The 238975-nt window shown below is 38.5% G+C and overlaps 6 protein-coding genes and 2 long non-coding RNA genes across 27 annotated transcripts; 5 read left to right on the top strand and 3 right to left on the bottom strand.

Annotated features, from left to right (window-relative positions):
• The first annotated feature begins 71608 nt into the window (after window positions 1–71608).
• Window positions 71609–112360, top strand: LOC101156981 (glycerol-3-phosphate acyltransferase 2, mitochondrial). 3 transcript variants are annotated; one of them, XM_011478920.3, is made up of 23 exons: window positions 71616–72011; window positions 76117–76229; window positions 77110–77220; window positions 79908–79978; window positions 80073–80183; window positions 81102–81221; window positions 82916–83015; window positions 83617–83750; window positions 83952–84051; window positions 87811–87990; window positions 89292–89402; window positions 91453–91535; window positions 94173–94294; window positions 94393–94463; window positions 94732–94892; window positions 94993–95096; window positions 99302–99486; window positions 99943–100020; window positions 100478–100600; window positions 106511–106631; window positions 108843–108916; window positions 109239–109294; window positions 111910–112006. In XM_011478920.3, exons 2-22 carry the CDS (start codon window positions 76158–76160, stop codon window positions 109281–109283), a joined length of 2277 nt encoding a protein of 758 aa, XP_011477222.1. In that variant the 5' UTR covers window positions 71616–72011; window positions 76117–76157; the 3' UTR covers window positions 109284–109294; window positions 111910–112006. The 3 variants fall into 3 exon arrangements, with proteins under 3 accessions (XP_020561430.1, XP_011477222.1, XP_011477221.1); XM_011478919.3 differs by having other exon boundaries at window positions 71619–72011; window positions 108843–108911; window positions 111910–112360; XM_020705771.2 differs by lacking the exons at window positions 100478–100600; window positions 106511–106631; window positions 108843–108916; window positions 109239–109294; window positions 111910–112006 and adding an exon at window positions 100360–100471 and having other exon boundaries at window positions 71609–72011.
• A 978-nt stretch (window positions 112361–113338) lies between these two features.
• On the bottom strand, window positions 113339–129532 carry LOC101155277 (fumarylacetoacetate hydrolase domain-containing protein 2). 3 transcript variants are annotated; one of them, XM_011478917.3, is made up of 8 exons: window positions 129440–129532; window positions 128366–128631; window positions 128059–128275; window positions 120468–120527; window positions 120234–120396; window positions 117160–117268; window positions 116547–116634; window positions 113339–113839 (listed from the first exon to the last, which is right to left on the bottom strand). In XM_011478917.3, the coding sequence occupies exons 2-8, from the start codon at window positions 128629–128631 to the stop codon at window positions 113777–113779; spliced, it is 966 nt and encodes a 321-aa protein (XP_011477219.1). In that variant the 5' UTR covers window positions 129440–129532; the 3' UTR covers window positions 113339–113776. The 3 variants fall into 3 exon arrangements, with proteins under 3 accessions (XP_011477219.1, XP_004072236.1, XP_011477218.1); XM_004072188.4 differs by lacking the exon at window positions 129440–129532 and adding an exon at window positions 129311–129372; XM_011478916.3 differs by lacking the exon at window positions 129440–129532 and adding an exon at window positions 129157–129314.
• Window positions 129533–129771: 239 nt separating this feature from the next.
• LOC101154783 (putative aminopeptidase W07G4.4) lies at window positions 129772–135134 on the top strand. Of its 2 annotated transcripts, XM_004072186.4 has the most exons (16): window positions 129772–129886; window positions 130517–130558; window positions 130648–130738; window positions 130816–130964; window positions 131054–131162; window positions 131736–131863; window positions 131945–132044; window positions 132133–132208; window positions 132291–132376; window positions 132845–132949; window positions 133026–133101; window positions 133178–133296; window positions 133380–133463; window positions 133556–133613; window positions 134434–134615; window positions 134703–135134. In XM_004072186.4, exons 1-16 carry the CDS (start codon window positions 129876–129878, stop codon window positions 134841–134843), a joined length of 1557 nt encoding a protein of 518 aa, XP_004072234.1. In that variant the 5' UTR covers window positions 129772–129875; the 3' UTR covers window positions 134844–135134. The 2 variants fall into 2 exon arrangements, with proteins under 2 accessions (XP_004072234.1, XP_011477217.2); XM_011478915.2 differs by lacking the exon at window positions 129772–129886 and having other exon boundaries at window positions 130479–130558.
• A 1560-nt stretch (window positions 135135–136694) lies between these two features.
• pcna (proliferating cell nuclear antigen) lies at window positions 136695–139039 on the top strand. The gene is made up of 6 exons (XM_004072187.4): window positions 136695–137157; window positions 137805–137902; window positions 137998–138065; window positions 138141–138335; window positions 138418–138541; window positions 138616–139039. Exons 1-6 carry the CDS (start codon window positions 136937–136939, stop codon window positions 138690–138692), a joined length of 783 nt encoding a protein of 260 aa, XP_004072235.1. The 5' UTR covers window positions 136695–136936; the 3' UTR covers window positions 138693–139039.
• On the bottom strand, window positions 137375–138235 carry LOC110015606. The gene is made up of 2 exons (XR_002290831.1): window positions 138085–138235; window positions 137375–137991 (listed from the first exon to the last, which is right to left on the bottom strand). It is a non-coding gene; the product is annotated as an uncharacterized LOC110015606 (long non-coding RNA).
• A 2649-nt stretch (window positions 139040–141688) lies between the features above and the next one.
• LOC101175167 (calsenilin) lies at window positions 141689–205055 on the top strand. 10 transcript variants are annotated; one of them, XM_020705764.2, is made up of 9 exons: window positions 141689–141962; window positions 171588–171762; window positions 179555–179557; window positions 197862–197986; window positions 198071–198140; window positions 200244–200422; window positions 202758–202862; window positions 202957–203019; window positions 204129–205055. In XM_020705764.2, the coding sequence occupies exons 1-9, from the start codon at window positions 141912–141914 to the stop codon at window positions 204174–204176; spliced, it is 819 nt and encodes a 272-aa protein (XP_020561423.1). In that variant the 5' UTR covers window positions 141689–141911; the 3' UTR covers window positions 204177–205055. The 10 variants fall into 10 exon arrangements, with proteins under 10 accessions (XP_020561423.1, XP_020561424.1, XP_011477216.1 ...); XM_020705765.2 differs by lacking the exon at window positions 141689–141962 and adding an exon at window positions 152939–153027; XM_004072184.4 differs by lacking the exon at window positions 141689–141962 and adding an exon at window positions 154166–154398.
• Window positions 187329–190832, bottom strand: LOC111947879. Its single transcript, XR_002873833.1, has 6 exons — window positions 190579–190832; window positions 189609–189835; window positions 189322–189481; window positions 189058–189237; window positions 188788–188944; window positions 187329–187759 (listed from the first exon to the last, which is right to left on the bottom strand). It is a non-coding gene; the product is annotated as an uncharacterized LOC111947879 (long non-coding RNA).
• A 90-nt stretch (window positions 205056–205145) lies between the features above and the next one.
• On the top strand, window positions 205146–237959 carry LOC101156743 (solute carrier family 23 member 2). Of its 6 annotated transcripts, none has more exons than XM_020705761.2 (16): window positions 205146–206483; window positions 217378–217426; window positions 219260–219477; window positions 220894–220992; window positions 222044–222160; window positions 223958–224115; window positions 227019–227107; window positions 227290–227357; window positions 229429–229610; window positions 230189–230309; window positions 232118–232274; window positions 232433–232580; window positions 232676–232781; window positions 233041–233308; window positions 233398–233493; window positions 234963–237959. In XM_020705761.2, exons 2-16 carry the CDS (start codon window positions 217378–217380, stop codon window positions 235226–235228), a joined length of 2142 nt encoding a protein of 713 aa, XP_020561420.1. In that variant the 5' UTR covers window positions 205146–206483; the 3' UTR covers window positions 235229–237959. The 6 variants fall into 6 exon arrangements, with proteins under 6 accessions (XP_020561420.1, XP_011477214.1, XP_011477209.1 ...); XM_011478912.3 differs by having other exon boundaries at window positions 219257–219477; XM_011478907.3 differs by having other exon boundaries at window positions 217319–217426.
• The last annotated feature ends 1016 nt before the right edge of the window (window positions 237960–238975 follow it).

Raw genomic sequence — 238975 nt, 5'->3', positions numbered from 1 at the left:
TTCATTCACAACTAGGAATATGATTTTAAAGTTTTTGCGTCTCCTTGAAAAAGTTGAATTCCCTTGACTCACTCACTGACTGCATGTTTTCTAATACACTCTGTACTACTACTTTTGTCAAAGCTGCATCACTGCAGTCATTCACAGCTCAAGTTAACTCAGAAAAAAGTGACCTTGCAAGCTATATGGAGCAGGAGAAAAGATGTTGTAGCTCCTGAATGGAAAAGTGTTTTTCCTCTTTGGATTCTTTATTTTTAGTTTCTTTGTTTATTTCAAACGTAAATTCATTTATTCATTCATCTTCTTAACCCACTTTGCACCTTTCGGGGTCACAGGGCCGTTGGAGCCACTTGTGGGCGAAGGCGGGGGACATCCTGGACATGTCCCCAGCCTGACACAGGGCCACAATCACACACCCATACACTCTCACATTCACAACTAGGGACAATTTAGACTCATCGTAACCATTTAACCCATGAGGCATGTTTTATTTCAGATATATAAAAACAAATTCAGATAAATCAATGTCCTTACTGACAACATTAATCATCCATGCAGTCATGCAATTCTTTTCAGTTAAGGGGGAAAAAAGGAGACTCCACTAGATGGAACATAAGAAAAAATGCTTGAAAAGCTGTAGCTTATTACAGCCAACTCTTTAAGACCCATTCAGCCTTGACACAAAAAGTGTATTTCTGCATATTTATCAATCGCCAGCACATCATTATCGCTCTATAGATACCAGGCATTCATTTTTGGAAAGTAACACAACTAACTTTTAAATAGTTGTGGTAGATTAAAGATCATTGAAGGGGCAAATTTCTATTTTTCAATGTTTCTATGTTTATAGATGCAACTTTTTCTTATAAATATTAGAAGAACTTCAGTTTATCCATCTTAATGAATGTGTTAAATATAATAAAAAGATGAATATAGTAATTCCAGAATCCACAACAAATTTGACTTACGAAACATGTTTTGTCTGTGGAAATGTATTTTTTGTGTATCTGGAACACTGTCCTGCCGAGATCAAATTCGTCAGAATTATATTTATCGACATGACTGCTTCCTGCCTTTCAATACGGATGCCTGGAAGGCTCAAAGCGGGGAGAGCTGACCTCCCCACCCTTCCGTGTGCTTCACTGAATGATAAAACCAGGAAGCAAGAGTCTCTGTGTACAGAACAAGGCAGCATGGATATGAGTAAGATATTGATTAGCTCATGGACAGCATGCAGTGAGGGCTGGGGAAGAAGTGGGCTACAAAGTGCTGCAGAGGTTGGAGCAGCTTTCAGAGGGAAAAGCAGAAGTTTAAAGAGTTTAAAAAGGACACTTTTTTTTTTTTTTACGACCCGTCAGTTTAATGCTTTGAAGGAAATCAGCTGATCATCATTGGACGTTTGCTAACCTTGCAACTGGCAGCTGCTGTCAGGAGCGCTGAGCCTGATTCCCTGACCTGCCAGAACGCTTTGCTCAGTCTAATCTTTTTGAAACAATCAGAGTTTTTTTAAGATTTTAAACAAATTCCACTTTCAAAATATTGTTTAAGGGATTGCGCTGCTGAAAGGTTGGATCACAAGGTTTTGGCTGATATATCCTTCATATAAAGGCTTTGTCACACAGCCATTACGTACATTTTAGAAATGATTTTTTTTCGAGTGAAAAATAAATTGCACATATTTTTGATACTTTTGACACTTTATCTGCATATGCTATGAAGATTTGAGAAACGGTGTTCTGTCTGTTTTTTCTGATATAGTGTTATTTTTAACTATAGTCATGATTTTTCTAATGAATAGAATCTGCATGTATTTTAGATATCTGATCTGCATTTGCTATGTTGATTTCTAAAATAGTTGTCAATTTTTACATAATAATTAACTAATTCATCTTTGTCATGCGATGTATTGATACTTCAGTATTCTTAATTCTGTCTGATAAAATATTATGAACCGGATAATGATAAATCCTGTTATGAAAATGGTACAGTAGAACAGTGTTGGGATTATAAAAATTGGCTTCCTGCTACTCCCTTTTAAGCAATCTTTGATTTAACGTTGAATTGTTCTAAGTTCATACGTCTGTATGAATGTGTAACTGCTGATTGTATTGTTTTGTGCATTACTCTTGCTTTGATTGTTTGAAATAAACCATTTCAAAAATAAAATCAAAAAATTTGGTACATTTTCCATGTCTTTGTGACATACGTAATTCGTAAGTGTTTCTTGCGTTCGTCATTCGTCGATGTGCGCAAATGTCCATCGAGGTTTTCGGCCGCAAGGTCTTGAATTTGGTTTTGAGAATACTCAACTTATCCACATTACATGTAGTTTATACTTAAATCTTACCCACCTTTGGGGCTTTCCACAGCCATTCCACATATGTCCACATTTGTCTAATGGACTTCTCACACATGTAACACCGATGGATAGCTTTTACATATCACATCACGTTGAGATAATTGACGCACAAATGACTAAAGAATTGCAAATAAACAGTGCAATAACCACACATGGTTCATGTTCTATGTTGATTTACGTGTTCTTTGCATGCTTCTTCCTAGGTTTTAACATGGTGCATTCGTAATACATCTTTGAAAATATCACGTAAAGACCACAACTTTTCTCTTCCTTTTCCATGTATATTCACGTATGACCAATTTTCATCCATGCAATATGGGTAAAATGTACGTAGTGGCTGTGTGACACGGCCTTTAGGTGGTTTCTGATAGAAGTAGATGGTTACAAGTTTTAAATGACACGAGTTTTTTTCTTTTTAATAATGTTAGCAAATCACATTCACATTTAGAGGAAAGCAATGACAAAAATGTAAAAAAGCTTGAAGCGCCATTGAGAGATGGTCCATCTTACTCTGCAAAGGTGTCTTAGGCTATTTTATTTTAATAATTAAAATTGAGGAGTCTGCAAAGAACCTCAGTGATCTGGATATTATTACAGAAGATTCCCTGCGAGAATTAGAAAATGTAAAATAAAGGAAAGAGTGTGCTTCTTTTCTTAACTGACATTTTAGATGAGAGGACTTTAAAACATCCAAGGTAAAAATGTGATATTGGAAAAAGTTGAAAAAAAGATACTTAATAAATATCAGTTTTAATCATCGTTATTGGTTCAATTTCAGCCCCTTAACTTGGCCAAAAGCTCCATGTTGGATATGCAATGAATCCTTGCCTCTGACGATGCAGAGTTCTTCAATGGACAGAAATGACAGTTTTTGTCTCCTAGTTGAAACAGTGACAGCATACGTAAAATTGTCAGTGTGCACAGGGGGGGCACCTGCCTTTTCAAGACATGCAAAATACAAAAAAGAAAAAGCCTTAGGAGTCCTGCTGCATGGTTGCTAATTCCTTTTGTGTGCACTAGATGTATGCACATTCCGGAAACATGCTAAATGAATTCTGCACGCACAAATCTGCAGGTTCAACATTCACAGTCCGTTAGGTGAGCTCGCTGCCATGCTTGCAGTAGTTTTCTAAGCAGCCAAAACTCTATTGTAGATTCTGAAATGATCAAATAGATGACTTGGTTTTAGTAAAGTGACAAAATACAGATAACAAAGAGGCTGATTCAGACTGAGTGGTTTCAGGGAAGATTTTTAGTCAGGAAACAATAACTCAAATTCAAGACAGTTGAGAACATTCACCAACAATGCAGAGGACGCATTTAACCCAACCCAGCGTTCTGGATGCTTATAGTGAGATCTTTGAGACCAGCCACTCTGAGGTTTTTCTTTGTCTCTTCTTAATAGAAAAATGACATGCATGTAGTCATATTTAGTAGTGTCAAAGCATTTGGGGAACGGTAAGATGAGGAATGAGCACGAGTTGCTAAAACTGTCAGGATATTCTTTTCCACACGGATATTTTGCCCTTTCCCGAAGGGGCACAAAAGCCTGAAAGTGCAATGATTTGTAGCTGGAACACACGGCAGAGAGGTCGCTGAATGACTGCAGAATTACTCAGCTGCCATTCCTCATCTGTCCAAGCGAGCTGTAGTGAACGCTAGGTTAGGCATTTCCTGTTCGGCAGACTTGGTGCAAATGGATTAGAAGGAGAATTTTACTCATGTGTTTGTTTGGTTTTACTTGGATCAGACCACTCTGCCAAGAAAGGCTGTGGTTACAACTCCTGGCTGTTTCAGAGGTTAGTTATACCAGTCGTTTTCACATATATCAGAGTTGTGAGAGTTACTTCCTGATTATAATTTATTCCTTCTTTTTTTTTCCAAAAATAATCAATTTCCCTTAATAATTACTAAGATTAGTAATGTATGTCATTACTCCAGTATTACCTTTGGTTTTTTTCCTTGTAAGATCTATTCCAATCGTCTTTGGAGCTACTTTAAAAACATTTTCAGAGGTCTTTTAATCATGATTATGCCGGTTTTAAGCTAAATAAAAACATGCTCTAGAACATAGTTTCTTCATAGTAGCATGAGTTAATTAGAAATTTGTAGGAAGGGCCCTTGTGACTGAATAGGAGGGGCCAAAGTGACAGAATAATGACAGAAAACAGATTTGTGGCATTTCATCTTGTCTTCAATTCAATTCAATTCAATTCAATTTTATTTGTATAGCCCAAAATCACAACAACAGTCGTCTCGATGGGCTTCGAAGTAAAACATGAAATCAAAAGGATCACGAATACAAAGAGTTCAATAGAAAAATACTAAAATGAACTAACAAACTGACTAAGCTATACTGGCATCCCTGCCCTTAGACCCCCCTTCGCGGTAAGGAAAAACTCCCAAAAAAACCGGATTCCGGAAAAAACGAAGAAACCTCAGGGGTGCCCACATGAAGGAGGGATCCTCCCCCAGGACGGACAGGCGATTTACCAGAACTCTTAGAGAAGAATTAACTTATCTAAATCTACAACTACATATATAAAAACTGACGGACAAAGTCATATCTAGTATTCTTGTCATACTTTGCTGAAAAGTGCATGCCTTCAAGCATAGAGTAGAAATGCAATTTAATATGCGATCCTCCCTTTTGTTCCAAGCTGATTGGTTCGTGCTTGCTGTCTGTAGGAAGGGGGGGGCACATCTATGGACATGACCACGGGTCTGGATTACAAAAATGCAAATTAATAGAGGGGAAATTTGAAGCAGAGTAAAGAGGGGAGCATGTGGTACAGAAGTAGATCAGTCCCCTCTGATTGGAAGGTCATAGACTTGTTTCCTGTCCTGCTTGCCCATGTGTCAAAGTGTCCTTGAGCATGGCAGCAAAGCTAACATCAGTTTGTGAACGGGTGAATGAAACCATTGACAGTTGGGCCGCGTGGGCCTCAATAAGAGTAGAAAAGGCCATTCACCATATGGAATGTAGCATCTGCCTTTTGTAATGTGGATATTTTGCTTCTGAACAATTAGCCTCAATGTTAATCAGTGAATAACCAGTTTACTGTTACTGTAGGTGAGCAACATTTTGAAATAACTGTTTGTAGAGATTACATTTTCTTAGAAGGCATCCACTGTCTATGTTGGCGTGATCTACATTTTAATTATTTACATCATATTCTATTATATCATTGTAAATTATTTTCTTATTCTTGTTTGATTTTTTATTTTTGTTTAGTAATTTCTTATATTTATTGATTACATTTTTATTTATTATCAAACTGAGACCATTTAAGAGTCTTGCTGTTTCAATTCTCTAAGCATGTGTTAATTGATCTGGGCGTCACATTGGGTATTACCTGTGCTGCTAAGAAAAAAAGTTGCTAACAGTAAAAACTAGGAAGTTGTTTGTTTACGTTTTTTACTACATTCAACAAAATCTTACTTCATAGAATAGTTGCTTCCTCTTTGCGTATTGTATTTATATACAGTCAATGTTGTTTCTCTGCTGAGCAAATAGAGAGGAAATGTAGTGAACACCATGAAACATGCTCATGTCAGGATGCTGGATTAGTATTTATGCTTTATGTTGTTAAGATAACTGTTGTAGTCATAAAGAACAGAGCATGTGCACAGACGTTATTGATATGTGTAATCATGGAGAGCACCGCTCTAATGGAGGAACAGTCAATGCCTTTTAGGAAATGTGGCCTTTTGAAATGTCAGTCGCTTCAGAGGACTCTTTTTAAGAGATTTAAGCCTTTACTCCCAGAGTGTACTTTTTCCCCTTTTTCCTATTTAATGTTCTATCTTTTATAGTTCTCATTTTATTGTTCGTCTACTTTTTTGATTTATCAGTCCTTGAAGTTTGAAAGGGTAGGGCCACAAGCTTTTTGATTCAAGCACAAGTAATAGAGATCCGAACTGCACTGAAGTCAAAGATTTCGAATAGGTTTTCCAGTTTGAGTTTAAGCCTTACAAACCTGGTAAAGGATTTAATATTCATTTTTATCTTAGGAACTAGACACTGATTTTTCCTAAGATTTGTTTGAATTGTATAGAATCACCTTAAGACCACAAACTCTGCCACCTCTGTCAGAATGCACTGAACATCGTCTGCTTTTTAGATGACAGTTGCTTAAATTTGTTATTTTTAGAAAAAAAAACACTTTACATTGAGGCTCCCCATCTGGCAAAAATCATCTTCACTTGAAGGAGATTGATTGGTTTATTGATTGACTGATTTTACACTCAGTTCTGCTGCGTGGGTATAGGTCAAAAATAAGTCGACGAAGCTATTTGCGTTTGTGTGTACTCATTAGATGCAAAGTGTCAGCAGAATACAAAATGGGAGCAATGGAAAGTGTTTAAAAATATGCGTAGGCATTGAAAAAAAAAGTTTTTCTATCTAGAGTTCTAACAATATCATGCACAGAGCAGGAAAACAAGTTTTAAACGTTCTCAGCTCTCATTTTAACAGCAAATTATCACATTCAGAATGTGACCTTAAACTTCAGTGAGTTTCAAGTTTGTTGCTCGCAACTTGTTGCAATTAGCTGTGCAGATTGTTCTATATCGGATTAACAACAAAAACATAAATGTATGTTTCTGTTCCGTACCCTTTCCTTTGTTCACTCACTTTCACCACAGACAAATATTTAATTGATCCTGCTGTGCTAAGCTAACGGAATGTGTTTTCCGATGCTATCCTGACCTTTTTTTTTTCAAGATTGTTTGGTGTTTTCTGTTCACATAGAGTTTTTAACCATGTCATTGACCAACCTTAACAGGAAAGTGCAAGCAGATGTGATCAAATAAATCAAATAAGTTTGAGAAGTAACATTTCCACAAAAAAAACTAATGTATTTTAGGTAAGAATGTTAGGGTTAAAGAAATATTTTAATCATTTTAACAATGTAGATTTTTTTAATGCAATCTTTTAACGGTCATTTTGAAACCATTTTAAACACTGCTGCTCTTTTCAGACAGAGCATCGCTTGTAATATGTACTTTCCTTGGATAAATGCTGACATTCGTTCCTTCAGAAGACTATCGTAAAGTAGAAACTCTATAGAAAAAAACAAAACTGGAAGAGCACAGGCTGCATCTTAAAGAGCTGGTCTCCACCCTGCATGATATGATAAAGCAAGCTAGGTGAACATTTTTTCACAAGCATATTTTAATGAAGAAAAGAAACCCCAAAACTCTTTTTAACACCATGAATACGCTTGCATCACCCTCTCCCTCTCAACACGCCAATCTTTCCCAATCTGATTGTAGCACATTTCTTCAGGCCTTCTCAGCTAGGATCTCGGATGTTGGAGTTAATATCCCTCCTCTAGCCAGTGCTTGGCCAGCACCGTGCCCCCAATTTTCACAATCATGGTCTAACTTTTCTCCAGTCACAGTGGAGGAAATCCATTCTCTGCTCAATAAGATCAAGCCCTCTTCTTGCCCTCTCTATATAAGTCCAAAACCCATTTTTCTTAAAGTGTTTGAATGTATTTGTGCAACTCTAAATCTCTCTTTGATGTCTGGATCTGTACCTTCCTTTCTTAAGCAAGCTATGATAAATCCTGTTCTTAAAAAACTTAACCGAGGTCACTTTGATCCAAATGATTTCCGGCCCTTAAAACGTCATTTTATTGCTAAAATCTTGGAAAAGGCTGTAGAAGAGCATCTATGGGTCATTCTTAGATCAAAACATTATTTGTGACGTTTTCCAATCCGGCCTTAAAAGAACCACTCAGCTAAAACAGCTCTTTTAAAAATATTCAAATGATGTGCTATATGGTGGCAGATACTGGTCAGTATACTCTTAGACCTAAAATATGCATTTGATATTTCAAACCATGATAATATGAACGAGCGTCATCACAACGATTATGCTTTATCTAGGTCAGTCCTAAGCTTGTTTGTCTCCTGTTTCAATGGTAGATCCTATAAAGTCTGTGTTGACTCTTCATCTTCAGAAGCAAAAGTCCTGTCTACTAGTGTTCCCCAAGGTTCTAATCTGGGACCCATTTTATTAACTCTCTATAAATGATCCCCGTTGGGAGACTCATTAGCAAATGTTCCCACATTTCTTATCACCTATATGCTGATGACATTCAGCTTTAATGCTCCTTTGATGAAATAATTTCAAAAATCTTTTTTATATATACTTAGACTTTGTTACCACCATCAAAGTGTGGTTAAATGACAACCCTTTACTTCTAAACTCTAATAAGACAGAAACATCAATTTTTTCACATGATGATAAAATACCCACCATCAAAAGACACCTAAGCACCTCTGTCCAGTTCAGTCTCAGGATTCTTGTTGTCTGGTTTGACAAATCTGTCTCTTGAGACTCTCATTAAAGCTACTAGTTAAAAACTGTTTTTATCACCTAAGGAACGTGGCTAAACTAAAGACAATTTTATCTCAGTCTGATCTCGAGCTGATCATCCATGCTTTCATCTCTTCTCATTTAGATGTAATTCTCCTTTTAATTGTTTTATATTTCTAACCTCATAACTCCCAACACTCATCCACGTTCCGTGAGGTTCATTGATAAGAATCTTTTAAGTGTTCCAAAAACTTGTTTTAAAACTAGGAGAGACCTTGCCTGTCGGTCAGTCAGTCGCTCCCCGCCTTTGGAATGACCTTCCTCTGTCTCTGCGCCAGATTGACTCAGTCGAGTGTTTCAAAACTCAAGTTAAGAAGTTTTTAATTAGAAGAGCTTTTGGTTGACTTTTACTAGTGTTCCCTTTTGTTTTACCTGAATGCCTGAGTGTGAATTATTGGGTTTTACCTGCCATTCTGTGTTCTTTCTCTGATTTTATCTAGTTTTAACATTGTGAAGCACTTTGTGAGTCCCTCTCTCAAAAAAAGGGCTATGCAAATAAAGGTTTACTTACATGCCTATTTACTCCTCAGAGCAACACTGATCACAAATTTGTGAGGCATTCTCTAAAACCCATTTGACCACAAATACAGTGCATATAGTTCACCATTAAGTACCAAAGAGGCCCACCTGATATGAGTCTAATACACTTGACCTTAATATAAAGCTTTTAAACACTGGGAAAAGGGTCGAAAAGCTTTGCTTCATCAAAGGTCACTCCCACAGATTTCTCTCTCTGTTGCAGTGCTTGACAGCGAGACGGAGAAGGGCAAACACAGCAGGCAGTTACCAGATGACCTCAAGGCAAATGCAGTTGTAGATAAATATAACCTTGATCTCGCTTTACATTACAGCTTTAAGCTTTTAAGAGAACAGTAACCAATCTCAATTTGTGTCAGATGCCTGGTGTTTCCTTTTTAAGAGGGTGAGCTTTGACCTGGTTTCTGTTTTTCTCCCTTAATGTAAACCAAATAAGACAGTTTTCCGGTATGTTCAGAGCTAAATGCTTAACAGCTTTTAAAGTCCCACTCTGATCATCTTTTGATCTATTTTCAAAGGGTTTCCAATGATCTTTTGATATTAATTATGTTGTTTTAGCCAAAAGAAAAAACACTGTGTCATCCAGGACATGGATTCTGCAGAGCGTCAGGAATTAATCCTACCCAACCCTCATTTTTCCCTCATCTCTTTGTTTACATGCTCAACCGCAAGCTTACAGCCCCTCACAACCCCGAACTAAAAACAATACCGGTGCAGCCAAAATGGCGAGCATTATCAGATCTATACAGCTGTACAGTTCTGACTCAGATGCCAGCTCGGACGAGGAAAACAAAGACATACGTGGAAATAGTCGTCTACAAGTGGATGCGTCAGAATGGAGCGAAGCAGGAAGCTTGTGGTTTGCCGATTCTAGCTTCCACATCACAACCACAAGCTTTTTTTAACAGTATTTTTGTATCTGCTACTTATTCCAGATTTGAATGAAGAAATAATCAGAAATAAAATCTTAATTTTCTTTATACGTACCCTCCATCCGAAAAATGCCACGAGAACATGTTAACACCAAAAACAGGATTTTAATTTCAGTGTTTTAAACGTGTCACTAGAATTCAAAAGCAGCATTTCAAATAGGGTCAGTAAATAAATTTCAGTCTTTCTCATTAATTGGGAAATATTGCATCGTAACCCTTTAACATCGGAGCTGTTGCCATCATTTAAATGACAAAGGCTCTTTGACAAACGATCAACGTTTATGTTTATGCGATCAACGTGTTTCAGCTGATGCTGACGCAGAAAAAAGCGGCTTTGCATGTTGTCTTTGCACCAATATGCAACACATTAGTCATTATACCGTGTTGCATAATGGCGCAAAGCCACTTTTCTTTGATTGAGAATCGGCTGGATGTTTGTTAATTGCCTAAATGGTTGTAGAGTGACAGATGCACAAAGTATGTCAACACTGGAGCTACAGTCCCTGACAAAAGTCTTGTCGCTTATCCATTTTGTAGAAACAAAAGCGTATAACCTCACTTTTAATGAATCCATTGGTTTTAGAAATGTCTCATGTGAAAGCTAAAACCCTCCCAAATTATGTTTAATATACTAAAATAAAATTGCTTCACTGAAGAAAGATTGATCATTTAATGAACACAGAAAGGTCACATTTTGGCACATACGCTTTTGTTTCTACAAAATGGATAAGCGACAAGACTTTTGTCAGAGACTGTATGTTCTTAAAGGGTTAATTTCCCGCTTAAAAGAGTTTCCCAGTGGTCTTTTATTTATGATTGTACCATTATTAGCCCAAATTTATTTAAAAAAGAAAAAAACAGTCTTGTTTTCTAGGGCAAAATTGATGCAGAGCGGAAAGAGTTCATAAGAAATTTGAATTGTGGCTGAGACTATTGGTGGGGAGTAAGCCTGCAGTTTTATGGTTAATTTTTTATGTATGTCCTCCTTTAGAAAAATGCCAAAAGAAAATGTTAGAAACACAATTTTCATTAGTCTGTCTTTAAACCATAGAGTTCAGGATATTTTTTTCCTCTTCCCTCTAACCAATCAATGGAGACCTATGCAGCTGTTTTCCATCTTTGCGGGTTTGAAGGTGAAGATTAGATGCCAAGCAGGGTCAGTTTCTGAAACAGGTTTTGTTTTTAACATTGTGAACGAACTTAATTTCTCTGGCTGAACAAAGAATAAATCGTGTTTTTAATGTTATGGTTTAAGACACGGCCTCTGCATAAACATACCGTCAGTTTTGTTAATATCACAAGAAGTGCAGCAGAACACACTTGACAGTAAATAAAGATCCTTTTTCCAATAGATGATGGTGTAATTGTTTTGTTTTCCTTCATCAGCTGTGAAAATGGGAGCAACAAATATCTAATTTGCTGAACACCTCTTTAAAGAGTCGAAAAAGAACATTACCAGGTAAAAATGGCTCCTCTGTCATCGACTGTTGTCAAGGAAATGTTTGTGAAACCTCAAAAGCCAAGAGAGAAAAAAGCAACAAAATAGGAAAAAGTTGAAATGAAGACACATTTTATTAATCTTCTTTTAAAAGACATGTTGTCAATTGTAAGATCAAAAGCTTACAGCCTGCTCCCTACTTTGAGGCAGTCATCTATTTGTCTATATCTCTGGATTCTTTGTCTGCTGATGTAACTGATGACTCTTGATTAGCACAGCCAGAACAAAGTCATGTTTAGAATAATTTAGAATATTTGTATTTTTTCAGGCAGTTTGGCCCACTTTAGTCTGAGAGTGTGGGGTGTCAAAGCAAACCAGGAAAAAGTGTGATAGCATTCCCTGCTCAGGTAAAACAGAGTCAAAGTTATGATCTTTATGTGAAAGCACTCTAATGGCTTAGTCAAAACCTCTGTTACAGATGCAGGCTTCCCGTAGACAGAAAATGGGCAAACCTGTACAGGTCACAAAGATCATAGACCGCTCAGTAAACCAGCAGAGCGACAAGTCATAGAGAACGTTTTTACGTGCAAGGGATAGAAGGTGAGATGCAGGCATGTCATACTGATTTACCCCAAATCCTGCAGACAAATGCTGCACAAGTCAGTGCTTTTCACGTGCTAAGTTTACGCTCCTTGCATGTTCCGTACAGCTTTCACCTGCAGACGACCCGTATCAGTTGTGACTAATGCTTTACTAACTACTACAAAAAGGCACAAGGGCACCATGCAACAGCATCACCAGCATGTCAGAAGTGCGTGCACCTTAAATTACCCTAACGAATACCTCACAAAACACTTTTCACATCAATGTCTTTGACTTAAAACGAGCCTCAAGGGAACTACAAGACACACCTGCAGTCCCCAAGATGCAGGTGTGGGACTGGCACACAGGAAACCAGGGTTTGATCCCCAGAGTATGCAGCAATGGGCTTCATCTTGGGACCCTTCCCACCACTGCCCAACCATGTAGAGAGGGTCTATGTCTACGACCCCCTGTGCCGGCTCTGATAAGATACAGGTTTGTGTCAGGAAGGCCATCTGGGGTAAAGACTCTGACCAAACCACCTGTGGGGATGTTCAGAAAGGTGAACAACAACATTCAAATCCTATTTTTGTGGAACCAAATTTATGTAAAAATAAAAATAAATAAAAAACTAAACAGTAGGCCTTGAATCTAAATTCTATGAAAGCTTAATTTTTTAACTGAATTATGGCAATGAATTCACTTTTCCATTATATCGTTTTTTGGAAAGGGTCTATACTGCTGACAATTTTATTTTATTTTTTTGTCCAAATGATTTGAATCTATATTAAAGTATTGTCTTGAAATGAACTTGGAAAAATCCTACACACAATAGTGATTGGATGCTGTATGTTTCCCTTATTTTCTTCTGAATTAGATGTTTTCTTTTTATGCTACAATGATCAGCTCAATATTGAAATTATTCAAGCAGTCCAAACCACAAACATCCAGGTCAAACAAATATGAGCCCGTAAAATAACATTGTATACAATGTGCATGTGTTCTATTGGGACTCACAAATTCATTTAGCCTCTGGCCTGCTGGCCTTGGCGACTCTGCTTCTTCTGGTTTGCGACACATATATCCCCCAATGACCTGAATTGTGCCTGATGCTCTGTCTTTGATTGAACGGGGTGCACACTATGCCTCGGTTACATCACATCTCATTGCTCGCTTGTATGGTCTCCCAGATGGCGCAGTGTGGTGAGATGGAAGCACACAGAGTCACTGTTTACAAAAATGACAGCAAACCTGACATTTTGCTGTCCATCAGCTGCCCACATTAATTCACATTACCCCTGTTTCGACCGTTTGCTTGTCACTTTTGAGTCACATTCTCAAACATAACGTGCTTTTCATCTCTTCCATCTCAATTCCTGTTTCTGCACAGCTTTTAGATGTGAGGGCTTTGGCCATCCTTCTTTTTCAGCCCCCTATTTTATTTTAATCTTATTTTCCTTCACTCTTGTAAATCCTCATCATTGGGAAGTGGAAAGGAGGTTTTTGCTTCTTTAGTTGTGTCTCTTTCCAACAGCAACACATTTGTCTTTCTGTCTACCTGCTCCTGTCTATGAACTCAACTGTCTCTGCCTGCTTCTTTAATTCTGTTTCATCTTGTTTTGTTATTTGTCTCTTTAAAGTTTTTTCGCTCTCAAACTTGTCTGGTTCCTTTTTTTTAATCAGAAATTTTTTACTCTCGTGTGGCACAGTTTGCCAATAAAGTTTATTAAAGTTTACCATGACAAAGGTGGATAGAGGTGAAGAGGATTTCATGTAATCCATGGACACCAGTGAAAATCACAAATCATTGAAGAAAAAAGGTTCAGAGCACCGACTAGTGGGGTCTAGATGACCCAACTCCCAAGGGTTACAGATAAATTATTATGCAACAGAAAAGAGGAATTCTTTACACAGTCAAAACTGAATCTTAAAATAAAAATACCCTTTTTTTTCTAGAAAAAATGTTATTTTCTGTCTTTCAAAAAAATCTTATCAAAGTTTTTCCAATTGCAAAATAATCTGAGTTCAAAAATATTTTGTAGTGACTAGAAATAAGAATTCGTACGACTATTTTTCTTACCCGATTGGAAGATTTTTTTGCCTGTAGAAAGATTTTTCTTTTTTTGTTTTGTTTATAATTTTGTAGCTGTTTTGTAGCGTATTAACTATTCCAATTACTTCCAAGACCCTCCTGGTTCTGCATATATTTACCTGTACATTCATTTTTATTTAACTAGAGTTAAAAAAAAAATCAACAATTAAAATAAATGTAAAAACATCCAGTGTATTTTGACGTTAATCTAGATTACAGTTTAAAGAAGCTCACTATGAGAAACTTCATTTTTAATGTTCATTAGGTTGATGATGTTTGGATCATAGTTTAGTTTGCAGCAGAGTTGGATGTCTCTGATTTTTGCACAGAATTTTGTTTTTGTGCTAATTTAGAATAAGAACAGAAGTTCTTTTATATGATCAAGACGTGAAAGATTACACTCATTTCTTGTTCTGTTTGGGCATTAAAGGCAGCAGTGGGTGCAGTTTTTTGCCATGGAGTGGAGGGCAGGGCTCTATGGTGGAATAGTGGTTTGCGCTCTTGCCTTACAGTGAAAAGATCTAAAAAATAAAGACATGCTTCCTGGCAAGTTTTTTTTTTCACCGGCCACACTGGCAGCTGTTGTGCAGAGGTAGAGCGGTCTACCGCTGATCCTTGGGCAAGAAACCGAACCCCACATTGCTCCTGATGTTTACAGGTTGGTGCCAGTGTTTGGGAGCGGAGCTGCTGTCCGTGTGTGAATGGGTGAATGGAACTGTGACTGTAATGCACTTTTGGCCTTATAGAGAGGTAGAGAAGCACTGTCTAAGTATAGGTCATTTTTCAATTGTTATCTCTAAATTGCCCCTAGGAGTGCATGTGAGTGTTTGAAATTGTGTTGCCCTGAAACGTACTGGTGACCTGTTCAGAGTGAATCCCGTCTTTGCCAAACATTAGCTTCGGATGGATGGACCGACGGACGGCGTGGAAGTGAATAAAACTTATTGTGTTGCAAGATTTTACCTAAAACTGATTCTAAGATCAGGGAGTAAAGATACTAACATGCAAAAGGACTACTGAGAAACCAGCAAGCCCGGTTGAATTTACTGTGGGGATTGGGGCCTCTGTCACTTTAGTTGTCTTGGTTTATTTGCCGTTGTTTACAGTTTAAGTCGTGTTGTGCTTTCAGGTTCTCTGCAACAAAAACCGCGTGTTTTTTCTTTCGACAGGCAGGTCACAGGTTCCTTTTTAAAACGTGGTACTGCCTTAGCTGACCGCAGATGATCACAGATGAGATCATCTGTGTAAATGAGGGCCTTCATTTGCAAACCTTCCATATTAAATGAGTCATGACCATTTTGTTCCCACCGTAGAATCCAAAGTGTGCCTTGCAGCGCTCTGCAGCTGCTCTGGGAGCAGAGTCAACATCAGAAACATGAACAGAGGCTGGAGATTCTGCAGATTTAAACTATGGTTTTCTCCAAGCACATTTGTTGGTTAATGGGAGAGAAAGTCAGATTGAAATAGATGTGCTGCAGTACAATATTAAGGAGGTGAGGTCATTAAGGTACTTTGCATTTAGTTTTATGAAAATTGTCTCTTTTTACAGCTTCAGACTTTTGTTCATAATTAACCTTTGTCCTCCTACTTTCCTCTTCTTCTCTAGATGCTGAAAAACTCCACTGTTAACCTAGGTACTCATAACAATTAAGCAACTCCTCAAATCCGGAATATGTAATTATGCAAATACCACATCTGGTTGAATAATTAAAATGGGATGTGGTGTTCCCATCTCTCTAAAGAGCTCAGAAAGCTTTTTAAATTTCAGTAGCATGAGGTCTCTGTCATGAGTGCTGGCTGAGTTTTGATAGTACATCTTTTATGCAATACTGCGGCAATCCTATTATTGATTACTTTGTCATTTTTTGAAGAGGCACCAGTCTATTTCTGGATATTTCAGTTCTCTCTTTTTGTATACTGTTGAGCACAAAGATGAAATGTAACCAATAGAAATCAGTTGCAGAATGTTTCCGACCTTGTATGGTAACAGTTTTCCTATATAATATTGGTGGTTTTTGCATTATTTTGTGTTACACTCTTTGGATTTAGAGTAAAATCTTAAACTATTCTGAAGTTCATGTATGTTTTTTTTTATTGAAAAATATCACTTTACTTTCTCCTTTGAATTGTTCTGATCTATTAGCATATTTCTAGCCTTAATTTGTTTCCTGGGACACTGTTTAGATTTTTTTGGCTGCGTTTGACATTCTTTTTTTTTTAGATTTTTCAGTTTGTACATTTTTTTTCTTTCAACCCACATATTAGATACATTTAAAATAAAATTTTATAGTCTTCTTTTTGCAGTTTGTGGGACAACTGCATTCAAGCCTCATTATTTGAAATGATTAGATTTTTTTGCCTTAGTTTTTGCTTTTTTGTTTCAGTCATATTAGAGTTCTGCTTCCTGTTTTATTTTGAAGGTTTTATGCTTGTCTTTATTTTTGAGTTCTACTTTCTTGGTCCCAATCTCTCCTGATCGTTTTCTCTGCCTTCCTCTGTGCTGGTCCATACCATCGTTTCCCTGATTGGCTCTGCCCATGTCTGCCTGGTTTGGTTTGGTTTTGATTTGGTTTGGTTTCCCTGCTCAGCAGCGCTTTTTGTTTGGATATAAACCCCTTTGCCTTGGAGCCTTGTGCCAGCCTGTCTCTGCATTTTGGGTCCTTCATCAACCTTTGTACCTGACATTATTTTAAACGTTCTAGTCAAAAATCATTATGAACTGGAACTTTTTCCAGAGACTTTGTGAGCCACTCAGCAAAGCGGCCCAATCTTCCCAATTAAGACCGGGAGTGGCCCTCTTTTTTTGGTTGGGAGGTGTTGAAATAAATCAACTCGATCTCATCAATTAATTAGGCAAAAAAAATATTGTCATGTTTTAAATTATGCTTTAAAATTGTAGTCTTTCTTTACCAAAAATTAAAACCAACATTTGTGTAAAGAAAAAATATATAACTGTTTTTCTTGCGTAAGGCAAAAAGTGTAGAAATGGAAATAATGTTTTCTTCTAGTGAAAACGATTGCGTCTCTAGTTTGTGCCTCTTTCAGTGTGTAATTGTGCAAAAGATTTAACATTTGATTTTGAATCACACGGAGGCTTTGTAGTTTGAAATTACGTCATTTCAAGAAATCAGTGGTAATTTGTAACCTATTTGTAACCTATTTTGATAAAACGTCTTACTTACTGACAATTAAATGATATTTTTGATCAGAAAGACTATTAAAGACAACCAAAATATGAATTAAAATAATTCATTTAAGTAGTAAATGGGATAACAAAGTGTAATCCTTCCTGGTTAATAACTTTTCTGTAAAACATCTGGCTTTTTTTCTTTCTACAAGAAGCTTTCTGGACTCCCTGATAAAGTGGGAGTAAGGAAAATCCACAGGAATATATCAGCAAAGACCACTTGTGCAACTTTAATTCATTTTTCCCCCCATTGGATTTATTTGGTTTTATGTGTTTATATTTCTGACACACGCACCAAGATAAAAAGTAATCTCAAACCTCCTCAATCTAATCTTGGCAAAGGACCAACAGCAGCTATAATGAATAAATCCTAGCGGAGGTTTTTAATATTATTTTTACGTAAGAGATAATTATTGTAATTGTTTTAGCGAGATCTCAGTGGATTGGTGTCCTGCAATCAAAACCATAATCAAGTCCCAGCAATAAATGATGATCAGAGGAGGACTAAAGCTGAATTTGACTCATAACAAAATTATGCTTAAAAAAAAAAGAACATCCAAGAGCTCAAAAACAGTTCATATTGTCACTAAAGGGAGATGTGCATGAACGGTACAACCCAAAAGATAATTGGATCCGTTCAAAAAAGTAGAGACTCCATTTACTTTTGTATTTGTCTAAAATGAGAACATAAGATTAGGACAAATTAGGTAGTTGTTATTTGATGTGATTTCTTTTTTAAGTTTATCTTTTGATGCAATTAAATGATAGTTAATTGTTTATTCACAAGGATTTCTTTTGAGCCATCTAAGGTCGTCAACAAAGCAGTTCTGACAGAAAATTGAAACTGCAGCATAAAGAAGTCTTACAAACAGAGTGGGTTTCACTCTTAAAAAGCTTCAACAAATCTATTCATTTAAACGTTTGATTTAAAGGCTATGTCACACAGCCATTACATACATTTTGCGCATTTTCCACGTGTAAAATGTTGGTGATACGTGATACATGTGTGATATAAGTAATTCCTAAATGTTTCTTACATTTGTAATTAAACGATGTGCGCAGACGTCTGAGGGTCTCGGCCGACAAGTCTTTACGTGAATTCAGTTTTGAGCTGTTCAAAATTGTTGGTTGGTTGAGAATTACGCAGTTCACTTGTTTTTTAAGTACTTTTTACACAATTATTACGTAACTGTGTGTGATTTTTGCAAAATGCATTTGCATATTTGTGGCTTTTCCACAATCGTTCCATGTATGTGTAACAGACTTCTTTTTACGCATGTACAATCGATGTATAATTTTCATATTGCGCATCCGGCGCACATATCACATTCAAATTACGAATCACTAATGAATTGCATACAAACAACGGTCTGCTCTACAATGATTTACATGTTCTTTGCATGTTTTTTTTCTCATATTTCTTTTGTGGTTTCAACGTGGTTCATTTGTGATACATCTGAGAAAATTTCACATAAAGACCACATACTATCTTTTTTTTTCTCTCTTATATTCATGTTTGACCAAACTTAATCTGTGTAATATGCGCAAAATATACACACTGGTTGTGTGACATGGCTTTGAGAAGAGGTGGTTAGTTAATTATTCTCTGTGAACTATGTTGGACTATTCCAGAAGACATTTTCTGCTTTATCACATCTGTAGGAGGACACGCTCCAACAGTCTTTTTTTTCACAGCTCTGCTTTTCTTCACACGTTGTCATGTGCATCTCCTGAAACTAATTCAAACTGTAGAATTCAGATAATGTGTTGCAGGAAACAAAAATGATTTTTTGCAAATCAGTCGATGTTTCACTCTGAAAGTCTTTTCACAAGACCTGTACCAACACTGAGGACTAGAAAATCAGAGCTGTCCTTTTATCACAGTAGAATTATAGAAAATAATAATTACTCAATTATAACTAGATGAGTTGTGTTGACAAAATGTTGTTGTTGCTGCTAAAATGTGTGTCCAGATCCACTTCTATTCTTGATTGCATTGTCGTAAAGATTCAGCAGAACGCTCTGACAAGAGCGGTCGACCACTGATCAGAAGATCGCACCTTGTGCTGAAGTGTCCTTGAGCAAGACATCAAACTCCCACAATGTTCCAGTTAGTTATAGGTTGGGGCAAGTATAAGGCAACAAAGCTGCTGCAAGTGTGTGAATGTGTGTGCGCAAGCGAATGGGACAGTGACTGTGAAGCACTTTGGGCCTAAAGGAAATGGCATTTACCATTTACCTATATGCAAGTATTTCAAAGTGCTGAAATTGTTGCACTTAAGTGACTTCTGCCAGTTACCATAGCTCTGTGTTAGCCTTCTTGTTTTTGCGTGTTTGTGGAAGACCTTGTTCTTCCTGCTTGTTTAGATATGATCGGGACATTGTTATGAGGGGCGTTGGCAAAAGAGAAGAGACATTGTCGAACAATCCTGTTTTATGGCGCAGTAATGCAATGTCAGAAAATGTTTAACAGCAGCTACTCCAGAGCATTTGCCACAGTGAATTTTACACAACACAACTGGATGCGTCCATGAATGTGGCAACTTATTGTACAATTGGGCTACATTCACAAAGAAACTATCAATGAGGACATGCTACATGTGGGACAGATGTGTTGGCATCTGCACCGATGGCCCCAGGTTATGACCAGAAGACACGGGGGTGTGGTAACTCTTGCTACAAAGAGACCTGCCCATCTGAAACAGGTATTGAACGCCACAGGTAAAATGGTAAAGTTTGTTAAAGCCAGACGGTTCAACTCCCGATCATTTTCTGCGTTGTGCAATGAGACAAGAAAGAAGGAAAAACATGTTACATGTGAAGAATCTGGATTTTCTAGAAAGGACTGTATTAAATTTTAGGTTCGTACCCGTCAGTTTCTTGCACACAGAAATAAATGAATAACGACTCAGAGACAGTTACTTATCTTTTGTGGAGGTTTTACTTCGCACAAACACGAAGGGGACAGACATATGAACATGGTACATTCAAAGTCCGAACCAAAGAGTTCAGGGATGGGCATTGGTATAAAAACCCTGCATTTGCATATTCAGAAGATCGTCCAATGGACCTCGTGTGAAAATCACGCCCACAGGTTACTGGTGGAGAGAAGCTCCAAGGCTAAAGTGAAGATAAGTCTGAGGCCTGCTCAGCAGAAAACATGAACAGAAAAGAGGGAGTATGGGAAGAAACTGTTAGAACAATAGTTTGGCTGTGCTTTCTTCAAATGTAATATAATTTTGAGATGACAATACATGCTCAGTGAATTAAGTTTAAACCATTAGTGTAATAAAAGTTAAAGGCAGTTTCTAACTATTCTTCACATACCCCCCTGTTTGTCATATCAAAATTATATATGGAAAGTCAGCAGAACTCCTGTCATCATCAACCAAATACCATTTCACGAAGACTTTCAGTATAGGCAGCATATCGGCTCTGCATCGAAAACAAAAGTGTAGAGATATAGGTAAACACACAAGAACATTAAAATCAACGTGAATAAATGAGTATATCAGAGGTGGTAGGTGATACATGAGTGTTGATGCGAAAACCTCCAGGGCTAAACTTATACCATCTGTGTGAAACATTCAGTGAGCAGTCAGGGAGGGCAAAACTCATCAACGGCTCTGTGCCCCTCAGCAGCCATCACTAAGGATACGCATGCATCACCAGTCCAGACCTCGGCACAAAATCCTTAATTAAAGTTACATAGAACAAGCAACAAATTGAGAAATAAAGAAAATAAAAAAAATCAAATCAAACAAAAGAAAAACAATAAAATAAATCTGTAAAGACCAGTTTCAACCACGAGCGGATGCGAATCAGGTGAATTGTTGGCATAGTGCTGATAGAGTTGGCCTGACAGCGATAATTCATTTGACACATGGAATCCAACAGGTGACGAAAAGAAAAAAAGAAAAACAACACACAGAGGACCGGAGTGACTAGTTTTATCAGTACACTCCACCAGAAGTAAACCAATAAAGTGGGGACCCAGACCAGTAGGCGTCAGTCATCTGAGAAGAAATTTGTGACTTAAGGGCCTTGACCTCACTGATGATGTGAGTGAGATCTCCAGAGGAAGAGGGAATAAAAGTACAAGATGAAACCACGAGCAACAGCTGGACCCATGTTAGCTGGTTCGAAGCTCACTGTAGCTGGAAGAGAGCAGCGCTAGAGGAAACACACCAGGGAGCGCCCCTCGCCAGGAGTAGTGTCACACAGCGGCGGCTTCGTAGTTGGACTTCAACCAGGGATGTGTCTCAAAATGTCAGTCTCATAGGCTCTCAGCAATTTACAGTGGCTTACGTGAATCCAGGAGGGTCGTACAGCAATTCGTACTGCGGTTGGCATGGTGAGGAGAACCTTGAAGGGTCCTGTCCACTTCAGGTGTGACCAATCAGTCCGTTGGATGGCCTTCAAGTAAAGCAGGTCACCGACAGAGGCCTTCTGGTCGGGATGCAGAGTCTGTGGGGAGGAGAGAGCTGGAGGCAGACTCAATGTTTCCTTTGTTCTCACAGCTTTCTTCAAACAATCATGTAAATCATCAATGGTGTCAATAGAGTCACGCATGAGAGTAGAAAAAAAATCAGGAAAAAAATAAAATAAATAAAAATTAAAAAAAAAAAAAAATTGTGAAAAAACAGATTGAAAGTGAAACAGACAAGAACTGCGTCTCATTATAACAGCACGCACCATGAACAGGCCGATAACAGTTTGACTAATGGTAATGCTTGGACGGAAGGGAGTGGAGCATACTGCATGTGATTCTGGAGAATTCGCACAAGAGAATCACAGGTGACATTGTTTCAACTATCAGCCGCACAAGCAGCTGCAGCTTACAGCGAGTGAGTAAAGGTGGGGGGCTGATCAGATAAGGTGGTGAGGTCCGGGGAGAGAAATAATTTTGCTAGAAACGTCATCACGAAGCTGTTTTTCAGTTCGATTTTTCATTTGAGCTGTCAGTCGTTTACGGCTGATAGTAGAAGCTGTGGAGCACCACATCAAAGCACACTGAATCTCTGGATGATCATCCCCATTTTTCTTGCGGCCATGGCGCTGTCTGAGAGCAGACAGGAGGGCCTGCGTTTTCCCCGGATCCAACGTGCAGTCAAACCCAAAATCCTTAACCCATTTTTGCGCATACGTGAAAGGATCAATGCGAGACCCGTGTTCTTTATGTATAGCTTTGCGGACATGAGTAATATGTCGCCTTTCTTTCTTAGTGAGATTTTGTGAATGAGCCCCACCCATCTTTTTGAGGTTTTTGATCGACGATCAGCCACAACGTTCTCAGGAATTCATCGACCACGTCAGGCTTCTACAAAGGCTAGGCCCTTTGCGGACGTGGCTGTCCCGAGAACCAGCTTCTCAATTTCAATCACGAACCAGAGCTCCCACCCAAGTAACCCTTTTTATGGATTCTCCAGCACTGAATCTAATCAGCAGAAAAAGCTTGGAGAATCAGAAAAGAAACCTAATTATTTGTCAACTGAGTCTTTATGTCGTTTTAGAACGAGGCATTAATCAAAGTGAGCGCACGCCACAGAAGCTGTCGATGAAAGCACACTCGGACACAGGCTTGTACACACACACACCATCCGCGACGGTTTGAACCAACGACACCGCGTGTCAAAACAACTTCTTCTGAGTCCCACCGCGTGGGTAATTAATCCACAGCTCCGCGAGCTGGTTTATTCTCTCTCCCTCCGCGAGGGGTCAAACCAATGACACCGCGTGTCAAAATAACTTCATGTCCCACCGCGTGGGTACACCGCTCCGCGAGCGTATTTATTCTTTACTCTTCCGACGACACCGCGTGCCGTTAATATAACCTTATAACCCACCGCGTGGGGTAAGGTGAACACAGCTTCTGTAAGCTGCACTCTTTTTCTCTCCTCCTGCAAAGGAGGACACATGCACCCGCAGCTGTCTGGCTGCAGGCGCTCCTGTGTTCAACGTGCACGTGCAGCACCCTGACCGCTGCTCTACTGTTTCCCAAAAGATGATGCGCGCACACACGAGGACACAGATAAATTCAACATAACATCCTAACAAGTAAAGAGAGGACAGACTTTCTGTGTGGCATACTCACTTCAAGCAATGAACCTCGCTATACGATGAGGGTCCGACGTGGCCGAGGGCAAAACTGGATCCGGGGCGAGGGCCGCTGATCCTGAAGGCGGATGTGTCAATGCTGAGGCTGTGATCTCAGACCGCATGCGGTTTTCAGGCAACCCCCCCCAGGGGTTCCAGTGATGTCCAGGGCGTCAGTCATCCGGCTCGAAGGACCAAATGTGAAGAATCTGGATTTTCTAGAAAGGACTGTATTAAATTTTAGGTTCGTACCCGTCAGTTTCTTGCACACAGAAATAAATGAATAACGACTCAGAGACAGTTACTTATCTTTTGTGGAGGTTTTACTTCGCACAAACACGAAGGGGACAGACATATGAACATGGTACATTCAAAGTCCGAACCAAAGAGTTCAGGGATGGGCATTGGTATAAAAACCCTGCATTTGCATATTCAGAAGATCGTCCAATGGACCTCGTGTGAAAATCACGCCCACAGGTTACTGGTGGAGAGAAGCTCCAAGGCTAAAGTGAAGATAAGTCTGAGGCCTGCTCAGCAGAAAACATGAACAGAAAAGAGGGAGTATGGGAAGAAACTGTTAGAACAATAGTTTGGCTGTGCTTTCTTCAAATGTAATATAATTTTGAGATGACAATACATGCTCAGTGAATTAAGTTTAAACCATTAGTGTAATAAAAGTTAAAGGCAGTTTCTAACTATTCTTCACATTACACAAATAAGATTAACAGAAATCCATAAAAAACCAACAGAACAAAAGCAAATTAGCATTTAAATTAGTCCATTGCTTCCTCCCTTGTTAGATGGCGCTTGGCTGATATATTTATGGGCTGTGCTTCCTGGATTGCCTCTTTTGGCCTCCAGCAGAGCTCCAGGAGCAGAACCCCAACCAAACCCGCAGCGACCAGCATCCTCCAGCACTTATACCTTAAAAACAAATTAGTTATTGTTACAAGGCAAAGTATCTCAAATGTAACTAATTACTGATGACAAACTAAGTTAGGTAAACTGTGCAAAAATGTTCAAATTTCTGTGCAATAAATTAACATTATTGTTTTTTGAAAACACTCAATAGTAGGTATGGGTATCGTTAAGGTTTTAACGGTACTACTACTCTTAGTGATACTGCTTATCGATCCGGTATTTTAACGATAATCTTATCGATACTTTTGAGGACGAAAAATAAGTAAATAAATAACAAATTAAGAACATAAAGTGTTTTATTTCCTCATTATGCAACAATGTATTTTAAACAAAACATTTTACTTTATACATTTTTCCAACTTGAAAAGTAAAATGCATTAAAAGATAAGTTATTTAAAGAAAAAAAAGCAATGTTTTGACATATTGCTGTCATTATGTAAATATAAAACAAATTAAATAAATATTTGAGTTCATATGATCATCCCAGAGAGAGTCTCTGCTTCAACTCCCGCAGTGAAATCTGCATCTAAATCTGACGCCCGTGTTTCCATCTGACAGAGTTGAAGCCAAAGCCCCTCCCCCGCTTCTCTACCTGCTTTTCCTCTCTACCTGTTCACCTGTTCATATCCTCTGCAGCTGAGAGTTGTTTTCCCCCGCGCCCCTCCAGTGTGTTCTACACAGAGAGTGCAAAATACGGTCATCAAAGCAGTTGGTTGACACGATAGTTGGGGCACTCTGGCGCAGATTTAATTGATTTTACACGCGTTCTGCGTGCTGTCTGAACAACAGGCCAGATGTAGGCGAAGCTGCAGCGAGACTGAAGGACAACAGAAAGTTGGAGTTGTCCTTAACATTCAATTTATTTTTAAAATGCCTCTCCCCCTTAGTATGATCTGTGTTATTATATCCTTTATGTTTATGTTAATGTTTTGTAATGTATGTAGCCTTATTTTAATCAATAGGTATTTTAAATTATTTTAATTGATCACTCAACTACAAAAACTGTCAGGACACATTTCACACAATACATTGTTTTGTGGTCTATTGGCGGCTTGCAGTCAGTGCAGAGTTACATTTCCAGCTACGTTCGCGTTGGTTGGCTCCTTGCTCCCGCACCTTTCTGGTGATATTTTTGTGATGATTGACAGGTGATGTTGGAGCAAAAGCAAAAACATACGTCACACACCAGGTGATCTGCGCAGCGTTTCGTCCAACTGGGTGATCTCAAACACGCTTATTGTGCAAGTTGGCTGCACTTATTTGGTGTCGCCAACATGAATTTCCATCCGTTTTTTATAAAAAATATAGGAGTGGATGACCGGCTGCTCTACAATAACTTGTGACCAGGGTTTAAATGTGCAAAAAAGAAAATCCAACAATGGTTACTGAATTTTGTTTCTCCTTTACTGATTTGTGTTTTAAAAAATAAACCTAAAAAAAACATTCAACACAGACTCAAAATTGGGAGCACATACTCTCTGACTTCTCCACCTTCAATTTCATTAAGTACAAGTACAATCCAGATTTACAGACATTCATCTTCAAGCTACACTGAGGGTCTCAGCTGTATGGGAGGAAGTGCTGCCAAGTGTCCAGCAGTCAGAAGAAGACAAGAGAAGCCATGTTCAGAAGAATCCATTGATAGAGGTTACAGAATTGTAAAATTGGAGTCTTCTTTTGGGTTTAATAGTTATAATTCAACAGTGTTCACTGAACTGTGTTAATAAGGCGATTAAATTAGAAAACTGCAGATATAGAAGACTAATTAAACAGAAATGCATTACTGATTTATTTACTTTTTGATTTTTTTACTTACGTTTTTTATTTGAATGAGAATTTTATAAGTATTTTTTGTACAGAAAAAGGTTAATAATAGAGTATAGTTAACAGTATAGTACAGGTTCCATACAAATTTATTGGCTCTCAGACACTCACAAGTTCCGTGTATGTGTGTGCGTTGAAGTTGCGGCCCTCCCTCAGCTAGACCCTGCCTTCAGTGGCCCCAGGTAAATTGAGTTTGAGACCCCTGCCTTAAAGTAAGTTCTAAAGCCACAATGGTGGGATAAAAAAGCCGTGTGGCTCTGGAGCCTCAGTTTGCAGACCCCTAATGTAGAATTTGTAGTGAGGGGTTTTACAGCCTTAAAACATCTATAATCCGCTGATTTTACCTATCTTGGGTTATTTTAAAGCGTGTGTACCTCCACAATAAATGAGGGAATAATGAAGTTTTTGAAAAAACAAGGCAGAAATTGTAAAGTGTGCAGTCCAGTCTTGCCATTGGTACGGAAGGGAATTCCATCACAAGAGTCTATGGTGTTACCAAACGGTGGATTTGCACCCACAACCTCCCGGTCTCAAGGTGGACAAATGCATGCAAGCTGCTGTTCTTTGACTGACCTTTGTTAAGTTTAATGGTTTCTTACAGCAGGTCAACCTGACATTTGTTTCTTGCTGCTTTTGTCCAATTGTCTAAAAAACACACAAAAATATATTTTTTAATGTCTGTACTTTATCACAGTTGTGGCCCCAGGTGAGATGCATCAAATGACAAAAAAAAACACCCAGCCTGGGGACATTGTCACCCTACCAGCCATCACACTTTTCATGCAAATGACATCGATTTTTTTTTTCCAAAGTAAATAGAAATATTTATCATCTTTGAGCTGTAGAAGTGTTTCCATTTATCATGCAGCCTTCTACAGAATTATTCTTTTTGTAATACATTGGCAAACCTCCCTCTTGTCCTCAAGGGTGTCCCTAAAATGCTTAAGTGATTTAAAAAGTGCACTTTGCCTTTTAAATGTTTCAATTTTCTTCACGATAGCAAAAACACGCCTTGATTTTTCTTTCTGGCTAAGATTTACATTTTGTCATTTTTCAACCTGTTGTTGTTGTTTTTTTTCCCTTAACATCCACAGAATTTGCACATAGATCAAAGCTTAAATATGCTGTTAGCTTTTAAGAGCTTTCTTTTTCGTCCATGGACAAAGTTCTGCTCTTAAAGGAAGTGGAGAACTATAAGTGGAGAGCTATAAAAGACTCTTCGTCAACAGTTTTCTTGTTGAAGAAGAGGAGTTTTAGTTATGAATCAAATTAAAACCCCTATGAGAAATCATTAGCTAGTTAGTATTGTGCTCAAATGTAAACAGCAGATATTTGTCAGCAAAAGTTTGATCTTTCATTAATGGAAAAAGTGGGTTCATCAGGACTGTAGAGGAGAGCTACAGTGTTTAGTCCAGTTATTCCCTCAGAGAAAATTCCTGTAATGGTTCCTACAGCTGAGCCTTGGTGGCTTTATCTCCCAATAAATTGATTACGTAACCAAATATGTTTGAAATTAGAGTGACCTCATTACCATTTCCACTGTTCAAAATTGGATTTGCTTGTAATAACTATGAAGTTTAACCACTGAAGATAATCCTATTGAAATAAACCATTGTTTTTTTTTCTTTTTGAGAACCTCAGGGCCGTAGAGACTTTTAAAAAAAAGATTCAAGACCTACTTTTTTAATTTAGATTTTAGTGGAGTATACTTGATAAACTATTTTATGTATTCATCATTGTACTTATTTGATTTTTATTTATCTATTTATCTCTTTAATTCACTCTTAGTGATTTATATCAATCCATTACGGTTTATTTATCTGGTTATTAAAATGTGTTTATTACTTTCATGTATTTTAGTTTTTACATTTTGTTTTAACTCTTAAAAGAGTTTTCCTCAAAAGGATCCTCCTCATCAGTGATGAAGCCTTCTCAGTGAACGGGGTGTTGGAGTCAGTGTCCCCAAAATATCTTTTCCCCACTTAGATTTCAAGCCATGTGTCCATATTTACTTACATAAATCATGTATCAATGGATTTACATTAAATGTCAACAGCAAGGATAACTCCACATTTTAGGTGAATCTGTGAGAAACTCTTGCCCTTTTTATGACATAAAGGTCACAAGCCCAAATCCTCCTGTCCGCTTTGACTGGAATAATCAAAACATTTATCTTGTTTCTTAAAAACAAGGTCTTTTTTGAGATGACATTTTAGATTTTGGCCATCGAAGTGCACAATTATGCTCTGTGGGTGGGGGTCAAGGGGGTTGTGGGCATTGTGTGTGTGTGTTGTTTTTTTATCTTTTGTGTGAAGGTCTTTGTTTTGTTGTTTTTTTTTAATTAAAAAAATATTCTTACTATGTAAAGCACTTGAAAAGTGCAGCAACCAGGAAATGTGTGTTTTCCATAGATGAGCTGACTTGTTAGCACAGCATTAATATTTAATCTGAATTTGCCAAAGTTGCCTAAACTGTTGGCTGTTAAATGGGTTTTTTGTCAGAGGAAATCATTACTGTTTCTATTGCTCTTGATAGTAAGAGGCACTGTTGAAACATGTTCTCCTTTTTGTGATTAAAAGTAACTCTTGAGTTTTAAAATGGCTTTTTTTCCTATTATCTTTGTCTGTATCTTGTTGAAATAATTGTGGGAAGAAAAGCGAGCATGTCATGGTCCAGAGACAGAGATCAACTGTTCTGGCCTTTAAATCATGCTTGAAAAAGTTTCAAAAATGTTAAACACTCCAGACTAGTAAGCCTGTAAAACACTTCAGTTTGTAAATGTAGATGCAATGATGTGGTATAATTAAAGTTTCCCTTTTTTGCTGCAATAATGAAACCACATAAATCCCAAAAACTATACTTTATTGAAGAGACTAACTGAATGTATTTGTTCACTATATCTACTGTATGTATTGATGGTTTATTTTAAAGAAGTACTTTTCTCTTGCTTCTTCTTTTTGTTTTTCTTATCTTGTAAAATTTTTAGGGATTTATGTTTATATATATATATATATATATATATATATATATATATATATATATATATATATATATATATATATATATATATATATATATATATATATATATATATATAAATAAATATACACTTATTAAATATATAGACTTAATTAAATGTTAAATTCTTCCCTGTTATTTATCAAAGGATAGTGGAATTACTGAAAAAAAAAAACAAATTATTCATAAACAACAAATTCCTGTGAATTGTTAGCTTCATAATGCATAGTCATTATTGGTGGCATATGCTTCTGGCCACATGAGATGTAAGGAAATAATGGTGACAGTGGCTCAGATGGTTGTGCAGGTCAGCCAATGATCGGCGGTTCAATCCCCCGCTCCTTCAAGTCAACTTCTTTCTGTCCTCGGGCAAGACACTACACCCTCCCGGCCTCCAGCGTGGCACCACTGGTGTGTGAATGTATGTATGAATGATCGTAGGCGCGTACTGGCAGCCACGCTTCTGTCTGTCTGCCCCAGGGGAAGCTGTGGCTACATCAGTACCTCCCAATCACCATGTATGATTGAGGAATGAATGAAAAATGGAAACACATTATAAGGGCTTTTAGCGTCTGGAAAAGCCAAGAAAAATTCAATCCATAATTATTTATCTAAATGAGGGATTTCATTGATTTTTGCCGCCAATCCAGCATGAATTGAAAGCTGTCGACTTGCTGTGGCACAACCAGGAAGTTATTAGAAAAAAGGTTAAAACATTTTGCCAAAATGCAGTGTATCAGCAATGTTTATGAACTTTATTGAAATGTTTAGATTGTTTTAATATTTTATCATTTAACATGAATAGTCCTGCTGCTGGTTATATTCATATGACATGTGAAGCGTTGATATAGTTTGAAAATTTCCGTTTATATTCTAAGAATTTGAAGATTTTTTTTGTCTAAATATGAGTGTTTCTAAGACTTTTGCTGAAAACTAACATTATTTGCTTCATTTGTATTCAATCAAAGTTATTTTTTCTTACTAAGCAGTTGGCAAAATACAATAGGAAATAATAAACTAATCAGCATTACTATTTAGTTGTTTTTTGTTTAATTTCCACCAACGCAAAGTACACTGTATTTAGCAGAAAGAAGCACTTTAGCATCCGTGCTAAAACAGAATGGTTTGTTTTTGAGAAATGTTTAATCATTCAGTTCAATTTAATCTTTTTGTCAGCACAGTTAAGGTCAGAGGAGGTCTTGAAATGGATGGAATGGAAGTCCACAGATATAGATGTTTTTTACAAAACACTCCACAAACCACTCAGCAGGCCTTGTTTCCATGGTTCTCACATCCCATGCTTTCAACAATTAAATTGTTTGCGTTTGCCCTTTGAAAAATTCAATGAACCGAAATAAAACTGTACACTGGGGTTATTGTAGGGTCAACAAATGTAGTGGAAATTCTATTCGGAACGAGTCCACCCACTGTTTTTATTTTTGCATTTAATGTTTTATGATGTGCGATGTTTTAATGTCATGTTTTATTGATAAAAATGTATGCCATCAAACAAGAACAAATATGTTTAAAAACCCAAGCCAATGAAAATGTTGTTGTTGGTGTTTTTTATAATGATGGTCATGTATAAAGAATAGTAAACTTAAAATTGCAGGAGTAGATCCTGTTTAAAAAAGCCTGTAGTTGTTTAGTACAGACTGCAATCAACGGGGCACAAGCTCCGTGCTCCACTCTAATGCCTCCACTTGTAGACAAATGGCGTATACTTGTATAGCGCCTTTCTTCCTACAAGGACAAAGTGCTTTTACAGTCACAGACCCATTCACCCAGTAACACACACATTCACACACTGGTGGCGGCTCCGCTGCCAAACACAGGCGCCCGCCTACCACCAGAGGCAAGGTGAGGTTCAGTGTCTTGCCCAAGGACACTTCGACTCATGGGCGTGCAGGGCGGGAATCGAACCTGCAATCTTATGATCATGGGTCAGCCGCCCTACCGCTGCACCACGGCCGCCCACATATAAATAAATAGAAACAAATAGATTCACATACGTCTTTGTTTTCCTTTTTCTGAGCTGGAATCAAAATATTGTACAGCTGGATTCCTCCAGTATTGCTCGTCATTTATGCCGCACCCGTAATCTTAGGTTGGAGTTAAGTTCACTCTGCTGAAACTAGGTCCCAGAAAACGACAGACACAGGTTTCTTTTGATTTTACCTAAAAACTGCACAATCGGGATTAAAGGGCCACTGGGACCCTTTTCAAAATTGATCAAAATTTGATCTGAGTGGGACAAGGGGGAAAAAAGATTCTTTAATCAAATGTAGCAGTAGCTCAAACCTGCACAAGCGTGTGCAGATCCTGCCAAGAGGACCCAGCTGCAGACATCATTTGTCAGAACCAGAAGTCCTGGACCGGGACCGGAGGTCCCCTTATATCGCTCCAAAAAGCCTTTTTTTTAACTACCAACCCTAACAGTTACGTTTCTTCCGTTTTAGGCTATAATAAAAGTCTTCCTTACTTCTGGGTTAGGGTTAGAACTAGGGTCAGGGTTACAGTAAGTTACATCCTTTTTGATGATGATGATGATGATGTCAGCCGACATCTTCGCTGTCAGTGTTCTTCCTGTCTTTCTGTCAGACTGTTGGACTTGGAGGGGGGGGGGGGGGGTTTACAGGAGGGTCTTTATGCATCCTCTAAGTATATTTTTGATCTGGGTGCCATCCTTCATTTTTAACCTGATCAACCTGGTGGACTGTCACATGTCCACTCCAAAACGGGGGATAATGATGTCTGCATTTTGATTTGTAGAACCATTTAGTCATCTTTACATATTCCATGCATCCTGTGTTTCCAGTCTCTCTTCAAATCCTGCACCTGTTTTGGTTAATTGTGCTCAATCTGTTGGCTGTTTGATGGATATTTTTTGTCTGAGGAAAGCATTCATGTTTCTATAGCCACTTGATAGAAAATGAGAGGTACTGTTGAATGTGTTTCATTTTTTGTGTGTTTTTTAAAACTAACTCTTTAGTTTTTAAATGGGCTTTTTTTCTATCACCTGTGTCAAAATGGGGTTGAAATAATTATGTGGGAAGAAAACTGAGCATGGCATGGTCCGGAGACAGAGATCAACAACTATTCTGGCTTTTTAATCATGCTTGAAAAGTTTCAAACGTGCTTTTTATTGTTATACACTCCAGATTAGTGAGCCTGTAAAACACTTGAGTTTAGAGGGAGAAAAAATGATGTAATATTAATAAAAATACAATTTGTTGTTTGCTGCTGTGACAACTAAAAATACAGCTAAATGGAAACAATTTTTTTTGTAGAGACTGGCTGAATGTATTCACTCACCATAACACATTTATGACTAAACCTACTTTCTTTTTTCTTCTTTTCCGTTTAATTTGAAAAAATACTTATTCCTTTACTACCTTTAGCTTTTTAGTGACATTTTTAAAAATATTAACCCTATTTTAGGTCAAAATTTTGTTTTAAAAGTACCATTTTCATTTTTGTACTGCAATAATACTTCATCCATTCCTCAAGCACAACTATTTCAATATTGATTTGTCTTATTTTGAAACAAATTTTTAACTGTATAGTTCAATTTGATTAACAACCTGCCTCAGATAAATCAATCATCCGTCTATCAAACATGATTAGTAAATTTAAACAGTTTTGTAATTATAAACAGGTGGTATTCAAAAAAAGACAGGGGTTAAACATTTACTTAATTAGCTTTAAGTTTTTTTTTCCTGTAATACATTAAAGGGAACTAGAATTAATGACAAAAATGACAAATTATTAATGAAAAGAATCAACTGAAGCATGTAAAATGTTAATTTAGAGGAATTTTCTTCTGTACTTTACCAGTTAATCATTACTCTGGGATTCAATTTTTTTCATTTTCTCTCTTAAAAGTAGTTTTATTGCACCCTTCTTTTAACTTTTACCTGTCCTTCTAAGCAAAATAATCTCTATCTAATCACTGGGTTTTAGTAACGTTTACTATTTATCCTACCGTTGCACAATAATGTAAGCCCATTATAAATATTGGCAGATGAATGCATAAAGAGCAGGGTCTTTATTGGCCAAAATTAAAAAATTGAGCTTTTGACATTGCAATCAAAAAAACGTCAATGGAACAAATTTCAGAACTAAGAAACAGATTAAACCCATGTTCCCCCCATTTAATTTCTCTAAAAATCAGGGAAGCCTCGTTGTTGCCAAAAAAGTTTCATATTTCCCACACAAATTTCCCACTTGAGGGATTAATAAAGTATTTCTGATTCAGATATTTAATTGATAAAAAAATATGGACCGGAATTGAAACTCCCATCTTTATGCCTGATTCCATTACATTTAGACAATTTTTAGGATTTTGTTCGAACTGATACTCAGCAGTTATCCAGTTACATTTTAAGTCTTGCAAACTTGTTTTTTGAGTTTGCTTAATTTCTCAAAGTTATGCTGCTTCATATTAAGTAAAAACGTGTTTTTTATGCTGTTTTGATATTTCACTCACACAGCAAACAAAACAATCCCAGGCAGACATCTGTCTCCATCTGATCACACCTTAGAGTGTGAGCTGAAGGCATTCATGAGTAACGCTTCCTCCTTTAACTTCATATTCCTTTTGCTGTAGAACAAAATGCAGTGAGAGGGCAAAGCTCTTTGGAAGAGTCTTCAGTAGGAGCTAAACCCTGGCAGTGGTTTCATAATAATTTTATAAATATCCACATGGAACAATTGAAGAGAGGCCGTTTCAAAAGATTCCCCATGATGGATGAAAAGTATATTCTAATATGCATGAAAGTATGCTGAAAGTATATCATAGATTACCACATCCTCCTTAACACATAAGCTTTTAGTGACCAGAGTCATCATTTTGTTTTTCTTCAAATATTTTTTAGTTTTTTCCAGTTGTTTGTATTCTTGCTCTGAGCTCTTCTTCTGAAAGTTTGAATGTAATTCCCAAAGATGTCTTAATAGGATTAAAGTCGGGCATTGTGAAGCTAATGTCTTATTCTGTGGTCATCATCTGAGAATTTGAAAAAAAATACTGATAAAACAGCTTGCAGAGAGAATACATTCAGTTTATCCACTGAAAATTGAGAAGCCAAAACATATGAATTTATTAATCACATGGCCTGGGGCGTGTTGAGGGTAAACAGGCCGGGACTGACGGTAGAAACGGTTTTTATTCGGCTGCTTGTCGTAATCAAGCATTGTTTGAAAAAGATCACGCATACTGTAACAGAAAAACTTTAGATTTTCTTAGGTGTCGTTTTAATTTTTTGATTTTTATTTGCAAAGCCAAATCACTTCAGTGAGATCTTCTTAGTCTTGAATTTACAGATCTATTTTTAACAGCTCAAATCAAACATATTTTGTAATAAAACAGTGTTTTAAGTCTTATAAATTGTGCTTGCAAATATGTTCACAAAATGTCCAGTCTACGAAGAAAAGGTGGAACATGGAACCCAAAACCAAAAACCTGCAGCAACCAAACGGGTTTTGGTCCGCCAATAAATTGCTACTTAAACAGCTGAAAACGTGTCTTCAAACGTGTTGACATCTTTACTTAGACATTTTTATGAAAAATAAATTTCAAAATTCTATTTAAATGTTTTACAATCATAACAAATGTAGAGTTATTAGAGTTCTCTTTTATGTTGGCACACAACTGAACCTAAAAATTAGAATATGCAGAACCAGAAATCCTCCTTTGAATAAAATGTTCTTTTTTAATATCCTGAAAAACAAAAAAAAGCTGTGAAAGTAGCGTTATTATCATAAAAATAAATCACACTAAATATGACAAACACTTAATTTGCCCTTTTGAACTTTTTTTCACATTCTGCAGGGAAGTGTAGCTTTTTGTGTGTTTTCTCTGTGTACCCCATCATGAACAGTGTTTTTGTGGAAATAAAAGTCCCAAATTTGATTAAAATAAAGTTGGGAACATGTCGATCATGATATGGTATGCCAGTGCTTTTACATTTCACTCCTCTTATACACAGAACACTGCAGGATGGATGATTTTAGCGCTGTAATTGGATTTAGAGCTGAATATTTAAAAGGCTTACTGTCGCTGCACACAGTTCAACACACTTTTTCCGTTGAACTCTGTGACCCTGCCTTAATTATGAGAAAATAAAATCTAAACTTGTTCAGCGAGTTCATGTATCAGTGCAGCCTCACATGGTTATTATAGCTGACTGACTCTGCCTCACTGCCTACCCTTTCTGCCTCTTCTTGGACTTTGCGACTTTATAGAGACACAACAGGAAGAGCAGGATTATGAATTGAGCCATTTCGTGCACATTAAGACACCTCACAGGCTGAATGATGAGATTTAAGTTTTCGTTTTAAGGAGCCCATTCCATTCTTGCTGATTTAACATAATTCACTGCGGTATGAACACATTCTGTGCTCCACATATTTAAATTTTAATTCATTCGTAAGCGTTTTTTTTGGGCAGTCATCTTAAAAATGTATGCGTCAGGTGTACCCATAATAAACATGTGGGAGACTACAGGGAGCAGGCTTTTCCCCTTGAAATTTAATTTTTTATCACCTTCACCAACCATCAATCCTCGTTCACTTCTCTTTTTTGCTCAACTCTGCAGCAGCCCTGACTGCAAGTGAAAACAGACACTATTAAGGAATGCATTTTACAAATGGTTACGCATTATAAACTGTCAAAAAGGTCTTTATAGTCTTTTTGCATGGTTTCAGAAAAACAGAAAGCAAAACATTTTTATTTATAAAATCAATAAAAACTACCAAATATAAACTTTATACAGCATGTGACATTATAGGTCAGAAAGGCTTTAGGAAAAGTAAAATGTTTGTGGCCTGTGACATTGTTCAGTTTAAAGGCAGAACCCTGCCAGTCCCAGTAGGGGGTAAAAGCTTTTAAAATGCCGTACATGGGACGCCTTGAAGAGAGAAGGCAAGAGGATGCAGGCTGGAGAGAAAAAAACAGCAAAATAAAAATGAATCCTTAAGGAAGGCTTGTGTTTCTCTTACTGCAGTATCTATATACAGTATGTCTTATTTTATATACTCTGCACCTCACTAGGGTCTGTCAGACTTAAAACATGATGTACCACATCAGACTGCATCCACTCCACTGGTCAACAGATTTATAGGAACCAGCGCATGCACTGATCTTAAATATGTGTGTGTGTTTCAGCGTGATAAAATATTGGTAGGACTTTGAATTTTTCATCCTGGTGGGTTGAAGTTGAATTCTTAACCATTTGTGGACAAAGAAGTTTGCTTTTCTGTTACAGAAAGTCCTCCTGTCTTGAGTCAAAACAGTTGTCTTTGTTCTGCTTGTGTTCTTTTTAAGCTTCAGTTTACTTTTTCATGAAAGTAAAAACTTGCAAAGGAGCATCTAAAGGTCTCCTAGTGTCTGCATAGAGACAACTGTAGCAGCATATATTGGCTTTCGTTCCCAAATTATTTTTTAATACTTTACAGATGAGTGAAAAAATGAGTGAAAAAATAAGTGACAAGTGTAAATGCACTTCAAAAACCCTTCAAATAATAATTCAAATTCACATGTTTAAATATTTAACTAGACGTAGAGGTTGAATAATATTATAATATAACGTAACAATAAATTGTGGGTCGTTTTCATCTCTGAATTCTAGCTCTCCTCGACCGTGGCCCAGTAAATACATTACCATGCTTAAAGGTAAAACATTGAAATTAAATGTATTTTTTTTTTAAATATGCATACTTTTAACTAACAGTTGTGTCATCTCAGATATGATTGTTACAATGTGGGTGACCAGGGGTTAAGCTGACTGATAAAGCTACTTGGATAAACATTTTGTTGCTTGTTGCGTATCCAAGCTACTTGGATAAGCATAAACAGATGTCACGACTCAACTTACATATGAATGACTAAGAGATTCAACCCCATGACTGCATTTAGTCATGTTTCTGTTGGATTTAACTTGTCTCAAATAAGATGATGTCACACCACAGCCCGTTTTGTCTTATTTGTGCCACTGGCTCAGGTGCTTGAGCAGGTCAGCCAATGATCAGAGTCAACTGTTCGTGTGTCCTTGCGCTAGAAACTTCACCCTCCCTGCCACCAGTGTGGCTCCACTGGTGTGTGAATGCGTGTGAACACGCCTCTGTCAGTCTGCCCCAGGGCAGCTGTGGCTACATCAGTAGTTACCATCACCAAGCATGAATTAGGAGTGAATAAATAATGAACACACTGTAAGCACTTTGAGCGTCTGACACAGTGCAGATAAATCGAATCCATTATTATTATTAATATTGTTATTGTTATTATTTCAGTAAAGTTTTATTGTGAATTAAGAGAACCGTTGTGGGTAAGAGCGGTTCACCCCACATTATTGTCTGGCAAGTATGGAGTTTAAAAAGCAACACAATTCAATCAATTGAAATGTGTCATTTAAATAAGTCTACCAAAAAACAACATCTGAATAAGAAAAAAATCAAGCATCAAATTATGAACTAAATGCTCACAGATTATTTCATGGCACCTCTGCCACCATGTATGTGAATGGGTAAATTGAACAGTGACTGTAAAGTGCTTTGGGCCTTAATGAGGGTAGAATGCTAAATAAAAGATGTACACCAAATATAATTTTTGTTAAAGTAATTTTTTCCAGACGTTTCCCAAAATATATTTTTTTTTGATCATTAAACCTTTGAAACCTATTGGTGCAAATACTCATCAACCTCCTCTGCTCCTAACGTACCCTGAATTTAGCATCTACTTAAAATCATAAACATGCATGCATTTTATTTTTATAGCTATAAATACATTCAGTGAGGTTGAGGCCTGTAGATAAAGAGGACCACATTTTGTTTCACTGAAAAATAAAATAAAAAAGGATGTTTTGAGCAAATATCAGGCTTCTGGAAATTCCTCGATGGGACTCCTCTCCATCTGGGTCGGCTGACATTCCAGCTGCTGTAGTCTCAGTGATGGCCTGCTCTGCCTGGGTGGTCCAGGGGTGTGTAGTTTCAGATGCGCCCTCAGGTTGCTGCATTGGCGCACACGGCTGCCTACACATGAAGAGGACGGAGCATTAGCATTTCCTCCTCGCTCATGTTTAACTGACTCAGAGGTGGGAGTGGGGATTCTGGGTCTTTTAATGTGCATCACTTCTGGATGGAAAAGCTCTTCTGAACACGTGTCAAACCACTAAGTCTCCAGCTGCTCATCTGTTGCGCTCATAACCATCAGTCCTGTGGTTTCCGTTATTTTGAATATCTGGCATCATAAAAGTAATATAATCGGATCAGCACTTGGAGTGCAAAAAATCTGCTTAAGTGCAGAGCCGGGGCATTTTCGATCTTTTCATCTGACCTTAAAATCACTACACTTCTTTGTAGAGATGGGGGAGGCTGGGTGAATGGCCTCCAAGGTCTCAACTTTTAGTTAAAATACCCACTCCAATGAACACCATGTTTTTGGTGTTTAAAACATGTTCTTGTGGCATTTTTCTGATGCCACAAATGCATGTTTTAAAATCAGACAATGTGATTTTCTTTTTCTCATTTTGTCTCTCATAGTTGAGGTACACCTATGATGACAATTAACAGTCACTCTCATCTTTTTAAGTGTGAGAACTTGCACAATTGGTGGCTGACTGAATACTTTTTTGCCATATTGCATATAAAGAACATTAATCTTAAAATTGCATTTCTATGTATCTATTTATTCAAATTGTTTTGAATCAAGAGCAGATAACAAACTGCAGTTTGAAAAATAGATTATTTGTAATAAGCTGAGGGGGACACAAGCTCCCTGCTCCCAAATCTCAGCAAAAAAGAAGCAGGGCGGGGTTAGTTAGCACCCGCCCACAACTCATGAATTACTAATGAACTAGGGCCGCTCTACAGAAACTATGTCCTAGAAAACTACACAGTTTTTAAAAAAATGTTGGTTAAAAAAGGCATACTCATTATTAGAAGACCACTGGGAACACTTTTACAACAGATCAAAAGACGATTAGAATGGGTCTTTAAAGCCCACAGCCCGTGTTGATTTCTAAATATATTGTTAAATAAAACAGTGCAGGGTGAACTACAAGAAAAAGCTCCACAGTAGCTCATGAATTTCTTTTATTTTTTTTAATTTTTTTATGAAAATTATATTTGTATGCAGTCCTTGTTGGACCGGACGGAAAAAAATAAACAAAAGAGGAGAAAAAGAAAGAGTGGGATGTCAGAGTTGGGGAATAAGGGGTTAGAGTGGGGGGTAGTCAATATCACAAAGTTAAAACATAAAAGTGTCGTAGGTAAATTAAATTATATAACTTAGTTCACACAGCAACAAAACAAAAACAAAAGAAAAAGAACAAATAGTCTGCACACAACTATTTACAGGTTAGAAGTATAATCATGCATCAATGATTAAAGATTTATCTGCCAGGATTTCTGCACATAGACAGGTACACACAGTAGTCGCGTTACCGATATTCATGAAGAAGGGTGTAGAAAAAGAGAAAGAAACAATACCCATGCCCGTATTTGTGCAAAGGTGAATAAGCGGGTGGGTTGAATGAGTGTGTGCTCTTGAATTTCTGACAAGAAATGGAGATAACAGTACTAAAGCTAAAAAAATTGGAGTTCAGGCCTCTAAGATAGGAGAGCTCATCCTGGACTTCAGAAGCAAATGGAGAGCTGAGCCTTTGCTGATCTACATTCATAGGAACCGTGTGAAGTGAGTGCACATCCTTAAATGCCGGGAAAGCTCGTCACTGATGACCTGTTCTTTATCTGTGAAGATCACTGCGCTGTTCAAGAAGACACAGCAGAAACTACCTGAAAATACTCAGGAAAAACAACTTGGACAAGATCGCAGCTCGTATCACTCAACCAGACAGCTGTGGAAAGCCTTATGACATACTTCATCTCAGAGTCACACTTGGGATGCATGGCAGCAGACAAAAGGGCTTGGTGGAGAATAATAAAGTCAGCACAGAGCATCGACAGTAAAACCCCTTCCCCCAGCTCCTCATGAGCCATTGCCTTCAGCAAAGACCCCATCACCTTCATTGAACCTTTGCACATACTTTAGCATCAGTGTCTTCACCATCAGTATGGATGGAATCCTCTTATGTATACAGCAATGCATTTTTCCCAAAGGACCATTTTTGACTGCTATTTTTGTTTTCTTTTTTTTTAATCCAGTTTTTTTGCCTCTTTTAAATAGACAAAGTGGAGCTGGCTTCCATATCTGAATGTAACGTTCCTATTTCCTCTCAAACCAATCCTAATTATCTTGTTCCCTTTCTTCTGTACGGCACAAAAAGCTAACAAAAACCGCTCTGTGCTTTGGTTCTTCTTTGTCTTGGCAAAAACAATTTGAATGCGCCAAGCTTTTGCTGCTGGTATAGTGCCAGGAACTATACTTTTCTTTTTTAAATTAAAAGTAGGAAATAAATTATCTATTCTTTTCTAAAAGGATCAAATTCAAACCCCCCTTTGTAAAATTTTCTCTGTGAGTGGGAGTATGCAGGTTTTTTCAGAGCAGACAGCCAGGCCTGTTCTCCAGGACAAAGTCTCATTTGCAGCCTTTGATTTTCACTCAGCTGCCTGTGCTGGCTGCACATAATTATTAAATTACTCCGCTAGGAAGATGTTGGAGAAATTCTCACATTATAAGTTTTAAATTAGATCTATTCAGTGAAATTATGCAGAATTTTCCACCCTGGAAGACCTCATTATTAGAGCATTGCTGAGTTCACACAAACAGAGGCTGCCATAAAAAACTCATTCAATATTGGAGCAACTGACAGCTGCCAAGTTTAGCTTGAAACATGTGTTTAAGAATATAGTTTTTAAATTATTTACCTTTTATAGCAGCAAGGGCAGATCTTAAACAACGTTTATGCAAATAACTCCCAAAGTGTTTTTTTCTGGATGAAAATCTCATAATGGAGGGAGGTCACACTACATACGTAATGTATATGTAAAGAAAAATACATAAAAAATATGTAGATTCTAAATATATTTATTCACACACAATAGCATTTAGAATTGTTTTATTTCAAATGATTAAAATGAAAAAAATCATATTAGCTGAAACAGACATAAAGAAGGTAAACAAAGGAAATGTTTCTCTATATCAAAATTAGGATAATTGGTCATTAATTATTTGGAAAATAAAAACAAAAAATAAATATTAAAAGAAGATAAACATATGAGGGGCTGCACAAGATATATATATATATATATATATATATATATATATATATATATATATATATATATATATATATATATATATATATATATATATATATATATATATATATATATATATATATATATATATATATATATATATATATCATTTTGAACCATTTCCGTACTTATATTCTCACTCATACATAAATTCTCACCCGTGGGTGTGTGCGTGTGCGTGTATCCATATATATAAATATTTCTATACCTTTGTCTAAATCTGAATATATGTACATTTACATAGTACTGGGCTGGCACATTCATAATGATTCTCATAATGATTCATAATGATTCTAATAAAATATTGTAAAATTTAATAAGGTTACCAAATACAGACTTTCTCTAAGAAAACTAATCTGTCAAAAGTCAATGCAGGATCAACTGTTTGTTTGTTTAGGTTGCACATATTTATTTCAATGTTTGTAATTATGTGTTGTGGCATTTGTCGTTTCATAGTGGTGCATTTTACCACATTCATTTGACCTTTTAATTTTGTTTTTGGAAACAGATTAACAGAATCACTTTGGCTTGTTGTGTCATTTCTTTAAGAGATAGACCTAAACACTAATCACAAATTTAAACAAAAATTCATGCGAATTCTTTTTAATTGACAAACAAAACCCAGAGGCTTGGATCAAATTTTTTTATCTACTCCCTCATAAAAAAGGGATTGATGTTTAGAAATTAGAATTTAGTTGTTTAGCTTTTTGCATCATTCACTTCCTACTTCCATCTTCTTGTTTGAGTTTAACTGGACGCTCCTGTGTTGTATTTGTACTATCTAGAGGTAATTAGGGCTTGTCTACAAAAATCTACATTTGATTAATTAAGTTGTTTTTAGAAATTAAACAAAGGACAATTGCAAACACTCCAGGCTTTAATTTTCAATCAACTCAGTTGCTTCGGGTTTCTTGATTATAATTAGTATGCTTATACTTAAGCCTGTGTTTGATTAATCTTTTTACCTTTTTCCCCTTCTGACTTATTTTGGTTTGTTTGAGTTGTTTTTTCTAAGTTTCAGTTCATTATTTAAATTACTCTAGTAGCTGCCTCTTTTTTTACTTTGTTTTTGTCTTCCAACAAGCACCATTTCATCCTATTTAACTCTTGTTTTGTTTTCTACCTGAGGTAAAGTGTGAGCTCTTTTACATTTTAAATTAAACACTAACTTTGTGCAGCTTTAAGGTTTTAGTAAGAAAGGGTGATAAGTAAACCAAACAGAAATTGGGAAGTTGTTTTTGTTGACTTTTTATCCCAAAGTTTGGTCAGTGTATGGAGGAAATGCCTGCAATTCTATGTCCAAGTTGGGTGTCAAAGGGCCTCTCTTCTTATTTTTCATTCTTCTTTATCTTATGTCAGCAGCTGTCTTCTTCCCCTGTGTGCCCCACCTCCATGTGTTTTTTTCCCTTTAGGCTACCTGTAATGATGTCTGAAGCACAATGCAACCGCCAGTGAAGCATTTCGGGGGAAACCAGATTGAACCGGCTATATTTATTTGTTTACCAAGTTGATGATGGAGCCAACAAAGTTGAATTATAAGCATGACTAATAGGAAAAAGTTGGATCTTGTCTTATGTTTCAATTGCTGATTTTAAAAAAAGAGTCAATGTTGTCTTGTTTTATTTGCACATTTCTATTTGGATTATTTGATTTTTAGAATTTATGAATTTCAAACAGTGTCTAAAGGATCATTTTGGTTTTTGGAATGGAAATGCCAGTGAGCAATAGAGCCTAAATTTGTCAGAGGTTGGAGGGGATCACAGATTGTGAAAAATGTTAGTCACAACTGCCCTTACAGGTGGATACGGGATCGCAGGTGGCCTTCACAAAAAATTAAGGTCAGAGATCACTCACACCCCCCACGCCACCAATGACAAATCGCATTTTGTTTTTGTGTTTTAAACCTGTTTTGTGGCATTTTTGTGATGATGAAGGACATACTAAGAAACCAAAATTGAGTCAAAATGTTCATGCCAATTTTTTTCTACGTAACATGACAATTAGAAATGAGGTGAGGTAAGAAATAAGTGACTAACGGGCACTTATTTATCTCCTGCACACCCTGTGCATGCTGTATTTGCATTTGGTCAGTCATGGACTACTAAACGTACCTTATTAGCGACTTGAGTCTGGTGTAAGGGCATCGTGCAACAGTTGCACTCCTACGTCATAATTACGTACAGCTTTAAAAATGCTTCAGGATACACTTACCACAAACCTCAAAGGAACTGGAAATCACACCTGCAGTCCCCTTAAAGACAAATCGCATTTGGTTTTAAACATTTTTGTGGCATTTTTGTGATGATGGAGGACATACTAAGAAACCTAAACTCAAAATAACATTTCTGAGTATTTCTTAATTCAAATTGTTGTAAAATTGGATCAGATAAAAGAAAATCCTGTTTGAAGAAGAGAACATTTTTTACAGAGAAAACATCCTGATGCATCCACTTGTAGAATAACTAGATCCGTGTACGTATTGGTTTTCCTCATCTGAGCTGGCATCTGGCTGAAAACTGTAATGCTGCGTTTACATCGGCAGCGTGTGACGCGTTCAAGAACATGCTATACGCGGTTTCACAAACGCGCATTCAGCCGGTGGTGTTCACCCCGAACAAGCAGGAAGCTGAAGAGAGGGAGCTTCTTCTTCTTTTTATTTTTTTTATTTTTTAATGTTTACTAGCGCTTTTCCGCCACCTACAGTGGGATGAAGCTTGATGTAAGAAGTCAAAGCGGTGCAAATCCTGCTAATCTTGCTCCAGCCTTTTTTGCTTTCACACTTCTGTTCCTTTAAATAAATGCCTGTTCTGTACATAGAGCCCACAACTGGTCTTAATAATTTGCGTAGCGATGTGTGAATGCGAGCGTTCTGGGTGCAGAACTCAAAATTTGGGTTGGCGTGCATTTGTATAGACTTTTCATTGAAAGTGGCACGTTTTGACACACCCAACGGTCCTGCCCACATCTCGGAGGCAAATTTCTAATAAACTACTACCACCCTGCAGAAACTATGTCCTAGAAATATCTCTACAACCAACCATGGGCCTGGACAACCTAAAAACCTGCAATAACACCCTATACGGGTGCACGTGACCCAGACTTAAGCACTGGTTCTTAATCTTTGGCCAAATGCTCTTGCACTAACAGGTTAGATTATCCGTTTACAATTATTGCTGTTCCTCCATTAAAAAAGGGCTAGCAAAAACATCTCAGACAAGATTATTTTTCCTTTGATATTAAATTCACTAATTGACTTCACCGTTAAATTATTTTATTTTCTCTTTGTTTTACACAACTGTCCGCACAATGGTGTAAACTTGCCAAGTCGGATATCAGACACCATAACTGCCTCTTTGGCGGGGAACCGTATGTTTGGCAAATGTATAAAGTATGTGCTAAGCCTGATTAAAAATTGTGGGCCAGCATGAATAAGTTATGGGCACATCTGTTGTGTACAAAAATGAGTCTGACAGAGTTAGCAACCCTGCGCTTCTGTCATCGTTTTACCTTCCGTAAGGTCAGTCTTTAAATTAATCATGACCTCAATAACAAATTAAAAGTGTGAGGCACAAATGTTTGGCCCCAAAAAAGCAGTTTGCGTATTAGATGCAGACATAAAACATCAAATGACCTCAATTTAGTTAATGAGCTAAGGAGAAAAACAGTAAATTCTTTGACCTGAGAAAAAAGCACTTCCCTCTCTGATGGTCAGTTCTTAGTAGATTCTGCGTTCCTTAAAAAGAGGAAAGTTAATGTATTTTTTGGAAAATAAATGTATACTTATAAGCCACATAAAAACAAACAACCAAACTGACCTGTCTTTAACTGCTTCCATGTGTCTGAATGTGAGTCGATCGGTAGTTGTGTTACCTTCCTCATTGTTTCCGTGTCTTACAGGAACCTTCAACTCCTGGGGCTCCTGTTTGTGTGGAGTCTAACTTTGTAAACTTTGACAAGCAAATCTGCATCACAGACAAATAGCAAAGTCCTCTTGACAGCGCTGACCTTTGAAGAAATAGAGACGAGCCGGAAGCTGCAAAAGGCAGGAGGGTTTTTTTGTAGCCTGTCACGTGGGTTGGACTCCTTCTTGTAAGACTGCTCTGCTATAGAATAAAAAGATTGATAAAGCCGATTCGCTCACATTTCAGATGATTCCATGAATCGGTTCTGCCTTTTTTCACTCCTGTTTAATTTTGGAGGTTGCAGTTAGGTCCGGAATTAATTATGTAATTAAATGACATGCAGTCATGCGAAGAATATCTGGATGGAGTTGTATTAAAAGTAGAAGTGAAACCTGAGGCTGCTAAGATTCAAATAAGAATTGGATCCTCTAGTAAACCCTAAGATTTTTGGTTCACACAAATCAGTTAAACTCTCCTCAACAACTTGTCACTTAAATTGAAGACACTTGTTTTAACCAATCATCTATAGAAAAGACTCCGGTACACAGAATCAGTCCATGAGTCAGACCCCAAACTCTCCAACATGGGAAAGACTAAATGGCTTTCTGTGAGTTTAAAGGAGAAGATTGTAGACCTGCACAAGACTGGAATGGACTACAAAACCATCACCAAGAAGCTGGGGTTTGGCCTGACGCTCCAAACCACATGGGTTTCGTGGGGTTTCCATGATCACAAGAACAGGCAGTAGTTAATTAATGATATAATGCAGCTTGGACCACAGTCAACAAAAAAACAATTAGTAATGCTTTACGCCGCAATGGTTTAACATCTTGCAGTGCTCGCAAAGTAGCCCTGCTTAAGAATGTACCCGTTCAGGCCTACCTGAGGTTTGTCAATGAACACCATCATGATTTAGAGAGGGATTGGTAGATGGTGATGTGGTTAAACGAGAGCAAAACTGAGCCGTTTGGCATGAACTCTACCCATCGTGTCAGAAAGAAGAGAACTGCTGCATGTGACCCCAAAAACAGAGTTACCAAGCAACAACCACCAAATATGAATGATTTAGAAGTGATTTGCAAACAAGACTAAAATTCTTTCCGATGTGTGAACTACAATAAATGTCTGACCTCTGTGCTGCTAACAAGGGTTTTGCCACAAAGTACCGTACTAAATCTTTACGACAAGGGGTTTCAAATACTTATTTCCCTAAATGTAATACAAATACATTTATATAAATTATTTAAAGTGTATTTCTTGATTTTTTCTTTTATATCACTGTTCAAGTAAACATTGAAATGACAGACTGTCAATTCCATGTAAGTTGGCAAACCTACAAAATCAGCAAGAGATCAAATACTTTTTTTCTCCACTGTATATATTTTAGGGCAGGGGGCCTTATTTCATCTTCTGGTCAGCATTTGAGCATTATGTTGACATGCAAGTTTAAATGAGTAATGTACACATTTGTGATGTGAAGAGTTCACAAAAGGTGGTATAACTCCATGAATGCCTCAAGAAAGAGTGACCAATAGATCTAGTAGAACTTTTTAGCATGTAAAAGCTGATCTAGATTTATTTATTTATTTATTTATTTCCAGTTGTGTGTTTATTTCAAGGCCAATGGACTGTGGCATTCAGGGAAAACGTTAACTCTGATGGTGCAAACAGCAGATGAATACTTAATGAGTCTTGGGCAAACAGCAATGCAGACCTTCTCAATGGACCGCAAACTGGTGTTTGATGTTAACGCCTCTGTCTTGTCGCAAATATTTTCCCTCTTGAAAACATTTTTCCTTATTTTTTTTATGGACTACAATCACAAGTGCCTAAAGTAGATGTGATTCTTGAAACACCGAGGTGCTCTTTTTTGCCCTTCCATAGAATTCTTTGTAATTCCTCATTAGCAGCTCAAAGTGTTATGGAACTCACAGGTTTATGTCCCTCACGCCCCTATTTTTGCCAGCTCATTGACCCACAACAAAGCCATGGGGATTGTCAATATCTTTACTGCCAATCAAACTGCAGCACAGTTTGATTATTGCAAAAATAATCTTTTGGGAATAAGAAATTACCATAATAATGTGGCTAAACCTATTTTCCTTAGGCTCAAAGCGTTTTCTGAGTTCAGTTTTGGGTCATGTGAGCTTCAATTAAAATTGCCCTCTGTCCCACATTTAGCTTTATGATTAAATGCATTAAAAATGCACTAACCTCTGCATTTATATTGCATGTGTTTGCATAAAGTAAGCTCTGGAACGAAAACCACAAGCTCAACTGGAGAAGACATCTTTCTACAGTACATGAGGAACAGTGGTGGGCATCAATACACCCACTGCACTTCTCATCAAAGCCATCATCTCCAGTTTGACATTACTACTTTTGATTGATTGATGTTTTTTTTTTTGTTTTGTTTTTTTCTAAGATTTGACAGCTTTTCAAAGTTGTGAACAAATAAGTTTGTTAGATAGGAAAAAAGGAGGCATAGAAAGAGAGAGCTGGTGGGCGACAGATGGGAAGCAAAGACTCTGGCCCTGGCAAAATAAGCTGTTGCTGGCATTATTGGTCCAATCAATCTGAATGCGATCAGAGCTTGAGTTTTCCACATGCAGGAAGTAGGACTTGTTGACAGAACCTCAGAGACAAACAGCACACTTTTTTAAAATTACTTTTTATTTGACACGATTGAGACACAATTGTCCATTTTTTTCTATTTTTAGCAAATGCCTTATTGATGGGGTATTTGACTTTAAAAAAAACTTTATGGTGCAAAATTGTAGCTTTTATTAGATCACGAGCAAGTTGCACTTATTCTAAGGAGACGGCAATAAAACCGAAAATCAAATTTTCAGAGGGTACATCTTAAAGTTTAATAAAGATAAAAGTCAGCGTAGAACAGTTTGTTTTTAGTGATCTCAATAAAAAGTTTCAGTTGATATAGTTTGTATCCAAAGTTCACATACACACACATATATATAAAAAAAACCTTTATTGGAATATATTTAAGGTAAGTTCTGGAAACTTTGGCCAAATCTGAATTGCTTCCTTATCCCTCTGGCTTCTCCCTGTTGCTCCAGTTGTAGGAGCATTTGAAGCTGTAGTGGTGTCCAAAAGTGCTTTTTTAAGGGGAAGCCGTAGGGACTTAGGACTGTTGTTAAGGGACTTAGGACCTCCACGTTGCAGTGCGGTGCGGAGGATAAACACATTTCTTCACGCTGGTGTGCTCTTAAGCACAGAAGTTTGCATTTAAATGTAAGTAATGACTTTCTTAAAGTTCTAAAAAAATATTTTTATGTATTTTCTGAGCGCTGGTAGCTATGCGCTACCATTGATGACCAACGACCCCTGATGACATGAAAAAGTGTTAGTAACGGCTGAATTTAAAGACACTTTTTTTTTATATACCATGCAAAGTTTCTGAGCTTTTAATTGTATTATAATGTTAATTCCTCACGAAAAGAAACCCCACAGTGGTATTTTGATCCTTTAACGCATTTCTCAGTATTCCTCTAAAAAATTTGCTCTCTGAGCACCAGCCCATCCCAACCCACAAAAAAGAGCAGGTTCTCACATTGTAGCATAGACCAGTGAGAACAGCCCCTTCCAGGAAGAGTCTGCTCTGCCAGAACTGGCCCCAGGTTAACACACACTTTCTCTGCATAGCTAGCGGTGTTTGGCAAAAACGCTTTCCTTTTCTATGCACAATGTGCACCAACCATCTTTACAATAGTTTGGATGTTGTTTGTTTTTGTGGGTGAGATGCAGACCCGCTGCTGAGGCCGTCTCTAGGTTAACGTCATGAAATAGGCGGCACCCACAAAGAGCGAAAGGCTGAGCCTCAGAGATTGAGGAGTCTTACTTCTGGGTTGAAAAAGAGCTCAGAAAAATATCTAATATTTCATTTAAAAAATGTGTTCTGTGTGCCAAGGATAGTAAATTGTCATATGCAGGGATAATGCTTACTATACAAGGCTAAAGAATAGGATGGTATAGGCCCTTTAATGTTGATAATTGGACAAACCTATTTACATGCAGCACATGCAGCAACTTTTTACAATAACATTTTGTCTAAAGGGAATTACATAACATCTGTTTATTTAAAAATCAGAAGATTAGATTTCACACTGGATTTGTGAACGACAAGGCTCCTTAACAACAAAAAATATTTATTTTGTGTCTTTTATTTACAGTGCTAAATTTACTGCAGTTGCTTTAAATGTCTTTACCAGTGTGGATTAATTGGTCTTTTAGAAAGACTGACATTGGGTCAGCCATGACCTGGAGTCTATTGATTTAAAGAACGATAAATAAAGCGCGCTAAGAAAAAAGATTTGTCAACATTTCAATACCACTCTCGTGCATGTCAGCTCTTTCAAAGCAGCAGGAAGTTTCTTGCTGATGTTGATGCTGGTTATTTTTCAAGGCTATTTCATTGTGAGTCTTATTAGGGATCCTAAGAATAAATTTAAGAAATTATAGCCCGCTTATCACATAAATTGGCCTTTAAAATAGATTCTACTTTCTTGGCAGTGTGTGTTTGCAGGATTTTGTTTGCGCTTTCACAAAAGAGAGTCAGAAATGAGATCCGTCCAAGATAACTAGCCGACCCATTACTTACACCAACAGCACAGATAATGTAGGTGTTGTTCTTTATTACCGTCATCAGTTTTATTGGTGGTGTTAATACTATGGTTTGTTCCTCTGGCACTCTAATGCAGAAGAGATGAGTGGATCCATCATGGCTAGATTGGTTCCTGGAGGAGAAATAGGCAGCTTGTGGCACTGGAGTGAAGTGAGTGGCAGAAAGGGATTAAAAAAAGACAAAAAGTAAGGAGAAAATGACGTGAGAGATAAGGAAAATAACGCAGCAAAAAAATAGGGAGAGATGAGCTATTTGTCAAGTGAAAATAAATGACAAAGAAAAGGCAAAAGAGAAGGTTTGGCATTTGGATGTGCTTCACTGAAGGGCAAGAATGTGGTGAAAATAATGTGCAAATTGGCAAAGAGGGAAAATGTATGCATTTTGCAGACCTGACGAGTGGCAGTGTTAGACATAAATACTTTTGAGAGCAAAGGACATGTGTGCTTTATCGTTTTCCCAACAGTAAGAGAAAAGTGGTGTCAGCAGTAGAAAGAGCAAGCCCTGTCCAGGACTGACATTGACAGTCTCTGCATTTGTTTTCCTGATGGAGACCTTAGCAGACTGGAAAAAGTTTATACGTAGTTTCCCCTCCGCCTCCAATTGTTGTTCAGCCTGTTTTTTTAACAAATGGATTTTTGTCTGTTCACCTTAAAATAAAATTACTCCTGTAGAGAATAGAAACAAGCAGGAAAGTATTTAGATTTCAAACAAGTGGGTTAAAATATAGAGGCTTTGCATTCTAAAAAGTTCTGATTAATGTTAAGTCACAGCATTAAAAACAATAAAGTTATTGGAACGTTTTATGTCATTTTTCTTGGAAACATGTTTAATTAGTTTTGACTAAGGATATTTTGAACTTGTAAAACCTGCACACCAGGAAAAAAACAGCAAAAAACCCTCTTCACTTTAAAAGCATTCCTACTTGCCTTTAAATCAGGATTATGCTGTCAATTTCTAGGACATAGTTTCTGCAGAGTGGCAGGAGTTCATTAGAAATTCATCTCTGATGAACTCCTTGGGGATGGAGAGGAGCAACCCCGCCCCCTTTTCCCTCCCATTTGCTGAGAGCTTGGAGCAGGGAGCCCAGCGTATTCCTACAAACTCTTTTTCAAACAGCATGTTTTCATTTGCTCCTGATTCACAACTATTTGAATATTTGTCTTCCACCATCAGAAAAATGCCAAAGAACGGGTTAAAAACAACAAAAACACAAGATTCACTGGGGCATGTCTGTAACAGAGTTCAATATTTTTTAAACTAAGACTAATACTTAAAAAAACAGGAAGGGAAACCCCACTTCAAAAGCATTTAACATGGCATAATGTTGCCAAAAATTAAGAAGAATCGTAAAATCCTAATTAAAAATACAAATCTTGGTGAATTTGAATCGACATTGCTTTAATTTGGAAGCAATGTCAACTGAAACAAACAAATATTTTCTTTAGAAAGTCTTGAATTTTTTTAAATGCATCTTAAGTCCACCGGCAGCCTAGTGTTGAACTGAACCTCCCATTGCAGTACGTAAAACCTGTTCTTTAGCAGCTCTGGCTTTCTGTCAAATACAGAATTGACTTCCTGCTGTTGACTTTCAAAGTCCGCCACAACCTTCCGCCCCTCCAGACCTGTCCACTGCCCTTCACATTGGTGTTCCCCCCGCGCTCACTCAGCTCCTCATCCTCCCTCCATCTGACTCTTCCTCTTTCCCCTCCTCAGTACCACTGGGGGACAAAGCTTTCTCCTGCTCTGCTCCCAAACTTTGGAAGTCATTAAGGATCATGGACTTTTCTGGTTTTTAAATCAAAACCCATCTTGTTCAATTGGTCATTTTTATTGACTTTTGATTTTTCATTGTGATTTTTTTTAAAACCTGTGATGCTTTGTTCACTCTGGCTTTTATTGTTTGGTCGTTTTTTGTCTGTGCAGTACGGGTGCAGTGACCTTGAGTGACCAGAAAGGCACTTTAAATTAAATATCATTATTGTAATCCAACACCTTTCAAATGTAACCAAATATGTTTATCAATGATTTCATTTTATTAAAAAAGCAGAATTTTCTTGTTTTGTTTTTTTTGTTGTTGTTGTTGTCGCAAAATAAGACTTAACTTGGGCAAATTCTGGCACAAATTTTTATTAGAAATTTAAGATTAATCCCAAAGCAGTTTGAGTAAATCAATTGTGCTAATTTTATTTAAATAGGCTGCATTTTTTTCTGTTCAAAGCGCTTAAGATTTAGAGCCAGAATTTCTGTTGATGTCCTGATGATGGTATCTAACCTCTTTAATTAACGAGACGTTAAGAGTTTTGACCAAACTGGATTCTGTGTGCTGAGCTCATTTTTACTTTCAGGAGGTGATTTGTGTAAAATAATTTTGTTCATGTTCCATCTTGGTTTGATTTTCAGGTATTACAGGTTTTTTTTCCCATTTTCCCTTTGACTCAAAGTGGAAAACCTGCCACAGAGAAGCTTTGCTGGCCTGGTTTGTGTGTGAGACAGCATGGCCACTGTGCCATGAGGTGCTTACCAGCCAAAAAAATAAATTGGATTTGTTGGGACTTTGAGTGGGATGCATTTACTCACCAGGAAAGGGGAGAAAGCCCAAGTACAGATTTTTCAGTTTTAGATCAGCACGTTTCTAGTCAAAGCCTGTAGAGCTAGAAAATGGCAGATTTGAACGTTATTGGATATTTTTTACCTAAAAAAGTTCCAAAAATGTCATGGACTCAGTCAGGAATGATACATTTTAGATCCTGACTATTTTATTATAACATAAAGCTGAGATGAAACAAGATACGGACCAGGATTTTCGAATTGGATAAAAATAAAAATCACAACTGCAGCAACCAACTAGCCGCTTTTTCGAAGAATGAACGAGATTCTGCTTTAAAACAGTGGCTAAACTCCAGGAACACAAACCAACCATTTTATAAAGAAATGATAGAAAAGTTGACAAGAAAAACAAAGTAGATTACTGAGCCTGGACAAGTCAGCCAGCATTCTGGAGTATACCAGGACAATGAGTCTTACTGATGATGTAATAGGTGATAGTGCGATAGGCAGCAGATTCCAAAAGAAGAAAGGGAAGAGAGAGAAATATGCAAGTGCAAGATCTTGTACCAGCTGAACAAAGAGATGCCTGATAATTATGGGGCATTCCAGGGGCTTGAGAAATCTGCCCTGACAGAATCCAGACCATGTGACTCCATCACAAAAGGTTTATCATGCCAAGCAAGATTCCAGGTGCAAAAGGGGTCTTTAGCTGAGTGTAGGGTTAAGGCAACTCATATGAAACATCAAAACCCAAACGAGTGTGAGAATGTGATGCAACATTTCTGCATCTTTTACCTTCAAAGACCGTGATGTTAACCAACCAGCCAACTAATGGTGGTGTTAGTTCAAAACCCATGCAACATCCAGAAATATGTATGTAAAAAAGTTAGACCATTCTCTGTCCAGAAATACAGTTCAAGCAATGACATCAAAGACTAACAAACGCAATCTACCCTCAGTCTCTGGTTCAAGCTGTAGTCACAGGGGAGTTGACCCTTACAGGTGCATGTGACTCCTTTGGTTTTTTGGGTTACCTGTCTGTTTGTTACCTGTGGAGGTATACCTTGCAAGTTACCTTGAGGCTCATCCTTACAGGTGGATACAGGCTGACTGCAGGCGAAAAATGGGTAAACCTGTTTGATGCACGTACCTAGCCGTGAGGCAATTGTGTCAATAAAGCTACATACACGTATGTGTGGTGCATTCAAGAACGCGCTGAATGCTGATTTTTTTTTAATGCACTTTCAGCATATGGCATTCAAAGGTCTGACGCTACCTGATACTAGCGCATATACTCACAGTTGGAAGAGGCTTCGAGCAAAATGTTGAAACAGTGTGAATCTTGTAGAGCTTGCTCCAAACTTTTTTTCACAGCTCTATTCCAATATATGAAGGATTTGGTGTTATGGAATTCTAGCCCGGACACAAAGCCCTATTATTAATTTCTCCGTTTTGATCAATAGCTGCGTGTTTCGAACGAAGAGCCCCAAGACTGTCTTAAAAACCTGCGTAGAACACGAGAGTTTCAAACACGGAAACCCGAAATGCGCATGTGCGTGTTATAAACGGAAATGGGCGTTTCCGAGCTCGGTGTGAACGAAGCATCAGGCATAAGGGAGCCGGCTGGAACAGCTAGCCACACAGAAACACATTATGTTTACAGTCATTTGTCAAAAGCAGCAAACACACACTTACACAGAGGCTCAGCCTCCCTTTTCCAGAGTGGGAAGGGCAGTGGGGGGGGGATAAGGGAGGAGGGGTTGAGGGACGTGTTGGGTAAGGGTGGCTGTAGAGGGTAGTGTAGTGTGGGGGGAGGTAGGGGTGGAGCTGTGTTTGCGTTGTCACGAACCACAACGCGGTTGTGGTTGACTTGACTTTGGGCTGCCTGGGTCGGGCGCCGGGGCTGGCCTGTGGTGACGGGGCTACGGCTGGGTGGTGGGCTGCTCCTGGGTCCTCTGGTCCCTGGCCTCGTCCTTGGCCCGCATCTCGTTGTCCAGCACCCGGTAACCCCTTTTTGCAATAGTAAAACCTGTCCAACACAAAAGGCCTTTAGCGCTCATCTGTTTGCTCAGATGTTGGACAGAACAAGTTAGAAAGAAAAAAGAAATGTATATAAATGTCTATGGTGTGAATCAGCTGAATTTTTACACATTTTTTGTGCATTTTCTGTGGTGAATAAACGTGATGTTTTTCCGCATGTCTCCACTTTTACTGTAAGGGATCTCCATTTTAGATGAAAAATTCATAGACATTTTATTTAAAAAAGTTGTTTTACCTGAGGCATGCTAATTAAATACTCATTAGGTAATTTAAGGTTAATATGCATCAGCTTTTTCAAAGCTTTTTATGAGAAATTTTTGTAACATTAGGAGGTGCTTTAACTCAGTTTTGCACTGAGATTCATCTCTTGAAGTTCTTATTTTTATGAGTCTCACAATTGATTTTATGTAAACATAAATCTTAGCCTAAAGCAAGTCTTACCTTAGACATTTTAATGGTGACTCAAAAACCCAATCTGACTGGAAATTGTGTTTTTTGGTGTTTTTAACATGTTCTTGTGGCCTTTTCCTGATGATGGAGGACGTATATAAAGAAAATTAAACTCAGAATTGAATTTCTGACCATTTCTTCATTTAAATTGTTTTGAATCAGGACCAGACGAAAACATGCAGTTTCAAAAAAAGCTTATTTGTGATGTAGAAAAACTGTATGCTGGGCGGGACAGAGGCTCCCTGCTCCAAGCATTCTGCAATGGGGTGTGAAAGGAGGGAGGGGCTGCTCCATGCTAACAATCCCACCCACAACTCAGAGGCAAATTTCTAATGAACTACTGCCACTCTGCAGAAACCATGTCGCTCGTAAATGAAACAGGTTTTTGATTTTGGCTAAAAACAGCATAATCATAGTTTGAAGACCGCTGGGCACGCTGTGAAAAAAGATCAAAAGATGCAGTGCACCTAGGAGGTCGGCGCCTCGGGGGATTGGACCCCTGGGCTGAGGGGACCTGGGCCCTATGCTGGGTGGGGCTGTGGTACGGCTGTTTGACCACCGGGGGGGAGTCTACCAGCTGTCCCCGACTTACCCCTTCCTCATATAATTTCTTATTAGGGTGATGCCCCCCCCCCCCCCCCCCCCTCGGCTTTATTTGCACCTAAGACATGTAGGGCCCTTGGAAGGGGTGGTGCTTGGACATCACTACCAGCAAGCAGCAGATGTCCTTTAGCGCCCTACCTGCCAATTTTAACTGCGCCGTAGACATTTAGGGCCCTTTGGTGGGGAGGGTGATTTGTCATCACTGTGAATAATCAGGAGATGTCCCCTCACTGCCCTACCCGCCAATTTTAACTGCACATCCTTAGGACACACACCCTTCACTCCTCAAAATATACATTCCAACATAAACACAAAAACATGCACACTCCCCCCCTTACAAACACACACACACGCATTTCACAAGGAAGGTGGGACCTAGGACCATCTGTCCCCTACCCCATCCCTGGTAGGGGGTACCAGGGCCTTGGCAACGGCGGCCGTGTTCCCTGGGTGCTGGCTTCCTGGGCCCGGCAGCCCTCTCTCCTCGTATGGAGAGGGATCCCTGAGCTTTCTGGCAAGTCCAAGAGCCAGGGATCACATCACACCTGAGCCGGGGGGGTGTCCGTGTACCTGTGGTGTGGATTCTACCCTGAGTGCTGGGCCTCGCCAAATTTTCAACTGTTGCCGAGCCTGGTCGGGGCCATGTTTACAACACCTCTTGTGGATCCCCTCTTCTCCTGGGTGCCCTCCTCCTGGGCGGGGGCGGCCGACCCCTGCCTTGCTCCTTCCTGGACCAACCTTGTGCCGGGTGGGTGGCTGCCTGGAGCGCGGGGCGGGTCTCCCTTGGGGGGTCCTGGCTCGTACCTGGGGTTGGGGCAGGGGGGTGGCCAGAACTCCTGGGTGGTGATGAGGTGCTCGTCTGGGGCTGTGGGCACTCTTCTGGGGCGGGGCCCTGCATTGGGCCCTCCCAGCGCGGCGGGGAGGCCGCTCTCCTGGTTGGGCTGGAGCTGCACTCTCTGTCCCCCCATGTCTCCCTGCTCTCTGGCTCTGGGGGCCCCGCGGCGGTCCTCCTGACCCTGGCCTGGGTGGCGGATGTGACCGCCCGGGGGGCGGTCTACCTGCTGCCGTGTGGCGTTGGGGGGTTCTGGCTGGGGTTCTTTTGTCTTGATGTGGGGATGACTGGGCACTCACCCTCCTTCCTTTTTACATTCCGTCATCCATTTTAGGAGAACATAAACACTCACTTGAGCACAGGTGTTAGTTCACCTTTGCAAAAATAGTTTGCGTGATTGAATGAAATGTTTCACACTAGTTGGTTTATATGCACAAGTTTATAACATTTGAGTGTGTGTGTGGACAGGCCCCGCCCCTTCTAGATTTGTATCCGGTCAAACACAAAGGATTTTCAAATGTGATTAAATGAATAAAGTTTGGCCTTGATTACAAAAGGGGTTTATTCAGACATACCTCTGGTTTGTCAGAAGATTCATAACCCCTGTTGTTCAAAAAAAATATGTCCAACACAAGAGGCCTTCAGCTCTCATCTGTATGCCCAGCTGTTGGACAGGACAAGTTAAAAAAAAAACACAGTGCAGTGTAATGCTTTACTCTGATAGTTATCATCTGAAGTTTGAGCTCTACAATTCAAATTTCAATTAACTGTTTAGAAAAGCTCAAACATGCGGATGTCATGGAGATTTTGCACATGTGTGACACCGGCCTCCAGTGGTCTCTAGGGAAACTGCAACTTCAGGCAATTCCAGGTTTGGGTCAAATTAGGGAACATATACAAAAACTGACAACAGAAAATAAGCTTCTTTAGCAGCTCATTGCTACCAAACAAGACGTGTATGGAACATCAATTTAACTGGGGGGGGGACAAAAAGCAACTTATTATAAAAAAAAAAGTTCTGTAAAAAAGTCATTAACAATGCATAGTTTTAGAATTAAAACGTTTCCTCCAATGCCTGACCTGGCAGGTTTTACACATTTAGCGGAGAACACACTTATAAACAGCCTAAGGCTTAAGTGAAATGTTCACCAAAAGTAATGGTACTTTTTGTGTTTTGTGAGAAATATTGAAATTAACGCTTTAAAGAAAAACAGAACTAATAATGTGTCAAAAAATGTATAAAGTTTATATAAAATAAATAAATTTGTATTGGCTGACTGAACCAAATTTACAGAAGTCCTCTGCTTTTCTTATTTGTACTTTCCTTGCTGTTCCATGAAACATTTACACACACATTTATGCAATATTTCTATTTATTAAACACGTTAATTCAAGATCATTTGTTTTTATGTGTTCGGGGTTTACTGCAGTCAGCGGATTTTACTAATGCAATTAAAAGCTAATTAAGGAAAGTGAATTTAGCACATGTGAGATTTTGACGACACTGAACAAATCTAACAAAGGGATGCAATAGCGTGTCCTTCACTGCAAAAAAACACTGCCCTAGTCATTGAATTTTTCTTTAAAGTTTGTCTAAAAACTGCCTTTGTCTCTTTAAGTCCTTTTTTTCCCGTAAGTATCACGAGTTGAGACGCAGTGCTGAACATTATGTAACCTGTGACTCTTATTCATTCACTCTCGTCAGCCCTGTGGGTAAATATATATTTTTATGCTTTTCCGCCTTCGACAACGAGGGAACAAACGATTTGCTCCTCCTCAGACGGTAATGACCACAACCATCAGCAATGCAGATCTATTAATGTTTCCTCCCATAATCTCCCCAGTCCACACACTGCATGTGTAAATGTGCCTACCAAACAGTGTGAGCTTCGCTGAGGCCATACGTTAAGCTTTGTGCTATTTCCACACCTCTTGTCAGATGGTTAAATAGCTTCACAAACCCCCTATTCCCACACCTTTCTAATGTCCGATTAGAAGCTGTCGGATTTGAACAAGTTCTGCAAGTGTACAGTTTCACATGCCTGACACAGTGGCTGGGCAGCTGTAGTATTCAAAAAATGGGCCGGTTTCTGCTGGTAACTACTGAAGACTCTTTCCACTGAACAGTAGGATTAGAATCACACGTAAAATAAAACACGGATTAATTCTTCAGAAATTCATTTGACTGTTTTTATAAAGAGACATCCCATAGCCAAAATTGTTGGACAAAGACAGCTATATTATAAATGTTTACAGGTGTAATTTTTATGATAAGACATTTTAAATTAATTATTACAATAGGAAGTCACAATATTAACAAAAACAACAAAAAAAACACCTTGGTGCTGTTTTTGTAGCTTTCATCAATAGAAACCTTCATTTGGAAAAAAATCCCATAAATCTGCTGTGGAATCAGGTGCCAAGATGCATATAAAATATTAAAATTAGGTTAAACTAAAAAGTCTTTTGTAGTTTTCTCACCATGGGTCATTTAAAAATGAATGTGACACATTAACACCATAACATTTGTTTCTAACACTTGACAATTTTTTCCATATTTCTTATTATTACTGTTGAAAGGTGTGCATTTGTTTTTTGGAGTACCGTAAGCGGTACATGTCAAAATAACAACCACACAGGTGCCAAAACAAATCTGTCTCTAGCAGAGCATGAGCACATTTTTAAGCAAACATGTCTACAAGTCAACTCTTGTTTTCATGCTGTTTTTTTACGTTGGTAAATCAACCATTTTCTCAAAAAGATTAAAGAACAGTGAATCTCTGAACTCTTTTTTTCAAGACATATTGGCTAATCTACATCCCCCCTTTTTACTGAATTAAAGTTTACCACTTTAATTGCTCAATAATCTGTTATTGGTCATATTAGTGTGAAGCTTAATCAAACTCATCAACAGAGTTCCTTGATTGCAATGAAACAGCTGTCTCACACATTAAAAGAATGCCATGTTGAGCAGTTCCACTTCTTATATTTCCTCCTTGATATTTTATTAAATGAATGGCAGCATGCCAAAGCAGAGAGCTGCAGCTATAAACACTACAAAGCCCTGGAGTCAAATTTGTTGTAATGATTTGTCTGCTGCAACAACAAATACAGCTAATTTCTGCTCTGCTGTTCTACTTTGACTTGTTTTCAGAAAAGTTTGGCTTTTAAATTTGCCTCCCTTTTCTTTTAATTTCATCATTTTGCCCTGTATATATATATATATTTTTACTTGAACTCAAATATTTGCGGATGATTTTCTTGTTTTAAAACTTTTAAATACGTTTTTTTTCTGTCTTTAAGGATATAAAAATTTCTCCCACAGTTTCCTGGCTTTTGAACTCAAAATGTATTTGTTAAATGTGAGCAGTCTGGCTTTAAATGAGATTTAAACAACATCTTCGTTGTTTTGAGGAGCAGCCTGAGAGGAAGCATGGGTATTTTTTCACACATACTTTCTTAAAAGGAAAACAGGGACGCCGTCTCATCATTTTCACCCGGGTCACATCACAGCCTCTTTGTTGAGCCCACCTAATGACCCTCACATGTCTCCATGTCTGCCGTGTAGCCACAATTTCATCAAGGCCCCATAATATTGGATTAATCTGTTTTTAAAGATGTGATCATGAGACTTTTGTCGAGGCTTTAAAAGCATTTGTCAGCATTGCATATGCTTTTATATGAAAAGGTTTTTGTCTGGCATTTGAATTTAATTTGGCACAAGAAGATGCGGAGTTTAAAGTCATTAAGGGCCAAAAACAGAGCTTAACAGATTTGTGATGGCGGTTTGTGATGGTTTTTCGTAAAGGTTTCAGAAACGGTTTGAAACAGGTAGAGGATTTGAACAAAGGTTGGTAATGTGAGGGTGTGTGGGATTAAGCTTTAAGATTAAGACAAAATTGTTCTCACAAATTTTAAAGGTGGGTCACTTTAGGCCTTAAACATCTTTTTTCTGATTTTTTTGCTATGGTGACTGTTGGCTGCTTGGGTCACATGTGACCAAAAGAGGCAGGGGTGGTTAGAGCTCCAGCAGGACAATGGTCATTGTTATCCAGTCCTCAGCAAAGCCAGCACTTTAAACCTGGAGACATCATCATGACTGTGGCCACCTCCTGCTGTTGCCTCTCTGATGTTGGTTCTCATCAACAACCCTACTTTTGACTTCATACAGAGAAGTTAAACCCGTTGGTTGACACGCAAAGGCAATCTTACACCACAGCAAGTGAAAAAAACGATATTTTTGCGTGACTGGCAGACTATTTTCTTTAAATATCCTACAAAGAAAAAAATTATTTAAGAAACTTGCATTTTTTCACAGACGCTCAAGCTGTATTTAAGCTTTATAGGTTTATTTCATGTGAGAAATGATAAACTGTGAAATTACTCAAGTTGATTCTTGATATGTATTAAGGCAGCTAGCAAAAGCAGTCTTGTAATTAAATATTCTAAAATAGGTCAACTCATATATAATAAACACCTTCTCAGGAAACTTAATATGCAGCCACTTCTTAGCTTCTCAGCTGTAAGTTTTACAACAAAACAGGAAGTTCAGGCTTTTCTGTGAATCAAAAGTTCAGGTGTAAGTAGAACATTTATATTAATTAATTTTTATGACATTTCGACCTCATATGTGATACAGGAAGATGACAAAGTTTGGAATAAAGATCTTTTTTATTTCGCGTTACATGGAGGATCCATGTCCGTCACATCTGGCAAGTCTTGTAAAGATTGCTCCAGAATCAGTTGTGAAATGTGAATGTCGAATGAACTCTTTGTTTTCTGGGACTGAGATGATGACAGCCCTATGGAAAGTAGTCCTGGGTTTATCCTTCCATCCACTGTGTGCCTCGGTGTGACTACCATCAATGTTGAAGATGAAGTAAGACGAGCTTTGGTTGTCACTCACATTCCCTCTAAATGTCCGCCTGGTCGGCTGTTTGTATCTGTGTCTCTCCGGTCCAAGGTTTTCCTCTGGTGTCATCCCTGGATCACAAAACCACTGCAAAGGAATATGTTTTTTGCTTGTCCTGAGTGTGCTCAATAGGTCTCTTATCAACGACCTGCTGATCTTCACCCACTTCCCATACCACGGCACCCCTGCTCTCATGTGTCTTTTGACTTTGTTTCAGGTCTCTCCGATTCGGGGGGGTAACACAGTCAAACTATTGTTTTTTTAAGATGGTTTATTTCATTCCACTACCCAAATTTGCCTCTTCCAAATAAACTGCTGAAGTTCTTGTTAATGATGTTTTCAAATTCATCGGGGTCCCTAGAGACATTGTACAATATATTGTAGATTGGGAGGGTTATGGACCTGAGGAACGGTCCTGGGTGCGATCTCGATTCATTCTTATTCCTGATTCATTCCTGATCTCATCTCTCGTTTTCACCGGGATCACCCCGGACAGCGGAGTCGGACCTTAGGAGGGGGGTACTGTCAAGATCTAGAGGCTTTTTTGGTCTTCGTGGATTGCCATATATGCTCAGCCTCCGGACTCCACTGATTGATCAGTCAGTGCAGCTGGATCCTGGTGTATTTGAGCTCCATCCCTTCACCTACACTCTGCTAGTTTATTGTGTTCTCTACCTTTGAGCAAGCCATATCAAGTTGACGTTTCTGCCTGCTGATGTTGATGTTCTGATTTTAAACGTTGAGTCAAGTCGGTCCCTTGTTGTTGTGTTGCCTTAGTTTGGATAGAATTTCATGTTCCTGACCCTGGACTGGATTGTTCACGGATTCTCTGGTGCTCCCAATTCCCCACGTTGATGTCTCCAGTGTGCATTTCTACACAGGAGGCTGTTTCCTGGAGGTGGAGAACTCCCGCCGGAGTATTGTTCTCAGAACCGAACAAACACTAACTCTTGTGTTTCTGTTACAGAGTCCCCTGTGCATCTGGGAGTATCATCGCTCCATTACCACCTGGGCTTCAATAAACTCCATTTATCTCACCCTCACTGTGCTCCTCCTTGGGTTGTCCGATACCTCCTCCTTCTGACAGATAGTCATATAAAGTTTATAAAAAATATAGTGTTTTACCTTCCTGAAAATTTAAAATGATCACAAATTTAACCTACATTTAGCAAAGATAAGTAGGAAAAGTGCTTCTGCATTGCAAGATCCTATTAAGGATGTTAGCTTGTTCTTTTTAAGATTAAAGTATTGGTGTGAATGTTAATGTACTTATTATATATTTTTTCTTATTTCAATATTATTGGATCAGGGCTGTCGTTATCTTTAATGCTTTCTAAAAAGAGTTAATTGAAATTGCTTTCTCTCTCTCTCTTATGGGACTATAGAAAATGGCTTGGATAATGTTTTTCTTTAACTTGTGAACATGTTTCACTGCTATGTTTACACTTATGTAGACCTACTCCGATAATATTTTGATCCATTGTAAAATTGTTTCCAGTGGTCTTTTAATTATGATGTGTGTTTTTTGGGGGGGCAAAATCAAAAAGCCTGTGTCGTTTACTAGGTTATAGTTTCTGCAGAGCGACATCCCTTTCTTTAAACTATCTCCAGCTAGGTTAAAACCCCTCACAACCCCACAACAAAAATGGTGAGCAACATCTGAGTTTTCCAGAAATTCCATTTTGAGCCAGATTGCAGCTCAGACAAGGAAAACAAAGAAGTGGACGAATGTGGTCGCCTGTGAGTGGATGCATCGGAATAGAGCAACGCAGAGACCTTGTGGCCCACCCATAGTAGATGTTCTTTAATAACTACAGGCTTTTTCAAACAGCTTTTTTCCATCTGCTCCGGATTCACAACAATTTGAACAACGAAATACTCATAAATGTAATTTTGAGCTTATTTTTTTTATACATGTCCTCCATCATCAAAAAATGTATGGAGGTAGAGCTAAAACATTTTTTATGGGAGGTCGGGAGGGGGCAGAAAACTTTGGTAAAACACCAGAGAGAAAGGCCAATACAAATTAAAGGATTACAAGTGAATAACTGTTTTATCATTATTATTGTTTTTGTTTCATTTAAAAATGTTTATTTTGTTATTTTTGCCATGCTTAAAGAACTGTGTATTGCTGATTTCTTCATCTTTGACAATAACAATACAAGTACATGTTAAAAACACCAATAACACAATTTTCAACTTAAAGGGTTTTGATGTTGGGATCATAGTTGTTACATAAGTGGCATAATGCCTGTATGATTTCTGTCTCTCTCAAACTTGAACCCTTATCAGCTTCACTGTCGTTGTTTTTTCTTTTTTTTTCAACCACTCTCATTAGAGAGACTGCATGCGGTCAGTTTGTTGGAACATCTGCTTCTACTACAAATAAATCATGTTTCCATTCAAGTCAACAAATGTTTCTGCTGTACACAGTTTTTTGCTGCGGGGAAATAAACATTCTGAGTGACACTTACCCTGAAACTCCATTTATTTGAAAACTTAAACCGCATGTATTTATAGCTGCTCAAATAGAATTAAAGGAGCCACATGCGTTGCAGAAGACTGAACTCCAACCCAGCTGTTTTTTCTTAGTTCAGCAAACTTGAGTTCCCATACTGTATCTTCTGTTTAGATTAGCTGAAGAGACCTTCTGTGTGAAAGACCCTTAATTCACAAAGGTCAGTTCCAAGTCTAGTCATTCAGAAGAAGGAAAAGTCTGCAGCTTGAATGTGATACAACTTTAGAAGAAAGAGCTTGCTTACGCAGCATTCTGCCTCCCTCTTTACACTCACCATGTAATGAATTGCATTCTGAAAGTGATTTACTGTGTGGGGAGAAGTGTCCAACACACATGTATAGCTTTATTACATAAAAATTCCCCCCTAAGGCTACCAAAGCCTCTAGAGATGCAATGGAATTTCACAGTTTCAGAATGTTTGGTAGATTTTTATACACTTTAGGACATAGTTTACGTTAGAATTTGTTCGATTTAAGTGCCTTCTGGCTGCACAACTTTATGTGGTCACGAGATTTTTATTACTTCTCCTTTTTCTGTGATCTTGGCTCCTGGCACTTGAATAATTTCCCTCACAAGCTCAATCTTGCTTGTTCTGCTGCTTTGAAAGGATTTCCTGTTTTACATGAAAAGTTGGGTCGTTTGAAATGAGCCTCGTGCAGGTCCGTAATTCTCCTTCTTTGTTGATTTAACATCCCTGTCAAATGTTTTCGTGTAGCATTACTATAACTCCTGCACCCATGAATAAAAATGCAGATCATTTTACACTGGTCTGTCAAACATTATTCATCAAGAGCTCTCACACACACACACACACACACACACACAGACAGAGGTTTTTCCTCCCTACACCTGAGACATCAAAAAATGAGATTGTATGCCCGGCACATCTTGGGTGAGCTGAAGCATCTGCAAAAGTAAGTCGCTGTACAGCATTTGCACACAGCTGTGTGACATTGTAAACATCTGTGTGATACACTGTGATCAATGCTTGGTCTTTAGGGATTACTGGTGCAGGAGTGCTGCTCTACAATTGGATGAGCTCTGAACACCCAGGTGAACCACTTTGTTGACTACATGTTTGAGTAATAAATCTGACATCGGTCTGTTTTGTGAAACTCATTCATAATAAGGAGCAAATTTCCAGATCTTTTTCTGCCAAGCCTGCTTCTTAAAAAACACATCCTATTTATTGAGAGAATGTTATTCAGTTATAGATAATCCTCACTCACTGGACACTTTATTAGGCACACCTCTCCAACTGCTCCTTTTTGCACATTTCTGATCAGCCAAATAACATGGCAGCAACTCATTACATTTAGGCGTGTAGACATGGTCAAGACAATCTGCTGCGGTTCAAATCAAGCATCAGAATGAGGAAGTAAGGTGATTGAAGAGACTTTGAAGGTGGCATGGTTGTTGGTGCCAGACGGGCTGGTCTGAGTATTTTAGAAAACTGGTAATTTACTGGGATTTTCATCCACAATCATCTCTAGAGTTTACAGAGAATGGTAGAAAAAAGAGAAAATACCCAGTGAAAGGCAGTTCTGTGTGTGGAAATTAGGTCAAAGGAGAATGGCCAGACTGGTTCTAGCTGATAGTAAGGCAACAGTAGGTCAAATAACCACTGGTTACAATCGAGGTCTACAGAAGAGCATCTGTAAATGCACATCACATCCAACCTTAAGGCAGATGGACTACAGCAGCAGAAGACCCCACCAGGTGCCTCTCCTGTTAGCTAAGAACAAGAAACTGAGGCTACACTTCACACAGACTCACCAAAACTAGACAAAAGAAGATGGAAAAACGTTGTCTGGTCTGATGAGTCTCCATTTCTGCTGAGACACTCGGATGGTAGGGTCGGCCTCCACAGTCACCAGATCTCAACCCAAGAGATCACCTTTGGGATGTGATGACATGAGAGATTGTCATTGTGGATGTGCAGCCGACAAATCTGCAGCAACTGTGTGATGCTATCATGTCAATTTCGAACAAACCCTCTGAAGAATATGTCCAGTACATTGTTGAATTGATGCCACCAAGGATTCAGGCAGCTCTAAAGGCAAAAGGGGATTTATTTATCTATCTCTTTGTATATTTTCGCAAATAGCCAATTAAGCCTATTAAAGGGTGACTATTTTTTCAGATGAGAAAAAGCTTTTTTCCATCGTCCAAATATTAACTCTTTATGGGTAAATAAGTTTAAACTGGTGTCCAGGGGGGTATTCCAAAAAGCATGTTTAAGCTACCCTGACTTTAACCCTGAACTCTGCCTGAAGTCCGCCTGAACTTGCTTACTCTGGGTATGTCGTTTTTTTTAAAAGACCGGATACGAGTTAGCGTAGTTAAGCTCGATCAGGTAACCCTGGGTGAATGCTCGTGCACAGCAAGTACATAAAGACATTCTCGATGGATCACTGATTTCCAGGGTCACCGTGGAAACGCGAGGAGAACAAAAGAGAGCGCTATACTTCAATGAGACGGAGTCTGAGATTTTAATGACGGCGTATGAAGATTATACGCCCATCAAAAAAGTAACAAAGACGGATCAGCAACAGAAAGATTTTCTGCTTAGAGAAAAATAACGGACAAAACAAGTAATTGAGTTAAATTTATTCGACCTAATTTCTTATGTCTATCCAACTCAATAATTGCTTATACAATTTAAATTTACATTTTTATCTAAGTAAATGTCATTTTACTCCAATTCAATTAAATACTTTCCCATCTTAATTTATTGTGCTTCTTGAACTCTCATATGTATGGGTTTGAGACCGCAGAGATATTTTCATTTTTATATCGTTAAAATGAATGACATAGTATGGTGTGGAAACACGTAGCGACTCAAGAGATAACATGACTTTAATTCAAATTTCGATTCTTACAATACATGTGAGCCCTAGAGGTGCTAAATAAACCCATCACCCTTTCCTTCCCTCTCACTCATGGTGCAGAAAGAATTCAACAAATCCGTCCACACAGGCAAAGGGAATGGTATCCCACAATTCCATGCACGGCCAATCTAACAGCAGCACCAACCAAGTAACACCTACCTAATTGAATTAATTTGAATGAAAGTAAAATAACTGTCTGACTGAACTCAAAATAATTAATCATCTTAACTGAAGCAAATAATTAAGTTAGATCAGTGTAAAGAAGTTTATCTTTCCAATGTCCATATGTGGTCTTATCACCCTCTCACGGTGGAAAAAGTATTATCTGAGCTTCTTCATCCACTAAATCATTTTCAAATGGACACGCCATGCTCCTCCACCTCTCTGAAAACATACTAACCTTCAACTAAATCTGCTCCAGACCAGGTTATGTTCAGAGCATGAGTTGCTATGGCAACTTGACATACCCAGAAACATACCTCCATTTCTGGAACCAAAAGCTGAGGTTATCCACTTCCTTAGCCTCAAACTTACCGTGGTAACTAGCATAACCTGCTTTCTGGAATACCCCCCAGGAGTAGAAAACTTCAGTTTTAATGATCAGAGCATGGAGGCCATTGTTCAGCTTTGTATTTTGCACATCTCATTCAAAGCCATTTCATTAAACCCATCCATTCATTCTGTACCCAAACAGCCAGTTGCATAATGCTTCATGTTGCATAATACTTGAGAATTCTCTAAATGTATTTTCCAAGGTTTGCATATGCTTTAGAACACTGGCTGTGCAAATGTGTTCATTGGTGCCCTCAGTTTACACGTTTGTGTCTTGCTTCCCGTTGTATTTTCCTCAGTCTGGTAGGTTGGCCCCATTGTTTCCCATGGTAGTTTAATAAAACGCCATAGCTTACAGTGAATGATAATTATATTTTTTCAAAGTGAGACAAAAAAAGGAAAAATGTGTTTGCTTAAAAATAAGTTAAATAGGAAGAGTTGATGTGTGTCTGGTGTTAAGTGTGTGCTATTTTTGTGAATCTAAGCGAAACAAAAACATTTTAATCTGACAAAGACAATCATAAAATTAACTGGTCATAGTAAATTTTATGATTGTCATCATCAGATAAAAAGGTTTGATTAAAATTACACAATGAAGCTCATCAGAGTCCAGCTTTTCCAAAACAACATTATTGGTTTTAAATACTTTTCTGTTTCTGTAATGTCCTCCTTTGGTATTTTATGGCTTTGAAGAGGGAGCTTTGACACTTTTTGGAAATTTCTGTCATTTAGATTTAAGTTGTTTATTCGTAATACACATCTTTTATTCAACTGTTTAGCCTCTAAGCCAAAAATTTAGGTAAGTTTTATATTTTTTGTTTGTAAGTGGATTCACCCAAAGATACAACAACATTTCTAATCCCCGAAAAAATGTGGGTCACTTAAAAATAAGAGGTTCCCACTTTATTTTCTTTCTATTCAGAACAAGGTTATCTTGTTCTTTATAAAATCCTTAACAGCATGAGCAATTCTGAAGTCTCCAGCTGCTCACTTATTTAAAAGGTTGCAAATACTTTCCCAGTTAGCAGGAAGAGTTCCCGACAAAGCTCGTCTCAATTGCACTGATTTCTAAACATCACACTTTAACCAAGTTTAAACTGTCATGTAACTCTTAACGTAAAGTCTATGTAAACACGAGCTGCTGCATTCAAAACCCTTGCGTTCACAACTCGCTACGCAGGTTTTTAAGACTGCTTTTGGGCTCCACAAACAAAACGAACAGCCATTAAGAATGAATGTGGTTAAACTAAATTGAACTTCGCCTGAGAAGGGACTCGGATTTGGTAGTTGGGTATGGATGGTGTTTCGTTTAATTAATGGAAATTGCAACCATTTGAAAATTGATCATGGAAGAGAAATTAATCATTGCAGTTTGTGCCCGCCTGGAATTGTGTGACATCAAGTCTTTCGTATATTGGAATAGAGCTGTGAAAGAAAAAACCTGAAGTAAAATTTGTAAGATTTGTACCACATTGACATTTCGCACCAAGCCTCTGCCAACTGTAGTTGGTGGACACGTGCTAGTAAACAACAGAAAAAGAAGAAGAAGAAAAAGGTCCTCCCTGCTCCCTGCATGCACGTTGAAGAATGTGCATTCTTGAACGCTCGTCAAATGCACATTGTAAATGTGGAGTTATTAACAATTGTTGAAGCACTATGGCACTTCTTCTAATTTATGATTTTGACAAAACAAAAAACAATCATCTTGGCACATTGCAAGGATGGTCAAGAACATGTGAGGGGCAAAACTGCAAAGCCTTAAAAAAAGGAAATTTAAATACGCTCAAATGTAAACTTTGGTGATCCTGTACTCCAAAGAACCCAAAATATCACAGTTGCATTGAAGGATTTTGCAATAAAATGAATTATTAAAATCAGCTGTTATGGTTAAAAATAAATTGATTAATATATATTTTATCAACTTTTGTGAAACTTTCATTGAAATCCTCAAACATAATCTGACCTCATGCAGATAGGAGAAGTTTTCAGAAATATAAAATCTGCTGATACACTAAAACATATACAATTACAAACAATTTATCTGCGACGTATTTTCCTGAATGCTTGATTGCTATTGTCAGACAATTTGATGCTGTCTGAATGGAAATATTTGTTACTGTCAACTCTGGAGCTCAGTAAGACAGAATAAAAGAAAATTATTCTTCACAAAATATCAAAGACTTAAAAATTGCATTGTAAGCATTTGATGCTTGCCTATGAATACATTCTAAATAAAGCTCCTATAGATAGATAGCCCAGCCATGCAAAAAGAGCTGCATCCAATCATTACAAATACGATTCGTTTCAGTAGTTGCATAAATCTTTTTTATCCATTTAAATTCATTCGTTGAGTGTCAGCATGTTTGTGTTAGGTTTTTCTGGATGTACTGTGCCACTGACATTAAAGGGGGAACTTTGCTGTTGCAGGAAGACAGAGAAGACTAAAGTTAGAGGAACCCCTTTGTTCTTGAAAATCAATAAAACTCTCTGCCTCCGTGATGCACAGCCACTGATTCACAGATTGATTTTCTCTGTGCGCGTGCAGTGAACCAGCGAGACGGCTGATGCATCCAGGTGCAACGTTGTGTGCTTTTACCACATTAGCATTCTTTTTAAACAGGCCAGTGTACTTGAAGTCTGTAAATATAAGCCCATTATATTATTGTCCCTGTGGTGTTTTCTATTTGCAGCCTCAGCAGAGTCCTCATTCTCTATTGATTTGTTTAAGAAGGATCATAGGCACATCAAAGATGAGCTGTTATTGCTGTTAATTTATTTTATCTGTAAATGCATAATGTTCCATTCCTTTTCTGTATCCCTTTCCTAGGATTAGGATTTCTTTTCTGTGAATTTACTCATTTTCTGCCATAAACAACTGTATATCAGGTTACCCGTAAGATGTCTTACAGCAAGTAATTACAATTAGTAAAGCTAATACTTGAGGAGAAACACTCATTAAATCGGCTTATAAAGATTCACAGTACTTCTCTGCATAAGAACTTTTTGTTCCTCTTTGGCTGCAAATAATGAATCTTTACTTTAGTTAGGACATTATGTATTCTCTGAGGTCATTAGAGAATCCATATTACAGGGCTCAAAGCAGTCTGGATAGGATTCATTTTTGTCCAAATATAGATATATGCATGTTTTTGAAGAGACATTAATCAACATATTTTGCATTAGCCCACTGATTGTTTCCAAAGTTTCCAATGGTTGTTTATTTTTTATTTTATTTTTTAAGTTGAAAGACATTTTTGTGCTTAATTATTTCAGTTCACAAATATTTATGATATGTATGCCATTTTTTTTTTTGAAGAACTTCTGTTTTTCTTCTAAACCACACAGAGCTCTTCTTATCTCTTGCAACACCAGAAAGTTCTGGATCTTTTTCATTTTCAAAGGCTGTTTTATTTCCTTTAATAATTAATTCCTTTCCTTTAAGTTAGCTTCTACAATTAAATACACTAAGCCATTTTTTGTCAAATCCCAACTCATCCTCTTTTTTTTAATTACTTTTACTTTGTAACCCTCCAGAATATAGTCATAATCATATCCTAATGTTCTGTCTTTAAGCTATTGGCAAGTGTTGTACCTGTTTATGAAAATCATGGTCCATATTGTGATCCAACCATGACTTGTAAGTTTAAATATTATGAGATATAGATTGTTAACAGAAGATTCCACGAGTCTGCTTCTGTCAAAAATAATTTTGATTAAAAACTTTTTTTTTAATGCTTCAGTTGCTCGTTCCCCGGTTTTAACAAAGTGCTTCATTTGATATGCTCAAAAAGAATCACCATTCAGCACTCTTTGGAATTGTTTCATTTCAAGCAATCAAGCAAAAAAATATTAAAGACAGACAAAGTGCAAAGAGGCGCCTGAAACAATCCAGCACATAACTGGCATGGAAAACAGATACATATTCATATACAATCACATAGTCAAGCAAATATTAACATTTGGGTCACATATACACAAACAGTGACCCTTTTTAAAAATTATTTTATACTTGCAAGAATACTCCTGAAGCAAGTTTTACATTAAAGATCAGAAATTTTTCCAGCAAAAACCAAAACCTGGCAAAATTTTCTCAATACTTTCATTTTACCTTTTGCAAAGTGAAAAGAAAAGAGAACTGGTAAAAAGAAGAGCTTTTAACCTCCTGTTTTTATGTGGGGAAAACATAATCCTGGAAACAAAGTTTTAATATTTTCTTTCTGCAGGTATATTAAAATATTGGCCGGGATAATAGGGAATTATTTTACAATTTAATTATTCCTACTTACATAAATAGCCATATCTATCTGTTGGTGCAGTTTGTGATGAAAATGCAGGCAAAAGGTTTTCTGGGTCTTTTGTCTTTTAACGATGATTGACAGGTCGTTGATGACGTCACTACAGATGGGCTTCGTTTTTGTTTTTGGCGGACATGAAGGTTTAACCTTTTAGAAGAACAGTTGCCCTGGTTGCTTGGGATTGTTTTTGTCCAGCCTAGACAAACCAGTGGGAGAAAAAGGTTTCAGCAGCTCCTGGCAAGTTCTCTTACTTGAATTTACTAGTGCTTTTTATTTTTTTACATACGGCTAGCATGTAGCTAAGCTAGCTTAGAGAAATGCTTCAAACTAATAACTTGTCAGTCAGTTCGTACTCTGATAATGTGTTTTATTCACGATAAATGTGTCTTTTGGTTTCTTCATATTAAAAAAAAGTCACGGAAATTTTGTTAATACTTTTATTTTTTACCCTTAAATTTCCCAAGCTAATTGTGCTCGGTTGGTTTGCAGAGGTGGCTAGCAATTTTGTTACTTGTAATTTTACTAAAGCATATTTGTATTGACGGGAAAATTGTATTTTTACTCCACTACTATATATCGTGCCATATTACTCAAATTATTTTATTTTCCGTTTGTACAACTTTGAAAGTCTTAGTTATTCTTGTCTAAGGGCCTGCTTAACTTAAGCCACAAAATGTTCATTTGCCATTGAAATACTTCTGGACTTTAGTGGCCTAACCTTCAGTCTGGCCCATAAATGTGAATGAAACTTCTCTAACAGCTTTCCGGTGCATTATTGTGGTGGTATTTTTTTTTAATACACTAATGGATGGAAGTTGCTGCCCAAACTGAACGCTGACATATCTTCCTACATCCCACTTTGAAGTTTTAAAAATAAGTTCCACCACCATTGTGAAAACCAGAGGAGACTGTGTGCACCCTGCTATATGATCCTTACTTTCAACTCCTGCCAGTCTGTGTTGAATTCAGACATACTCAAACACAACTGAATGTCTTAAAAATATTCCTTCACCAACCCACTCATGTGCCTGGCGTTTCAAAATACTCCAAAGCTTCCCCGCTGTAAACTGTGTGGCACTGAGCCAAAAGCGTTGGCTAAATCTAGAAAAACCACCTGCAGATCTCCATTTAACATTTTTGCTAATTAAATTTGATCCCACATAATGCTTGTATGTTAAAAAAAAACGCGAAAAGATAGAAAATCCAGGTTTTTTAATAGATGCATCAACAAGATTTTTGTTTTCCCCGGATTGTCGGAAAACCTCCAAGCTGAAGAAATTCTTATCTTCAGCATTCAAGAGGTAAGCTGGTCTAAACTGGCCTAAATTGGTTGAATCTCTCTCTTTTGGAGTAAAGATTACTCCTGCTCTTCTCCAGGACTTGGGTGCCATCCAAGTCCTTCATACCATTTAATGATGCTGTTGTGGCACATCTTCCATCTCTTCGTGGTTTGTTATATATGTTATGTTATGACCTACCATTCCATTTAGAAGGAATATCTAGTTAGTCTTGTGGTTTGAATGTGGTTATGACATCTGTTATTGAGGACTTATTTATTTAGTGCTGCATGAAAAATACAAATTTTAGATGAGAGCGCTTTTATTTTTGTCTAAAAACCTTGTTTCTTTTTAACGAAAATTTTTTGTTGCTTTAATGCTCTTTATCCTTTTTCAGGATTTTTATTTTGTTGTTTCAATGTTATATTTTAATGCATTTGTGTTTGATTTTAAGATACTTTTAACACTTTTTAAATGTCTTAATTGTCTTGCTGCTTCTTATTTATCCAATCTTTTATTAAAGTATGAACCCTCGTGGACCCTGAGATCCTCTGGCACTGGTCTGTTAACCATTCCGACTGTAAAAACAAAAACCTTCGGAGAATCTTTTTCACCTGGCTTTCAGCTAATTTTTTACTACCTTTATTTATTTATTTACTTATCCATTTTATCTTGTTTTATGAACTTACACTAGATTTAATATGTTATTTTAATTTTAATTTACCTTATTTCAATTTTTTATTGTTTATTGCTTTTATCAGTATGTTTACTTTTTCATTCTCATTTTTATTTCCGGTGCTTCCTCAGCTGGAACCTCTCCCTCTGGGTCGGCTGCTGTTCAGCCACTGCGGCTCTGGATGGGAACCTGCATCACTGCTTAGCTGTGGTGGAGTGGTCCCCGCCTATAATGCTGCATTTGACTGATTATGCAGCTGTTCACAGAGAGGGTGGTTCCAATTATTAGCGTTTCCAACATCTTGTCTTCATGCTCAGCCTATTTCTCATCGTCTTTCCCCATCAGTTAGGGGGTTAGGGGGTTGTGTGTAGGTACGGGGAGGGGTCCCTATTTTTAAATTTTCATTTTTGTGCTTGTTTATTTTAATTTTCATGATTGTTTTTATATTATTTATTTTGTTTTGTTTTAATGTAAAGCACTTTATGTTAGACTCTTATATGAAAAGTGCTTTATAAATAAAGTTTTGATTGATTGATTGATTGATTGATTGAGAAAATTGTGCTGCTGCTTAGAATTTGAGTGGTTTGCCTGTTTTTTCACTTAAGCAACTTTTACAACTTTACTTCTTTCAGAGTAATATTTTGAAGTGAAGCTGCTTTTACTTTATTGCTGTTTCTGGATAATTTACCAACTTCTGGTTGCTCGGCTGGTCTATGCTTGCACCCACCTTTGGCTAAATCCTTGTTAAATAATACAGAACTTTCCAAGGATGTTGTTTAAGGCTGTAGCTCTCGAATTGTTTCCATGTTTGCTGTGTGTGTATTCTGCCCTTGTACACCCTTCCAGAGTTAGGCTTTAGATGATAATCTCTCGCGCTAGTCCTTGACACAGAAGGTTACTACCCTTTGGGTCATTGAACAGTTCAAAGAATAGATGTGAAAACACCAACCATCGTCTCTGCCATTTTAAAATTCACTCTAATTTGACCTGTCACCTCGTAATGGTCTCTGATTTTTAATCACTTTTCAACCTGGGTCTACTTAAGCCTTTGCTATCATTCTAGCAAACTACTGCTTATTAATTAAAGACTGTAATTGGTCAATAACCAAGAGAGAGAACCTCACAAGCATGAGCAGTGTACAACAAAATCTGCAGCTCATATTTGAATACTGGTTCAGTCATTTGTTTTAACGGTTAAAGGTGGGTCATTTATTAATACACTTTACTCTATTGTGTCCTGCTGTTTATATACTTGTTAGACCGTTGTCTTGAACCATTTCCAGGTGGTATTTAGTTCCCCCTAGACTGGCTTATATAAGCCTATTAAAACCTTTGCTTGTTTTCTGACTTCTTTATTCAGTTTTACATCCTTTATTCCCATTTTACTGCCACGTCCTCACTATTACCCGCTGTACCTGAGCTCTGGGAACCTCCTATCAATGCATTTGTTCCCACTGGAGCTGGTAATGAATGTGGGAACGTGAAGCTAGCTGAAATGGAGCATCTCCCCATGGGTACGGCTTAAGTTTTAATTAGCAAAGTTAATGGGGCAGAGTTGGATCAGAGTGAGAGACGGTGATACTAAGGAAAGGTATCCTTGAGCCCTGTGAGACTTCTGTATTTGATGGATGTAGCCACAGCAAGATCCAATATATTTAAGGAGAGCTGATACCATCAGGGTAGGTAGGACTTCCTCTCTCTTCAGGAGAAAGTACCGGTAGTCATTATACCACCAGCAGGGAGTCTTGTCAGGATTGTGGGTTAAGATCTTTCCATGGGAACAGTGGGCCACTTATTGAGCTGAAGAAAATCTCACTTATTTATTAATCATTACTGTATTTACCTTTTTTTTTTCAGCTGTAACCCGTTGAATCTCGACCATTTGGTCTGTTGTCGATACAATAATGCATTTCAAAGTAGCTAAGGGACCAGCAGCAGTTATGCAATAGCTGTTCTCAGCTTACTGCTGTCACCTTTTAATGATTTATAGCTAAACAGTCTGTGCTTTGCTCCACATAAGTGTAGAGCAAAAACATTTAAGTTCCCTAATAACTTGCAAGAATTTTCCTTTTTAAAATTAAGTTCCTTGCAATGTCAGTAATTTTCTATTGCAGAAACTCTACAAAAACTACAGAGAAGCTGCTGATGTATTAGCTGTAGTTGTGCATTAGGTGATAGATTGGAGTGTTGCCTACACTCCTCAGCCAAATATTCGAAGCTGGAGGCAAGTTTCACAGAGGCGGAGAGTTTCTTTTCTTTAATTTGACTGGGACAGTCTTTTCTCTGAGCTCTTTGGGAAGCTTGATGAATTAGTCTGCCTTAAAACTAATAATCTGTTGTTTTTTTTAACATGCACATCATCGACTTCATTTTTCTCTTTTTTTTGTAGGTATCTGGATTTAGGTCTGCAGGGGTTTGTTTTGTTTCACCATGGTGCAGGAGAAGAATGATGGGATAAACAACAACAACATGAACCTTCTACGTCAACACAACAAACCTGCAGTAAGAACTCTGCTTGTATGCCTCTCTCCCACTGTCCTCTCACTCTGTGTGTACTAATCTCCTCTACTTTGTTCATTCATAATCGCTGACGAACATGCATGGCCCCATGTGCCTAAATCTGTTTGATGTTTACCAAACAGCACAGTATGATGACTCACTGAGACAGGCTGGATCATTACAAGGAAAAAATACAATTCTAGAATGTTCTAAGCATCACTAAATGAATGTTAAATTGTTCCCTACACACGTGACTTATTAGTTTCATTGTTTACTATTTTACGTCTATTTTTATTTTAATAAATGTAATTTACAATATAAGCTTTGTTTTGATTTTTTGGGGTGGTGGGCTTTTGGCTTAGTTTTTCTGTAATTTGTCATTATTCAGTGATTGATTTTTAGGAGATTTATCCCAACTAAGCATCAGGATCTTGTTTAATCCATAGCAATCTCATCACATTGAACCACAGCAGTACAACTGTAAAGCAAATGTGCACACAATGTTGAAGCTGTCATTAAGGAAAGCATTGTGTTGCCAGTCTAATACAAAGTCTGTCCTCAAATATACTGCAGTGTAAAGCAAAAAATAAAAATCGTACCTGGTGTTTATTGTATTGATTGAGGCGCAAAAGTCCAATTTGGTTTTTCTTTTTGACAAAACCAAAGATAATAAAAACAGCATCAATATAATAGAAAAAAACTTAGCAGCCCCAGGAACAGAAGCCTTTACGTTGGCCATGCTGTCATATTAACATCCTTAATGTCGTTTCAACTGAAGTTACAGCATTAGCACCTGCTAGAAGTTATTGCAGTGTTGATATGTACCTATAAACTGATGTTATCTCTGTCTTTATGACCATAGAAAATAATCTTTACCTTTCAGTTGTCATGGGAATTGAAAATCAAGAAAAAAGTGAGGACAATACCCAGCTTTCTAGGTAACTTCAGACCAGCTGTGGGGCAGTGCTGTCACCAGTGTACGCCGGACAGTTTGGTGAGTCTGTTGTCTTTTTTCTTTTTAACAAACAGAGAAACTCTTTGGTGTGTAGAAATCACAATGTAGATCTAATGAGACGGTTGCTCTCCAAAATTGATATCAGCTTCTCACCTGTTTGGGAACCGTACCACTGGACTGGCAGGCAGGAGTGATGGTTCCCCTTTTTAAGAAGGGGGGCCAGAGGGTGTCTTCCAACTACCAGGGAATCACATTCCTCAGCATCCCTGGGAAAGTCTGTGCCAGGGTACTGGAGAAGAGTCCTTCCGATAGTCAAACTTCAGATCCAGAACCCACAGCGGTCTGGTCATGGAATGGTGGACCAGCTCTACACCCTCTTCAGGGTGTTGGGGGGTTCTTGGGAGTTCTCTCTTCCAGTCCATATTTGTTTTGTGGATTTGGAGAAGGTTTTCGACCGTGTCCTCTGTGGTTTCTCTGTGGAGGATGATCTGGGAGTATGGGGTCCGGCGAGCCCCACTGAGGGCTGTCCGGTCTCTGTATGACCGGAGCAAGAGCTTGGTTCGCCTAGCCGGCAGTAAGCCAGACCTGTTCCCGGTGCATGTTGGACTCCGGCAGGGCTGCCCTTTATCACCGGCTCTGTTCATAATTTTGATGGGCAGAATTTCTAGGTGTAGCCAGGGGCCGGAAGGGGTCTGGTTTGGGGACCACAGGATTTCTTCTCTTCTCTTTGAAGATAATGTGCTCCTGTTGGCTTCATCGACCCTCACTGGGTGATGTTAATTCTGAGGCCATGGTTGTAGTTTACCATCTCTCGGTGGGTGGATACCCTGTCCTAGGTGGAGGAGTTTAAATATCTCGGGGTTTGTTCACAAGTGAGGGAAGACTGGAGAGTGACATTGACAGGCAGATTAGAGCAGCGTCCATAGTTATGTGGTCGATGTACCAGTCTGTTGTAGTGAAGAGAGAGCTGAGCCAGAAAGCAAAGCTCTCAATTAACCGGTTGGTCTTCGTTCCAGTACTCACCTATGGTCATGAGCTCTGGGTCATGACTGAAGGAACGAGGTCCCAGATACAAGCGGCTGAAATGAACTTCCTCCATAGGGTGGCAGGGTGCTCCCTTAGAGATAAGGCGAGAAGCTCTGTCACCCGCGGAGAGCTCGGAGAAGAACCGCTTCTCCTCCACATCGAGAGGAGCCAGTTGAGGTGGCTCGGGCATGTAGTCCATATCCCTCCTGGACGCCTTCCTGGGGAGGTGTTCTGGGCATGACCCACTGGGCGGAGGGCTCGGGGACATGCTGGAGAGACTACGTTTCACGGCTGGCCTAGAAAAATCTCGGGGTTCCCCCAAAGGAAGTGGAGGAAGTGGCCGGGGAGAGGGAAGTGTGGGCATCTTTGCTTAGACTGCTGCCCCTGCGACCCGGTCCCGGAGGAGCGGAAGAAAATGTTCAAGTGCAAAAAACTGAATTTTAAAAAGCTAAAAAGTCTAGTTTCAAGTATTGCTTTTGTCTTGCAAGAAAAATAATCTTATCAAGAAAGTTTTTATATTGCAAAAAAATCTCACTTTGAGAAAATGCTCTTAGTTCCTTTTTTTTTCTTATAATGAGAATTTTTGGTAAGACTATTTTTCTTACCTGATTTATGTGCTTATTTAAAGAAAATAAATTCTAATTTTAAAATCTTTGACTTATTTCTTGGATTGTTTTTGCAGTGTTTATAGTATAGTTTTGAAAAACAGTGGCCTAGGAGTTTAACTTTAAAAACTTCCAACATTTTTGTTTATTTGATTTTTCAATTGACTATACCCATGATGACTCTAAACCAACAAAGATGAAAAAGTTTACATTTTTAATTAAAAACAAATTTAAAAGCAGTTTATTATTAGCTTGACAACTATAAGAAACTTTTTTTTTTAAATAATGGATTGAAATAATCTGAATTTCCATTCTGAAATTTCGGATTTATTTAAACATTTTTATTAAAACCCAATTCTAGTAAAAGCCATTGAAAAAACCCAAGTATGCATGTAATGACTGAAAGAAGTAGGCATTTAGGCAGTAATTTAGACTTTTAAAATGAAATATTATCTAAATCAACAAGAAAACTATTGGTTAATCGTCCAGGCTGAAACCTCGATTAAAAAGGAGAACAAAAGGATGCAAAAACAAAAAAAATGTGGCATTGATTATGAGGCTCAGACTGCTGGCTGTGTGAAACGATGAAAGATGCACCTGCATATTTGGATGGCATTAGTTTTTGTTTTCTGTCATTAAGACTTGTTCTTGGTTTCCTGTGCAGAGGGAGATAATAAAGTAAGTATTGGATTTTCCTCAGGATTTAGAGACATCGACCTGCTGTTCTTGCTGTTGTCACTTAAATCTTTAAGAGGGTTTCATTCATTTAAAGACTTCCTCAGCAATAAAGCCTTAATATCTCAGAGTTTGTGGGAGTGCCATATGGCTGCCTCCTCCCACATAGTTTCATATGTTATTGAAGAGAACTTAAATGTAGATTTCTAAAATTTTTTGAATATTTCCTTGAATAAATTATCACAAACATTTATGGATTGTTGTTTGTAGGCTGATTTGGTCATTTTAGTGTTCAAGAATGTTCCCAATGTTGAATTTTCTGTTTTACATTTAAAATATCTCGTAAAAAATGCTGTTTTAAATTTAAATATTTTTAAGTGTCCATTTAAGTGTTTCTTTATTATTTCAATCATGATTTAGAGGAAGAATCTTGGAAAGAATTCTTTTCTCGGCTTCGACAACCTGCTGGACGTCAGTGAGACAAAAACCAGGTAGTGTTTTATTGATATCCAGAATATTCATACAAAGCCTTTTTCTGAGAATTCACCCACCTTCCTCTGAGTTCTGTGCTTGTTCATGTTGTAGGTATCGAGGCTGGCTAGTGCGGAGGTTGTGCTGTGCCCTGTTTGTGAGTGGGTTGAAGGTTTTTGGGAGTCCCGCTGGCGACAGGATGCAGAGAATCTGCCAGAGCAACAGGTAAGCACAAGAAAGGATGAGTGCTGGTGTAAAGATGCCAGGGAAAAGTAAATGAATGGAAAAAAAAAACTGACTTGAAGACCCTCATTGATCGTCTTTTCATCTATTGTAAAACCATTCCCAGTGATTTTTTTTGTATTATTATGATTATGCAGTTTTTAGCCAAAATAAATAAACCTGTCGTTTTCTAGGTAATAGTTGTTGTAGAGCGTCAGTAGTTCATTAGAAATTCACCTCTGAGTTGTAGGCAGGACCGTTGGTGCGAAGCAACCCAACCCCTCTTCCTTTCAGCTCTGTGTTTACGTGCTACCCTGCTAGCGTAAACCCCCTCGCAGCTCCAACCTAACAGAACTGGTGCAGCAAAAGCGGCGAACGATAATGGAGCGATAGCCGTACAGCTTTGAGGCCAGATACCAGCTCAAACGAGGAAAGCATGGATCTCATCGTATACCAGTGGATGCATCAGATGGGGCGTTGCTGGGAGCTTGTGGCCTGCCCAGTTTAATTTCTACATCATAAATATGCTCTATTTCAAACTGCATTTTTTTATCTGCTCATGATTCACAACAGCCTGCATAAAGAAATACTCAGAAATGCAATTTTAAGCTTAATTTTGTTAATATTGTTAATATATGTCCTCTATCTTGCGTCTTCTTGCCACAAGAAGACGTTAAAAACTCGATTTTTATTGGAGTGGGTCTTTAAAGCGATTAGAGACCTAAAGATACAAAAACGTCTAAATCAAGAATCTATGTAGGAAAGAGCTATGCGATAACTTGGGGTGCCTTCTCCGTCTGTCAGCTTTTATCTGATTTTGCGTCTTTGTGATTCAGTTTAAGCATTTGTGCAAAACTCAGGAAGGCTGATGTTCATGCAAGTCCAACACCATGAACTATTTAACCCGTCTTTGAATTTTAGGGTTAGGGAGGCGTTGGCAGCAGCAGCACATCCCGAGGGGGAAATCTGCCAGGAGAGGCTCAGTCGTCTCACTCCCTTCCTTCCTCTCATCAACACCTGCATTTCCTCTGCCCTCCTGAGGTTTGTGTGCAAACCCACTCTACAATAATCCAACATACTTTATTTGTTATCTTACTATTCTTACCTGTAATCCTTAATTTAGAAATTAAGAGGTTGTACACATGGAAACATGTATTTATTGATGTTAAAATAAAGCTTTTTTTCAGCAGTTCAGGTATTTGGGGCTCCTCCAGTTAAACTCTACAGATTCCCATGATAAAGTAACTTCAAACTATTAAACACTGTGTAATCAAAGCCTTGCATAATCTATTACTCTTTGCCATTAAGCTCTATTGCCATCCCAAAAACTATTAAAAGCACATTAATGAGCTACTGGCAGACACTTCTTTCATTTTAATGAACAAGGATGCCATTGAATAAATCACAAAGCATCTTTTCACCCTCAGCACTCAACAGAGTTCTGGATTTGTGCTGGACCCAAATACCCAAGGAATGCATGAAGCTTCAAGCCCATTATGGAGACAGAATAAAAGATAAACGAGACATTTTTAGAGAAACCTGAACTGACCTGTAACTGCTTTCTGTGTTTTTCAGTTCTTAATTGTTGATAGTCATGCAATGTTGTTGTAGTTTCTATGGAAATCAGGCCAGAAAATAGGTGGAGGAAAACAGAGCAAGACCATGTGCCCTACATTTGCAATAAAAAGCACATTTGCACCTGAACAGAACATCTCAGATTGAGCTTTTCTTTTTTCTTTTTTTTTATAAAAGGTTCTAATTTTTATATATTTGTGTATTTAAGATTATATTTATCCTTAGACATTAAAACTATTTTTTTCATAATATTACAATGTTAATCCTTAAAACTGCTCATTTAGTCTCACTGTTAGCCCACATAATCTGCAAAGGTTGAGAGTCCGGATCTTGAAATTTTAATGCAGAAAAACCTCCCTTTGCTTTCACTTTACTGTACTTTTTAACAACAAAGGAGCAGCAAAAATAAAAATTCAGCACACGTCTCTAATTTCTCCATTTGATGCCGTCGGCAATGGACAAATATATTATACATTGGTCAGATGTCTACGGTGTTGAGATCTACTTGCAGATGCATTACTATCAGTCATTCAGCATGCTCCTCAAGATGACTGACAGTTTTAGAGGCGTGCGTTTGATCATGGAAGGAAAGCAACCACTACATTTGCCCTGATGAAAAGATGACACTTGAAAATGAAAAACTGCTCAATGAATCTTTCAAGTTTTAAGAATCTGCTGCTACAGTCAGACATTTTGGAAATGTCTGATGAAATGCAGCTGAAACTTCACTCTTTTTTTTTTTCTTTTCTCCTTTATAAACTTGTTTTTCTCTTTGTCCATTCTTTTTAAAATACAGGTTTTATCTCCACCTACTTTTTCCTCATTTCTAGTCGTGTTCTTGTCTCATCTGCAGCCGTCAGCCTCTGACACCTTTCCTTTTTATCGCTTTCTAGTCTCTGCTCGTTCCTGTGTCATCATTCATCCCTGTTTTCCCTGCTCCGTCTCTCCCATCGATCTCATTTAAATGCTTTCACACCTATCTCCGCTAACTTTTATAAATAAAAAGTACTTGTTTTTTTTCTTTTTCTTTTTGAATCACATTTTTTTCTACTTTGTCTGCAGGGTGTACTTTACTGTGGTATTGTTGTATCCTTGTCTGTCCTGTGCCGATGATGCCTTTTTTCCTTCTTCAGAAATGTCTCATTCTGTCCCCTAACCAGATTCACGGGCTGGGCGATGCTGAAGATGTTTGCTTCTGTGTTTGGCAGTATTCAGGTTAACCTCAACCATCTGTCAGCTTTGCACAAAGCTTCACGAGAGGTATGAGGGTTTATAAATGCACTCTTTAAATATTTATGTGTTATTTGCTCATCCAGCCCCATTAGTTTTAAAACATGGTTTTGTTTTTCCCCTCACCTCCACTAAGTGCATTCTGTTTTAAATTCATCTATTGGATTGAAAAAACAATTACAACACACTTCTCTTTTTGTTTTTTAGAATGTTTTTATTTTTTTTGTGCTTTTTATTTCTCGGGTCACAAATGTTTTTGGAATAATTAGATTTTTACCCCCAAACCCTATATCTTTGCTTCACAACTTGCATTATTTGATCTAATTATCCATATAACAAACTCGTATTGTACATTTAGTGGCAAGTGTATGAGTTCTTTTGTTATCAAGCTGTCAAGCTAATCAGATTCAAAAGTAAATTTTATGCCATATCACTTCATTATCAAAGGATTTAAAACAGAAAGCTATTACTGTTTGTATTTTTTTTTTTCTTCACATTTAGGTTTAGTGTCTAAACTTGTGGTGTTTGATCGTAGAAAAGCAACCTCTGCACAACCAGCCTTTGTTTTCTATAATGAATCACAATGTGTGGAATTTTGTTTATCTGAATCTGCCTCTGTTCTCCAACTCAGGGCTCTCTGCTGGTTTATGTGTACTTGCGTCAGAGCTCCGTGGACTGTGCTCTCATCCCTCTCGTGCTCTTCTGTCACAACCTGAGAGTACCATACACTATCTGTCCTCTCCACGTTAACAGCCCCTTCCTGAGGTACGCTCTCACACACTCAAACCCACAAAAAAGGCTGCCGGGCAAGGCGAGCTGCACAGAGACGTTCCTCATCTTGTGTTTGTGTGAAATTAGATGCCACTCTTACAACCGTTCCTCCCAGGTTTGGAGAGCCAGAACTGGTTTAGGAGCAGAAATTCTCTGGGTTTTCAAGTCCTGCATATACTCCTCTTTTCCCCATAGATCGGTTCTGAATAAATTAGGAGTTGTCCTCCTGCCATCCTCTGTGTCAACTGAGCTGGATGCTGAAATGGAGACTTTATACTCTCCTGTCATGACCTCAGTAAGTCCATCTATTTATCCATTTAATTGCCTGTTAATTTGGTCACCTTTGACACTCTACATGTTGATTAATTGTCCACCATGGTGCCTCTGTCAGATACAGTCAGTGAGAGACATCGACCAGCTAATTTTAGGTTTAGGATCAATTCATGGTGTCAATATAATCAACTAATTTTTACGAATAGAAGTTTTTTCTCAGCCTTTTTTTAAATCCACTATTATAAAGAAAACATTATTTTCTTTTGAGTAATTTGCTAATTCATTTGGAGGTTTCTGCTCGCTTTGAGGCTATCTGCTTCAATGAGTCAAATGAATGCGATCCTTAAATATAACTTTTATTTTATTACATTTTAAAAGTGAAATGTCTGCTGTAGGTCCTCAAATGTACTGCGGAAAAGAGAACTTAAACTGCATAAAACCATTTGAAAAATCCTTGGAAGTAAAACACGCCTCAAAGGCTTTTCTGAGTAAGTTTACTTATTTTTAGTACTTTACAAGGTCTTCATCAGTTTTTATTTATAAGAATTTCGTCACTCAATTAAACTTAAAATTGAACTTACGAATTAAACGTATGTACTTGACTATGCATCAAAACTCTTTTGTTCCCTTTCAAAGGAATTAAAACTATCTGTGCAGTTTCTACTGATAGCCATAGATTTTTTTATTTAATTATTAGGTGTAGATTTAGGCAGAATCCATATTGTTACCTTAACCCCCCGGCTCCTCCCCATTGCTCCAGTTGTAGGGGTATTTGAAGCTATAGTGACGTCCCAAAGTGTTTTTTTAAGGAGGAGCCATAGCAAATTAGGGATGACTATCCCTCCGCAGGTAAGTGTTTCCACATCATGCTGTGGCGCAGAGGAGAAATTCATTTCTTCACGTGAGTGTGCTGTAAAGCATAGAAGTTTACTCTTAAATTTAAGTCTTGATTTTTTGTTTTTGCATGACTTTTTTAAAGTCATCAAACTGATGTCATGGTTTTTCAAAAGCTGGCAGCTATGCGCTATTGTAGCTCCAATTGACTATTGATGATGTCATCAAGGGGTAGTAATGTCTGAAATTGAAGACACTTTTCCATATCTCTCCACTTGGAGGGATAAATGTAAGGGGTAGGGGTAAGAAATCAATTTGGATATGACCTTATACTCCAGTTTTGTATTTGGCCGACTTTTAATTAGGTTACTATTGAGAAGTGGCGGCTTCTCTCTCTAAGTGCAACGATATACAGACGGAGCTAAGAATTGTTTCAGGTAAAACATTTTTACTATGCCTTAGACCTGCACAATAAATGGCAAATTTATCCTTATCAGATATCAAGCTGTGCAATATGCATATTGCAAAAGATGGTGAAAATTGCAATAAATGGTTACTTTAAATGAGAAGCAGCTTTCATGGAGCTTTGATAATAAATCAGTCCTCTTTGGATTAGATTTAACAAACAAACTTGGTTCAAATAAACTGCATCCACTGCTGCCTTTGCAACTAACCTCAGAACAATTTTGACTCTGATTTACATCTTTTAGACTTTTTTTTTTTAATATTTATATGAGAATATGTTTTCCAAACTCACTAAAAACCTTTAGGGGTCCTGGGGATGCTGGTGCCTAACCCAGCTACTGGACTGAAAATTGGCCTGAAAAACCATACAGGTTGTACTCTGCCTGGTTTTTCAGTCCAATACAGTTTACCTAAAAAAATGTAACTTTGTTTAAGGTCTAATTTAATGTTCCTTTTTCTGGATTTTCTTTATTGTGCTAAAGGAAGACGTGATCATCTGCCACAGGGGTTCCCTGTAAAATCTTAGGCATGTTTTTCATCCTCAACTTATAGTACTGTTAAGGCTTTACTGTGTTTCATGTTTAATTTGTTTGTAGCAGTTTAAAGATGAATGAATGTCACAAAATGACATTTTTCTCTTGAAATGCTTTTGCCAATTGACTTTGATTGGACTCTTAGCATCTGAGCCTCTGAAACGAGGGATCTATGCACAGACTCAAAGAGCTGAAAATACTCAAACATTTCTTCTCATTTGGGAGTTATTATGTTGAAGTAGGAGCTGAGAGTCATCAGTTTAAACCCCCGTTCACCACAGAAGTCAGGCCTGAATATTTCATTTACTCCCAAATAGCTAATTTGTGGAAATATTTAGGTATTTGTTGATCCTGGAAGGGAGCATACACAGAGCTCGGTTAGCCATTAGATGCAGGCTTCACCTTAAAATTACTTTTACTGCAGAAGAAAGAGGGAAGCAACAGATACACAGGCCGATTGACATTTCCATAATATTTCTAATATTCTGCATTGTCTTGGGAGGTAACAGATGCAACACAATGCCGTGTGAAACAAACAAGCCAGAAACCCTCACAATTTGGCTGCTCACTGAACCAAATCAAGTGTGTTTTCCAGTTTTTCTAGTGTGTAAGTGCACATCTCTGTAGTCTGCAGTCATCTCTGCCATTTTCCAAAAGGGAACGGCAGCGGTTCAACCCACACAACTGCTTCCACCAATATGGGGTCTCTTAACACATTATGCATAAAAACAGAGTGTGATTTCAACTTGCCACTCTGTCACCAACCAAAACACGGCATTTGTGTCAATCCTCATAATTAGCAGCGTTTGTGCAACCCAAAACGTTGGATAAACATAACCCTGCTCCAAAATTTTCCTGAAGAAGCGAGAGGGCAGGATGGAGCAGGTAATTACATAAAATTGCAAAGTAGGCAGTGGAAATGATGCCTCTCCTTATCATTTGGCTGTTTAGTTTATGAGCATTCAGGACTCATTCAATCACTGTCATTTTTACATTGCACTCCACGGAGAAGTGTTACAAACTCCTCAATCAGTACCAACCGTCTTTGCTGCTTCCCCTTTTTTCCCCCGCCTTGCTTCTCTTTCAAAGTTTCCCGGAGCTTAGGTTTTTGCTGCAGAGATTTAAAGTTTGCAGTTTTCCGAGGGCGTGAGGAACCTTAGTGTGAAGCAGAGCTGCATGAGCAGGTTTACTCTAATTAGAAGGCGTTGTTTGTTTGTTTTTTTTCTAGTTCCCATTGTTTGTTCTACTTTTCCCCCTGATCTTCTCATTTACATCTCAGTCGCCTTCCATACCCGTTCTTTTGTTTTTTCAGCAGTGATTAACTAGCCTTCACCAAAGATTTACCTACCGTCCTCAGTAATTAGCATCCTTTCATCAATAAAATCCATCTGAGTAGCTAGAACATAATTTACGGCGTCCAACATCATTCCTTAAATTAAATCAACTTTTGATTCAGAGCATCCCAGCTCTTCAATGATCAATACTGTATCGTACGACTCATTAGAAGTACCTTTAGAGTACAACCCAAACTGTACATCCAGTATTTAGTATTGATGCTCTTTTTTTTTTTCCTTTTAAACCGTGCAGACAGAGCAGGTCGATTTTATTTGAAAGGGTGCTTATCTTGATTTTATTTCAATGTTAACTGACCTTTATTGTTTTTAGTGTAGATCTGCCTTTAAGAGATTCCAGTTTTCTACTGCAAGGGAAAGAGTCAAAGAAGTATTTTTGCGTATGTTATGGTGTCTTCTGCTGTCTGTTATTTCTTTTTCTCCTGCTTATTGTATTTTAACTAGTCATTTTATTCATTTATTTTTGGCTGCTCCCTTATGCTCTGCATTTCTGTCTTTGCTCCCAGATGTGACGTCGTTCTTATCTGTTTTAATAAAATGATACAAAGCTAATTTCTCAAGACATGGATTTGTCTCTTCTCTCCTCCTCCTCCTCAGCTGATAGGTGAGCTGCTCCATGAGGGTCAGGCGTTAAGTGTTGGCGTGTCAGCTGTGTCTGGCCACGGGGGCCAGTGGCTAGCTCGCATCAGGCGTCTCATCAAAGATGGATCTGTCCCTGATGTCAGTCTGGTCCCGGTGGGCATCTCTTATGACTCTGTGACCAACACCAACCTGCAGGTGCTTACATGCAAACTCTCACAGAAGAGCAAACACGCAATCTGACACCCCTAAAGGGATGACGAAACAGATTTGACTTGGAACTGGGATTTTTTTCTAAAAACTCAGTGGAGCAAAAGCCGGCTGAGGACAAGAGAACTGCAAAAAAAAAACGTAGTTTAGTTTGGTAGATTTGCCCAAATATTGCATACATTTCTATAAAATTGTTGGTAATAAATTGGGGGAAGTTTTATATTTGACCTTTTTGAAATTAAGCTATGAAGTTTAAATAAAGCACTAAAAACATGTTTAACAAATGATTCTTCATTTACATTTTTTTTATTTTGACAGTTCACTGATTCATGAGTCATTGATGAATGTCTTTACACTTTTTCAATTTTCTGCAAGATTCATTTATGGCTTATATCATTGAATTTCTAAACTACTCATCGGTGCATTTTACATCATGCAGTGAACTGTATTTTCTGCTAGTAATAGTAAAGATAGTTAGCTAGTAAAAATGAAAAATCTGTTTTTCACGCCTGCATCTCTTTACTCTTATGTGTTGTTTTAGTGTTGACTACAACCTGTCGCTCTGCTGCGAGCGAAAGGGTCTATGACCTTAATATTTCTTGCAGGCCGCCACCTTATAGGTTTGTCCATTTTCCCCCTCAGGCAGCCCATAGCCACCCATAAGGGCCATTGTGACTAAGGCTGTACTGTAATCGGTGTCACATTTTTTATGTTTTTGATAACTCAAATGAAAACAAAATTTTCGAAACATAAATTTGTCAGAAAAGTCCGTTGTAAATTTGAAATAGATTTTTAGGATGTTTGCCTTCTGTGTCTGAATCAGCCATGGGGCTGTTTTTGGACTTATTGCACAGATTGAGTTGTCTCACAAGAGGCTCACATTGTTGATGGATATTGTCGTTCCTGCTGCTTATCTGGCTTTTAGAGGCTCTTTCAGCTTTGCTCTTTAATTCCTCGCTGCCCAGCATTAGTTGATTAGCTACAATTAATTTTCCCAAAGCATCTGTGATTTCTGTTGGCCTCCATTAATCCTGCCCTCTTTTATCTGCACTATGAGAATTCACTAAAGAGGGTGTTGCTTTCTGTTAACTGCGGTAATAAGGTCCTCGCCCCATCATTTAGTTCTGACATTTAGACATGAAGCACATTTCATCAGATCATTCGCTCTCACACAAACTGCTGCTGCTCATTACCCCTTATGTCTTCAAGCTGTAGGAATGTTCATCCTTATGACAAAAACATACTTGTGATTTACTGAAGTGTGTGCCTTGTATGTCTTAATATTTCAGGGATCCACACAGGTCTGCCTAAGATCTGCTCTTCAGTGGCTCTGGGACCTTTTCTGGAAGAAACCTGAAGGAAGTGTGAGGATTCATCTGGGTCAACCTTTCTCTCTGAAGGTGCACTGCTGAAAAATCAACCCAACCAAAATGTCCTTAAGCGGTTTCTTTTCATGAAACCTTTTGACGGAAAAGAATGAAGTGTAGAAATCAGTTTGTATTTTCACTCTGATTGCTTTCTCTTTTGGTCTTTTTCAAGATTGTTTTTCAATTCTGTTCTGAGCCAAGAGATTAATCCTTACTGTGCAAGAAGTTTTTAAATACCTGCTTTGACATGAATGTTCCTTTTCTTTAAACTGCAGATACCATTATCATATGATTGCGCAGACCTTTACGTCTTATTACCCCTTTAAAAGGTGACAGTTAAAGTTGTGATATTGCTGAAATTTTTCCCCAAGTCAAATAGTTTGAAGTGGTACAAAAACTCTATTATCTTTAATTGCTTAGATGTTATCGAGTGGGGAAAAAAATATTTCAGTCAGATTTCGCTAATTATCCCACTTAAAATATAATAGGTCTGTAATGTTCCTAATAGGTACACTTTAGCTGTTGAAGACAAAATGTAAGAAATGGTGAAAATATGCATTTAATTTCTATTAACAAGCAATAATTCAGTTTCTCACAAACCAGGTACTCCTTCAAGAAGCTTTTCTATTTGTAATGGCACCTGTATGAACTGGTTATCTGTATAAAAAGACACCCCTCCACACCCTTAAACAGCCAGACTGCAACCTCTTCCTCATGACCAAGACCAAAGAGCTGTCAAAGGACACCGGGGACGAGACTGTAGACCTAAACAAGACTGGAATGAACCAATCTACAAAAGGCAAAAGCAGCTTGCTGAGAAGAGATCAACAGTTGGAGCAAATATTAGAAAAATGGAAGAAGTACAAGACCACTGACAATCACCTTCCATCTGGAGCTTTATGAAAGTTCTCACTTGGTGGGGAACAAATGATCTTTAGAACAGTGAAGAAGTCCAGGACTATACAGGGGTATCTATCAAAGACCTGAAGGGAGCTGGGACCATAGAAACAAAGATTACTGTTGGTCCCCCTGCTTTTGTCAGCACATGTCCAGGTCCATCAAACATTGTTCTGATACTATCAGGTTGATCCAAAAAAGGATTGGGAGAATGAGACTAAAGTGGAATTCTTTGGTATAAATGCCACTCGCTGTGTTTGGAGAGAAAAGAATGCCGAGTTGCATCCCAAGAACACCACACCCACTGTGAAAAAAGATCATGCTTTGGGGCCGCTTTTCTGCAAAGGGACCAGGACGACTGATCTGTATTAAGGAAATTATGGATGAATGCATGAATGGGAAGATTTTGGGAAAAAATAGTTCTCAGTGAGAACATTGAGGATGAAACATGCCTGGATCTTACAGCAGAACAATAATCCCCAAAACATCGCCCGGGCAACCAAAGAGTGCCTAAAAATCCTTTCAAGGTTCTGGAGTAGTCTCCAGTCCTCTGTGCAATAGAGAATCTGTGGAAGGAGTTGAAAGTCCATATTTTCCTGCAACAGGCCCAAAACATGCATGGAAAAATGGACCATAATTGCAATTACAGTGCAAACCTGCTGAAGACCTACAAGAAATGTTTGGACTCATCTGCAAGGATTACAATTATAAAGTACTGTGATGAACTTTTGTTATTGACAAACATTTATTTTCTTTACCACAAAACAAATAAACTCTTTAAAAACCCAACCTAGATTCTATTTTTATAATTCTGTCTCACAGTTGAACTGTATCTGTGATGAACTTGACATACCTTTCCCATCTTTTTTAAGTGGAACAACTTATAGAATGAACGCATTACTTTTTGCCTCATTGTTACTTATCGGAAGCGTTCCACTCTTCTAAACTAAAGTTTACACAAGTTTTTATTTACAGCAACATGACGTTTTGGTTGTCTTTATAGCTTCTTAAGTGTATTTAGTCATTTAAGACTGTCAAAAAGAAACAAGAGATGCGAGTTTCCCTAAAAAAAAAAAAAGACTGTCCTAAGTTTCTCTTTTATTTTGATCTCTTGACCTTGAAATCAATCTTAAAGGGTGTTGATTTTTTTGTTTTCCTGCTCTGTGAATGTTGTTTTTGTTTGCAGGAGATGTGTGAGCCAGGAAGGTGCAGGGTAGATAAATGGCTCCCTCTGCAGAACCTGTTGCTGCCTGTCATCCTGAACAGCAGGTAATCAAACCCCTTCCGCGCATACCAGCATGCATAAAAATGTGCATTCAGAATGGGAACTGATATCAGAGAGATTTGGATTTAGTTTCTGTGTCATCTGCAATGTGATAAAGTTCCTTTATCTTCAGCTTTTTAGAAGTTTTCGCTAAACCCCAAATCTGGCACAAATACAGCACAGGCTTTGATACGAGTTCCCTCCTCTTAGTTGTGGTCCAATTAGCATCAACTTTATGCAGTCTGTCAGCTGAAAAGATAACTGAAAGAAAGCAGCATCCTGCTCGATCTTTGCTCGGAATCTAATGAGGAAACTTGTTTCTCTGTTTTGTATTCAATGTCTCTGAGTTTAAAGACGACTTTGTGATAAAGATTGAATTTTCATTCAGACGGATCAGGCGGTCTGTAAACACTCGAGTTTGCCACTGACATTTTTGTTGTGTAAAACCGTCATAAGTTTAGTTTTTGAAATACTTTAATAGTGATAAAGAATAAAAGACCACCATCTATAAAAATGTTTTTGCTGTTTTCAACATGCCCTTGTAGCCTTTTTTTTTTCAAGATGACATTTTTTCTAAAATAATTTAAGATTAAAACAGTGCTGAGTATTTTTTTTTTTTATTCAAACACGATGAACAAGCAGATGGAAAAATATGCCATTTGAAAAAGCTCACTGCTCCACTCCATTCTGATACATCCACTTGCAGATAAATAGATCCATGAAGGTCTTGATTTTATCATCCGAGGTGGCATCTGGTTTCAAACTGTACAGCTGGATAGCTCCGATATTGCTCACCATTTTTGTTGCCATGCTAATGTTATCTTGGGGTTGTGAGGGACTCTAAGCTAGCAGGAGATAACATTAACAAAGGGATGATGGAATTTCGGGAAAGGCTTGCTTCTGTGCCAGCAGTCCCACCACAACTCAGAGGTGAATTTCTGATGAAACTTTCTGCAGAAACTGTCCTAGAAAACGACACAAGTTTTTGGATTTTGGCTAAAAACAACATAATTAATAATAATTAAACATAATTAAAAGATCACTGGAAAACACTTTCATCAGGTCAAAATATGATTGGAGTGGGACTTAAATGACAGTTTATTTTAGAAGAGTTTTGACAGTTTATGCTTTTACATTTCTGAATATATCTGTCCTGGATGTTCAAACCATTTTAAGAATGCAAAAACTTTTCACTCTAAGCTAGAAGCTAGAAAAAAACAGACTTGTTTTAAAATGCAAGGTTATCAGAAAGGTTTTAGGCTTTTTTTCCCCCACAAGTTTTATAGTTTTAAAATATTAACTAAACTCAAAGCCACCCATCAGAGCCCAGCAAGTCCTTTAAAAAATGTGTAATAATAAAAGACATTATGGAACAGGTCTTAACAATTTTGTTCTGTCAGTGGATACTGTCCATCCTGGAGCAAAACGGAGTGCTGCTCTGTAACTTTTAGTCCCTGACCACATCGTCTGTCCTCCAGCTTGGGTGGACTCACAGCTTTTCTTTTTTCTTTTTGGATTGTGTAGTTTTTGTTGTATGACTGCAAAAGATGTGCTCAGCGAGCAGAGAGCAAAATTCTGCCTGTGAAAACATTTCAGAAAGTCTGTGTCTGAGACGGATTATTGTTGAAAAGATTTATAGTTAAAGAGCAATGTCTAATATTAACTAATGGCGTAAAGAAGACACCAATGCAGTGTCATTAAATGAGCACAAGTATTTGTGAATTCAAAAGATTCATAAACCAACAAGAATGATTCTTTTCAGACAAAATTATGCTTTATTGTCTGTCTTTTTTACTGTTTTTACCGACTCTGTAAAAGTTTACAAAGTAAGAACTTCCAACGTTCTAAAGTCCATCCTATGATACAGAAAAACAGTTAATTAGTGTCAATTTTGATTAAAATAGAAGTTATCTTGAATTAATTGTTAAAAATTCCAAAAGGTCTTTCAAGACCCACTGAAATAAGTAAATGTATTTTGAAAAAGAGTTTATTGGTGATGTCAAATACACTGGGTGAGCCACAAGTTCTGAGCCCTCAGATACGGGGAGGGGAAGGGGGGCGGGCTTACTCTGCACCAACAGTTCCACCCACAACTCTGACGAAAATTTCTAACGTACTCCTGCCGCTTTACGAAGGCTCAAAAGATTATCAGAGTGGGTGTTTCAGGACAGGGAGGCTGAATAAAAAATAGATCTAACAGAAGTTGCCTTAATATGTATTTATGCAGTTGGTAGAAATGTAACTCCACACAATACCTGAACATTTAACTGTTTGAAATTATGTTCATCAGAGGCACACTTAAAGTCTCCCCCAACCAGTACATTGACACTTGGATATTTAATTTTAAACTCTATTGCAACTTTTACAATTTCATCCAACAATAATCTGTTTGCCAGTCTGTTATATCCATATAAATTGCAAACAATCCAAGAAAATCCTTCAATATTTAAGTTGACCCCAACCCAACGTCCCTTTAAATCAACCTTCTATTCTATGTCATCTCATGCTAAGTCTTAAATTTGATTCAAATTGGCTATAAAAAGATTCCAAGTCTTCCATTTGTCATTTATAAATCTGCAGACCACCTGTGAGATGTGGTGGGTATTTTGAAATCGACCTAACGTTTCTATTGCGTGTCTAAGGGTTGATGACATGTATGGGAAGAGGCAGATGCTGTGGCTTCTGCCTTCATTTGAATGCACACCTGAACTAAGTCCTTCTGAAAAAGACGTGTGTGTCGCCATCATCCTTCACCTCATGTTCTGTAAGTCCAGCATTGTGTAATTGTTCCTCCTTGCATATCATTAATTAGAATAACGTAGAATTAAAATTGACTCATGGTTTGTTTGTGAATCTTTCTAGCTGCAGCTTCCTGCAAGGCTGTGATGTCCACCAGTATAGTGGCCAGTCTTTTGCTTCACAGATACCGCAAGGTAAACGCGTCATCCCTGTCTTGATGTGTTTTCTTCAGAAATTTCCACCTTGTTTTTGCTGCGATCTAACTTGCCTCCGGCCCTCTAAATAACCTTTAATTCTCCAAGAGGCTCATAAACAAAATGTGTTTTTAAGCTGGTTTAGTGGAGCACGACAATGTTTTTCTGAGTCATGCACACTGGTTCAAGTTAATGTCACCAGATGGTAAATGATCGTGCTGCTAATTTTGGTATTAAACTTTTGTTTTTTTGCCTCTGTTTTCCACAGGGCGTGAGCGCTTCCACCCTATGTCTCGACGTGGCTTGGCTCACTGAGGAACTCTTGTTCAGAAACAGAGACGTCGGCTTTGGGGGAAGTTTGGTGGAAGTCGTCCACTATTCTCTCTCTCTGCTATCTCCCCACATTATCATCGCTGCTGTACCATCCAGGTTAGTTTTTCCCTCAAAAAGAAGCCCAGCAGTCCTGCACCAAGTATAAAAATGAATGCAGAATGCTCTTGGTAATCAGGGGAAGCTTTGTCTCCTTTAGAGAAGACCCTCTGATCATGTCCCATCCATCTGCTGCTGCTGCACTTCATCTCTCCCACCTGGCCCAAACAGTGACGCATGCCTTTACACTAGAATGTGTCGGAGGTGAGTTACAGTAAATTAATGTGTGGTTGAGAGAACTTTCCATCAATGTTTTAGAATAGGTAACCTCTCTGCGTTCTTCAGGCTCCTCATATCTGGGGGAGGTCTTGGCTGCTGCTCTTCTTAATGTTCTGGTGTGGGTAAAAACTTTAAGAGGCAGCCTTTTCATAACTTTGAAAAATTAATATTATAGAGTGGGGGATCGAAAGTTCTGGCACCCCAGGTAAAACGCTATATTATTGTGCATAAAGAAGCCAAGGAAAAATGGAAAAATCTTTAAAAGGTATCAAATTACAGACGAGACATTCTTGTAATATGTCCAAAAAAATTGACAGATTATATTTTTAAAAATAATGTCTTATGCATTTCAACTGCTTTTTAGATAAGTGCATGTTTTAGCTATGGTTGTATTTAGTAACTTACAATTGAGCTTAAAACTTTTTTTATTTGATAAAATAGTTTTGTTCTGATAGTTTTCCAGTTTTTCCAACAAAAAAACAAACTGTGAAATAAAAAAGAGATCAATCTGAAAGTTAAAATTCATTTTCTGGTTTAAAGGCTTTTCCATCCAGTCAACCTCCTAATTATATTCTGTTTATGTTTTCAAAGATTATAATAAACAAGCCACACATGATAACATAAACTGCTGGACTGCATCAGCAGCAACAGATAATGTTGGGTTCAGCACCCTGGTCAGCAATAAACAGACATAGTGGGTTCCCTGCTAGCAACAAAAAAAAGTGTTATTTGGAAGGAAGATGTGTCTAATAAAGATAATAATAATTAACCCAGCCTGTGGGAAGTAGAGCGCTCCGGATATGTCAATCCACAGAACTATGCTGGGATCTCTAAGTGATCCTGTGGGGAAAAGGGCGATGGAGTGTCTCGTGGAGTTCAGCTTCTCCTCCACGTTTGCCGTCTGTGCCTGAACGTGTGCTCAAACAGGGAAGTTCATGGTCAGCAGTTGCCTTTGGGTAATGTTGTCAGTAGCATAATGCATGACCTGCTTAAGCAGTTTTCTTTTAGCAAAGAATTCATTCATTGCATGGCGTAAACCATTAAAAGCAAGATGTTTAAAAATTCAGGAGTGTTGCTTTTTGTAAGTACTTTTTGTGTTGTATAATAGAATACAGCTTTTTTGTTGTTTTTTTGTTTTACACATACCGTTGCCCTACTGCATTATATAGTAAATCAGAGCCACCACTGAGAGTTGTATAGAGAGTTCAGATATCTTCACTGATGTTTGTTCTTTTGCTTTTGCTGTTTTTTTTCTTTTTTCTCCAAAGTACAGGTTTCATTAGCTGGAGTTTCAATAATGCATAGGGATGTTTTATTTAATACACGTCTCTCCAGCAGAATCCGCAATATTTATCATTAATATATGCTAAGTATCTAATGGCAGTGTCCTAACCTTACCAGAGCTCTGTATTTACTCATCTTTTAGCCCAAAGCTATCTATCAGTTACATTATCATAGTGAAACACAGGCAGACAGAAGCCTTACCTACTGGTGGTTCGCAGCAGAGAAGAGGCTTTCCTTCCTCGAGTCATTAGGGTTGAATGATTCCCCTTCTCTGTTTTATAGGAACGTGGGCAGAGGGCTTTGTTCTGCTGAAAGCCCTGGTGTAATGTATTTACGCTCCGGTGCCAACCTCAACTTGTAACAATAAATTCACTTAATTCTCTCATCGTAATGTTTAAAGAACCGTGTAGTAAACGCCAATTAAACCGTTTTCGTGTGGCCTGATGCTAAATGCGTGCTGTTGTTTTACAAGGTTCTGTGCTTCACCAACATTTTTGAAAGACTCAAATTATTGAGTCAGGTGCACAAAGACGATGTAGGTCACCTTAAATACCCACTCCAATGAAAACTGTTTTAAACATTTTTTTTGAAAACGGAGGACATATATTAAGAAAACTAAGCTCAAAATTGCATTTTTGAGTATTTCTTTATTCAAATTATTGTGAATCAAGAGCAGACAAAACAATGCCATTTGGAAAAAGAGTGTATTTGTCGCTAGAAAATACGCTAAGCGGGCTACAAGCTCTTTGCTCCGCCCCTTTCTGATGCATCCTCTTGTAGACCAGTAGACGTATTTAAGTCTTTGTTATCCTCGCATGAGTTGGCACCTGGAACAAAAAAGTGGACGGCTGGTAGAGGTAAGATCTTAAGCCCGAGTCAGAACCCGACCGGGCACTAAATGACAATCATCACGTTCAGATCGGGTCGGGTCGGGCTTCTCTCTCGCTGACTTTTTTAATAAATATATTGTAATGGCGGCAAAGAAGCTCCTTAGGCGGCGGTTGTCAAACAGCTCTTTATTAACCCTTTATGTCAGAACGGTTACCGCACGAACCGAAAGGCACAGCCAGCTTCTTCTTAGAGTGAGAACATTCACCGAACGGACACACACTCACACACACACACAGGTAGACCCCGCCCCCTCTATCCCACCAGTCACCAGCCCACTGTTGATTGACACACACTGTGGTCCAGCAACTGGCAGAAAGAGGGGGGCGTCGGCCACCCGCAGCTCTGCGCATGAGTCGTGAATGTAATCTTCCCTCCGCAAGTCCGCATCTATTTTGTTTAGGTATCCCCGATATGGAGCAGCAAGAAGTCAAGGATAAACTTAAGGGGAACAGAGAAACTAAAAAGGCAAACAAGCACCGCCGCGGCTGCAGTATTTCTCTGCGTAGTTAAGCGAGTGCGCATCAAGATCTCTCTTTCACTCTCTTTGTCTGGCCTCTTATTCTGTGTTCCAGCGTTATTTCATTGTGCAAATGCATTTATCATGATCATAAAAATATGTAGATTATTTTAACCTTTCGGGTTTGGGTTTGCTTCGGGCTCGGGCCTGCAAATCAAGTTAATTGGTCAGGTTCTGGCCGGGTTCGGCTTTAATGCCCGCGGGCCTGTGTCGGGTCGGGCTGGATTTTTTAGGCCCGATCTTACCTCTAACGGCTGGATAGCTCATATATTGCTCACCAATTTTGTTGCACAGCTAATTTTATCTTTGGGTTGTAAGGGGCTGTAAGCTAGCGGGAGAGAGTGTAAACAAAGGGATGATGGGATATCAGCAGAGGCTTACTTCCACAACAGCAGTCCCGCCCACAACTCAGAAGGGAATTTCTATGTCCTAGAAAACCACATAGGTTTACTTGTGGGCTACATCTATATAGTATAAAGTAAAGACGGACAGCTCCATTCTTGCTTGTTTTCCAACAAACCGTGCTCTGACATGTTCTGATTGTCTGGAAACACCTTATCCAGGTAATAAGCTGTGAGCATCCATCCATCTTCAGAACCCTCTGATTCCCTTTTGGGATCACATCGCTGCTGGAGCCTACCTAGCTAGTGTTGGGTGGTGGTGGGGTACACCCTGAACAGGTCAACCAGTCTGTTGCAGGGCCACACACTCACTCACACACTCTTACAGGCACACCTAGGGGCAATTTAAAGACACCAATCAACCTAAAAAGCATGCGTTTCAACTTCAGGGAGGAAGCCGGAGTGCCCAGAGAAAACCCACCCATGCACAAGGAGAACATGCTAACCAGAATTTCAACACTTTGAGGCGAAAGCACCAACCACTACTCTGCCTTGCAGTCCACTTATAAAACCCTACTAATGCTTAGTTTGATTTACTCACAGTTTAATTTGCAACAGAAAATTGGAACCAATTCAACCTGGTGGAAAGAAAAGTAGGCGAGCAGCTCATCAGCCATCCTGTCCACTTGGTCAGCATTTTTTTTTCTTCACTTGGACATTTGATTTGATTTTTAAAAAGTAATACCCCTCAAAAATGCCTGTGACACTTTGGCTCAACATTTCTGATAGGAGTTTAAAGTGTGACAGTTAACAAAAATACCCAACTTTCCCAGCTGAGCTTTTGTCAAGAACCCAGGTCTGTAGGCTTTGTTTTCCTCTTGTAGCACTCTTTCATTGTGACATCTTTCTTTTAAAATAAAATAAGTTTCTTGTTTATCATTTGTCCGTGAAGCCGACAAAATCGGAGAAATGCTGCAATAAGGATGAGAGGTTTCCCATTACAGTTGAGCTGATGGAAGAGGTTAGCCTGGAGGGCTGTCTAAACGTGTTACTCTGTCAGACGAGGATTTGCTTTCAGCCTAAGACTTTATCAGGTGCTCTTTTTCCCAAATGCGCCTGAAGAACAAGAGCAAACAAGCGGGTGTGTTTGTTCTCAGCGTGTGCGGTGTCGGCCATGCTGCGCGAGGTGGTTTTCAGTGGCGTCAGCAGCAGGGTGAGGACTGAAGGCGTGGAGGGAGAAGAGGTCAAAGATGACATGGAGTTTGATGTGGTGCTCTGCCAGACCGAGCTGACGGAGAGAGCCTTGCAGCTTTGCCATCTCCTGCCTCCGGGCTCCATGCCAGTGAGTTTGTATTCATATCACACAAACACACACCCAGTGTGTCTCTTTCAATGGATGTTTAATGGAGCTGAACAGCCATTCATCCTGCTCTGCTGCCTGTATCTCAGGCAGAGAGGCTTTGGATCGTATTCGTGTGTGTATGTGTGTGCTTCATCACACTGACTTCAAGGGCTCAGAACCTGAGCCAGTAATACCTTTCCTTTCTGTTTACCCACCTTTCATTTCAGCAGCTACTTTTTCTTGTCTTCTTTGCTTAAAGCTTTGTTTCTAAACCCATTTCTCACCAAAAAATATCTCCCTCTGCCGGCTGGCTCTATGATCTGTGCGGCATCTCCACTGCACAGCTCATGTTCTCTGCCAGATGTATCCATCTGTACTTCAATGATAGGTGATGGACTGAAACCCTTTTAGCCTTTAATTGCATCGTACCTGAGCTTGTTTTTCGTCTCTGTGCAGCCCTGCCAGTCGTCTCAGAGTTTCGCTCTGGATGCCATCGACAGTCTGGTGCGCTGTGGTGTCCTGATCACAGAAGAAGTAAGACTTCAAAATATTCCAAACCTGTGCTTTTATTTTAAATTATTTAAAGCGGCCTTCACTTAGTGTATAAAGTCAAAAGATGCTTTCATTATTCAGAGAGGTTTTCTATACAAATGCATATTTAATGTACCCCCTACTCTGTATTTTCTGCGCTGCTGTTGATATTTTTTTGCCATAACGTGTTTGAAGTTGAATCAGTGTCAGTTGTGTCTGAGATAACGGATTGATTCTGAATTCAATCAGGGGTTTTTCAAAAGATTGAAATCGATGGTGTTTTGGGATTTGTGCTGCCGTCTGTGATTTTGGAAAAGTTCTTAATCCCCATGTGATTTTCAGCACACAAAGTAATAAAGGCGCATCTTCAGAGAAATACCACCAAAGCAGCTACAGTAATGCACCACATCATGTGCTCTAGCAAAAAAAGAAAGAAAATAAAAGAAGTGATGATTTCTAGAATCCTGCAGCTGCTCCTAAGTGCGACTTCTGGAAGAAGGAGAGTTCTCTGAAATGGACCACAACTGACGACCCGTACCACAGCGACTCCGACTGTGAGGAGCAGGACCTGTGGTCCTACAAGGTACAAAGAGCTTTTTGTTTAACTTCTGCTCCCTAAAAGGAGCATTATATTATGGGATGGAACAAAGTTTACCACACATCTACAATGTACTGTTAGTAAAAGAAAGGGATTGGGCCTTAGACTTGAAACTAACTTACATTTAAGTTTGGCTAAGACTTAACCTCTACAAGTAATACTTGAGCTTTAGCACTTATGAACACATCTCTTTTTTTTCCATTGTTTTATGTCCAACAACCTGTTTTTGAAGTTATTCTTGTCTAAATTGTGCTGGTGCAGAAACGCTCATGGCCTATTATTGTGTCTACTAGTTTTTAAAGTTACATTTTTTAATTGTGTTTTGTGACAATAAAATACTCATTAACTCAGATGTGAGCATTGACTGGACTCAGTGTGAAGTCACCCATAGAAAATGATTTCCAGCTCCAGCGAAATGAAGTCAATTCTCTCACCATTTTTTCATGATGCGTTCGCCGCCATGTTGGAGCCAGACAGTCAGAAAACAGAGATTGGACAGAATCGGTCTGAGTCATCATTTCTATGACAACCACTCTCACCTATTAGGAGTGAGCTTTTTATTTTTTTTTTTTTTTTACTTGCCATGTCCAACAGCTGAGCAAACAGATGAGAGGTGAAGGCCTCTTGTGTTGGACATATTTTACAGTTACAACATGAAGTTATGAATCTTCTGACACAAGGCCTATATTTGAATAAACCCCCTTTGTAATTTAGACCAAACTTTATTCATATTAATCGTAACCGTTTTTTGTGGGACCGGACAGAAAAGAAGAGTGGGGGGGGGGGGGTCGTATTGACTTAGACTTTCAAAAATTGATTTAGTGATTTCCTCTCAAATAGCTGCACTTAAAAACATGCCTTAACATTGAATAATTTTAAAATTGTGTTACACAGATGAATCCTACGTCCTGGATGTTAATGCAAAGTGTGAGGCTTTTCTGTCATTAATGCAACATCTTTTTTTTCTCCCCGAATTTATTTTTAATAATTGATTTGTATTTAATAATTGATTTGTTTTTAATCTTCTTTTAAATGCAACACCCCACAGCCAATGTTTTCTTAATGGGACTACCGGCTTGACACAACTGAGGTGTCTTTCATGAAGCAAAGTGGCTTTGAAATGACTCTCTCAGGATTATGATAGCATGAAACGTAACCTGTGAACACATTTCCATACCCACTCGGCCCCAGTTTGACTTTGTGGTACCTTTTCATGATTTACAGATCAGAACTTAATTAAAAATTCAATTAGCCCCTATAAAGTATTTAAAAAGGCTTGTTTTACCCAACCCCCACAGTCTGTTCCAAAACCTTAACCAACTTGAAGAGAACCAAAGATTGTTTCTTAAATGACCACTAGAGGCTGCTTCAAAAGAGAGCAATTTCCCTTCATTCAGTTTATTTATAGAGCGCCAACTTAGATCCTAACTCTGCAAAGGCGAGCATTTACTATAAGCAGTTGGGGAAAATAAAAGAGATAAAGGCACATAAATACCGATACATCAGCTATGGCACAAAAGTCTAGTAGGTTGGAAGAAGGAGGTGAGCACAAAATCAATGCAAGTACATTAGTTTACCTACCGGTACATGTTTCAAAAGTACAACTTTATACCAAAACAAACTCTTCTGCATTTTCAACTGTAGGGAGGTTTGTTTTTTATCTGTTGTTTATTTTTACTAGAGCTTTCATTTGTGCCAATTTCACTGTGAGTGATTAGATTGTTGTGTATTCACATTGGACAAAACATTGGACAAAATGGACTTTATCTGCTGATCATGGCTTTGTGAAAGTACAGAAATTCTGATGCTTTGTATCAAAAATCATTCCAGAACCTGATTTGCTCAAATATACGTGTAAAAAGAAAAAGGGGCTCCACCTAAAAACTTCAATTAAATGTAATTCAATTAGACTGTATTAGAACTGTAAGTTGAGTGTGATGAAACTTCACATGCAAATGATTTACGAGGATTGTCCGCTAAAAGCATAATACGAGCTCTCAATAAATGACTCGTGATGGTACATTTTGATCTCAGGTTTTTTTCTATATTGGAGGATTTTTGGATATGGATTAGTAAATGGACTGCAGCCGCACAGAGCCTTTTATCCTAAGCGTTTGCCTCCCACTCATCTATTTGTGCGCACACATACACACAATAGTGCTTTCATCACCTTAGTGGACTTCATATTTACCATTCCCCCCCCTGTAAAACTACCACTATGGGAGTGCTTCACTAAAAATTACCGTTGGCTCAGCCTGTTTTGGGTGGAGATGTTTAGGTGTAGGTGAGCTGAGAGTGTTTTGAAGCACTCTTATAACTTTACAAACTATAGTAGTGGACTATTTTTTTCATTGCATGTTTTGCTTTTTGTATTTTCCTTTTTTTGGTTCAGCAAAACACATCTAACAAATTTGAGAGGATGCACACATTTTCAACCCTATTGTACACGACATTTTGGGTTTACTTCATCTAGTTTTGTGTAACATTTTAAACCTATGCAGGTTCAATACATTTGCAGTCTTGTTGATTTCATCACCAGCGCCACAGTACTGGTTGCCCACAGTAGTCCAGTAAAAAACACCCACGCTGTTGTACCTCAGCTTTGTCTGTGAAACAGAGAGCCTTGCCAAAGTTTATACAACATTTCTTTCTCAACTCTCTGCATCCAGTGCACCCACTCATCATCTCCCTACACCCCTTCTCTCTTGCCATTGGGTTAGGTGTTAAATAAGGACAGAAAACACCTCCATACCAAGCAGAAAGGAAAATATTTCCTAACAGTTCCTTTACAGTTTTGCCTCAAACATTCAGTGTGCACAGGCTGCTACAAAAAAAATCTGCTGCAGATGAGGCTCAGAGATTTCTAATCCCCAAAAGAACATTATTTTAGATTAATACATTATACTTGTCCCAAAAAAAGAGCTAATTAGATTTTGTGTAGGGACAAACCCATTTAAGACCCACCCCAATGAAAATCCCATTTCTGGTGTTTATGTGTTTTTCTTTATTCAAATCGTTGGGAATCAGGAGCAGACAAAAAAAATCTCAGGTGTTACATTTAAAATTTACATTCAGCAAGCCAGAAGCTCTTGCTCTGCTCTGCCCTGCTCTGCTCTGCTCCACTCCAGTGCATCTACTTGCAGGAAAGCAGATCCATGTATGTTCTTGTTTTCCTTGTATGAGCTGACATTTAGCTGTAAACTTTACGGCTGGATATCTCTGATACTGCTCGCCATTTCTGTTGCACCACTGAAGTTAGGTTGGGGTTGTGAGGGGCTGTGAGCTAGTGGAAGAGGGCGTAAACAAAGGGATGATTGGAAATTGGGGCTGGCTTACTCTGTGCTATCAGTCCTGCCCTCAACTCTGTGGCAAATTTCTCATGAACTACTAAGTTTTTTTTAATTTTGTCTAAAAACAGCATAATCATAATTAAATTACCACTGCAAATGCTCGATAACAGATCAAAAGATGATCGGAATGGGACTTTAAATCTGTTGTTGTTAGAACTGTTTAGCATGACTTCATTGTTCTACAGAACGCACTGACCTTCTATCATATCCACGATATTAACAGAAATGCGTTTGTAAATTCACATCTCTTTGTTCTTGTTTATTCATTTAATATCCAGCTTCACGTGTCAAAAGCAACACACAGATTGTCACACATCAATCTACTGCAAGTTTTCTCTAGAAGACCACAGGAACCTGGTGCCTGAAGTCATGGTTCATGTTTCCTAGAATTATCATTAGTAGTATTGTTAAAAGGTAGAGGTTGTTTTTTGTTTTTATTTCAAATCACCTGTATCATTGTGCAACCCGACTACTGCAATATTTAATATCATGGCGCGACAGCCGAACAGAGTCAAAGAAATGACAGAACATTGTTATTTTAAAAAGTGAAGGTCGTGAGTTCAGTACATTTTTTTCAAACGAAGTCACTCTGAACATCAAACACCATGATGATGCAACCGTCTTTCAAGTGGTCCATCTCGGGAGAGATATACCAAGAGTTCTCTTTGCCGCAGATTAGACCTCTTCTGTGCTTCCCAGAGTTCAAATACCAGACAGATCTTGACATTGTGTGTTTGGAGTAGACTAGTGAATGAGGCTCTCTTGATCAAACTGGTGCACACTGAAGAAAAAAATAGGAGGATGGAAAACCAAAGAAAACATGGAAAATAACCATTGAAAGTGCGTGGCCTAGATACAAATTTTAGTTTCAGTTTATGGGGAAACGGGTTACAGGTCAGCTGTGGTTGGAAGACCCAAAGACGCTATAAAGGCCAGAGATGGTGGGAGGAGCCTGTGTGCTGGTAATCTTGTTGGACTTTTATACAGAATTAGGAGCAAAGTCAACGAACCTCGGATATGACCGGTGAACGTGTAAGCAGGAAAATTCAGATTTTCTCAGATCAGATATAAGTCGGATATGTGCATTTGCGTGTGCCATGTAAGCAGACAAATCAGATATTCCCCAGTAAATGCGAGTTGTATGTAGTCCTGAGAAGCTGTGTATCATCAGGAGTGCACAACCATCACAAAGCCCTCTCCTCTGCAGCTAACACGAGGCTACAAGCCTGGCCGCACTGCTCCTAGCATGTCAGGGTCAGAACATCTACGTTTGGTAGTTTCAGCATTGTATAGTGTAAATGCAAAAATCGGATATGTGTCACTTTTAAACGATGATGTAAGCGGGTCGTCAAAAAAATCGGATATAGTCAGAAAATCGGTTTTGGGCATCAAAACCTGAAGCGAAAATGCAGCCATAGAGAGGAGAGTGCAGGTGTGTCTTGCATTTTCTTTGAGACTTGTACGGTCATCCCAAGGGACGTCATAAAAATGCCATATGGGTGATACCGACGCACAGTGCCCTCTCACCACATTCAAGTCAATGGTGAGGTACGCGTACTGGCCCCTTACTAATGCTGCACACACAGGGTGTGCACGTGATACATAGGATGCCCACACAAACTACACTATGATTGATATCCTAATTTCTAACTGTCAGGCTGCACACAAGGAGCGCACACTTATAACATAAACTCCACTAACAAGCCCCTTGCACAGTTCACCGGATTTGGGGAGGGGGGTTACAAAATTATATGTACGACACGTATGCGTCTCACCTACATCCTCTTTCCCCTTACTTACCCTTGCATGTTGTATAAGTGTTTACTACGACGTGTTGCTTGTAGAGTGCCTGTAGAAAAATGTGCATGTACATTTTCACTCTACGGGCTTGCAGAGCGGCCTACAACTTTGATATTTTGTGTGAGTCACCTGTGTTCTTGTTACAGGTTTCACCATCTTTCACCCATAGACAGCCCGTATTCACCCATATGGGCAGTTGTGACTAAGGCTTGAGGCCAAGCTTATTTACAATGTTTAATTTTATAGAGTTGTAGATGCCAACAGACTTTATTTTTAATCACAGTCATACATTGTTTCAGTAGTTTAGTCTGCCTCTCATGTAAAAGTGAGGAGCTGTTGGAAAAAGTTGTATTCAAATAATTGTTTTTAGTTTTTTGCTGCAGAAGAAAACAGTTATTTATTTTTAAAAGTCTTCCATAAAAATGAGATAATCTTAAGATGCCATGTTGTAATGCCTCTCTGTACATTCAGCATGTCTTTACGTTACATTATCCCTCCAGTTAGAGTAAGAAGTATCTTCAAAGTAACTGCTTACCTCACTTTATTTCCAAGTACATAAATGTTCTTCTCCGTATTTGCGGATTCTGCATATTCACAGGTGTCTCTGGTCCCTAAGCTCAGGAAATACTGTAATAGTATTGCAGAAAATGCTGCTGGATCGTTGTAAATCTAGCAAAAAGAAAACACTCTCGCTCCTACAGTCCCATGTTGTGACCCATGCTTTTCATTCTGTCTGCTTTTTCAGATAAGCCAGCCAAGCCGGTGTCCAGACATGCTTTTCTTCCTCTGCAGCATGCTGGCTGGACATCTGAGGACCCTGTGCTGGACCACCATGGCCCTGGACATCGTGGACACCCCTCTGGCTGGTACGAGTTCTGCACTTTGGAAGGAAATCAATCTTGACGTTTATCTGTGTGGTTGAAGTACACCACATTTTATCAGATGAAATAGAAACAAGTAGGGGATGTTGTTCTTTTTGATCTAGTTTGCAATTGAAAGATTTACATTTATGATGATGGGAGATGGCTTTTGAGTAATGATCAATTAATGTTCTCTTCAGGGCCGATATTGATTATTAGTTGTTGATGCAGTCAATAAATTATATTTGTTGCCAATATTTGTTTGCAATAAAAGTAATGGCAACTGAATCTTTATTAACACAAACTCACTTTGTTTAAAAGCTGTAAATGTGCTTTAAAAAACAACCAAAGCAGTTAAAAAATCACTGAAGGAACTATATCTTGTAATGTTGAATTGCCTCCTAAAATGTTCTTCAGTAAAAAAAGGAAAACCTCCAACAAAAACCACAAAATGACTTTAAGTTCAAACAGAAACTAAAGAGGCAGAGTTCTAAGATTCAGTTTAGATCCATCCATCTGCAAGCAAAGTTTGGAAAACAGAACAGTTTAAAATGGAAATGTGTTCATCATGTATGACAGCGTTTGGGGCTTGTAGTCTATTATCTCTGAAGTCATGAATTATCCTGCCTCTATTTACACCAAACTGTCACAGACAGCTTCAGTTCACCCTTAATCTTCAATTATGAATTTTTTGAATTCGCACAAAAGACAACAGACTGACCATTACTTCAGTGCCTCGCTGTCCTGTAGCTTCTTATATTCTATATCGTGTAACTTTAGTGTGCTTCCTGTAATAAAAAATCAAGGCAGATTTGAGGTCTTTATTCTCTCTTGACAGTGACTACAAACTGTTTTTATATCTGTATAGACCCCGTCATTGTTTTCAATGGGAGATGCTACAAGCTGCCGTAAGATGCTACCGTAAATATTTACAGTATGATGATGCGGTTTTCTTCTCCCAGAATGTATTGCTTCTTGTAGTTGTGACAAAATATTCTATTTTTTAGAGTTTTTATTGTGTTTACGTACCTTAAACTGGTGACAAGCAACTGCTTTACGTTCCGTCTCCAAGCTAAAAACCTTTCTACTCTTAATGCCTTAGTTACATGCACTCATTTGGGGGGGGTTGGACCTGTACGAGGGCTGCTGGTTTTTGGTCTCAAGGGAGCGCAGTTCCCTTGAGACTTGTCCGGCTACTTAAAGGGACGTTATGAAAATGGAACGTACCGTTGTCGTAAGAACAATGTAAGTTACATATAATTATGACAAACAGTTGTACTATGTCTATACCAGTCATTAGTGAGGTGCACACACTGACTTCTAACTGACCACACCTGGGTGTGCACATGATACATTAGTGCCCGTAACATGTCCACGCAAACTGAACTCTGATGGTCTCATTTCCATCAAAGTCGAGAAATTGGCTTGAACAGCACTAGCGGTCCTTTGCAAACTGCGCAGGTTTGGGGGGTATTAAAAAAAACACCCGTGCGATGTGCCTACGTCTCACCTACTTACTTCACCCTTAAATCCCCTCACGCGTTGTATAAGTGTTCGCAACAACCTGACGCCTACAGCAAAAATGTGCACAGAGCCGTCTACGACTTTGATATTACCTGCAGACCACCTGCGTGTCCCATAAAGGTTTGCCCATTTTTCCCCTTCAGACAGCTCGTATGCTGCTGTAAGGGAAGTTGTGACTAAGGTTTAGGTGTGTTAACACCTCATGTCCCTACTTTTAATCATTTGGTCTTTGATTCGGACTGGGTCTTTGGTTTGTGGAACCAATCACATGGCGCCGTGGGCGTGATGATGATGAAGACGCAGTATCTGAGCCGAAAAAGAGAGTTTTAGCTTGACCTCATAGCGGCTCATTGCTTTAATAAAAAACAGTTCAATACGTCTATATACGTCAAAACACAGATTTCAGCCGACTGCTTCAGAGTTCTTGATTTGGTTAATCAAGAGTGAGAGGATCTCTGTGGAATGGAGAACTTTAGTGGTGCAAAATTATGAGATAACAGTAAGAAAGGGGAGAAAATGTATTTGCTCTTAAGTTAAAGTGGAGCTGGAAGCTTCGAGCTGCAGTTATTTTTCACCTTAAGCACAAACATACAAGAAAGCAGCATGTCGCTGAAGCAGCAAATACTCCAGCCACTATCTCAGCAGACTGACTTTGCTTTGCTTTTTTTTTTTCTTTCTTTTTCTTTGCTGCAGAGGCTGAGTTTGTGCGACAGATCCACTCCCATCTGTGGAACACAGCAAATCAGAAGAAGCAGTATTACGGTGAGGTCAGCATGACATCCCCTCCCAAAAACACAGACTCGCACAAAGATCCTCCATTTCTTTGTGTCATAACTTTAAAAGCTTGTCACCTTGTCTTTTCCCAATGAATTTGTGCTGTAGCACAGATCAGTCTCCATAGTTGCAAGTTGCTGATATGAAACCTCAGAGAGTTGGAATCTGCTTAAAATGATGCCCTTTAATAATACACCGTCTGAAAATTACCATCCCACTGGTAGAGGCTTTGTTCTGTTATCCCGACCTGGTTTTCTATAATGGATATTTGCCTGTTCTTTTCATTCATGTGTGTCTTTGTGCTGTGTTTCACAGAGAGTTGCTCGGAGGAGGCGGCACACACTGCTGTTAGAACACTAATAGACCTCGGGGTGGGTGACAGCCTATAAATGTGTGTGTGTCCCAGTTCACCCGATTACAAGCACAAATGTCAGAACTAAAACTCTGCAGCTTTTGCTGGAATACAACTATGAGGCCCCACTTCAGCACGGACAGGAACCTGGGCTGGTTTTGATGTCACAGGACAGAAGAAAATTGGGTTTCATGCACTAATGTCGGCCTACAAGAGAATTCATGAGGCCACGGGCGCCGGAGATGAAACATTTAGAGATCAAAGCTTTTGAGGTTTAAAATAAAATGTTTTAGAAGTAATCTTTCCCTTTTATTTAACAGAAATGCAAATTGAATTTAAATCAAATGTATCCAAAACATTAATTTTATTGTCATTTAACCCTTAAGAGTCTGGAACTTTATACTGTTTTTTTACTACTTTACAATTTGCCCTAAAAAATTGCAATTATTTGTAGCTTTTTTAAGGATATTCTTTTCAAAATATTACATGATTTAACAAAAAACCTGAAACTTTACAGAAAATGTAATTCTAAGTAGAATAAAAACTTCAAGGATTTATTTCAAGGGCTGTCATAGACATATCACTCATAATTATCAGAATCGATTTAATTTGTGACTTTCTCGGTTCTTTCGATCCGATTCGATTTTGAATTTACACGGTTTGCACATTTAGACATATTTGTATAGATATACATTAATAATCTGTATATATTTTGAAGATATTTATATGAATCTGATACAGTTTAATTTTCAGTTCGATTCAATTTTATTTGTATAGCCCAAATTCACAACAACAGTCTCGATGGGCTTCGAATCAGTAATTGTAAATGTAAAACATAGACATAAAACAAGGATCATAATTACATAGAATTCAATAGGAAAATACTAAATTGAACTAACGAACTGACTAGACTAAACTAAACGGTCATCCCTGCCCCTCAGACCCCCCTTCACGGTAAGGAAAAACTCCTAAAAAAACGAATTCCGGAAAGAACGAAGAAACCTCAGGGGTGCCCACATGAAGGAGGGATGCTCCCCCAGCGCGAACAGGCGATTTACCAGAACTCATTGAGAAGAATTCACTTATCTAACTCTACAACTACATATTTAAATGGAGTTGGGGGGACGGCCGAGGACGCGAGTCGAGCCAGGACCCTTACTGTAAAATTATTGAAAGGAGAAGCTCCAACAAAAATGTGCGGATCATGATGTTCCGCCTCTCCTGGAGGGCGTTTTAGCTTGGCTACTAGGTGGCGCTAGCATTACACTATATTCCAGAAAATTTGAGCAAAAATAACGTGCTTTAGACTACAAATGGTTAAAAATGTTTTCTCGAAAGAGTTTGGGAAATTCCTGCCTGTGAGTATATGAAGCTGTTTATTTAGTCAACAATGTACGTTTAGGTCGAACGAGCTTTAGCATTAGCCGTTCTGGGGGAAATTCCTTTATACGTTCGCATCAATTTGGCGGACTTTGGTTTTACCGATGTTGTGGGTTAAGTCACTGGAAAAGGAAAGGCATTAAAGATCTATCTCTACTTTTTTGGATTGATTACTGATTTATCAAGCTTGAAATTGATTGAGATCAATTTTATTAATCCAGCCCTAGTCATAACTCCTCTTAAGTATGTTCTACAACCAATTATTTTTAAGCTAATAACTTTTTTTAGCCTTCAGGTTAAATTTTGAATAAAATCTAGACTAATGGGGGGTCAGCATCATTCTTACATCATTGTAAACGATCATGTTAAAGTAATGTAACATATTAACCTGATGACTTGGTTTACCTAAACTTTTCATAGGTTTTTTATATCTATAAGTTTGAGTTTTTAAGCTAGCATATGGGTACTTTTGCCTAAAAACAAATGGATCAATTTTCCAGAGAAAATGTTTTAATTAAAAAGTAATTTTATTGGTAACACCCCCAAAATAATTTGTGTATTGGTCTACAGGTATTGGGAAAAGAAAGTCAAATGTTTTCTTTCCAACTCTCTTCGTGACGATAAAGTCTGCTCTCACTCCACAAACTAAGTGCAAACATTGATGAGAGCAGTTAGTTTGCATTTTTATCATCTCGCTGCGACAGTTTTAAAGTCTGAACGTTGTTTTTCATGCAGCATAAAGCACAAAGATGATCTGATTTGTCCTGTGGCGAAGAAAATCAGCATCTGCCGTCTCCGTCTGCAGACTCTGCAAAGAACAATAAAGAGGAGGGGCAGCATGGCTGACTGGCATCCGATTTAACTCCCATTAGATCTGAAAAAAGATTGAAATAAAATACTTTTTATGGGTCAATATTAGTCCACCAATTTTCCACTGAAATAGTTTAGCGCTCAAGCTTTCAGAGGTTTGATTTTCTCAGGTCGATGAAAACTTCCATTTTAAATTTAGGCATTCATTAACCCATATATAGATATATGTGCTAAAGTCTCCTGTGGCAGTCAGATTTTATGATTTGAGGTAGATTTGGCAATTATCCTCTTGTGCCCCAATTGTGTTTTTTTGCTTTTTTTTTTTTTTGTAGAAAAGTGACGTAAAAGAAGACAAACCGAGCTCCCACACTGTTAAAGTAAAAGTGAACAAAAAAACCCTGATTACTGTCTGTTAACGCTGTGGCTGTGTTGATTTTAATTCAGGTCCTCTTGGAGGAGCGTCAGACAGGAGGTGTCTTCCTGGGTGTCAGTCCTTTGTTCCAGTTGTCAGAGAACAGACAGAAGCTGCATTGCTTCATCACACAGTATCTCTACAGTTAATGTTCTCCAGCTTTGTTCAGCTGCAGAATCTCATCCTTTTGTTAGGGAAGCCTCTGTTCATTTAAAAGCTCTCATTTAAAAAGCTTGTATTTTCAAGTAAATTGCTTATATATATATATATATTTTTTTTTACAACTCTGTGAAAGAGACATTTCTTGCAGTGGTTTTTTTTTCTAAGGTTGGTTGCAAAGAAATAGCAGTAGATTTTTGATGGAGTTCCGGTAATCCACTGTGAAATCGCCGTTTTGGCGTTTGTAATTAAAGCTGCTCCTGTTTTGTGCTTATGTAAAGTCGATAGATAATAAAAGTCCTTTTTTTGTGTTGTACACAGCAAGTCATCTCCTGTGTTTTAACAGAAAAGACCCAAAGCCCTCATTGTGAGTGGTTCTCCTGCTAAACGTGGATGGGCGTGCTGAGTCAGGCCTCTGGAGCTCCTCTGACACGGACCTTTGGACGAGGAGATGAATCGATGTTTGACTTTATTGGGAACTGTGGCATTTTACGGCTGTCTGTGCGGTCGTAAGTCAGGGCAGCTGCTCCGCATCCTCAGCTCCAGCCACTCTGAGTCTTTACTGCCACCTAGTGTTGAAACCAAACAGTAAAAAAAAAAACACAAAAGGAGCAAAACTTCTGCACTCAGGCTTCCAGTTAACGGGGAGAATATTTTTTTTTGTGTGTGCGCCTTAACCTGCTATGTTGCGAAATAATCATAACTATGCTACCCATTTGTATGATTTCTTGCTGCCTTTTAGTGACAGGCAGAAATCCCATCATGCTTCAGCTGATTCATTTATGTTAAACAACAAATAGGCTGATTATGATGACCACTCCAAGATAAATGGTGTTTTTAACATGTTCTAGTATCTTACTGATGACGTAGGTAAGAAAGTTTAGCTCAAAATTGCATTTGAGTATTTCCGTTTAAAATATTCTAAATCAGGAGCAGTTTGGGGGGGGGGGGGGGGGGGGGGGCACGGAAAAAGCTTGTGTGATGTACTGGTAATGTTAGGTTGGGGGTGTGAGGGGTTGTAAGCTAACCAGAAGTGTATGTGAACAAAGGGATGATGGGAAATGGAGAGGATTACTCTGCACCAACAGTCCGGCGCACAACTTCTAATGAAGTGCCGCTCTACAGAAACTGTTCTAGAAAACGACAGTTTTTGGCTAAAAACGTCACAATTAAGACCACCAGGAACACTTTTACAATAGATTAAAAGATAATTAGAGAGAGACTTTAAGATCTTTACTCTAAAAATTACTTTTAGCAACCTTTCAGTGGATAAAAAAGACAAAAACAGTAAAACTCAATTAATTATTTATGAAATTTCCGGATTTATTCCAACTTGTCTCTCATATGCAAACCCCATACCTCAGAAAGTTGCTGCTTTCACCTAAATAACAGAACAAACCAGCTTCATGGTTCTGATTGGTTCAAAACATCAGAGCTTTTATTTTTACCCGTTAAAATAAGTCAAGAGGTTCACGGGTTCTGCTGTATAGCGAGTAGGAGGCAGCGGATGGACACTTTTACAACCGCTGATCACAGTGATTCATTATGTTGAGTCACATAATTGCAGACTTCCATGTAGTAAAAAAAAAACCCAATGCATTTTCAATCCTCGCTTTTGTTGAAGTGTCCAGAATAAACACTCATCAGGGACGCGGTGCTAAAGTTAGCTGCTGGTGATTGAACAGGGGCTCTGTCTGATCAAAGGTGGCATCTAACTGAACTGCTGGCATTCCTGGAGGTTCAGATGACTCTGTTGATTATGGAGCCTAACTGGTCTATCTGGCACTCCACCACGTCTCCTTTCTGAAAAAGAGCGGAAAAAAGGATAAAATTCACAAACGGCCCTCTCCACATTTAGGGTTAAAGGTCTGGATCCCTTCATTGTTTCTATTTGTTAAAAAAAAGACAAATTTAACTCAATTTAACTTATAACGTTGACATCTTGTTTCTTCAGATAAAAGGAAAACTTTGGCATTTCATTTTAGGCATTAGGTTATACCTCCTTTCAGCAATATCAAAGTCAGGCAGCACTAACTGCTAAAATCTGAGAACCTTTCAGTCTTTTTGACATTTCTAGGTCACTTTGTCCACAATGTGGCACAGAGTTTATTTTGAGTTGCACAAGCCGTGCTCCTTTTTTTTTCCATCTCTAATTGATTCAGCTTACAAAATGTCCTGTCAGCAAAAGATCATTTTCTCTTCTTTTTCTCCAAGAGACACTTTTTGTTTTTGAGCCAAATGTTTCCAAACTGCATCTTATCCGTTTTAGACCTCCACTAACAAACCTCTGATAACAGATTTAGTGTGGACGGCGCTGGAAAGATGCTCGGCTTTAGGGAGCAGTCTCTCTAAAGTCTGCTAATTGGTCTTTTGCGGTATTTAAAAAAAAGTCTTTAATTTGCCGTTTTAAGCGTAAAGGCTTTTTAGGGCTTCAATTATCAGATATATTTGGAGGTACTTCAGAGTGCAAGTGGCTGCTGCTGATGCTTGTTGAGAGAAGTTTTGAAGCGTCTGCTTAACCAAACAAATATGAAGTATTCCAGGTCGGGATTCTGTTCTTCCCTAAAAGTTGATCTGGAAGACGGTTGGGTCGATCCTTGCAGTCTCTTTAGACTGCTTCAGAGATGTTAAAAATGTGTAGATGCCGTGAGAACAGATGCAAATGTCAACCAGCCAGTGATTAGCAGAACAGTTGGCTGACGTCCTGTTCCTGGCGGGGTAATTATGCCCCGCCGCCGTCCTGGACTGTCAGGAACCAGATTGTTTTTATCAAATCTTCTGTCTTCCTTTGCCTATCAGGGAAAATTTAGCCCCCGCCACTTATATAAAACAACTCAACAAAATTTGCAAACACCTTGTGTGATGTTAATGCATGATGAGGACAACCAACCCGAAAAATGATGACATGGTCGCGGGCTAAACCGTCTAAAAAGGACCAATTGGGCCAAAATGTCAAAATCCACCAACGAAAGCAAACCACACGTGTCGGGATATCCAAAGCAAATAATTATGGGATTTTTTTTATTTTTTACTATTTAAACATTTCAAACAGCTGTCAGAAACTGTCACTTTTCGCGCGTGAACCTGAGATGGAATTAAGTTGGAAAGCTGGTTTAGACTTGATGAAAAGGAGGAGGTTTGTTCTGGCCTGCAGGTGTCAGGACGTTTTAAACTTCTGAAGTAGTTCACGTGCAAACTTCTCAGGAGGTCTTCCTTCCGCAGCACAGGTCATGAATGTGAATTTCTACAGCAGCAGTACAGAAAAAGGCTGTTTTTGAGAGAAAGTTTGTTGTTTCCATAAGGAAATAAATCCTGGATAACAAGCATTTGAACCAGCACCCCTAAACAAGCCTGTCATTATTTTGTCTTCCTATAGAATTCTTACTTTATTTGAAGCAACTAATAAAATATTAAATGCATATGTCTACTGGCTGTAGGGAAGCAACAGAGTTGCCAACTGTTCTCCTTTTGCAGGTTTCTCACCAACTCTTCATGAAAAAGATGCCAAGTGTTGTTGAGGTCAGGAAGAACATTGATGTTCTGCTGTTCTCTTCAGATTTCATTCCTTTACAAATCCACAGCAGCAATCAACAGTTTAAATTTCAAAATAAAGATCCAAGCCAAACAGCAGCAGTTTTAAGACGGAATTGTTTGGATTTTTTAAGGAGCTCGACTTTTAATAAGCCATTTATAATCCCTTTTTTGGATCTTTGTCACATAATAGAAAAAACATATGGTAATATTTCACAAAAAATATTTTAAAAGTCAATTAAAATATTTGTTTTAGTCAAGAAAAGCTTTTCAAACTGTCTGGATTCCAAAATTTAAAACATGTTCTCTTATTTTTGAGAATCCTATCAAATCTAGGGAACAGCGGGTATAGTGAAAGGAAATGACCAGAGTCATGCATGGTGGTGTTAGTGTGATGGTCTGGGGCTACTTTGGAGTTTTAGGACTTGGGTAATTTGCCATAATTGCAAACAAACCTTTACTTTCCATTACAATGTTTAAATAAAAGATGCTTGGTCATCAGAACAGTTATAGCCTTTCAAAAAGAGAATTAAAAACTAAATGAAATGAAATGAATAGTCTTTCATACATACCATGATGCATACAAGAAAAATAACCAGTAAATGTAGAAACAACTTTGTTTTTCAAAATGAAGTTTTTCCAGCACTCTTTCACAGAACTGCCTTGAATAAATGTGTGGTTCTGGTTCTGTACAGCTGTGGGTGAGACTGAATCCTACAAAAATGCAGTGAAGGACACTTTGATCAAAGTCCCGTTTCTTTAATTTGTTCTGTTGAATTTATACTTTTACAGCCAAACACCCTTAAAAATGGATGTATTTCTTTGTGTTGAACACTCTCTTTCCCTTTTTACTTACTAAAAGGACACTTTAGGTGAGATGACGCTCAGTGCTTTTTAGGGTTTGAAGGGTGTTTAAAGTGCAGCGTGTCACGCCTGTGAGAACCACATCTGCTCTGCCATCTGTGTCATGCACCATCACCTTAAGAAAGACGGGCGGTTTCCTGAACACGCCCACACCTGGAGGGGTGCCTGTCAGGAACACGTCTCCTGGAGTTAGCGTCACAAACCTGAGAAAAATAAAATAAAAAATAATATGAAACGCGTAAGCTTTAAGCATTAAGTCGTGATTCTGTATTAACAATCATCATTCCTATGGAGGATTAGTGAAAGAACTGCATAATGTCCAAAAACTATAATTAAGTCTATAAACTATGCTAAATGTGCTGTGTGCAGCAAGTAGTAGTCCCAAAAACAACAGCTTTGTCTGTAGTGATTCAGCTTGGCAGGCAGAGGCTTTATCAATGAATGACTAGTTTAACATAAAGAGTGTCAGTCGGGATAGATAAGTCTCGGCTGAGGCCTGCAGTTTTTGCACCGTCAGATGAACAGAGGAACCTCCCTTGTGTGGTGATGCTTCATGCGCTCATTCCAATCCTGACATGATTTGATAAGAAAACGTTCCAAAAGCAGAAACTACTTACGGCCCGTGTTAGTGGGGAAAAAAAACAGAGAACATTTGGAATGTTTTATGCAAATCAAGGCAGATGGTGTCGGAGTGAAGCTCCCGTGAGTGATGAGAACACTGGAGTTACTTTGAAACCCATGAAACCAGCTCTGCTGTCTTGAAGATCATCTGATCAGTGCAGCTGCTTTGGACGACATCTCCATTGACCAGACAGCGGATACCCAAGTTATGAGGATCTGGAGGAGACGCACAACAGTCAGGGAGTCCATTTTGAAGATCACAACCAGATGATGATATTTCAGCTTTTATCAAAACGTGTTCTCTTCTAAAAACAAACTCAACTGTGGTCGATTCTTCAGGATGTCTATTAAAAGTGAGAACAGAAACCCCGAGAAAGAGGTTCTGGTCAAATAGCCTGAATGTTCTATATAATTGTGATGTCCTAAATGCCATTTTGCTCTACCATGGACATGTCACTATCTCTTTAAATGGTCTGTCTTGCTTATCTTTGCTTGATACAGACCGAATACGTGTTGATAAATCATTTTATTCTTCATTTATCAAATAACTTGTAAGTTGATATGCATTTAATGATCAGAGTAAATGGTAGATATTTCTTTCATCAAAACGATCTTGGAAATTGCACGTGGACTTTGTTTCCTTCAAACAAACTTTAGCTGTAAAGAGGTGAACCTTCTCTCTAAAGTGTTGCTTTGTATCCCTTAGCTCGACGCTTACCTGCTTCCTGACACCTGAACCACACAACAGCCCTGGACTAAATACACACTCAACTGTCAAACATCAATAATGCATGGACAAAATCCCCACTTACACTTCCTTTTAAACTGTCATTTTATGCACACTGGTAATACCTGCCAGAAGTATTCATCACACAATGTTCATTTGTATATAGATTTATCTGCTAAAGCATTCTGGATGGATTCAAACTGCAGCTCGTTGTTGTGCATTTGAGACGTGCAATGACAGTAAAGGTGAGTTCTATTCTATAAACCACTTTCCTCCACTGGTTAGTCCTCATTCATCACCTGCAGCAGAGCAACCAGCAGGTTCTGTAGCTGTCATTTTAACAATGCGTCACACAGCGTATCAAAGAGTCCGCTTTTGTAAAATATGATTGAATCGTTAAAAAAAACAACATTAAAAAGTACTCATGTGGGTAATTGATTTATTTCTTACGTAAGTGACCATGCAGATTAACACCCTTCAATCGCATTGGACGGTTCACACCTCTGCATTGTCCTTTTATCGTGGACCAGTGCATCGTAACATTTTACTGTTGCCATACCTACAGCTTCTAAACAGAATAAAGCAAGACTCTGCCTTAAAACTGCATACAGCTAACTCTTAATACTCCTTAAAGAAGTTCTTTTTTGTTCATTTAACTTGTTGTTTTACCCTCTTTCCAGTACGGGTATAACCTAAATAATACCCCTCATCAATCAAGCGGCATCATGGGTAATGAAGTTTTCACACAAACACAATCTGATGATTTTAAACTAATTTCTGCATCACTTTTTTTTTTTTTTACTCGTGATATAGTAGACATTTGAAGTTCTTTTGCATTTTTCTTACAAAGATTAACTTTCTATTTTTCAATGATATAAAAACGAAATGTAAGAATGTCACAATAACGGAAATTTAATCTGAAGTGAAACAGTTTTGTGGACTACAGGCCTGCAAACAAAATTCAACGGCCAAATTAAAAAAAAATAAAATTACTTTTTGTGTACACAACATTGCTTCACACTTGGAGCTCAACACCTTTAGAGTATTTTTCTCAATTCTAAAAACTGTTTTTGTCTTAATTGTTGGGATTCTTATTCAGTCCTGCAAAATGTTCACCTCTATCAAACCAAAGCACATCCTCTCTGTTTTCAATCATATTAATGATCTTTAATAAAGTTGGTTCTCGCTGGTTTGTGGCACAAAGCTGGCAGCTATTCTTCCCCATCGAGCAATCTTTCAGCCTGCCGCAGAACCTCTGGTGATCGCCGCTGTGCCAAGTCAGGCTGTAAAGTATTAAACTGTCAGTGAGTTAATTTAAGGAAAGATGAGCACTTCAGCTTAGATTAGCGATGCTGCGACTTCTTATGTGGCTCCTAACTGCAGCGGCAGCCATGCCTCCACTGATTCTCAATTACTCGCTGAATCAAAATGTTCCTTTCATTTGTGGACCTTAATGACGTCTTTCTGTGGCATTTTTAAGTAGCTAGGGAGAGGCCTGAAAGGGAGAGACAATCTTTCATTCTGCAGCTGTGAAAGTTCTTCATTTTCAAATTCACCTGAGTCCTTGAAGACCCACTTTGATGAAAATTTTATTTTTTGGTGTTTTTAACATGTTCTTATGTCATTTATTTATGATGGAGGACATGCATTAAGAAAATTAAGCTTAAAATGGTATTTTTAAGTATTACTTTATTCAAATTGTTGTAAATTGGAAGCAGACAAATAGAATTCTGTTTGAAAAAGAGTGCAATGTTAATATAGAAAATACCCTGAGCCCTTCACTCTGATGCATCCACTTGTAGACAAATAGATCCATGTACGCATTTGCTTTCCTCATTCCAGCTGGTATCTGGCTCAAAACTGTACGGCTGGATAGCTCCAATATTTTTTCTGCACCAGTACAAAAGGTTGTGGGTGTGAGAGGCTGTAAGCTAGCAGGAAACTGCAAAATCAGAGAGGTCCCAGCAATGGTTGCTCTGTGCCAACAGTCCCACACACAACTCTGAGGTGGATTTCAAATAAACTACTGCAAAAACTGCCCAATTGATAAACAAAGGAAACACTGGGACTGCTTTTAAAACGGCTTCAGAGATAATTGAAGTGGGACTTGAAAGATTGTGAATTAATCGTCTACACAAGATCTTCATCTTGCTAACCTTTTTTTGTTTGGCCTATTTCAGAATGCCTCCTCCCATGCTGGCTTACATCTAAAGTCATTCTAATAAAAGCATCTCAGTATGAGCTTTTCAGGGATGTTTAATGATGGTCTTTGTTTCCTTTCTCACATTTAGCATGTAATCGCAGATCCACGCCTCCGATTCACAGATTTGGAGCCTGTTAACTCCGTTTGCTGCCGACATCCAAAATCACAGATAATTACATGATTTGCCAGATTGACTCTAATTTCCCTCGTCTGCCGTGTTCTTCCTGCTCTGGCTCCTCATTAGCGCTCACCTTTCACAGCGTCCGAGGTCACCAGGGCTGGGCCGAGAGGACAGAAGCTGTCAAACGTTTTTCCCAGCAGCCACTGCTTCCCATTGCGTTTCATCTGCCAGTCACGGGCGCTGACGTCGTTGGCCACAGTGAACCCGGCTACATAGGAGAGAGCGTCTTCCACCTGGAAAACAGGAGTGGAAGTAGAGTCCCGGTGGAAGTGTGGCAGGTGAGATGTGATCGCCCGATGCTCACCTTGATGTGCTTTCCTTTGCGTCCAATCACAAAAGCCAGCTCCACTTCCCAGTCCACTTCCTTTAAGTTCAAAGGACAAATGACTAAAAATGAAGACTTGTGTCCCAGTTTGTATAGACCCACTTCTTTTGATCAAGTGTTCCCGGTGTTTTTTTTAATGATGATAATAACCAAAATCAAAAAAAACCTGTGTCGTTTTCTAAGACAAATCTGCAGAGCAGCAGGAGTTCATCAGAAATTCGCCTATGAGTTGTGGGGGAGCCTGTTGGCATGGAACAACCCCACCCCCTTACCCTCCTTTTGCTGAGAGCTCTCCGTTTACACACTCTCACACCCCCCCAACCTAAAATGACCAGTGCTACAAAAATGAGCAACGTTGGAGCCATCCAGCCGTACAGTTCTAAACCAGATAACGGCTTTTTTTGGTCAGCTCCTGATTCACAACGATTTGAATAAAGAAATAGAGTGTTTCTTGCTATATCGCAGTTCACCTTTCACGGTCCCATGGTTTAGCATGCACATTGCGTGCAAACAAGGGAACACTTACATTAGAAATACTATTTTAAGCTTAATTTTGTTAATATATGTCTTCCATCATGAGAACAAATGCCACGAGAACATGTTAAAAACACCAAAAATAATGTTTTTAATTGGATTAAGCCTTTTTAGGAGTTTTTCTGGTTTGGAGACTTAATACATAATGTCACATTTTTAAAATGGTAACATCAGATTATTATAAAACATCAGCAATTCATATGAAGCCTTCTGCAAAAAGTATGTTTGCCTTTATTGAGAGCTGCCCATGAGAATGAACAGTACTGTATAAAAGATAGAATCTATGCTGCAGGAAGAAGGAAGATTCATAACTAATGGATGATGGAGAAGTAGAGGGAATCAATAATCCTGTACTTCCTCTCATCCTTTTTAATCAGGTTTAGTATTTTCTTTCCCACGTATTTGTTGTGACATGCTTATCCACACTGACCACACAGTTTAACTGCATGTTGGCATCAGTGCTCCATCGGAAACACACATCCATTCTGACCCACAACTCCACCTGTGCGTCAATAAGCTGGAAGGCATCGCTCAGCAAAAACCCATCTGTCCCACTTCAGTCTGGCAGCGTGAAGGGACCTTGTGCTATCCGTTTGCAGATGTTTTTGATCGTTCCTCCATTCACTTCAGCCAGATGGAAAATGTCTGGGGGGGTCCTCAGAGGGGCTGTTTGTCAAAAACATGTACAACCTTGTAGTACAATTCCAGACACTTCTCTGTTCACTCTCAATCATCTTTGAGTCACTCCATTGATTTTTTTTTTGTTGTGTTATTTTGACAGATGAACCGACTTCCTGTTGACTTCAGGCTCTTTTGATCATTTCCTAACCGTCTGTTAAATAACAGAACTCTGTTTAACACACGCGTGACATAGTGCCTGTCACAAGACCTCGAAGCCTTTCCCAGGCTTTAAGCCTCGTGGGAAGAAATAAATGCTGCAATTCCTCAAACGGCCACTAGAGGCTAGTTTTAGAACTTATCTGCTAATTTTTGTATTAATATGTCCAACTTAAAGCCAAAATGTATTTTCTGTAGAGTTTTTCTGTTGTTTGTTGCCTATTTTCTGTTTTCTAATATAAATACATTTTAGCAGTGAGTCTTTTTGATTGACAGATGTCTTGTCACATAATGTTTTGCAGTAAACTGTAAATGCTGGCTGATCGTATAGGCCTTATTACTTGCTAAAGTGCTCCAGTGTGCTAGCATCTATAAGCTTTAGTAAAATCTTGTATGAGAGAGTGAAGCCAATAAAACTCTGACTCCACTTTGTAAGAAAAAAGTTGGTGTTGCCTTTCACGTTATCAGTCCCATTTGTTGTCACACCAGGGAGGTACTGGGTCCCATGTTCAGAGTCTTTATTGCGACTCATGGATTTGAAGCTACGATCTTTCTGTCTCAAGGCAGACACTCTCCCACTAGCCCGTCTAGTATTTCTACTGGACATCCGGTTGTTTAAAAAAATGTTCGAAATCTTTAGTTGAATAAGAAAAAGCGCTCAACACATGGAGGCGTTGGATTTTTGGAGGCGAAAAAAGGTTTTAGAATGCAATTTTTGATTTTCTAAGTAAACATTACAAATGTATGAATTTGCTAACACAAACATTGCACTGAAATTGGGATACCATATGTGATTTAATGCATTAGAACCTTTTATTCAAATCTTTTTCAAAGCAGTTTCAATTGGATGTGAACATCCAAATATTTTTTTTACAAAATACCTATATTATGCAATTAGTGCAATTAAACCACACATTACAGTAATGTACAAAGCAAATCCAGTTGGGGTTAAACAGATGCAGTCTTTGGCTCATTAGATTCTTTCATTTCTCCATCAATTTATAGCTTTTCTATCCAGTTATTCAATTCAATTTTATTTATATAGCCCAATATTACAACGATAGTTGTCTCAATGGGCTTCATGCAGCTAAAGCTTCTTTTCAAAGTTTTTCACTGATCTCCTCCACAACAGTGTGGAGGAATCACTGCCTTTCTTTGTGCTTTCAACTCCAGTTGGAAAAAAGTAAACTACTCAGGGTTCAGTAGATTTGTATTCATGCACGTGCTCTGTGTTCACTCTTTAACCAATGGAAATACAGAGTTGAATGCTCCAAACCACAGGCCCTGTTTGTCAGAGACTGCTGTTCCATCCCTGAGAAGAACAACACCATGTGAATACTGTTGGAGGATTTTAGCCCCACATTCTCACAGTCTCTTCCATGAATTACAATGACAGGCTGAGCTCTCTGGGCTTGAGCGTCCCTGGAATCAAAGATGGATTTCCACGCAGACCTCAGACAGTTTGAACCCACGTCTCCTCCAACCCGCTGATCGACAGCAGAGTCCCAGAACTGCATGAACAGCCCTCCCCAGCTCCCCGTGAACGCATGACGGCGAATAAAATGAGCCCAGCTGGAAAGTTTGGATTGTTGTCAATGAGATTATAAAGAGAAAGTAAAAATAATTCATGTTTATACATCTGTGACTTTTGTAAAATGGGGTTAAACTCACCATGACAGGGATTTCCTTTGATTTTATATTTCTTTTAACTTCCTAAATGCACAACAAGTAATATTTAAAATTTAATATACATTTTCTTTTTTTAAGCAAAATGTGATTGGGCATTTTTCAGTTCATCCGCGGGTCTAAAGCAGTGATCTGTCAGTCAGGAGGGTTTTTCTCTGATAGAAATGCTGCTCAGCCACCGGCCTGTGTGGTTAATACGCCACCCATCTCACCCTCAGCCCCAGTGTCTGATCTCATGAAAGTCATGTAGGCAGCTTTTAGATTTTCCTTCACAAACTTTATCTTCAGTTGAGAAGATGTACTGACACACTCACAGGATTTACAGACCGGCTATCACTTTTTCTACTGACAGAATAAAACATGAACAAGACCTCTTGTTCTGGAGAAACTCTCTGGTCTGACAAGAGTCATAAATTAAGTGTTGAACCCCAAAAACCTCATGATGACCTTTCAGAACATCCTGGCAGCAAAGTTCAACACCAAGATGAAAAGCCAAAAAGAAGGATTTTTTTTTTCCATTTTCTTTCCAAGAGTGTTGGGAGCCACTGGTTACTTTAGATAATGGATCACCATGGAAACCGAGCATTTACACCTCATATGGACACAGAGTCTATATTTTTTTCCCTCCTCCACAGATCGTACAAAACAACCACTCATAGGCCTAACCACTATTCTCGATGACAATGAGCCGACCGACCACACACGAAGAAGAGATTTCCTTTCTGAGATGGAAACTGATGATTCTCAAATTCAAATGAACTATTTTTTCAGTACAACAAAACCTACATCGATTTTAAATACTCTTTTTGAATTAAAATAGAAAACTGAAGGAAAATCATTGGAAATATTGAAATCAAGAAAAAAAACTAAAGTGAGACACGTTGTACAGAACATAATTTGACACAAAATATATATTGTAATTATCTATGTAGTGTTTTGTTTAGTTTTTGTTTAGTTTGTCCTGATTTTGTAGTATTGATGTACTTATCTGTACTTTTCACATTACTACTAATAATAATAGATTTGATTTGTAAAGCGCTTTAAATGGCACACAAAGATGCTTTACAACATGTGAGTAAAAACAGTCAATAAAAACACTGTTATGAGAAAATACATTGTCATTTCTCATTAAAAAATTTGATTACACTGTTACTGACCAAGATGTAACATCAGTGTTTCTGACCATGTCATAACATTCTTCCTATTCTGTATTTCTGAAGAAAGCATTTTTACAGGAGGCTTTCTTCGGGTCGGTGAGTAGCTGACATCGCTGCAGACCCCTTGCTCCCATTGTACCTGGGCCCGTCCCCGTACGGGATGGTCGGAGCACACTGGGAACAATGCGTCCCGGTGCTGCAAGTGGGAGGCGCTACCGGGAGAATCCTGGTTAGTTTCATGTCCTCCACTTAGTATTATGCTTAAATTCAACGGGTCATCCTCCAAAAAACAAAACAATAAGCAGTTCTGCCAGATAATGTGGAAAAAGTGTGAAGTTCATGCTACCATTAACTTTGAATAAACTACAAGATCAACCTAGACGTTCACTATTGTGAGAGTAAACTCACTCAGATCTTCCTAAAATGTTTCTAGGAATTTCCCTTTATTAGCTGACAGTAATAATTTACTTCTGAAAAAGTCACATTCTTGTTTTTCCAGCTCTGTTTATAGAACTTGACAGTCAGCCGGCATCTGGCCCTTTCCAATATGGCGTCCAACTTACAAGCTAGCATAGCGACTCTAGCCTGTATAGCTCATTAGTACCACCCACAACAAGTGTCACAGTTTTTTTTTTATTTTGCCTAAAAACAGCATACCATAATCATAATTAAAAGACCACTGGGAACGCTTGGATAATGGATCAAAAGATGCTCGCAGAGAGATTTTAAGAGACAATGTTTCCACCCCATTTCTACCCAGATGGTGAATTTTTAACTGAACTATTTTTTCAGTCAGTGTTACTGTTGGATAATAACACTGTGCAGCTGTTAATGTCTGGGTTTTAGGCTACATGACAGTAATTACTGTGGTGTTACAAGTCTGACAGAAGGAAGACAAACGGAAAATCCATTGAGGTTTTTTTTCCAGTTGGAGTTTCAGTGATTCCTAAGATGCAGTTGCAGATACAAATAGTGTCACAAAGGCAGCTGTTCAGGTTTGTTTATAAGCTGATGTTTCTGATTGTTTAACCCAGGATTCCTCATATCTGGATATTGGGACAAATAATGAAATCAGAGGACATAGAAAGACATTTACTTTTACAAACTTTAAAGGAAATTTCATAATAGGTTTATGGCATCGAAACTATAAAAAAAATGTTTAAAAGTTTTTTTATTCTGAACATAACCTCTGGCCTTTGTGGAGTTTAAGTGTGACATCATTAAAAAACTGTTTTATATTAAACTAATGAAATTATTCATGTGGATTACATCTACAAACTTTAAGTTCATTACTTTTTTAAACATAAAAAGTCATTGCATTTTTCATATTTATTTAGATGTTGCTTCTTTTCCTAATAAAACAGTAAAGATTCAGGTTGAAGAAATTGAGATATAATAAGGATGGATAAATAGCTCCCTCTGGTGGTGAAAGAATAAAACTACTTTCTCAATATGTGAGTGAAAGATTCTTCAAATAAATTTAAAAACTAAATAAAAACCCATTTTTACTTTCAAACTAACACACACCCCAGAATGCCCTGACAAGTACAGACAAAGTCAGGTTTGAGCACAAATCAGGTGGAATATCAGCTCCACCAAATTTAAATCATCACCAAAAAATGAAGTGAGAGAGTTTGATCAAAGAACACAGAGCTGAACAGTCGAATAAATAAACGTTTAAACTGAAACCGACAATATTCTAAGAGATTTTAAAGTGTCACCAAAAAGACACAAACAACCTGCTTCACATACTTAGGCCATGTCTGAATTCTCTCACTACATCCCAGTTAGTGTAATATATCGAGCATTTGTCATTTGTTTGGGGCGTCCATATCTACAATTCTAAAGGCCAGTGCCTTGGAAATTTCCCAGAAGTCTCTAAAACTAGTGTGCATCCATGCTCAACAGATTCTAGAATATAGACCATTGCATCCAATTTGTCATTTGAAAAAACTTTATGTAAATATATTTTTTATCATCCAAATTTACATCATCAGAACCTGGTGGATTCATAAAAAGTCTGTGTAAAATGTTCTTATTTATTAGGTTTTTACTTTGGGAAACGGATGACATCATTTTTTTTTTATTAAACAAAACATAGTGAGTGTGTGTCTGAACTGAATTAAAATCTTGAGGACTGGTTAGTCCCGCTCTATAAAGTCTTTTAGGGGTTAAAGTGTAGTGAGGGGAATTCAAGTATAACATGGGTTGATTCACAGGACACAATAAATAATTAAAGAGAGTATAAAAGCAGAAAACTGAAGTGATTGTTGAGTTAAACTTTAGACAACATTTAATTATGAAAAATGCACCAAAAAAAATTTTTTTTAATCAAACTACAGAGTCTATGCTGCAGGACACAGAAGAGAGTGAACCTTTGTCCTCACTGCAGTTTAGTACGTGAACTCTGACTTGCTTCACAAACCTTATTGACTAGTCGCTCAACTGAAAGCAGAACTTCTCTCTATACTATGATCACTCAATAGCACTAGTCTTGTGTCGTTGCTGTGTTTCCCTGATGTCCCACGTCTGTGATATTTACTCCTTTTTTTTAACAACTACAGTTCTTCTGGGTTCAAACTAGAAGGATCACTTTCAAAAAATTTCTGCTGTTTTGCAGGAATATTTGCTTTTTTTTTAAACCACTAAAGTGGAGCCAGTTATTTAAATATTTGTGCATTTTGTCATACAGGCGCCAAATTTGGCATGGATTGTACCCTTCTTTCAGAAAAGCACACTAGCCACGAAAAATCCTATATTTAAAAAAAGATATATATATATATATATATATATATATATGTATACAATCACACACTCACATGCACACACACCCACACACGCACAGACACACATAATTGTTTTCTGTGGTGCCCCTCACCTTTAGAGACTACATTTTACTAGGACAAGTAAATATTGAATATTTTTGTAACAATTGAGTGTATGGCCGCCATCTTTACAAATTGCTGCCATTTTGGATTTTTCTTGTGGGGTTGACGTGCTTTTTTGCAAGAGGGGATCCTAAGGTACATTCATGCCAAATTTGGCGATTGCACCACAAAATGATGATGCTGAAACATCGACCTAGCCAGCTCAGCTACCAAACCTGGCAAGTTTTTCTTATTTTTATGGCTGCAGCAGTCTCTGTCTGACTGACTGCAAAGTCCAGATTGTTTTTACTTAATGTGCCTTTGAGCAAAAACTACACTCCTGCCACATCCTTAAAAACTCATCTGGTGTTTAATTTCTTTTGACACGGCTTCGCCTTAAAGCCATGTTAGTTCAACATTTGACAGCTCAAGATGGGTTTCATTAAGTTATTTTACAGCCGGTTGGTCGTGCCGGCGGCTTGCACCCACCTGGCTCTCTGAGGGCAGAATGATGTCGTCATACGGCCCAGTGATGGCGCTGGGGAACTTGCTAAAGATGATGGGTTCTGTGGGAATGGGGGCGTTCTGCTCCGTACAGTGGTCCCGATAGTTCATACCCACACATACCACCTTCTCTGGGCCCAAAACGGGTGACAGCAGCTGAACGTGTTCTCGATTCACCACGCACTGACCTGATGCTAATGCTCTGGGGAAGAAAAAAAGATGGTGTCTGAAAATTAAATATCAAAACGAGATGGATAATCACCAATATTTGGTGGAAAAACTGTTGGCACACCTCTGTGCACACTCTAGTCCTTTGTCCCCCATCTCCAGCAGCTCTCTCATGGTAGATGGCATGGAGGGGTCAAAGGCCTTCAGGTCCACTACACTGAGCCCCTCGCCCTCCTCCACCCCCACTCGGATGTCTCCTCCATCCCCATGGCGACAGAACTGAACCAGCCGCATCGCTGCTCCGCTCAAGCCTCGTCTTTGTGCAGCAGCTGCTGGTCTCTGACAGATGAACGTCTTCAAGATGGACAATGTGTGAGAAGCAAATCTCATCTGCGGAAGAGCAGGAGGAAATGAAGACGATGGGTCAGCATATTCCAGGGGTCTAGAATAAGACTTTGCTGCTCCTAGTAGGTTATGATCAGTAAAGAAACAGGCCCAAATGGCTTCTTTAGTATTGGTTCATACCGTCTCTTTTTGCCATTTTCTAGTACAATTGAGTGAAAATAGTTTTACAATGGTTCAATATCTGTCTGCATCATAAAAAATATTATTTAAAAAATTTAGAGCACATTTCTCAAATGTTTGTTTTTATTTCTCTTGACATTTATCTAATAGTTTATGTCTTAAATAAAACCCTCTAACACACGGGGGGCAAAATTCTCCACTGAAATCTGAGGATCTGTTTGAGCAACATGAGCAGTTAACCAAGAAGCAGAAGCTGCCAAAACTGATCAGATGCAAATCAGCAGGTGTGCAATAATAACTAAGCGGAAATAAATGTCAGCGCGTGCTACTTTTCAATAATAACACAGACTACAGCCATTCTCCAAGAACTGTCAAACTCTGCCAGCCTACCCGCTTCCCGACACTTCACATACACGAACGCCTTTCAAAACCACGCAGCGCTCCAACACACAAGTTAAGCGACCAAATCCACAGCCTCTGCTGTCTTGTACTTTGTACTCAGGTATGGAGTGATCATACTCAGGCGCTCAATATCCCCACTCACCTCTACAATTTAGCAAAATACCAAAAACCCCAATCATTTCAACTACTTCCGGTTTACGTTTGTAGTCGAAAGTGTGCAAAAGCAAGAAAACGATGCAACGAACAACAACGATTATGACACATTTTTTACCTTTTATTGTAAGCTTATTAAATAAACTATAGTGTAGATTTTGTTTTAGGTGAAGGTTTCTTTGTAGATTTTCTTTATAAACTACAAACCCCAACAATGTCCGGACGTGTGCGCTTCAGGAAAGTGTGTAAATCTCCCCTTAAAATAAAAATCACCAGGTTAGCAAAACATACATATTTCCATGCAAAAGAACAAAGTATACTTTTATATTATTAGTTACTGTTGAATTAATGTACAAAATGTCTCGCTAGCATGTTAGCTTGGCTTTGTGTGGATGAGTTGTGGCAATTACGGTCCAGTGAAAGTCAGTGAAGGCAACACCGGAGTGGTTTATCAGATCACGTGACTTCAATGTGGAGCAGCATAGAAAGGAGCTGTTGTCTTCCTCTGTGCGCCGTCTCTTTCACCGAGAAGACACCGGAGGAGGACTGCAGCGATGTGCACCAGGTTTGAGTTCAAAAGAGGATTTTCTTTTCTAAATTAAACTATAATCAGACAAGAAGATTTGCTGCATAAGTCCTTTTTGTTAGTAAATACCCCATTTTTCTTTACCAATTTGCAAATTTAATCTATTTTTTATAGAATTTGGGGGCATTTCTTTTTTAGTATTTGGTAACTAAGGTGTTTATTTTTAAAGTAAAGTGATCATCTCATGTTGCTTTGTACATATAAAGTCAGTTTCCGCTTTAAACAGTAAAGAAGGTCATTCTAGTTTTTCTGCAGATCTTTGCAAGTTTCACTTTTACTCCACTTCCTTGATGGTGTCATGTGATACCAAAAAAAACTGTGGCTGGTATGAAATACATCCAGCTTTTCACATCAAACACTGTAATTAGATATAATTGTATAATTTTAGCTTCTATCTGAATTTTTTTTGGGTACATTTTTCTCTGTAAATGCAGCATTCTGAAAACAAAAATCTAGTTTAAAGACCCCACAGGAATCTTATCTGTCACATGGTTTCTTGCCTGCAAGTGTCAAAGGTCGTGCAGGGTGTCATATCATTTAGCCTTGCAAAATCTGCCTAAAGAGTCTGATTTCACTCAGTTAAACGATGTTGTTTATGTCTCTGTGCAGCGTTCAGCCCACCGAGTGGACCAGTGATCTCAAGAATCAGAAGTGAGTATCAGGAGGAACGCCACACATTATCTTTGACTTTCTGTTAGTTTTTATTGCAGGTACAGAAGGTAACTGTGTGCTTTCTCTAGTTTTGATGGCATCGTCTTGGTGGCACAGAGCCACGAGTCCCTCCCCACTAAGCTGGAGTCCCTGAAGGCCCCTCTGCAGGACTACAACTCTGTTAGTGTCTTTTGGCACCAGAACATTCTAGTTTGACATTTTAGGGAGATTTTTTATTCATTATCATCTGCTTCTAGGTGGACTCTGGCTTGGCAGAGGACGTGGTGATCCTCAAGGTTCCTGGTCTCCCTGGTAACCGCCTCGTGTATTCCTCCACCGGCCCTGTGAACCGCGACTATGATGACGCCAGACGTTTCAGCGACGCAGCATTTAACGGCATCAAGCGGTCAGTGACGGGAAGCTGTCCCTGGCTCGCTTCCCTCGGTTGCTGCTTTGTAATCATCTTTCACTGCTGCTTTTCTCCCTTTTCCTCAGAGCCCTGAAAGCTGGCATGCAGCGGCCTCTGCTTGTGTGTCCCCCACACCGGGATTACAGCAGCAGCCCCTTGGTGGCTGCTCTGGGGGCTCTTCATGCTCTATACATGGTGAGATAAGAACCACATTTAACCTGTGAAACCTCTTTACTCATTTAGAGTTTATTCTTCTTTAAAGTCGCACTTCAATCATCTTTTGATCTATTTTCATAGCCTTCCCAGTGGTCTTTTAATTGAAAAAATAGCCAATTTTTTTGTCATTTTGTAGGACAAAGTTTCTGCAGAGCAACAGGAGTTTTTTTGTAATTTGCCTCTGAGTTGTGGGCGGTACCGTTAGCAAGGAGTGGGTCTTCTCCCCTTCCCTTCATCCATCTGTTTACACTCTCTCCCGCTAGCTTACAGCTTCTAGCACCCCCAGCCCAGCATTACCGGTGCAACAAAATATCAGAACTATCCAGCTGTTCAGTTTTGAGCCAGATGCCATTGATTTTCTTCATAAATGTCCTCCCTCATGAGAAAACATGTTAAAAGCTCCAAAAACACATCTTAGTGGGTCTTTAATCTTTTGATATATATATTAAAGGTAACCTAAACATGGCTCTATATATATGTTAATATAGTTGTTTTTTTGTAAAACTGATGATTTAAAAGTGGCTCACGCTTTACTCTATTTGTTCCAAAAAGCCACTCGAGTTGCGGGAGACAAAGATCAACGCATCGCAGTACAAGGTGTGCGTCCTGGGGCTGTGGGCCGAGCAGGAGGCCGAGGGAAAGAGGCTGGTGGAGCTGGCGAATGCTCTGGAGAGCGGGAGGTGAGTCTAAAATCTTTTCGCCTTGTCCCTCAACCGTCCTTGGCGTTCAGCTGCTCAGCAGACGACGTGATTTCTTCTCAGACTGGCTTACCGCGACATTGGCGGCTCGGACCCCGAACGCATGGCTGCTCCTCGCGCGGCTGAATATGTGCAGGAGCTGTTCAAGAACAGCCCTGTGAAGGTGCAGAGGAACATTTAACATTAAAAAAAACACAAATGCACAATCTAGTTGGGAAGCAGTGGCTTTAAATCACCTTGTGCACCTTTAGGTGGAGGTGGTAAGTGACCTGAAGACATTGGAGAAAGAGTATCCATGCCTGGCTGCAGTTAACCGCTGTGCAAACAGTAAGATGCCTGATTAAAACTCACACATTTAGAGATGCTGCCTTATGAAATGTGTGTCTGTGCGCTAATTGCTCTCCTTTAGTCGTGCCTCGTCACCAGGCCCGAGTCATCAAGCTGCAGTACTGTGGGGAGGGACCGGTCCAGAAGACGCTCATGCTGGTTGGAAAGGTGAGATGCAGATTTGTGTGCAAAGGAACACAAACAGAGAAACCTGGCCAGATATTATAATGATTTTATTTCTCAGTGTAAATTAAAAGAATCATATGCAATGAACCAGAATTAGCCTTGAGCCTATTTCTCTGCTGTTGTACACAGATGTTTAAATGGTCTACCTAAAAAGCTAAAAACTACAATTAAAAATATAAATAAAAAAGGATATACAATGACAATTTAATTATGAGCAAATCAATTAAAATACCCATTGATAAAAACACAAAACTTAAATATAGCCTCGCAATGTTCATGTTCCTCAGAATTATTGAAACTTTTCTCTTCCACTGATGTTTCTAGATGAATCTCCATCAGATCCATGTCAGATGCTGTAGCTCAAAAGCTTTGACTGCGGGTCTGAAGAATCCAGTCAGCTGATCTTTATGTTGTTGTTTTATTATAAATGTCTGTTATGAAACACTCCAGGGCATCACTTACGACACAGGAGGAGCAGACATCAAGGCTGGAGGCTTCATGGCCGGGATGCACAGGGACAAGTGTGGAGCTGCAGCTGTTGCTGGGTTCTTCCAGGTAAAATTCTGAAAGATGCATCTTATTTTGTCCAGTACTTTTGCCTCTTAACTGCATATATATATATGCTCTTTAGATTTTAGCTCACCTGCAGCCAAAGCATCTGAAGGTTGTTGGCTCGATGGCCATGGTGAGGAACAGTGTGGGTGCAGGTCAGTGAGGATCCTTTAAACTTGTCATCTTTTTTTCTTCTCTGAACTCATCCCAGCTGCCTGTGTGTTTTCTCAGACTGCTATGTGGCTGATGAGCTGGTGGTGTCCCGCGCTGGTCGCAGAGTGAGGGTGGGAAACACCGATGCGGAGGGACGCATGGTGATGGTGGACCTGCTCTGCGAGATGAAAGAGAAGGTGCAAAAGGGTTCATTAAAGTCCCATGTTGTCCCACTGGACTTCAGTTTTGTTGTTTCTCGTTGCATCATTTGTCTCTTTAGGCCCCGCGGGAGATCTCCCCTCACCTGTTCACGATTGCCACTCTGACCGGTCACGCAATCCGAGCCATGGGGCCCAACTACTCTGTAAGTCCTGCAGCGAAATTAACCATATGTGAATAATTATAGCCCAAACTACCGAATGTGGAGATGTAATCTCTTCAAACGGGATGTTTCAGATCATCATGGATAATGGGCCAGCTCATCGCAGTGGGAACGCCGCTCAGTGGCAAAAAGGTGAATCAAATCTTCACAGTTATAAATCTTCCCAAATTTTTTCACCACTTTTATATTTTCACTATTTTTCAACACTTGAAGTGGCAAAAAAAAAATTATTGCCACATTTCTGGGTGGAGTTTTGTGTCTGAAACTGTGCTGTGAATCATACTATTTGGTTTATTGATCGTAAAATTGTCTTATTTTTTTCTCCTTTAAATGTTTAGAGTTCATTTTGCTTAGCAGGAAAGACAACGCATTTGAAGACTTTTAGTCTTTGATGTTATAAATGTACTTTATTACAATAATAAATCTATTAAAATGTAATACATTTACATACTAAATCTGGTTGGATCTGTCAGTGCTTCCTGGAGTAAAATTATGGATCAGACAGAACTTGAACTGCAGAAATTGACAGTTTTAAAATCTTTTGGCGTGCAATTTCCAGGTTATCCAGCAGAGGGCGCTTGTGTAACTTTTTCAGAGTTAACAATAGAGAGAAAGGGAGAAATGCTCAGTGCTCACGTGTTGTGTGATTTTATGGAGCAATGAGTTGTATAAGCTAGAGACGCTACACCAGCCTGTTACCATCGTCCAATGTACGTAAAGATTGACACCATATTGGAAAGGGCAGTAAACAGTGGCACACACTTAGCAGATGAACATGGCATGCTTAATTTTGGTCCGACTGATCATCACAAAAATAAAAAACAGGGTGTGGTATTAATGTTTTTGTGCAAGGTGCAACAGATGAACGACATTTCAAACGTTTTCATTATTAAAAGCGTTCTATAGGAAACGCAGAGTATACGTTTACAGATCTTTGTTCTTCTTCCCACAGCTGGAGAGGTTCTAGGTGATGTGTTTGAGGTCTCCACGATCAGACGGGAGGACTATGAGTTCCACAAGGGCAAGTCTGAGTATGAGGACATTCTGCAGGCCAACAACCTGCCATCCTCCGCTACGCCTAGAGGACATCAGAGCCCCGCTGCTTTCCTCATCATGGCCTCGGGACTAGACAAGGTGCTCATATGCTACCAGGAAGCAAAAACGTCTTGGTATGGTGAAGAAAATGCATCAGTAAGTCTAACTTCTGATTTTCTCCCACAGCATGGTGTAGATTCTGACACCCCTCTGCCATACTCCCACATTGACATTGCTGGGTCCAGTGGTCCTTTCCCGGGTGTTCCAACAGGGGCTCCTGTGCTTGCCATGACAACCAACTACATCCTTAAAGATGGTCTGAATTAAAAATCTGAAAAGGCAAAGTTGTATTTTCCAAGTACAGTATTACAAAAAAAAAAACTATCTTTAACATCACAAATGGTTATTTCTCCTCCTTTGTTTACAACTTTAAGCTCTCTTCCTGTCAAAAGCCTGTTGGTTTGCTTAAATGGGTTATATACTCAGGGGTTGCTTACAAAAACATTTCATTTTGTGAGCATTAAAAGTATTTGGAAAAAGCTTCTTTTTTTTTTAAACTTCCTGTTGTTCGTGTCACATCAAGAACTGCACATTGCCTAATAAAGGTTTTTACAGCAACTTTATTGTTCAGATTGGTTTATTTTGAAGAGTAGTGTCACTAATTTTGGAACAACTCTTGTATGAGGAAGCACAGATAAATATATATAAAAATGGCAGCTCAGAAGCTGAACCAGTGACCTCAAGAATGTTTGAGGTGTTTTTACTTTCATTAAAACAGCACTGAGACAATGCCAAAGAAAATACTGGTGAAGAAATTACATTTCCTGAGTGTAATTTTATATATAAAATTAGTTTTGAATCTGTGTGTCAGCTTTTCTTATTTATTAAAATGCAAATTCCACATAAAACATCAAGCAATCATTGACAACATCCATGAGGTTAAAGTAGTAAAAAGAAACTTGATGCTCCATACATTTAAACTAGTCATAATCGGTGTTAACAAAGTCTGTATTGTTCAGTAAGATGTTGGAGTCAGTGGAAAGTAAAATTGATACTTTCCACTGTAAAGGTTTGCATCTTTAAGACTCAGGAGCAGAAGGTGTAAAAAAAGGGGCAGAATATTTGCTCCAGTGATAATATTAAAAATTAAGCAAATAAAATAAATGTGAAGATGAAGTTTTACTGATGTTTTGGATATACTTGATTAAAAAAATTTTTTTAACTTTTCTTACTCAGCAAAATTCTATTCTTCTCAATATATTCTCATCAATATAAACATAAAAAGAAAACTGGAAAGGATAATCAGCTGTGTCATAGAAAATCATTCAATTTCACTCTTTTGGTCTAATTGGTCTAAAAAAAACATTTACAATTGCCAGAATATCAGCTCTGCTTTCATCCAAACATGAAATATGAAAAATCATACAAAAAATTTGTCTTCGTGTTTATTTGATTCTTATTCAAGACTCTTTGATGAGAATGCGTATTGTTAATGCAGTCGAAAGAGTTTTAGTGTGTGTGTGAGTGATGGTGGTGTGCCTTGGGATTTTGATAAGAGGACTTTGGCCCGAGACAGTCTGAATATTATGCATTATGCTTTAGTAACATCATTTAAACGTTTATCTTTTTGTTTTGTACATTTGTAAATGATGCAATTTTCTTAAAACAAACATATGTGTAAAACATGAGACAAATTAATATTATTCAGGCATTCAATGTTACAAATGTACAACAACTCCATATATTGATCAACATTAGGAGCTTATTTCCTCAGATTTAATTAATATAGTAACTAGTGTCATTTTTGCAGGACATCTGATGACTTAAGAAAACTCTTCTCACTTTATTTTAAGAGTATTATAATCTACCACACCAAACAAGAGAAAACATTTATTTAACCAGTGTTTTGTTAAGAATGAGGTCACTTTCTTTTAAAAACAAAAACAATTAGACCTTTTAATTTCATTCTAAAATATTTTTGTAATATTTTTAAAAGTCAGAAATATTCCCAATTTGTATTAAAAACTACGGGAATATGTTTTACATGCCCAAAATGTGAAAATAATTCTTTTCAACAAGCAGATTCCTTTTTAAATCTCTAAACAAAAATGTTTTTGCAGATTTGCATCCAGCTTCCGTTTTATTGACGGAAGTGTGTCACACGTCCGGAAATGACGCAACGACGCAGCGTTATTAAACAACAGGCGTTTGCGCGGGCTTCCAGCTCAAATCTTGTGGTTGTTGTAGAAGACGCGTCTGTAGCCCGCGTGCCACACAAAGACTGAACTGCCAAAGCCGCTTTGTCATCGCCTACGTCGTGATTACTCCTCACTGCAGCCTCCTTTTACCGGAGCAGCGCTGAAAACCTCCACCAACCTTTGCCTTCTTTTTCGATCTACGCAACCCTCCACAGAATAACCATGTTTGAGGCTCGCCTGGTCCAGGGCTCCATCCTGAAAAAGGTCCTGGAAGCCCTGAAGGATTTGATCACAGAAGCCTGCTGGGACGTCAGTTCGTCCGGCATCTCTCTGCAGAGCATGGACTCGTCTCACGTATCCCTGGTGCAGCTCACTCTCCGGCACGACGGCTTCGACTCTTACCGCTGCGACAGAAACCTCGCCATGGGAGTCAACCTTAGCAGGTGACGGGGAGAAAAACAACAAAGTTTAATAAGAGGGAAGCTTCGTGTATAATCTGCATGTCATGTGTTCTGCCTATTAAATGTATTTAAAGTGATTATCAGGGGCTGACTTCAAGTTCAGACATTTACGAATTGTTCATGGTAATCGTGTGTGGCGCCAAAATCATCTTGGACGAGTGAAACGTCGATCGTTGTGAGGCCGACAAAGGAGGCCATCTTGCTGGAGAAGCCCGGGCATGTCTCCCTGCTCGGTTAACTCTTTACTGTCCACTCGCTGATTTCAACCAGCAAAAAAACAAAACGTCTAAAACGTTGACATGTGCAAATATGTCTTTGCGCTGTCACAGAGCCGCACTTGCTGCGGTACTTTAGCGCCAAAACTCTTGCCGGCAGTGTTGGCGGGAATCCTCAAAACCCGGGAACTTGCACTTCCGCTTACGTCACTCTTTCATAAGAGTTTCCGGAATTAGATTAGCATGTTGATACAAATACTTGGATCATTTTTTTTAAACATACCACGTTATCGTTTTTAAAATAAATTTACTTCAAACATAGTACTTTATACTTATAGATTAAAAGGTGACATTAATAAAAGCTAAATTTTTGCTATTCAAATAAAAGCTCAAATGTTTTACTGCTTTTCTCAGTATGTCCAAAATCCTGAAGTGTGCGGGAAATGAGGACATCATCACCCTCAGAGCGGAGGACGCCGCTGACACTCTGGCTCTTGTGTTTGAGACCATCAGTAAGTTTCTAACTGTTCGTCATACGGAAACTGTTCATCTGATGAAAATCCTCCAAAGTCTTTATGCTCCTTTTCACTTTTCTGTGTTCCTGCAGACCAAGAAAAAGTTTCAGATTATGAAATGAAGCTGATGGACCTGGATGTGGAGCAGCTGGGCATTCCAGTAGGTATTTTTTAATTACCTCTTCTGCAGTATTTCCCAGCATTCCCTGATCTTCACTTTCTTTGCTCCTGTCAGGAACAAGAGTACAGCTGCGTGGTGAAGATGCCCTCCGGGGAGTTCGCCCGTATTTGCCGTGACCTGTCGCAGATCGGCGACGCCGTCATGATCTCCTGTGCCAAAGACGGTGTTAAATTCTCCGCTTCGGGAGAGCTGGGCACGGGAAACATCAAGCTGTCCCAGACCAGCAATGTGGACAAAGAAGAAGAGGCCGTAAGTATGAGGGGTGGATCTGTCCTGCAGAGGAAAATCGGTTTGTTTTGACATCGTTTTGTAACTTCCCGCTTTCCTTCAGGTCACCATTGAGATGAATGAACCCGTCCAGCTGATTTTTGCTCTCAACTATCTGAACTTCTTCACCAAGGCCACTCCGCTGTCAAAGACTGTAACCCTTAGCATGTCTGCTGATATCCCCCTTGGTAAGGTGGCTTACGTTGTGTGTCCGTCATCACACCTGCTGAAGCTCGACCTCATCACATTTATCTGTTCACAGTGGTGGAGTACAAGATTGCCGATATGGGACACATCAAATACTACTTGGCCCCGAAGATCGATGAGGAAGCTTCTTAAGTTGGAAGCACAGACCGAAAAGGGGGGAGAATGCAGGTGATGGATGACTGGGACTCCTCCTGAAGGACTGAAGGGATCTTACTGTGGTGAACTGTGGTCACTCTGAGGTTCCTGGGCTCAAAATGAAGTCCAGGGACGCTCAGAGTAGCTGGCAGACACATCTGTCGTAGTTTCCAGCAATTGTTTTAGGCCTGTTCTCTCCCTCTTTTTATCCCGTTTGTTTGCAGGTATCCATTCTGTTGTAGATAACACCTCTGTAAATAATTCCTGTGGCGTCACACTGCAAGCTCCAAATGTTTTGTACTCATAAATTCAATCGGAAATAAAGGATTCAAGTTGTTAAAAAACGTTGTTTGCTGTCCACTTTATAGTTTCACTAGCAAACCTTTAATAAGTGCACATGTGTGTGGGTCAAACTTCAGATATTTTTGTTATTTTTCATCTGTTGGTATGCAATTCAAATAGATTTTATTTTTTGCTCCTGTCCCAGAGGAAAAGATGTGTAACCAGAAAACGCCCATTGGGTGGTGCTATTCCCCCTTTTTAAGGTAGAAGAGGTTTCAACGTGACCAAAAAATCAGCTTTTCAGCATGAGATATTCCAGGTTATCCACAGTGTTAGGTTGAGCTTTACAGTACAGTGAACAAAAAAGCAGCTCACTTTGATGGTCTGATTGGGATTTAACCACATAATCTGAGTTCTGAGCCTGCTTTCAGAGAAATTACATCCCACAGCATTATTAAAGTGGACCACCTTCAAATGAAACAAAGATAATCTACATATTCATGCAAATACATCAGACTGTGGGTCTGTTAAGTTCTGTTAGTTTTGCCTTGAATCTGCGTGAATATTTTAATGACATGCTGTTTTTGACGCGCAAATCAATTTCCTTTGCATGTTTTATTGCTTGTTTTAATTATAACAATCTTAACCCTTTATACTATTTCCATCTTTCTTTGTTGAAACATATTAACCAAAATAAAATTACTTCACCAAGAAAGACTTGACACTGGTGCCAAAAAAATGCTATTATTGTGAAAAACACAGGATATAGAAAAATTATTAAAGGTTGTGTAGTTTAACCCCTTCATGCCTGAGTTTATTTTCAATTCTTCTTCCACTTTCGGCTTCTCCCATCAGGGGTCGCCACAGCGAACAAGTCGCATGGTAAATTTGGCAATGTTTTACGCCGGATGCCCTTCCTGGCGCAACCTTCTCTAACCGGGCTTGGAACCGGCAGAGGTAGAGAAGGGAACAGGGAGCAGCCTGGAGTCGAACCCGGGTTTCACGGACGGAAGGCGCCGCAAACCAGCACGTTTATTGTGATGCCAATTTAAGTGTAATTTGATTAAATGGTATGTGCTGAATTAGTGACACAGCATGAAGGTTTAACCTAAAATAAAGGTATTTCAACTTAGACATCTTATATCTGTGAAGAATTCTGAGTTTGATAAAAATGTTAAAAATATCTTACAGTGAAACATTGACTCTGAATATAAATGACTGTAGCTAACTATGATAAACATGTTTTGGACAAAAAGAAATAAAATAAAACATTTCACCTAGTTCTTCAAAAATACCAAGGCTTTTGAAAGTAATAGAAAGTGAGAAGAAAGTAAAAAAGTAAATGCAGATTTTTTTTCAAATACCTTTTAGAGAAAATTCCAAATCCTTGATTAATTCATTAAAAAGTAAAGGCAAAAATCAATAGGTCTGTTTTATTTACCTTTTAATTGCCTTGCAGGGATGAGGTGAGTTTATTCAAAAGCAACAAAATTCACATCATGCCAAAGCAGTTTTGATACTTCTGCCTGTTCTAAGTCTGAAACTAAAACTGTACGTTTTAAAAGAACAGCTGTTGCTTGGCAACAAGCCTTAAGTATGTTTCAGTCCTCCGACAAATTGTTTTTTTATGTTTCAGTTTCTGACAGGATTAAAGAAGATGCCACAAGTTAATTAGGGTAGATTTGAAGGTGCTTTTAGAGGGATTTTCTCATTTCTGGACGATGTCAGGGTGCAGCCTTGTGGCTTCTCCTGCGACTGTCTAAAGCAGCAAATATTTAAAATAATTTTCCTCATTTGCAGCGTTCCTTTAATAAGGAATATTCTGATACAGTTCAGAAGCAGGGAGAGGAGTGGACCTCTTGTCTCTGTTATCCCAGAAAATCCAAATTCTATCTAGTAAAAAAGGGGATTTCCTGTCTTTGGATTTATTTCTGTTGCATTCAAAAAACAAATGTTCTTTACAAAGCCTACCACTGTCATGAATGATCTAAATTGACCAAAACTCTTACAGCTTCTTCTGTGTACTAAAATATCTGCTTGGATGTATTTCTGCCCCTTAAACATGTGCACTCTTTTAGATAAGGAGCGGAGTCTGTCTGCAAAAGAAGAAGAGCCGAGTGAGATTAGAACGTCAATTAAAGAAGTGACCGATAAAGCAAAGGCACATTGAATCAATTTAAGCTGCCTCAATATTTAATTAACTGTCACCGTCCAGGTTAAGACTAATCACAAACTGAAGCACAGCCAAGTTCTTTCAAGCTGACTGGGGGCTTCCACTTTTTAATTGGCCATTTTAAGCCTCAGTCAGGCCTCATAAAAAGCATCACAGCTGTAATTTTTACTGAACACTTGGAGGAAGTTGTGACAAAACCAGGTCAGGAAGGCAGTCTGTCTCTGAGCTGAAGGAAAGCTTGTCGAAACTCACATTAACCCTACATAACCATTGGTATCATTTTTGATGCATGCATTTTGGAGACCCCTATCTCAATAGCTTGAGCCAAACTTTCCTGAAAAATCAATTTTCAGAACTTGATACATGTTTTCTGACCTGTAGTTCACCGTGATTCCACTAGAGGCAGTAGAAGTGGTTTCCTTGTTCATGACTCTCAGGACACACCCCTTTCCCTACCTGCAGGCGGCCTTGCCAGGTAAATCTTTTGATCAGTTTCAGCTGTGTCGCAGCCTTTACAGCAAGCACTGCCCAGCTGATCAGTGGCAGAAAGTCTCCAGTTACTGGAATGTTTGCGACTTTGGACCAAACGTTGCTGCTGTTTGGGTCACCTGCTTCCTTTTTTAGTTTTCAATGCAGTGACATTGTTCAGACTCTGTTTTCTTCTATTTAGATTTTGAGCATGAACTGTTTGGATTCTACTCAATTTTGAGCAAAGTTCATTTGGGTTGCCCTGCTGTGCCTCTCCCTCTCTCCTCCTCTGGATGTCTTCAGTGCACATTCTTGGATCCACAACATTCCTCCTCGTGACAGAAGTGAGTGAACCCACTGACATCAGTTTTCACACAAGTCTTCCTTACCTGGGAACAACCTTTTTTCCTTTTGTCACAGTCCTAATGACACGTCCTGGTGGACTAACTAAGGAGCAATTAATTTATACCCACAGAGAATCTTCTTTTGCCCTGTGGAACTATGTTTTTTTTTTTTTTTTTTTTTTTTTTTACATTCTTATTTCTGAGCAGTCTGCATCTTTTGGGTCCATTGAACTCCCTTCCTGACAATCTCAGAAGTACGGGCTGATGAGGTCATTTGAACCAACTTCCATCGATACGGTGATAAATCATTTGGCGATACTTTTATCAATTTAACTGAGCCTCTGACAATTGTTTTCCCCTAAACACATGAACGCTAGTTAGTGGCACCGCACACTGAGACGCTTTAAGCAGCTCTACAGCGCAAAAAACAACTAAAAGATCCAGTTTGTGTGAAATATTCAGTCAGCCCCGTGGCTTTTGTCGTTATGAGACATACATTCAACAAAACTGGATTGGTTAAGGCACATCCATTCTGTTGGGTTTTTTTTCTTATACTGAAAAATATTTTGTGTAAATCAGACAATGTTCCCTTTAAGAACCAATTTCCTAACTTACCAAAGTAAAAGCACTGAGTTCGCCTGGATAAAAGCAACTTGTATGAGAAACGGCTGCCTTTTACAATTTATTACAAAGTAAGGCATATTGATATTCAGGTAGTCTTTTTCTATGTCATGAAAATACACTGGAAAAAGGGTTCTGGTATTGCCAGACTCTTGCAAATACACACACCTACTTAAGTCTTTTTCTTTTAAAAAATGACAGCGCACCTTGTAAAGGGATTAATTCTGGTTGTGCTTAATGATGAAGTAAATCGGAGAGGTACAGGGTGCTCTATCAAAATGTCTTATTTATTTATTTTTTTCTTATTTTAAGTTGCAAACCAGGTGGGGTGTTGCGTTAAAGCATCAAACATCTGGCGGTGTTGGACTGTCTTTATGTGTTAAACAAAGTTGGGAGTTGCATAGTCCAAGTCCAAGACCAAGAGTCACCTCTGCTGCTGAGGATAAGTTTATCCGATCAGCCTCAGAAATGGCAGGTTAACAGCAGCTCAGATTAGAGAGCAGGTCAATGCACACAGAGTTCTAGCAGCAGACACATCTCTACTACTGTTAAAAGGAGACCGTGTGAATCAGGCCTTCATGGTAGAATATCTGCTAGGAAACCACTGCAAGCAGAAGAGACTTGTTTGGGCTAAAGAACACAAGGAATAGACATGAGACCAGTGGAAATCTGTGCCTTGGTCTGATGAGTCCAAATTGGAGATTTTTGGTTCCATCCACCGTGTCTTTGGGCCACGCAGAAAAATAATAATTGTATTTATATGGCGCCTTTCTGGACACTCAAGGTCACCTCACAGTTCAAAAATATGTAAGAGCATAAAAATACAACAATAAAACACAAAACAAGTTAACAGTTAAAACAGCAGTTTAAATATTGTGTGCTGAATGCATGACGAAAAGGTGAACAGATGGACTCTACATACCTGGTTCCCACCATGAAGCATGGAGGAGGAGGTGTGATGGTGTGGGGGGTGCTTTGCTGGTGACACTGTTGGGGATTTATTCCAAATTGAAGGCATACTGAACCAGCATGGCTACCACAGCATCTTGCAGCGATATGCTATTCCATCCGGTTTGCGTTCAGTTGGACCATCATTTATTTTTCAACAGGACAACGACCCCAAACACACCTTCAGGCTGTGTAAGGGCTATTTGACCAAGGAGAGTGATTGGATGCTGCACCAGATAACCTGGCCTCCACAGTCACCGGACCTGAACCCAATGGAGATGGTTTGGGGTGAGCTGGACTGCAGAGTGAAAGCAAAAGGGCCAACAAGTGCTAAGCTTCTCTGGAAACTCCTTCAAGACTGTTGGAAGACCATTCCAGGTGACTGCCTCTTGAAGCTCATCAGGAGAATGCCAAGAGTGTGCAAAGCAGTAATCGTATCAAAAGGTGGCTACTATGAAGAACCTAAAATATGACATATTTTCATCTGTTTCACACTTTTTTGTTATGTATATAATTCCACATGTTAATTCACAGTTATGATGCCTTCAGTGTGAATCTACAATTTTCATGTGAAAATAAAGTAAAACTCTTTTAATGAAAAGATGTGTCCAAACTTTTGGTCTGTACTGTATTTGTGCTTCATATACACGAATCATTGAATCCATCAAATATGAAGTTTCTGAAAAAGAGTTTAATAAACTTTTAAAAAGGAGTGGGAGGCAGAAAACCATTTGAAAATATTTATTTCAGGAAACTCCTCATTATTTTTGGATCTTAAACTAACATTGTTCTTTACCAAAACTTAACAAATCACCCAATATATCCCAATCGATACCATTTTTCATAAAAATAGAATGGCAATTGTTTTGTGGATTTAAAAATATCTTAAATTTGTCAATTTATTTTGATGTAGAGGGCTTTATTAGGTTGAGCATTTTATTTATGATTTTGAATGATTCAAAATGGTTATTTTGTTTTTTGTCAAATAACTGAGGAACTATCTGCGTAAAATGTATTGATCTTAAATGTCACTTGAGAGAGAATGTGTGCACGAAGCTGTATATTTAAAGTCTGAAGCTTTATCACGAGCTTGCATTCCTGTATCTGCGAACCCTTCTCTCCTGTCTCCCTGGCCTTTAAATTGCTTTCTGGAGGCAGGGGATTTTGGCCGAGGAGATAAGGAGGGAGGGATGAAACATTCGGGCTGCCTGTCCATGTCAGTGTCCCTCCGAGAGGCACGAGAAGTCCTGCTTTCCTGAGACCACGGCAGCAGCTCCTATTTGGCTCAGGCCTCCGATCAGCAGGGTTGAGGAGATGCTGCCAGCAAAATTCCCCACCAGTTCAAGCCGCCATCGACCTTATCAGCGGCTCAACAAATGCTCTGTGATTGGCAGTCGCTGTTGTCGTACAATAGAGATGCAGCAGCTTTTTTATTTTCTTCCAGTCATCAGGTCTGGATCAGTCAATCCCCCACCCCCAAGCTCAGACCTGACTCTTATATAAGCCTTTAGTTCTCTGCTGTCTCCCCACATGATCAGGTTGCATGGATTATTGATGCAAGGGAGGCCACACATGGCGAGGACACGCAGCACATGCTCCCACTAAGAATATATCGCTTATTTTTTTTTCTCTGCTTCTGCTGTTCAAAAGGCAGAATGATGCATTTTTGTTGTTGGGGATTCCCTTTCTACAAACCCAACTCTTCTGTTTTTTATGCTCATCGTGTCAGCGTCATATCCACTATACTTCCTCCACCTCTTCTCTTTTAATTTTGCAAAGCTTGCCTCACAGATGACACGCATGTTCGTCTGGATCTGCTCTGTGTGCTGGAGTCATTCTGCCACGGATTAGCATATTAATGGGATGTCCTCTTTGTCCCTGTTTTCTGTAACTCAGATTTCACAGGCAGGGAGGAAGATGGAGGAGCATGGCGGTGCTCGGGAGACTGCTCTGTTTCACTTCAAAGATGCTGCACAGCCCACCTTTTTCCAAGTCCCCCACCCCTCCAAAAAAAACTTTCCAACCTTTAGGGTGCAGGGGAGACGATGCTAAAGAGTGTTCTTATAATCCAGACCAGATTTACCTCTAAACCTCCAGGATTCAAGTCCCAAAAAGGTCAAATGTTTACCAAAACTAATAAATCCTCTTTATAAAATACAAACAAATGTATTTATTGGTCAATGTTCATGCCAACTTAACTATGCATGCAAGACATTTCAAAATAAAAGGAGCCATGAATAACAGGAGTCAGACAGAAGAAAATGATCCTGTTTTATACCATGGTCCAGGTGCTGGAAAATGATAATTCACTGTAATAATGCATACTTAAAAAGCAAACTTCCGGTCCCATAGGCTGTTGTTTTTGTCCACCTCTTGGCATATCTCTTCAGGGGTCGCCACGACAAATCAGCTTTCACTGATTCGCGCAGGTGGTTTGGCAGAGACTTTAAGCTGGATGCCTTTCCTGACACAACCCTGTGTTTTACATCAAAGAACTGACAGTAAATCCTTTTTTTAAATTTTTTTTATTAAGATATGTTTAAAACTCTCTAAAGTCCACGAAAATAAAAAAAAATTGCCAATTTCCTTTTAAAAAAGTCCTATTGCATCAATTAGTATATGTTTGATGTTTCACAACTCCACACTGTATGTCTGTCCGAAAATTTTTAAATTATATTTTCTCTCATCTTAAACGGGGATTGAATTGTGTTTCGCAGAATTTTCAAATTGACTTTTAGCATTATTAACACAATTTGCTACCGTATATCTGGAAATGTAAGCAAATGTAAATGTAACCTATTGATATTCATCAAATCAAATATTCAAGCATGATAGGGCACAATAACCTTAAAGAAAAAACAACAATTTAAGAAATAAGAACTTTTTTTACTTCTATTTTAGTTTCTTACATAAATATTTAATCTCCATAAATGCTAAGAGATGCAGCCATTTTATTATGTTTCCGACTCATTCCATTTGGTTCCCTTTCATGAACAATTTATCAAAAAATGTAGTATAAAAAGCTTTTATTGTGATTGTTTTGGAAGTATTTTAGAAAGGCTCTAATTTTTTAATTTGCCCTAGATTTTTTTCATTCACCTCAGTTATGTTGCATGATAGTTTTTGGAAAAACTCACCATATTTTATAAAAGAAGGGAATAAATTACAATCTTTTCACATAACATGGAAAGATGTAAAAGGACTTTGATAGTTTGAAGGTAAACAGAAAGTGGAAGTCACTAAAGGCACTTTGGTGCGTTTTTGTTTTTTAACATATTGTGCATCTTCTGCATCACTCCAGAAGTAAACTTTCTGGAAAAATAGTTATTTTTAGTTTTTTTGCTAATTGCTTCATTCACAATATATATTTGTCCCCGTTTATGCCTTAGTTTGCTACTTAGCAACAGTTTCCACGGCTACAAAGTTGCCCCCCTACCACCCCACATACTCGCACAACTCGCCTCCACAATAAGTCTGTGGTGTTCCTGAGCTGCTATGGGTCCACTTTGCTGGAGCTTGTTAATGAACCGAGCGAGTTATCAGGGTTGTCGCTGATCACTTGTCTGGTCGTCTCAGTTTTAGATGTTTGAGGTTTTGTATCAAACTTGAGTGTTTGAAAAGATGTTCATATCTCTCAATATTTGAGTTTTTAGTAACCAAAAATAGCAAAAATCTTCTTTAAAAAAAAATTCCAATTTCTTGCTGTTTCTCCTCTCAGTAGGCCTTACATTTATTTTTACATTTTGTGATGGTCAGGGGAGAGCAAACTTTACGCAATGAATGAACTAAAGCTCCTTAAGAAAACCCAACACCGCAAAGACTGTTGGGTTTATTCAGACATGATTCAAAGCCTTGGAGCTACAGAAAAGATCTATTTTTAGCATTTCTAAAAATAGAAATTCTTCTCCATAGAAACATGAAATCCAGAGGGGCAAATTACGCTCAAGCTGCCGCCATCGTGTTTCTGTTTGTAAGTTTTTGAGCTATTCTTTTTATTTATTTCTTTATTTTTTTTGCATATGTGATTACTGAGGCTGCCGTAGCGCTCCAGCTGTAAAGCTCTGTCTTGGGAACCTCCGCCTGCAGCAGACGAGGATTTACATTTCTTTGATGATCTACCCACATCCACCACCATCCCGCCTTTTTAAGCTGCTGTGTGTGCATGAGGGGCTCCTAGTAATCGGTGCTGCAAAAAGAAAAGGGATCCCTGAGAATCTGTGCCTGACCCATTATGAGTAAGTGGTTGCAGATAGGAGGAACTCAAAATACATTAATCAAAATACATTAATCAAAATACATTATACTGTCTGATTCAAAGGGAAGTATTTAAATAAATAAGTATTTTCTGCAGTTTACTGTCAAACAACTTTACTGGGGCTGGTTTAGCTCGTGCTGGTTTGCGGCGCCTTCCGTCTGTGTAACTTAGGTTCAATTCCGGGCTGCTCCCTATTCCCTTCTCTGCTGCTGTGCCAGTCCCAAGCCCGGTTGGAATTGAGAGGGTTGCGTTAGGAAGGGCATGTGGCGTAAAATATTGCCAAGTTAACCATGCAACTCATCCTCGAGGGAGGGTTGTTTCGCTGTGGTGACCCCTGATGGGAAAAGCCGAAAGAGAAAGAAGACTGTCAAATAACTTTACTCATCCTAATATAAGTAGAAATTTTATTATTATTAAAAGTAATTTATATTGGCAGATGTATTTTTATTTATTTTTTTCAAATTTCTTTTGGTAACATTTTTTACATTTTTGCTTCAAGCAAGTCGTTTTGTCTCGGTGAAATGTTAAGTCGCACTGTCTTACATCAAATTAAATAAGTTTATTTGACAAGAAATTGGATAAAAATATTTCAAAATAAAAGTTTTGTTTGAGCTGATTGTAAATAAACAGTATCACTCTAATGCAGATTTGAGAGTAATCAGTTAAACTGTTCTCAGCCATTAAGTTAAAAACTGTTTGTGTTGGAAAATAGACAACAGAGGCATTTAGGTGACATTTAAAATTGGACTAAAGTTGATGAAGAACACATTTTCCAAAGCTGCATTTAAGTTCAGTTTATTATGATTGGCAGGAAAGTTTGTAATTTGACAGAAGTTGCTGTCTTTTTAAAAAAAAAAACTTTGATTAGGACCAGCTGCAGGGGATTTTAGCATATCTGCTCAGTTTTATCTGATAGTTTTGGATGGAAAGGATGCAGCTATGAATTGAAAAGTCGATCTTGTCCTCGGAGTAACGGTAGTGTCCGTTTGTAGTGTCACTTTATTCAAATTGTCGTGAATCAGGAGCAAACAAGACATGCCCTTTGAAAAAGATTGTATTTGCTAGATTTCCATTCCGATGCATCCACCTGTAGACAAATAGATCCATGTTCGCCTTTGTTTTCCTTGTCTGAGCTGTCATCTAGGACAATACTGTACAGCTGGATAGCTTTAAAATGGCATTTTTTTTGCACCGATAACGTTAGTTGCGGTTGTGATGGGCCGTAAACTAGTGGGGGGGGCCCCCGACAATAATGAAATAAACAAAAAAAATCAGTAAGTCATTAACCAATATATAACCACAAAGATTCTATTTTCAATGTCATGATAACAGTAAATATATATTTTTTTTCTTTTGGTGAAAATTCTTTTGATGGGGCCCAAAATCCCCAACGCCTGCAAACAGCCTGATCCATCTGTTCTATAAACTTTCTAATTCAGGGGAGAACGTCACTTTATCAGACATTTCACTGGTAGAACTTCAGTTACAGAATTTTTACTTTTTTTCTCATCCTATGTGATTTAAAATTGGTTTTAGACATCCTTGAAGTATCTCCTGTTGTGAAGAATATTTCTGCAAAAGTGGCATCTGAAAGTGTAGAGATGTGTAACCTTTGACTGACAGTAAGTGGGATTGACTCTGATGAAAAGAAGAAAAAATGTGTTGCTTTGAGAAAATGGCTTAGAGTTTGTAAAGTCGGCTGCAATCGTCCCCCCCCCCCCCTGTTTTTCAGGAGGGTGTTTGTTTTCTGGAAACAAACAAATCTATCTGAAAATAGCAGATACATATGTTGTTTCCAAAAACAGGGGTTTTCTGCACGCCACAAAAGGGTTTTGAAACAATCTGACCAGAATTTGCATGAACTTCAGTTAGAATGATCTTTAGCTATCCCTATGAAAGCGGTTCTGTTTCAAAAGCTATGAGAATTTTTGTTCTACCAAAGTCCACCAGAGCCATTTCTAAGTTCCTTAAATGCCCTCTGGAGGTTGGGTTCGAAACGGAGCAATTTTGAATAAAGTTTAACGTTGAAGAAGTAAAATTTTATAGGATCAGTATGAATTCCATTTCTGTTTAATTTGATGCAAATCTGAAAGTTTCTGTAGGAAATCATGGATTTGTAAAGTGTTGGGACCTTGACATTAAACTATTTCTAACAAATTTAAGTAATATTTGAAAATGTTTTTTATGCTGTAAATTAATGAAGAAGAGGGTTCACTGATAGACCTACAGTGCTGCAAATCCTATTTTTACAAGCTGGATTAAGATAAGCAAAAAAAAAAAAGCATTTCAGATCACAGGCTGTTCAACCCCACAGCTGTGCAGGACGTTAAAGGGAGCAACCTTGCTTCTCTGGATGAGAGGAATACTGTAACATTTCACAAAGCTATTGGAAAGTAAAACCTAAAAACTGCAACTGCTCCTTGAATTAAAGATAAAGTGACAACCCCATGCACAAAAACGTAAAATATCAACAAAAGAAGAATCTGTCTTGAGTAAATTCCTGGAAATCCTCAGTATTTTTAATGACAGCAGGAATTGTAAAGACTCAAACTGAGAAAAAATTGCCTCCCAGCTGTAGAAAGCTCATGAAAACGCACAGAAACATGTTTTTGGTGACTAATAGGTGTGTGTTTTAATTAGACAGATGGCCTTCCCTAATGAGTCCCACAGGCTGTTTACATTTCTAGCTGTTGGTTATGCAATCAGCTGGAAGTGTACGGATTCTTGACCTGGCTTGATTGCTGTTTAAAATGTTGCTGCAGTCACTTCCTCAGTGGCTCTGGGCAGCTTCATCGAAAGACAATCTTCCAAAGATTCATTAAGTTCCTCACAGAGAGTCCATGGGTTCTCCAGCAGGACTTTAATTGCATTTCTGGACCAATAACTCGCCTGACAATCATGCAGCGCGTGTACAAACAAAGGATCCAAGAGAGAACCTGGACATGTTTATCTGACTTCCAGAGTCATTAGAGAGAAGGAATTGGAGGCAAAGAATGTAAATTGGTCAATTTTTTTGTCCTGTTTTTTTGGCAAACTATGCGTTGGGGGATCTCACATTTGTGGTTATATTGCATTTACCGAAAAATCCAGTTATTTTAAAATGATATTAGCATGCAAATCCATGAGATGATGCTCAGAGACACTGAAATACAAGCTGCTGATTTCTGTGTTTAAGATGAAACTTGAATCCATACTGAAAAACAAGAGGTAAAGTCTTTACTTTTATTGAATCTATCTGCTGCAAACAAATTATTTTTTAATCATGTCCGGAATATTTTCATTCAATACACAAATGAGACATTTAAACTTACTTTCATTTGCAAATTTTGCAAGATTTGATAAACTAACTGCATTTTTAGGTCAACATGAGTTTTTTTTTTTCATTTATGATCATGAAACGACTAGAAATGAAGTTTTATTATAAACAGCCACAACCACAGCTGTAATTTCTTAATAGACCTGTTCCACTCACTAATTTATAGCGATTTATCATTTAAAACAATTACAGGTTGATGTGCTAACTTAACACATTTTATATGATCTCAGCTGTGGCACAACTTTAATTATTCATGCGGAATTTATGCATCACTGTAACGCTCATTGCTGATTTCTCTCTGCTTAAAAATGCATGAATATGTGCTTAAAACGCTGCAAATTACCTGCATTAGCTAAATATTTACATGCAGCTATAATGTGGAACAAGACACTTTTTTATAGGTATTTTCTTTATCAAATGAACAGGTTTTAGTTGTCGATGTTTATTTTTACCTTAAGCCCCAAAAGAAAAAGAAAAAAAGGAGCCTGCTCCCAAACAGATGACAGAGACCTACCATGTAAAGACAACTGTAAAGTAAATGTCCTCTGGACTGTACCTGCTCTACAGAGATTCTGCAGAGAGCTGGTGACTCTGTAATAAACATGCAAACTCAGATTACAGAGGAAGCCCAAACGGAACCAAGCTGGGGTCAGGAGTGGATTAGTCTGGGGGATTTCAGCTGCAAAAGGCTAAAACAGTAAAAACAGACCATCAGAAATAAAAACACACGGTGAGCAAAAGAAATGTTCATTTAAAAACTCTCCCTCGTCAGATTTCTTTGGATCTTTATTGTCTTGTCACTACAACGTGAAGCAAAATTTATGTCTCTGGTCCCAGGCCAGACAATTACAGAGAAATATAAATATGGTTTTAAAAAAAATTAAGTTAAATTTACAAGAAAAATAGAATAGGTTGAAAAAAACAACGGTTTAATTAATAACACTATGCAGTGGGGGCTGGTAGAGGGATCCTCCTAACAGTCCTACAGCTTCCAGGAAGAAGAAACTGTTGGTCCTGGTCTTTATGCTCTGTAGCCTTTTGCCTGAGGGGAAAAGGGAACATAAAGCATGTGAGGGGGGAGTGGGGTCCTTTAGGGTCCAGGAGGCCCGTTTCCCTGACCCCATCCCAAACAAATTTGATCAGTTATTCAGAATCACCAGAAACTGCTACTTGCGTTACATGCGCACCCAAAAAGCATCTTCAGAAAGAGACCTCAAAGGAATCTGCAAAAGATTGAATGTGTGTGTGTGTGGGGGGGGGGGTTTAGTCGAATGTTTCTGTGATGTTTTTGTTCATGCTTTGTTGAGTCTGTCACTCACACCAGGTTCACGTTCACAAGTATCTCAGCTGTTTTCCTTTCTATTAAAATCACCATCAGTATATTCAAGTGTATGGTTTTCAGTTTCTTGTCATCTGCGTTGTCTCCTGTTTGTTTTGGCAAGGATTTTTTTGTTCCATGTTAAATTTCAGTTATTAAATGTTTGGTTTTCTCCTACTAAGCCTGGTCTCCTGTATATTCTGCCCTACACCCCCAGTTTCTGATATGACCTGACCACCTTGGACGCAAGAGAATCTTTGTTGTCATGCCACGGCCACACCATGTTAGTTGAAAGATTTTCTGCAGCCCCATGCCAAATCCAGCCCATCTGTTCTTGAGGGGGATAGCCAGAAACATGGTTCTTCATGCGTCCTGTTCCGAATTAGGGTATCCGGGACTGCTCCTCTTCATGTTCCCTGTCCTTGAGTGAATGGTCACTGTTCACCCCCATCTGCCATGTTTTCTATTCCAGAGGAAATTCGCTGGGGCTGCACCTCTTCATGTGTCTCCTCCTGAAGAGGGTCATTAGAGCCACTCCTCTTCATGTTACCTGTCTGTGAGGATGGTGGCCGTTCATTCACCCATGGCCATTTTTCCAGTCTCAAAGGTCAGTTGGGCTGCTCCTCTTCATGTTCCCTGTCCTCAAGGATGTTTGCCTTTCATCCCCCTTGGCCAAATTTTGTGTCACTGGGGCATCTTCTGTTCATTTGTCTATTACTATAAGGAGGGACCGCTCCTCTTCATGTTCCCTGAGAATGGTTGCTGTTCACCCTCCTTGACCATGTTTTCTGTCCTAGAGAATGGTCATGTTCCCCGTACCTCTGGTTGGTTGCCATTCATTCTCCTTTCCTCCATGTTCTGTTCCAGAGGAGGGTCACCGGGGTCACACCTCTTGTTCCCTGTCCCTCAGTCTGGTCGTCGTTTATACTCCTTGGCCATGTTTCCTCTAGGTCTTGTGCCAAGTTCCCCTGTGTCACCTATAACAGTGTGCCCATCTGATGCCGTAACAGTCATGGTGTCCAACATTTGAGTTGAAGGAATCATTAGTGGACGTCTCTAAGACGCAGCACATTAACCTCCAATCTCAGAGTTTGAGAAACGCTGAAGATGGTTTCAAACTTTAACATCAAGGACCTTCTCTAGTGTTGAGATTCTTATTTGAAGAAGAAGCTCTTGGATGAAGATAGACACATTTCGCACAACATCAGCAGGAGAAATGCCTGGAACCCTGCAGTCGTCTCAGTGATTGCTGAATTTTAAACTATTTTTATTCTTAAGGGTTAGAATTTATTATTCCAGCTATTAGTCACAGTGTTACACTTATTCTGTGCATTTGTGTGTAAATAAAACATGCAGATTCAGGGAAAATTCAGTGCAAACAAGAAAACATTTATGGTCAAATGGGAAGAAATAAAAAGTCAGAAACACTGTTGGGCCTGATAAAATGAAGCGCTTTTTAATTGTTGAAGTGGTTCAACACCACACACAGATTTTCAAGCCTTTTTAAGGTAGTTAACTAATTACACTCAACAACTGTGAATTATTGTCAGATGTTCGAGTCTTTAATAAGCCATTAGATAGAGTTCATTAAATGACATCACAAATTGGCACTTCCGAGTCATTCAAATTTGATTTTAAAGCTGCTAACGAGGATGAGGACGAGCCAAATTAAGCAACAGATATATTTATAACGCGCAAAGCCGAGAGCGTCTCATCCTAGAGGTGTGAAATTGACAGTTCTCCTAAATTTGTCCACACTTTTTCAAATGACATCTTGCTGTTGGATTGTGTAACGTGGATTTCCACTTGTTTCCACCTCCCGCGTCACCCTGTCCCTGTGCGCGTGTGGACGTGAGCGCGCGCATTCCTTCGCATCCACAGGCGCGGTAGTGGCGCGGTAGTTGGAGGCTGAGGGTTCGCGCAGAGAGGACGCCCTCTGCTCAGATCCGCCGGAACACCACAGACTAACATGATGCAGGTAGGACAGAAATGTTGCCAGAGAACTGAAAACATATTGGCTGTTGCGCGCTGAGAAGCGACTTTTGATTTTAAAATAACGTCTGGCTCGGATGTGCTCGCAAGCCTACTTGTTGGATCCTTTGGTTTGGCGATCCTCGTCTTGCGCTCGACCGCGAACCCCGTCGCCACTTTGGTGGAAAGCTGAGTTTTGGGAGTGAAGTTACGTAACCGCAGCTCTGCGGGAAGCTGCTCTGCTCCCTGGATGAGACGCGTCGCCTTCAGCGCGCAGCAGAAATCCTCAGGACAGACGGCGAGTTTCACTCAACACCGTCAGGTGCAGCTTTCCGGAGAGTTCTTTTTTTTGGCTTATCATTTTAAAGGCGTGGATTTGCACAATTCTCCTCAAATCTTTCCGCTGTTTGTGTGTCCTGGCTTATGAGACTGTTCAGAGGATTAGTCCTCCATGCCTTCATGTCATGCACAGAGCCTGAATCTCATCAGACTTCAGAGTCTTTGCATCCACAGAGTGATGGAGCACATGATGCCTCTGCTGCTGGGACATCTGCCCTGCTCCTCTAATTCTCTTCTCTGGCTTTGAGACAAGAACAACCTGTTACAACATGCAAACTCAGTCATTTTGGGATGCAGAGCTGTCCCAGAAAACAGCAGTGCACATGTCTGCCACACAAATGTGGAAACATTCTTGAAAAGCATATGGTTTTCCATCTCCCTTTCCAATTAGCATATTTTCTTGATTTTCTCAAAAGTTTTTGTCTCATTTGTGATCATTTGTTTTATTTTCATTCTTAGTTATTGTCTTTGTGTAAACGACTTTGGAGCTTCTTGGTGCTATTTAGTGTCTTTTCATTCTTCAGTGTCAATCCGGGTGCAATTCATTTCTTGGAAAACCACATTTTCAAATGCTTATGATTTTCTCAGGAAATTTTGGACATAATTGTTGTTTTTTTCAGATTAGTTTAATGCTCCCCTAAATATCAGAGCACACTTTTGGGGATTTAAATTAATAATGTAAGTTCTACATCTTTTATGTCTTAGTTATCATTTGAGGAATTTATAAGTCGTCTTACATTTCTGATATGTCCCTTGTTTTTGTTCCACATGTATGTTTATGTAACGATGGTCTCTTGGCTCCGTGTTTCTGTTCTCTGCAGATCTGTTTAGTCACTGGTCTGTGCAAATATTTCACCTCTGTGTGTTCAAGTAGAGTCCACAGCGTAAAGATGAGGCTCCCACTGTCAGCAGGAGTGTAAAGATGAGGCTTCACTAAACTGACACGCCTTCCCTTCAATCGTTTAGCAGATTAATTAGTCTGTCTGTAAATTCTGGTCCAACATGAGGCATAATTAGAGTGGATTCGCAATGACTTTACATTTGTCAGCTCTTCTTTCGTGTGTCCTTTGAGGCTCGATGCTAAATGTGCAGAAGCATTTTCGCTGTTTCAAATGGCTAATTCATGAACGTTATTTAAGGCAAAGCGTCCCTTGGTTTTTTAATTATAACTATACAGCCTTTAGCCAAAATCAAAAACCAGTGTCGTGTTTTCTAGAACGTAGTTTCTGTAGAGTGGCATGAGTTATGGGCGGGGCCGTAAGTATGGAGATACCCCACCCCCTTTTACCGTTGCCCATTACTGAGAGCGCCCTGTTTACATTCTCTCCCGCAAGCGTACAGCCCCCACCTCCAACCCAACACTACCAGGGACACAAAAATGGCGAGCAATATTGGAGCTATCCAATATTATACATACAATATACAGACGATTTGAGTAAAGAAATACTAAGAAATGCAATTTAAGCTTAGCTTTCTTAACATATGTCCTCCATCATCAGAAAAATATGATGGTCGAAGGGAAAATCTCATCAACAATCACTCGATGCTAAAATTTTATGATGATGATGTTCGTCCATCATTAAGACCAGATGTTATTATTCCTGAAGTGATACTGGATATCATCTTTCCAATCAGTCAGTGATGTCGCATAGTACCAACCTTTTCTGTTTTCTTATTTTGTTTCTTTTTTTAATATTTCATTTTGATTTCTGGAAATTATTTTTGTTTTCCGAAACATTTAATTTTTATTTTGTTTTAACTTTTGTGTTTGGTTTTTATTTCTAATATATAACGTTTTTTTATTTTTCATTTTGCTCTTTTAATTGTCACTATGATCTTTAATATGTTATTTTTCTATAATGACGTAGAAAAACGCAACAAGATCATGTTAAAAACACCAAAGGTTTCTCAATTTTTATCAATGGGTCTTTAACTTTTTGTCACTCAAGTTGGATAAAGAACATTTTCAATGCTTCATTTAAAAAAAAACAATTCTAGCACAAAAATTTCAAAAGAAAAGCTATAATATTATTGAATATTTAAGAATGAAACTGAACTTTTTTGTTTAATTATCAGGAGAGATCTGCAGTCAAAATTCTGCGTATGTGTTAACATTGGTACAAACCCAAACCGGGGTTAAACAGAACATTTTAGCTTTGAAGTGAGCAGAATCAGTCTCCTGCCTCACACCAGGTCCTGTGGTGCCTTTCCTCCCCAAAAATTTACATTTTTATTTTCCCTCCAACCTTTTTTCAAACTCTTCTTTCATCAAGCCTCTGCCAATCTTTTCTTCTGCCTAGCTGGGTTGTGTGGATGTGAATAACGGAGGACCATTTCTTTCCACCCTGGTCAAACATCAATGCTCGCTTTAAGGGGATAACAGTGGGAAGAGAGCGGCGTTGGGAACATGTCAGCTGATCCTGCAATCACGTCCTGCCGTTTTAGGTTCACACTAATGCAGAGGTGATCAAGTGTTTGGTCTGAATGAAGCACTGAAAAGGGAACAGTGCAGTTTTCACTGGGAAACAGAATTAGATCATTCAAATAATTTTAAATTATAACTACGATAGCAGCATGTAAAAACTAGATTTTTCCAAATTTATTTTATAATATGTGTCAGTAGAGGACATTTGTATTTCTAGTGCTTGTGTCAAAGAACTCAACAAAGTTTAATTGTTCGCCCATTTCATGAAATGAATTAAATATATATAACTGAGCATTTGTATTATGAATTTTTGTTCAGAAACTGTTGGAAATCCTCAAATGAACCTCATTTAGTGGAAGATCCTTCACAACAACGAGAACCCGGACGGTAAAAAGGTTCAATTAAACGATCGGATGTCACACTGTATTTATAGGTCTCAATATGATATGCAGTTTCCTCACATTCTGAAAGTAAAGCTGTTTACCTGACTGAGGTCTGCTTCTCTTTAGACAAAAAAGGAGGAAACTGGTGGTTTAACTCTTAACTGAGTGGACAACAATAAGAGTAAAAAGGCCTCTAATGTAAAACCTTTAGGCTCATATCGAGCAAATAACTGTAGTCTGACTTCAGCATTAGTGCTATCACGGTGCTGCTTGGTAAAAACGTTGACTTTTATTTGTTCTATTTAATAGAATACTGTAACTCTATTGTTGTTGTTTTAGTTTATTATTCTTCTGTGGATTAAAGCTTCTGCTAAAGGGATTCTTTTTTCTGGTTATATAATGGTAATAAAAGATTAGATTATACTTTCTAAAATAGTTGCAGACTTTATAAGCTCCTCGATGTCAGATGGATCAGGTCAGTGGCAGAGCCGGAACATTTTATTTGGAGGTGCAGGAGACTTTGGAAGGGTGGCAAATGAAAATGTTTTAATGTAATGTTGATTTAATTTAAAGTTATTTTTATTTTCATTGTTTTTTGTGAAACACACAATAATTGGTTCTAAAATTGGAGGCAAATGGGGGGGATAAGCTTTTTTCCGTAGCTCCGCCCTTGAATCGCGTGCAAAAAACTGATTCTTACAAATTCTGTAAGGAAACGCTAGTGTTCTGAAGATTGTGACTGTTTTTGCTCAGTTTTCTTCTTTATTTACATGATAAATCCCACCAGTAATCCTACTGCAGTCCCTCGAACTCACATGACCAATAAAAAGGGAGGAGTTTGCCTTTCGAACTATCAGTCTAATGTTGCAGGTTTCCTCAGGGCAGCACGTCAATCAGAGCCGTCGCACACAGTCAGCCTGCACAGATCAATGACCCACACAGCAGACACACACACAATGCTTCACTCTGCACCGGATATTGTTTTCTTGTGAACTCACCTTTTAAACAGGTGGCGTGACTGGTTGATTTATCCTTAAATAATTTAACAGTTTCGGTAATACTATCCTTTTTCATAGGAAAAAGGATGGCTGGTCTCTTCTGATGACAATACTGCAGAAAAACACAAAAAATTGAGTCACAAAAATCAGTAAGTTGTGCTTGACCCTTCAATTCAAGCATTATGTATTCTTAAGGGCTGGCTTTAAAAACAAACAGGATTTTCTGTTCTTTTAAGTGATTTTTTTCCATAGTATCCAATTTAGCACAAATGGACCACATTCTTAAATTCAGTTTCTTTATAGTTGCTTAATAAAATGTTAATTCATTTTTAAGACTTTAATAAAAAGTGTGTTTTCGACATGTTCTTGTAGCAATTTTCTCATGATTGAGGACATATATAAAGAAGATTAAGACTGAATTGCATTTCAGATTATTCATTTATTCAAATTGTTGTGAATCAAGAGCAGACACACAAAAAAAAATGCTGTTTGAAAAAGATTGTAGTTGTTACGTTCAAACTACAATAAGTAGGCCCTAAGCTCCCTGCTCTGCTCCATTCTGATGCATCCACTTTAGACGACTAGATCCATGAACGTCTTTGTTTTCCTTGTCTGAGCTGGTATCTGGATCAAAACTGTACGTCTGGATTGCTGTAATATTGCTCACCGTTTTTGTTGCTCCGGTAATGTTAGCAAGCTTTCAGTTATGGGTAACTGGGAAGTGGGGGTGGGGTTGCTCCACGGCAACGGTCACGCAACACCTCAGAGGCAAATTTTTGATGAACTCCTGCCGCTCTGCAGAAATTATGTCCTTAAAAAACAATATATTTGTCATAATTAACAGACCACTGGACGTACTTTTAAAAAAGATCAAAAGATAATCATAGAGGGACTTTAAGCTAAGGTTTTGGACCTTTTGTTGGTTCTTTCAAGATCTACCAGGAAAAACCTATAGTACCATTTGTGGTACCATGTACTACCAAGTACCATCCAGGAATCTAAATAATAATAATAATAATGGATTAGATTTATCTGCGCTTTTCCAGATGCTCAAAGCGCTTACAATGTGTCCATTATTCATTCACTCCTCATTCATACTTGGTGATGGTAAGCTATGGTTGTAGCCACAGCTGCCCTGGGGCAGACTGACAGAGGCGTGGCTGCCAGTTCGCGCCTACCATCATTCATGCACATTCACACACTAGTGGAGCCACACTGGAGGCAAGGAGGGTGAAGTGTCTTGCCCAAGGACACAACGACAGTTGGCTGGGGGGAGCGGGGATCGAACCGCTGACCCTTCGATCATTGGACAACCTGCTCAATCGCCTGAGCTACTGCCGCCCAATACCAATAGCAATATACATATTTTCTATCTACATGCTTAACACATTTTCACATGGTTGTAAATTGGTTTAAAAAGCAACAAAATGCAATTTAATGTAGTTTATTTTGGTTTGCCAAAAGCACCAGCTCAAAATAAAAAGTAATTTCATTTAAAGAAATAAAAAAAATAAAAACAGAGAAAAGGAACAGGAAAACAAATACCACTAAAAAGGTAATGCCATTGCTTTACACAAAAGAAAGACATGGAAAAAGGATAAATAAGCCATATTATTTTGCGTGAGATGTAGGATGAGGAGAAGTTGTTAGCTAAAGTGCATTTTCTCCCTCTTGTTGAAAGCCTCCCTGGGGCATTAATTCTGTCTCCACATGAAAACTCCAGCATCAATATAATTTACACTCTTTCTCTCACTCTTGCACACAAACACACACACAGCATGCAGTCCATATGGATGTGCTATCCTCCCACAGACACAGTGATTAGCACTGACAGCCATACTGAGAGGCTCAAGCGCTCGGGACACAAATAGTATCAGCTTTCGACCATCAGCCTGGTCACATTGCCTCCATCATACAGTTGAGGACTCATACACAGACGCAGTAAGTCGTGTCACTGGAACGCCTAACAATGCTTACGTTTCAGCTTACAGCAACCGTTGAGTTTTTATTCCGAGGCAGACGGCCAAAACCAAATGATGGCCGGGCCACCGGGCAGCACCTGTGGGCTGGTCTGCGTCCAGCTGACTGTTTTGGGTTTTCTTTGCTGCGCTTCTTTTGTTCTGGTTTACCAATTCTCATCTGTTGACATGACAACACCATCTGTTCTTTCTAAGAGCATTTTTTTATGAAGGGGGGGCTTTTAAATGTTTTGTGATTCATAATCTTTTTGATTGACTTTTGCCAAATTTTGACAAAATTGGTCAAAATCATAAAAGTTGCAATGCAATGGAAAAAAATGACAATGGTCATCCAAAAAAAAAAAAATGGACAAAATGTGGTTGTCATTACTCAATAACAACTCTTGGGAAAAGTGTGAATGACATAAGAAATTGTGTTTAAAGACCCACTCTGATGAAAATTGGGTTTTTTAGTGTTTTAACATGTTCTTATGGTGTTTTTCTGATGATGGAGGACATATATTGAGAAAATTAACCATTTCTGAGTATCTCTTTTTCAAGTTGTTGTGAATCAGGAGCAGATGAAAAGATGCTAAAGAACTTTTTAAACTTAGAAAATACACTGGTCTTCCTGCTCTGCTCCATCTATATGGAGTTAATTCAGTCTCAATAATCAGAAATGCACACAACCTGTTTCACAAATACACACGCTCTGATTTACAAATGTCATTTTATGCTATGGATCCCTAAAAATGCAGCTAAAAACAAATGGACACAAATGGACAGAAAGACAGTTTATGTAAACAAATAAAATAAAAAAAACAATAAGAATTAACCTGCAGGAGAGTCAAACAGGAGTTCTCCTGAAAAAGCAGAAACAACGTCACACAGAACAGAATTATCTTAAGATTAGGCATGGGCGAAAAATCGATTTAATGAATTAATTCGAATTTTTGTTACAGGCGAATTAAAAAATAACTAAATCGAGTTTTTGTATAATGGTGCATTTTTGGCGACTCCTGCTGCTTCATCACCGAAGCGGTCGCTTTGCATATCGCCAAAGACATGGTACCTGTTGAGAAGACTGGGTTTATCAATTTAATTAAAACCTTCGACCCCAGATATGAGCTGTATTGTTAATCCTTTAGAAAATGGTGCAGACTACAAAGTGTGACTTAAAACACATCTGGGACTTTGATTCCAAGAGTGTGTTCATTTATTTATTATTCATCCCAGAAATGGGGGTTACATTTGTCTTGCGTTTGATTAAATAAAAGCAAAATTTGTTTTAAGTTGTCTGCCGTTTGTACTTATTGCTTTCTTTCAGTAGGGGGGGGATCAGAAATCGAATAAAAAAATAAAAAAATCTCCGATTTTATTTTTAGACCATATCGCCCAGCCCTACTTTAGATGATGAAATTAAAGTTAAAATCATGAATCATCATTTATTAAAATGGCAGAGCTTTTGTTTTGAGTGTACCAGTAGTTATTAAAATGTGCAGAAAGGGTTATTTGAAGACATTCTTTACTTGTTTTTTGTTAGTTTTTAGTTATGGATTAAATGCCCAGATGTAGTTTGTTGTTTTAAAATCTCATTAAGTCACTAAGACATATTTTCTTAAACTAAGATCATTTTGCTGTTGAAAAACTTTATTGATAAGAAACAATTTCTTGCAAGACACATTTGCCTGAAGAAGGGGTCTTTTTAGTTTATTAGGATTCGGTTTTTGCTGTGTTCATTTGATATCTTTAGAGTTTGTTATAAATCCAGATCACCTACACGTACAGGCAAGTGTCGTTTATGAACACACCAAACAAAAAGAATATAAAGAACGCTTCCTGTAAGTGTAATTCTGTGTATGGAAAAGATCTGGAAGCCCCTCAGTCCTCTGGAAATGATGTGTAAAGGTTTTCCTATCTGAAAATGGAGTGCTCTCTTTTCCTTTGTGCTGTCAGTGCCTGTCACTGCACTCCTCCCTTTGCCTTTCTTCTCATTTGTCTCCAAACACCAGAGATTGTGGGGGAAGAGTCTCCCTGAGCAGATCCCAGTTGGAAGCGCTGCCTCACCTGGAGAGCAGCCTGGTGACAGGTGACATTATGAGCGGAGAGGCGGCTGAGGAGCTCGAGAGGAAGTGATTGACGGGGAAATAAATTGGGAGGAATAAGGGGACGGCGAGGCGAAGCAACCGAGTACAGACTTTAGCAGACAACCAAGGCGATGAGACACAATAAATATTTATGGGAGCGACTAATGACAGGGACGCTGCTTCCCATCACACGTGTGCATTATTTTTGTGTGGGTAACATGTATTGTGTCACTCTCACTGTGTTATTTCTGTTCCTTGCACATCAGTTGCATCAGTGAATTTGTTGAAGAATAAACGATGAGAAGAAAAACTTTGACACAGAGCTTTGGTTGTCATTATATGATTGGCAACAAAACTTTTTTTTTTCTCATTAAATTCTATCTTAATAATTGTAGAAACTGTAGAAATGATTATTTTTATTTGTTGCTTTCATTTATGCAGTAAACCACAGTGTCCACACTAAAAATGATAAAGGGTTTTAAGTAATTTTTAACGCAAAAATCTGGTTTTATTTTTATTATTTTTTTGTATGTTTCTTCTGAAGCAACCAAACATATGAAAAAATATAATAATTAGTTTTACCAATCAATCAAATTAACTTACAGGTTTGCGTTTAAAAAGAACGAAAGGTATACAAAAAATTAGGTAAGTCAAAGTTTTAGCCTGAACATAATTGATTTGGATGTTTTAATAATTATACATTTAATTAAACTGACATGAGAACAAGCAGGAGCAAAATGTTTAAAAAATGCTTTAAAACAATCTAGACTAAAACAAAACGTCAGTTTTGTAAACAACCGTGTCCGGACACAGAGAAATTAACAAACAAAAGGTATTTTTAATAAATATTTCACCCCATCTGTCTAGGAGAAGGCTGCTTTCTATTGAAGCCTCGAAGCCAGAAGGTTCCTGTTTGGGGTCTCTGTCCAGATAAGTTTGATGCGAGTCAGATTTGAGTAAAAGTCCCTCTCTGATCATCTTTTGATCTATTTTCAAAACGTTCCCAGTGGTCTTTTAATTTTGATTATCATTTTTAGGTAAAATAAATTGTTTTCTAGGACATCGTTTCTAGGGTTAGCCTCTGAGTTGTGGGTTGAACTGTTGGGAAAGAGTACCCCTTTACTTAAATAAAATATAAACTTTCTCTTGATTGGTTTGTCATTTGACTTGGTGAAGGGCAGGTGACTGTTATCACGTGTTCCCTTGAACACAGGTCAACACCCATGAACCACATAAATCTATTTAAATTGCAAACCATCAGCTTCACCTGATTTGTTCAATTGATTCATCAGTTCTGGGGATAAACTTGTTTACCAACCCGGAGGGGCTTTGTGAGCACAGTATCTCTACGCTGCAGCCGCCGTAGGTGGGTGGTTCTTAAACACAGACCTAAGAAATGTATGTGTGTTTATGTTGGCGACCTATATAGTCTGTGCAGTCGGGCTTATTTTGTTTTTGTTCTTGGATTCATGTGTCACAAGCATGTGTTTTTTTTTTCTGTCCTCATAAATGATGAGATTTCATTATCGATGCAGTAGCTCTGACTCTAAATAACCTCAATTAAAGCAGATAATGATAGAAACAGAGATACAATTTTTTTTAGAACTGCTATTTGGTAACATCTGTCTGAAGTGGCAGCAAAGGACTAAGATTCATGAACGATAGATGTTTTCTAGTATTCCATAAACCCATATTTTATGCTTTCAAACTTTTCTTAACGTCTAACCTTAACCGACCAGCAACAACTGGGCAAGTGGAAAGATGGAAGAATGAGGGGAAACATTTTACAGGTCATCCTGCATATAAGCAAACAAACTCATCAAGATTCAAGGCAATTGTTGCGTATCAGATGAATCTAATTAAACGTGATAATGGGCCCCGTCAGCGCAGACTGGTTCACATTGCTTTTTCGAAAGTGTTTTAATATCTAAGACAGAAAACTGCTGCAAATGTTTATTTCATGAATCAATAAAAAAATCATTGTACAGTTGTCTTTACAGATCCCTGGAGCAGGGGCGGAACTAGAGGGGGAAAGAAGGGCAGCTTCCCCCCAGAAAAAAAGCTTTGCCTCACACTTGCCCCCCAGTTTTGGAGTCAATATTGTCATTATCATTGGCAAAGTTTAAGAAATATAAGTTTCTATAAGCACTGCAGAAATAACAAAAGCAATAGTTTTTAATGAAATAAAAACAACAATAATATAAAACCGTTAGAAATATGTAATTTTTGAACCTTTCATCTGTAATGGCCATCCACTCTGGTACCAAGAAGACTTTAGAAGATTTATAACAGGCTATAGCTTCACCCTGCCCCGGAGAACCACTTGGCTACTGTTTTATAGTTGTTTTTTTAATTCAAAAAATTAACTTTTACATTTTTTAATTTCTTTTACTTTTTGGCTGCTAGTCATTGCTGCTTCTCCAAAATGAATAAAGAAAAAATACATTGTTAAATTAACTTCAGATGAAAACTTGTTCTTGGGTTCTCAGGGAAAGATGTGCAGAGAGGGCTTTCAGAGTGGGCCGCTGCCATGCTCTCCTTTCACGGTGCTCTCCTTTCTGGCTAAGCTCAAGTTATCCAGTCAGTTTTTTTAGAAAGGATTATAAAGCTCCATGCAGTTTTGCAAGCATTTATGTAGAGGGCTTGATCTCATGATGCAAGCCGCCCAGAATCCTCAGATCTTCAGTGGGGGGGGGGGGGGGGGGGGGGGATTATTCAAATATTAATAATCATCCTTTGTTTATGGCCCTTGCTCATTGAAGAGTCTCACTGAGGATCTGAGGGTGAAAGTTACTATAAAAATGATCACAAATAAACTTCAAACTTTTTTATTAGCTTTTTATTTGGTCGAATATTTATTGTTTTACTTTGTTTACTAAATTAGCTTTAGAAATATCAATTCATAAATATTATTTTAATAAGCGGTTAAGCGAACTGTCTTTAATTTTACTTATACAATTATAAACCAAAAGTTTTTTTTCACGTTACATCATTTTTTTTTCGTGTTGAACTTATTGTAGCCCATTATGTGTTAATTAGTCTTTAATATCCTTTTACTGCCGCCATTGTTTCCTCTACTAAACCCCTTCATTCCTGAACTCATTTCCAATTATGTAAAGTATATTTCTTGAGTTGTATTTTTTATTTTTTTTGCACAATATTATGCTAAATTAAGTGGAGTCCTAGATTAATAGTAGGTTGTGAATTACAGCGTGAAGGGATTTAAGTGTTTCCTTGTTTCTGTTCCTGACTTCATTCATGTTAATACGGGAGTTTATGTTGTCGTTCTCCTCATGTCCATTAAGTAAAAATGGGATGACAGTGTGTGGAGTGACAGGATTATTATCATTTCAGTGAAGGAGGCAAGAAAAAGGTTTTCTATAACGGAAAAGACCAAAGCTGTAAGCAGTGGGACTTGCTAGGAAAAAAAAACATCATTATGTTCCAGTAGTTTTGTTGAAAACTGAAGCTTTGATTGTGTTGAGGAAAAAAAGAGAAAAACCTCCACGTAAGACATAGAGGCAAAGCAATAGAAAATGACACTTGAGATGCTTGCATCTCTGGGGTGACCAGGTAATCATTGAATACTAAATAATAGAGACCCTCTTCCTCTAAGACTAAATTACTCGACTGTGTGCCTGGTAGTTTCCATTCCTCTCCATGACTGCTTTCAAATGCTCACTGACGTGCTTTTTCTGAGGTTCGCTTTTTAAATTATGAAGAGCAGTGATGCAGCACAAATGCAATGATTAGTTCACTTGATTTTTGTGCCAAACTCATAATCAAAATGAATGCATAAATGCTTGTAATGTTTAAATGATCAGTTTTAAAAAAATTCCTCATATTGTTGAACAAAAAGCATGACCTCATGACCTGCTATTTTAAAGACCCACCCTGATTATCTTTTGAGTTATTTTAAAAGCGTTCCCAGTGGAATTTTAGTAATGATTTGCTGCAGGGTTTTTCTTTTATCCAAAAACCTGTGTTATTCTTTAGGACATAGTTTCTGCAGAGCGGCAGGAGTTCATTAGATATTCACCTCTGAGTTGTGGGCAGGACCCAAACTAATACCGGTGCAACAAAATTTAAATAAAGAAACACCTAAAAAAAAAAAGAGCAATTTTGAGCTTAATTTTCTTATTGCATGTCCTTTATAATAATAAAAATGCTACAAGAGCATGTCAACACAATGTCAACACTATTTTCCTCAGCTGGTAATTTACTTTTTGTGCACCATCTTGCAAATTCATTTAGTTTCTCTACCAGCCCATACAACCAACCTTTTATTTCCTGTCAGAGAGGTCTGTAGCCTCTTCCAACAGTTTTCAGATAACATCACAAGGCTGCAGACATCTTCTCTTTAGGGTGAAAATGCATGTTTTTTGGTCTAAATGTGAATGGACAATCTATGGGATTGTAGGAGTTTAACCCAGAAGAACCCATGGTGGCATCAGTGTAATAGAAAAAGATCAAAAATGGATTCTGTGGTGCACTTGGTTCGTGGTAAAATACACAATTTTATTTTTAAGAAAAAATGGATCTGGGTTCTTATGGGTTAATTCCGTTTATGATTTTAACACCAGCCCACATTCAGCACATGCCATCCCATTTATATTCCTCCCACAGACGTACAAAAAAAAAGATTTAAAATACATAGCTTAAAGAAATTAAAGCTGTTAAAAAGGAGGTTTTGCATTCAGGATTTTCCAAAAAAAAAGAATTTTGTGTTTTTGTGTCACTAGGTTTTAAACCACTTCACCAAGTTTTAGGTTTAGCTGATTGCAGTCGATCTAAAATGCACTTTCTCATGTTTTTTTTCCCGCGGTGCTCCCTCAGGGTCTGACATATAGCTCCTCTTTCCAGGCATTGTCATTGTTTCCTCACAGCAAATATAGAATTTCGCATGTATCTCAGACCGTTGGGTTTGCTGGAATTTGGGTTGTGGTTGAAAAAAGAATCTGTCTGTCTTTGCGGAGACGGTTTTGGATAATGCCCCCTGTTGCTGGCAGATTTCTCCTTTGAAGTCTATTTCTGTCTTAGGGGTTGCCAGGTTTGTCGCTCTCCATCAGGATCAATTGACATGTTGATGTTAGAGTCTTCCTCCTCCTCACGTGATCTCCTCCATTTTATGTTTTTTGTATTTCTTCTCTTCTGAGCTGCCTTGGAGCTCACTGCACATGTTGTGGTTGATGTTTTTTTAAACTTTATTTTAACAGGAAGGAAAATCCCTTTTTCAAGAGAGACCTACCAGGCCAAGAGGCACTGCCACACATAAAAACATTAAATGACTAATAAAATTTCAGAATTGATGAGGAAGCAAACAACATCTTTTACAAATATAAGTAAGATTAATAAAGTTTGGCCTAAATTACAAAGGGGGTTAATCCATATATACATCTGGTATGTCAAAAGAATCACAACCCCTATTGTCACAGTAAAACACGTCTTTCATCTGTTTGCTCAGCTGTTGGACAGGACAAGTTAAAAAAAAAGAAGCAGAGGACACTGTATGGAGAGAAAGTTGTTTTACTGGATTTGCCTTTGCGTAATACTTGAGTTTTAGCTCATAAAGTACATTTTGTTCGTAGTTGTGTGTACTTGCAATTGTGTTTTCGCATGCACATTCAAAGAGCAAAAACTTACAAACACAAAATACAAGTTGCGCACACACAGCTTAAATTACGGGATCTTAGAACAATGTAAAAATTCAAAACGACTCCTATGTATACAGATCTTTAAATAGTATGCACCTAACACACACAACAACATTTACGCACAGATCAGAGCTACAAGTGCACAAGGGGTTCTGAGACTCCATTCATGTCTTCAGATTTGTGAGTAGATGATGCGTTTTAAGTGCTGCTAGAATGCTTGGTCATCAGAGTTTTCGTATCAGCCGCTTTGAACTTAGATTTTAAAGAATGTCTAATAATAATGTGTCACTTTTTTCCACTTTGTCTAACAGATATGTCCTGAAAATTAAGGGGAAAAGGAAGTCTAACGTCATGGATAGGGTCAATCAGGTCTCTCCATAGTGCGTCCTTGCATCGATTTGATTAACTCCCCTGGTTATCAAGAGGGACCTGTCGCTGCCTGCTATTGCCGGGATTGGGGACCAAAGCAATGTGGGGTTCCGTGTTATGGGCGCTATAGCGGAAATCAAACATGCGATCTTTCAATCAGATGTCACCCGCTCTATATCTGCACCATGGCCGCCCTGCAGCTGTGCAGAAGTTGGTGCGTAGATTATATTTCACATTTGTAATTTTTCAAAAATATTTTACTGTACATGTGAATATAAAATTGCAAGTACACACAGTTGCAAACAAAATGTGTTGTATAAGTTACAAATCAAGTATATATACACAAACAGGCACAAATGACCAATTTAAGCATTTCACACACGCATACACAAATCCAGTGAGTCTATTTTCACTCCATAGCACTTTGATAAACTGTTTTTCCCAGCCATGGAGGGCTGACAAGGCAGCGTTCATGTACAGAACGACTCTTTCATCCAGAACTAGGAGGAAGTTGGTCTGAACCAGTGTGTTTTTTTACACCAGGGTTCAGACAGTGTCTGTTTCTGTAATAAACGGCCAGCAGAGCCGTTTTTTTACTACAGCAGATGTTTAATGTGAGATGGAAAGGACAGTTTACCATCAGTCCACTCCCCCAAATGTTTTAAAGAAGAGACTCCTTCAGTTGGCACTGCCTCCAATGTTTGTGCAGCCTGATGAATCTGCGTCTCTTGTTAAGACATTTACTGTGACTAGTTTACATTTTGGGTGAAGCGGGATTCAGTGAAGCAGCAACAGTGACGGATATTTAAAAATTTATGGCTGGGCTCAGTAGTGTGTGTGTGTGTGTGTGTGTGTGTGTGTGTGTGTGTGTGTGTGTGGAGTGCTGCCTCAGGTTAAAGCCAACTGAAGCGTTAAGGAGCAGGAGATATGGTTAAAAATGTTTGTGCGAGTCGTCGTCAATACGTGTCCAGCAGTCCGTAAATAAACAACTAATGCAGCTTCGGCTTCTTTTTTTTTGTTTACTCTGCATGTGTCTGCATTGGATATCCTGTGGCCCTCTCTTCCTAGCTTCTTCCAATAAGTCTGCATCCATTTATCCTTTATAGAGGAACTGCCACTCTGTGCTTTTAAATCACTGCTCTCAGCTGTTGCTTCCTTGATATGATGAGATAGGGTTTGGAGTAAATGGCTTTTTTCCCGTCATTTCCTTTCATTTCGATGAGCTGTCATTGTATTAAGCCTCGCATCAGCTCTTTTTTTTTTTTTTTAGTCTAGCATTGATGCACATGTTCTACTTTTATTGTCTTTGCTGTTTCATCTTCTGCCTTTTCCTATTTCTCTGTGGAAGCTGCACCTCAAATTTATTCCCCTCAAAGGGCTTTCCTATATTCAACCCTTCCATCTTTCTTTCTCCATCCATCTGTCCTCTGGCCGTCCTTTGCTCCTCCTCTCAGACAGGCTCTGATTCAGTATGCTAATTGACTTCAGCTCTTCCAGGAACCTAATCGGCCCTTGTTCTCCTTTCATATTATCTTTTCTCCTTCTCTTATATTAGCTAAAAACCTGGTTGAGCTTCTGTATTTGCCTGATCAGGCTCCCATGGGATCAACTCACCCTAAAAAAAGGCAAACCCAGAGTGGATCTCTCTCACTGCATGATCCCATCCCTTCCTCCCTTTCTAACAGAACAAACAGAGCTGCTGTTTGTTCTTTTATCTCCACCGCTACACATATTTGCGAGTGCATGATGCATGCACCCAGCAGTTGCAGCTTAATAGAGCTTTTGGGGAGTTTAAGAAAACTCATTCTCTATAAATTCGATCACATCAGATCAAATCAGTGCTTCCTGGAAGGTGATGGGAAAACGTGAAGGCAAGATATTGAAAAATATGCATGAGGGCAGGAAAGTTGTTTTTTTCCACACAAAAGGGGCACAAAAGCTGAATGTGAATGAGTTGGAGGGGGCTGGTTTCGCATAGTAACAGTTACTCAGGTAAATTGGGGCTGAATATGAAAGCAAAGAGGCTCTGGCTCCCAAATTATCCAGGAATAAATTATAAGTGTGAAAACGTGATTCTTCCAGTCCAAATTTGGGAGATGACGCTGGTTGTGTCTTTGTATTGCACCAAAAAAAAAAAATAAACTCACTTTGCTGTTACTTCAAGTGCTAAAACCGTTTTTTCTACGTATCTGTTTTCTTTACATCCCTACTATTTAAAAAACCTTGTACCAGTTTTTTAATTTGCATTTTCACCAGACTAGAACATATTAGTAAAACCCATTAAGCCCCCAACCTTTAGTGGAAGTGTATTTTTGCAGAATTGCCAATTGACTACAAGGTCAATTAACAAAAGTCAATTAAGAAAACAAGCCTCTCTTTGTGATTTCTACACTTTCAAAATGTTACGTTGAGTTTGTACAATCCTGTAAGTTTTTTTATTCTATTGAGACGGTCTTGCACTTTTTATTTTAAGGTTAATTGATTGTTTCAAGTTCCATATCTAGGACAGGTTCTGAAAGCTGCCTTGCCTTAGAAAGGGGTTACTTAGCTGATAGTTATCTCTGAGAGTAAAAAAAAGGTCGACAACCTCTGTTCTACTCAATATTTCTTGTTTGTTTGTTAGTCGACTGATTTTTGTAAAAATGTTTAAAGCAGTTGGTGAGTGTTCTTCTTTCACGTCAGTCTTTTCTTTTTCTCCAATCACTAAATAACAGATTAAATGACTCTGAGTCAGATTTTTTTCTTTAGTGAGTAATAATTCACAACATTTTATTTACTTTGTGTTGTCGTTTTCTCTACAACCTTAATTTTATTTTCCATCCCCTCATTCAGCAAGCATCTGCCTTCTTCTTTACTTTTAATATTTTAAGATACTTGGCACTAAACATATTTTTAACTGTGAATTTTCTTGTTGAGTAACTCATTCTGCCTGAGGGCTTAATCCCCCCACATTCATAATAATCCGTCTTCCTCCCCCCTCCAGGCCGACGGTAAGATGGTCGACGGCAGCCTGCTGGGGGATGCCAACGGCGTGGAGCCAGCACCAGGCAGATTGAAGGACTCTGGGAAGTGGCAAAGGCCGAGATTCTCCAGAAAAGCTCTGATGAAGTGCTGCCTGGTGAAATGGATTATTACCAGCAAGCAGGCACAAGACAAAGGTGAGGGGAGGGGTGCAAGCAGGTCAGGAGGGGGTGACAGGTGCTGTCTGCCGCCACTGTCTCAGGTGTAAAAGGACTGATGGCTGACTAGACCGGATGAAGCACGCCCGGCCTGTGAAGCTCGACTGGCTCATTGTTTTGGGCAGGTGACCTCAGGGTCAATTACCCAGAGATCATTGGACCAAATGCACTCATTTATCAAACATGTCAGCTCCTACAGGTCAGCAGTCCTGGCCTGTCCTCTTTTGTGGTTCATTTGACCTTCTTAGTCATTATTTCAGCTTTGACCAAGGACATTCTCTCATTTTCTGTCCTGATTAATAAAGAAAAGAAAAACATATTTGGAGAGCATTGGATATTAATCAGTCTTTACGTTTTGTTCTTACAGTTAACAGTTTTGACCAATATGGGAAAAGAAAACTTTATTTGAGCAATCTTCACAAAATTTCACCCACACGCCACCAAGTTTGGTCGACAACCATGATCAATGTTTCATTGACCTTTGACCTTGGGAAATCTTTAAGAAAAAAAGACATTTAGTACCTTCTACAAATTTAAACTCGTCCTAGGGATTTCGGTCTACGGGGAAAAGAATGTGGGAAAGAAAGTTTGGAGATTTTGAACAGTGTTTGCATAGCAAGCTTGCAAAAGGGGCATTCTCTTGTCGCTTGCATACTTTTTACCTTGAGATTATGGAAATGTAATACATAAATTGGGTGGCTCAAGCTGAACGAAATAATATGACATATGATATGAATATATTAGGAATGGGAACTTGGTTAACAACAAAACCTCTGTTGCCATGGGAACCCGAAAGTTTACTTTCACCGATTCTTCTGATAGTTACAAAGATCTGTTTGTCACCGTCAGTCAACCAAAAAATGAAAAATGGTTTCCATGGAGAAAAAAAGCAACAGAACAAGCTGCCATTTTGAAAAAAAGTTTTTTTTTTCTGGATTTGTCATGTGCAGTTCTGGCCCGGGTGGCAGGGACAGATGGGAATGGTGAGGGGTATGTAGCAGCTGCTTGGCCAGTGAGAGTGGGTCAAAAGAGGGCTGCAGGGGCAAGTAGCGCTTGCGGGCCAAACAACGCCGCTAGCAGTTTTGACTAACATGTTGTTTCTTGATTATTTAAAGAAAATAGGTAGTTTGTGTTCATGTTTTCATCATTTACATCTACTGCAGAGATCAACATGCATCCAAGGATAAATAATCTCTTTATTCTTATTTGGCTGCTTGCTGTGTTTTAGAGCAACCGACCTTTTTTTCCGTGCTCAGGCCGGGCTGCAGTCCTGGTGTGTTAGACTCAAGTCTTGATGCTCCATCCAGTGGTCCAGATGAGACCCTGCATCATTACACTTCTGTATGCAACCAGCAGAACTTCCTTAAGTTACAGACGCCTGCAGCTTAACCACATCATTTTACTTTTTGACTGAAACTTGTATCTCCAGTCATCCTTTATCCTATTGTCCCTCACTCTTTCCTGCCTATCTGGTTTCTATTGCTGTCATCCTTTGATATTTTGTTGTTCTTTTTCCTTCTCTTCCAACTTTGTTTTTAGATTTTTCACACTTCCCCTTTTTATTCTTTAATTCTTTTGTACATTTCTTGCTTTTATCCCAGATGTTTACTCTAAAAATATACAACAGTGCTCAGTAGAGGGATTTGTGGCTTAAATCCGTTGTAAAGTTACCTATCAGGTATAACCGTAGCTCAGGAAGCAGAGGAGTTGACCATTAGGGTTGATAGTTTGATTACTGGCCTCTGAAGGTGAATGTGTACTTGAGCAAAAGGCTGAAATTTACATGATCCCTTTGATCCCTCCTGTCTGTGACTGTGACAAAAATAAGAACTTTTCACTGTAAATACAGAGAAATGTACTTTAAAAGTTCTCTGCATAATCATCTGGAATGAAAAAAATTAATAAATACAGTCTGATGAGGACATTAGGATTGAAATTAGTGTTTTTCCTCACAGTTTCACTGAAAGGCTTTGGCTCTCACAAGTAGAACAATCTGTGGACCAGTTTAAAGGATGAAGACTGTGTTGTTCAAACTGCTCACATAAAATAAGTGAAGGCTGGAAGCTGTAGAGAAGTTTTGGAATCATTGGTTTAGAGCAGATTCCAACATTGATCTGCAGGATTTTTCACCGGATGGAATTCTTGTTTTTGCTTGATTTACAGAGTGTTAGTGGGCAAAAGACGCCGTTTTTCAGCAATAAATATGTCTAAAAGAAGACCCAGAGCACTTCAAGAAGACGAGATCTTGGGAATGGGAATAATAAAGATTCATTTGTGATACAAAATGTTCATGACATAGTCCATAGTCTTTTGGCAGTTAGGCTCTGGGTAGATGACATCTTGGACCATAGATGCATAAACCTCAGAGCAGAGGCTCATCGTGGTCAAGGCCAGTCCACGGTATAGAATTGGTGCAGGTGGAGAAAGGGGCGAAGGGGGGCCGGCAAAACTTTCTAGAATTTAGAGAGATAAACACCCATGAATTAAAAGCAGAACTATGATTGTGATTGGATGGAAAAAATAAGGTGGGGGAATTAGAGTGCGAGCTTAATTGATGAATGGCTTGTACGTAGAGTGAGTTACAAAATACCAGCTTACCCAGGAGTAAGGAAGATCTTCCTTATTGAAACTGTGCCAAAGCTTTACTTCAGTCCCACACAGATGGCAAGTCGGCTGCTTTACACTGGCACCAACAAGATACGGTTCAGTGTCTTTCCCATGGACACTTCAAGGCGGGAACTGAACCTGCGACTTTCTGATCAGAGGTTGACCGCTCTACCTCTGCGCCAAGGTCTATAAATAAACACATACATTCTTCAGGCAATCTATTTCAACCATTTTATGCCACTTTTAGCTTTGGAGCTTTGCCAGCAAAGAACATGAAAAGAAAATGGTGATAAAGACAATTATTTCATTTGGCCTCTTTGCATCTTTATCAAGAACAACAAAAGTAAACAACTTTCTCAGCAATAAAAGAAGCTGCTCATAATTTCTGATATTGCTAAAGCACAAACATTACATAGAAAGGAATAAAGATTTTTAATAAAAAATGGATAACTCAGTGATTCTTAACATCTCAGCTTATCCTCCCAAATTGATAATAACAGAGACTTTTGAAATTATGTTTTTTGGAAATCTTAATGCTAATTTGCTTTTGCAAAATGTATTTTTAGTCAAAAATAGACCAAAAAATGTTTGGTTTAGCTGGTTTTCTGGAAACAGCTGCAGTAATTTATTTCCCTCCTCTTTTTCATCAAGACATTATAGGTGAAGTTAAATGATTTTTATTTATCGCTGACCTCTTTAGAAATACAGGATCCTTATATCTTACAGTGACTGTTTGTATGTTTTTATTGATTAGCAAACTGTATTTTGTGCAAACTCTCTTGGCTGCAGAGTGAAACACGAGAAGGATGAGTAAAAGTAAAATAAACCACAGGGGTAGAAGGAAGAAATGCCTGTAATAGGATCTGCTTCATCTCAGCAGTCTAGAGGAAACAGAGATTGAGCATCGGTAAAAGGCAAACCCTCACCTCCATAATAGCTGCCATCTAAAAATAGCAGCACGGGGAAGGAGTCGTGTGTGTGAGGGGACGGGTGGTGGTGATGGAGGGTGGTTAGGATGTCAAGAGGTTGAGACAGTAGTGGGCGAATAACTGGCAGAGCACTGAATGAGAAACACTACAGGAGAGTAAAGAAGAAACCATAGGGAAAACCGAGGAAGCTGCATCTATAGATCAAAATGTTTATGATTTTCTGACCTTCTATGTAGTTAAAAATAGCCTGATCGGTCCGTTTACTTCACATTCATCACCTGTCATGGTTTTAGTTCTTATCTTGGTCTTATATTTCTAAATGTATCAAATATATTTGGATTGATTTGTAAATTATGTTTACAAAAAGTAGTTTTAGTGATAATTCAGTGTTTCGATAAAATACAACTACATATATTGATAATTACTTTGAATGATAGCTTTCCGTATATTGTAACTTTATTAAAAAGTGAAATATTTTGTTGTGTATAATATTGTTGAATATTATGATGGATCATTGGTTTCTCAATGTGAGAAAGAAACTTTTGTGAATTTCTAAAGCTTTTGTAGGCCTTTTTTTCAGGCAACTTGGAGGATGATGGGAAATTATGTTTGATGTTGAGTGTGGCTTAAAGTCAAAGTTGCCTCTCTTCTTATAAAACTTGGTAAACTAATGCCTGTTCATTAGGATTCATCTATGAAGATTATTTCACACGGTTTTATTGTCTTCTGATTGCATTTGAAGAAAATTGTTTTTGTCGACGAAAATCGTATTTTTGGATGACTAGATCCATGTACATCTTGGTTTTCCTCACCTGAGCTGGAATCTGTCTTAAAACTGTATAGGTTGGGGTGTGATGGGCTGTAGGCTAGCAGGAGAGAGTATAAACAGATGGGTGATAAGAAGTGGGGGCGGGCTCGGCCTGTGCCAGCCGTTTTGCCCACAACTCAGAGGGGAAATTCTAATTTGGACATTTTTTTTCATTTCTAATCCTCAAATAAAAAAAGTCAGGGTTTTAGTCATGCAGATTAAATAAAATCTCCAAATGTCACATCTGTAGATTCTAACATTTTTCTTCTGTTCACACAAACTAGATTTGAAGCAAAAATGTAAGTTGTGTTGGTTGGAAATATGTCTGCCATATGTAAATATGGCAGACATATCACTGGGCTGAAGGTATTTCCTCATTGATTCATGCTTCTTAGTGTCCTGTTTTCTTAAACAAACTTGTCCACAATGATAGACTTTGTGTGTCTTCAGCAATAACTTTGAGTCACAACATTTTATTCCTTAAATGAAGTTTCTGCTTTGAATATTTCTGTTCTTTGCGATTCTTCTTATACATAATTGCTTTTGTTTTTATGGCAGTAATTTTATACATGTTCTATAATAAAGGCATGTACTTAATGAAAGAAAGATAGCTGGTTAGTTTAAAATATTGCGACTATTTTTGAAAGAAAACCAGTGACTTCTGGGAGTAAAGTTCAATAAAGGTCCCTCCTCTAATTCCTTTCTGCATTCACACTGAAGGAGCTCCCCCTTGCTGGCAGTAATGGCCGTCCATGCTCTTCCAGTGACCTGCTAATTTCTTATGGCTGCTGCTGTAAGTGGAAGAAGCTTTTAGCAGTTATTTTCACCTCTCTGCGACCCTGTTGCTGTCCTTCGAGTGTCTCTTTAAAGTGGCAATGCAAGGTGAGATTTTGTTACTTCGAGATTTGATGTTTTTGGGGGAAATTTAAAGAAAAACATTTTCTCGTCGACTATCTTTGGCTCTTTGGTCTGAAATGTCACTGTTGCTATGCAGAATCCAAGTGGGAACAGGAAAACTCAGCCTCTGGATACCATTAGTGGCTCTACGGTGTTGTGTTACGTTCCCCGTTCTGTCACAGAACTATAGTGCAGGGATCCACACTTCAGGGTCTTCTACTCCTAAATTAATTTCAAGATTCAAGATTCAAGATTCAAGAGGTTTTTATTGCCATATTCTGTGTAGCTACACAGAGTAGGAATTTGTTTCGGTGCAAATGTGCAACATAAAACAGAAGAACAGTAAGCAACAAAATTTTTACACAATGGACATAACAAAAAATATAAATAGAGTCAGTAGTGCAAGGAGTGTCAAAACAGTGCAACTGAGAATGTTCAAGGTGCAGGTAGTGGGCTGGTGACTGGTTGGACATTGACGTGAAATTTAGGGGGGGGTTACAGGGCGTTTAAGAGTCTGACTGCAGAGGGAAAGAAACTGTTCTTGTGTCTGGAGGTTCTGGTCCTGATGGACCTTAGCCTCCTGCCTGAAGGGAGTAGTTTCAGTAGGGAATGTCCAGGGTGGGAAGGGTCGGCAGCTATCCGGCCTGCACGTCCCCGGGTTCTGTGTCAACTTCACCTAAAAAAAAGTTTAACTTCCTGAACATTTCAGTTCAGCTCTGTAATTATTTGTTCATGAGTCTGTAAGTAGAACAGGTTATTATTAAATTTTTTATTGAACATTTTCTATGATGATTAAAAAAAACAGTTTGATGGCGGGTTCTACCATAGAATGTGTTATAAAAAGATGTCAGAGTGAATCCACTAAATCCACACACTGTAGCAGCTCTGCGAAGCACTTAAACTGCTTCTTTTTTGCAACAATTAAAAGCTTAGTTCAGAGTAAAAACAAAAAAAACTCGCCTAAGAAGACAAAAAAAATGCCACAACTACAGCTATGTCAGTATTAAAATCTATGGGTATGCATTAGGCACACTTGTTGCCATGGTGACGCATGATGTTGGGAAAATCATTTGTCCAAAAATACTTGAAAATCGAACGTTTGTGGAGTAAAACCTTCAACATTTGGTCACATTTTGTGGACATTTGCTTTTAGAATAATTTCAATAATCTTTCAAAAATGTAAAAATATTCTCTGACTATCCCATCACCAAGAAGACTGAACTAAATCTACAGAGAGAAGGCTTATGTTGGATTGCGAGAAAGTAATGAAGGGTTTGATAAAAGAATTAGAAGAAACTTTTTGTCTGCAAATTCAGAATATTTGGATACAATTTTGGGGGGTTTCGATATCAGAACTTTGACACTTTTGAGATTTGCCAGTGAGGTGAAAGGAGGACTGTTGTTCTTACTTAACCCTTGTGCTATCTTAGATGACCCCACCCTTACATTGATGTGTTCTCCCTACCATGACAAAGGTGGATAAAGGTGGAAAGATTTCATGTAATCCATGGACACCAGCGAAGATCACAAATCATTGAAGAAAAAAGGTTCAGTGCACAGTCTAGTGGGTCTAGATGACCCAACTCCCCACGTTAAAGTGCCTAGGATAGCACAAGGGTTAAAGAAGTTTACCTGCGTTGACTGGAAACACATGATTTTATCCCATAAATTAAGTTTTTGCTTTAAATTTTTCCGTTAAGTTCATTGCAGTTTCCTTGGACAGAATAGTTTTTGGCAGGCATTTTACATAAAAAGCATCAATTTAACCTCCTAATTAGCAGCAATGCAATTTGTCTTTTTTTTTTAGAATGTCTCCCAACTACTGAATCAACTCCTTTCAGTATCTTCTTAGGACATTTGGGGCTTTTCAATTAGTCCAAATGTTAAAAGGTGGGGAATTCTGTAGTTTTTGGTGGATTTAAAAAAAACATTCTGCTAAGAGTTATAGTTATAGATAGAAAGAGTTAAATGTGTAAAATGTGATATTTTTTTGTTTAAAGGAAACCAGTGGGTCTGCTTTAAAACAAGAGGGCTCAGAGATCGAAACACAGTTTATGTAAAACTAAATATTTCTGTTAAAATTAATTAATTAATTAAATTTAAAGATTGAGACCAAACTTTATTTGTCTTTCAATCGATGGCACTTAGTTTCTAAAATAAAACAGATGACTGACATTCAGATTTGCATCAAATTAACTGCTTTTAATAACCGCTTTGTCCTTCTGTTCATCATTGATTGGAGGCAAGTCTGTCCTCTGCTCTTCTTTCTCACCCTCTCTTCCAATTAAGGAGCTGCAGTGAGCCAAGAACCACATCAGCTTCAGCTTTTAGTCTGGACGTAGATAACGGAAGCAAGTTGTTCATCGAAGCTGACAAAAACAGTTTCAAGGAAGGATAGAAACAAGAAAAAGACTTTTCATTTGAAATTTAAGTGTTATCTCTGCACAGTCTCTACTGTCTTCATGAATGAAAGTAAGCAGCCTTTACAGCTTCAAGCATGATGATGAACAGCGCCCCTAAGTGGATGAAGATGGTATAACAGCCAACATAAAAAAGGTTGCAAATGCTGTTTTGATTGACACAACCCAAACAGAAACAAGTTGAGCATTACATTAAAAAAATCTGTAAAATTAACACACACAAAACAAAATGAATAACAATTAAAAATAATATGATTTAATAAAATGACTGTATGTTACTTTTAGTTTAAAATCTAGTGTTAAAGTGTATAGTTTTTGCTTATTTTCATCGCAGAATTCTCAGACGTTTTCTCCCTGCTAATGTACAATAATTACTTTAACATGAGCATCCATTTACTTGTAAACAACAACAATGGCTTATGAAACTCCCAGGAGAGTTAAAGAAAAAAGAGATCAGAAATTTTTCTTGTGTTTTAAGTAATAATTCTAGTGGTTATTTTCTAAATTTAACTTATTTGTTGTAAATATGGGATCATTTAATCAAGCATGCTTGTTTCTGGTGTGGTCTCGATGATGTTTGAAGGTCTCACTGCAGGCTGTTAGTTCCTGTGCGTGTATGTAGTAAAAAAACAAAAAAGAGGTCATTATGCTGTTAGGATATCATTAAAAATAACATTTTAAGTCAGTTACCCTTTTTAAAATCAATAAAGTTGTATTCGATTTTACCCAAAAGTAAAAGCAAATATTGCTATGTGTAGTTTTATAGAGCACCATGATGACAGTTAAAATACATTTTTCTTAAAAAAGTTTTACATGTGCTGCATTGATTAATAACCTCTGTGTGTTTTGATTGATTGATTGATTGATTGATTGATTGATTGATTGATTGATTGATTGATTGATTGATTGATTGATTGATTGATTGATTGATTGATTGATTGATTGATTGAAAGCCATTTAAAAAAGGGGGGAAAAAAGACAATAAAATAAAAATCTGATATATCAAGTCTATTTGAGATATTAAGTTATAAATCGATCAGGAAATGAATAAATGAAAATCAAGATATGTTTTTGACATAATTGTTTTAAATCATAAATAGACACATTTGCACGTATACACACATTACACAAGTTTGTCACTGAATCCATTGAATGTAATGATTGTCCAATCAAATTTGTTGTTTGCTTGAATCGAATTTATGAATACCTCATATATGATCATTTGCCTATCCCGCACAAGTGGCCGGGATAGGCTTCGGCAACCCCGTGACCCCGAAAGGGAAAAACGGTAAAGAAGATGAATGAATGAATGAATGAATGAATGATCATTTCTTTAACATAGTTGTCATAATCCGGTTCTTAACATCTGTTTAAAGTATTAACACGTTTTCAGTACATGGCATTTACCAAATAACAAAGGTAAAGCTCTTATTGATTATCTTAAAAAAGATATAATACACTTTTGAACAAATGATTATTCCACATCACACAGAATGTGATGCTGGGGGTGCTGGGGATGAGTTGTGCTTGTGCTGCATAGATGCTGACACCCCGGCCAAAGGAGGACAGGGTGGACGGCACCTTCTGGGTTCTCTTTTCTTTAGCTCTGTCATTTCTCTTTTACTTGTGCTTGTTTTTGTGTATTTTGTTATGAGGGGCTTATTTAATTATTTTATTACATGTGTGGGGATTGGTTATACTGTGTACTTGTTTGTTTTTATGGAAAGCACCTTGAGCTGTCTGTTTGACATGAAAAGTGCTTCATAAATAAAATTAATTTGAATTTGAATTTGAAAAAATTAGTTTTTATTGGTTATTATCAAATAACAAAACGGAGTGCTTAATACTTGAAAATAACCAATAAATGTTCCCTTTTTGTCTAAAAACTAAAATTGGAGTGATGAATGTTTATTTTTGCTCCCTGACATATAATATATGAAACATATAATTAAAAATATTGCTTAGTGTTTATAGTTAGGGCAATTTTGATCCAAAAACTAACAGGAGAGGTTGCAAAATGTACCAAATGCAGGAAATTGTCAATGTAAAGCCAAACCTGTTGTTTTAGTAAATTTGATGGCGTGTGTATGTAGGAGTTCCAGTGACGTCCGCACTGATCAGGGGGGAGAAAAGGGGTGGGACAGACAGAAGAAGAAAGGCGTGTGGAGGTGTGGGGAGTGAAAGGTCAAAAAGCTCCAGAGTCCTGTTTGATCCCCGGCTCTTTTTCATCTTCTGTCTCTCACACCGGTGTCACAAACTCAAACGGATTCACAAATGCTGTCCTGAACACACAAAGACACACACAGACACACAAACTGTGGAGCTCTGACCCACACCTGTCAGCACTTCTCTGTTCTGCTCCGTGAGGCTCAGACCTTCACGTTCCTCTCGTCGCTCTCATTTCAGATCTTCCGTTTTTAACATTTGTACATCTAATCAAGCTTTCACATTGACCGTGTAAAGCGCCCCACCTCGTTGAACCTGTCGGATCTCTTGTGACAGCACAGCTGCATGATGGGAGCTATGATGGCAGCTCTTTCCGTGGAGGCCAGGAGGCGCCTCTCACGACCCAGCTGCCTCTCTCACTGCGGTCACAGCGCAGCCAGGTACCATCGCTCAGGTAGGCTCCGCAGGTTTAGGCCAGTCTTCCCCAAAAACGTTACATTTGTTACTTTTTTTTTTACTTAGTACTGACTCTTGGGCAATTTATAATAATGATCTCACAAATGCTTAAGAAAATCTTAAATGATCAGTTTTATTGTGGTGTTCTAAACACTCAGGATCAGATGATTTCTAAAAAAAAAAAAAAAAAAGGATAACAGATTTGATTCAAGGAGGAATGCTGTGGCGCTCTGGAGGCTGAGGTGTTGACCGAGTGGGTCTTCCCGTCAGTCAAGGTCTTTGCTGATGTGTTTGAGAGCAAAGCGTCTGGGCGCTTTTCCGTTTGCAGACTGCCGTGTCAGCACAGAGCACCTTTTAAAACCCTGTTAGTGTTCTAATGGCTTTGCAGATGAAAAACACAGACGCACAACAAAAGCCACACATGCTGGACAGTATAAATATCCAGAAGAATGAATGGAAGCAGAGAGTAAACAGAAAGTTGACATTTGACTAAAACAGATCAAATGTATGCTTCTAAAATGTGACTTTTATTGAGAATAAACTCTATGCCTGGAGAGATGGATGTTTTTAATACACACTTTTTGCAGAGTGTAAAAGAAATATGGGAAAATGAAGTTATTGATCTTTCTTACTTGGGTTTCTCATCGACGTCTTCTACCAAGTCAATTAACACAAATTCACATATTCTGTTTCTTTTAGAACGGCTGATCCATCAGTTTTCTTCTTCTGACCTGCTTAACACAAACTCATATTTGTCAGAGCTGAACACAATGATGCAGTGGGTCAAGGAAAATACTCTGTAAATGCATTCAGTTAAAAAAATGGAATATTTTCTACCAAATTATTGATATTGCACTATACTTCATTAATCAATGTGAGCATTTTGTTCAACATGTATAAAATAATTCTTACAAATACCTGAAAGTTTTCTGGTCATTTCATTTGTTTTTTAGTTCTGCCTACCTCAGAGGTGTTCAAACTTTTTTCATAGAGGGCCAGATTTGTCGAGGTAAAAAGTGACCAGAATTCTTTGAACCCTTAAAATAACATTAAATGCAAATGAGCTGTTTAACTAAAATGTCATTGCTATTGGATACTTTTCAGTCCTTCACTTAAAACAGAACATATCTAAAAATGTTTTTGCCCAAATTTAAGTGAATTTCATATTTGAAAACCAGAAATAATAAATAATTGATTTTCTGACAGGCGCCTGCGAGCCGGTGGAAATTTGAATTCTGGCGGCATATGGCCCACATTCTTTGAACATGTCAGTTTTACCTGGTGGTCTCCATTTAGGTTCTATTTTGTTGTTTAAAAGAGCGGGTTTTTAAGCTATGATAACATAGAGGTGTTAATATTGACAGAGAAAAAAAAACGTGATCATATTTATTTTTTTCCTTTTTTAATAACTCAACTTTTAGATTGTAACTGAGTTCAGTTTTCCTGACTGGATTGTTATTATTATTATTATTATTATTATAGATTAAGCATTCACACATAGAAAAAAATGTATATTACTATATAAAATTAGTTAGAGTTGCCAAGTTTGTGTTATTCGGCTGATTTTTTTACCATCACCTTCAGAAAAGGTGTTCACAAAACCTGGGTGGGTTCAGGGGGGAAAAACGATAGTCATCAGAGTGGATAAACATTTTAGAGGATAAAATTACTTTGAATGGGTCCACTGTTTTAGGAATATAAACACTGCTGTTACAGTTTGCGTTTCACAGAGACAGGAGGGCCTGAATGCAGGATGTGTTCAGTTGTTGCTTTAATGTTGTTATTCTCTAACAAAGCTGAAGGAATTAGCTTTGTATCACTTTAGCTCCACTTCAACATCAAGTTCTGGACTTTTCTGCATATTTATTTGATATTAAAGACAGAAGTAGCAGTGAAGTCGGGTTTCTTACTTTGAACACGAAATGCATCGAAGCAAAGGCAAATGTTGTATTTCCTGTCGAAGAAGCAATAAAAAACCCAACAAATTCTGAAAGGCTAGAGAGTATAAAAATTAAAAAAGTTATAAATATTCTCAAAATAAACATATTAACAATATATCTTCATAACTTTTAACTACTAAAAAAACCTTCTATGATTCCTTTGCAGCGTGTTCTGTGCTCAAAAATGCTAATTTCTAGAGCTTTTCTAGAATAAAGTGTAAGGTAGCTTAAACATTTATAGCTTTACTTTTGAAGCAAATATTATGGTTAAATATTTGACACTTAAATTATTCTTTTTGGAAAACAGGTTTGCTAGACTTAATTTGACCACTAAAAAGGTGAAGAAAAAACTCTTAAAACCATTTAAATCAAAACATTCAAACTTTCATAACACGAAGCTTTAAGCATTAGCATCTTTTATTGATTTGTTGACTGGAATTGTTATTTTCCTTTCCTCGTGTCCTCCAGTGTTTTCTTTTAATGCAGAAGCGTTGTTGGATTTAGTGGGACGGGAGACAGAAAGGAGCGTCACGGACATGATGGGCCAAAGTTACGAGAGAGGAGAGGAAAAGGGCCAGAGGAGGAGGAGGGGTTAAGCAGTTTGATGCAGATCAAGCAGAAAAAAGGTGAAGGAGGAGGAGTGTGGGGGAGTCCACACAGACCAGGAGAAGGGCATGGGTGAGCCGCCTCAGGTGGAGAACGCACTTCAGTCTCAAAGCTCAGCGGGACTGCTGACCAAACCAAAAGAGGAGCTGGAAATACATGCAGGCGGGGATAAAAGGAAGAAGAGAAGAACATCAGGGTAGGATGTTTCTCACAGATCCTCGCAGCCTCTCAGGATTTCCCTCCTTGCTCAGTTTTCATATCTGAATAGTCGGACAAAAAACATAAGCTGAGGACTGTCGAGTAAAATCAGTAGGACTTCCCTGAGGATTGCAGGGCTCCGTAGAAGAAATACACCAAAACAAATTGGGATGATCAGTCAACAGTTTTCTGTCTGCTCATTTATTTTGTGTGGACATCGAGGAGCAACATGTCATCTTCTAGTGGCGGATGTTCCCAACTGTAGTTGTTCTCAATTCTTGTTCACTTTTTTAAAGCTGTGATAAGTGGTTATTGCTCACATTGAGGTGGTTTGTTCTTTGTGTTGCCATGTTTGTTGGCTTTTAAAGGTGCAGTTCCCCCCCTGCAGTGGGATCCACAGTATGAAAATGGACACCAGGTCATCATTTCTGCTTTTCCTTTGTTATATATTTTTATATGACACTAAAGTAGAATGTTTCAGCAGAAAGTGTGAAGTGAGGATTGAAAGTAGCTAATAAAGAGGCTCCCATTTGCTCTGGGAAAAAAAAACTATAAGGTGATTTTTACTGCACTTTGAAAAAAAAGGCTCATCATCCAGACTCTATTTTCCCTGGCGGGTTCACGGGAGTTTTTCCATTTCTATCGATTTCTGCCTATTTTTCACTTTAACACCATCCAGGTGTTCAGCCGTCTTCCACCTGGATGGCCCGTTTCTCGTGCTTCTTTTTGAGCCTGAAGGCTCATGTCCTGAAGCTCACCACTTTTAAAAACTCTTTTTGACTCAACCTTGTGAGACTCTGGCTCTCAGGGGTCTCGGTTGTTCACCCCCGCAGGGGTCTGAACTGTGAGACTAAGATCCCCCAAGTAACTTGAAAATCATGGGCATCCAAGACATGGAGCTGCTGGCCATCGGAGTGGTCGTCATTCTTTTCATGGCTGTTCTCAAGCAGTTTGGCATCCTGGAGCCCATTTCCTCATTTGAAGGTAAGGGCCAACATACCTGAACTTTGCCTATGTCTAAATCCTGGTCATAGGTTGGGGGAAAATTGGAGTTTAGGCAATTTATGTATTCTTAGGTTCCTCAAATATTAAAATAGAATGAATTTGTAGTAAATATTTATATCTAATTATATGAGTTGTCGTCATCAGACTCCATACAGATATTACATCAGCCTGTTAAAACTCTTCTTCCCCCTGAATTCATATTTGTTAATATAAGGACAGATGGATGTTTGGATTTGCTCAGATGAATTGGTAAATACTCAAATGCCTTTCATAAATACTTCATAGTTGGTGTTTACGTGACAAAGTTTGCTGTTAAGGCTTCATAGTACAGTTTTTTTTTTGGTACAAAAATAAACAAAATGCTTATCTACATATACTGTGGTTATATTTTCATGTTGCTTGATAAAGTTAAAGGTGATTTGCATGCATCACCAACACCTGGTTTTGAAAAGTTAGATTCATAATTAAGCAAGAAGGCAGCAAATTATGTTTTATTTTTGCATTTTTTAGATTACATCTGTTTTTTAATCTTATATATACAGTATATATATATATATATATAGATTTTTTTCATGGATGCATTAACCACTAAACCCATTTATCTGTAATTTGACGTTAAGTGCATAGTTCCTGCTTCTGTAACAGGCTTTTTTTTCAAATGGTGTTTGTATGGGTAAAAATGCTTACATCACATCTGTTATTTATTTGGTAATTGTCAAAATTAACCTTAAAGATTTTCAGGAAAAACAACTTGCAATTATTGTCAATTTTTTTTCGTCCTTTTAAATATTACAATGATCAATAAAATTTAATTGAAAGCATTTGAATCGTGTTTGGCAAAAAATATAAAATTTGATTCATAGTACTGGCCCATAGGAAAAATCTGTTGCTCATATGTTGCTTGATCTCGTCTCTTGAGATCAGTTTGAGCGTCTCATATTCGTATCATTCTGTGATCATATGCTTCTTAACTCTTGCTCCTAAGGGTCCCTTAGGAGCAAGAGTTAAGCTATAATGAGAAAAGACATCACTGAGACAAATGAGGTTGAGTTGAGATAACGGTTTGAGCAATAATTAAGAAGTGGGAGAGACGAACCTAAGACGCTCATGAGACAAATCTGAGAAGAATGAGTCCTAAAAGAGATCTCATCGTTGTCTGTCTGATGTCTCTTTCATGTCTTAATCATTTCTCTTGAATGTCTAACCAAAGCCGTTAATGAGAATGATATTTGAGATATATTTGAGAAAGAAAAGAGAATTTATTTTTATAGCAATGGTCGCCAATCCTGGTCCTCAAGGGCCACCATCCTGCAGGGTTTAGATGTTTCTTTGCTCCCCAGATGTGAATCAACAGGTGATTAACCACCTCCTGCAGAACTTGAGGAGGCAATTCAACCACTGCAGCAGATCTGTTGGAGCAGGAAAACAGCTAAAACATCCAGAACAGTGACCTTCAAGGACCAGGATGGGAGACCACTGATATACAGTAACAGTAAAAACAATACTAGAAATGTAAATGCTTTACACTTTATTTGGGCAGCACCATCATCAGTACAGTATTTGAATTGTGGTAGCAGTATTAGACAGTTTCTAAAATATTAAATGCATTAAGTACATGAACCGTGGCATACTCAATCTGGTTGACATGCTGGTCATGAATACTTCCAGATTTTAAACAACACACTGAAAAAAAACAACATTATAAAAACAAACATAAAAACATTCTCTGAAACTTGCAGACTATCAAATCCATGAACCAATTTGAGAACCAAATTAAGATTAAAAATAAGAAAAAAGATGGAAGAGAAACCAGTCCGCATACTGTAGATCATAGCAGTGGCCTTAGAACCTGCTCTGCCCTACATTTGCTGACAAAGGCTTTCTTGAGCTTGGCCTCTTCAATTTGTTCCCAACCAGGTAGAGTGGCACATCTTAGGACATCAGCTGTAAGACAAGAACATTAAAATCTGGCATGAGTAAATTGATAATAGACCGCACATAAACAAAGATAACACTTCAAGCTAGAAGCAAACTGTAGTTTTATAAAAGCAGCTGCATAATGCTACCATAAGATTACGTTTCTGTCATCCCTAAAAGCAGCCACACGTCGCTAGAGAGGACATCTGTTTCAGTTAAAAGAATTGAAATGCAGCATACTATGGGCATTAACTATTTAACAAATAAGGTTCAAATCTGTTTCATTTCATTTTTCATGATACAGTCCAGATCAAACATTTAAGAAATTATCAAAAGTCACATTTTGCATGGTTGGCTCTTAAGGGAAAAATAATACCCTTGTCCTAATTGGGACGCTGAGGGCTGATCGTGTCAGACGGCAAACTGTGGAATAAGATATTTCAACGAATATATATTATGCTATGATTAAGAATTTTGTGGTCAATATTTTTTGGATTGTTCAGAATATTTCCATTAGTTTTTTAAAGTAGAGCACTTTGGCTTAGGTCTTTGTTCTGTTTGAGACTGAAGAATTATCCCTTAGTGGTACAAAAGTAAAGATTGGAAAAAAGTCTGTTATACTTAGAAAACTTCATAAAGCCACCCTTTAAATTGTATTTTATTTCTTTTAATGTGACACAATCTTGCTATTTAAATCAAATTACCCCAAAATAAGGATTTTCAAAGCTAAATTTTAGGTTAGCCAGGGCTGCTCATTCCTGGTCCTTGGGATCTATCCCCCTGCCTGTTTTCTAGATCTCCAAGCCCTGCTAGCTGTTGATCAGCTCAACCAGACGTCTCCACATTCTGACTGGATGAACACACCTGGTCCAGCTAATCAGCATCAAGCAATTCGGGGAGAGTTGGAAAACAAGCAGGCTGGTAGATCTCAAGGACCAGGGATGAGCAGCCCTGAGTTAGATTAATAAAAGATTAATTAGAATAATTAACTGCAGGTCATGATTAACTAACCACACCCAAAAATGAATCGCATGACAGCACTCATGAATATGTACCTTTGCAGAAACTCCAGGGTTGAAGCCAGCTCAGTTGGATAATGACTGTTAAAGCAGAAGTAGCTTCTGAACATCAGGCACAGTGCTGCAATGTTGTTGTGTACGATGGAGCGGTTCCAAATAAGCATGAACCTCCTTGGGGAAAAGCAAGACTGTCCTAAAGACAGAACAATGGATAAAGTAAACATGTCACTCATGTACAGTGTACAAAGACAAAACCTTTAGAATAATTTAACACTGGAAACTAATAACAGTTGGAGTCAACGGCACCTGCTGCAGCTGGACCTCGTCTGCATCTTCTACAAGAACATGGCATCCTCCTCATTAAAGTAGCAGAGCAGAAGAAAGCGCATCTCTTTAACATCTCATCTCTTACTAGCAGCCACTCTGCTCTCCCTGCATCATCTGCAGCCTTTTAGAGTTTGGAAAAACGTCTTGCTTTCATCATTTCTGCAAAAAGAGTGCAAACCATTTCCTTCCTTAGTCTTGGGCCAGGTCTCTTTCCCCTCTGCACAAATTCCTCAGAAAACTTACTCCATGGAATTTCAAAGCTGTCCTCCCAGTCAATGTATGTACAGTCCTTGGCTTCTGGAAGATGTGGATGACAAACTTCTCGGTGACTATAACAAAAGTGATGATGATTGTGTTGGTGAGGTCTCAACAGATGACGATGTGCTGTTCTCTGGCGTTTGGTCTGCAACAAAAAACAAACAAACAGTATAAGTGTATTAAGTTTATACTGTACTGTCAGTGTGTTACCATTCATATTCATATCCACTTCCGTGCATTACAAAAACTCATTTGTAATGTTTGACACTCACATTTCAATTTCCAAAAAGCAAGACGTATCCGGGCTTGAACAGGTCTCAAAGCTGGCAGCAAGTCAGCCTCTTCTATGAATCGTAGATCGTCATACAACTCCATTTATTCCAATGGACTGCAAGTGTTCTTCCAGGATGTCGTGTGGCTCTGGTAGGACCTCCATAATGGCAGTGTGGAGGAACATGGGTTCTGATTCACTCATTTTCACGTGTAGAATTTAGATCACCTTGAAGCAGAGAGGGGGAAAAAAACATGATGTACACACATTTTATACAGCACAAAGTAAGATCTGGAAAGGTTTTTAAATATGATTTATGATTCACTAAAATCCTCGTACATATCAGTGTTGACATTTGTTGGCTTAGCTACATCTGTACTCTCTAAACATCTCCTCCACTGACAGAGGGCTGAGAACATGTTTCCCTAATATGCATACTTAAATTTTCAGATTATGCTTTCTAGACATGTGAGCAGTTAATGATGACTTTATTTAAACACATGTCCATAACCAGTTTCAAAAGATGACATGCCAGGCCAAACGTCTGCAAGAAGATGATATTTTAAACAAGATAAAAGCTTATACAGCGTAAAAATTGAACATACAGTGAAACTGCACATTTTGAAGTTTGCAATAATGGAAATGGTCTGTGGTGTCGTCACACTGTGAATGGGATGAACCCTGCAGACCCTTAACTGAAGAGCAAAATGTCTTCCAACAGTTACTTAGCACTCACGCGTTTGGAAAAATATCGAGGCTCATTCCTGTAAACTCTGCACTGCAAATAACTCTTCAATGTCTCTATTTTTTATTACAAAAAGCACAAGTAAACCTTTATAAAATTTAATAATTACTTATACAGCCAAAGCCACCGCGAGTAGCCCAGACGTCTGCATTACTGGCAGAGCTAGCTTAAACACCTTTAGCATTCAACTGAGTTCAGAGTTGGAGGAAAGAAATCGCAAACTTACCGTGCAAACTTCAAAGATTTTATTTGAATCTTTTCCAGACAAGCAAAAAAAATGTTGGAGATTCATCCCACGGATTGTTAAAACGCAGAAAAAATACGACAAACGGTCGTCAAAAGTCTCTCGTTCTCTGCACTTCTCCCGCTTGCAGATTCCGGCCCGTTGGTGACGTCAACCACAGAGTTTTCCCTCCCACCGTGATCAACCAATCAGAAATCTGTGTCAAGTGAGGCTGTGATACAGCTTAAAATTCAAATCGGGTTACTCCAGGCTTCTGTTAGTTCAATATGATGCAGACTAAAATCAAGAAAACAGAAAATATTTTCAGCTTGTAAGGCTGCATGAAGGGGGATTTTTAAAGACAAAGATAAAGTAACTCAAACTGAACCCCATAAATCTGTACCACCCTAAAGTTGATTTATTTCTTTGATTATTTTTATTTGTGTATTTTATTTGTTTCAAATGTAAGATCTATTTTTTGTTCACTTTAAGGTGATCCAAATATGATCCCAAATGTCCTTTATTTAGTTCAGACATCAATGTGTTAAATGTTTTATACCCACCAACATATAAGTGTGCGTATATGCACTTATGAGTGTATGCATGTGTGCCAGTGCATGCGTGTGTTTGTGTTTAACTAAACCTAGCACCATTAACCCAACATACATTCTTGTTCATTTATGTTTATCTAAGCAGTCAAAAAAAAGTTTATTAAATCGACACTGCAACGTTGTCTTGAAATTTCATGTTTTTTAAAAAGTTTCAAAAATATGTCTTTTGAGGACATGACCGTCTTAATGATTTAACTTTTTTTTCTTGAAATTGTAATTAAGTTATATAAATATGTAAGCAATAAACAACTTTTTTAAGTTGAACATAAATAAAATAAAAAATATTTTCTCGAGATGAACTGTAATGGTGTCATCATGAGACTCATTTTAGGGCTTGTACTACTCTCATTTTTCTTTTTGCTGAGACAATAAAAAAATAGGCTAAAACAAGATCTAAGTTATTGAGCAACGAGAGACAGAACCATTTATGTCTTTCACTGAGACGTAACTGAGATAGGGATTTGAAGTAAGGATATCAAATTGAGACAAACTTGAGCGCAACATAATATGGCTCATTTTTCTCTCAATTGAGATCTGGAGAAGAGACAGTTGTGAGAGAATTTTGAGATCTCAAACAGTGCTCACTGTGAGACTTATTTCTCAGGAGAAATGTTTGAGAAGAATGAGAAAAGCAGTTTAGTCTCAAACAGTTCTCATTTATGTCTAGGAGACGTAAATGTGACAGAAACGAGATCTCATCTTCAGTTTTGCTTTGCTATGGGGGTAATTGATTACATGAAGAGATTGTCAAATTTAGAGAAACTCATTTTCTTTTCAATAAATGTAATTGCTTTTGCTATACATTTAAGCTAAGCTGAAACTGGAGTTTTGGAGTAGTTTTAAATCATTTTGACATTTACAAGACATTGACTGTATCTAAAAACTGGACTGAGACACTGTGACGCCACTCATTGAAAAGGGCTTACCGGTACTTCCAGCTCTAACAAAACAAAGTCAATTCAGTCGCCATTTTTACACAATGCAGACGCCGCCATGTTGGAACTAGAAATCATGAGTAAGCAGTGATTGGTCCTAGTCAATGTCTCTACGGCAACCATTTTAGCCAATCAGAAGTGAGCGTGTTGGAAAGTCCACACCCGTACCACTTCTAAAGTGGGCTTTGTCAAACATTTCAAACGTGAGACGTGAGACCACAGACTTTTATTGTGGCCTCTGATTGGCCACCTTATAATTTGAATAACTTGCACTGCAGGTAAAAAAACATCAGGAAAATTATTCAAGATTAGTAAGAAGATGTATCGGAGCAAGAATGGTTATTCTGACAAATATGATGACTAAATAATAGCTGTTTATTTCTTGTTAGAGGTCTATGAGATTTTAGCTTTTTGGGACTACCAGATGCTTCCCGTGTGGAACGCCAAGGGGGAGGAGTCACTCAGTCTAGGTGTCATGTACAGTCAGTGCACTGGAAAAAGGCTGAGCTATTGTTTTTTATTGACCAACATCATGAAGACTTGGATCTCCGGTGTTGAATTGGAGAGATTGACAGAGAAATCAGTTCCTTTGATTTCTGTGCAAGGTTCCCTCTGATTCGGGTTTCAGGCTGACGGCCAGCGAGTCAAAGTGCCCTGCAGTCAGGATGCCAAGGCAATTAAAGCAGGAAGGCTCCACTCGGCGCATTAGTGCGTCCCAGTTGGCCCCGATTCACAAAGTAATAAATTCAACAAAAACACCAGTAATACCCTTTCATAATTTATCAATCCTTTCAATCTGCTCAATCTTCAGTAGCTCCCTCCTCCCTCATTGTTTCTCCATTGCAGGCCCAATACCCAGGGTTAGCATTACGCCCCATTAATTATACATGCGCTATTGAACAGGCCCTCTCCGAGGCCACCTAAATATGGAGTGTGGAATCATCGTGGACCGTGAAGGACACCGGCTTTCCAAAATTCTCATCCCACTTTTTTTTTTCTTCATTGTCAGCCACTGCAGCACTACAGGCTCCCTCTGGGGTTCATTTATTTGCTGCAGGGTGTCTATCCTGCTGGATGACTGTCTGTAATTAACTGGAGGATCCAGTGGAAAGACAGTTAAAAACAGCTGATCCTGTAAATCCAGTTAATCTCATCAGATTGTTTGCTGACTGTTTGAAACCCACACTCTTTCTTTGGCACCACCTCCCTTTCTGGAAGTAATGTGCTCCAGAAGTAACTGTAAGTGCTTCATATTACTTTAACTTTTGCTTCAATGCGTTTTTAATTGACTTGATTTGGGGCGTCAGATAATAATGCTTTTTTCATTGTCAGTTTTCAGTATAGTTCTATTTGTTTTTATTTATCGTAATATTTTATACATTCTACGAGTTTGTCTTTTTACTCAGGACATTAAGTCCTTCTGAAAAAAAAAACAACCTAAAATTAACATTTTTATTCAACAAATGTCACTGAACATGTAACATGCATGCTATTGTGGCAACAATGTTTTTCTTGGATAAATCTGTATTTCTATAGATGCATTCTGTGGAAAATGTATGTAAAAGTGACACAAAAAAGTGTGCATTTTGTTGAGAAAATGGTAAAATCACTAAATAAGCAAACTTATTCTCGTATATGTATTTCAATTGATTTTTATTTTTTATTTTGAAGTGATTCTGGAAAATTGAATCTTTTACTTTTCTAAAAGTATAGTTTTGATTGATCTAGTCTCAGTCTGTTGTTGAATACACTGCAGTGTTATTGCTCTGTTATATTTTTGTTTTTGTGTAAAATTCTTTTTATTTTTACAGTTTATTAGTTTTAGTAAAATCTGATTGTTTGTCATTTCCTGAAGAGTAAATAAGAGCCTGTATCTGTTAAATTCAGCAGAGGCTGATACTTAAGGTTTATTCAATTATAATAACTTTTTGAAATAGTTTTTTCCTCTTAGTAGTTAAGCTGAACCAATTTTTACTTTCACTTGAAGGACTTTATATAGTCAAAGCCAAAGTCCTACCAAATTAGAGAGGAATTTAATAATAATCTGGAATATTTGTTGTTTAACATTCATCCCTTTTGTTCTGTTGATACACAACAGTCTTGGCATGACATCTAAAAAATTTTTTTTTACAAAATGTTTGTTTTCGATTTCAAAGTTTAAAATGAAAACAGCATTTTTAGCAAAAAAAAAAATATATATATAGAACAAATGTTCTATAATTAAAACATATACAAAAAAACTATATGTGTAAATTAAGTTGTCAGTTTATGGATGCAAATGTGAAATATTGTTTCATAATGCTGGTTTACCTAATGTGTGTTTTTCTTATATTAACTCAACAAGGTATTTTTAGCTTTTTAAGGATTTTTAGCTTTTTTTTAGCACAGTAACAAATCTTTATGATACAATGGTAATTATCAAGGATGTATTGAACATAATGTTAACTACTTTATTTTTCATAAAACGGATAAAATACTAAAAAATACATAAATTCTGCACCGTTTCTTTGAAGAAGAAAAAACGCTAGAGTATCTCCATTTTAATGGTTTCATTGAAATTACTTTTTTCTTTTCAAGACTATAAAACAGAATTTAATTCTAATGTAATTTTTAATGTTTTATTTTGTATAAATGAACAGATTTTACACTTTTTGTAATTTCACCATCTAAAGCTTTTGTGTTCTGTCGTGTTTCATCAGTTGTTTCAGGGTTTTTCACTAGATGGAGGCAGAGCGTGAAGCGAGTGTTGCTCAAGTGTCACAGGACTTGAGGGAGCGTTCAGCGTCTCTTTTGAATTAACCTGCTGTTAAATCTGTGCTTCCAACACCAGAGAGACGTAGTGAGAAAGTGGATCACTAAGCTGGAGTGGAAAATTGAGATTCGGGGTGTCCATCCACGTTTTACACGAACCTTTGTGGAAAACTGTTTTCCTAATAGTTAAACATTTAGAAACAATTATCTGACATTTTTGTGATTATACCAAAAGATGTGAATTTTTAGTTGATGAAAATAATTTTTATGTTACTCCTCAAACAATCTTGGGTAAATTCTACGTTTCTAGTCCTATATTTTATCCCTGCTGTCGCTATTTTATGAAAGAAAAAAACGTTTTTTTTTTCTATTAAAAGCAAAATGTAAATAACTAGATTTTTCAAAGGAGTATTTGTCTTTTTTTGGGGGAAATTCTCTAAATAACTTGAGCAAAGTTTTAATTGTGGAAGTCTTTAACAGACTGCTATGAGCATAAAAGAGCAAAGAGAATGAGTTTTAAAAAAAAAGGCTGAAGGGGAGGGCTTCAAGGAAAATTAGAACCATCAGGATAAAAATAAGCGTTGAGGAGTGAAACTCACTCAGAGACGAGGGGATGAAGGAGGAACACGAGAAGACACACTAATTTAAAAAAAAGTTGAGTTATGTGGGACAAATAAACCAAAAGACCATAAAAGGGATAAAAGAAGAAATATGAGTGTAAGATGGGAGACGGAGGGACTCCAGACTGTCGGCATCGTCTGCCTGGTGATCATGTTCCTCAAGCTGATGCACCTGCTCGGCCTGATCGACATCACTGAGACCGGTGAGGAAACGCGGGTCGGGGGCTTTGAGGAGGACAGGAGGATGCTGGACAGATCAATGCACCTCAAGATAGCTGTGAATTCCAACCAGACTGAGACATTCTGTTTGCAATTTATTGGCACAAAAAAAGAAAAAATTCCAAAGAATTTTGGATACAATCATGTAGGGGTGTAACAATTCATTTTTATAACGATTCAATTTGTATCATCATTTTAGGATACTGATATGATTTATAGCCAATATTGGTTCATTTTGAACTGTGAATCCGATTTTATCCGATTCACTGACCTAAAGTGGATCCAGGACGTCTTTAGCCAAAAATTCAACCAGTGGTACTCGGATAAATACTGAACAGTGCAGGAGATGTTTTCCAGATTCCTTTTATGTCTTGCAAGTGCAAATTAAATATGTGTACAAACAAGTATTTTAGTTTCCTGAAGTTCAGCTCACTGTTGTTTTTCCACATCAAAATTATCCAAATATTAGAACATTCTAGCACACTGTATTGCTAAATTCAAAGTGTTTCCACACATTTGATTGATCATTTTTGGTGCCAAAACTTGTGTGTCGTCCCTGTAAAATCTGTCACTGTAAAATCTAAATACCACATCTCACTCCAAATGGTATTTTCCAATTTATTTATTTCATTTTGAAATTATTTTTTAATGGTAATTGATGGTAGTTGATTGGATTCGAATAACAACTTACCTTAGATTAATCTGATTGACATTTATAGGAATATAAATTGATTCATCGATTAAGTTGATTAATCATTACACCCCTACAACCAATTTAAAAATCTCAAACAAAAACACTAAGCGGTGAAGAAAATGCCCTAATTTGTTTTTATTTGAATTCAACCAATACTTCATTTGCTGTAGACTTCATGTGGTTTCTTTTCCTTAAATGCTAAATGTGCGACCTCAATGACTATCAATGATATTCAATTTTTACTTTTGGTTTCTGTGCTAAAGCTCCTCTGATGCACAGGACAGGTTTATCTGCAGAAGCTGGATGGATGGATCTTAGCAATAATTAATCAACAATGACTTTAGTCTTTGAGTTTCACATCAATACCAACATTTAAAAAAAATGCACTCAACATCATTAAAACAAAGCAAAGGGAAAAGATTTTAAAATAATCAGAAAATATTTTGTGATAAAAATAAGTGCTGATTACACAATCTTCAGTATTTATTAAATAGAGTTTGTAAGTTTTTTGCATACTTTCACATTTCCAATCATACATACACAAACAAAAACATGCACAATATTCTGCATAATTAATACTAAATTGTGAAAATGTGTTTTAATCTTTTGAAATTTTAAGATGTTGAAAACTTTACCAAAAGGTCAAATTTAAGATCCTGACTTGTTCATGTGATGTTACTAACTTCCAGAGGTTTGTGACTCAGGCCTATTTTCATTATGAGGTTGAGGCAACAGACTGATGTAACACATGACTGGATCACCTTTGGCTTTCTTCTTTTTGGTTTCTGTTCATGTTTTTGATTTTCTGCCAAGTGTTTGAACTGGATTTATTTCCTCTGGACTGTTCAGCTCCTGTGGTGTAACCTTTCTTAACTTGTTTTTTTGTTGTTTTTTCCTCCTCTTACTGTCGCTCCCCCACTGTTCTCCATTTACTCTTTTTCACTCCATCTTGGTGTTAACCTTCCCCGCCTCTCTTTCTCTTTTTCAATAGATGGTAAGTATGAAAAAGCTTAAAAATCTGCTTAACCTGGAAGAGAATAAAGCAGTTGTGCAGAGCTTCCTCGTAGCATATGTGAACTGGTGATCAGTGGCACGCAGACATTAACTTGTGTGTTCAAATTAAAATTTTATTTAAGATTCAATTTTTTTTAGGATTTAAGGCTTTGGTAACTTTACAGAAAGTACTTCCTGTTCAATTCTTCTTTTTTTTTACTCCTTTATTCGTGACTCTTCACTTCCCTCCTTTTCACTGGCATGTTTTCCTCACCTGCCTTCCTGTTGAATGCATAAACTCATTCCCCTCCTTCTTCCCCTTCAATTGTTGGACTATTTCCACTCACTCCAATTGCTGTCCCATTCTTCTTTCTTTCCCCTCATCACCTGTCCTCGTCCTCCTCTTTCTCTTCTCCCTTCCTGTCTGTGGATCCATCCCCTTCTCTCTGTTTTGCTCCCACAGACAGCAGCGACAGCGACCTGGAGCTGTCCACGGTGCGCCACCAGCCGGAGGGGCTGGACCAGCTGCAGGCTCAGACCAAGTTCACCAGGAAGGAACTGCAGTCGTTGTATCGAGGCTTTAAGAACGTGCGTTTAGGTGCTCACTGCATGTTTCCAGACATGAAGTGAAAGGTTTCACTATATTTCTCTTTTTTTTTCTGTCTTGTGCAGGAGTGTCCCAGTGGACTGGTTGATGAGGAGACATTCAAGTCCATCTATTCTCAGTTCTTTCCCCAGGGAGGTTAGACAATTAGTCCATTATCTCCTCCATTTTCCTTCCACATACTCTCTTAAAAGTGTCATGAAGGATTTTAACAATTCCGCTACTTTTATCATCTAAGATGAGCAGGAATTTAATGCAATTTGTTTTAATACAGACTTTTTTTATTAAAACTGTATAAAATGTTTTAAATCTCCTAAGTAAAATTCTTGATTTTTAATGCAACAATATAACTTTATACTAATTTACTTGGATGAGAATGTTGAATTATATTTTTGTTTTACTTCTGTCATGTTTTTGTGTTTTATGTGTTTTCTCCTGCCTTTAACAAACTATATTGTTATTTATTTCCAGTACCTGTTTTTTCTTGTTAGACAAAGTCTTTACTTTAATATCACATATATTAGCTCAGATTCTAATTATTCTTTATTGAAAAAAATGATCTTTTTATTTAAAAAAATGATGTTTAGGAACATATTTTGTTAATTTATTACCAGTCATTTCAAATACATACTGTGTTACATCATGTTTAGCGACAAAGTCAGAGAAGCCAGACTGAGATGGTTTGGACATGTTCAGAGGAGGGATAGTGGATTTATTGGTAGAAGGACGTTGGAGATGGAGCTGCCTGGCAGGAGGGCAAGAGGACGGCCAAAGAGGAGATATATGGATGTCTTAACAGAGGACATGAAGTTGGCTAATGTTAGGGTAGAAGATGTCCATGATAGAGTGAGGTGGAAAAGGATGACTCGCTGATGGGAAAAGCCAAAAGAGAAAGAAGACTGTATTACATCATGCAGTCCAACTTCTCTAGTTTTTTCATCAACCCTTGATGCAAATATGCTTTAAACTACTTCGGCTAAAAAATTACCTAAAAGCAAAAACAGAAGTGATTTTTTTTTTTTTTTTTAATAGCTGGAATTGAACTCAGGCATCCAGGGGTTAAAACAACAGGAAACACATTTAATAAGCTCTATATTACACACATATGTTCACAACTTAAATAGTAACACATATTCACCAGCTTATGAAGCTTCTTTTTTTTCTTTGATATTTATGACCAATAAACACTGACAAAGTTTTTTTTAAAATCCCACAATTCCTCAAAAATTGATAAAAATAGTTAAGTCAGGCACCTCTTAAACCATTTGAACCCAATTAAATACCATAACTCCAATAGGCTTACTAGATATGAGTCTTGGACTTGAAAAATCAGTTTTTATGTAAATAAGCTTAATCTGCTGTGTGTCATGACATCTAAAGCATCTTGCTTGGCTTTTTTCTTCTTTTACTTTTTTGGGTTACAGCTCATTGGGTCATCTTAAAAGAGGTCATGCTGAGACTTCGTGCCAATAAATGTTCAACTGGATAGCAAAAAATCCAGATGTTTTCATGTGTACCCTGTTGAAATGCTGTAATTTCCTACTCTGAGTCATGTCTGTTTAAATAAGGTCAAAGACATTTAAATAAAATAAAAAACAAACAAATCTTTGTTAACTTTTACAAAGCTTACATCCACATTTTTTTCCATAACATTTTGTGTCACAAAGAATAATGACAACCATTTTTTTCATCTTGAACATTTAGGAATGTAACCCAAACATATTTCATAATATGGGGCTCAAAGTCTGAACCATCCTCTTCCAATATGTCGTAATGACTCTCCAGGATGCTTTTTTTAGTACTAGGAATTTTGTCTAACTTGTTAAAAATTAACTTAAATCTCTAGAAACTCAACTGATTACTTTTTTAAACATAAAACCTGCACTTTAGATTGATATTGACTAGTTTGGAAAATAAATTGATCAAAGTGTTTAAAGAAAGGACTTCTGTAGTAAAAGATGCATGTTCTGAATTTACTTTAACTTGTTTTTAATGCTTTTTTTTATACGTTGGCAGCTGACTTTAGGTATTTGTTATACATCAAACCTTGAGTCAACACCCACAGGGTCTGTGGTATTCATGTAACGATGTAGCGGCTTTATAACGTCAGCGTAAGCCGCCGTCACTGTTTCGATCCAATATAAACATGACAGCATTCCCATTGTTACCTCTGTGAAGGATGTGTGTTTTAGCGCTCAACGTTACTGTCAAAAAAAGAATCAAAGAATCTTTTGTCCACAGATGCTTCCACCTACGCTCACTTCCTGTTCAATGCGTTCGACCTTGACAGAAACGGCTCCATCCGCTTTGAGGACTTTGTCATTGGCCTCTCAGTGCTGCTGAGAGGATCTGTCACCGAGAAGCTCAACTGGGCGTTCAACCTCTACGACATCAACAAGGACGGCTACATCACCAAAGAGGTGAGTGTTGTGACTCACAACTTTATCATCTTGACATTTGAACTCTTTTGATTCTTATTATAAAGGAGACATGTTTCACTCATGCAGCTCTGACTTTACAGCTAGAGTCATCACAGTCAAAATGTTACAACATATTTTTTTAATCCCTGACCTTTTGGGATTTCTAGTAAATTTTAGTTTCTTCACAAAGCAGAAAGGTTTCTAAAGTTGAATATTGCATGATGGCAGCGAGAAGCCCCGTGTTAAAATCCCGGGTGGGACCTTTCTGTGTGGAATTTGCATATCCTCCCTGTGTGTGCCTGGGTTTTCCCCAGGAACTCTGGCTGCTTCTCACAGTCCAAAAATATACTTCATTGGATGATTGATGATTAAAATGTGTCCCCTAGGTGTGAATGTGAGTGTGTGGCCCTGCGACAAACTGGCAACTTGTCCAGGGTGTACCTTGCCTTAACCCAACAGCACCTCGGATAGGCTCCAGCAACCCCAAAGCGATTCAGCGGGTTCTGAAGATGGATAGATGAAGAATTGCATGAGGTGCACAACCCTCTTTGTACATTAAGAAACATGAAAATTTCCTTAAACATTGTTAGTGCTGCAATCTGAAACACTGATCTCTTCTAAAGATCCATCCTTCTTCTACAAAACAACTCTCCAGTGACTTCATCAGCTTTTACTTGTATTGACAGACAGGGACTAGAGCAGCATGGTCTGGTCCCCTCAATCCAAGCCAACCGGAGAGGCCAGAGTTTCTTTCATAGCCAAACATCAAACACCTACTCACAGAGCAAAAGAGATGCTCTAAAAAAAAAAACGGCTTACTTGTTTTCTTACTTTTTTTCCTTATTATTTGATTTGGTTAAAAAAAAGTTTTTGCACTATATAGTTTGATGTTTATATCAGAATCAGAATAACTTTATTGATCCCACACGTGGGAAATTTTATATACATGGTATAGTTTGATATGATGTTTTTTTAAGATTAGTCCATATTTGTCATTGGTATTGCGGTATTTTTGTCTATAATTAGGATTTAACTGGCCTAGTAAACTTAGCCCATTTCTGCCCAGATTTTCTCAGAGTTGTAAGGCATGTCATTTTATCATCCGAGTCCCCCTGAATCATGTCATCTATTTATATTTTATATTTTGTTCTTTGTTTTAAAAGAAATATAATTTTTATGATTAGCTAGTATTGTGGCCAGTCGGCACACCACTTGTCTTTTAACCAAATATTAGAGATTTATTAATAATGTAATAACAATGTAGTTATAATCAATTTAAAAAAATGGTGAAGCATCACCAAATAATTTGAACTGGCTCTGTTATTCTCATTTTTATACTTAAAACTTTAACAAACAGTTTTATCTGAACCACTGAAACACATGTTGCTTTCCATACATCCCTCATACGTTCATGTTCCACTTAATGTGGTATTTCTCGAAGCACACCACATGTAGTGGCACATCACACTTTACACACACAAATGATGTGCGTCCACCCCAGTTCTTGCGGCACTTGTACCTGCTACCAGTGTTGCAGGGCTAGTGGTAGAAACTACCAAACCTGGTGGAATTTGTTAGTGCTGGTAGGTATTGGCCCTGTTATGGTAAACACTTGATTTTTTGAAAGGTTTATTTCAACCAATTTAAATTTTATAATTAGTATAAATATTATGATTGCAAGTTATGTTGATTAAATTTGATTACATATTTTAAGCGTTAAAACCAGGCACTTCTTCACCTGCCTCCTTTGACTTCCCAATTGTATTCTCCCTGAACTTAGTGGTCAGTGAACCTTTAAAAAAGTCCTCTACTGAGCAGAATTTCCCGGTTTAGATTAATCATTTTACTAAAGGAATGAGATCATGAGGAGGACAAGCAAAAAACACAGGGTTTTCTATGTGTTCACGTATTTGATAGACGTTTTCAAGAACTGTGAATCAAATTTGTGTAAGACAAGCTAGGCAAATGCTGCATGATGTGAAGTGGAAGATTTGAACCATAAAATCTGGAAAATTGGAAACCGTTACTAGGTGACTGGTGGCTCCAAAGACACTGACAGGATTGTTGTTTTTGAGTTATTAGTGACATAACTGTTTGTCCCTTCTTTGTTATTCATTTCATTTTTACGCTCAGATAATTCACAAAGATTTTAACTTTTCAAAATCGTAAGGGGAATTTCCAACAGTTGGATTTTAGGTCAAATGGAGCAGAGAAAATGTTTTGAATCCTCCCTGCTGAGTTTTTCAAAAGAAGCTCCATGCAGGTTAGAAGTTTCTGAATATATAGCCGAGATGTTTTGATTGAAATGTGATCTATTTGATGTTTTTCTCCACAGGAGATGCTGGCCATCATGAAATCGATCTATGACATGATGGGGAGGTACACCTACCCCTGTGTGCGGGACGAAGCCCCCTCTGAGCACGTTGACAAGTTTTTTCAGGTTCACAATGCAGAAAGTTGATTAAAATATTTTTTGAAGGGCCTCAGATTTATGTTTCCCTCTTTCTAACTATTTTTTTTTCTATTTTCAAAAGAAAATGGACAGAAACCGGGATGGCGTGGTGACGATTGAAGAATTCATTGAGACCTGCCAGAAGGTGAATCATGCACTACCCCTTACAAAATGATTGCTCCAAAAACAAAAAGTACCTCAGAGTTACTCATCAATATAAAAACAGCACAAAGGTTTCTGACTCAGTGACAACATCATGTTATTAGTTGACCATGAACTGAGATCATAGCTTTGCGGAGTCCAGAACAAAACACACCTTTCAAACGTCAGCTTTCACAGCTAAACCTTTCGAAAGCCTAAAACCTTAAAGCTTAACCTAAAATAGCTCGATTGACTCTGAAAGGTTGTCAGTGTGCTGTCGCTATTAAATTTGAAGTAGAAACAGGGAAGACTCGACTCTTCATTCGCTTTTCTCTCCTTTCCTTCATCTCTATTCATGCAGCAGCTTCAAAAACTGTAGAAAAGGAGACAATCGTGCTTTTGCTGTCTTTTATTTTTTTATAACAAGCCAATTACTGTCACAAAAAGGATGTTAAAATGAAAAAATATAAACATATATTACATGGTGAATAAACTTCTGCATGTACCCGAAAGGATTCAGGAATAATATCTCTTTAACTTGGATTTCTTTTTACAAGAAATTAGGTTTTGGGTGGGGCTATTGGAGGGAAAAACTTAACGCATGGACAGCAGTGGTAAAGTGTCAGAACCTTAGAATAGTATTTCAGGTTTTAAAAGAAATCAAATCATTGTAAATATACAATAACAAGCTTTTGAATTTTGCATTAACAAAAATTGGTTACTTGTGTTCCATAGTTCAAACTAACCTTCATATCTGTGATTACTTTAGTTGCAATGTCTATTTTAAAGTCATGCTTATCATGTTATACCTTTATGTTGATTTTAGGAAAAGAAAATTACAAGAATTGCAGTAGTGAAGCACAACACCAGGTATGGTTAGGGTTAAATCAGGATGACGGAATGCCTCGTATTTGACATAAGCGTAGATTTAGACCTTAATAACAGGCTTCAAGTGAGTAAATTAAAGCAGAGTTTAGAAAAAGGAGTCATTGTTGTGCTTCTTATATCTCAATGTGCAATGCTAAAACAAAACCTAACTATTATTTATCAGTCAAAAACTTCAGTGGTTGCCCTCATTTGTTTAATTCATTTACTTTTTTGCTTTTTTCTCAGGATGAAAACATCATGAACTCCATGCAGCTGTTTGAAAATGTAATATAGAGGATTTGGATGAATTTCCTTTATCAGCTCAGTTTGCAAACGAACATCAAGTCCAGCTTGTCTGTCCTCGAAATTCCCACAGAAGTGTAGGTACTGTACAAATACGGAAATAGCTGTAGATGTGTTTTTATACTTCCACCTAAACTTCTTCTGCTGTGTCCTGTAAATGTGTCTGGACTTAAGAAAGACTGTTACGGAAGCACAGGCACATTCCTGGTGAGAAAAATGAATAAATAAACGGGCTGAGACGTTCACCATTATCATTAGAGGAAGGGAAAACAGAGCACTAAGTTCACATGGATACAGACTCTGATAAAATAATTACACCTTTAAACTGGCTGTTTATTTTTTTATATTAGATATTATAAATGAATAAAAAAAAGAGAATGACAGCATGCTTACCTGTAAAATGTGTGATGAGGAATCAACTTGCTTCACAGTTTTATGATATCAGCACTTGGTTAAGGATGAACATTATTGGTTATGTATTTAAGCAGGCGTATGTATATATGTATAGGTAATAGTTCTACAGTAAATTGTGTTGGACTTAACTTTGCTGCACCGTGTAATAAAACAATTGTTTTAATTATTTTTAATTAAATTAAATGAGTTAATATCTAATACGTTAAATGGAGTAGTCAAGATTTTCTTCCACGTTTTTTTTTTTTTGGGGGGGGGGGGGGGGGTTGTGTTAACTGGTCATCATAAACTGTGCAGTACAACGGGGGAATGACATGACTGCTGCAAGTGTGTCTTCATGCTGAATTTCAGCTTTAACATGATGGTTCAGTGAATGACAGCATGCTTTCTATGAATACCGCAACAGTGGACGACAGTTGGACCTTTGTGATCTCAGTTCAATAAAAAAAAGTGCAACCAGTCTGGAGTGCTTCTGTCTGATTTTGACATTTTTCTGACAGCATGCACTAACCTGCACTGGCGGTGTGTGAAAACAAAATCAAAGGAGAACCACTTTTTGACTGAAAATGTCAAATCTTCATTAACACTTATTATTTATGTCAGGTTTTATGGCTGTATTTCACAAGTGGTTTTTCTATTCAACAAACAATCTATATAGGACCTATTCAGTTTTTATGAATCTTCAACAACAACTGTCAATACTAAATGTTTCCATGATACTTTAATGTCCCAGTTTTCTCATTTCTGAAATATTTTAAGACAAAACATACATGAAATCAATTTTTTTCAACACAAACTTTAAATTGAGTTGATCAAAACTTTTGTACCGATAGTAGATCTCAATAGTAATTTTTCTAAAAGGTTCAATAAAATTACACAACCTGCAGAATCCAGTAGGCCTACAGACTGTTTTAACATGCAAGTTTTTACTATCACATCTAAAATGAAAAATTTAAACAAGCAGACATCAGAGTGCACTTAACAGTGCCTTCTTTTGATTATCTACAGGTTCGTGTTTACAAGTTTACAACCAACTTAATGATAAAAAAAAATTCAAGAAACAAAAGTGTGACTCAGAAAAGGACCTGTAAGGGTTCTGTGGTTTAGATTGAAACAGAAAAAAGAAATATTATTTATGCAACAACATTCTTGAATAAGCTTGTTTTTACACTTTCCACATGTAACATGCTGTTGGGTGCAGGCTCAGTCTTGTTATCCAAACGTCTTGTTACAACACTGTTTAAAGCATGAAAAAGTGCGCCTAAAAAGAGAAATGTGCATAAAAGAAACCTGTAGATGGCAGTAAATCAAAATAACGAGGCCAAAAGGCTTAAAGCTTTGATGGGGCTCTTTTAGTTTATAGGATGCAGGTGGTGCTGTTGTTGGGAAAAAAACCCACAAAGATAAAAAAATATATTTATAAATCGTATGCAAGAAAGGTTATTTAGAATACATATATAAAAAATACACCGTCCTCCCGCTGCACGCGGAGGAGGTGCTGTGTCACCAAGCAGCGGTTTCCGATTGTGTCGCCCGAAAGGCGGGGCGGAAGGTGTGGTCTCGTGACGACACATGCGGACATGCGTGCTGATGACGATCTCCAACTGCCGTGGCTTTATGAAAGCCGATGTCCGCACACGGGAGGCGCTCTTGGCAGCTGTTTCACAACGGTTTTCTGAGGTTATATAGGCAGAGAGCGCGCGCCGGTCTCTGAAGAACCGAGCCATCGACCGTGGCCCTCTCCTCCACTCTGTCCGCTCTGAGGGTTACCCTACCATCCTCCTCGAGGAGACTGTTAGCACCGCTCCACCACCACCAACCAGGGGACCGAGCCGCGCTAGTGGCTGTGGGGGGAAGTGGGCTTCGTCTTGTCTTTCAGTCAGGCAGGTGAGTCGCATTTCGTAACAGTTATATAGACATGCTGGACGCACGTGCTGGTTTGACCTCGCTGAGCGCGTAGAAACGTGTGTTCTGGAGGCCGTCAAAGCTTCCCCACAGCCGGTGTTGAGGCTGACACAGGCGGCGGGATGTGAGAGTTCCTCCTCCGGATCAAAGAGACCCCGTCAGCCGGCGCGACCACATGCCCACTGATGCTGCGGTGTTACTAGGGGGGGGGGAATCAAGGTCCAGTCAGTCAACCTGTCATGCCCAGAACGGCCTTCGCCCTTATCTTTTTACCCTTTAACACAAAATACTCTACCAATTAGTGCGCTTTTAGCTCGGAACTGCGTGTATGTTTTGGAGGCCTGATGCCTGAAGGTTTCCAGATAACGTCACACTTCAGGAAAAAAATAATAAAATAAAAGAAAAGAAAAAGAAAAAGGCGCCCGTGCGATGAATTAAGGCACGTTGCTGAAAGACACGTGAACAGGTAGAGCTGCTAAGGAACCATTGCTTCCAGGCAACATCAGTGAGGACACTCAGGCTCACTCACCCATTAAGATTTATTGCGTCACACTAATGCTGGTGTCCTGGAGACCCGAGATTGATCCCGAAAAGGAAAAATAATCTTGAAGGTTGGCAAGATTACATAACTTCTGATCAATTCAGACTGGATTAGCATCAGTTTGGATAGAAAAGGCTTCAGTTGTTTCCTGGGTATAAAGCAATTCCCATGCATTCGATGAACAGGTAGTTTGATGAAATAAGTTGAGGTTTTTACTTCAAGACCCACTCCGATCAACCTTTGATCTATTTTCAAAACGTTCCCAGTGATCCTTTTTAATTATGAATATACAATTTTTACCCCAAATCATAAAACCTTTGTCGTTTTCTAGGATATATAGTTGCTGCAGAGCAGCAGTAGGTCCATTAGAAATTTGCCTCTGAGCTGTGGGCGGGACTATTGGCATGGAGTAAGCCTGCTCCCACTTCCCATCATCCATCCGTTTATGGTCTCTCCTGCTAGCTTTTACTGGTGCAACAAAAATGGCGAGCATATCTGAGTTATCCGGTCATACAGTTTTGAGGCAGATGCCAGCTTAAATGAGGAAAACAAAGACGTACATGGATCTTGTTGTTTATAAGTAGACGCATCAAAATGAGCAGTGGGAAGCCGCGGTAGCTACAAGATTTTTCCAACGGTAATGCAGTTTTAAGCTTCATTCTCTTTTTTAAATATGTCCTCCATCATCAGAAAACTCACTTCAATATGTTAAAAACCCAATTTTCAGTGAAGTGGGCTTCAAAATTGGTGGTCTTCAAACGTCCATTAATGCCTCTTTTAAAGTACAGTTTTTTATTTTGAAACCGAAAATGAGTATTTGCTTTACTGTTCCCCACACTGCAGGAAAACAGGGCGCAACTATGGTTCAATTCCTTCGTTTTTGTGTTCAACTGTTCTCTATTTCAATGATCCATCCTCACCTGTCTAACAGGACTGTTCTTTTTTTGGTTTATCAAGATTGTGAGCCTTTTAGAGCAAACCCAAGATTCTATAGGCATGTCCTTACTTATCCTTTTTATTTTGTATTGTTGATCAAGGAGCATCTCTCTGACCCTTAAACATAATCTTGCCTGATACGGATCCACACAGAACCAACATCTTGAGATGTTAACAATAATAGATACCTCTAAAAATATTTGCAATAATGGCAAAGTTCTTTTTAACGTTGACAAAAATTAAAATAAGTCACGAATCAGGACTGCACGATCGTTATTATGTGCGCCTTATTTGCATGTGCAAAGTCGTTACAGTGTTACAGATTTGCACTTCATTATCTTCCCTTTCACCTGAGCAGGTCAGTATCTTGAACTTCTCACCACAATCTCTTGCATCTGACCCTTGTGTGGCTTTCTAAACTGAAGGAATCTATTTCTATTAAGAATACAACAGCACCACAATTTAGTGGAAACCCCAATTTTTTTTTTCATTCAATATGTGATGTGTTATTACAAAACGACAACAAAAAAAACCTAAAGATTCAGCAAAACGTCTTTATTTGATTGCTAAAAGGCAAGTAACAAGGACCAAAACCTTTCAGAACCTGGTGTAAGTTATAAAACGATTAATTATAAATCTGTCTCGCACTCCTTTGACACTTTAAACATACTGGCATGCAGTCGGGATGCAGCAATTCACTTTCCCCATGATTCGGTTCAATGGTGTAACATGCTGGTTGGTTTTCAACCAATGATTGTGGCATCCCTCATTTCTTTCACTTCTTCTATTTGATTTTTCACCTGCAGTTATTCTATCAGAAAAACGTCTCAAAAAAGTCGATAGGTTTTGCGAGGGTTTCTTTTTCATAAACTTGCAACTGATATCCTGTTTTGTTTGAGCACCACAGGGAAATGAAATTAGCTTTTCTTTCAGACAAAATAAACACTTCTGCTGCCGGAAAACCCTGGATTTGGAGAGACGATATTGAAAACTCTTAGCTGTTTGGCAATAATGTAATCTTTAGAAATGTCATAATCTATACACTTCAATTAATCACATACACTCAAGTCTTCTCTTTTCATTTCCAGGGGTAAACGTTAGACCACCCTGCTTTCACTGCTGATATTACATCCCATATAGCTCCTGTAAGATTTAAAGCAAATCGAAAGGCTTTATGATTGTGCTCTGTGCGTTTTTTAAGGGACAGCTCTGATCACAAAAAGTTTAATCGGACTGTCAACAAAGTCTCTTTAGAAATCTTGAATGAAATTGTTTTGTTGCTGCTGTTACATACCTCCTCTGACCCATTGGAGGATTGTAAACGGTGCACTTTTACTTCCGTTTTTCTCTTCATTATTCCCCCTCCATCACCGGTGTTATCACTGCTTTTGTCACCGTGGCTCAACAATGCAGCCTGACTCTCCTCACTGGCTGACGGGTTTGCTTGAGGTCAACAGGGCAGCAGAAATGGTTACTTGGCCCAGTTAACCGAAAGCAGCATGTGACCAAGATTACACTGGAGTTCTGGGTCATGCTAGGCTTCCCACTCTGCTTTGTATAGGTGTGTTTGTTAAAGTAGACATTTTGGGGCCTGCACCATATTTAACAGATGGTTACAGACTGCTGGGTGAAGGAATGAGGCTTTCCACTGTTGGTCAGTGTCCCTCGGTGTGATTGGGGGCGGGGGGGGTGAAATGACACCATATGATCCTTATGCAACTAGCGAGGCCATCTGGAATAACCTCGTAATTAAACCAAACTCCATCATCATCAAATGTAGGTTGTTCTCCTGAGAATGGGCATCTGCTGCTGTGAGCTGTTCCTCTGAATGATGCTCTTCTCCTAACTCAGCCCTCCACTGCAGAAGTTAGTTTTTTCTTTTTCTTTTAATAGTTAAACCAATAAGGCTGTAATGTGTTGCTCAATTTTGAAAATTAAATAAGAGGTTATGTTCCAGGATGTGACCTAATGTACTGATTTGAGTGGGTAAAACTGGCATTTAAAATGTATTTTATTAAGTCCTTCATCTTTTTTGTTTGTTTTTTTTATTCCACACCTCAGAGGTGAATTTCTAATGAACTACTGCTGCTCTGCAGAAAATGTCATAGAGAACAACATATTTATTTTTTTATTTTGGCTAAAAATGGCAAAATCATAATTAAGAGAGCACTGAAAACAAAGATCAAAGGATGATCAGACCGGGACGTCAATAATTTTGTAACAGCTGTGTTTAAAAACCAATTGCAGCTTCATAAATGATAGCAAAATAAAACCTGCATGTTCATAATTTTTTAGGTCAGTTTTAAAAACACCTCAGTGACTCACATTAAACTCAGCTTTCATTAGAATCTTAACAGTTGCTGAATGAAGTGTTGGTGGCTTACAGAAGAATACCCTTTGACCTGCATGGTCTTTTATCTGAAATGGGTCACGGCTTTTATTGTACATCTGCACTGTTTCTTTTTTTCTTTTTTACAATGTCTAGAAATAAGAATTTACATGTGAAGCTGAACTTTGGGCTGTTATAAAAAGTTTAACTTAGATTCGTCTTATTTTTTATTTCTATCAACAGCCTTTAGGATAAAAATGATAAGTTATTGGCAATAGCAACTTCAAATCATAAAGTAATTTATATTTACAAAAATTCCCTTTTTTTTCTCCCAGGCACAACAGATGTATAAATAACTCTTATCTAAATTGTCCTTTTGACAGTTTTTTTTTTTTTTAGGTTAGGTTTAGTTGGTCACTGTGAGGAGTCTCCACCGCTGATGGCCTTCAGGATTAGTGGAGCTTTACCTTATCTTTACAAACCTTGTTTGTGTAGTCACTCCTGCCTTCTTAACACCTCCACACAGAAGCTCTCTGAGCAGATTTGTTTTAGCAGTAAGCATGTTCTGAATGGCTTTGCCAGTCTGTAACATAACAGGACAACATGATACTCGGCTGAGACAGTGAGGCTGTTTCTATGCTTTCAGATTGTGATTGGACCCACATACTTCTCATTGGTCATGTCACTGCTTACAGTGTTTGATGAAAGTAGCCTATTCATCTGTTTTCTAAACCCGCTTAGTCCCTTATGGGGTTGCTGGAGTCTTTCCCAGCTACTATTGGGTGAAGCCGTGGTACATCCTTGACAGGTTGCCACTTGGTTGCTCGGCCACACCATCACATACACACACTTACACCTTGGGACAACTTATAACTATCAATCAACCTTTGAAGCATGTTTTTGGACACAGATTAAACACACAAAAAGGAGTCAGCCGGGATTTAAACCTGGGAGGTGAGAGTTATCCACTACACCACAGTGTAGCCTGACAAAAGGTAAATGAATGTTTTCAGAATGAATAAACAAGTAACTAGTGTTTGCTTATTTCAACATTTTCAACATTTTGTTTTATTATGCAATAAGGGATCATTTCAAGAATGAGTTCCCCATATTTTAATGCATGAGGTGCATTTATTTCCTCATAATAAATGTTATTTCCCCAAGACATTTGCTGTTATTGACCATCTTTACATTGTTATCCATCAAAGCATCATGTTAGCCTCTGATTCACTCTCACATATGGAAAATATGCAAATTCTTTAGTTGGTTTTGTGCAACTGATTCCTTCCATGTTGGCTGATTTGAATAAACAACAAACAAGATAAAATTCAGCTTGTACTTCTTCAGCTTTGATATAATGCAACCTAAAATTGGTTTAAAATCTAAATAAACTGTTACTTGAGCCCCTTAAAGATTGGTCATAACTTGAAAAAAGAGATTCAACTTAAAAAACGCTGAAAAGGTTTACCATTGGTTAAACGTTTTTAGCAGTTTTCTTTTTTTACTTGTAAACTAAATACTGGGAAAAATCCAAGCTTTAACTAAATGCTGAATATTTACATCTTCTACACAAAGTAAAGGAACTAAATGTTCTGTTTTTACACTGAGTTTAAACTAAAACCGCATGGAATGAAGTTATGTTTTTTTCTCTCCTTCAGTCTGGGCCTTTAACTCTGCTTTGAACCTGATTTATGATAACGTTTTTTAGTGTTAAACATGTGCAGACAAAGATGTTAAAGTCCTTCTAAACCTGTTTATGCATCATTATAGCTAAGCCTTGGTACAGTGATCATTAGAGTGAAAAGGATAATTCCTATGATTTCTGTTCAAACAAGCAACGCTGATTGTATCTGCAGGAAAAGTGTGGCTCATGAAGGCCTAAAGGATTACATGAACTTCTAACATCAAAGTAGCTCTGATTTATTCCCCGTCTGGGAACAAAGTTTCTGAAATGCCTCTGGCTCAACAACCTTTAAGCGTTCCGTTACCAAACACATTTATTAATGGGTTTTTACAGCGTCCAGAAGGAATTTGTTGAGTCATGGTTAAGAAAAGGAAGCAGAGATGCACAAATAGGAGGCAGCACCTCCAGTAGAAGCCAAAAATGTATTTATTTGGTCGTTTTCTTTCAGTTTCAGTTTCTATAGTTTAATTTTGCCAATATGAGTTTGAGATGGTCATCAGGGATGTGATCTAGCTGAATAACCACAGAAGATCTCTTCATGCACTTTCACATTTCCATTAGTCTGACGTTAGAACTCATTAAAATCCCACTCAACTATATATTTGTCTAATGTAAAAGTGTTTAGGTGCAGTTCTCATCAGAAATCAAAAAGACATTTTCTGCACATTGGCAGGAGCTCATTAGAATTCACCTGCGTTGAGGGTGGGAATGTTGGCGCGGAAGTTGATCTTCGCTAATTTCCCATCAACCCTTAGTTTACACTCTCTCCCGCTAGCTTATTGCACCTCACAAGCCCAAGCTAACATTAGTGTGGCAAAAAAACAACTGTGAGCAATATTGGAGCTACGCAGCCGTACAGTTTGAGCCGGGTGGTTGCTCAGAAATTGAAGACATTTATGTATCTATTAGTCTGCAAGTGGATGCATCAGAGTTGGAGTGGAGAAGGGAGACTTTGACCTGCCCATCACCGCTGCTGTGTCAAAAATCTGAGCTTTTTCAAACCATGTTTTCATCAGCTCCTGATCCAACATGATTTTGATAGAGAAATATTCAGAAACAGTTTTTAAATTATTTTATATATTCCCTCCATCATGAAAAAAAAAACTACAAGACCATGGTAAAAACACCATTTTCATTGGAGTGGCGCTTTAAGAGCTTGGTGAGTTTGTTGTTGATTATATTTTTCTTATTACAGAAATCGGATACGACACACAAAACTGTTGGTTTTTCCTAAATTTTAGGTCTAGATGGGACTAAATGGAAAAATCATGACGATTGGTAATTTATCTTAAAGATGTCCTTTTTTTTGTTTATTTACAGCAAATCTGTTCGCGCAAAAGGTATTCTTAAATTAACTGTACAGGTATTTAAGTGTAAAAAAAAACACAAAAAAGTATTATATGTTGCATAAGGTGCATTTAATAGATTAGAACTATATGTCAATGCTAAAACATGATTACTTGGAGCATTCAAAACATCAAATGGTTTATGAACCTTTAACAGCCTAAATTTGATCACACAGACACACACATAGACATCTATTATGTTGAGTAAATTCTCTGTTCAATCAGAGTTTATTGTGTTCCTGTCTGTCTGAGGGCTTTGTTCTTTTAGTAACACTAAGGGGGGAATGATTTATACTTGCTTTGAATATTTGGACATTGGTTACCATGACTATAGCCAAAGCAATCAAATCAACAGGCCAAATGAAAGGTTGAACTGTGCTCTTTTGTTTCAGTAGCCTTTGACATCCTTCAGGCGGTTTTCATAGCACAGATTGTCAGAATCATTGACCAACTTTAGTTTTGTAAAGTTATTTTTCTGGCGTAAAGTTCTCTCTCACATTTATCTGTTGGCCTTGTACACCAGGGATTTACTGAAGTCATGAAAGATTTCAGCACCACCCTTATCAGCTGTTTTTAAAACCCCTGGAAGTTGTCAGGTCAAGGAGACGGGTTTGGATTCTTATCCTCTGCTTGGGCTTTCCTGTCACTTTTGCTCAGACGTCTGCTGTCACGAAAACAAAATAGCATCTCTGTTGCCCTTGCTCCACAGACGGGATGTTCATTAGTGTAAACACGACCTTGAAAGGCGACCTGCTCACATGTAAGTCCGTCATATAAGCGCCTCATGGGTCTTTGTCTTACGTGACAGCCACATGCACAACATGTTTTACCACATTTCTGTGACGCTTATAAACTATATGGTTTTTGTCAAAGGTTGGACGAACCATGAAAATCGATGTGCTGCTGAGACTAAAGACATAAAGAAGCTCCTGAAGTTCAGTGAAAACATATTTCATTTAAAAAATCTGATTTCTTTTGGTACAACCTCAGATAAACGGATCAAACTAAGCTAAAGTTTTAGTGGTGAGACCATGTGGCGTCCCCATGCCGACAGTTTAGTTGGTTTAGTGTAAAATGAATGTAAGGGAAGTGGAACAGACTTTTGGTCTCACAAACGCTTAAAGATAATTTGGTCTTCAGATGTCAACACGTGAACAAATGGATTTACTGAAGAAAAATGGATTTGCTTGGTTTAAATCTGTTAGCACGACATTAAAAACCAATCCATTTGTTCACCATTGAGAAAATTTCCCTTTGAGGAGCTGAACTGTAGAGAATTTTTGTTCCTGATCACGCTCTCATTTAGCCTGTGACCCATTACTGCTGTAAGTTTTTCATTTTGCCTTTTTTTGGCACAACCTATTGACACTTATTAGAATATTGCAGAGGATAGAATTGGGCCAAAAAAAGAAAGTTTTTAAACCTAAGTTTAAAACCTGAATAACTGCAGAGAGAATATTAAAAAAAAATTTGCAATACAGAAATGGATTTAGCGAAGACGAAATGTCTGTAGTTACTTTTTTTTCTTTTTTAGAAAATCTGAATAACTTGTGTGCAAACCAAATTATTGTTATGAACTTCTGTTCAAGTTCTTGAACAGTTCAGCACTGTCCACCTCAGTAAATGAGTAACAAGAAGAATGTGGAAGTGACAAATGTAAATATATTTATATTTTCTCTTTGTCTTTGATCAAATAAAAGATATTTTACTATAATAAGTTCCACCTTTGTTGAGTTTAAATCATCATTGATGAATTTTACTGACTGAAATAGTGAACTGTGTATCCGTGTCAATGACAGGAAATGATGCTGCACAGCCATTAAATTGTTTATTTACTGCTCCGTGTGTGTCCGCTCACATATCTGTTGTTTCTGTCACTCTGTGGCTGTTATAATACTCGTGTCTGCTCATTAATCCATTTTTCACTCCACAAACAAGCATGAGGCCCAAATGGAGGCAGAAGTTTAACAGCACAGTGACATCAGACGTAGCAGCAGGAGAAAAGTCAAAGGACATTTTTGGGGTTTTTATGATGAAAGAATCAAACTGAACTGGTTTATCAATTATTTTTCATAAACAAGTATATGTGATTGTATTGTTTTTGTCTGAGTTTAAACTTCTCATTTCAAGGCTACATAAGAAAATAACTGAAATGTTTTAAAAGTTCTTAGACCTGAGGATGATATAAAAATATATTTTCAGAAAATATTCAACTAAAAAGGGTTTTTATTTTTTAACTGTTGAGATGGGCGGCACGGTGGTGCAGTGGTTAGCACACTTGCTTTTTAAAGACAGCTGTGACTTTTAGCTGTATGTGGGTTTTTTATGCTTTTCATGTGGTTTTTATGGATACAAAAAATGATCTTAATCAAATGACATTTGGAACAAACTGGCAGTTCTGGATCCATCAACAGAAATTTAGCAGAGGACTGCCACATCTTTGATGCGAGTATGTTCCTGACAAAGACTTGTTTCTGCTTTCAGTCCTTTCACTGATGTCTGTTCAGAACAGAGACCCTGACTTTGCTTTCCAAATTCTACAAGAGTCTGTAACAAATTAAGGAGACGAGAGAGTATGATTGTTTGGTCTTCTTTTGAACAGGTTTTTTAAGGCATGTTTTGTTTGACGACTAACAATTCTGCTAGGTTTTCTCATTGTTTCCCTTCTTTCTTTTCTGGTTTCATTTGAAGGTTGACTCATTTTCTTCATTTTGTTGTGGAACTTTCTGGTTTTCACCACTGTGTAAATGCATAGGAGTTTACCACCAACATCCTGAAGGTCAGTCATGTGGTGTTTTATGCTGGAAGCTCTCGCATGGAAACGCAGAGGGCATGAACGCTCGCTCACTGTTTTTAATGCTGGGTGACAGATGTAACCCAATCATCTGGTGCACATGGTGCACAGATGCGGTCACCATGGTTTTACATCCAGACTGAAGGCATGTTAAAATGAATTTGCCATTTATCTTTGTTCCTCTTGAATGACTTCCTTTTTTAAATCTTTGTTCTGTGCCTCCTTTTGTAACTTCTATAACTTTCTGTTGCACAACTGCAGATATGTTGCGTAAGCAGCTCTGCTGCCAGTTTGTGTGTATGTGATGGTACTCCCTGTCAGCACCAGCAGACACACAGCCCAGAGGAATCGGTCGGGGTGTCAAGTCTCTTGGGCGATGGTGACGTTGGGGCCCTGCAGGGATGCTCTGCATAAAACATGCCACGGGTCGGTTACGTTCAGGTCCGAGTGCTGGAAACACAAACTTGAGAAAAATAAAGTGTTTAATTTACCGTAGATTATTTGACCGGTCAGTTTGTTTTTTCTCCTTTCTCATGTTGTTTTCCATGTATTCAGGACACAAATCTTGTTTAGATGATTTTTGTTTTCTGGCATAACTTAAAAATTTAGGGTTTGTGTATTTTTGGTGAGAATACATTTGACTGCAATTGCCACCTGAAGCGAGTTAGTGTGACGTCACCGATAGAAATGGCTAATTTTCGGCTCCAACCAAATGAAGTCAGCTCGCTCGCCATTATTTCGCCCTCAATAGGGAAATGTTGGAGTCCTTCTGTGTTTTTGCAGCTTTGTCCTGATGAAGAACCGTTATTTCTCTTACGTCTCACCGGGAGAGAGTTTTAAATTTCCTATGATTTTTTTTTTTTGTTTGACTAATAAGAAAAATGTAGTAGTGTCGTCCTAAACCTAAAAAATTACATCTTAACTTGTATTAATCACCTGAAAAACGTAAAGTAGATCTTCAGAAGTTTTCCAAGTTGCACTTGGGTCAAAACTCACTGTCATGGATCCCAGGTTGATCTTCTCAGGCTCTATTTCACCGCATAGTCAGAGTTCTAATCAGTTCATCAGAGTGTTTGTGAAATGCTAATTGTAAAATTAACTCATGTCTCGCCTCCCTCCTCCTCCTCCCTGACCCTTGTGTGTTCCTCCTATGTACCCCCCCCCACCCCCTCTTCTCTGAACTCAAGCCTCTTCTTTTCGTCCTCCTCCTCCTCTTCTTCCTTTCCTTCTCGCTCCTTCCACACAGATGCTCCCAGCCGCCCCGCTTGACAGGAGTGATGGGATGTGTCAACTAGGTATTACACCTATCCCAACATTTTACACTGCAAGCCGGGATAGTGGCTTGGGAGGGGGGGTCAGTACTAGAAAAACTGTTTATAGTCTGGGACAAAACGGGATTTAAAAAGGAACAACAACCCTAAATTGATGACAAATTGGACTGTATGAAAACACGAGTTCTTCTATTTCTGCTTGTATTTCTTGCAGTTTTGTCCTCAGAACTGCTGATATTTGTGATTCTGCAGAATCTAATAGTATTTAGGCATATAGATAATCTGTTTTATTGTAATTCTCATCAATATATGACAGCAGTAGTTAGTGTTTAATTTGTTTATCTTTTAATTGCTCTGGTAATCAGCATATGCTTTAAATGTGTCCTTTGCAGTTATTTAGATCACAGCTCCATACAAATACGTGTTTTTTTTAGATAGACGGCATACTTTTAGAGAAAATATGGGCTCAAATCAGGAGTTTTATCCTCTAACTTTGAAAAGTTTCAACAATAATGCAGACAGACTCAGACTGGCATATGGCTTCCTCTACATCACTGGAAGTCGAGAGCATGAATTTTTTTTCTTATTATTGAATGTGGGTTGTGATTAAAAACACTGAAGTCCTATCTATGTGCCACGCCTCCATTGGTGAGTGGGATAAAGACAATAAAGCAAATCTTCACTGGAGTTAAGTTGGAAAAGTCAACTGGATCGATATAAAGCTTTAATATTTGAAGGCTTGGATCGATATTTAATTGAAGCTCTTAAGGAGAGTTTCAACCTTCAGGGTCTGTGTGAAGGTTTCTGTTCTCTGCTCTCTTGTTTTTATTGGTGAGTCTTGAACACTCAGTAATGCATCTGGGTTAAGCAGCCAGCCTTCAAAATAAAGCAAACTAACCTTAACTTTTTAATTAAAGGATTCTAATTTGAAGGTTTTTTTTTTTTTTTTACAAATTTTTACTACAGTTTTTTTCTTTAAATATGTGACTGAAACAATGGCGCTCAGACATGCCACGTTAATTTAAATAATTTGTCTAACGAACAATACTCTATTTTAGTGTTTACTTTTGTTAAAGCCCCTGCCCGTCTAGTTTGACTACTTTAATACGATTTTAGAATCGTTGAGTTTTCCAGGAACTTGGAAGCATCGCCTCCTTTCCCGTTTTTGTTTTCATTTATGAAGCTAACGAGAAAACATGACTAGTGACTGGAATTGTTGCGTGCACCAAAAGCATTTGTCAGTCACGCAAACTCCAAACGACACAATACTGAGAATTAGAGGCACCTGTTCTCGCCGTACGGGACAAACCATCATCCCTGCCTCTGCTGCTCTTTCACCATCATCTCTCTGCTCTGATTATCCTCTCCCTCATCTTTCAGAGATGCCTCTTTAGTTCGCCCTCTCCCTTACAACCCCCCCCCCCCTCCCCCATTTCCTCCTCTCTTCTCCATCAATGACCTGACACATTCAGCAATTTATTTTTCCTTTAATCATCCGTTATATCTTTATTTGTCTTTATCTGATTTTCAAAAAACAGTCTTTTTTTTTTAAAATTATCAGCCCACAAAAACAGTAAAACAGGAAATCCTCTTTAATCCTTTTTCTCTTTTTTCTTTAGAAAATTCTCGTGCGGCTGCCCAAATCCAGAAATACTGCATTCTATTTATGCATAAAGCTTCTTACTCACATGTAGTCATTTTATTTTTCATCTCAAATTGGTACTAAATGCATTCTCATCATGTGACCTGAGTTTCCTCAGTTCTTTGGAGGTAACAATAAATGTTAAGTCTTGAATTAATTCAAAAATGGTTCATTTATGTCTATTTTTGTGTTGGTTTTTCTTCTTCTCTAAGCAGATGACGCACTCCTGGATAATGTCATCGGACTGAGAGATTCATCTGCAGTCTGCTCACTAGAAGAAGACACGGGAGGGACTGAGGAAGAGGAGGGAAAGGACTGTGAAGACGCCAGGATGGGTGTGGGGAAGAACACCTCAAAGTCCTTGGATAGCAGCAGTGACGGCGGAAAATATGAAGACGACAGAAAGCATGGAGTCGATTTCTACCCCATTCCGGTACAAAACTCCATTTCACTCTTAAAGAAAGTTATCAAGTAAAACCGCAGAAGCTCACAAGCGGCGAAGACGAGATGTTTTAAATGTATTGTCATTTGCCTTCCTTCCCATCGTTGCTCTTCTTCTCTCACAATCACATTTGTATTGATTTTTATTGCTCTTTCATGGATCCTGTTTGTTTGAGTGAACAGCCTCACCCTGACAGACCGCTGCATGCTCTCTTAGATCCCTGTTTCCTTTCTTTGTCCTCCTGGCTCATGGAGAGCGAACAAAGGCACTCAAATCCATTTAAGTAATCTCAAAACCAGTAGAAACAGATTATTTGTAATGTCGAGAGCACAAACCAATAAAGGCCAGACCATAAGGTGTTTGTAAAACCCTCTGAAGTCAGAAAGCTCATGAGACTCAGGCTAGATGTTAAAAGAAAGCAAGTTTTATCTCCATCTTTAATTATACACAGAGTGTCAGTCCTCTTGAAGGTGAGAACGGAGTTCTAGAGTTTCATTTCTTTTTTTATCTTTTAAAGCTCTTTACTTTTCTTTTTTTTTTTTTTTTGCTCCTTCAGTTTCCTCATTTGAGTCCATGTCTCCACACCATAAAGTGGCAGATGTGAGGAAGCTTACAAAACAGAACCACCATGAGATGTTTTTTTATTTTTGTTTTTTTCAAATATCTGATCCTGAAACTTCCCAGAGATGAGCTTCATTCCATCCTTTCTTTTTCTTTCTTTTCCAGGCTTTGCTCAGACACACATTTCTGAACTTCAAACTCTTTCTGTCGTGAAATGTTTTGGCTGATTTTTAACCTGCTCTTCTGCAGGCTTTAGCTTGGCACCTTTTAGGTTTTGCATTTTTCCTGATGGTGTAAAGTTGCCTGGTGTGAATGCGTATGAATGTCCCGGTGATGGTCAGAGCGGCCGTAGGCGCGTACTGGCAGCCAGGCATCTGTCAGTCTGCTCCTGTGGCCACACCAAGAGCTAACCATCATCACCAAGTATGAATGAGGAGTGAATCAATTATGGATAGACATTGTAAGGGCTTTGTGGGTCTGGAAAAGCTTAATATCATTTGTCTTATTATTATTATTATAACATTTTTGCTCACAGTAAAAATTGGAGCCCTTTAAAGACATATTCCAGAGGCGCCATCACATGTCCTGCAGGTGGACCTACACCATGGAAGGGATGTGCCTCCATAACTCAACATTTTCCCTCTTCAGGAAGCTCATCCATGTCGAGGATCCTATGTTTGACCCATTTCAGTGCACGCTTTGCATCATTTACATGATTTTGTCAGCAAACCAACGACATCCATGTTGGAGCTCTCATTCCCTCCACCAGCTTGTCCGGACACGCTGGGTTGTGCCAGTTCAAGTCGAAAGCGCTGACGTCATAACTGAAAGTGCTTGTGTGTTTAGGTGGTGGTTAATGGAGTGGGTGGTGCCAGTGGGGACCAGGACACCGAGAACACAGAGCTGATGTCCATCTACACTAAAGATAATCAAGGAGCAGAGAAGGTATCTGCCCTTAAAAACGGTTTCCCATTTTTATTTTCTTTTTTTAAGTTTCTGAAAAACAGAAGGGTTGCACAGTGGTGTAGTGGTTAGCACTCTTGCCTGGGGATGTGTTTCGTTGAGCTATTATCAATACCACTCCTCCTATTCATACTGCTTTTTTATCCAGTATTTTATGAGGTGGCACAGTACCAAACAATACCGGTTTCTGAACCGCATCCCTACTCTTGCCTCACAGTGAGAAGACTCTGGCTCAAATCCTGGCTTTCTATGTGCAGTTTGCATGTTGTCCCCGTCCATGCGTGAATTTTCTCCAGCCACTCCTCCCACAGTACAAAATGTTTCATACGTTATCTCCAAATCACCCCTATGTGTGTATGTGAGTGTGCGGCCCTGCAACAGACTGGCGACACGTTTAGGGTGTGCCTCGCCTTCGTCCAACAGTTGCTGGGACAGGCTCCAGCAACCCCGTGACTATGAAAAGGATTCAGCAGGTTCTGAAGATGGATGGATGAAAACTGAAGAGACTCCGTCACATGGTCAAAAAGTGTACTGACATAGTCACATAATTGATGACTTTGTCATTTCCAAACACCTAGGTAGCATCCCATTTTAGGCATTTTCTCTTGAATTGGTTTTCTGAGGACAGTGATCGCTCACACCAAAATCTTCTTGTCTCAAATGCGACATCTGCAAACATTTCACGGGAGAACAAAACTGATTCACAAATGAAAACTAAAGAACAGTGGAAAATGGCTCATTTGGCATAAAATCCATGGTAGTTTCTGGTTCTGTATTAAACGCTGACAAGAAAAGGGGAACCTTTCTGTTATTTTTCACTTCTACTTTTTTGTCCCTCAGTAAGTAGTTTTTCCATTTGATTAGACGTCAGGTTTTTTTTCCTCACGAAGCCTCTTGACATCTGTTCAGACATGCTGATCCATCATATTGATTTGACACGGAACAGCTGCTTTTGCGTACTTTTCCATAAATCTCACCGACCAGATGCAAAGACTTCCGGCTTATTCCCGTTGTTCTCTTTGTTTTTCTTTAGAGCTCAATGTCTGAGACGCTTGACAGCACCGGCAGCACAGATGCACGGAGGATGGATATGATCTATACCATTGAAGACACCCCACCCTGGTATCTGTGCGTGTTCCTAGGCTTACAGGTGACTCAAACACCACCTACACATTTTCTGTTCACTCTGCCAGTATTTTTCCTCTGACTTGCATTGTTCATGACACAGCAGGAAACCATACCAACAGATAGGATAACATTCTGCATCGTCACTGCAGTGGTTCACGAGGTTCATGTTCTCATCGTGCACGTGTCTCACACTGAAACTTTTGTCTTGTCATCTTCTATTAGTCACTCCTGGTAGAAGCTCGTAACTATCACTGTTCACAGTAAATACTTTCAGTGCATCGAGATTGATAAGACAACAGAACTGTTTTTATTCAAACACGAATGCTAATTAGTCACGGTCACAGTGCAAACCATTTCAATTTAATGGCTAAAAAGAAAACTAAAATCATTTTTTGTTCAATTTCAGCACAAATCAAGGCTTGAATTTTGCCCAGATTGGATCTCTTGAGTTAGGAACTGCTTAGAACTTCTTTCTGGCATTGTTATTGTGTTTTTAAGGGTCATGTCATGGCTAATATGATGTGAAGTTATATCTAGTGAGTCACGGTATGATTTTAAGAACTCAGCTTCTTCCTTCAGCGAGCTTGTCAGGTCACATAAAAATTCGGAGACGGATGTCGGAGGTGAGATCAACTCTGTCTGGGTCAGTCCGTCTGAACAAAAAGTCCCGGTTAGTTTTTGCATTGCTGCTACAGAACTCCTAGCATGAATTCTTACTTCAGACGATTTTGCATCGATGTGAAGACCGTCTTGCTTTTTAGTGGAGGTTAGATCTTTGGTAGTAAACCCATCTGTGACCTTGATGCCTCATACATCGTTCATTCAAAATACAGCCTCACACTGTGAACCGCAGTAATTCTGTTGACGGAGGAAAAACTACTGATGCATGAAACCGCTGAGTATTCTAAGAGGAAAATGACCTCACCTGTTCCCAGGTGAGTTATAGTCATTCTGGTAGTTTTCCAATGGGGCGCGCTCACCTGATTCTTTTGTTGGAGAGACGAAAGAGCTACAATCACACCTGAAAGGATTTTTTTTCCTTACAAACAAAAAATATATATTTTTTTTTTTTTATGATTCTGACCTCATTCATCAATTTTGGATATTCAAGTCTTCTGCCACATTTTTTCTTCTATTTTTATATTATGCAGTGAAATGCATAACATCCTCCTTTATCCCACAGACCTTTTTAAAGATCCACTATGAGGAAAATGGTGGTTTTTACATGTTATTGTGGCTTTTTTCTGATGGACACGTATAAAGAAAATTAATAGTAAAATTACATTTCTTAGTATATCTTTTTTAAAACATTGTGAATCAGAAGCAGATGAACAAAACAGTTTGAATAAGATCAAATTTCTTACACAGAAAGTATGCCTGGCGGGCCACAAGCTCCCTGCTCTACTTGTAGACGACTAGATTCATGTACGTCTTTGTTTTCCTCGTCCCCATCTGGCTCAAAACTGCACGGCTGGATAGCTCCAACATTACTTGCTATTTTTGTTGCACCGGTTATCTTAGGTTAGGCATGTGAGGGGCTGTAAGCTAGCAGGAGAGCCCCCGCATAGACATCAGAGGTTAAAATTCTAATGAACTACTTCTCTGCAGAAACTATGTCCTCAAAAATGATGCAGGCATAATTGCAATTAAAAGATTACTGGGAACTCTTTGAAAATAGATAATTGGATTGAGATGATTGGAGTGGGTCTTTAAATAATATTTTGTTTTCTTGAATCTCAGAAATCTTCTGCTATGACACGTGAAAACTCATTTATGATGCAAATGTGCTCAGTAACCGGGTTTCACCGTTTCTTTGCAGCACTACCTGACTTGCTTCAGTGGAACTATTGCGGTGCCGTTCCTCCTCGCTGAGGCCATGTGCGTGGGCTCCGATCAGTGGGCCACCAGCCAGCTCATTGGGACCATTTTCTTCTGCGTGGGGATCACCACCCTGCTGCAGACCACGTTTGGCTGCAGGTATATGCTGCCCTGTCTCACAACGTTCCACTACTGGTGCCTCTGGTTGTGCATTGTTTATCATCTTCCTTGTTAACTTTCTATTTTTTACCATTCAGAATCAAACTAAAATACTTTTAACATGTTTCTGCTCTTCTTCCAATCCTTGATGAAAATCTGTGCAACTTTGTAACACCGGAAATGTCACCAGCGACACCTAAATAACGTGAATCAGCTGATTCAGATGTGAAGAAAACTGCCTTTTGTGTCTTAGCACAGATATGCAACACATTACTAAATTAGTGTTGTAGTGCGGCGCAAAGCCGCTTTTCTCCGCTTAGAATCCACTGTAATTAATTACATTGTAGTAGGTTTAGGGGATGTCATCTGGACTTGGTTTTAAAGTCCAGAACTCGAACTTTAAAACCAAGTCCAGATGACATCCCCTAAACCTACTACAATGGAACCAACTTGGATGAATGAGAGTCTTCATAGACATGTAATTAATTACGTTAATTGCACAAACGGTTGGAGAGTTTATGGTTGTTAAAAGAAGGTAAACACTAGAGCTAAAGCTTCGGTGCTAAAGGGTTACCTGCAATTTTGTTATATGAAGTGGTTTATAGGAGGAAAAACTGCAGATCCAAAATAACTGAGGACGTTTATTACTGAGGAGGGAAGTTTATGCGTTGCATCATTCCAGTGCAAGAGCCAAAATTAAGCTGGTAGACCTACTTTCACAAATGCCAGTACAAACATGTCAGAAAGAAATGCTTTGACCTACTTCTCACAAGCTCTTCAGTTTTTTTCTTGTGGTACATAACTGTGGCAGCTCGCATTCCCCGAATGCAAATATCTCCTCTTGCTCCCTCCTCATCTTGTCTGACCCCCCGTGTCCTCGCAGGACCTCCTCACCCCCCCTGGGCAGTGAACTCCCCTCTCTCACAGTAAAGTGGCTCCGACCAAATGGGATTGTTTATTTTGTAACCAGCCTTTCCTTTTTTTTTTATTGTTCTTGTTCTTACCTACTTATGCTGTCATGAAGAGGGGATGTTATAATCAAAACCTTAAAAGTTCTTTTACTCTCATAAAAGTTCAGTTCAGTGCAGGCGATTGCCTCACCTCCATTCAGCCTTTCTCTTTTTTTTACGTGTCATTTTCCCAGAACTGACAAATGTGATTCACTGATCCAAAAAATGAACTTTTTCATCACATTTTTTAAAGTTTTACTTTAGTAATCTGTTTTTCTTTCAATTTTTTTTAGAGAAATATCAACAGGTAACAGATTGAGCTCATAATAATCTAGTCTTCATTACTTACATTTTCTCTTACTTAATTTCTCGTCTCTGTTGACATTTAACACACAAAACTTTGAGCTCAAAAGACTATTAATGTTCTTGTAAATCCCTAAAAGAAAAATACAAAGTTATGATCTGTCTTTTTCTAATAACTAATTTTGTACTTTATGTAATATATCCATTTAAATGGTTTAAACAGTGGATTTAGGAATCAAGAATGTTTTTTCTGACAAATACAACGACCGAGTAATAGCTGTTTATTTCTCAATAGAAGTCGTTAGGATTTTGACCTCTTGGAACCAACACGTACTTCCTGTTTGGAGCTTTAGGGGAAGGTGGTCACTGTCTATTTCTCATGTAGTCAGTGGATCTTGCCTCCATGTCGCAGCACTAACCCTCTCCGTCTCTGTAGATGACCATCTCCAGAGAAGTGTAATGAAAGGGGACAACTGAGGGTGGAGGAGGGAAGGATGCGGTCAGAGCAGATCTTTATGTCCAGACAGGCTCTCTGAATATTTGTTACAGATGTTTTATGTAAACGTGAAGCTTGGAATGAACATAACAATCACATGCCAAGTCCTGGCTTTAAATGGAGCCTGCTGACATCAGAATGACTGTGAGACAAATGGTCTGTTTAATGAATCCCAAGTGTCTGAACTGAGAGTTCTAGAGGATTCTGTTTGTGGATTCTATTAGGAAATGTCACCGATTTATGTTCTGATCGTTTCCTCTGAGTACATGTATCATCATGCAGCACTGATACTTTTTTTTTTCTTATTCAATCTATTTAGGCATCAAAATGAATTAAATTTGTGACAGGTTCACGATTCAATGTGAAATTCTAACCCCCTCATTCCTGACTTTATGTCAAAGTTTATAAAAAGAATATTCATTGTTTTTTTTTTCTTCATTGATGGTCCTGCTAAATTAGGTGAAGTGTTGGATTTAATTGTATGCTGCAAATTAGTCACATGAAGAACACTTTCACACAGTTAAAGACTAAAACTGAGTTTTATTATAATCCTGACACTAAAAACTGTTATTTTGCTTTAAAAAAATGCATTACCCCTAAGAATTTAATGTATTGATAACTTCAAAGATGCTTTCACTTCAAGATTGGTTATTTGTTTAAAAAGCAAAGTTTCACGCTTTGAAAAAGTTTGATTATCTAACCCAGCAGCAGGATTACGCAGGAAAACTCACAAAAGATCAAACATTCAGAATCGGTGTAGAGTCGACTGCAATTAAATAAAATTGCAATTAAATTGTCCTGTGTTTAATTTGCTTTTGCTGTCTAAACATTTATGCTTAATGAGTCTTTGTGTCACAAAAAGACTTTTGTGCGTTTCTGTCAGAATCTGCGGCTGTCAGACAGACAAATCCTTTAGAGGTTTATTTTTTTAAGATTTATTCACAAGAGATTTCCTGATCAGTTTCTGCTCAAGATTGAACTCCTTATTCCTGCTTTATAGATTTTTCAGGGGCACTTTTACAACATGTCTGTCTGTTCCAGTGGAAGTACAGGTTTTCAAGAATAGTAGAACCCTTTATTCTAGGTTTTTTTGATTCCACAGAGCATCCAACTCTTTTGCAGAGCATTCCTGACTGCTGATTTCTTGTGTTTAGGTTGCCTTTGTTCCAGGCCAGCGCCTTTGCTTTCCTTGCACCAGCCAAAGCCATCTTGTCACTGGATAAGTGGAAGTGCAACAACACAGGTAAATCCAGTGATTTAAAACTGTGGTGGGTTTACTTCTGACTCAGCTGCACATGCTCACATTGCTGGAGGCTGCAAAGACACCAAAACAGAGAATGACTTAAATAAGATCAGATTGTTTGTCTCTTCGCTTCTGTTTAATAGGAATGCCTTCTGGCTTTTCTTATCCTTTTGCTTGAGCAGAGTTTCCGGGGCTGAACGGGACGGAGCTCCTTCATACCGAGCACATCTGGCACCCAAGGATACGGGAGGTGAGACTACATTGGAGATCCCAGGGATTTATGTGGAATAACACACGTGAGCGACCATTATGAAAGGTTGCAGTCTGCCATGTAATCGTGTACAAGCAAGTTTGCTGTAAAAAATGTGCGTGACATTTCTCTCAACCCAACATTAATAGCTGCTCTCATAAGAGTTTACACAACCTCCTTAAATATTTGCTCTGTCCTAATTCAATAGTTTAAAACAAATTATAGTGTTGTTGTTTTTTTCCAAGAACGGGGGGGATCTGCAGGCTTTGTGCCACAGCCGTAAAATATGTTGGTTTCTTATTTTTGTTTATTCAGTTTGTGTGAATGAATGAACCAAACACTGACGTTTTCGCTGCCTTTCATAATCTCTGATTCTGGTGTTATTTAACAAATTGTTTGCACAAAGGTTGGGGGGGGGGGGGGGGGGAGTGCTGGTTATGTGTGGGCTTTTCTTGGACTGGATGACTTATAGAGTCAGAAAGTGCTGATTCACAGCTGCACCGCTAATGAGGAGTATGAGGAATGAGCTGAAATCTCCTAAACCGGTTCCTAGAGGGGTTAATGTGACAATTCTCCTTACTTACCGGTAATAAGATTTTAGAGTATTGGGGCCCACTCACTTTCCCACTTTTTAATATTAAAAAAGAAGTACACCATCCCATTCAAATGTTTGCCAAACCACAGAAAGTCCCACTCCGATCATCTTTAGATCTATTCTAAAAGCATTCCCAGTGGTCTTTTTTTTTGTCAATATGTCGTTTTTAGACGAAATGCAAGAAGAAATTCACAAACTCATTTTCTAGGACACAGTTTCTGGAGTAGTTCATCAAAAATTCACTTCTGAGTTGTGTGTGTGGAACTGTTGGTGCAGGGTAACCTCCTGTGATTTCCCAGCATGCACCTGTTACATGCTTTCCTTCTACCCTACAGCCCCTTATAACCCCAACCTAGTATTATCGATCCAACAAAAATGGCCAACAATATCGGAGCTATCCAGCTGAACTGTTTTGATCCAGATGCCGGCATAAAATAAGGAAAACGAAGATGTTAATGGTTGTATTTGTTTGCAAGTGGATGGATGCAGGGAGATTGTGGGCTGCAGAATTTAGCACCTACGTCTACTGCCTACTAGCTTTTTCCAACGGCAATTTTTTCATCTGCTCCTGTTGAACTATTAATGATGGGTCATGTTAAAATCACCAAAAGCTCCTTCATGTGGAGTGGGTCTTAAAAACAAACGGTGACAGAATGGTCCTCTATTGGTGAATTTATGGTTGTGAACCTTTCACACTAAGTATTCATTAAAGTGTAAGAGGTGTTATGACAAAGCCAAAAAGGATTTGGAACTGCAGCAACAGGGCGGCAAAGTATTGGGTAACAGAAACCTTCAGTATGGTCATCGAATGCTGAGCAGCATCATGGTCACCAGCCTTCTGCAGAATGAATCACCTCCAGACTTCATGTCAGAATAGCTCATGGAGAGATTTGTGGATTGTGTTTGGGAATAAGCCGACCATCTACGGTCCATCCAAACCTCAGCATAACGGAAATAATCCTGCTCCTCCGTCTGCTGATCTGATGGATGAATCTGGGTTTGGCTATTGCCAAGTGTGGGGTTGTTTTTCAGGAACTGAGTTTGGTCCCTCATTTCCTGCAAAATAAACTGACATGTCTTCTTTTAGTGTGGAAAAACTTGACCGACCCACACAGAGTTCTGACCTCAACCCAATAAGACACCTTAGCAGGTCCTCCCATTCAAAATCAGTGTGTGAGCTCTGGAAGACCAAAGACTCCTAAACCTGTGGAAAAGCTGTTGCAGATGCTAAGAAGATGGGATTTTTTTAAACATTGATTTATAAGAGTTGATGTTCAGTGTTTAATGAAGCCACATCGACCTGTTTACAAAACTGTTTTAATTCCTTCTGATGTGATTTTGATTATTTTTTTTCTGCAGCATTAAAGGTTTCTCTTATTTCAGCATTCAGCCTCTTTTAGGATCATTATTCTGCTTTGGTTGAGAAATGTTCTGATATTTAGATGCACAGGTTTAAACGATCCTCTGTGCCCTCAGATCCAGGGGGCCATCATCGTGTCCTGCCTCATCGAGGTGTGCATCGGATTGCTGGGTCTGCCTGGGATGCTGCTGAAGTACATTGGACCTCTGACCATCACCCCCACCGTGGCCCTCATCGGGCTGTCGGGCTTCCAGGCTGCAGGGGAGAGGGCAGGAAAACACTGGGGCATCGCCATGCTGTAAGTCTGAACTCAGTCACTGACCTGCTCATTTGTTTGGACGTCTGGGGCTTCCACGGCTAGAACTGAATTATTTTGGTCCTTTTACGTAACCATAACAACTGCCTGACAGCTTTCCTCTGCTTTTTCTTTCTAAAGAAACTTTTGTTTTGAACTTCATCGCATGTTGGTTAGGAGTGATTTTAACCCTTTTTCCACAAAAAAGACTAGCGAAATTGATTTATTATAAATGTAAAAAAGAGAGACTTTTGTCGGTTGACATTAAAGCTGCTCTCATATGAGGGGGCGTGTGTAGGATGAAGGCGTCGTGACTTCAGCTCCTGCTGCGTCATTGCTGTTTGCTCCAGGCCCTCTCGTCTGGCTCTAGAGGATGTCTGCCTGTAATTGCCATTGCTTTCTCAGGCAGTTGGGGTAATTGATTGGCTCTGACGCCCTGGAGTCCCTATCTGACATGGAACCAGCTTAAATGGAACATGCTGGCTGGTACTGAAATAGTTCTCCAAACAGGGGAATAGAGAGGACGGTTAATAATCCGACTGAGAGCCACACTAATGAAAAGGGCCGCTTTGTGTCTGCAGGACCATCTTCCTGGTGCTGCTCTTCTCACAATATGCCAGGAACGTCCACTTCCCCCTGCCGATCTACAAAGCCAAGAAGGGCTGGACCTCCTACAGGCTGCAGGTCTTCAAAATGTTTCCTGTAAGCATCAGCTTTTATAGAACTTGTATTCAGACTTGTTGGTTTTGTCCTCTCCTCTGCACAGACTTTAACAGCTGCATGTCCTCATAAGTCACATTATTCAACAGAACTAATGTCCTTTTGGTATCAGTCTGTACTTTTCTACCCTCTGCTGGTCAAATCATTAAAATCACTGCAACTGCCTGCTGGTTTGACATTTCTGCTGCTGATTTCTTTTTGAAATGTAAAACACTTTGAAATCAAACTTCAAACCAAACTATGACCATTTTCTGTGGAAAAAAAACATTTGTTTGAAGTCTGTCTTCTGTTGAAAAATGTTTATTGATGCTTGGAGTCAAATACGTACTTGTTCTGTTTGATTAAAGGGTGACTTAAAGGATGACTTTAAGTCACCCTTTAATTTGTTTTCTAGGTTTTTCACATTCTTTTTATTTTTCACTGTTTAATGAGACTTTTATGAAGGTATTGAAGTTGATGAAGATCTTAAAGACCTTCTCTCTTCCATTTTGTGTCAGTTGGTAACTTCACATCTGAGCCAAGAAAGATTACATGTGGAGTTCCCCAAGGCTCCATCCTGGAACTACTTCTATTGAAGATCTACATGCTCCCACTGAACCAGCTTATTGATTGATTGATTGATTGATTGATTGATTGATTGATTGATTGATTTGATTTCAAGCACAAATTGTACTCCATACAATAAAAAAAATACACAGATTTATCAAACCCATTACAGAATTGTTGAAATGCATAGAGAAAACAGGAAAGAAAACAGACATAATTAAGTCACACTTGCTTAATGAAATATAGAGATCTTGAACTAAAATCATGCAGAGCTTGATTTATTGCTTGAAAAGTAGTGGGAAGAAGCGAGCTTTTATAATCGCACCCCTAGGGAGTTGATTCATTTTATAGTTTTACATAGTTTCTGTAATCCGGTTATAAAGAACAACATTATTTACCGTAACCACACATATATTTCAATGACATCAGGAGACCGAGGCTCTGTACAGACTCTTGGTACAGTAATGAATAGATCTGCTACAACTTACTTCAGTTAAACAAGAACAAAAGTGAGGTTTTTGTCTTTGGGGCTACAGAGAAACAGTTGGAGGTCCCTACAGAGCTTCAACCTATTCATCTACTAAAACAACCAACCAGGCCAGAAACCTGGGTGTAGTGATGGACCTACATTTAACAGAATCTGCAATGATTAGAGATCTGATGTGATTTTACAGGACTACCAAAAAAATCAATCAATCTGCAACTTATTCACAGCTCTACAAAGTAGATCACATCAGTCCAGTTCTGTAGTCTTTACAATGGCTTCCTGTCTGCCAGAGGATAAACTTGAACACTTTGTTGTTGGTTTTTAAAGCTTCGAATGGTTTAGCATTAAAATACATCCTTGACCTCTTGACCCAGCATGAACATACCAGATGTCTCCAGTCATCTGGATCCAGTCTTGTCAATTCAAGTCAAAACCAAACATGGAGAAGCTGCATTCAGCTTCTATGCTCCACCGATCTGGAAGACACTTCTAGAAAGCTTTAGATCCGCTGAAACACTCAGTTTATTTTAATCCGGGTTAAAGACCCACCTGTTCTCAGCTGTATTTGAACAGTTTTTCTTCAAAAAGTTTACATCTGCACTATTACTTTAAGCTTACTTTAAATTAATTTCTTTTTACTTTTCTTTACGTTTTTATTTCAATGATCACTCTTTCTTTTGTTTTATGTTAGCACATTTTTTCTTTAAATGAAATGCTGCTTAAATGAGCCTTTTTTTTTTTGTTTTTTTGCACACAGATCATTATGGCCATCCTGGTGTCGTGGCTGTTGTGTTTCATTTTTACTGTGACCGACGTTTTCCCACCGGAGAAGGACAAGTATGGTTTCTACGCGCGCACAGACGCACGTCAGGGCATCCTCACAGCCGCTCCGTGGTTCAAAGTCCCCTATCCCCGTAAGTGTATCAAACAATTTCTGCCCGCCGTTCTCACTCCGAATATTTGGACGCCGCCAGGTCCAGAACTTGAACTGCCATCCTCCTCTGAGTGCTGATAGAAGTGGGTTAACGGGGAAAATACTGAGCTTTGGGTCTGTGTCCGCTCACTCCCACAGTCCAGTGGGGTATGCCCACCGTGACGGCCGCAGGCGTGATCGGCATGATGAGCGCTGTGGTGGCCAGCATCATCGAATCCATTGGGGACTACTATGCCTGTGCACGCCTGTCCTGTGCTCCTCCGCCTCCCATCCACGCCATCAACAGGTTATTGCACTGATCTCAGCACTGTCAGGTGGTTTTAAGGACGTCTAGCAGGCCTCTTCTTTTTAAATCATGACAACATCTTGTCGTTTCTGCAGAGGGATTTTTGTTGAGGGCATTTCCTGCGTTCTGGATGGACTTTTCGGAACAGGAAATGGCTCCACCTCCTCCAGCCCCAATATAGGTGTTCTGGGAATCACAAAGGTAATCCCTGCAGCCTTCGTTCCTCCTTCTCATCCTGAAATGTTGAAGACCCGGGAAAAAGTCCTCCCTGTATGAGCACAGGTCATTTGATCGATTTTAAAATAAGCAGCTGTCCAGCAGGAAGGCCCAACACAGATATTATAATAAATGTTTTGGTCTTAAAAAGAAAATATGAAAGAAACCGATTAAGCTGAGCAACTTTTCAAAAAAATTAAAGGAGTTTTAAAGTTGAACTTATTCTGTCACTTTGTTGTCTCAGGTGGGCAGCAGGCGTGTAATCCAGTACGGTGCTGCCATGATGCTGCTGCTGGGACTTGTGGGGAAATTCAGCGCCCTGTTTGCCTCTCTGCCCGACCCGGTTCTGGGAGCTCTGTTCTGCACCCTGTTCGGGATGATCACCGCAGTGGGACTGTCCAACCTGCAGTTTGTTGACCTGAATTCCTCCAGAAACCTCTTCGTCTTGGGTTTCTCCATCTTCTTCGGTCTGATGCTGCCGAGCTACCTCAAGCAGAACCCGCTGGTCACCGGTGAGTGGGAAGCCGCTCGAGCTGTCCTGTTTGTATACAAATGTCAGATTCCTTTATGGTGACAAATACTCTTTGCTTTTCTCCTTCAGGCATAGTGGAAATTGACCAAGTGTTGAACGTTCTCCTCACCACTGCTATGTTTGTCGGAGGCTCTGTTGCTTTTATTTTGGATAATACCATCCCCGGTAAGGTGTTCTCTTCAGTTTTGTTTTGATCCTTGTAATTTTCTAATTGTCTTTGGATGGGCGGTAAGACGATTACAGTGTTAGCTCAATGGCCGTTTCAGATAATGTAAGCACTTTTCAAAGTAAAACGCTGATAACAAAGGTGGCTGTGACTGCTGAGCAGGTACGGGTTTGCGTAGGAAGGCAGAGCATGTGGAGGACATCCATCTGGGAGGGCTGGAAGGCGCGTCTGGGAGGAGATGGAGTGAGATTAAACCAGATATCACCCAGAGAGGCGACCGAGGATTGACGCACATCTGTGGCTCCACCCTTTTTCTTTTATTTTACTTTTAGTTTCTTTTCCAATTGCAATCTTAACTTGAGATCTAAGTACCTACAGAAAACACAAAAGTTTTATAGTTCTCATCTTTAAGATGCGATAAGATTGCTTTATAAAACAGTATAATAGAAAACTAAAAAACGTCCCTCATCCATAAAGGCTGAAAACTTTATATTTAGGTTCTGTTACTGGAAAAAAAATGTTGTCATTGGCTTTATGATTAATAACCATTAACTGTATATCAGAACTGGACTGAGTGAGTGTGACATCACCCATAGAAAACGCCTTACTTCCAGCTCCAGTGAAGTGAAGCCAATTGATTCGCCTTTTTTTTTTTTTCTCAATATGCTCCATGTTGGAGCTAGATCGTAGTAAAATGTGATTGGTCTGAGTCTACGTTTCTATGGCAACCACTCTTCCCAATCAGGTCTGAGCTTGTTGGAAGTCCACACCCCTTACCACTTGAAACCGGGTTAAACAAAATTTGTCTAGCAATTTAAAAACATTGGATGTGGGGTCTAGCAGTTCCACCTACTTTTATTGAGATGTCTGATTTGCCAGTTTATAACTTGAATAACTGGCACTACAGAAAAAGAAATATGAAAAAATAACGATGATCGGCAAAAACGTGTTAAAAAGGGTAGCAGATCAAGAATGGTTGTTCTGACAATAATAAAGACAGAGTTATAGCTGTTTATTTCTCAGTAGAGCCGGCGGGCACTTCCTGTCACTCAGTCCAGTTTTCATATAGTTTCAGTGTTGATGGCCTACACGGATTGGAAGATTTAAGCAAGACTTAAATATAAAATTAAAAAACAAGACATGGAAAAGAGCCATTTTAAACATTTGCATTTTTTTGCCGTACATTTTTTATATCAATTTTACTTCAACAAACTGCTTTTTCTTTCACCTTTAGGTTTCAAACCTGTACTTAGGAGCACAGATGCAGGAGATTTTTTTTTCTTAATCCAGGATTTAAGAAATACTTGTCAAACAGGACGGTCTTTAGAAAAAAACAGATTGACTTTAATAATCAAACGTGAACAGAATGAAGTTTTTATTGACTGTACTTTGCACCACAATCACTGCAGCCACATCTGGTTGGAGTAGTTGGATGAATTTTGACACTTCTCTCTTGCCTTAACTCCAGGGTCCCTGGAAGAACGAGGCATCAGAAAGCTGAAGCGTGGTTCTGGCCTCAGCGCTGCGGAGCTGGAAGGAATGAATTCCTACGACCTGCCTTTCGGAATGGACTTCATCCGCAGACACTCTATCTTCAAACACATCCCCATCAGCCCCACCTTCACGGGCTACCACTGGGGGAGGCGAAAGGACTCCATCAAGAGCAGAAAGGGACACGGGGACGCAGTGAAGGGAGGGGAGGGAGGCTCAGCTTCAGGGGAGAGCGGGGTATAGCCGCCGGCCCGAATCCATCTTTAGAGTGTCCGAATATAAGAGGAATGAACGGTACACTAAAGAAAATGATGGGAGATTGGAGCACAAACGCAGCGCAGGATTGTGTGGAAGAAAATATGTTGCACCTGCCCCCCACCCCCACCCCCCTCAGCAGTATGTCTTTCCTTAAGCCTCTTAGGCTAGGTTTTTAAGCATGCTATAGCAAGTCACTGCACACTGTTGTCCCCAGGTAGAGGTCTGTTGGTGTGCATCCATGTGTGCATTAAGCAGGGGGGAAAAACAGCCGTCGCGCTTTGATCATCTTCCACAATGCGACAGCCGGACATCCAACTCGGTTGATGATCCACAGAATTTGCAGTCGCGCCCATTCCCCAACTCATCTGAAAGCATTCTCCTAAAAACTAGCAGTGCTGTAGTGTCAATCGAGGACCACGTTCCGACTTATTTGCCTCCAAACTTTATGCAACCGCATTTTGAGATGCACGCACACACCGACAGCCTCCGTGGAACTCGTTTGTGCTGCAGTGCAGACTGATGGAAGTAGCTTGTCGGATGCTCTTAGCCATGTGATTGTGAGTTGTTTTTTTTTCTTCTTTTTTCTTTTTGCACTGTCTGCCTCCTGAGTTCAAAAGTAGAATGTCACTGCACAGCCCCAGAACTCTCTCCTCTTCCTCAGAGATCCACACATCTGCATCATCTGCTCACCTCCCACACTAAACTCTCAGCTCCACAGCTTCACATCTTTGACATCCAAGTTTACATCCCCTCTCCCTGTCAGTATTATACACCGGTTAGTAATCCAAACTTCCTGACATAATTCCCAAAATATTTTATTCCACACAGTAAGCTTTTAAAAAATATTTTATACATTATACTAAAGATGGATGAATACATTTATTTGCTTTACATGTTTGCTCTTTTCTATTGGAGCGAGCTATGAAACCGTCATGGTGACACGAGTGCATTTATGAACGCTACAGTGTTCAAACACACACAGCTATAGACGCAGGGCCTTGTCTGGAGAATGAGGAGCAGCAGGAAAAATGTATAACTTTTAATCCGAGTGCAGGGATTACTAATCTCCTGTGGATTGGTCATCACAACTGTTCTGAAAAACAAGGATATGTTGGTGAGAAGTCAGGCTTTTCTTTCATTCACCCATCTGAATCTAGATTTGTGCAGTTATTTTTTTTTAAATTTTGCTCTGTCACCCCAAACATCCGACCAATCTGCATTCTTGAGCTGCTTCCAACAGCTAACAAAGAAAACAGTTTAAAAAGGATGAAGAATATGGAACTCCTCTGGTGTTTTACCAAAGCAAGATGCTGAAATCTCTCATTTTACTTCTGCTGTTATGTCATTTTTGGTTTTTGTTGCTACTGAAAAAAATGTACTTTTTTTTTTTTTTTTTTTTTTTTTTTTTTACATGTTTTATAAGTAACATGCTAAATGCTTTCACGGAGAAGGATTTTATTTTGTATGTTCCATTGTGGGAAAGTGCTGAATCTAATTAGTTAGTTTTACATGTTTACATTTAACCTGATGAGGTGGTTTCTACTGTTTATGTCTATCGTTTCTTGCTTTTATTCCATTCCATATGTAATGTATTATATTTATAAGCAAGATGGAGACACTTTAAGACGTAAAACCTGAAAACTAGGTGGTGGTTTTTTTTTTGAAGCTTTGTTTCTGTAAACGCCGTTTGCACGAGAAACGATGCCAAAATCAGAGGTCCGAGAGTCCGATTTACGCACCTGAAAACTTAGAACTGAAATCTTCTTATAAACATATCTACTATTCAATAATCAGACAGTTTAACATTAACATTAATTGTAAGCCCAGAGTTCATGCACTGAAGATTTTGACGCTCTCCTCCACTGAAGAGTTTTTGGTGATGAAGTAGATTTGGGAAAAGTCGCAGCATCTTCTTTGGTTTTTTTTTCAATACCATTGCATCGGTCCATCATCATGCAGCCTATAATGAACTCTCCTTTGATACCATCCTCCCTGTCCTGCTATGAAAATGTACTGATGTCCTGTCATGTGCAGTCTACCTGGTTTTTCTCTCCAGGAGTTCCACCTGTTCATATTTCTGGATACAGGAGGGGACGCTTGCTGAAAGCCTGTTCATTGGCAGCCTTTTTTCATTTCAGATGAACGTCGGTTGTCTTTGTGCCTGAAAAGTATTTTTATCTTTAACAAATTTGTTACACAAGTGGTCCATTTAGAATAAAAAAGTTATATTTCTGGCTTCTTAAGAAAGTGACCAGAGGGATTTAAAAACAAAGATATTCATCCCTTTCAGTTATTTTGAAGGGGGTGCTACCTGAAGATTATACTTGTTTTTTTTTCTTGTTTTTTCTTTTAAAATGTTTTTTATACATCGTTTTGTTTTGCAAGCAAATATTTGTATGGAAAAAAAAATCCCAACTTTTAACCTTAATTCATCATGGAAAGCGCACTGTCTTGTACTTTTAATCTAAAAAGTAAATGCATTTGGATCCTATTTTGAATTGGTGATTTATTTTTCTTTTAAGGCATTTAATTTTTTTATGTCTATACAATAAATTGCCAGTTTAAATCAAAGATCAAGCAAAGTGGCTTTAAATGGTTAACACGCAAAATATATTTAATGTTTGCAAAAAATTCTGTCAGAGTTGTGTAAACTAATTGTAGCATCAAAATGTTTTATTCTTGTTCCTAAAACTTTAATATGATGTTACAGAATGAATTCAGTCTTGTGTCCTTTTTTTTTAAAGCGTACTTGTTAGTATTTTTTTTGTTTTTTTTTAACCCTTGTGCTATCCTAGGTACTTTAACATTGGGAGTTGGGTCATCTAGACCCACTAGACAGTGCGCTGAACCTTTTTTCTTCAATGATTTTTGATCTTCACTGGTGTCCATGGATTACATGAAATCGTTCCACCTTTGTCATGGTAGGGAGAAGACGTCAATGTAAAGGTGGGGTCATCTAAAATAGCACAAGGGTTAAATCTTATGTGGGTGAAAAAACGCAGTACAACAAATGGCCAGTAGGGGGAAACGTGCTAATCTACACGTTTAAAACGTCTAAAACGTGGAAATCTACCACCCTGTGGAGATTCTCTTTAATCACCTTTACCTGCTTCTTTTAGAGGTTGCCACAGAAAATCTCCATCCTATCCCAAATTCTACATTCTCCTCCTTCACAATAACCTGTCCTGCATAACATCCATGAACTTCCTCTTTGGTTTTCTTCCAGGCATCTTTTTCTTTGTAGTTCCATCCTCTGTATCATTTTACCAACATCAGCACTGTTCTTCCTCTCTATGTATCTAAACCATCTCGGTCTGCTTCCCTGCATTTGTCCTCAAACATTTACCATGAACTGTTTCTCTGATGGATTCATTCATGGTCCTATCCATCCTGGTCATGGCCAAGGAGAACCTCTGCATCTTCATCTCTGCCTCCTGTCTCTTTTTCGGAGCCTCATGGGGGCCCAAATCCAGGCCTGGAGGCCCGGCCTCCTGCTGGTTTTCCAGAAACCCTGCCTTATCTGCTGTTGATTACCTGGATCAGGTGTGTTTAGCCAATAATTAGCTTCAATGGAAGGATGGTTGAAAAACATGTAGGTCACCGGCCCTCTAGGCCTGGATTCTGGCAGTCCTGCATGGCTGCTCTCCCCACATTCTTCTACACGTCCTTTCATTCTTACTCACACGTTGCACCTAAATCCGTCGTCCACCTCTCATTTGCTCACATAGATGC

This window comes from Oryzias latipes, chromosome 9 (assembly GCF_002234675.1).
Source record: "Oryzias latipes chromosome 9, ASM223467v1".
In the NCBI taxonomy this organism is placed as follows: domain Eukaryota; kingdom Metazoa; phylum Chordata; class Actinopteri; order Beloniformes; family Adrianichthyidae; genus Oryzias; species Oryzias latipes.
This window is presented reverse-complemented; position numbering and strand designations above follow the sequence as displayed.

Excerpts from the sequence above, each read along its gene's own strand:
- LOC101155277 (XM_011478917.3), bottom strand. The coding sequence starts at position 128,631 with ATGAGATTTGCTTCTCACACATTGTCCATCTTGAAGACGTTCATCTGT. Across the intron at positions 128,276-128,365 it reads GGACTAGAGTGTGCACAGAG|AGCATTAGCATCAGGTCAGT; the intron begins GTGTGCCAACAG and ends TTTCTTCCCCAG. Across the intron at positions 120,397-120,467 it reads GCAAAGGAAAGCACATCAAG|GTGGAAGACGCTCTCTCCTA; the intron begins GTGAGCATCGGG and ends CCTGTTTTCCAG.
- LOC101175167 (XM_020705762.2), top strand. The coding sequence starts at position 154,642 with ATGAGACGCGTCGCCTTCAGCGCGCAGCAGAAATCCTCAGGACAGACG. Across the intron at positions 198,141-200,243 it reads TCAGTTCTTTCCCCAGGGAG|ATGCTTCCACCTACGCTCAC; the intron begins GTTAGACAATTA and ends TTTTGTCCACAG. Across the intron at positions 203,020-204,128 it reads TCATTGAGACCTGCCAGAAG|GATGAAAACATCATGAACTC; the intron begins GTGAATCATGCA and ends CTTTTTTCTCAG.
- pcna (XM_004072187.4), top strand. The coding sequence starts at position 136,937 with ATGTTTGAGGCTCGCCTGGTCCAGGGCTCCATCCTGAAAAAGGTCCTG. Across the intron at positions 137,903-137,997 it reads TCTTGTGTTTGAGACCATCA|ACCAAGAAAAAGTTTCAGAT; the intron begins GTAAGTTTCTAA and ends GTGTTCCTGCAG. Across the intron at positions 138,542-138,615 it reads GTCTGCTGATATCCCCCTTG|TGGTGGAGTACAAGATTGCC; the intron begins GTAAGGTGGCTT and ends ATCTGTTCACAG.
- LOC101154783 (XM_011478915.2), top strand. The coding sequence starts at position 130,494 with ATGTTGTTTATGTCTCTGTGCAGCGTTCAGCCCACCGAGTGGACCAGT. Across the intron at positions 132,377-132,844 it reads CGCTCATGCTGGTTGGAAAG|GGCATCACTTACGACACAGG; the intron begins GTGAGATGCAGA and ends GAAACACTCCAG. Across the intron at positions 132,950-133,025 it reads CTGTTGCTGGGTTCTTCCAG|ATTTTAGCTCACCTGCAGCC; the intron begins GTAAAATTCTGA and ends TATGCTCTTTAG.
- LOC101156981 (XM_011478919.3), top strand. The coding sequence starts at position 76,158 with ATGGTGCAGGAGAAGAATGATGGGATAAACAACAACAACATGAACCTT. Across the intron at positions 94,295-94,392 it reads CATCCTTCACCTCATGTTCT|CTGCAGCTTCCTGCAAGGCT; the intron begins GTAAGTCCAGCA and ends GAATCTTTCTAG. Across the intron at positions 108,912-109,238 it reads TCAGAAGAAGCAGTATTACG|AGAGTTGCTCGGAGGAGGCG; the intron begins GTGAGGTCAGCA and ends TGTGTTTCACAG.
- LOC101156743 (XM_011478912.3), top strand. The coding sequence starts at position 217,378 with ATGCTCCCAGCCGCCCCGCTTGACAGGAGTGATGGGATGTGTCAACTA. Across the intron at positions 220,993-222,043 it reads ATAATCAAGGAGCAGAGAAG|AGCTCAATGTCTGAGACGCT; the intron begins GTATCTGCCCTT and ends GTTTTTCTTTAG. Across the intron at positions 233,494-234,962 it reads TTTGGATAATACCATCCCCG|GGTCCCTGGAAGAACGAGGC; the intron begins GTAAGGTGTTCT and ends CCTTAACTCCAG.